Below are 242,022 nucleotides of genomic sequence, written 5' to 3'. Positions count from 1 at the left end.
AGAAATAACCAAGCCGAATAGGTCTATAAGAAGTAAAGAAATTAAATTTCTAATCCAAAACTACCCAAAAAGAAAAGCCCAGGCCTAGATTGCTTCATCACTGAATTCTACCAGAGATTTAAAGAAGGATTAATACCAATACCTCACAAACTTTTCCAAAAAAAAAAAAAATAGAAGAGGAGGGAATTCTTCTGAAGTCATTCTGTGAGACCTGTATCATCCTGATACCAAAATAGAAGACATCACATGAAAACTGCAGAACAATATCCCTTATGTGTATAGATAACAGATGTCTTCAACAAAATACTAGTAAACAATCCAGCAACTTTTTAAAAGTATTGTAGAGCATAGCCAAGTGGGAGTTATCCCAGGAATACAAGATTAATAAAACATCCAAAAATCAATGTAATACACTATTGTAATAGAATAAAGGACAAAAACCATATGATCATTTCATTAGATGTAGAAAAAGCATTTGACAAAATCCAACACCCTTTCATGATAAAAATGCTTAATAAACTAGGCATACAAGGAAACTTCCTCAACCTGATAAAGGCCATCTATGAAAAACTCACAGTTAACATCATACTTAATAGTGAAAGACTGAATGCTGTCCTCCTAACATCAGGAATGAGACAAGAATGTTTGGTCTTACCACTTCTATTTGTTATTGTACTGGAGGTTCTAGCCAGGGCAAATAGGCAATAAAAAGAAAGTTGGAGGACTCTCAACTTCCAAACTGTAAAACTTACCCCAAAGCTACAGTAATCAAGATGTGTACAGTACTGATATAAGGATAGAAATATAAATCAGTGGAGTAGAATTGAGAGTCCAGAAATAAACCATTACATTTATGGCCAATTGATTTCCGACAAAGGGTGCCAAGATGATTCAATGGGGAATGAACATTCTCTTCAACAAATGGTGTTTTGACAACTGGATATCCACATGCAAAACAATGAAGGTAAACTCCTTTACACCATATATAAAAATTAAGTCAAAGTAGATCATAAACCTAAATGTAAGAGCTAAAACTATAAAACTCTTAGAAGAAAACATAGTAAGTCTTCATGACCTTTGGTTAGGCAATGGTTTCTTAGATGAGACATCAACAGCACAAGCAACATAAGAGAAAATAGATAAATTGAACATCATCAAATCAACAGTGCAACAACTTTTGTGCTTCAAATGATGCCATCAAGAAAGATAAAAGACACTTAGAATGGGACAAAATATTTACAAATCATATATCTGATAAGAGACTGTATCCAGAATATAGAAAGAATATATAAATATAATTACAACTCGATAATTAAAAAATCTAATAACCCAATTAAAAAATGGGCTGAAGATCTGAATAGAAATTTTCCAAAGAAAATATACAAATGTCCAATAAGCACATGAAAAGGTAGCCATTAGGGAAATTCATATCAAAACCACAGAGATAGATACAACTTCACACTGACTATAATCAAAAACACAGAAAATAATAATGTTGGCAAGGATGTGGAGAAGTTGGAACCCTCATACATTGCTGGTAGGAATGTAAAATGGTGCAGCTACTATGGAAAACAGTCTGACAGTTCCTCAAAAACTTAGAAATACTATATGACCCAGAAGTTCCACTCCTAGATATAATGCCCAAGAAGTGAAAACATACGTCCACACAAAAACTCATACATGAGCATTCATAGTAATGTCATTCCTAATAACCAAAAAATGTAAACAGCTCAAATGTACATCAACTGATGAATGGTAAATAAAATCTTTTCTATCCATGCCATGGAATACTTGACAATAAAAAAGAACAAAGAACGAATCCATGTTACATATGGATGCTTCCATTCTAGAACATGCAAATCTATAGAGATAGACGGTAGATTAGTAGTTGCCTAGAGATAGGAGTGTGTTGTGGGGGGATGGGAAGTTACTGCTAATGGATACAGGATAAGTGTATTGACTATAGCCTGTGTTTTGTGATTCATGATACAAGATGTGTTTTGTACATATGCTGACACTGTAGTATGTTGTTGCTAGTATTTTACTTCTGTATTCCAAGTGATGCCATTGAAGTAAGAAATTGGTATCCTCAAACAGTTTTTCTTCTGGTTTCAATTATAGAAGTCTTCAACTGCTATTTCCAAAGGTTCATTTACCTCACTTCAAACATTTTTAATGATGATATAAAAAGAAAGAACAACAACAAAAACCTCTATAGATGCTGCCTTTAACTGTAGTCATGAAACATGAAGAACAAACCCTTCTTCCACTAGTAATATTAGATGCCAGGCTGTCTATAAAGAAAAGCCACTGCATAAATTAGATGCTGCAAGTTTATAAATAGGATGCAATTATAAGTTAATAATTTCATTATTAACTTAATAATTTCATAGTTGTATAGATTATCAGAATTGGAAGAAATCTCAGATGGTTTAGTCCGGGATTCAGCAAACTTCCTGTAAAGGGAGTATCTAAATACTCCACAGTCCTGAAAGTTTCTGATTTTTCCCATGTTTGGCTCCCTTAATTTAGTTTGTAGGTTTTCTGGCCATTCATGTTCCCTCCTTCTGCTTATTTTTCTTTTAATGCAACACCTATCACTCATTTATACCACAATAAATAACTGGCACTAAAACAATGAACTATTAGCTAACTTCATGGTGGTCAGGAATTCTCAGAAATACATGAAATTCATAAAAAATTGTTAAGTCCCATTTCAATTTCCTATCCACCAACCGGATTCATTAACATATGAAAATCGGTTACTTACCCTTTCTTTTATCTCACTTTAGCCCACTGATAATGGGGGAATGGCAAGATGACCAGAGGTCTAAAATACAAATGAAGAGGAAAGTTTAGGCCTTGATAATCTGAGAATCAAATTTTCAGTTATGGAATAATTAGGAATTAATTAAGTGAACCCTTGGTTGAGCCAGTTGTTCTCCCAGCTGACTTCCCCTCCTGATTAAAACTCTGGTGTTAAGGCTTTCTTAAGCAGAGCACACAAAATAGAATGAAGAAAACAAAAACAGCTTTCTAGACTTGTTGCTGAGTGTCCTCTTCAAAAATAGTAGTTCAGGATTTTGCTTTCCCTGAGGTCCTGCCATTTCTATCTGTGTTTAGGAAAAAGGAAAAATGAAGAGTAATATAATCAAGTGAAGCCTTCATAGTAATTTCAAATGGTTGTACCCTCGGTAAGGTCTCAGAGGTATTAACACTCATCATATTTTAAGATCACGTGAAATCTATTAATGTATCATTTAACCTCTAGCTCAATACAACTTGTTTGTGTGGTCTCTGCATCCATTTGTGTAGCCATTCTAATTTAATATTTGAAATTATAGTTAATGTTCTAAGATGGATGATTAACACGACCAGCTCTAACACAAGTATGGTAGAGAATTTCAATGAACTCTTCCTGGTTAACAATAAAAAGTTTTCAGGCCCTGGTAAATAGGGTTCGTGTGAAAAATTTCATAGTAATATCACTCACTGAATAAATACCATGGCAGAAAAATGTGAAAATGCAAGGACAGACACAAGGAGAACATAGCCATGTGATGACAGAGTCAAAGATTGGGGTGATGGCATCCTCAAGCCAAGGAATGCCTGGGCCTACCAGAAACTGGAAGAGGCAAGAAGGTTTTGGAAGGACCTTGACCCTGATAACACCTTGGTTTTGGATGTCAAGCCTCCAGAACTATGATGAATTGGAGGTCTCAAGTCATTGAGCAACAAGCCTAGTGTCAGCCAACTGACAACAAGCAGAGCTAGGGTCTGCTCCACATCTCAGCTAACCAATGGATCTTCAGTTATGTTGGAGTCAGGAGTGGTTCTCTACTCCTTCAACCCTGTATACAGGTTGAAGAACCTAGGCCTAATGGGTGATAATTTCCAAGGATGGGGTCAAGGTATGAGCAGAAACCACTGGGGGATTCTATTTTCAGTCCATTCAGAGAGCATCATACTACAAAGCTAATTAGGGTGCATAATGACTACAGTAAGAGACCATCAATTAAAATGGGCAATTTAATGTCTTGTGTTTTATTACATTTAATTCTTTAATCCAGTCACTAGTCTATACAGTTTTGCTGTCCTAAGACAGTAAAGCTAAAAACAAAACAAAACAAATACCCAGGCTTTCCAGATGTTAGTTTAAATCTAAGATTTACTCTTAGTTAGTTAAATCTAAGAATTACAAGGATTCATCATACTACATATTTGTGGAAGATTCAAAATTTATAATAAGATTTATATTTGTCAATTAGCCTAATTAATCCTAATTGGCCACTTCTATGTTCAGGTTTGAATATCGGTTTGCTAACCAAGCCCATGGGTTTTGTTTCTAAGAGTCAGGGTGAGACTTCTGAGCAGTCATTTGCTAATCAGGAGCTAAAGGAGCAAAATTAAATTATGAAAAAATTTAATAGAAAAGTACACTATATTTGCTTTCATTAACTTCCTGAGTCAGGAATAACTGATATACATATATAATCAATTATTTCATTCAATAAATATTTTTGAACACTACACAAATTACATCCTGAAGTACAAAAACTGATGTGGAATAGATCCTCAAAGATTACATTCCCATTCTTTTCCTTTCTATCTATGCCTTACTTATAGATTGGCAGCAATGTATTTACTTTCAAGAGAATTTTATCCTTTGGAAAAACTGGAGGCACAGATCACCACTGATTAGAAACAATTAACTTATTTCTATTTAAAAGCCATTAGGGGGGCTTCCCTGGTGGCGCAGTGGTTAAGAATCCGCCTGCCAATGCAGGGGACACGGGTTCGAGCCCTGGTCCCGGAAGATCCCACATGCCATGGAGCAGCTGGGCCCGTGAGCCACAATTACTGAGCCTGCGCGTCTGGAGCCTGTGCTCCGCAACAAGAGAGGCCACGATAATGAGGCCCGCGCACCGCGATGAAGAGAGGCCCCCACTTGCCGCAATTAGAGAAAGCCCTCGCAGAGAAACGAAGACGCAACACAGCCATAAATAAATAAATAAATAAAATTTATTTTAAAAAAAAAAAGCCATTAGGGACTTCCCTCGTGGCACAATTGTTAAGAATCTGCCTGCCAGTGTAGGGGACACGGGTTCGATCCCTTGTCCAGGAAGATCCCACATGCCACGGAGCAACTAAGCCTGTGCACCACAAATACTGAGCCTGCACTCTAGAGCACGCGAGCCACGACTACTGAGCCCATGCACCGCAACTACTGAAGCTTGTGCACATAGAGCCCGTGCTCCGCAACAAGAAAAGCCACCACAATGAGAAGCCCACACACTGCAATGAAGAGTAGCCCCCGCTCACCACAACTAGAGAAAGCCCACGTGCAGCAACGAAGACCCAATGCAGCCAAAAAAGACAAATAAAAAGCCATTAGATAGAAGCAACCTAAATGTCCATCAACAGACGAATGGATAAAGAAGATGTGGTACATATATACAATGGAATATTACTCAGCCATAAAAAGGAACGAAATTGGGTCATTTGTAGAGACGTGGATGGACCTGGAGACTGTCATACAGAGTGAAGTAAGTCAGAAAGAGAAAAAAATATATCATATATTAACACATATTTGTGGAAGCTAGAAAAATGGTACAGATGAACTGGTTTGCAAGGCAGAAATAGAGACACAGATTTAGAGAACAAATGTATGGACACCAAGTGGGGAAAGGGTGGGTGGGATGAATTGGGAGATTGGGATTGACATATATACACTAATATGTATAAAATAGATAACTAATAAGAACCTGCTGTATAGCACAGGGAACTCCACGTTGCTGTACAGTAGAAAATAACACAACATTGTAAAACAACTATACCCCAATTAAAAAAAGAGAGAGAAAAGCCATTACACTAACACAAGAAACCTGAAGAAGAGCAATGCAGATCCCAATATATCAACAAAGTATAGTAAGACCTATTAATCAAAGGAAGTGACAATAATGCTTACCCATAAAGCAGTAATGTACTTGTAAAAAAAAGAAAAGAAAAGAAAAAAAAAAAGCTTACTGACCATATACTTCCTTATTCAAAGAAAAGGAACCAGGCTCATAAAGGTCAACGTGTGGCAGTGTGATTGTGTCCAAATATCAGTGAATGGTAAATGTGAAAGCATAAGGATGAGTGCCATTAAAAATAAGAAAAGAGCAGGAAATAAAATCAGTACTCAAAATTACAGTTTCTTGGAACAGTGTCATTCAATTAATCACACTTTGAGACTTTATTTTTTGTATGTAATGGGAGTTTTTACTCATATAAACTAGTAATAAGATTAAACTCTAGAATGATGTTTCGAAGGAGGTAGTAGAATCTCTGTCCCTAGAGATTTTAAAGAATTGGACTGACATCTGTCTTATCTAATTAAGTACTTTAGGAAATTTAACTCTACAGCAGAGAATTTTATGGTTGACTTCTTGAATTTACTTTCAATATTAAAAATTTAATTTTGAAAATATATGATAAAGTCCATTAAAGCTTAACAAATAAGTTTTGTTGTTGTTGTTTTTGTTTTTGAGTGAAGGAAGATCCATTCCTGGGAGAGGAAATATCATTGCTTCTTCTGAAAGCAAACCTCTCCTTAGGATATTAGAAGTATACTATCATTCATCAGAAAGAACTTTGTTCATTTTTTATAAATGGCACAAAAAACCAGCTTGTAACAAAAGACATCCTGCTGACTCACTTATATGAATGTCTGTGTGTAGGAATGCTTGAACTCCAAGTTTTCTTTTTTCTTCCGGCCAGAAGAAAGGTTCTTTGACTTTAAAGAAAGACTGCTTTTGCTAGTGTTTACACACTAGATATTGTCTTTGTTAGTTATAATGCACTGCTATTAGTAATAGAAAATTTTATAATGATGTTAATAAAAATTTTATACATTTAAGGTGTACAACATGATGTTTTGATATATATATACATCGTGAAACGATGACTGTAGTCAAGCTAATTAACATATCCATCTCCTCACATAGTCACTTTTGTGTGTGTATGTGTGGTGAGAGCACCTGAAATCTACTCCCAAGGCAAATTTCCAGTATACAATATGGTACTATTAACTATGGTACTATAGTCACCATCCTGTACATTAGATATCTACAGTATATTTATCCTACATAACTGCAACTTTGTACCCTGTAAGCAACATCTCCACATTTCCCCTACCTCCCCACCCCTGGTAACTACTGTTCTACTTTCTTCTTTTATGAATTTGACTTTTTTACGTTCTACATATAAGTGAGATCATACAGTATTTTTCTTTCTGTGTCTGGCTTATTTCAGTTATAATGTCTTCCAGATCCATCCATCATGTTGCAAATGGCAGGATCTTTTTTTTTTTAAGACTGCATAATACTCTGTGTTTGTGTGTGTGTGTGTGTACACATATATATATATATACTTCACAATTTCTTTATCCATTCATCAATTGACATACACTTATGTTTCCATAACTTGGCTATTAGGAATAATGCTGCAGTGAACACCGGGAGTACAGATATCTCTTTGAGGTACTGATTTCATTTCCTTTGGATGTATGTTCAGAAGAGGAATTGCTGGATCCTGTGGTAGTTCTATTTTTAATTTTATGAGGAACCTCCACACTGTTTTCCATAGTGTCTGCACCAATTTACATTCCCACCAACAGTGTACAAGGGTTCCCTTTTCTCCACATCCTCTATAACAATTATTATCATTTGTCTTTTTCATAATAGCCATCCTAAAAGGTATGAGGTGATATCTCATTGTGGTTTTGATTCACATTTTCCTGATCATTAGTGATGTTGAGCACCTTTTCATATATCTGTTGGCCATTTGTATGTCTTTGGAAAAGTGACTTTTTAGGTCTTTTTCCCTTTTTAAAATCAGGTTCTTTGGATTTGTTTGTTTTGTGTGTGTGTGTGTGTTTTAACTATTGAGTTATATGAGTTCCTTGTATATTTTGGATATTAACCTCTTATCAAATATATGGGCTTGCAAACACTTTCTCCCAATCTGTAGGTTGCTTTTTCATTTTGTTGATTGTTTCCTTTGCTGTGCAGAAGCTTATTAGTTTGATGTAATCCCACTTGCTTATTTTTGCTTTTGTTGCCTAAGCTTTTGGTGTCATATCCAAAAATGATTGCCAAGACCAATGTGAAAAAGATTTTTCCTTATGTTATCTTTTAAGAGTTTTATGATTTCAGGTCTTACATTTAAGTATTTAATCCATTTTGGATTTATTATTGTGTATAGTGTAAGATATGGGTTCAATTTCATTCTTTTGCATGTGGCTATCCAGTTTTCCCAGCACCATTTATAAAAGGGACTGTTTTTCCCCATGGTGTACTCTTAGCATCCTTGTTGAAAATTAGTTGATCATATATGCTTGTGTTTATTTCTGGGCTCTCTATTCTGTTCCATTGGTCTATGTGTCTGTTTTTATTCCGGTAACATACTATTTTGATTATTATAGATTTGTAATATAATTTGAAATCAGGAAAAGCCTCCAGCTTTATTCTTCTTTCTCAATTGCTTTAGCTATTTGAGGTCTTCTGCAGACCCATACAAATTTTAGGATTGTTCTATTTCTGTGAAAAATGCTATTAGAATATTGTTAGGGATTACATTGAATCTGTAGATTTCTTTGGGTGGTGTGGACATTTTAACAATATTAATTCTTCCAGTGCCTGAAAATGGGATACCTTTACATTTATTTGTGCCTTCTTCAGTTTTGTCACAAGTGTTTTGGTTTTCAGTGTACAGATCTTTCACCTCCTTGGTTAAATTTATTCCTAAGTATTTTATTCTTTTTGATGCTATTGTAGATGGGATTTTCTTCATTTCCTTTTCAGAAAGATCACTGTTGGGGTAAAGAAACCCAACTGATTTTTATATGTTGACTTTGTATCCTGCAACTTTACTGAATTGGTTTCTTAGTTTTAAGAGTTTTTAATGGAGTCTTTAGGGTTTTTCTACATATAGGATTATGTCATCTGCAAACAGGTAATTTTCCTTCTTCTTTTCCAATTTTGATGCCTTTTATTTCTTTTTCTTGTCTGCTTGCTCTTGCTAGTACTTCCAGTACTATGTTGAATAGAAATGGAGAGAGTGGGGATCTTCGCTTTCTGTTTTTCCCCATTGATTATGATGTTAGCTGTGGAGTTTTCATAAATGGCCTTTATTGTATTGAGGTTAGTTCCTTCCGTACATATTTTGTTGTGAGCTTTTATCATGAATGAATGTTGAACTTTGTCAAATGCTTTTCCTGTATCTATTGAGATGATCATGTAGTTTTTAGCTTTGATTCTGTTAATGTGATGTATCACATCGATTGATTTGCATATGTTAAACCAACCTTACATCTCAGGGTTAAATCCCACTTGGTCATGATGTATAATCTTTTTCTTAAAAAATATTCATGTATGTATGTATGTATGTATGTATGTATGTATGTATTTGGCTGAGCCAGTTCTTAGTTGACCAGGGATCGAACCTGGGCCCTCTGCATTGGGAGCACGAATCTTAGCAACTGGACCACCAGGGAAGTCCCCATGATGTACGATCTTTTTGGTGCATTCTTGAATTTAGTTTGTTGGTATTTTATTGAGAATTTTGCATCTATGTTCATCAGAAATATTGGCTTGTAGTTTTCTCGTGGTGTATTTTTCTGGCTTTGGTATCAGGGTGATGCTGGCCTCATATAATGAGCTTGGAAGTATTCCCTTTACTATTTTTTGGAATAGTTTAAGAAGAATTGGTATTAATTCTTCTTTGAATGTTTGTTAGAATTCAGCTGTGAAGCCATCTGGTCCTGGACTTCTCTTTGTTCAGAGGTTTTTGATTACTGCTTCAATCTCCTTATTTATTATTGCTCAGTTTATGCTTTCTATTTCTTCTTGATTCAGTCTTGGTAATTTGTATATTTCTAGAATTTTGTCCATTTCTTCTAGGTTATCCAATTTGTTGTTCATAATAGTACCTTATGATCCTTTTTATTCTTGAGATATCTATGGTAATGCCTCCTCTTTCATCTCTTTCATGTCTGATTTTGTTTATTTGAGCCTTCTCTGTTTTTTCTTAGTCTAGCTAAGGGTTTGTTGATTTTGTTTATTCTTTCAAAAAACTCAACTCTTGGGACTTTCCTGGTGGTCCAGTGGTAAAGAATCTGCCTTACAATGCAGGGGACGTGGGTTCGATCCCTGGTCAGGGAACTAAGATCCCACATGCTGTGGGGCAACTAAGCCCAAGTGCCACAACTACTGAGCCCGTGTGCCTCAACTACAGAGCCTGTGTGCCACAAACTACAGAGCCCATGCAATCTGGAGCCTGCATGCCACAACTAGGGAAGAGAAAACCCGCACACCACAACTAGAGAGAAGACTGCGCACCACAACGAAGAGCCTGTGCGCCACAACAAAAAGATCCCACATGCCTCAATGAAGATCCTGCATGCCACAACTAAGACCCAATGCAGCCAAAAATAATAAATAAAATAAATAAATCTTTTAAAAAATCAACTCAACTTATTGATTTTTTTCTATTGTTTTCCATTCTCTATTTGACTTATTCTGCTCTGATCTTTATTTCCTTCCATCTCAACTTTGATTTATTTCTGCTTTTTCTGGTTCCTTGAGGTGTAAAGTTAGGTTGCTTATTTGATATCTTTCTTCTTTTTTAATGTAGGCATTTATCACCACAAAGTTCCCTCTTTGTACTGCTTTTGCTGCATCCCATACATTTTGGTATGCTGTATTTTCGTTTTTGTTTGTCTCAAGATCTTTTTTAACCTTTTGATTTCCTACTTGACCCAGTGGTTGTTCAAGAGTATGTTATTTAGTTTCCAAATATTCATGAATTTTTCCATTTCTTGCTATTATTAATTTCTAGTTTCATTCCATTGTGGTTGGAAAAGATACTAGGTATGACTACAATATTCTTAAATTTATTAAGACTTGTTTTGTGACATAACATGTGATCTATCCTGGAGATGTTCCATATGCACTTGAAAAGAATGTGTATTCTTCTGCTGTTGGGTGGAAAGTTCTGTATATGTCTGTTAGGTCCATTTGGTCTCTAGTGTTGTTCAGGTCAACTGTTTATTTTCTGTCTGGCTATTTTATTCATTATTGAAAGTGGGTTATTGAAATCTCCAATTATAATTGCATTGCTGTCAATTTCTCCTTTCAGATCTGTCAATGTTTGCCTTATATACTTAGGTGCTCTGATGTTGGGTGCATATATATGTACCTTTGTAATTTTTTCCTTTTGAATTGACCCTTTTATCATTATGTATTGATCCTTGTTTCTAGAGACAGTTTTTGACTTAAAATCTACTTTGTCTGATGCAATTATAGATGCTCCTGCTCTTTTTTGGTTACCATTTGCTAAGAATATTGTTTTCCTTCTCTTTACTTTCAGCCTATGTGTGTTCTTAAATCTAAAGTGAGTTCCTTGTAGATAACATACAGTGGGATCTTGGTTTTCTATCCATTCAGCCACTTTGTATCTTTTTCTTGGGGATTTTAGTCAATTTACATTTAAAGTCATTATTGATAGGAAAGGATTTACTATTGTCATTTTGTTAACAGTTTTCTGTTTGTCTTGTAGGTCTTTTACCCCTCTTTTTCTCTTTGCTGCCTTCCTTTGGGTTTCGTTGGTTTTGTAGTTGTTGTTTTTGTATTGATAGGTTTTGATTCTTTTCTCTTTTTCTTTGTGTATCTTCTATAGTTATTTTATTTGTGATTACCAAGGGGCAGTAGTAGAAATTTTAATTGTTCATGACACTTAAGGACATTTTTCTATAATTATTTTCCTGTTCCAGAAACTGATTTGTCAGGGGAAAAGGAGGGAAGGATTGGAAACTCTGTTTCTTGGGGAGAAGATGTACAGGCTAGCTTTTCTCTGACTGCTCTGTTCTCAATACTTTACTTTTAACTGGGGAAGTCATATCACCAAATTTCAAGTGAATCATAAGCATGATCTAATGGGAAATAAGTGTAAACCTGGGGAGGCTGAAGAATAATTATTCTGTTAATCAGTCATCTTCCTATCTGAGGATTGTAAGCAATTTCAGAAGGTCGCCCAGTCTAATTTTCCTTCGTCTTGCCAGTAAGAAAACATGTAGAAATTGATTAGTTGAGTGGCTCCATGTCATATTGGGAAGTGGAAAATCTAGATCAGAGGTCCTCAGAATGTGGTCTGGGGGTTCCTAAGATTCTTCAGAGTCTCATTATTTGCCTTTTTCATTTTCATTCTCTCGTAAGTATAGTGTTTTCCAGAGGCTACATGATATACAATGACATCGTTGTTCTGACAGTTAATGTGTATGTTCTTGTGTTTTCTAGAATTTTCTAAGGTAGTAGTTTTAGGGTACAAACATGGCTATGTTCATTTACATACAAATAACTCAGTTTGTTCTCAATACTTATACTGTTTTCTTACTGGCTATCTATGGCTATACCTTCAGTAATCTCTGTAATCTCCTTATTATCCACCAGATAGTGATTTTAAAATTCTAGAATTTCCCTAATGCCTATGTGGAAAGACAAGAAGTAAGCACACTTTATTTTTCTTGTTTTGCAGTTAAAATTTTTTTAAATTTTCAAAAACTTCTAAATTTTTACATTTTACCTAATCCTTATTATAGAATTTAATAATATTTATACTACTATAAAGTCATATTTATATTTTTCTCATTCTTAGAGTTAGATCATTGGCTTATAAAAGGGAGACTAGGAAAATCACTTTCTCAACACATAACTGCTCCAACCATTTCTAGAGATGCTGAAAATCATTTTTAGCTTGAAACTGACATCACAATAGAGTTACAGAATTTTTTGACTCGAAGAAGGGAGGACTATACTCCAAAGAAACTAGGCAAAACTGTAAATTAAATATGATGAAAACTATTTCTCTCGGCTTTATAGATGTTAATAATTTACCCTATTGTGTCTCGTGTGGCAGAACATTTTCAGGTAGTATTATGGTACCAGTTAAATTGCAACAACATTTTGAGTTCAATTACTCAGTGATTATGGAAAACAGAATTCAATATTTTAAACATAGATGGATAAGCTCTTTAAATCCAAAAATTGTTTGTTACAGCTTTAAAACAAAATAAAGCCACCAAAGCAATTTATGGGTAAATTATCATAAATTGGCTAGAAAAGCACACACAGTAACTAAGAGACTGAGCCTTGTACAGTTGACATTGCTTAATGAATGCCTACCAAATGAAAAGTCAGTAAAAGAAATAGTGGTACAGACACTTTACAATGATACAGTAACTCATCTAATTAAATATTTAGCTGCAAATATGAAGAGTGACTTATTATTTCATCCTCAGAATTATACTTTTGCCTTACAAATGGCTGAATCTAAATGCGGCTGAAATTGATGAGAATGCATGGAACCACATACAAGTATTGATAATATGCAAAGTGCTGAATAACTTTTTTGAATCTCATGGTTTATCCTGAAACAACCATGTTGACATTTGCACTGATGGTGCAACAGCATTAGTAGGTAAAACTGCCAGTCCCTTAGCATGAATCAAGACAGTAGCACCAAACTATACCTAGTCATTGTATTCTTCACCATCATGTACTTAAATAAATGTGCTAGTTTCATTTAAGAATATCCTTAATAAAGTCGTAAAAGTTAGTTTATTAACTCGACCCTTGAGCACAATTTTTAAAAATATTCTATAGGATGAAATGGAAAGTATACACAAAGCACTTTCACTGTATATTGAAGCATGATGGTTGTCTCAAAGAAAAGCACTTGTACATTTGTTTGAGTTGAGAGCCGAATTAGCCACTTTTTTTCATGGAACACCACTTTCACTTGAAAGAGGGACTGATAGAACTATGGCTCTTCAGATTTGAGTATTTGACAGATGTTTTCTCAAAAATTAATGAAGTGAGCAAGGAAAGAAATGAACCATATTTATTACCAATGATAAAATTTGAGTTTTTAGGAAAAAATTAGAATTTAAAAAAACTTGTATCCACCACTGTAAGCCTGACAGCTTCCCAATACTTAGTGACTTTTCTGAAGCGATATGTGGTGATATTAACAAATGTGATATTCTGGATGTTTTTGAATGGAATGCATCAACATTTGGAATACCTGCATAATTCAGTGCACTGGTATTTTCCATATGAGTGATGTTACAAAATCATGCACAGGTAAAAGATACATTCAAAGGGCAAGATAGACCAATGGATATCAGTGTAGCTGAGTCTAAAAAATTCATCGATATGGTTTCAGATTCTACACTGTGCCAACTTTAAGAAACCAACACTTGTCAAGTTTTGTTGTAGAATCAAAAAAGAATATCCACAGTTATCTGAAAAAGCTGTTAAAATACTCCTCGCTTTCCAACTATATATCTGAGTAAGGCCGAATTTTCTTTAAAACAACATATCACAGTAGGTTGAATACAGAGCAGATATGAGAATACAGTTATCTTCTGTTAAGCCAGACAGTAAAGAAATTTGCAAAACTGTAAAATAGTGCCACCTTTCTCACTAATTTGTTGTAAAATATATTATTCACTAAAATGTTATATTATTTCTGTCATATAATAGGTGTATCATTTTAAAATAATAAACAGATATATTACATGTTTTATCAGATTTAATTTCCAATGCAGTAAATATTGATAGATATAGCCCATATGGACAAAAGCTATTTGGGGTCCTCAATACTTTCTAAGAGTTCTAAAGCAGTACCGAGACCAAAGCATTTGAGAAGTAGTCTACATATAGGATTTGGACTTATGACTTGAAGCTCCAAGCATTATTAGAAATGTGGCCTCTTGGGACCTCCCTAGTGGTCCAGTGGTTAAGAATCCGCCTTCCAATGTAGGGGACGCAGGTTCAATCCCTGATCAGGGAACTAAGATCCCACATGCTTACGAGGCAACTAAGCCCATGGGCCACAACTACTGAGCCCGTGAGCCTCAACTACAGAGCCCACGTGCTCTGGAGCCCATGTTCTGCAACTACAGAGCCCTGCACTCTGGATCCTGCGCACCACAACTAGAGAGAAGCCCGTGTGCCACAACAAAGAGCCCACACGCCGCAATGAAAGATCCTGCATGCTGCAACCAAGATCCCACAACTAAGACCCAACACGGCCAAAAATAAAATTAAATTAAAAAAAAAAAAGAAATGTGGCCTCTTGTCAAACAAGGAAATTGGTTTCTAGACAGAGAGACAGTCATGGTCTCAACTGTGACTTGGAGTGAGCTATATGAATTCCATGCAAATTAAGTAAGTTAACCCTTGAAAATAAGTGTGGGAAAAAAACAAATTGTGGTATGTGCTATCTTTGGACAAAGCATATACTCTTAACATTTTTTACAGTGTTTTGCCATTAGCAAAGCATTTTCACACTCATTATCTCTTTTCTTCAAGATTAAAAGTGTTTTTAAAGATCAAGTCCCAGACTTTCATTTTTATAGATGGAAAAATTCAGGCCCAAGAAGAGAGGTGATTTACCTCAAGTCACAGTATTGTTCACCATTGTATCCCCAATAACTAGCACAATGTAGACACTCAATATGTATTTGCTGTATGCGTATCTAAATGAGTGAATAAATGAATGAATGACAGAGCTTGTAGAGGCCAGGACTCCTCATTATGAGACCTGTCTTTTCTTACTTTTGCATGGGCTTCTCATATTATTTTGCAAAACGAGTAAATGTGTTTCTGTTACAGAAGGAAAGACTTAGATTATTCACAGTAAAGAACTTTTTGGCAATTTAAGACTCTTCCTGGCACATAAATACAATGGATTACTAGTCAGCCATAAAAAGCAACGAAATTGAGTTATTTGTATTGAGGTGGATGGACCTAGAGTATGTCATACAGAGTGAAGTAAGTCAGAAAGAGAAAAACAATTACCATATGCTAACACATATATATGGAATCTTAAAAAAAAAAAAAAAGGTTCTGAAGAACCTAGGGGCAGGACAGGGATAAAGACACAGACGTAGAGAATGGACTTGAGGACCCAGGGAGGGGGAAGGGTATGCTAGGACGAAGTGAGAGAGTAGCATTGACATATATACTCTACCAAATGTAAAATAGATAGCTGGTGGGAAACAGCTGCATAGCACAGGGAGATCAGCTCGGTGCTTTGTGATCACCTAGAGGGGTGGGATAGAGAGGGTGGGAGGGAGATGCAAGAGGGAGGGGATATGGGGATATATGTATATGTATAGCTGATTCACTTTGTTATACAGCAGAAACTAACACAACATTGTAAAGCAATTATACTCCAATAAAGATGTTTTAAAAAATGGTTCTGAAGAATCTAGGGGCAGAACAGGAGTAAAGACCTAGGTGTAGAGAATGGACTTGAGGACACGGGGAGGGGGAAGGGTAAGCTAGGACGACATGAGAGAGTGGCATGGACATATATACACTACCAAATGTAAAATAGATAGCTAGTGGGAAGCAGCTGCATAGCACAGGGAGATCAGCTCGGTGCTTTGTGTTTGCCTAGAGGGGTGGGATAGGGAGGGTGGGAAGGAGACACAAGAGGGAGGAGATATGGATATATATATATATACGTATAGCTGATTCACTTTGTTATAAAGCAGAAACTAACACACCATTGTAAAGCAATTTTACTCCAATAAGGATGTTAAAAAAAAAAGACTCTTCCTAGTCTTTTATCTCAATCAAGATATGGCGTATACCGCCACGACTTTTAATAACAGGAGAATTTGTACTTTATCCTCTTCAAAACCCTATTGGCCTTTCTTACTTGGAATTACAGATTTTCAAGTAGAGGTAACTTGTTGAGTTCAGTTTTATTCCCACCTGCGTTACAGATCCCTTTTCATCAGAAATAACATTTCAAGTATACTTATATATGTACGTATGTACCTATATATACATGTATTTGTGTATATACATATACATGTATAGCATGTGTATACATTTATGTATACATGCACACACAAACACAAATTGTAACCATCCACACACCACATTCAAGAACTTACAACCTAAAGAAAGAAGGAATGTTTGGTAATCCAGATCTAGGTTTCCAATTTCTCTTTGCTTTCAGGCATCCTGGCTCAGCTATTACAAGAAGGTGAAATTCTAATTTATGTCATGCGTAGCACATAATAGGAGCTCAATGTGTTGTTTGACTGACTAATCTTATAGGAACATGACTTAAAAAGGCATCTGGGTAGTGGTAATTCCCCATATCAAAATAGGCTCTGGTTTTTAAGGGAAAGTAGCTGCTAAGCTCAGTTTTTGCTCTGCCTTTTGGTGAATTCACAGGGAATATCACACACCTCAGAGTTTTAAAAGTCCCTGTTAATGGTGGGATTTATTAGGAATTCAGTCTACAGACCCTGCCAAGTCTGCCTAGATTTAAGACTCCATCTCCAATAAATTCCAGTGAAATGTCTTTAAAATATTTCCAGGGACTAAGATTTAGAATGAGCAAAAATGTCATAAACAAATTATAGTTGACAGTACCTAATGGAGAGGATTTTACTTAACTATTTTTTAAAGTATCATCTTGAGAAGGAGTGGAGTTTAAATGAGGGGAGATTAGAGTGAGAATTAGGAAACCTACATTCCAGTCCTTGCTCTGCTATTTATTGTTGAGGAGTCTTGGAGAGATGACTCCACTGCATACTCTGGATAATGTCTGTCTCCCTGTACCTCACAGGAATGGTATAGGAGAGTGAGAATGTATGTGAAAACACATGGAACTCCTTAATATAAAAAGTTGAATGCCACAGCTAGACTTAAGAATAAAGTTGTCTTTTATTTTCCAATCCAAAATGCCCATTTCCACTCCACATATTTTGAGAGCTGTTAAAGTGTAATGTTTAAGGCATGTTACAAGCCATGGACCCTGACAAAAAAAAAAATCAGGTGGGCCAATATAAAAACAAATATGGGCTTTTTTCTCACCTCTACTAAGCACTAGCCACCCTTCCAGTTAGTTACTCAGGCATGTGCACACTGTGATTTTTTTTTCTTATCTATGCCACACTAGACTGTACCTCCTGGAGAGCACAGACCATTTTGTCTACCTTTGTAACTCCCACAGCGTCTAGTAAGGCCCTCACTTATTGCTCAGTAAGTGTGTGTTAAACATAATAGATTCTGTTTAACTGGTTATAGAGCTTCTCACCTTTTAATTCTTGTTAAGAGCCTTTTAAGTGGCCTCCTTACCTCCACTGAACAAATTAAGGCCCTGAATTATTTTTCCATTCCTATAATTCTTTCCAGCCTATTCTCCCCATTACTCTGTGAAGTTAAGAGGTCATCAGACTTTTATTATCAAAAATTTAACTAAGAAATTATTCTAAAATTATATTTAGACTTTTAGGAAAATATCTCTGAGCAAATGAAAGATAAAAAGTTCAAGGGAAACCTAAGAAATGCCTAACTTACACTAGTGTGAAGCTTGAGTTATTTTAAGTTCTAGCATCTACTGTTCCTCCATCGATTGCCCGAAGACCTGCTTGGAACATATCCAGAACTCCCCAAGCAACATTTCATATCAGATGCATGAATGATTCACAAAGCAACTTCTTCCTTTATTCTTTATTTTGTCTAAAGTCAGACACCACATCCTAGTCTCCTAGTGATGTCTTCAGAATCCCTCAAAAAACAGTAATTTGCCAAATAACATTGATTTACCATTGCTTATTTATTCAAACAACAGAATTTGCTCCTAGAGTAGCTCCAGTTTGTCTGTCTTTGTTCTCATTGCACTTCCCTAGATTAGGCTTATTACCTCAAACATCCAACACATTTGTCACTTTCAATGGAGGTTGTAGCACCCTAAGTGGTCTGTACCTCTACTTTTATCTCCCCTCCAGTTCATTCCTTCCCATCCCCAAGATATCAGAATTATCTTTCTAAAACACATGTCTATACTTGGGCTCACTTCTTAATAAAATCCTAATTCCTCAGACTGGCATTCAAGACCCTCCACATGTTTTACTTTTACCTTTTGGCCCTTGTTTACTACTTCTTCACTAAGCACTCTTGTAACTTGCCTCTCAAAGGTTTATTCATTCCTCAAAGAAGGCCCAGCTAAAATTATGCATCCTTCAAAAAACTTATGTTTCTATCCATAATTGAAATTCATCTTTCCTGATTCCATACTTCCTTCACACTTTGGACTTGTGGACATAAGTAAGTATTTGTGTCCTTCTTTACTGTAAGCTTCTTTTGAAATTTCCTCATTTACGATTGCTCCACAGCACCACCCAGCACAATACTTTGCACCTAATATAGATAGTATCATTCAGCTTCTGGATTCTTACACTTAGTGTAATGGTTTTGAAGGTCATCTGTGGGCTAGTATGTACCAATTGTTTGCTCCTTTATGTTACTGAATAGTATTCTATTATATGGGTATACCCATATTTTCTTCATCCATGTACAAGTTGATAAAATATTTTGATTATTTGCAGTTTTTTGGCTATTATGACTGCTATTTCTCTGAAGATTTACTGGGATAAATCCTACTTGATTTTTTTTTTCTTGGAAGTTAAAACGTTTTATTTTTATTTATTTTAGATTTTTTTTATTGAGGTAACATTGGTTTATAACATTATATGAGTTTCATGTGTACAATTGATATATAACCCTCTGAATATGCTGCTGGATTCAGTTTTCAGTATTTTGTTGGGGATTTTTGCATTCACAAGGGAATTGGTGCACACAGTTTTCTCTTCCTGTGATGTCTTTATCTGGCTTTGGTACCAGAGTAATTCTGGCCTCATAGGATGAGTTAGGAAGTATTCTGTCCTGCTCTATTTTTCGGAAGAGATTGAGAACACGTGATGTTAATCCTTCTTTAAATGTTTGGTAGAATTCACCAGTGAAACTATCTCTCCCTGGGTTTTCTTTTGTTAGGAAATTTTTGATTATCAATCCAGTCTGTTCACTCATATATAAGTCTGTTCTGATAGTCTATTTCTTCTTGAGTCTATTTTGGTCTAGTTTATGTATTACTAGGAATCTGTCCATTTCATCTAAGTTATTGTAATTTGTTGTCATACAATTGTGCATAGTATTCTCATAATCTTTTCTTTTAATTTCACTAAGATAGACAGCAATGTTCCCCTTTCATTCCTGATTATAGTAATTTGAGTCTTCTCTCTTTTTTCCTTAGTCTATCTAAAGTTTTGTCAGTATTTTGGATCTTTTTTAAATAACCAATTTTTGGTTTTGTTTATTTTCTCTATTGTTTTTCTATTCTCTGTTTCATTTATCTCTAATCTTTATTATTGCCTTCCTTCTGCTAGCTTTGGGTTTAATTTCCTCTTCTTTTTCTAGTTCTTTAAGGTGTAAATTTAACTTATTACTTTGGGATCTTCTCTTTTTTTTTTTTTTAATACATGGGCTGTTTTGTTTTGTTTTGTTTTGGTTGTGCCTCGCAGCTTGCACGATCTCAGTTCCCTGACCAGGGATTCAACCCTGGCCCTCGGCAATGAAAGCCCAGAATCCCAACGACTAGGCCACCAGTACTCCCTAGGATCTTCCTTTTTAAAGTAGGGATTTGCAGCAATAGATTTCCCTCTGAGCACTGCTTTTTCAGCATCCCATAAGTTTGGCTATGTTGTGCTTTTGTTTTCTTTTTCTTTTTTTTTTACAGATTGCAAACGATATAATACTCTTTATGTGCTTTTGTTTTCATTCATTGAAATATATTTTCCAGTTTCCCTTGTAATTTACTCTTTAACCCATTGACTAAGAATGTGTTGTTTAATATCCACATATCTGTGAATTTTCCAGTTTTATTTCTGTTATTGATTTCTAGTTTAATTCCATTGTTGTTGGAGCACATACTTTGTATGATTTCAGTCTTTTGAAATTTATTCAGACTTATTTTGTAAGTCTGGTCTATCCAGGGGAATCTTCATGTGCACTTGAGAATAATGTGTATTCTGCTGTTGCATGGAATATTCTGTATGTTTCTGTGTCTGTTAGGTCTAGTTGGTTTATAGTGTTGCTTAAGTCCTCTATTTACTTATTACCTTATGTCTAGTTGTTCTATCCATTATTGAAAGTGGATTATTGAAGTCTTCAAATACTATTGTATAAATGTCTATTTCTCCCTTCAATTTTGTCAATTTTTGCTTCATATATTTGAGGTCTCTCTTGGTAGATACATGTATGTTTATAATTGTTGTACCTTCTTTATTGACTTATCCTTTCATCAACATATAATGTCCTTCCTTGTCTCTTGTAACAATTTTTCATTTAAAGTCTATTTTTTCTGACATTGGTATGGCCACCCCAACCCTCTTTTGGTTACTGTTTACATAAGATATCTTTTTCCATTTTTCACTTTCAACCTATTTGTGTCTTTGGAGTTAAGTGAGTTTCTTGTAGGTAGCATATAGTTAGTTGGCTCACGTTTCTTCCTTTTAACTGCACAGTTTAATTTATTTACATTTAAAGTAGCTACTGAAAAGGAAGGACTTACTTCAGCCATTTTTCTCTTTGTTTTCTGTGTCTTACGCCTTTTATTATTCCTCAATTTCAACATTGTCTTCTTTTGTATTTAATTGATTTTTTGTATTGTAACATTTAGATTCCCTTCTCTTTTCCTTTTATGTATTTTTAAAGTTATTTTCTTAATTATTACCCTGAAGATTACAATTTATATCTTAAATTTATAGCAATCTAGTTTTAATTAATACCAGCTTTGCTTCAGTCCTATACAAAATTCTCCTCCTATACAGCTTCTTCCCTCCCCATTTATGTTGTTATTGTCACAAATTACATTTTTATATGTTGTGTGTGCCCATTAACATAGATTTATAATTATTGCTTTATACATTTTCCCTTTTAATCATATAAAGGGAAAAATTCAGTTTAATTTTAATGTTCATAACACACAAATCTTGGGTAGCATGTCTGTATTCTAAATAGCACCTTGCACATTCAAGTCGCTGCTAAGTATCATAGTGTCCTTGTCTAGAATAGAGAGCTGTCAGATCTAAGTTCTTAGCACATTTCATATTGGTCTGAATAGCTTGTTTAGATCTTCCAAAAGCACTGCAGTTGTTTCTGACCCCTTTCATGTTAAGCACACATAGAAAAATTCTAATATTTGCACAGCTTCCTGAGATATGTGACCAAGGCAGCTCATAGCTTGAGTCCACTAAGCTTAGGGGCTCATTCACCTCAGGTTCTAACTCATCTTCCCAAAGACTGAAGGAATCAATATTTGGTTTTACATATTACCTGTTCACGGCATATCAATTGAGAAGTTATGCTATACGTCATTCAGCCTTCATTCTGGATGGAGAATTAGCCATTCAAGGGAAATTAAAAAGAAAAAGCAGCGTGTCCTGTTGTAGGTGGGATTATAAAACATCCCTCAAGATTTCCCTCTCCCTGGTGTGCATGTCCTGCATAATCCCCAGGACTGTGAAAATGATGCATTTTATGCCTATGATTAGGTCATGTATGTCCTATGGCGCACTTGATCTTAAATAGGGAGATTATGTAGTGGACCTGTCCTAATCATGAGCACTTTTAAAAGTAGAGAGTTTTCTCCAAAGAAGAAGTCAGAGAGTGAGCTCCAGCTGGCCTGGAATAAAGCAAACATCCATGTTGTGAACTGCCAATGGAGAGGGGCAGCTTCTAGTAGCTAAGAGCATTCCCCAGTCAACAGCTAGCAGTAAAATAGGGACTTCTGTCCTGCAGCTGCAAGGAAATGAATTCTCCAACAACCTGAATGAGCTCGGAAGCAAATTCTTTGCTAGTCTCCAGCCAACAGAATAATTTCAGCCTTGTGAGACTCTGAGCAGAGAACACTGCTACACCATGTGTGGACTTCTATAGAACTGTGAGGTAATAAATGAATTTTTTTAAAGCAGCTAAGTTTGTGGTAATTTGTTACACAGCCATAGAAAACTCATATAGTCCTTTTCCCTGATGGTTTATAGAGAAGACCCTCTTAGAGACAAATGTGTGAGAACATACCCTATAACTCTGAGTGATGCTATGGTTACTTTCTGGGATTCTGTAGCAAGAGATCTTAAGGCTTTATGCTACTACTACAAGCATACCTCGGAGACATTGTAGGTTCCATTCCAGACCATAGCAATAAAGTGATTATCACAATAAAGCGAGTCACACGAATTTTTTTGTTCCCCAGGGCATATAAAAGTTATGTTTACACTATACTGTAGCCTATTAAGTGTGCAAAGCATTATGTCTAAGAAACAATGTACATACCTTAATTGCTAAAAGAATGCTAACCATCTTCTGACCACGCAGGGTTGGCAAAACCTTCAATTTGTAAAAACCGCAATATCTGCAAAGCAGTAAAGCAAAGTGCAATAACATGAGGTATGCTTGTATATTACTGTTTCAGGGTCTCACCTGAAGGATGAGAATATTAGTTGTATTAGTCACCAATCAGTTGTGGATAAAATGTTAGATGGGAAACTATGAGTGGATGGTGATAAAGGCTTAGGGATATGGGTACTTGGTGGAAGAAAGGAGAATAAGGAATAGGTAACAGGAAATACATTGACTCCTGCCATATGGAGATTTGGAGAGTGAGTAAACAGTCAAGGTATCTAGGAAGTTGTAGTAGCCACTGCCTAGGGGCTGAAGCACAAGTAGCTAAGGAGACAGAATAAAGCATGGGATATGGCTTAAGAGCCTTGTAAGCAAGTTAACTAGTATGGAATTAGAAACAAGTTTTTTTGAAACTTGATTTTGTGTGTGTGTGTGTCTTGTACTTCTTTATTTTCCTTGTGTTCTTCCTTCATTTTTTTTTTTTGTCTTTTAAAAATTTCAGCCTTTTACAGCTGTGCTAAGAGAAGCCAAGCAAAGAGGAAATTGTTCACACTTGTGCCAGAGATTTAATGAGAAAATAGTGTTCCTCTGGAGGCCAGGCATGGCAGTTTGATCTGGAAGAGAGGTTTCAGGAGAGTATTTCCTGACAGAGGCTGCTTCAGAGAGGTTAAAATTTAGTTAAAACTGAACACTCCTGCTGTGACTGACTATAAAAGGGTGGCACAAGGGAACTTTTCTCTGGTGATGGAACAGTTTTGTATCCTGATGGTAGTGGTAGTTTACATGTGATAAGATTTCATTTAAAAATACCCAAAGAAATGAATGCATGTAAAACTTGATGGAATCTGAATAAGGTATGTATGTAATTTATAGTATTGTGCCAATGTCACTTTTCCTGGTTTTGATAATGTACTATGGTTATATAAGATGTTATCACTGGGAAAGCTGGGTGAAGAGTACACGGGAACTCTCTACTATTTTTGCAATTTCTTATGAGTCAACTTATTTCAAAATTAAAAATGTTGAATTGAAAAAAAAAAAAGAACACCCTTAGATTTCTGGCACCAGCCAGAAACTGCTTCCTGAAATTGCTAGCCTGATCCAGACAATGAATCAAGTGAACAGTGTTTTTACAAAGTTGTAACAACCATGAGACACCCACTAAAACCCAGCCCTATGACAGAATCACAAAGCACCTGGACATAAGAGGCTCTGCCTCAGGCTGCTCTGTCAATATCAGGGCTGCAAACACATTCTAAAGAAATACTAACCATGTCTTTCAATCCTCTAACTCTCTCTTCACCTTCCATCCCTAAACCAGCCAACTCTCCTATGGGAATTAATACCGAGAAGTGAGGAGCAGAGTGTGTTAAGCAAAGACCAACAACACCGTTACTGAGCTGATTGCAAGAAAGCCCTCAGGCCTCTGACTTACTGTCCTGCTGGTACATGTTATACACCACATGGCTTTACTTATTGTCATCTCTCTTGTATCTCTATGTGACTTGATAATATGATGCACTATCTCAAAAGCTAGTGCTTGGCATAGAAACATTGAGAGACCCAAGTAGCAGAAGGCTTTGTATGCACTAAGCAGCTGTTCATTAGGGCTACCTCCCTCCACTGAGAGAATGCAGGCACCTGACACGTTAGCTTCCTGTTTTACCATCCAAGCACACCAGTTTTTGCAGACGTCTATATTTTCTTCCTCCTTATCTCCCTTTGTGTCTTTAAAAAAATATATGCTTTCTCTTCTTTAAAATCCAGGCTTGAAGAGCCCCCCAAACTACGCCATGCACCCCTGGTTTAAAGCAAAGGGAAAAGAAAATGCATTTTAAAGGAAGACAAGGGTGATATAATATATAAGAACCCTTTGCCTAGGCTAGTATTGGTTTAAGGTAGTTTTAAAAAAAAAAAAAAAAAAAGCTTGAGTTCTAAACTTAACCAGATGGAAATGTGTGCCTGCTGAGAGTTGGACCTAATTCAAAAAAGATTGTTAGCCAATAGACAATCCAATTTAGACCAGCATGTGCCAAAAATGGTCAATCAAGTTGTCGAAGTGTGACTCCCCCATAGCAGATGTCACTGTCTCTCTGAAGGCTTTTGAGTGTCATCCTTTAGCATAGAGGTGGGTTTTATACGTGCACACATAGACATAAATAAAACCTTGGTCTGTAGCCACGCTTTATTTTATTGCACTGTGGCCCCATCACTCTATCAGCAAATAGCATAAGCCCTCTCCCTCTCTTAGGGCTTTTAAATGAATACAGATTTTGCAAATCAAACAAAAGCTATGAACATGCACAATTAATTCCAAGCAACTATCTTTACTTTTCTCATTTTTATGTTCTTCTGTTGTATAAGCAACAGAAATCTGAGACCATAATTGTCCACATTCTCATCACCTAATAAAAGTCAATATTTTTATTTGTCCATGTTACTTTCTATTCCTTGTCCTTCTGCTTATTCAATTTTGACATTTTCAATTTTCTTTAATATGGATCAGAAATGAAAATTTGTCCTCCTAAAAACAGGTACACACTAGAAGGGCTCTGCTTTCCCAAACCTGGACAATAAATGGATATCCAAAATACAATTATGACCTTTACTGTACTTAATGGTTCAAAAGCCCCATTCATATCCATTGCTTCATTACATCCTTATGACAAGCTTGAAAGGCAGACAGGACTCTAGGAAACTGAAAAAAAGTAGAGGTTCTCTTGTCATCCCTTCTCCCTGGTTAAACCAGAATACAAGCCCTTCCTAGGCAGAAGGCCAGTGTGAAGAGCTTCAGAAGCATAGAGGAGGCTGAGGTCATTTCTAAGTGACCTGAATGACATTTGAATGGGGTATTGAAGGATGGGTAACATTTAGACCTGTAGAGATGCCAAGGGAGGGAATAGAAGTTAACAGCCATAGCAACAAGTTAGGAAAGCATGTGACATATTCAGCAAACTGTTTGCTGGAGTGCAAGATACATGAAGATGAATCATAGGAAACAAGGCTGGATAGATAGGCTGCAGCCAAATCATAGAAGGTCTTGAATGCCATATTTAAAAGTTTAAATTGTTTTCAGTAGGTAGTATGGTTTTTTGAAGGAAAAATATGCCAAAGAGTTCTTGCATTATTGGGGTTCTGTTATTTTCTAATCAGATGATCTTGGGCATATTAACCTATTTGTGCTTCAGTTTCCCCATCTGTAAAATGGGTATAATAACAATTCCTGCTTCAGAGGATTATTGTAAAGATTAAGTGAGATAATGCATGTAAAGCACATGTAAAGCATGTAAAGCACTTAGGACAGTGCCTGGCACATAGTAAGCAGTCTGTAAATGCTAGTTATTATTATTATCATGTAACAGTTCCATCATCAGGCTCTGTTTCCTCAACTGTAAAATGAGGAAGTAGGACTATTTAATTTCTAAAGCCCCTTCACATCTTCAACACTACTTATAATCCTCATCTTCTTGCTCCCTCTTGTACTATGCTATCCAAAAGCCCCACCTCTGAGATGGTGGGAATTTTGGCTTTTTATAAAGAGAAAGATTAGAAAAAGTGATCACCAAGCCCTAAAATATTTCATCCAGATGAGTAAACTGCAAGTGTTTAACTGAGAACCTGCAAGCTTTCTTTAGGATAATCACACCCAACTGTGATAAAAAAAAAAATCAGTTTGGATGAGCAGTCCCAATAATTGTTAGATGCTCTGGACTGGAGAAGACCAGCTTGCTCTCAAAAACAAAACGACTCCCCAACCCACATGCACACAATTGTGTGGATTATGAAGCACTTTCACATTTCAGCCTCACACCAACTCTGTGAGATTATTATTACTATCATTTTTACAGATGAGGAAATTAAGGCACAGAGAGGGAAATGACTCTTTCAAGTCATACAGCTGGTTAGTGATAGAACCAGTACTCAAACCCAGGTTTCTAATATTGTTACCACCACAGATCACCAGGTCCGCTCCATCAAGGAGAGATCTAGAAACCTGGTAACTTGCTCAACTTAATTCAAAAAGGCAGACTGAGCCTACCAGAGAAATGGCACCCCATTTGGCTCTCTGTAGAAATACCAATAACAATATTAACAACATAACTTTGTGACAAAGCAGTTGGAACCATTACAAAAAAGTGCGATCTCTTGCTTATGTGAGAACTTTCTCCCCTTCCCCATTTGCTTGGAAAACTGAAGTTGGACCTAAGCTCTGTTTTTGTTGAGAACAAGTAGATGGAAGCAGATTCTGGATCTTCAGTTAAGAAACATGGATTAATGTTTTAAATGAATAAAGAATACTGCTATGGAGAACAGTATGGAGGTTCCTTAAAAAACTAAAAATAGAACTACCATACGACCCAGCAATCCCACTACTGGGCATATACCCTGAGAAAACCATAATTCAAAAAGAGTCATGTACCACAATGTTCATTGCAGCTCTATTTACAATAGCCAGGACATGGAAGCAACCTAAGTGTCCAGCAACAGATGAATGGATAAAGAAGATGTGGCGCATATATACAATGGCATATTACTCAGCCATAAAAAGAAATGAAATTGAGTTATTTGTAGTGAGGTGGATGGACCTAGAGTCTGTCATACAGAGTGAAGTAAGTCAGAAAGAGAAAAACAAATACCGTATGCTAACACATATATATGGAATCTAAAAAACAGCAAAAAAATGGTCATGAAGAACCTAGGGGCAAGACGGGAATAAAGACAGAGACCTACTAGAGAATGGACTTGAGGATACGGGGAGGGGGAAGGGTAAGATGGGGCAAAGTGAGAGAGTGGCATGGACATATATACACTACCAAATGTAAAATAGATAGCTAGTGGGAAGCGGCTGCATAGCACAGGGAGATCAGCTTGGTGCTTTGTGACCACCTAGAGGGGTGGGATAGGGAGGGTGGGAGGGAGGGAGATTCAAGAGGGAAGAGATATGGGGATATATGTATATGTATAACTGATTCACTTTGTTATAAACAGAAACTAACACACCATTGTAAAGCAGTTATACTCCAATAAAGATGTGGGGAAAAAAATACTGCTATGTCAAGAGATAATGTTTCAACGTATTAGTAGAAATTGACCACACTTTGTGCTAATCTATTTGCACTCAGCACATTGGTCCTTGCTTTAAAATTATGTTTTCTAATTACAGGCCAATATCTTTGATGAATATAGATGCAAAAATTCTCAAGAAAATATTAGCAAACCAAATCAAACAACACATAAAAAAGATCATACTCCATGACCAAGTGGGATTCATCCCAAGTTCACAAGAATGGTTCAACATACACAAATCAATCAATGTGATACACCACATCAACAAAAGAAAACACAAAAACCACATGATTATCTCAATAGATGCAGAAAAAGCATTTGACAAAATTCGACATCCATTCATGATAAAAACTCTTACTAAAGTGGGTATAAAGGGAACATATCTCAACATAGTAAAAGCTGTTTATGACAAACCCACAGTCAAAATAATGCTCAACGGTGAAAAGCTGAAAGACTTCCACTAAAATCTGGGACAAGACAAGGATGCCCATTCTCACCATTTCTCTTCAACTTAGTCTTGGAAGTCCTAGCCACAGCAATCAGACAGGAAAAAGAAATCAAAGGTATACAACTTGGAAGGGAAGAGGTAAAATTGTCATTATATTCATATGACATGATACTATATATAGAAAACCCTAAAGATTCCACACAAAAACTATTAGAACTGATAAATGAATTCAGCAAGGTAGCAAGATACAAGATTAACATACAGAAATCGGTTGCATTTCTTTACACTAATAATGACATATCAGAAAGGGAATGTAAAAAAAGCAATACCTTTTAAAATCGCACCAACACCTAAAATAGTTAGGAATAAACCTGACCAAGGAGGTGAAAGACTTATATGCTGAGAACTATAAAACATTAATAAAGGAAATTAAAGATGATTCAAAGAAATAGAAAGATATCCCATGCTCTTGGATTGGAAGAATTAATATTATTAAAATGGCCATATTACCCAAAGCAATATACAGATTTAAACTGATCCCTATCAAATTACCCATAACATTTTTCAGAGAACTAGAAAAAATAATCCTAAAATTCATATGGAGCTATAAAAGACTGAAAATTGCAACAGCAATCCTGAGGGGGCAAAAAACAAAGCAGGAGGCATAACCCTCCCAGACTTCAGACAATACTACAAAGTTACAGTAGTCAAAACAGTGCGGTATTGGCACAAAAACAGACATATGGATCAATGGAACAGAATAGAGAGCCCAGAAATAAACCCACGCACCTATGGTCAATTAATCTTTGACAAAGGAAGCAAGAATATAAAATGGGAAAAAGTCTCTTCAGCAAGTGATGCTGGGAAAGTTGGACAGCTACATGTAAATCAATGAAGTTAGAACACACCCTCACACGATGCACAAAAATAAACTCAAAATGGCTTAAAGACTTAAATATCAGACAAGTCACCATAAAACTCCTAGGAGAGAACATAGCAAAACATTCTCTGACATAAATCGTACCAATGTTTTCTTAGGTCAGTCTCCCAAGGGAATAGAAATAAAAACAAAAATAAACAAATGGGGCCTAATCAAACTTACAAGCTTTTGCAAAGCAAAGGAAACCATAAACATAATGAAAGGGCAACCTATGGAATGGGAAAAAATATTTGCAAATAATGTGACCAACAAGGGCTTAATTTCCAAAATATACAAACAGCTCATACAACTCAACAACGAAAAAAAAACCTAATCGAAAAATGGGCAGAAGACCTAAATAAACATTTTTACAAAGAAGACATACAGATGGCCAATGAAAAGATGTTCAGCATCACTAATTATTAGAGAAATGTAAATCAAAAGTACAATGAGGTGTCACCTCACACCAGTCAGAATGGCCATCATTAAAAAGTCTACAAATAATAAATTCTGGAGAAGGTGTGGAGAAAAGGGAACCCTCCTACACTGTTGGTGGGCATGTAAGTTGGTGCAGCCACTCTGGAAAACAATATGGAGGTTCCTCAGAAAACTAAAAATAGAATTACCATATGATCGAGCAATCCCACTCCTGGGCATATATCTGAACAAAACTATAATTCAAAAGATACATGCACCCCTATGTTCATAGCAGTACTATTCACAGTAGCCAAGACATGGAAACCTAAATGTCCATCATCAGATGAATGGATAAAGAACACATAGTACCTATATAAACAATGGAATACTACTCAGCCATAAGAAAGAAAGAAATAATGCCATTTGCAGCAACATGGATGCAACCAGAGATTATCATATTAAGTGAAGTAAGTCAGAAAGAGAAAAACAAATACCATATGATATCATTTATATGTGGAATCTGAAATATGACACAAATGAACCTATCTACGAAGCAGAAACAGACTCACAGACATAGAGAACAGACTTGTGGTTGCCAAGGGGGGTGGGTGGGGAGGGATGGATTGGGAGTTTGGAGTTAGTAGATGCAAACTATTACATACAGAATGGATGGACAACAAGGTCCTACTGTATAGCACAGGGAACTATATTCAACATCCTGGGATAAACCATAATGGAAAAGAATATAAAAAAGAATATATATATTCTTATATATATATATATATATATATATATATTCATATATATATATATATATATTCTTATATATGTATATAACTGAGTCACTTTGCTGTACAGGAGAAATTAACACAACATTGTAAATCAACTATACTTCAATTTAAAACAAAGTTATTTTTTCTTACCGTACCCACTGAACTGTAAGCTCCTCAAGAGCAAAGAGGGCATCTTCCTCAGCATCTTCCTCATCTGGGTCCCCTATAGTAGGAATTTTCCTTGAACTTTGCACATTAGAGACACTAGATAATAACTACTTGTTCAGCGAATCTATCAGCTCTTTTATTGGCTACAACTTAAGCCAATGATTCTCATCCTGTTTCCTATTTTGTGAAGTGAAATGAAAGGCCATCTTGTCCCCTCCCATAGTGAAAAATCATTAAGTGAAATTAAGTTTGTAAATCGAAGTGAAGAGCTAAAATCTCTAGCAACCCTCACTGGCTCACATTTGTGATCTTTAAAAGTTCCTGCCCTTTTTGTTTCTCTCTTTATGTAAGAACAATAAACAAAGTTTTATGGAACGGCAAAAAATAAAACAAACAATGAAGATGTTTTTAATTAAGAAAGCCCTACATAGTGGGCAGCTCTAGCAGCTTTAGATGCCAATGATCATTTGTGGGCTGCACCCTAATAATAACAGCCATTATTGATCAGTTATTATTGGAAGAAAGTTATCTCACCTAATCCTTATTACAACCCATTTTATATCTGGTGAAACTTTACTTCAGTTAGTTTAAGGAGATAACCTAAGATCACAAGGGATCTGCATTCCCAAGACTGATACTAGAGCCAGTGATCTTGACTATGTTATATTCCTCTCAAAGCCTTGCTCTAGGTTTTCTACATCTGGAGGAAAGCCATCATGTGGGAAAATTGACCCTAAAAGAAATCATGAGATAAACAATGATCTTTAAAGATAAATGTATCCTGATTGTATCAAAAAAGATTGTAACTTTAAATTATAAGCAGTTCAAAATATTAATTAAATAAAAATAGACCAGTAGTTTGTTATTTTAAAAGGATATTTACTAGAGGTAGTTAGTTTCTGATCTTATGTTCATTTTTCTAATGTAAAGTACTATTTATACTTTTTGATTTGTACTCAGAATTGTTACTAACACTTTATCAGAAAATGACCTTCCCCCCCACTTAACTGTCATTTTAAAAGACTTCTTGCATTCTTGAGTGTGTGCTTTTAAAATTATCATTTGGTCCCAATTTTTCCTATTATAGAAGCCCATCTCTGGTTTTGTAATGAAAGACATTGAAAATGTGATTTGATTAACAAATGTGCTTTGTAGTAAGGCAGATTTTATTTAAAGTAAATATATTTAAATCACAGGTTAGGAAGACTTGATTTCATAGAACCATAAAATACTGGCATTGGAAGGGAAATTAGAGGTCACTCAAACCAACCCTCTGTCTGACTCATGAATCAGATTATTAACTACAACATCCCTGACATTTTTCTTGGAAAAGTGCTTTCTTGTTGTTTGCTATAGCCTTAATGCAGGTTCTTCAACTCAGCAGTAGATGTAGGGTTCATTTTAAAAGGTACACACTAATACACTTTAAAGCAATGACTCATTTTTTTTACTCTTTTCAGATTGATTTTGCATCTACATAAGGAAACTAAATAATGAATTTTTTTATTTGCCAAGGCTAATTGAAGTAGATACTTGTGAGGTCACTAGGAGACAAGTCATTTACTATTCAACAGGTTAATCACGAATATTGGTGAGTTACTTTTTGCCAGGCTGTATTAAAAACGAGAATTAAGGTGTTTTATTTTAACAACAACAACCAACTTATTTTGGTTTTTTTCCTTTGCTAAAACACATATAATTATTTTAACAAGACGTGAATATAAACTCTCAAATTGTTTACTTAGTGACTTGTGTGTGTGTGTGTGCGTGTAATTAACCATAATTTTAAACAAAAATCAAGGCCTTTTCCATCCAAAAAACTGAAAGTATTTTATGTAGAGAATGCAGTTTTCATCTTCAACATCCTATTTTTTTGTACACATGAAGTACTAGGATTCTTTTAAAATATTTTTCAAAATTCTTCTTAAAAATGAATTTGTCTAATGGGAGAAAATAATCCCTTTTTATCTGTATAAGAAGCTTTCTGGTATTAAAAACCTAGATCTATCACTGTGAGCATCTGAATCCAGGTATTTATAAGGTTTCTATCCATTTGCCAGTGTAACTTTGCTGAAAGTCTCAATAATGACTATATTGTTGAAGGATTGATCGTTGACAAATATTTTCTGAGAGCCTGCTTTGTACCAAGTGCTGTGCTAGAGGCTGGGGATGTAAACTTGATTCCAACCTAGACCCAGTTCCTACCACTGAATTTAGTGGGGGAGTCAGAGATGTTAAAAAAGCAATTATAATGCAATGTGCTTATAACAGAGGATTGTACACAACATAGAGAACAAACTAGCTACCTCTGCCTTGGTAAGTCAGGGAAGTCTTCACAAAAGGACTGACTTGTGAATTGGACTGATAGATAAATAGGAGTTCACCACGCAGAGAGCATGGGAAGGAGATGGAATAAGATGTGCAAAAGCATGGGGTATGAATAAGCATGACATGTTAGGAAAATTTTAAGAAGGTTGGTATGACTGGAGGGTACACATGTGGGAATTAAGTGGTAGGAGATGAGGCTGAAAGGATAGATAAGATAGAGTTGTGAAAAGCCTTGTATGCTAAAGATGTAAGGATGATTTTCCTGTCAGCATTGAAATGCCATTAATGGTTTTTAAACAAGGGAATGATAGGATGAGTTTTATATTTTTTAAAAAGATCATGCCAGTTGTGATATGGAAAATTAAGTAAGGTCAACAAGAGCAAAGTAGCAAAACTGATGAGGTTTCTATAATAGCCCAGAATGAAGGGTTGACCTAGAGCAGTGGCAGTAGGAGCAAAAGGAAGGGGGGCATATTCAACAGAGATTTCTGAGGTAGAATAGATTTGGATGAGGGAGAAAAGGAAGACAAGGATGACTCTGAGATTTCTAGGGGACAGGGTGGAATAGTAGGGGAGGTAATAAGTTCATTTTGAAGTACCTGTAAGATAGCTAGGTAGAGAGGGCATGTTGGCATATTTATGTAGTTCAGAAATATATCCCAGATACTGTTATCACAGGATGCTTGCTAGACATTTGTGTCAGATTCTGTCTTTCAGGTCTAGCCAGGACCAACTATTGAAAATTCTCTCAGAGAGAGACAGAGCCACATGCTCTAGTATGAAGGTATTTGTAAACTTTTGAGACCTATTGATTAGCTGAGAAAACTTTTCTAAAATGTTTTACTCTATGTAATTAGAAAATATAATTTCTATTCCACATGAGTCTCAGAATACAAATACATTGGTTCCCCAATGCCTATTGGTTAAGTGCCTACTTTCCAGGCCAGGCCCTGAGCTAGATGCTGGGGATAACAGGATGAGTAAGATGTAAGCCCAGCCCTCCAAGTGCTCAGGGCCTAGTAAGAAATATGTAGAGGCTTTTCTGGGATTCCCTCAAACTTTGAAGTCATCTCCCTGTTCTCTTAAGTTTAACTGAGATTTAGGGAGAAAGTGGGTAAGCTTTGAAAAGAAGAGACGATTGTCTTTCTAACTTAAGGTCATGCCGAGATAAAATTCTCACAGAGAGAGACTTCAGCTTCATCAGCTCTTGCTTTACAATCTTACCACAAGAAGTGGGCTGTTGGTTTGGACCTAGAAATGTTTGTGTCATATAGATTTTGCCTCCATTTTGGGAGAACAGAGTTCTGCTTACAATGGCTAAAACACGAAGGTCATTAAGGCAGTTAATTTTTACCACACTGATTATATTTTTCCTCACATATGTACTTTATTTTTTCTTTCTGTGTGAGTAATGGAAGCCCTCAAACCAAAGGCCTTTAAGAGTGTGCCTTCTGAAACAGGGACTTAGGTTGTTGTGCTTGCTCTCATACCAGGTAGTGTCTATTTTTTTTTAATTTATTTATTTATGGCTGTGTTGGGTCTTCGTTTCTGTGTGAGGGCTTTCTCCAGTTGCGGCAAGCGGGGGCCACTCTTCATCGCGGTGCGCGGGCCTCTCACTATCACGGCCTCTCTTGTTGTGGAGCACAGGCTCCAGACGCGCAGGCTCAGTACTTGTGGCTCACGGGCTCAGTTGCTCCGCGGCATGTGGGATCCTCCCAGACCAGGGCTCGAACCCGTGTCCCCTGCATTGGCAGGCAGATTTTCAACCACTGCGCCACCAGGGAAGCCCCAGGTAGTGTCTAATTTATTCCTTTATTTTTTTTAAAAATAATGTTTATTATCTCATATTTCTTTTTTCTTTTCTTGCATTTTTAAATTTCATCTCATTTGATGCAGAAAAAGCATTTGACAAAATCTAATACCCTTTCATTAAAAAAAAAACTCAATAAACTAAAAATAGGAGGGAACTTCTTCAACATGATAAAAGCCATATATGAAAAACCCACAGCTAACATCATACTCAATGGTGAAAGACTGAAAGCTTTTCCCCTAAGATCAGGAACAAGAAAAGGTTGCCCCTTCTCACCACTTCTATTCAATATTGTAATGGAAGTTCTAGCCAGAGCAATTAGACAAGAAAAAGAAATAAAAAGCATCCAAATTGCAAAAGAAGAAGTAACACTATTCCTTTTCATAAATGACATGATCTTGTACCTCAGAAAACTTCAAAAGTCCACAAAGAACTATTAGAGCTAATAAATTAAGCAAAGTTATAGGATATAGCAGGGGCCATGGACCCCCATGGACCAGTCCTTGGCCTGTTAGGAACCGGGTGGCACAGCAGGAGGTGAGCAGTGGGCGAGCAAGTGAAGCTTCATCTGCCGCTCCCCATCACTCCCCATCACTTGCATTACCACCTGAACCATCCCCTTCCCCCACCCCCATCTGTGGAAAAATTGTCCTCCGCGAAACCGGTCCCTGGTGCCAAAAATGTTGGGGACCACTGGGATATAGAATCAATGCACAGAAATCATTAGTACTTCCATACAGTAGCAATGAACAATCCAAAAATGAAATTAGGAAAACAATTCCATTTATAAAAGCATCAAAAACAATAAAATACTTAGGAATAAACTTAACAAAAAAGTACGAAACTTATATTCTAAAACTACAAAATATTGTTTTAATAAATTAAACATACATAATTGAAAAGACATTCCATGTTCATGGATTGAGAAATTTAATATTGCTAAGATGGCAATACTCCCCAAATTGCTCTACAGGTCCCTATAGAATAGGTAAATCTATAGAGACAGAAAATAGATGAGTGATTGCCTAGGCTCAGGGGGAGACTGGGGGAAATGGAAAATTACTGCTAATGGGCACAGAATTTCTTGTTTCTTTTGGGGGCAACAATCGTGTTCTAAAACTAATTGTACAACTCTATGAATATACTAAAACCACTGAACTGTACAATTTAAAATGGTGAATTGTTTGGTATGTGAATTATATCTCAATAAAGCTGTTATTTTTAATAAAAAAACATAACAAGTTGAAAGCATGGGGAGAGAGAGATGTGAATGTTGCTGAAAATTGCTGGCATGACTGGGGCAGCTGAGGCTAGGTGGTCCCTGCTGATTACCAAAGGAGAGAGAATATCCCAGAGTTGGCAAAATAAATTCTGCAAAGTAAATTACTGGACAGGGGTTAGGATATTGTAACCTAATTATGTTTAAGTGTTGCCAGGAAATGTGCTCCCAATCACAGTCCTCTCAGCTGAAACTTGTCTTCCACCATTTTCTTCTTCCCTGTGGCACTTAACTGCAGGTCTCTTGTATTCCAGAGCTGCTGCAGCCACTGCTGCCATCACTGCCATCACTGCCATCACTGTCAATGTCTGCCAAAGATGGTGCTACCACCGGGAGCTGATGTTAAGGACCTTATTTTCTGCACCATGGGTCTTCTTTTAGCCAGGATATGCCTCCATTTTTAAGCTTCATTTAATAAGAAAGCTCCCAAAGCAGGGCTGCCTCGTGTTTTTTAAATCTGCCTTATTTTTGGCAAAAGAGCTGTCAGTGTTCTTCCTCCTGTCACACACTTTTTAAAACTCAGGCTTGAGTGTCCCAAGACCTGGGCCAAAGAACAAACTAAGTGGTAGACACTGCAGCTGGTGCTCTATTCAGTCTTACCTTTCTTTCTCATGCTATCCATCCAACCCTGTCAGCCTCCATTCTTTTTTTCCATAGGATGAATTCTTTCCCAGAAGAAGTCTCAATCCCTCATCTAAATAGATCACTAAAGAGACTACCCCACCACTCCTCTAGACATGTCTGAATCCTATGCTAAACAGTATGTGCTTAAGCTGAGACCCCCTGCTCTATCCCATAACTGACGTAATTTTCATTCAATCATTCATACCTTATTTACTAAGCACCTGTTCTAGACACTGAGGATACAGAGGTGAACACAGTGCAATCCTTGCCCTCATGGAGCTTCTGTCTTGAGGGGGACAGACGACAAATAAGATATTATATAATTTGTTATTTAATTGCAATTGTGCTCCATAGGAAAAGTATAGGTTGTGGTAAAAAGATTTGATAGGAGGATCCAACCAACATTAAGGCAGCAGGAAATCTTTCTTGAGGAAGTGATACTTCTGCTGCATTCTAGAGGCTGTGGGAGAGTTAATCAGGTGAAGGGGGTTGAGGCAGAGACAGATTTTCAGACAGAGGGAGCAATAGTCATCATTCGTTCATTCATTCATCCCTTCCTTTGTTCAACAAATAGTTATCGCAGACTCACAGACATAGAGAACAGACTTGTGGTTGCCAAGGGGGAGGGGTTGGGAGAGGGATAGATTGGGAGTTTGGGGTTAGAAGATGCAAACTATTATATAGAGAGTGGATAAACAACAAGGTCCTACTGTATAGTACAGGGAACTATATTCAATATTACGTGATAAACCATAATGGAAGAGAATATAAAACAGAATGTATACATATGTATAACTGAATCACTTTGTTGTACAGCAGAAACTAACACAACATTGTAAATCAACTATATGTCAATAAAAAATAAATAAGTAAAGGTAACCATCACGCGCACACAAAATAGTTATTGAACACCTACCATGTATCAGGCAAGATGTTCCATGTGCTGGGATACAATAGTGAAAAAACAAAGAAAATCCATGTTATGTTGCTTACATTCTAAAGAGAGAGGGGCCAAAAATAAATGACATAAAAATGTAAAACAATTGGTATGTTAGATGGTAAGTGCTATGGAGTTCAAAAAACAGCAAAGCATGATAGGGAGTGCTCATGATAGGTATTGGGAAGGGGGGTAGAGTGCAGCTTGCAAAGATCTAAGGTAGGGATGCCCCTACTACTTTCCAGAAGCTGAAAGTAGGTAAGAATGGCTGTGAGGCCAAGAGTGGATGCTTGTACTGCTCTCACTACTAGTACTATCTTCTATTTATATAGCACTTTGTTTTCATGTACATCATTTCATACACTGCCCAGTCTTTCCCAGTCCTTGTCAACACAGCATAGTTGACCCTTCTTCACCAAAAGCTTTGATTCAGTGTTTTGTGGGGACCGTTTCCATGGGAACACACCTTCAACTTTATAATGGAAGTCAAGAGAGAATTAGAATTTTCTTTACAGAAATGTGTTTTTAGCCAACTTTGCTGGGTTACAAGCATGTTTGTGGAAATTAATATTTTAGAGCTTTAAATTCTAGCTGATTAGGTCAGACAAAAGTGAAAGCATGTTGGCAGGATGACCAAATGTGCAAAGGAAGAGAATTCTGATTTCCGGGGGAAGGCAATATTCAATGACTTCTGCAAAGCAGGGAAGCTGTGGATCTAGCTTTCATAGAAGGTGATATGTAGCTGAATGTTCAGAAGTCATGTCTTCTCTAACAAGTAGTCAAGTCAAATCCCATCAGCATGTCTGTAGAGAATGAGTCCATATCGCATTTCCAGAATGAGTTCCTGGCACACCTGACACACTGCATGGCATTCAAAGAAAAGCACTGAGAAATAGTGTAGGTATTAGGGTTTAAAGTGGAGGAGAAGAGGGAGACATTAAAGCTACTGAGCAAACACCTTTTAGTCTGGGCTTTGTCATTTACTACCTATATGAGTCTGAACAAGCCTGAGCCTCAGTTTCCTTACCTGTAAAATGAGAATGGAATACACCTTTCACAGGATATTGTGAGAAATAAATGAGATGGTGAGTGTGGAAAGTATTTTAGGATAACAATAGGTACTTTTTTTGAGATTTTAGTAACTACCAGAAACAATTTTAAGCATTTGACATAAATTAACTCATTTAATCCTCACAACAACCCTAGGAAATTGGTACTATTATTATTCCTCCCACTTTACAAATGGGGAAACTAGGGCTCTGAATTGTTAGGTAATTTACTCAAGGTCACACAATAAACCAGGATTAAAACTCCAGAGACCATGCTCCTACCTCTTATACTACACTGCCTAGGTAGCAATTCAAAGGGTGACAGAGTTAATTTCTCAGAAGGAGGATATGAAATGTAGCTAGTAAATGGCAGAAATAGGATTCAAACCTTGGTCTGTCTCCAAAGTCTGCGTTTTTTCACTATGCAGCTTCCTGAAAGCACATAATAACAGTAGCTATCATTTGCTGACTGTCTATTTACCAAGCACTTTTTGTATAGTCCCACTAATCTTCGTAAGGTAGATAACCCTACAAGGTAGATATTGTCCTTATCTGAAAGATGAGGAAAATGGGCCTCAGAGAGTTGTTCTTTGCCCAAAGTCACACAGTTCAGGGTTTGAATACATATCTGCTTCACACCAGATCCTATGTCAACTGTACCTTGCTACTATCCTTGCAAAGTGTAAAGGGCACAGGTGTTCATTGTTAAAGTCAGAGTGCACGACTAGAACTCAATTGATATTGTTTTACATGAGGATGGTACCAATTAGCTAATGCCTACAACATCCACCATCTGATTTAAGGTGGCACATCTGCTTATTTCTGGTATCCCCCTCTTTCCTAGTTCTTTCTCTCCCCTCCAGCATCTTTCCCTCTTTGTCTCCCTTCTCTTTCCTTCCCTACTGTCCTTTTTTCTCTTCCTGTTTCCTATTCTAACCTCCTCTCCCTCTCTATGGCCACCTAAGTTCAGGCAGGGAAACATGGGGGCATCTTCTGTGGGATGGGTTATCTTCAGGGTCGCACCAATCCTGGAACTGAACCTCTTGTAGAGACAGTGGTCCCAGTCAGGGTGGCCTCATATTAAATGAGGAGCCTGGCGATTAGCCCAACCTCATCCGGTTTTTGATAAACATGTTGACTCACTGAGCTAGGCTCAAGAGGGAACCAACTTCTTTGGAGATATCCATTAGGAGCACTCACCTGTGGGGCCATGGCTGGTATAAAAGTATACATAAAATCTTCAGCTCATTCACTTATTTAGATGTTTTATTCTTCAAATGTAAGTGCCTAGCACTGTCTGAAGAATGGAGAGACAAAGAGAAGGAAGCAAGGTTCCTGCATTCAAGGAGATAGGAATTCTCAGTTCAGTGTGAGAGTGGACACATGCCCAAATATTTGTAATACACCAAGATAAGTACTTTAATAGAGATTTATACTATATTAGGTACTGTAAGAGCTCAGAGGAGATAGCCACTCATTCTTTTAGGGAAGGTAGGAAGAGTCGGGGAGGCCTTTGGTAAGGAGGTGGCATTCAACTAGGCCTTGACAGGTGAGCAGCAGATCACCAAAGAAGGAGGGAAGGCCGTACCAGGCAGAACAAAGTACTCTTGCAAAGGCATAGAGGCATGAAAGAACACACAGCTTCTGGGAATAGCAAGTAGTTCAGTATTTCTGGTAAATGTTCAACTGCATCACTTACCAACTATGTGACTGGGCCAAGTCATTTGCCCCTCTTGGCTTGGTTCCTCTTCTGTTAAATGGTAAGTATAATGCTAATGGTCATTTTCTCCACTAAGATTGTATGAGAAGCAAATGAAATGGTTAACATGGAATTCTGGCATCATGAGGAGGTGTGAATTTAGCCATTCTTTTCAACTTTTAAAGGCTATGTGATAGTAGATGTGAAATAAATTTATCAATTGTAAAGCACCATACAAGTGTGCATTGGTATTATTATAAATCTCATGGACCAAAACTGCAGCACCACAGGAAAGCTCAAGAGTTTAGTTTTCTCTTTCTGACTTACTTCACTCTGTATGACAGACTCTAGGTCTATCCACCTCACTACAAATAATTTTGTTTCTTTTTATGGCTGAGTAATATTCCATTGTATATATGTGCCACATCTTCTTTATCCATTCATCTGGCGATGGACACTTAGGTTGGTTCCATGTCCTGGCTATTGTAAATAGTGCTGCAATGGGATAGGGAGGGTGGGAGGGAGATGCAAGAGGGAGGGGATATAGGGATATATGTATACGTATAGCTGATTCACTTTGTTATACAGCAGAAACTAACACAACATTGTAAAGCAATTATACTCCAATAAAGATGTTTAAAAAAATGGTTCTGATGAACCTAGGGGCAGGACAGGGATAAAGATGCAGATGTAGAGAATGGACTTGAGGACACGGGGAGGGGGAAGGGTAAGCTGAGATGAAGGGAGAGAGTGGCATTGACACATATCCACTACCAAATGTAAAATAGCTAGTGGGAAGCAGCTGCATAGCACAGGGAGATCAGTTCGGTGCTTTGTGACCATAGAGGGGTGGGATAGGGAGGGTGGGAGGGAGATGCAAGAGGGAGGAGATATGGGGATATATGTATATGTATAGCTGATTCACTTTGTTATACAGTAGAAACTAACACACCATTGTAAAGCAACTATACTCCAATAAAGATGTTAAAAAAAAAGAGTTTAGTTTTCAGTCACAGTGTTCAGCCACCTGACTCCAAGCCCTCCTCCAGTTAGTTTGTTGGGACTCCCCACTCCATCCCCTCACCCCCATGGCTACTTTTTATTAGTTTATGTGAGGGGATATGTGAGCAGTACTATTTCCCTGTACCCAACCTCCATCCTATTCTTACCTTCTTAGCTTTTTGCCCCTGGGCCCCAAAGGGGAACATATATCCTTCCACTTTCCCCTCCTTACTCCACTCTCTGCTACTTCATTCCAGGAGATTCAGGCAGCCTTTAACTCTACTGCTTTATTCAAGCATCTTAATTGCAGCATCTGGGACCCAGGATTGTAAGTTCCAAAGTCCTATTCACAGTGTCTCCCAGGGTGGGGGTGGCGGTGTGTGTCCAGGGGACACCATGCAAACAAACTTCCTGGTGGTCTGCCTTAATCTCCAGGGATTTGTTGTAGAATAAACAGTTGGGTTACTCTTGTTTTTTAAAGAGTTGGTAGTTAGATAGAATTTGGTAATCAGGCATGTTTTATTCGGATCCATGAAATGGGCAGGATATATGTGCCCTGGGTAATTAATATTGTTTCACAGGAAGCCCAAAGAGAATGAATGTTTCTGGAAAAAATGGTAAGCTTTCTTGGATGAGTCCATGCTTCTAAGTTCTACTGAGGTAATGGACTCTTTAACTTATCTTTGGCAGTAGTCCTTCAGTCACACCTACCTGCAGATGGTTATATCCGACCCCGTAAATGTCATATGTATATGTTTCCTTTCTGGATAGACGCAAAGCTCATAAAGGGCAATATCTATATCTTGTGGATTTATGTATCTCCATACCAGGCCTAGCCTAGCATTTGGCACATAGGGGGTCAGTTAATTGAATGAATGAATGATAGATAGATAGGTAGATAGATAGATACTTGAATAAATCAGTAAATGCCAAAAGACATGCTAAGGGAGAAAGTATAGCTAGAATTGGTAATTCTCAAGAAATCCTTGCTGTTTGGATTATAATACTACGAGGAGTAACAACTGCCTCCTGGTGAAAGGGGAGCTAATACTTTCCCAGAGGCAGGCACTTATTCTAAATCATAACTCTGATAGTTAGGTAGCACGTTGTTGCCCCAAGCCTGCCTTCCACAGCTGCTTCCCTCTATGCCAGAAGTAGAAAGTAAATCAACCATTTTAAAATGTCAACAATAACCAACTGAATACCTACTATATGTCAGTCACTGGGATAAGTAATGAATTACACAAAGATGAATAAGACATAGTCTCTGGCATTGAAGAATTTTCCCTCTGGTAAGAGAGACAGAACTGTATTCATAAACCTCTAATATAGATGGGAGAATATGCTGTGTAACGTCAAAAGAAGGGGATATTAATTTGGTCTTAGAGAATGTAAGGGGTTGAATGGTGACCCCCACAAAAAAGATACACCCAAGTCCTAACCCCCTGATACCTGTGGATGTGAATTTATGTTTATGTGGATAACGGGTGTTTGTAGATTTAATTAAGTGACATATCTCAAGATGGGACCATCCTGGATTGACTGGATCGGACCTAAATCCAATGACAGGTGTCCATATAAGAAGATGAGCAATACAGAGATACAGGCAAGAAGGTCATATGAAGATGGAGGCAGAGATTGTGGTTATGCTGCCACAAGTGAAGGAACACCAGGAGCACCAGAAATTGGAAGAAGCAAGGGAAGATCCCCCCCTAGAGATTTGGAGGGAGTATGGCCCTGCCGACACCTTGATTTTGGATTTCTGGCCTCCGCTGTGAAATAATGAGTTTCTATTAAACCACCAACTTTGTGGTAAAGTGTTGCAGGAGTCCTAGAAAAGTAATACAGGGGGATTAAAGAAAGGCATTAGAAAGGACATGACACTTCAAGGACCTTAAAGGAAGAGAAGGATTTTTTTTTTCTTTAGCTGCTGCAAAAAGCTTTATTGTTTCCATTTGGTCCAAGGCTTGGGAGAGGGCTCCAGGGTGGTTAAAAACTGCCTAGTGGCTGCAGAGAGGGGCTTCAGGCAGAAGCCCTGACACCAAAGGGGCTCCTCAAAGGCCACTGGGCTCCGGAGGCTCCTAGTCGTACTTGACGGTGAGCCTTTCGAAGAGATACTCGCCCAGCCCAGCCTGGGGACCAGCCAGCATGCAGAGGTTGGTCAGGTGGTCACCCATCTTCTTGATGAGTTTCACCTCTTCATCTAGGAAGTGGCTCTCCAGGAAGTTGCAGAAATGGGGGTCTGCACAGGCAGAACCCAGGGCATGCAGATCCAAAAGGACCTGGTTCAGGTTCTTCTTCATGTTAATGGCGGCTTCCATAGCATCCTGGGTTTTACCCCACTCATCCTGAGATGGCTTCTGCACGTTCTGGAAGAGGGCGCTGCCGCTGTGCTGGTTTTGCCTTTTCAAGAGGTGCTCGGCGCCCTCACGCTTCTCTTTGGCCAATTCGCGGAAAAAGTGGCCCACGCCCTCCAGAGCCACATCGTCGCGGTCGAAATAGAAGCCCAGAGAGAGGTAGGTGCAGGAGGCCCGCAGATGCATGTTGACCAGGTGGTTGTCGGCGGCCTACACCTCGGTGGAATAATTCTGATGAATCTGGGAGCTCACGGTTGATCGGTAATAAGGAGTTAAGCTCAAAAAATGGTGTTGGCTGGTCCCGGTGACCAAGGATAGATGAGTGGCTGACTCCGAAGGTTGCGACTGGAAAAAGGGTTGGAGGATGGTCAGAGGCTGGAGCAAAGGGCATCCCTGGGTCTGTTCCGTCCAAACACTGTTGAAGCAAGAGACAGATCCGGGGGACCACCGAGCGCACTGCCAAAGAGAATTTTGATGTGCAGAAGAGCACAAAGGGAATTCCAAGCTGAGGGAACAGCATAAGGAAAGACATGGACATATTAAATAGAGGATGTCCTGTGGTTGGAGTGCCAGCTATGTAGAGCTGGAAAGATACTGGAACTATTTCATGATTATTAGCCTAGGGATTTTGACATTTTGTTATTCAGACTTTAGGAAGCCACTGAAGATTCTGACGGTTTGAAGTAACGAGAGAGAATACCCTGTTATTTAACAAAGTTGAGGACACTCGTTGACTGCTCTGTGTGTGTGTGTTGACGCCACATTTCCTAGATGCCAATGGATTGGTTTGTATGTTTGTATACCCAGCCAAAGAGGGTGCTCAGGGAGCATTTGTGTTACATGGATGGGAACATCTCTTTTCTTGCCTTGTTCTGCGCTTGCTCTTTTGAAACACATCCTCCATTCTTGGCAGGATCTAATTAGGACCACATATTTTGCTGCATAATCCCCAGTGCACTGTCCTTGGGGATTTGACATGATTGCCTATATGGATGGAGCTGGAGAGGTTAGTTCAGGGAAGGCCAGGCCTCAAACTCAACCAGAGCTTCTGTTTCCTTCCTAAAGTAATCTTTTCTCACTCTCCTTTTACCTGTATTATTTGTTCCATGATCTGAGACAGTCATGATTCACCACATTACACTATCACCATCACCATCATCACCACCATTATCAACATCAGCAGTAGGAGCAGCAGTTATGAACAGAGTAAAAGGAAGATACAACAGGAACTACTAGTGTGGATAGAAGGAAACTCACGACTTCATCAATGACTTAGGAAAGCTTTCCTGCAGAAAGGGAGATTTCAGGAACTTCTGGAATACATGCACAAGCAGACATATTTATTTTATGCTTGTATATGCCAAGCCTTTTGCCAGGTGTTTTCATACACCTTAACTCATGAACTTCTCTCTGTGAGGTAGAGATTATAATTGTTAGCCCCTTTTTACAAATGAAGAGATTGTGGCTTTGAGAAGACTCTGTAAACCATCTAGGATTACACTAGTAAGGGGCAGAACCCGAGGTCATTTGATTCAAGTCCAGTGCTTTTCTACTACAACACAGCTCAGCTTGCTTTCCTCTGCCTGGGTTGGTGGCAGTCAGGGAATGAGGTACACTCTGGGGTACTGGATTTTATATTAAGAGGACTCCTTTAAGGTCCTTTCCTTAAAGGAGAAGAGGGAACCATGTCCAAGAAGCCTTGAACCAGATGTTTCCAAGGCTAGTTGAGCTCAGTCTGACTGGGTCTCTTTACTCTGAGGCTACTGTTCAAACCACAAGACTACATTGCAGTTTCCAACAGTGTACATTTGGCACTACTAGTACCTCCCACATTAAATAAGGCCTGTGAGTCCGTGCCTGAGAGGGAGATCACACTGTGCAGGGCAGTCTGATGGTGCCCAACCCAAGGAAGCTCAAAACCCACATCATACGTTCCATACATTATCCACAGAACACAGAATGCACAGCCGCATGATGAAGAGCTGCATTTCACTGTGGGATCTGGTTAAAGATGCCTGCTGATCTCTGTCCATGGTCCTGCTCTAAGTCTGGACACACTCACCACCCACCAACACCCCTACTACCACCTTGCTTAGGCCCTCCTCAGTGCTGCTAGGCCACAAACATTTGGCCTGTGCCTTCATCTGGGGCTTCTTCAATGGCCCTTGGCAACTGAAGATGAAAATGGTTTTCTCCAGACCTCAGTTCCCTAACTTTGAGTCATGCAGCCTGTTCCAGCATGTTTCAAAGGCTCATCCTGAGAAAGCGCTCAGTGGGAGAAGCTGTCCTTGCCTAGGCTGGCTTTGAACACAGCAGCCAAGGCATCTGAGCATGCTGAGAAAATGGGGGCAGGACACCCCAGACACGCTTAATTGGAACCAGCACTTCACTCATTTGGCTTTGATTTGTGGGCCCAGATGTTACAACTCAGCTCTACCTTCAAAGAACAATGAACTCAAGCAAAGGGTTTTGTTTGTTTATTTGTTTTCAGGCTTCAAGGAAGGGAATGTCCACAGTGGGGCATTGTTTTTTAATAGATTGTCATGAACAAATGACATGATGTATGTGAATGTCCATCATAAATCACAAATGTTCATCATTGCTATCATCTAAACACTAAGGTTCAGTGCCTCGTCTAGCTACCTAATGTGTGACCATGACCTTTATTTTCCACGTTTATAAAGTAGAGAGTGAGAATTCAAGGGTAAAATGTCCTAAAGTTCCAAAGCCTTCCCAGTCTGGCCCCATTCAACCCATCCAAATTTGGCTTCCTCCTTGGAGCAAGCCCTGGCTCCAGCCATGATGTTCATGTCACTGATTCCCAAATACATTGCTCACAATTCCTCTTCAGCACTTCCTCAGCTCATGCTCTTCTCACTGCCTAGCAAGTCCTACTTCTCCCCCAGGGCCACCCCTACCTGGCACATGCCCTGGGGAACCCCAAACTCCTTTGGTCTCCTGACCAAAAAGGCCCTGACTTATTCTCACCTCTCACTCAGCCCTCATTCTGCACTGCCTGAGAGTATTGCTCTCCTGTGTTTCCATCCCTAGGCTAATAGACTTTAGGTTTCTTTGAGGTAAAGACTATGTCTTTAGTTGTCTTTGTTTTCTCCTCCTGAGACCTAATACAGGTTCCCAACCAAACACTAACTGAATAGCTCATAAATGAAGATCCCCTTGCTCCTCCTAGGGCTGCTGAAAGAAAAAAAGTGACATGCCTGTCTATTGTCAGGAGGGAGAGAGCTATAGTTTTCTAATGCTATTTACGACAAAGGAGGGAAGTATTGAGGCAATTTGTCAGTTCCATTATATTTAATGGGAGCCCTCAATGTGCTGGGTGCTGCCCCTCAAATATTTAATGGGAGCCCTCAGTGTTCTGGGTACTGCCCCTCAAACACGAGGAACAGCTAATGCTGGTTTCAATTCACTGCCCTCTCAAATCTGGCCACCCCCCCCCCGAGTTCCTTTGGTCCATTCTTTGGAATTCGCAAGGGAAAGGTGCCATAAAGTCCCAGCCAGAGGCCATTATTATGATGGTTATATAGTCTCTGGGCACAATGGTGGTACATTATATGAAAAATAATATGGTAGTTTCCTCCCTTGTATATGCATGTGATACTGCGATAATGTTATTCTGTTATTCACCTTATTTTATCCCTGTGGGCTAAGGTAGAAAACAAATTTGAGCTGAAAAACATCCTGTGTCTGTCCTCAGCATGATGGAGAGAAACTTTCTGGGTCCAGCTCCAGGATAGAAGCACCTCTTATGTCCCCAAAGTTTCCAGACACTATAGTTCCCTTCACTGGGAACAGGCTGAATTGTGGGACTGTTAGGGAGTATGGCAGGCTAAAAAATCACAATACCCATGGCACTTGCTTGGCATCTGAAAGGCTGTGACCATTCTGGAACACCAGTTCCAGAGGCTAAGAATCATCCAGGCATGCAACATGGAAATAATGGAGGAGTTAAATATTTTCCCCAAAGAGAAACTCCAGTAAACTCTTTTTAATCTTGCTATCAAGCTCTATTAGCCAGTGAATAAAGAGATTATGCTCTCCATTTCTGCCATAGAGAAACTGAAAGTCAGAGAGGTTCAGTGATTTGTTGAACATCACACAGTTTGTCAACAGCAAAATTAAAGTCAAAACCCAAGATTCTAGGTCCTAGTCTCATACTCCTTCATTATTCCACTTTGCCCCAATGGACATGCTACAATTGACTGCTAAATAGCAGGGGCCAGTTGTTCCCAAATGGCACCTTCTTGCATTGAAGTCTTATGGTGACTCTCTCCTTTAGATCTACGTTATAGGGAGAACACTATGTAAGAGATCCTTTGTTACATTTTTAGTCGGTAAACCCCCAGGGAAAGGGGCAATGTGAGCTAAGACAAGGCAGCTAAGACAGCTGCCTTGACCTGAGTTCCACTTCAGACAAGGCAAAGAATGTAGTGAAAATCTGATCAATGCCTTATATTCAGTGCTTCTGTTGTGCTAGGCACTGTGCTCAGACATGGGCACCAAAGTTACAAGTACCTGCTTTCAAGTGAAATCAGTATCTTGAAGATATCCATGTTCATTTCAGCATTATTAACAACAGCCAAGATATGGAAACAACCTAAATGTCTGTCGATGGATGATTGGATAAAGAAAATATTACACACACACACACTCACACACACACCTACACATTCACAATGGAATATTATTCAACCTTACAAAAGAAGGAAATCCTGCCACTTGTGACAACATGGATAAACCTGGAAGACATTATCCTAAGTGAAATTAGCCAGAAACTGAAAGACAAATACTGCATTATCTCACTTACATGTGGAATCTAAAAAAGTTGAACTCAAAAATGGAATAGAGTGGTGTTTGGTAGGGGCTGGGTGTGGGGGAAATGGGGAGCTATCAAAGGGTATATAGATTCAGTTATACAGGATGAGTAAGTTCTTAAAATCTAAGGTACAGCATGGTAACTATAGTTAACAATACTGTATTTTATAGTTGAACTTTGCCAAGAGACTTGATCTTAAGTGTTCTCACCACACCAAAAAGAAAACAAAATCATAACTATGTGAGGTGATGGATGTGTTAATTAGCTTGATTGTAGTAATCATTTCAAAATGTATACATATATCAAAATATCACATTGTCCACCTAAATATATACGATTTTTATTTGTAAAGTTTAAAAGTACCTGCTCTCCTCTCTATAGGTGAACAGTCTAGAAAGGGAAGAAGACACATAAGCAGACAGCATCAGTATCATATGCTGAGTATAGTGATTAAGGTAAACATGGGTGCTGTGGGAGCATAGAGGAGGACACTCAGGCTAGTCTACAGGTAGGAATGGAGCCTCAGAAGTTTTCTTGGAGTAACTACAACTAACAATAGTGCCTGGCCCATTGAAAGCACTCAATAAAAGTTATTTATTATTACTATGGCAATAGACATTATTCCTGCCCTCAGGGAGCTTGTAGTCTAGTAAGAGAGAATGTATCAATACATAACTATAACTTCATGCTAAATGGTCTGCTTGAGAAGAGAGAAATGGATAATAGCCCATATTCAATGAACGCCACCTATGTGCCAAGCCCTGTTCTAAGGACATTATGTATAATCCTCCATTTATTTCCCACAACTACCCTATGTTTAATTCCATTTCCCTCAAGTATAGGTGAGGCAACTGAGGCACAGAGAAGTAAAGTAACTTGCCTAAAGCCAAGTTAGTTACAACTAATGAATGGCATTAAGTAGTCACATACGAGAAAGGAAAAAAAAAAGCAGCCCCTTACATCTGAAAGCTGGCCTGGCACTCACAGGTAGGACATAAACCTGTTGTTCTCCTGCAGGACATAAACAATCTCACAAAATACCCACAGCAGACAATATTACTCTGAGAACATCATAAAGTGAGACAAAGCAAAGCTGCTTCATAATTTAGTCTAAGCACAGACAAAAACAAGGTCACTGTGCCACCCACAAAAGCTTAATTCTCACTTTAGTCTTCCTTCCTTATAGATAAGATTTATTAAGGTGCTCAGTCATAGAATTGCCCTTCCTTTCTGATAGCATTCAATATAGAATGAACCCCTACTTTCTTAGACTCTCCCCCAAATTACCCAACCAAAGCTCACAATAAGTCCTTTCTACCACCTGTAATAAGTCCTTTCTACCACCCTTTTACTAAGACACCTCATAGTTTCCTATTGTATTAGTCTCCTAGTTCTGTCATAACAAAATACCACAGACTGAGTGGCTTCAAAATTTTTCTCACAGTTCTATGGAGGCTAGAAGTCCAAGATCAAGGTGTTGGCACATTTGGTTTCTCCTGAGACTTCTCTCTTTGTCTTGCAGATGGCTGCCTTCTTGCTGTGTCCTCACGTGGTCTTTTCTCTGTATTCATGTGCCCCTAGTGTCTCTTTGTGTGTCAAAATTTTCTCCCTTTATAAGGGCACCACTCATATTGGATTTGGGCTCACCCTAGCCACCTCATTTTAACTTAGTCACCTCCTTAAAGACCCAACTCCAAATACATTCTGAGGTATTGGGTGGTTAGGGCTTCAATATATGAATTTGGGAGGGGTCACAGTTCAGCAGTTACCCTTATTTTTCTTCACATTTATCCCAGTGACTGAAAGATGCAAATGTATTTGCACAGGGCCTGACAGATGCAAGATAAAGAAGATATTGCTTTTATTCTCAAGATATGTATATCTAACTTCTTTGTGGCTCAATTTTCTCACCTGTAAAACAGGAAAAATAAAATTGTGTTTGTTGTGAGGCTTAAATAAAATAATTCATGTAAATTGCTTAGCATAGTATCTGGCACATAGTAGGGACTCAAAAAATATCAATTACTTGAAGATGAGCTATTATTTATAGATGAGTTTCACAGATATAAAATGAGAAGGAGAAATACAAACATATGCAGGCTAAACAATACACTGCTTAATAACCAAGAGATCACTGAAGAAATCAAAGAGAAAATTAAAAAACACCTAGAAACAAATGACAGTGAAAACATGATGACCCAAAACCTATGGGATGCAGCAAAAGCAGTTCTAAGAGGGAAGTTTATAGCAATACAATCCTACCTTAAGACACAAGAAAAGTCTCAAATAAACAACCTAACCTTACACCTAAAGCAATTAGAGAAAGAAGAACAAGAAAACCCCAAAGTTAGCAGAAGGAAAGAAATCATAAAGATCAAATCAGAAATAAAAAGAAATGAAGGAAACAGTACCAAAGATCAATAAAACTAAAAGCTGGTTCTTTGAGAAGATAAAATTGATAAACCATTAGCCAGACTCATCAAGAAAAAAAGGGAGAAGACTCAAATTAACAGAATGAGAAATGAAAGCAGAGAAGTAACAACTGACACTGCAGAAATACAAAGGATCATGAGACATTACTACAAGCAACTATGTGCCAATAAAATGGACGATCTGCAAGAAATAGACAAATTCTTAGAAAAGCACAACCTTCCGAGACTGAACCAGGAAGAAATAGAAAATATAAACAGACCAATCACAAGCACTGAAATTGAGACTGTGATTAAAAATCTTCCAACAAACAAAAGCCCAGGACCAGATGGCTTCACAGGCTAATTCTATCAAACATTTAGAGAAGAGCTGACACCTATCCTTCTCAAACTCTTCCAAAATATAGCAGAGGGAGGAACACTTCTAAACTCATTCTATAAGGCCACCATCACCCTGATACCAAAATCAGACAAAGATGTCACAAAAAAGGAAACTACAAGCCAATAACTCTGATGAACATAGATGCAAAAATCCTCAACAAACTACTAGCAAACAGAATCTAACAGCACATTAAAAGGGTCATACACCATGATCAAGTGGGGTTTATCCCAGGAATGCAAGGATTATTCAATATACGCAAATCAATCAATGTGATACACCATATTAACAAACTGAAGAATAAAAACCATATGATCATCTCAGTAGATGCAGAAAAAGCTTTCAACAAAATTCAACACGCATTTATGATAAAAACCCTCCAGAAAGTAGGCATAGAGGGAACTTATATCAACATAATAAAGGCCATATATGACAAACCCACAGCAAACATCATTCTCATTGGTGAAAAACTGAAACCATTTCCACTAAGATCAGGAACAAGACAAGGTTGCCCACTCTCACCACTGTTATTCAACATAGTTTTGGAAGTTTTAGCCACAGCAATCACAGAAGAAAAAGAAATAAAAGGAATCCAAATCGGAAAAGAGGAAGTAAAGCTGTCACTGTTTGCAGATGACATGATATTATATATAGAGAATCCTAAATACACTACCAGAAAACTACTAGAGCTAATCAATGAATTTGGTAAAGTAGCAGGATACAAAATTAATGCACAGAAACCTCTTGCATTCCTATACAGCAATGATGAAAAATCTGAAAGAGAAATTAAGAAAACACTCCCATTTACCACTGCAACAAAAAGAATAACATACCTAGGAATAGACTTACCTAAGGAGACAAAAGACCTATATGCAGAAAACTATAAGACACTGATGAAAGAAATTAAAGATGATACAAACAGATGGACAGATATACCATGTTCTTCGATTGGAAGAATCAACATTGTGAAAATGACTATACTACTCAAAGCAATCTACAGATTCAATGCAATCCCTATCAAACTACCAATGGCATTTTTCACAGAACTAGAACAAAAAATTTCACAATTTGTATGGAAACACAAAAGATCCCGAATAGCCAAAGCAATCTTGGGGAAGAAAAATGGACCTGGAGGAATCAGGCTCCTGGACTTCAGACTATACTACAAAGCTACAGTAATCAAGACAGTATGGTACTGGCACAAAAACAGAACTATAGATCAATGGAACAGGATAGAAAGTCCAGAGATAAAGCCATGCACATATGGTCACCTTATTTTTGATAAAGGAGGCAAGAATATACAATGGAGAAAAGACAGCCTCTTCAATAAGTGGTGCTGGGAAAACTGGACAGCTACATGTAAAAGAATGAAAGTAGAACAGTCCCTAACACCATACACAAAAATAAACTCAAAATGGATTAAAGACCTAAATGTAAGGCCAGACACTTGGAGGAAAACATACGCAGAACACCCTATGACATAAATCACAACAAGATCCTTTTTGATCAACCTCCTAGAGAAATGGAAATAAAAACAAAAATAAACAAATGGGACCTAATTAAAATTAAAAGCTTTTGCACAGCAAAGGAAACCATAAACAAGACGAAAAGACAACCCTCAGAATAGGAGAAAATATTTGCAAATGAAGCAACTGACAAAGAATTAATCTCCAAAATTTACAAGCAGCTCATGCAGCTCAATATCAAAAAAAGAAACAACCCAATCCCAAAATAGGCAGAAGACCTAAATAGATATTTCTCCAAAGAAGATATACAGATTGCCAACAAACACATGAAAGAATGCTCAACAGCATTAATCATTAGAGAAATGCAAATCAAAACTACAATGAGGTATCACCTCACACCAGTCAGAATGGCCATCATCAAAAAATCTACAAACAGTAAATGCTGGAGAGGCTGTGGAGAAAAGGGAACCCTCTTGCACTGTTGGTGGGAATGTAAATTGATACAGCCACTATGGAGAACAGTATGGAGGTTCCTCAAAAAACTAAAAATAGAACTACCATACGACCCAGCAATCCCACTACTGGGCATATACCCTGAGAAAACCATAATTCAAAAAGAGTCATGTACCACAATGTTCATTGCAGCTCTATTTACAATAGCCAGGACATGGAAGCAACGTAAGTGTCCATCGACAGATGAATGGATAAAGAAGATGTGGCGCATATATACAATGGAATATTACTCAGCCATAAAAAGAAACGAAATGGAGTTATTTGTAGTGAGGTGGATGGACCTAGAGTCTGTCATACAGAGTAAAGTAAGTCAGAAAGAGAAAAACAAATGCCGTATGCTAACACATACATATCAAATCCAAAAAAAAAAGGTTATGAAGAACCTAGGGGCAGGACAGGAATAAAGATGTAGACCTACTAGAGAATGGACTTGAGGACATGGGGAGGGGGAAGGGTAAGCTGGGACGAAGTGAGAGACTGGCATGGACTTATATACACTAGCAAATGTAAAATAGATAGCTAGTGGGTAGCAGCTGCATAGCAGAGGGAGATCAGCTCGGTGCTTTTTGACCACCTAGAGGGGTGGGATTGGGAGGGTGGGAGGGGGACGCAAGAGGGAGGAGATATGGGGATATATGTATATGTATAGCTGATTCACTTTGTTATAAACAGAAACTAACACACCATTGTAAAGCAATTATACTCCAATAAAGATGTTAAAAAAAAACGAGAAGGAGAAAGGACAAGAGTGTTCCAAGCAGGTGGAATGGCAAAACGCAAGGCATGGAGATGAGGAATTGTAAAAGGGCCCCGTTTACTGCTCAGTGATGAAAGACCCAAGGAGAGTGCCTCAAACTTGAAAAGGCAACCCAGACCTTGTTGGCAATGAGATATCTAGAAGTATGATATCTCATACTTTGCCAGGGAAAGGGAAACAGACCCCTCCCAACCTGTGCTATTTCTGGGGAAGGGTTGTGTGACAGGCCATAGAGGTTCTGTTGAGGGTGACTGTGAGAGTTGCACATAACAGGTCTCAAAGCCTGAGCTTTGGCAGCAAAATGAGGCTGCAGCTGTGGCAGCAGATAAATTTGAAATTGGGCCCTGCCAGACTGGAGGAGCTGTGCTTTGGTAATGGCTTGCTGGAACAAGTGCACACAAAGTAGCTTAGTTTTACCCCTTCTGTTCTAGCACTAGCCTTTCCATCTTTTGCCCTGGCTCCTAGTGGTGGTGACTCAGGGGATTAGGCCCCAACATTACACCCAGAGCTCCAGGAGTGCTGAATGGTCCCTTTTAAGTTGCTCTCAAATCCCTTGCTGTTTCCTATTGGGTTCCCAGGAATTCTGAAGGAAAATGACCACCTAAGGGATTTCTCTATGACAGCAGTCAGGCACATCCCATATCCTTCCAGGCACATTCACGTTTCCTTCTTCTCTCCTTCTTTATTCCAAAAAACCCCTCACCCTTCTCCAGTTCTCTGGGGATTGTCCCTTCATCCAACCCTTCCAACACAACCCACCCTACTGGGGGCCTAGACTCTGAAGTTAAGGGTAGATAGAGGCTGACGCTTGGTGGAAGAAGCCATTGCAATATTCTTCCCCAAACTTCAGAGCGCCCTCTCGGTACACATAACTACCCTAAAAGGCGTGGGAGAGTGATGTCCAGCTGCGTGTCTGCTGGGGGTAGAACGCGTCACTGGCGCGGTGGACTGGGCTGGCTGCAAGAATGCGGGGTGGGGGGTGGGGGTGGGGAAGGGGGTGCGCGCCCTTTATGACAGGTGGCCGCGCAGTGCGCGCTCCCGGGCGCCTGAGGGGAGGGAGGGACAGACGGACAAAGTGGGAGGGGGCACATGGGAAGGGACCGTAGAGAGGGTAAAGAGAGCGCGGGAGGGAAAAAGAGGGCTGTGGTGAGGAAGGGAGGTAGAGGGGGGATCGCGTCCAGCAAGAACAGCCCTGTTGGAGGAAACAATGGCAGGGGCAATAGCGATGGTGGCAGCCGAGGCAGTCCCACTCTGGGCACCTTTCTGAATGGGCAGAGGCAGCTCGGGGAGAAGAGGAGACCAGGCAGCGCCCGCAGAGGCTCTGAGAAAAGCGGCGCGGGAGGAGAAGGGGGAGGAGGAGGAGGTGGAGAAAGGCCGGGGCGGGGGGGAGGAGGAGTGGGCAAGAGGCAGGGGGAGAACCCGGGAAGGAAAACCAGTAGCATCAGCAGCAGCAGCAGCAGCAGCAGCCACCGCCACAGCAGTAGCAGTAGCGGCAGTAGCAGCATTTAGCAATAGCTTTAACAGCGATAGCGACAGTAGCAGCCGCCCTCCTTCTCTCTCCTTCCCGCGGACGGCCACAGCGACCGCACTGAGCAGGGCTCCAGCGCCGCGCGCGCAGCCCGCTGGTGAGATAGCTCCGGCCCGAGCAAGCGGAGGTGCACGCTAAGAGCCGACTCCAGGAGCAGCCGGCGGCCGCTGAGGCGCTGAGTTTCAGGGCCAGAACCTGATAGCTCTGAAGCCACCTAGCACCGCCGCAGCGGCGGCGCCTGAAGGAGATAGTCGCGTCCACCTGGCGGGCCCGGCGCATGGAGCTGAGGCAGAGGCGGCGGCGGCGGCGGCAGCAGTAGCAGCAGCGGCGGCGGGGGCAGCTCGAGCAGCTGCGGCGACGGCGGCAGCCCAGCCTTGACTGCGGCCGCTCTAGCCCCAGCGCCCGCTGCCTGAGCCCGCCGGCGACTTGCACCTCGGGAGTCGGCCCGGGAGGTGAGTATGAGCGCTGCCATCCAGCCCCCTGGCCTTCTCGCCAGCTTCCCGGTCGGTGCAGGGTGGCGGCGGCAGGGGGTGGAACGGATTGGGGGAAGCCGAGCGAGAAGAGGAAGGGAAAACAGAAGGGAGGACGTCTGTGTGAGAATGGCGTGCGTGTGTCTGTATACGAGGGAGTGAGGCCGCGAGGGCGAGAGATCCCGGCTAGCCCTGACAGGCACTGCAATCTAGGAAAGGCCTCTGTGCTTGCGCCGGCGTGTGTGTGTGTGGGGTGGGGGGGAGGGGAAACGAGCGGGCCGGAGCCGCCGGGCTCAGAGCCGGGCGGCGGGGGCCAGCTGAGTGCCGCTTCCTTTCGGGCCGGCTTTCGGGAGATCCTGTCTGGGGAACGGGCACTAACACCGCACGCTCCGGCGCGAGCGGGCAAACGCACGCGGCGGCGGCGACCGGGCGTCAGGGCCAAAGCGGCAAAGGTGCGAAGCGCGGTCGCCGGCGGCTCCCGTGCGCGCTGGGCTGCCCTGGCGACCACAGAGCGCCCCTGAGCACGCGCCACCCGACCAAGGCCGCGGGCGGGTCTAAGTTGGGGGCCTACCGAGCCTCACCCGGCTTGTCACCTTTGCGTAATTGGCCCGCGGCCCCTTCCCGCTCTCGGTGGCAGTCGAATGGACGCTTTCCTGCGTGGCTTCTGGCGCTTCACTCTGCCGCGCCCCGCAGCACACGTCCGCTCCGCTCTCGCACACCCGGTGGGGCGGGGAGGCCGCGAGCCCGCTCGGGGAGCGGGGCCAGGCTCCGGGAAAGTGTGGAAAACGCGCCGCTGAGTTGGCGCCGTTCTGCTGAGGAATCCAGTGGTTTCAGCATGACTGCTTCTGTCTGTCTGATCCGTGAGGGACCGAATAACCCGCGCAAGGTTTTCTGTCTTTTTGAGAAGTTAAAAAAAAAAATTGGCATACCCATTTCGACACCAGCACATTTGATTTTCTTTGAGCTTCTGCATTTTGGAATAAGTGGGTTTCGTATTTTGCTTCTGGGTTTTGGCTCCCAGCATATTGTTGAATTCTGTGCACAGCAATATACTTAGCTCTGTGGCCTTTTCCTAACATTCCATTTTCTACACTGTTATCTGAAAAGACATGTTTTGTGTGTAGGGCTGCCAGGGCTGTTTTAAAAAAGCATCTAAAGCACTTTAACCTGGGATTTGAATATCTCCTTGGTTGTTTTTGGTGGAGGAGCAGGGTGTGCTGATAGTTGCTGAGATATTTTGCTTGGTGAGAAAAGGTGCTCCATGGTTTTCTGTGAACTATAGGGATCATTTGGGTTTCGGGGAATGAATCTCCCTTACATCTTTTACACATAGGGTAACATGACCAAACGTTTTATTTACAGCCATGACGTTCTCATGGCTGAGGAGAATTTACACTTATTTAAAACATATTTTTAGAAGGGAACAAAAAAGGCCTAAGTAACTCATTTTACATATTAACTGGGAAACCGGCTAATCAAATAAAACTGGCTGAGTGTCTGAAACTCTATCCCAGTGAAATATGTGGCTGTGAATATAATTAACCATCTGTCTAGTGAGCAATTTAAATTTGGGCTGGTACATTTTTATTACAGTGTCTAATTTCTGGAAGACTTGGACATTTTACCCAGCAGTAACAACAAAAACGTAGTCACTTACTAGGTCAAAGATTCACTTGTGTGATGGTGGGATTTCCCTTCCTCTCTCCCACACCTCATCTCTACTAGTCCCCATACTCCCTGACCTGGGAGGTCCAAACAAACCTCTTGCTTTTGCAAATGGCATATTTACAATAGAGGAACTCAAACTAGGCATGGCAGCTAGTAATTAGACATTTTTGTTTCTTGGAAATACCTTCCAATATTTTACCTCCCACAGAACCTAGATAAATTGCATGCATTTGAGTTAAAAAATATAATTCTTTGTGCACATGTGTTCAGACGGAGTAGGATGATTCAACAAAATTTGTCTTGAAATTTGATTCTGTTTACTTTCTCTTATTCTAATTATCTACCTAGCTCTCCCCTAGCTGTCCCAACTGCCCTTCCACACCCCACAGACACACACTCACATACAAAAAAAATCATATCCTTTTGTCCTTATAGCCAGTTTTTTAGGTTAACAATATTCAGATCTGTGATTTTAACAGTATGTTGAGAAACTGCTTTTTTTTGGAAATCAACAGTGTAAGATAGCATAACATGAAAGGACATCGTACATATTTTTAAAATGTTCCCTATGATGTGATTTTAACCAAAAATTTATTATGAGGGAAAAAAGAAATAGATTTTGGGTAAAAAGAAATAGATTTTGGGTGGAGATGAAATGGCCCTGGGAAGATTAGATTTCAGAGACCTCCACCAAATAGCTGTTGTTAACACAACACAACGTAACGTAACATAATATAATTAAAATGAACCACGGATTGATTGTGCAGTGAGCTAGAGAAAGTCATTTAAAGGAAAATGCTTTTAAAACAAATATTTGGCTAAATAAAAGCTCTGATAAATGGGTAACAATTATGTAAGCACATGGTAGAATTTGACATATGTCAAGTCTGTTAAATAAATCAACCTGTTCAGTGAATAAATATTCGATGCATCAATGCATTTTAAAACACGCACACACACACAAGCAAACCTATTACACCCTGTTGCCAAAGTCAAACAAGCGCAGAACACTGCCGCTTTCTCTCTGTTTTACTCAATCTGTCTCTCTTCCCTTTTCCTTTTTTTCCACAATTGTCTGATTACCTGTAAACTACCCAGTGAGCAGAGAGAGCTAAAGATGTGGTGGTGTTGACTGTGTTTAGGAGGTGGGAAAAGAGAGGTGAGAAAAGTGATAAGGACTGGATTTTAAACACATATGCTCATGGCTTTCTGACACAATCAACGGTGGAGATCCCAGTCTCACAGAAGTATTTGCTTAGGAGACGGACTAGCCTAACCAAATCATTTAGAATCATTGATTGCAGTTTCTGTGTTCCTAAGTCCAGTTCTAGTGAATACTTTCTTTTTCTCCAAACCCTTTGCTGGGAATGTGTTCCTTTTGGTCTCATTTTCTGTAGATAAGCACTATGGCTTGATGTCTTTCCCTCTCTTGTTCTCTGGTGGAAAAAGGACTGATGTCTTCAGGACCAACTACTATGCACATAATCTTAATTTTTCTAAAAGGAACTTCAATAGGTCATCTTCTCCATCTTCAGTAAGATGATTTTGATATAAGCAATTATCTACTATTTTCTCAAACACCCCAAAGTCCCATTTAAAAGTTATACCTCTCTCCCTCAGTAGCTCATTTTAAGTATTACACAACTAGCCTAAGCAAGAAGTTGCTCCTAATATTTAACCTGAGGAGGTTTAGAGGTTAGAGACCAAGATTATACTGTGGGCCTGACTACTAGAGTAGTGCCAAGCTATCTTCCATTGACAACAGGCATAGAGATTCATTTTGTTTGGGGGAAGTTAAAGCATTTCCTCTATGGAGGACTGTAAGTAGGATGGCCATATGTTGTGGTTTATACCTGTTGTCCCAGCATACTTATTTCACTCTCAACTGTCCCATTTTGGACAAAAAAATTCTATGGTCACACTAACTATAAGTCACCTTTAAATCAAACTGTGCTTCTTGATTTGGCGAGATGGTTATATTTGTAAAACTTTCATGAGCTTTGAAGATGTCATAGTCCCTAATCAGCTCAGTCTGTCTTTTTCCTAGCTAAGAAGTCTTTCTGGAGGTAGAATCCCAGAAATGATTCAGGCTTTGGGCTTGACGGAATTGGATTATTGGGCCTAAAGACATCCCTCCAAAATGCATTTGTGCGTACACACACACACACATACACACACAGAGGTGTTGTCTGCATGCTGGAGAGTGGCTGATCTTACTTTCATGAAAGACTGGTAATAGGTTATAAGCTTAAAGCATATCAGGAGGCATTTAGGTTTAGAAAGATCATCCTGACCATAGTAGTTCTAAGACAAAAGAGGGTGGTACCAATTGAGGTGTGAATTCTTCTCTTTTTATTTTTATTTTATTTATTTATTTATTTATTTATTTGCCATTCTGTGCGGCATGCAGCATCCTAGTTCCCCGACTAGGGATCGAACCCAGGCCCCCGACAGTGGAAGCACAGAGTCCTAACCACTGGACCTCCAGGGAATTCCCTGAATTCTTCCTTTCTTAAATTTTTTTATTGGAGTATAGTTGATTTACAGTGTTGTGTTAGTTTCTTTTTAGAACACGTTTTGAGAAGTACACAGGTAAATCTCTGTCCAGAATAGTTTGCATGTGGTCTTGTCAAATATACAAATATATGAATAAAATTTTAATATACATATTTATATTACATATACAGTAAGTCCCCTACATACGAAACTTCAAGTTGCAAACTTTCAAAGATGTGAACGTGCATTCGCATGTCCAATCACATAAGTTAGTTCACGTGTCTGGTGTACATTGTCACGTGCATGCATCCTGTACAAGTGGTTGTGCTTTTGTGTACTTTACTGTACAGTACTGTATAGAGTACAGTAGTACAGTATCTTTATTTCAAGCCCAGGATGTCCAGAATCAAGCCTAAAAGCAGCGGTGATGTAGCTGGTACTGCTAAGAAGTGGCAGGCGATAACGATGGAAACAAAAGTGAAAATAATTGAGAGAGTAGAGAGACAAAAGGAAGAAGTAACTGAAGAACCGAAGAGATTCACAGAGCAGGAAATGGCAAGGGGATTTTCTTTATTTGAGGAGGCACTGTTAGTTCTGAGGCACAGGACCCGAGCCTAGAATGGTACACGAAGGTTGCAGCAGCCGTTCAGAATGCAGTCCAGTGCTACTGTGTCATCTATGACGAGAAAAAAAGAGCTACTACCCAGACATCACTGGATCGTTTTTTCAAGAGGGTAGATAGAATTGAATCCAACAAGGAACCAGAACCTGTGCCATCAACGTCAGGCCTGAGTGAAATTGCAGCTTGCCCTCCATCTGCTATTGCTGACGATCATTCAGCTCTATCATCTCCCACCTCCTCTCCCTCCTCCAGTCAGTAACTCTTCTTGCCTGTTCACTCCATGCCAGCCCCTGTATGCCAGCTGTTGCACTGTACTACTGTACTTTTCAAGGTAGTGTACTGTAAGATTAAAAATGTTTTCTTTCTCTTCTGTGTTCATTTGTTTTTTATGTATTATTTGTGTGAAAAGTATTATAAACCTATTACAGTACAGTACTATATAGCCGATTGTGTACCTAGGCTAACTTTGTTGGACTTACGAACATATTGGACTTAAGAACCTGCTCTCGGAATGGAACTCGTTTGTATGTACGGGACTTACTGTATTATGTATATTTCCATTTGCCTTTTGTGGAATGGACAACATGACTTTTTAAACTGCCTTCCAGTCTTAAGTGTCTGTGATTGGCTTTCATTGATCTAGGGTTAGAGTCAAAAGAAACTATGGCCCACAGGCCAAATCTGGCCTGCTATGGAAAAAGAAATAATGTAGACAAGAAGAAAATGTGAAGCCATTTAGAGTTGCTTTTACAAATGTTTTCAAGCTTCCTCTTCATAACTGAGCTTTACTTAGGCCAGTGTTAAAATGAGTCCACATTTCCTGAACACATGTCTATCAGCTGATATCTAGGGTTTGGGAGATTGTCCAGACCTGGTGGGGTGGCAGGGGGATGACCCCAAAAGTGAAATCCACATGTGGATTTTGTTTGTTTGAGTCAAAATGTCAATAGTGATCTTTTCTTTCCTGCCTATTGCAGTAACTTAAATTTTGTAGTGCTAATAAATTCTTCCTGTCTTCCTTTCCAATATTTGCTATGTCATTCCAGGCATCCGTGTGACTTATTAACCCAGAGACCAGGTCTCAGCAACTTGCTTGAACAGAGACCTGCTGTCTCTTTAGTTACTAAATAACTGGAACACATTCTGAAGAAGAGCTTTACTGAGTTAGGGGAGTAGAAAAAGTAGGCCATCACTGTCTAGCTCGGTGGTTCCTAACCTTTTTTTTTTTGGCATGAACCCCTTTGAAAATGTGATGAATGCCAAGGATTCTCTCTTCAGAAACGTGCTCATTTAAATATATGACACTTTCATACACTTTCAGAAAGTCCAGCCATGTATTGTGAGTTAAAAACCTCTGCACTAGCCTTTGCCCAGTTGTTAAAATAATTCCTGTTGCATGGCTGTCATGGTCAAGGTAACTTGAAATGGAAGACATGAAAACGACTCTTTCAAAAAAGGCTGTTATTAGTATACTTGTGGTTCACAGCTACTGTTATAAGCATTTTTCTGATTAGCCTTCACAGGCATTTTTTATTATGAAAAAGAGTCACTTAGCACTCATTTTGACATTACTATTCTCACCAAAAACAAGTCGTCTAGTTTCTCCAAATCCTTGACTTGTCAACTTTCAGATTCTTAAAAATGTCTGTTCAGCATTCACCCTCCACAGGTTCATTATTAATATATAAAATATATTACATAAAAGCTCACTCATGCTTACCTGCCCCTATCTCTCTCTCTTCTTCATCTCTCGCTCTATCTCTATATATTCCTCTTAGCCAGTGACCTTGACAAAAATAGGAAACTCTTGTTAGCACTGATTGTTAAGTACAGTGATGGAGCCAGAGAGGGAGGTGGTGTCCAGATATCTTCATAAGGACCCTTGGGACTCATGGGCCTTTTGCAGTATTAGCCATCCTGGAGATCTAACATCATATATTAAAGGCAAAGCTCCTTAACCTCTGCAAACATGAATATATGTCACATCTGTGCCGTGCAGTTGTGATGGTAGGAATATGTGGTATTCCTATCCATGAATAAATGTTTCTTGCCTGTCTCTTTGCTTCTTTTCTTAGCAGTTTGGGGTATGGCAGAGTATGAGGGCTAATGGAATTCTAAATCTGGATGGATCTATTAATGATCATTTCTAATTCAATTCAGCAAACATTTATTGAGCATCTACTATGTGCTAAGCACTGGGATACTGGGGAAGAGAAAAGAATAAAACAGATTCTCCTGTCTTATAGAAAATTAATTTTGTTTCTGGCTGGGTCTTTTTACCATCTTTATTAATTTACCTTACCCTTTTTCTAATTTAATGCATTTTTCTATTATTTCTACATTCTCCCTGTTAGAAAATAAGTATAAATGTCCTCTTTTCTAACACAGCAGGAAATTCCCTACCAAACGGTTATTACCTCTAGCTAAGTTGAGACAAGATTTCCAGCCTCCATGGCACAAATGTTTCTGTTCTTATTTCTGCATTGGCTTAGCAGGCCCCATTTAATAGGGAGTAACATGTTTCTTTTCCCTGCAATTCTGAGGCAAGATTTCTATCATTGATATCATTGGTGATGTGGAATTGCAGATAGCATTAGCCATGATGTGTTGACCATTGACTCAAGATTTTACTCCTTAGTTATTGACTTCTGACTAATGAATTGAATGTACTCTGCAAAAAGGCAGTTGTCCATCTTTGAGTGGGTTAGTTTTTAACTCCTAGTTGGTGATTATATTAGTTTTCTATAGCTGCTGTAACAAATTACCAAAAACTTAGTGGTTTAAAACAACATAAATTTATTATCTTACAATTCTAGAGGTCAAGAATCTGAAATAGGCCTCACTGGCCTAAAATCAAGGTGTGAGCAGGGCTGAATTCCTTTCTGGAGGCTGTAAGGGAGACTCCGTTTTCTTGTCTTCCAGCTTCTAGATTCTGCCCACATTTCTTGGTTCATGGACCCCCCTACATTCTTAAAGTTAGCAATGGTGGATTGATTCCTTACATTGCATCACTTCAATCTTGCTTCCATCGTCACATCTCCTTCTCTGACTCTCACTCTTCTGCCTCCCTCTTCCACTTTTAAAGACCTCGGTAATTACATTGGGTCTACTTGGATGGATAGTACAGGATTATCTCCCTATCTCAAGGTTAGTTGATTTGCAAACTTAACTCCATCTGCAACCTTAATTCCCCTTGTGCCATATAACCTAATATATTCACAGATTATAGTAGTGACCCGACTTTGGAGGGTCATTACTCTGGCTACCACTTGATTTTTTTTTCTTTCCATTTTGAAATAATTATAGATTCACAGGAACTTGCAAAGACAGAGAGGTCCTATGTACTTTTTACCCAGTTCCCCCAATAGTTATATCTTACATAACTGTAGTATAAGACCAAAACCATGAACTTGATATTAGAACAATGGGTTTGTTTAGTTCTATGTCATTTTATCACATGTGTAGATTTGTGCACCACTACCACAATCAAGATAAAGTACTATTCCATCACCAGAAAAGATCTGTCTTGTGCTATCTCTTTATTGTTTTTTATAGTCATACTCACCCCCCTCACCTCCACTATTCCTAACCCCTGGCAATCACTAATCTTTTTAAAATATAAATCTATAGTTTTGTCACTTCAAAAATGTTAATATAAATGGAGTCATAGAGTATGTGACCTTTTCAGGTTCGCTTTTTTCCCTCAGCATAATGCCCTTGAGATCTATCCAAGTTGTCTTCTGTATAAACAGTACATGCCTTTATAATGTTGAACAGTATTCCATGGTATGCATGTATCACAGTTTGTTTAACCATTTACCTGTTAGGGACATTTTGGTTGTCTCCAGTTTTTGACTATTACAAAGAAAGCTGTGCAGGTTAGTGTACAGTTTTTTGTGTGAACATGTTTTCATTTCTCTGGGGAAAATGCCCAAGGGTGTGATAACTGGGTCATATGGTAAGTATATGTTTAGCTGTTTAAGAAACTGCATGACTGTTTTCCAGAGTTCCTGTACATAACTTATCACAGTCTACTAGTATCAACATTTTACCTGTTTAAATAAACCTTACCTCTCTTTAAGTCCTTTTATCCTCCCTCATTTATAATATTATAGTCCTAGATATTTCCTCTACATATATTTAGAACTATATCAGACAGTGTTATAATTTTTGCTTCAACTGTCAAACATAATTGAGAGAACTCAACAGGAGAAGCAAAGTCAATTGTATTTACTCTTACTTTTACTCTCTGTTGTTCTTCCTTCCTTCGTGAGGTTTCAAGATTCCTTCTTCTATATTTTTCTTTCTGTTTAGAGAACTTCCTTTAGTCATTCTTTTATAAATTTATTTATTTATTTGTTTATTTATTTATTTACGGCTGTGTTGGGTCTTCGTTGCTGCGCACGGGCCCTCCCTAGTTGAAGCGAGCGGGGGCCACTCTTCATTGCGGTGCATGGGCCTCTCACTGCGGTGGCCTCTCTGCTGCGGAGCACGGGCTCTAGATGCACAGGCTTCAGCAGCTGTGGCACGTGGGCTCAGCAGCTGTGGCTTGCAGGCTCCAGAGCGCAGGCTCAGCAGTTGTGGCTCACGGGCCTAGCCACTCCGTGGCATGTGGGATCCTCCCAGACGAGGTCTCGAACCCATGTCCCCTGCATTGGCAGGCGGGCTCCCAACTGCTGCATAACCAGGAAAGCCCTAGTCGTTCTTTTAGTGCAGGTTTGTTAGCAGTGCATTCTCTTGGTTTTTCTTCATCTGAGAATTTCTTGATTTTTCCCTGCATTCCTGAAGGATATTTTCACTGCATATAGGATTCTGAGTTGACAGTTCTTTTCTTTCAACTCTTGAAAAAGGTTGTGCCACTCCCTTCTGGTCTCCATGGGTTCTGAAATCTGCTGTCATTTGAATTGTTTTTTCCCCTGTTAGTAAGACATAATTTCTCACTGCTTTCAAGTTCTTTTAAAAAAAGTGTCTGTAGTTTTCAAAAGTTTGACTCTGATGTGCCTTGGCATAGATTTCTTTGGTTCATCCAGTTTGGAATACTCTTAGCTTTCTGAATCTGTAGGTTTATGTCTTTTGCTAAGTTTGGGAAGTTTTCAGCCATTATTTCTTTGAATACTTTTTCTGTCCTGCCTTCTTTATCCTATTGTTCCAGGTCTCTTATAATGACAGGAAAGCTAGATATTTCTTTATAGTCCCACAGAGACCCTGAGACCCTGTTCGTTTTTTTTTTTCAATCTAATTTTCTTTGTTGTTCAGATTGGATAATTTCTATCATTTTATCTTCAAGTTAGCTGATTCTTCCCTCAGTCCTCTTCATTCTATTGTAGAGCACATATATTGAGATTTCTAAAAGAATTTTAGTTATTGTATTTTTCATTTCTAAAATTTCCATTTGGTCCTTCCATGTATCTTGTATTTCTTTGCTGAGACTTTCTATTTTTCATTTGTTTTAAGAGTGTTTGTAATTGATTATTGAAGCATTTTTATCATGGCTGCTTTAAAATCTTTGCCAGATAATTCTAACATCTCTGTCATCTTGGCTTTGACAGCTGTTTGCTTGCCTTTTTCATTTAGCTTCAAATATTTCTGGCTCTTGGTATGATGAGTGATTTTTAACAGAAACCTGGACATTTTTGTAGTACATTATGAGACTCTGGATCTTATTTAAACCTTCTGTTTTAGCTAGCTTTTCTGATACTGCTTCAGCAGGGGAAGGGAGTGTGCTGCCTTTGTTACTGCCAGGTGGAAGTGGAAGTTCAGGTTCCCCACTCAGCCTCTGTTGACACTTGGAGGGCAGGGCTTCTCATTACTTCTGGGTGGGGGTTGGAATTCAGTCACATTTCAAGTGCTTAATACCCATATGTTGTTAGTGGCTACCATATTGGACAACACATACATAGAACACTGTCATAGGAAGACAAGGGGTGGGGAAGGGAGCTTGGTCCTATAAGAATTGAGGTTTGGGGTTAGATACTGTGGCACAGGTAGAATACGACAAAGACCTAGTTATTGGATTTGAGGTCTATGGCTGGGGTTTGTTTCCAAAGCCTGAGGTGCTATGAATACTACAGAGATATGGGTACAGGGAACTTAACTGGACATTATCGACCCAGTAGAGTTGATAGAAACTATAGCATAGTATTAACCAAGTTTCTTCCTCTCAATCTTTGTAAGAGAGGTGGGGTGACATGTTGCAGATTCCTATACCATTCCATTTGGTTAAAGGGAAATTCTCCCCTATTGGGGAGAAGTTTGTTTATTCATAGCAACAAACTCCACCTCCATGACTGAAGTAACCATTGATTGAGGAAATATTAACAGAAAAGAGTAGGTTATGAAAAGGGTATTCATTTGATTTGTAGAATCTAGGGTTTATTTGGCATGTTGGTGGCCCCTGTGTTCTGATACTTGAGGCTTCCAGCATGCTCAGCCAGTTGGGAGCATTTGTGAAAGAGCTCTGTCCTTCACAGAGCTCCGTGTTGACTTGGCACTTTTTTTGTCCAAGGCCTAGAGAGTCAGTAGACCCTGTTACACAGCTTCTTTGTGCACTGGTATAACTGTTGCCTTCTCAAATCTCTCTTTGCTTAGACTTGTAGCAGTGTCCTTAATGTAGAGTCAGTGTTCACAATTTCCCCTAGGGGTAGTTCAGTAACATTTTCCCTTATTGGATCTCTATATTTGGAAATACATCTTTTGAGTGTTTGCTTTTATGGACTGCCTATGTACTTTATCTCTCAGCAAGGGAAGGGGTGTACCCATTGTCTATTGAATATATGTTATATGTATGGTATATAAGTCACATTGCCTTTTCCCATAGCAAATCCTACATGTCAAGGTGCTGTGGCCTTGACATGTTAAGATGTTTCATAAATGACACAGTCAAACCACTTGGCTAAATAAGTGAAAGAAAGGGAATTGTGCAGTGCTACAATGAGTTTTTCAGATTTATGTGGTTTGACTCAAAGCTAAACAAAAATGCATACTCATCTGAGGGAGAAACAGTTTGGAAGTTAGGCTGTAAAGAGAGAGATAGGCATACTTTATAACCCAAGGTCAAGGTATAGGTTGTAAATCCAGGACCATGGCTCACCTAGATCCTTCCATATGTGTATTTGTGGGGAAGAGGTGAGTATTCCTGGTTTGTTACTCAGAGATATGGAGATAATATAGTGGGAGCAACCAAAATCCTGATTTGTTACTTTGTCTCTCAAGAAAGCTGCAAATACACCATTTAATTTTGAAGACAATGATCACTAGTTAAGCAGAGGGGCCAAAGGACCAGGATACTGTTATACAGATCTGGAAAGAGAACCTGGAATCAGCCTTCCTTGTCATTGATCTCACCCTTTTCCTATAAGCCACTGTTTTTGCCCTATTTCAACAATGCTTTGGTAGCTACATGTACATATATTTAGCACCTGAATAAATGGAAAGACCCATTTGTTTAGATAAACTGGTAATGTCATGATATTTCTGACCCCAATGACTCATGATTCATCAAGGACAATTCACTTCTAGCCAACCACTGAGAGATGCTGGAAAGCAGGTAGGTGGACTAATCTCTCCTTTTTGATTCTCACCTCTACCATTCTACCCTCAGGTATGACTTTGATATCTTCCAGCACTGAGCACCATTGGTTAATGGAGGCCTAAAATGGATGCAGCTAATGCCCAGAATGGGGTTCCTTTATTTTCTGAAAATTCAGTTTATTAGCAGAGGCCTTTTGTTTGTTGGAAGATGTTTAATCACAGTTTTGATTTCATTACTTGTGATCAGTCTGGCCATATTTTCTATTTCTTCCTGGTTCAGTCTTAGAAGGTTGTACCTTTCTAAGAATTTGTCCATTTCTTTCAGGTTGTCCATTTTATTGGCATATCGTTGCTTGTAATAGTCTCTTAGGATGCTTTGTATTTCTGTGGTGTCAGTTGTACTTTTTCTTTTTCATTTCTAATTTTATTGATTTGAGTCCTCTCCCTTTTTTTCTTGATGAGTCTGGCTAAAGGTTTATCAATTTTATCTTCTCAAAGAATCAGCTTTCAGTTTTATAGATCTTTACTATTTTTTTTTCATTTCTATTTCATTGATTTCTGCTCTGATCTTTATGATTTCTTTCCTTCTACTAATTTTGGGTTTTGTTTGTTCTTTCTCTAGTTGCTTCAGGTGTAAGTTTAGGTTGTTTATTTGAGATGTTTCTTGTTTCTTGAGGTAGGATTGTATTGCTATAAACTTCCCTCTTAGAACTGCTTTTGCTGCATCCCATAGGTTTTAGGTCATCATGTTTTCATTGTTATTTGTTTCTAGGTATTTTTTAATTTCCTCTTTGATTTCTTCAGTGATCTCTTGGTTATTTAGTAGCATATTGTTTAGCCTCCATGTGTTTGTGTTTTTTACAGTTTTTTTCCTGTAATTGATTTCGAATCTCATAGCACTGTGGTCAGAAAAGATGCTTGATATGATTTCAATTTTCTTAAATTTACCGCAGCTTGATTTGTGACCCAAGATGTGATCTATCCTGGAGAATGTTCCATGTGCACTTGAGAAGAAAGTGTATTCTGCTGCTTTCAGATCGAATGTCCTATAAATATCAATTAAGTCTATCTGGTCTAATATGTCATTTAAGGCTTGTGTCTACAAATTCAATGCAATCCCTATCAAATTACCAATGGCATTTTTCACAGAACTAGAACAAAAAATTTTACAATTTGCATGGAAACAAAAAAGACCTTGAATAGCAAAAGCAATCTTGAGAAAAAGAAAACAGAGCTGGAGGAAACAGGCTCACTGACTTCAGACTATACTACAGGGCTACAGTAATCAAGACAGTATGGTACTGGCACAAAAACAGAAATATAGGTCAATGGAACACGATAGAAAGCCCAGAGATAAACCCATGCACATATGGTCACCTAATCTATGACAGAGGAGACCAGAATATACAGTGGAGCAAAGACAGCCTCTTCAACAAGTGGTGCTGGGCAAACTGGACAGCTACATGTAAAAAAATGAAATTAGAACACTCCCTAACACCATACACAAAAATAAACTCAAAATGGATTATTTAAATCCATTATCTAAAATCCAAAATATAAATATAAGGCCAGACACTATAAAACTCTTAGAGGAAAACATAGGTAGAATACTCTTTGACATAAATCGCAACAAGATCTTTTTTAACCCACCTCCTAGAGTAATGAGAATAAAAACAAAAATAAACAAATGGGACCTAATGAAACTTAAAATCTTTTGCACAGCAAAGGAAACCATAAACAAGACGAAAAGACAACCCTCAGAATGGGAGAAAATATTTGCAAACGAAGCAGCTGACAAAGGACTAATCTCCAAAATATACAAGCAGCTCATGCAGCTCAATGTCAAAAAAACAAAAAAACCAATCCAAAAATGGTCAGAAGACCTAAATAGACATTTCTCCAAGCCAACAAACACATGAAAAAATGCTCAACATCACTAATTATTAGAGAAATGAAAATCACCACTACAGTGAGATTATCACCTGACACTGGTCAGAATGGCCATCAACACAAAATCTGCAAACAGTAAATGCTGGGGAGGGTGTGGAGAAAAGGGAACCCTCTTGCACTGTTGGTGGGAATGTAAAATGGTATGGTCACTATGGAGAACAGTATGGAGTTTCCTTAAAAAAACTGAAAATAGAACTACCATGTGACCCAGCAATCCCACTACTGGGCATATACACTGAGAAAACCATAATTCAAAAAGACACATGCACCCCAGAGTTCATAGCAGCACTATTTACAATAGCCAGGACATGGAAACAACGTAAATGTCCATCAACAGAGGAATGGATAAAGAAGATGTGGTACATATATACAATGGAATACTACTCAGCCATAAAAAGGAATGAAATTGGGTCATTTGTGGAGACATGGATGGACCTAGAGACTGTCATACAGAGTGAAGTAAGTCAGAAAGAGAAAAACAAATATCGTATATTAATGCATATATGTGGAATCTGAAAAAATTGGTTTAGATGATCTTATTTACAAAGCAGAAATAGAGACACAGACTTAGAGAAGAAATGTATGGATACCAAGGGGGAAAGCGGAGGGTGTGATGAATTGGGAGATTGGGATTTACATATATACACTACTATGTATAAAATAGATAACTAATGAGAACGTACTGTTTAGCACAGGGAATTCTACTTAGTACTCTGTGGTGACCTAAATGGGAAGGAAATCCAAAAAAGAGGGGATATATGTATATATATAGCTGATTCACTTTGCTGCACAGTAGAAATTAACACAACATTGTAAAGCAACTATACTCCTATAATAATCTAAAAAAAAAGAAGAATCCAGAGGCCTGCCTCAGACAGCTGGGGCACATATTAGGCAAGAACACCCTCAAATTACTCTTTTAAATGAAAAGCCATTTGGGCATAATATGCACTGAAAGGAAACGTGTGATCCTAGGTATGCTCTTTATTTTGCCCTCTGTCCTTTTGGTCTTCCTCAGCCTTTCTCTGGTCTGCATTGCTCTGACTCCACTCCCAAGATTCCTCTAGAAGGCCCTTAGTAATGAGCTTCTCCCTTCTCCATGTGTTTTACTTATGGCACTGAAATCCTGGGTGTCACACAAAGTAAGGCAGCATTGGCTACAGTGAGCTCAGAGGAGGATGCTGGGGCTACCAGCTGTTTCTAGACCCTCAGATAGAAGGAGTGCTTAGGCAGCTGGGATAGCCTGAGGTGGGAGAGGCAGCAGTGGATGATAGGGCAGAGAGCTGCTGTCTGAGCTTGTTGCTGAGATGGCCAGCTGAGAGAGACAGCTGTGTGTTCAGTGGTCCTGAGGAAGTAAAAACTAAGATTGGTATGTCTTCTTTAGGAGACAGTTATGTTAAGGGACCATAGGCACTAAAGCTGCCAAAAATAACACCTTATATTAATTCTATACACCCTCTCTTCTAGAGGATTGAAAGGGCTCCTATGTTTTATTTCATCTGACCTCACAAACAACCTCATGGACTTAGGAAAGGTAAATATTGAAGACCACATAGGACAAATTGCTTCTCCTCCCTGGGCCTCAGAGTTTTCAAACTGGAAATGAGGGCTTGGTCTAGAGCTAATCTCTAAGGTCTTTTCCCGCAGCGACAGTTTCCACAATGGTAACTTTTTCCAGATGGGGAAGTTGAGTCTCAGATACTTTAAAGTGAATTTCCCAAAGCCACACTGTAAATCAGGGACAGAGTGATAACTACAGGCCAAGCCCTGATTCCTTCCCTTAGATTGCCCTATCAGTGGTCTCTTTGAATAGTGAGGTAAGGGGGACTTTCACTTCCGAACACATGAAGCCTGTGCTCATCCATTCCATTTAACACTCTCCCTCACCTTCACAGCCCACCCCCTCTCACTTATCAGCAGAGCCTTTAACCTTCCAGTTGATGTTGCCCGGGATCCATATCTCCTTTGACTATAGCTGCTTTCCTGGCATATTGTGTGGCTGGATGCAAGTTCATTGCTACCCTTAGAGAGCTAAGTGTGGAGCCAGCACTTTAGTTACATCAGCCAAGGGAGGCTATGGCTCCTGGGTGTGGCAGAGGGTCAGGGTAGGAAGAGCCATTCAAAAATATATTGTGAGGTGCCCACAAAAAGCAAGGAGGGCTGCCGGAAAAGGGCTGACAGAAGGGGCCATGGGGGAAATCAAGAGACAGTGAGTTGATAAAAGCAAATGGATTCAATTATCAATCAGAATGCAGCAAAGAGCCGAGATGACTGAGATTTCTTCAGAGTTGGAGGATAAAGTGGCATTTCTGACTGTGACGGGGATTTAGCTTGGGGAAGGGCAGTAGGGGAAAAATGAAAAGCTTTTATCTTCAGCAGGTTCAGCTTTTGTAGTAAGACATTTAGTTTAAGAAATGTTGTGTGCTGAGTACTGTGAGGGAATAAATTCAGAGAGCCATATTCCCCATATGATTCCTGGAAACCAGTAGGAGTTTGGCTCAAGAAGGGATGGCAGAAGGTGATTTGTGGTGTTGTAACAGCCGCCTTGGAAGCCAAGATGGAAAATTTGTCCCTGAAAGGCTAGGTAGTTGGAGGAGACTCACTGGAAGTTTCTGTCCGGAGAAAATCAATGAAACAGAGTAGGGTTTTAAATACATATGGTGGGGGATGGGGGATAGAACACCCAAAAGCACCCATCTTGCAGTGGGTCCATTCATTAAATCTTTGGCTTATAGAGTTTGTTAGTTTTGGGCCAAAAGTTCCTGAGGCTCCCAGGGCCTCTCTGTATCTCATCCCGGTGACCCCCTCTTTCATTTTTCTTTGTCCTGTTACTTTTTTCTCTTTTCCATTTTCCTAGTTTTGAGATTAAATTCACTTACCATTTATCAAAATAATCCATGAACATTTCACAGATTGTGAAAAATATGGAAAAGAAATAATCAACCTTTTGCTTTTAAAAATGACTTACATTTTATTTTGAGTGATTAGAAAAATACTGAAGAACATTTAGAATCAGTAATATAACAAACACACCTGGATCTTTACTCAGAATTGACAAACTTAACATTTTTTTTATTGTGGTAAGAACATTTAACATATCTACCACTTAACAAATTTTTAAGTTTACAGTACAGTATTGTTAACTATAGGCACTATGTTGTACAGCAGATCTCTAGAGGTTATTCATGTTGCATAACAACTGTTACCATTTTTAACATAAAGTTTGCTTTAGATTTTTTCCCAGTGGGAGAAATAATACACTAGAGACAAGTTAAATTCTGTCCCCTATTCCTCTCCAGTCATTCACAGAGGCAAAGATGAATTTGGTATGTATTCTTCCATATAATTTATATATCCATAAGCAATATATAGAATTGTCCTGTGTGTTTTTCTTAATTTACATAAATAATATCCTAATGTATGTGTCATTCTGTAGCTAGTTTTCTTTTCCTTCATTCAACATCTTGTTTAGGGATGTATTCCATTTTCCTTTTTACATTTCCTTTTCCCACTCTAACTGTACTGTAGAGCAGTGGTCCCCAACCTTTTTGGCACCAGGGACCAGTTTCGAGGAAGACAGTTTTTCCACAGATGGGAGGAGGGGGGATGGTTCAGGTGGTAACGCAAGGAGCGATAGGGAGTGGCAGATGAAGCTTCGCTCCCTCACCGGCTGCTCACGTTCTGCTGTGCAGTCGGTTTCCTAACAGACCACGGCCTGGTACCGGTACGGGTCTGCGGCCCAAGGGTTGGGGACCCCTGCTGTAGAGCCAATTACATGTACCTTACTTTTTCATGATAATTTTCATGATAAAATAATATCTAATCACATTATAAGAAAATTGGAGAATCCAACCAATTGATAGCTCTTAGGACCAGAGAGCAATTTGCAAAGGCTTTAGGCAGCTCAGCCAGCCCAGTGATTTTGGCTATAAAACATTGAAGAGCAAAATTGGAAGGGTCTCTAGGGACACCACCTTGTCAGTCTCCTACCCCATTTTATGAAGGAGTAACAGAGGCCCAGAGAAGGAAAATTAGTTACAAGGGCACGCGTCCATTTAATATTGTACTTGAGACCCCTGGCTCCCTATCCTGTACATGAAAACTTTCCATGGCAAAAAAAGAGAGAAAAAAGAAACCTAAAACTGAAATTGTTTGTTATAAAGACAATCCATTTTAATAAAGTGTGGTAAATACAGAAGAGTATTAAAATGAAATCAAGGACTGCCCAATTTAATATTTTTATTTTCTAAACTTTTTTTCCTGTATGTTTTTAATGTTTCTATGGTTGCACCTTCCCTTGCTTTTTTCCCCACTTAACATTGTAATGTCATAATGTACAGTTTTCAAAAGACAGATTTGTACATTGAAATCTTGCCAATGAACAATTTTTAAGGCACACTTTTGCTATGTAGCCATTAAAATAGCATAGGCAGGGACTTATGTAGAGAAAGAAACAAGGACCACGCTATATCCCCCAGCAAGTTTGTTCCTGTCCTTTGACCAGATCTTGTTCTTCTAAACAACAACAACAACAAAACCTCGACTGACATTTTCAGGGTTCCTGCTCCTGAATTATTCATACATAACAGTTAGATTATGGTCTGAAATGGCTTGGGGTATGACCAAGTGATACCCTGACACACCCCTCCACCTCCAAACCAAGGATAAGAGGTGCCTCTGAGGCCCATGGGGAGCCAATTCTGGGGCTTCCAAGCTCAGAGAAGCCACCCCAAGGAAGACACAATGGTTTGTTTTCTTGTTCTGTGGGGTGAGATCAGGTTCTCAATTTTTCAAAGCTGGAGCACAAACAGGATAACAGTGTTTAAAACTTCCTCAGTATTTATGTGAGAGGGGCATCCATCCCAGACAAAGCCACACCACTTCTACACACACACATACATAGTTAGAACTGTTGAGTACAATTTTGGTTACGCTCATTGTCATATATGCAAAACTACATTCAACTATCTAAACCTGCTGGGAGAGAGGTGATGGGTTATCATTCTAGACAGTTCAATGTGTTTGAAACAATGAAGCACCAAGAGATTAAGCTCGTCACTCAAGGTTACATAGCAAGAAAAGCAGGATGCTGAGATTAAAAAATAAAATAAAGTGAAATGAAAGCATCGTTATTCCTGGTCTTGGGTCTTGGAAAGCCAGACCTTAGCCCACTGAAGCTCACCACGCTTCTGCTTTAATCAGTTTAATTCATTGCTAACTTGCCCTTGATGCCTTTGATTCTCTTTAGATGGGCCAAATGTCAAATCACAGTAGTTGTTCAGAAGCACCTGACAGTTTCAATTTTTCAGTTCCAGGCTCTGTTCTTTCACGCAGGGCTGGAAAGCCAGGACTCACTATAGTGGCTAACTGCATTTCTGCCTCAAGCTCTCTCAGGGCTGGTATATGTGTGTGTGCGTGTGTGTGTGTGTGTGTGTGTGTTGACGAGTGAGTGTATGCCTGCAAATTAGTGAGGACTGCAAGATTGGAAATGTTCAAGATTTTAAATTGAAATAATTAAACAAATTCCTCTAAAAAGAACACTCTCCCCAGCCAAAAGATTTTATTTTTAAAGATACTTATTTCTGCAGTTGATTGAGGTTTAGAAATAGGCAGGATGAGACTCAGCAAACGTGTGTTTTGCTGGGACATAGGGTGCTCTTGTTTCCAGGTCATAGAAGACAGCGTTGGAACAAGTCCCAGCTGTGTTTACCCCCAGATTCAAGTTTCAATTCAAGGGAGCTTCTTTCCACACCCCTTTCCCCTCCCCCAGTAAAAGCTGCAGAGCTAAAGCTGCCTTTATAACAGGGAGTGGCTTTAGGCACTGAGGAGCATTTCCCCTTCAAACTGGGTAGACAACTTCTCTGTGGGAGTCTGAACCTGCCACACCTATCAAAGGCTTTGGGAAATGTGAAGTGGCACTTGCTGCATCTACAGTGCAATGAACTTGCCTGTATGCTGACCAGGTTGGCTGTGGGAAATCTTGCTTTTTTTTGTCTATCCAAAGGCCTCCACTTAACCAATCAGGTCTCAATGCATGGGTGTAGCAGGTATGGGGGGGAGCTGCAGAAATTTCACAGCTGTCCTCAGACCCTAGGAGGGTGGCAGACCAAGAAGTCCATTATTCATCTGTTTCCAGTGTCTCAGGTAAGTGAAGATTGCAGTCCTTACTGGGAAAGACAAGAGAGACAAGTAGATGTGGGAGCCTGGAAGAGTTGTAAGGGACCTCAGCCACAGATAAGCGAGATTAGTGCTTCCCAATATTTTCATGCCCTCCCAAACCCTTCCTTTACCTTTTTTCATAAGGCCTAATGCTTCAAAGAGGTTTTTTTTCTCCTGAAAAAGCTACATTTATTAAATAATAGCTTCTCTGTGTTCATACACAACACACACGTGTGTGTCAGAATTTCTAATCAGCATGGACAACCAATATTATTGTGCTTGGTTGCTGTAATTCCAGGCAAAAGCATAGAAACTTGGCATTTAGATAACTAGGGCAGCTGTATGGATAGTTAAGTGCTCTGTTTTCTTTAAAGTTCTGAAATATTGAAAATGACTTGAGGATCCCAGTGATTACCTTTGTGATGTTAAGATGACCAGGAACCTCAGGTTGGGAACCACTGATTTAATTACCCCACCCCCACCTGCCATTTTTGAGTTAGCAAGTAAGTCTTTGGCCAAATAGAAAGTTAATCGTTGAGCTGGAATTAAAACTGACCCAATTGGGGGCCAGTTTGTATCCTTATACTTGGCTTCCCTTATGACTCTTCTGGCCTGTAACTTTGACTCATCTGTGATCATAAAATCTGTATTAGGATTCTCCAGAGAGACAGAATCAATAGTCTGTCTGGCCTAAGGACCAGGAGAGCCAATTGTGTAAGTTGCAGTCCTAGGGCTGGAGAAGACTAATGTCCCAACTCAACAGTCAGGCAGAGAGAGACCTTAATATACATTAAAGGCAATAGGGTGGTTTGGAACTGCCTTGGTATTTGAGACAGGCCCTCAACTTCTGGGAGGGGTATTAAAGGAGCTCTCTCAGTGCATTTATCTGAAGCTCAAAGTCATTCATAGATATGATATACTTAAAGAATACCTACTAAGTATAGGATACTATAGCTGGGACAAGGGAGGTGGTTGGAGTAATAATGGAGTCATAGGTGAGTAAAATACCCCCTGTTTCAGGGAAACTGTTTTATTAGGGAAGAGAGATGTGCACAGGACTATTTCTAAGGCTAGGCGTAAGATAGTCATGCCTCTGGGGGTTGTAAATTGCATTTGTAATACTTTCTTCAGCAGGATTCCCTGGGCCTGAAAGGTGTATAGTGGAACCAGGTAAACCAACAACTGCACTATTCCTAACTGTCTGCTAACAGAAGACAAATGTTGTTAAGTTGTGCCTCACTGGTGCTTTGTGAAGCAAATCACAACAAAATTTAGAAGCACTACCACCCTGGCCATCTGTATGCTTACTCATTAAGCCTCACATTGACATCTTGGCCCCAAGTGTTTTTTGCCTCTTAGAAATAACTAGGAAGTCATCTAAATATTGAATAATTTTTATCTGGTACATTAATCATTTTTTCTAGATTACCTTGCCTAGATATATCCATGGACAAGCGACTACCTCCAAAGGCAGTCCATGCCAGATGCTCATTCTTTTTATTTTATTTTATTATTTTTAATTGTGGCAAAATACACATAAAAATTTTGCCATCTTTAACCATTCTTAAGTATACAGTTCTATGGAGTTAAGTACATTCACGTTGTTATGCAACCATCACCACCATCCATCTCTAGACCTCTTTTCATCTTGCAAAACTGAAACTCTGTACTCATTAAACAGTAACTCCCCATTTCCACCTTCTCCCCAGACCATGGCAACCACTATTCTACTTTTGTCTCTATGAATTAGACTATTTAACGTTCCTCATATAAGTGGAATCATACAGTATTCACTTGTCCTTTTGTAACTGGCTTATTTCATTTAGCATGAAGTCCTCACGGTTCATCCATGTTGTAGCATGTGTCAGAATTTACTTCCTTTTAAAGGTTGAATAATATTCCATTGTATGTTTATATCACATTTTGTTTATCCATTCATCTGTCAGTGGACATTTGACTTGCTTTCACCTTTTGGCTATTTTGAATAATGCTGCTATGAACAAATATTGCTTTGAGACCCTGCTTTCAATTCTCTTGGGTATATACCCAGAAATGGAATTGCTAGATCATATGGTAATTCTATTTTTAATTTTTTGAGGAACTGCAATACTATTTTCCATAGCAGCTGCATCATTTTACATTCCCACAAACAGTACGTAAGAGTTCCAAATTATCTACATCCTTGACAACATTTGTTATTTTCTATTTTTTAACAATAGCCATCCTAATGTTTGTGAGGTGGTTTTAATTGCATTTTTCTAATGATTAGTAATGTTGAGCATCTTTTCATGTGCTTATTGGCTAAATTGTAGGAGTTTTTTATATATTCTATATATTAATCCTTTTTTAGATACATGATTTGCAAATATTTTCTCCCAGTCCATGAATTTTCTTTTCATTTTGTTGGTAGTTTCTTTTGATCCACAAAAGTTTTTAATTTTGATATAGTTCAATTTATCTATTTTTTCTTTTCTTGCCTGCTTTTGGTATCATATCCAAGAAATCATTGCGAAATCCAACATTATGAAGCTTTCCCCCTATGTTTTCTTCTAAGTGTTTTATAGTTTTAGCTCTTACATGTAGGTCTATGATCCATTTTGAATTAATTTTTGTATATGGTGTAAGGTGAGGGTGCAACTTCATTCTTTTGCATGTGGATATCCAGTTTTCCCAACACTGTTTGTTGAAAAGACTGCCCTTTCCCCATTGAATGGTCTTGGCACCCTTCTTGAAAATCTTTTGGCCATATAGTGAAAGTTTATTTCTGGGCTCTCTATTCTATTCCTTTGGTCTATATGTCTGTCCTTATCCCAGTACCAATTTTTAAAAAAATTACTGTAGCTTTGTAGTAAGTTTTGAAATCAGTAAGTGTGATGCCACCAACTTTGTTATTCTTTTCAAGATTGTTTTGGCTATTTGAGATTCCATATGAATTCTAGGATGGATTTTTCTGTTTCTGCAAAAAATGTCATTGGGTTTTTTTAATATAGATTGAATTGAATCTATAGATTGTTTTGGGTGGTTTTGACATCTTAACAATATTAAGTCTTATAATCCATGAACATGAATATCTTTCTGTTTATTAGTGTCTTCTTTAGTTTCCTTCAGCAACATTTTGTACTTTTCAGTGTACAAGTCTTTCACCTCCTTGTTAAGTTTATTTCTAAATATTTTATTCTTTTTGATGCTAGTGTAAATGGGATAATTTTCTTAATTTCCTTTTTGGCTTGTTCATTGTTAGTGTATAGAAACACAACTGAGTTTTGCATGTTGGTTTTGTATCTTGAAACTTTGCTGAATTCATTTATTAGTTCTAGCAGTTTTTTGTGGAACCTTTAGGGTTTTCTATATATATGATCATGTCATCTGCGTACAAAGATAAATTTATTTCTTCCTTTCCAATTTGGATGCCTTTTATTTCTTTTCAGAAAGCCTTTTCTTAAGTTGAGATGAAATATGTTTTCTGGTAGCTTTCCCTGTTTTTTTTTTTTTTAATAAACTTCATTTCAGAACAGGTTTAGATCTACAAAATTATTGTGATGATAGTAGAGAGAATTCCTATATACCCCACACCCAGTTTCCCCTATTATTAATATCTTCCATTACAATGGCACATTGGTCACAATTAACAAACCAATGTTAATACATTATTATTAACTAAAGTCTATATTCGTATTTCCTTAGTATCCCCATAATGTCCTTTTTCTGTTCCAGTATCCCATCCAGGATACCACATTACATTTAGTCATCATGTCTCCTTTGCTCCTCTTGACTGTGACAATTTCTCAGACTTTCCCTTGACAGTTTTGAGGATTAGTGGTCAGGTATTCTGTAGAATGTCCCTCAGTTGGGATTTGTCTGATGTTTTTGTAATGATTAGATTGGGATAACGTGTTTTAAGGAGGAAGACCACAGAGATAAAGTATTCTCATCACATCATATCATGGGTACATACTATCAACATACTATCAACATGATTTATCACTACTGATGCTGACCATGATCACCTGGCTGAGGAAGTACTTGTCAGGCTTCTCCAGAGTAAAGTTACTTTTTCCTCATTTCCATAATGTACTCTTTAGAAGGAATTACTTTGGGCAGTCTGCACTTTAAGACTGGGGCATTATGCATCACTTCCTTGAGGATGGACTACCTACATAAGTTATTTGGAATTTTTGTGCACTGGAGATGTGTCTATTCTCTCTCATTTATTTATTTATTCAGTCATTTATATCAGTATTGGCTCATGGATATTTATTTTAAACTTAGGGTTATAGTCCAATATTACTTTATTTATTTTGTTTCTAAAATTGTTCCAGCTTTGGCCATTGGGTGCTTTTTCAGTTGACTCCTGTGTCCCTTTGACAATACCTCCATCACTGTAGGTTAATTTTTTTCCTTTTGAGCCTGGTTGATTTTTGTTCTGCCTTCTGCCATGAAAAAAACTTAATCTCTCTTGTGATAGGCCTTCAGATTTCTGAAAACAGCCATCATTACCTCCTCTAGTCTGCTCCAGACTAAACATTTCCCACCTGTTCCTTCAGACATTCCTCATGTGGCAGATTTATTGACTCCTTTCTCTCCTAGTTTCTTTCTTCTGGAAACATTCCATTTTGTCAGTTACTTGAACTACCTTCTCCCACTCTTCTTACCCTGCACAACTTTGCATTATAAAATTAGAGAGAGGGCAGTCCCTGGAGGTCCACTGGTTAGGGCTTGGCGCTTTCACTGCCATGGCCCTGGGTTTAATCCCTGGTCAGGGAACTAAAATCCCACAAGCCGCGCAGAGTGGCCAAAAAAAAAAAAAAAACAACAGATTTGTATAATAAAAAAAATTTGAGAGAAATCAAAAGTAGTTCCACTTCTGGAATCTATTTGTGATAGTACCTAGTACACAGACTTTATCACTGAATGAATACATGACCCTGTATCAGAATGAAGACCCTAGGGGGAAATATAATGCTTCTGCTTTGTGCAGAGCTTAATGTTTTTCAAAGCCATTTAGAAACTTGTTTCTTTGACCCTTCTAATCCCTTTGTGAAGCAGGTAGGGCATGTAGCGATATGCCCAGAAAAAGTCTCAGAGAGGGTGCCTTGTCCAAAGTTGCCGTATGAGTTAGACCCCGTTCTCTTGACTCTTACTCCAGTAACCTTTACATTTTGTTTAAACTTTGACTGTGTGGGCTAACATTTGTTTGTCAGACCTTCATCCTTAATCAGAATTGTCTACACATTTGCATATGGGCTGAACTTAACCTCCTGATATAAAATGAAATATGAAAGCTAAGTCTGAAATGCAAACGTTTATGAAAAGTTTTAAAAATAAAAATTGTTTTTGTATGCTAGTAGATATCAATTGGGTGGTCAAGCCAGAACCTAGAAAGCATATGGTTAGCTTTGGGAATAGAAGTGTGAACAGAACAAAAATGAGTGTTTTCTAATTGTCCTTGCTTGCTGAGGATATTAGGCAGCTAGCTTTGTCTCTTTTTCAGCACCTATCAAATTCTAATGGAAAGGTGCTGAGGTGCAGCTAATCCTGAACAGTGTATAATCCCCAAATAATTTATACAGCAATATTTTGTCACACATGCACACCCTAGTGCCCAGTCCCTGTTCTTCTATTTCTGAGGTTTCAGAGACTGCACTGGGAGACTTGGCTAGAGGCACCAATTTTTATTCCTGGGATGTCTCTGTTCATTCACAATCAAGGCAAGAAGATAGTAAGTCTTGTCATGTGGGCTAGAACTGAGATGTGGTGAAAAAGGAAAGCTAGAAAACTTTTCTCTCTTTCTACCTGACCACTCCCTCAATCTTAAAACCAGTTTGTACAAACCAGAAGTTGTGTTGTATACAGAATATTTCAGATCACAACTCTCCAGAATGAATGGTTGCTATACCCAAAAAGCCTGCTGCCTTCAAGGAGTCATCAGTTGAAAAGAGCGCGCTAGCTGTCTGCGGTGCCACCTACTGGCCAGAGTGGGCTGAAGGAAGTAATGTAATATTTGGAAGGAAGTGGTCTGAGGTTTGGCTGGCAAATGGGAAAGGCTGAGTTTCAGGGCTGAGGGAGGGGGAGTACCCAGAGAAGGAGGAGGGCAGCAAAGGGATTGAGAGCTAGATTTTTCAACTCTGGTGATAAAGGACGGAGGCAGGGAGTACGTGGGTATAGACACAAATCCCTACTCCAAGAGTAGAGCTTGGTGAGGATGATCTCTTAGCTTTAATATTTTATGGATCTCTGAGATGGAGGGATGATAGAGGAACCTGGGAAGCATGACTAAGTAGTTGTTCTGCTATAGGAAAACGGGAGATGGGGCTGGCTCTTAATTATTTGAAGCTATGAACTTTACTTCTTTGCTACCTGAAAGAGATTCTGAGGTAAATTGAGTGAGGATTATGAATTCTGCTGATATGATTCTTTTTACTTAAGGAAAAACTAAGTCCTTTGGAAACTTGAACTTTTAAATTCTCCTTTACCCCCCAAAGTATTAGTCAATGTAAATGCAATCAATATGCTCCTTCCCTGCATAGGGGTATCTAAGTTAATGGCAGAGCCAGGTAATGACTCCAGGTCCAAATGGCCCTGACTAACCCTGGTGGTTGGGAAGCTTTGAATAAATGTAGGAGATAAGAATTTCTGCAAAGGGTCTGATGAGCCTCAGTTAAGACTGAGGAAAAGCTTCCACACCATCCATAGATGTTATCTGATTGTGTGTACATGGGTGCTGGATATTTTTTAAATCTTCCAACTTACCTGAACCCAGTCTTGCCATCTCTGTCTTGGGTGCCATATCTCCTCATTCTCTCATCTCTTCTCTCTCCCATGTTTGTTGAATGCACAAGATTGAGTATAATAATGTTGCACATAGAATGAAATGCCTTGTTTAGCTGTGACTTTAAGGCCAGGTGTAAGATAATCTATGTAAGTCTTAGCTCCCTCATTAGATGAACTCTTTAAAAAAACGTGCAGGCGAGAAACAAGAAAACTTTTAGATTATTATTCTTCCATTTGTTCTGCAGCCTGAGGACTTAGAGCTAGGTGGCAAAGATAGATAATAAACTTAAAAAAAAGCCAAGTCCCTTTTCTTCCTTGTGCCTTAGCTTCTTGAATGATAAAATGAGACATATTCAGTTTTCTATTGTCTAAAGTCATCTGCTTTGTGGATTATTCAGACTCTTGTTTCTTCATCCTTCAGCTGTTCAGTGTCACTTCTACCAAAACATATATATATATGGGATTTTTTTTTCTGATTTTACCAGAAGAGCAGTGCCAGGCTTAGGCATGTAGGGGAAAACAGAAAAATGTGGGGGCAAAAATCAGTCCACTTTCTAATACTTCCTTCATACTTAAATCAGCATCTTTACTTTAAAAAATAACTGTCTAGTTCTTCCTCCTTGCTCACCCCTACTCCCGTGCATATATATCCTCTCCCTTTCCCTCTCCACCTCTCCCTCCTCAGCAAATCTGGTGGAGAGACTAGTCTGACGCCTCAAAAATCCTCTAATTCTAAAAAAGAAACTAAACTCTGCCTCTGACATTCCATTCCCCCTATGATTTTAATTAGGTATAAATTCTCCTATGCTTGCTTTGAAACATGCCTCAGGATCTTAGGGAGATGGCAGGCAGATGGGGTATTAATGCAGGGTGATGTTTCTCACTTCACGGTGCCCATGCAACATTTATTGTCATTAAAATAGTGTCATTCAAATGAGGTGGCTGATGTTGGAAAATGAATGCAAAGTTGATCATTGTTCTGTGGATTCGAGCTTTGATGAAGAAGCTGAATTAGAGGCAGCACTTCAACTCTGCTTATGCAATATGTATCAATATCTGTATCACTCAATAGTGAAACCCTGGAGACTCTGACAGGAGGACAAAGCTTCTAAGGTATATTAGGGTGGTGGGAATAAAAATACCTGCCTCTCCTATTTTATCAGGCTGTGGGGAGAATGAGGAATATACTATGTGTACTGTAGCCTGAGTGCCTAGAAAGAAAAATGTGGATGTTTTATTAGCCCTGTGTAAGATCTTTGGTTAATTCCCCAGAGCCCTGTAGAATCCTGGAAGCCTTATAACTAATTTCTCTTTCCCCTTCTCAGGTTTTTGTTTTCCCCTGGTGCCCAAGTTAAAAAAAAAATTGATTCCTTTCTATTTTGTGTTTAGCTTTTGTCCCTCTGCATTGAGGCTTTGAATTCAGAAAACCTCTTTGGTATGGCTGTCCACTGATGGTTAGGCTTAAACATTAAACAACCTTACAGAGCTAATTAGGTTTTATGGCCTATGGCCCAGTCAACTAATTTTGCTTCATAGAATTTCTGAGCGAAAAAAATACATATTTAGGACTTGGTAAAACTTCCCTCAAAATAGCTTCTTGTACATGCAAGTATTGCTGACCCTGGGGAAATGTTTTGTGTTAGCCCAGCTTGCAAACATGCAGCTTTCTGTGCCATATTCTTTACGACTTCACTCCAGGTTGAGCTGTGAAAAGGTGAGGGGAACAGGAGCCATTTTGGAGAAGTAGAATAAACTGAATTCAAATGTCTAAAGAACACAACTTGATTAATTCAAAACGGAAGCCATGGACTCCCCAGTCTTATGCTCCACAGCAATAATTTCTCCTTGGCCAGAGGCCTAAAAATCTTTGTCCAAATCTCATACTCTTTCCTGGACAGATTCATCGAGTCAAACCTCCAGTTGCTTGGGGGCTTTTTTCTGCATCATCCCATATTTAAGTTAAGCTTTAAAATGAGAGCTATTAAATAGTAAAACAAACAAACACACAACAATAACAGAACATTATGTCCTGGCCCTCAGAGGTCAATTTAATGCGATTAGCGGCATAAAACTTCACAAAGGCTTTTGCTGGAGGATTACCAGAAACAGCATCATTCAATATGTTACCACGCTTTGCCATTCTTCCACTTTGGCATTATTTATTGATGTAGCAGAAGCACAATACTTGTACCTATTAAACCTTTTAGTTTCCTTTCAGCTTTTCCTTAGTAAAAGTGGAACAGCACCATTATTGTTAAACCCTTCTCAAGGCCAAAAATTCTCCTGAATATTGTTTACATCCCTGGTTACAAAGGCGAGTACTGAGGCGGAGCTGCTCTGCCTGCTTTGATTCATATCAAGGGTAACACTGTGTGTGTGTGTGTGTGTGTGTGTGTGTGTGTGTGTGTGTGTGTGTGTTCACGAAGGAGTGGGTAGTGAATGGAACAAGAGTTTTAAGGAAGGAGGAGGAGGGTGCTGGAAAGAAAAAAAAAACTTTCAATGAATTGAAACTGCATAATGAAAAGATTCTGAAATTTAATTACAAAAATGGCTGTGTTTTTTCTCTCACCTCCTCCTCTCTCTCCTTTCTTCCTCCCCACCCTGCCCAAAAGCACTGAAGTAAAGTGAGACTGTCAGATTGAAGCCACACACCCACTCTAGGTCTGTTTTGAGAAAGGGAGGTTTTTTTTCTCCCCTTATTTACTTTGTGGCTCTGGCAGAATGGATACTGCAAGATGCAGTTACGGTGTGGAGACTTGCCACTGTTTGGCTTGTTCCCCTCCCCTGTGCTGCTCTCCGGTCTGGCAAGCAGGGTCAAAGCTTAAAAGGCTTGCTGTGGCCAAGTTTCTCACCATCTCTTGTGGTTTCACACTTGGTCACTGAGTATTCATTCAGTCACTGTCCCTCTGCCATATGGCGTGAAAGAGTTGGAGATTTAGTTTCCAAGTTTGGAAATCCTCAGGTGTTGCAATGGAGGGTGGGTTTGTCCTTGTGGCTGCAGGTCCTGTTGAGAATTTTTGGAAAAGGAATAAAATGCCTTTCTAACCAAGTAATCAAGAATATGTTTGTGAACATGTATGTAATTCAAATGATGCATTTTGGGGCACAACTACATTGTTTAATATTGGGGTTTCCCTTTTTAATTTTTGTCTAGGACTCTATTTAGAGTGCCTGTACCTGACTCCCTTAATGTTTTTTTCAGGCTAGTTGTCAATTTCCAACTGCTCTAAAATGTAGCTTCTGTATTTTCTTGGTCTCTCCTGGCTTCTGTTCTTCTACAGTTTGTGTTCTCTCCTCAAAATAAAATTGCACCTAATTAATAAGGGTAGGTGGGTATTCAGTTTTAATACTGTCCATGAAACCCTGTCTCCTACACCCACTCTGTTAGGAATATCTTCCTCACATGGAACACATACCTCTCCTGTAGGTAGTTGAGAGAGACATGTAAGTCTAGGATTAAAGACCTAGGATAGGATCAGAGTCATCAGGCATGCAACCAAGATGGGGACAAGGATCTATGGGACAAGAGCTGGAATGTGTACTGTAGTGAGCTGTAGAGCGGAGGAAGAAACTGAGTACAAGTTTGGTGGAAGGAGAGAGAAATTAAGTCAGGAAGCACCTGCAGCAGGCAGACAGTGAGAAGGAAACTAAAGCAGACTCAGGAGAAGTGTGTCTTTGGTTATGGCTGTTCATTGAACACCCCTTGTTGCTCCCTCTGTTCTTATTAAGTTACCCTTCAGCTATCTCTGAGATGTATACAACGTAGATCTTTCAACTCATTCCTTTAATGAATTTTATCACTTTCATGGTCTTTTTTAGCTCTCTCTTTTTCATGGCCTTTGGGAGCCCAGAACTAGATGTGCTACCTTAGGAAGAATTTGATCAGTGCTCTGGGAAGATGGATTTACCATCCTGGCTTGTATTTTTATACATGCAATCACAGGTACACTCAGCAACCACCTTACTGACTTATTTTCTTTATAGTCCATTCTGATCCTGAAATCCTTTGAGTGTTACATTTCTCAATCTGATCTTAACAGGGAGATAGATAGATAGATAGGGTTCTCAGGTCAAGTATGTTTAGGAAATAATGGATTAAACAAAATAAAACAATTTCTTTACTACATGTCTTCCCAGAGTCTTTCTGTTCGTGTATATTGTGACTCTAAGATGCAACTTCTCCCAAACTCATTTGCTGAAAATACCTATTAGCATTTTGAGAAATACTTGTGTTCCAAGGCACACAGTTTGAGAAAGACTATTTTTGAAATTTAGAGGACATGAAGCTTTTAAGTCAAATGATGTTTCCTTTATAATTTTGGTTCCCATGCCCATTTGGTCTTTGCCACTTCTGTACCCTAACAAAAGGAAACATTTTACCATCTGATGTTAGTACTTGGCATCCTTCCATCTCACTGTTGTTTTCATTTTCAAAGCCTAACAAGTTGTTTTCCCATCCCATTCCATTCTTTTCTGCCTTTCCACTTTGGCCCTGGGAATTAAAATATCCCATCCTTCCCCTCAGCTTATTTCTTCCTCTCAGTTTTGCAGACCTGGACATTAACAGAAATAATAAAACACCTTATAATTGTATAGTGCTTTCTATTTTCAAGGTACTTTCACATTCATGATCTCATTTGATCCTCTCCACACCTCAGTAGGTAAGCAGAGCATGGATTATTACCCCATCATGACCATACAGCTAACTAAGGATAGAGACAGTAAGGTTTTTTAGATGAATAAATTCCACTACAGTTAACCTACCATCAGTTCTCTAGTCTAATTCCTTTCTTGCTATTTTTGGGAATGGAAAATATATATATTCACATATATATGAATTTGCTTGGCAAATATGAAAATTTGCTGAGACAGCAAATGTGAAAAATTGTTTGGCAGGAAATGACATGTGGAGGGGCCCAACTGGGTCACTTGGTACTTGAATACTATGTGGGAAACTATGTCAGAAGGAAGCCAAGACAATCCTAGATTAGGCCGTCATAGGGAAGACTCATTACTAGGTGGCAGGGATACTTTCCTTTTGTTGAGAGGGACTTCTGGTTATGAAAATCTCTGACCTCCTCCCTGACTCTGTACTAAAAGGATTGACTAGTTAATCTTGCATCTATTTTTTGTAATGTGGCAATTTGTGCACTGGTTGGAGTCATTCTGGGCAAACCCTTTTGGTCTAAGTCAGTGTCTTCAAGGGGAAAGAGGAAAAATTTTCCCTTTGGGACATTTAGCAATGTCTGAAGACATTTTTGACCACAACTAGGTGGAGGGGTTGCTGCTGGCATCTAATGGGTACAGGGCAGGGATGCTTCTAAACTTTCTACAGTTGATGGGAGAGGCTTGCCATTGCTACCACCCCCCAGCCCACGACAAAGAATTATCTGACCCACGATGGCCAGCTCGAGAAACTCTGATCTAGGTGAAGAGCCTGAGTCCCATAGAAGTTGTTTTGATTTGGTCTCTGCTTTTCCTCCCTTACTTGCTCTGTGTATGTGTGTGTGTGTGCATGTGCACTCATCTGTGTACGTGTGTGTATGTTGGGGGTTATCCATGTAAGTAAATATAGGAAAGCCTTTCAGAGCACCTGAATACTATCACTGTACTGTGAAGAAATGAGTGCGAATCATGGTGAACTTAAGGGGACATTCACTCGAGATTTTGGGTTCCTCTGGGATTGTAGGTACAGTGCGCACACCTGAGGACACAGAATCATCTGCCAACACTTGCCTGGACATGTCTCTTTGTCTGTCTGTCTCACTTTTGACTCTAGCGGTTCCCAGACTTCATATGCCTCAATTCCTACTTGTAGAGCAGGCATCAGGGGCTGCTATCAGTTTTAGGATACGAATCTGGCCGGAAAAGCCTAGAAGCTGTCTGAAGAGGTGCTGCTGGGATTTGAGGATGGATTGGGTTCTTTCTCTTAGGTTGAGATGAGAGGAAAAGTGAGAGATGGCACCTGTGATGGTTGCCTAGGCTTTTCTCCAACAGTCTTATGCATAAAAAGATACTGTGATGAACCCAAGCACTGCAGTTGTGAACATGCAGGATCCAAGGAGAGAGCAGCGCACATGGGAGGAAGGGGTGCAGCCGTTTGGTGTGCAGAAGGGATGCCTGAGCATCTGGGTATGTGTTTGTTGTTTTGTATGTGGGCTTCAATTCAAAGCCCTTTCATTTGCGTGATAAATAATTTCCTATCTGCTCCTAATTTCCATTGACTAATGGTGATTAACCTTTTCAATTTTGACATTACTGATAATAAATGAAGCTCATTCTTTTAGGCTTTACTATAGTGCTGGTTTTTGAGTAGAAACAAAGACTGAGATAAGAATTCCTTCTGTGCAGCCCTGAAAGGATTACAAACTCTTGTAAAGCCTCTACCTACAGTGCACAAAAGCCTCTACCTAGCCTCTACCTACAGGGGTGGGGCTCTGGGAATGACCAAATATTGTAACCAAGGCCAAGTGTTGGTGAAGTCCTGGAAACCTGGCCCTTTTCAGTTTCCCTCCTTCCCTCTTCTCTTAGACCATCCTCATTATGTCAGATGAAATTCATAGGTGGCACAATGCTGAGTTCTGAGTTCTGCTGGTGAAAGAGGGAGTTTAGTCTGTGGCCTTCCTTGGGAAGTTATGTTTGATTTCCATTCCTTCTCCTTTTCTGTCCCCTCTGAATTTGTGTCGGGTTTCTGCATTGGGAGGGTGTAAGGTAAGGTGATGCGGAAATGAGGTAGTCCTCTAATTGTAGTCTGCCTTGCATAAAAACTCCGTCATTTGAAATAGATGCACTTAAGTTCCTAAAGGTCAGGAGTTGTAGTTGAGCCTTCAGCCATTAGCATATACGATACAGTTCAATGGTGAGTACTTATGAATTTATACACGCATGCATAATATTGGAGATATTTTGTTAGTATGATAATTAGAGAATGCATTTGATTATCAATATAAGATCATTTCTTCATTATCCACGACAAAGGAGAAAAGCAGTGGTACAAGTAATCCCAAGTATCAGGTAATTTTAAAAGTCTTTTCTGTTGAGTTTTAAAGTATATTATTATGATTTTTTTTAAATGAGCTTCACCTACATGTGTCAGGAGAATATGGGAAGTCAGAGTGGATTAAAAAGAAAATAAAATATCAAATAATCCACAGGGAAATAACTATGAGTAACAAATAGTTCAATTATGTAGTCTACAGATATTATGACCAGTGTTCAGCAATGGCTCAGTATCAGACCACAGTTCTAAATGTCAGTGCGTTCTTGAAACGGGAGTGCTCTTTACTATGTATTCCTTGCATGGCTTTCCTGAAATTTACTTCCCTGGTGTTTTCACATACTAAATATTGCAACCCTGATTTTTAAGTGATAAACAATTGTCTACAATTCTAACATCTTTCCCCTTGATTTTCTCTTTACTTTCTTCTCCCTAGCCTCTTTCCTCCTACTTTTACACCATCATCTAAAAATAATTCCTGATGCACTTATCATAGATATATAATATGTCTAGGTGTAGAGCTCTTTGAGTCTTCCCTACTTGGAATTTGTGAGCTTTTTGGATGTGTCGATTAACGTTTTTCATCAAATTTGGAAAGATTTTGGCCATTATTTCTTCAAATATTCTTTCTGCCCCCTTTGTACTCTCCTCTCTTCTGGGGCTCCCATCATGTGTATGCTGGTGTCCCTCAGGTCTGTAAGGCTCTGTTCATTTTTCTTCATTCTTTTTTCTTTCTTTTTCCTTAGACTTGTTAATCAAAATTAACCTATCTTCAAGTCCATTGATTCTTCTGCCTGCTCAAATGTGCAATTTTGCTCTTCTAGTGAATTTTGCACTTCAGTTTTAGTTTTCAATTCCAGAATTTCTATTTGGTTCATTTCATAATTTCTATGTCTTTATTGATATTCTCCATTTAGTGAGATATTACTTCCTTTAGTTCATGAAAATATTTGTAATAGCCAACTTAAAGTCTAGTAAATTCAACATTTGGGCTGCCTCAGGAACAGTTTCTATTGATTGCTTTCCTTTTTATCCTGTGTGTGGGCAATACTTTCTTGGCTTTTGCATATCTGGTAATGTTTTGGGTTGTTGTTGCTGAAACTGGATGTTTTAAATGATACAGTGTGGCATATCTGGAAATCAGATCCTCTCCTACCTCCTCAGGGTTTGTTGTTGTTGCTTGTTTTCTGAACTAATCTGCAGAGTCTCTATTCTTTGTCCTTTCCCCCATTTTTCCCTTTGGTAATCACAAGTTTGTTTTCTATGTCTGTGGGTCTGTTTCTGTTTTGTAAATAGGTTCATTTTTATCCTTTTTTTAGATTCCACATATAAGCGATATCATATGATATTTGTCTTTCTTTGTCTGTCTTACTTCACTTAGTATGATAATCTCTAGGTCCAACCATGTTGCTGAAAATGGCATTATTTCATTCTTTTTTATGGCTGAGTAATATTCCATTGTGTGTGTGTGTGTGTGTGTGTGTGTGTGTGTGTGTGTGTGTGAGTGCGTGTGTATCCCCCACATCTTCTTTATCCATTCATCTGTAGATGGACATTTTGGTTGCTTCCAGGTCATGGCTATTGTAAATAGTGCTGCAATGAAAATTGGGGTGCATGTCTCTTTCTGAATTATAGTTCTCTCTGGATATATGCCCAGGTATGGGATTTTGGAATCATATGGTAACTCTATTTTTAGTTTTTTAAACAATGCCTCCTGTCTTTGAGAAGATAAACAAAATTGATAAACCATTAACCAGACTCATCAAAAAAAGAGAGAAGACTCAAATTAATAGAATTAGAAATGAAAAAGGAGAATTAACAACTGACACTGCAGAAATACAAAGGATCATGAGAGATTCCTGCAAGCAACTCTATGCCAATAAAATGGACAACCTGGAAGAAATGGACAAATGCTTAGAAAAGCACAACATTCCGAGACTGAACCAGGAAGAAATAGAAAATATGAACAGACCAATCACAAGCACTTGAAATTGAAGCTGTGATTAAAAATTTTCCAACAAACAAAAGCCCAGGACCAGATGGCTTCACAGGTAAATTCTATCAAACATTTAGAGAAGAGCTAACACCTATCCCTCTTAAACTCTTCCAAAATATAGCAGAGGGAGGAACACTCCCAAACTCATTCTACGAGGCCGCCATCACCCTGATACCAAAACCAGACAAAGATGTCACAAAGAAAGACCAATATCACTGATGAACATAGATGCAAAAGTCCTCAACAAAATACTAGCAAACAGAATCCAACAGCACATTAAAAGGATCATATACCATGACCAAGTGTGGTTTATCCCAGGAATGACAGGATTCTTCAATATACGCAAATCAATCAATGTGATACACCATATTAAAAAATTGAAGGGGAAAAACCATATGATCATCTCAATAGATGCAGAGAAAGCTTTTGACAAAATTCAACACCCATTTATGATAAAAGCTCTCCAGAAAGTAGGCATAGAGGGAACTTTCCTCAACATAATAAAGGCCATATATGACAAACCCACAGCCAGCATCGTCCTCAATGGTGAAAAACTGAAACCATTTCCACTAAGATCAGGAACAAGACAAGATTGCCCACTCTTACCACTATTATTCAACATAGTTTTGGAAGTGTTAGCCACAGCAATCAGAGAAGAAAAAGAAATAAAAGGAATCCAAATCAGAAAAGAAGAAGTAAAGCTGTCACTGTTTGCAGATGACATGATACTATACATAGAGAATCCTAAAGATGCTACCAGAAAACTACTAGAGCTAATCAATGAATTTGGTAAAGTAGCAGGATACAAAATTAATGCATAGAAATCTCTGGCATTCCTATACACTAATGATGAAAAATCTGAAAGTGAAATTAAGAAAACACTCCCGTTTACCATTGCAACAAAAAGAATAAAATATCTAGGAATAAACCTACCTAAGGAGACAAAAGACCTGTATGCAGAAAATTATAAGACACTGATGAAAGAAATTAAAGATGATACAAATAGATGGAGAGATATACCATGTTCTTGGATTGGAAGAATCAACATTGTGAAAATGACTATACTACCCAAAACAATATACAGATTCAATGCAATCCCTATCAAACTACCACTGGCATTTTGCACAGACCTAGAACAAAAAATTTCACAATTTGTATGGCAACACAAAAGACCCCGAATAGCCAAAGCAATGTTGAGAAAGAAAAACAGAGCTGGAGGAATCAGGCTCCCTGACTTCAGACTATACTACAAAGCTACAGTAATCAAGACAGTATGGCACTGGCACAAAAACAGAAATATAGATCAATGGAACAGGATAGAAAGCCCAGAGATAAACCCACACACATATGGTCACCTTATCTTTGATAAAGGAGGCAAGAATATACAGTGGAGAAAAGACAGCCTCTCCAATAAGTGGTGCTGGGAAAACTGGACAGCTACATGTAAAAGAATGAAATTAGAACACTCCCTAACACCATACACAAAAATAAACTCAAAATGGATTAAAGACCTAAATTGAAGGCCAGACACTATCAAACTCTTAGAGGAAAACATAGGCAGGACACTCTATGACATAAATCACAACAAGATCCTTTTTGACCCAGCTCCTAGAGAAATGGAAATAAAAACAAAAATAAACAAATGGGACCTAATGAAACTTAAAAGCTTTGGCACTGCAAAGGCAACCATAAACAAGATGAAAAGACAACCCTCATAACGGGAGAAAATATTTTCAAATGAATCAACGGACAAAGGATTAATCTCCAAAATTTACAAGCAGCTTATGCAGCTCAGTATCAAAAAAACAAACAACCCAATCCAAAAATGGGCAGAAGACCTAAATAGACATTTCTCCAAAGAAGATATACAGATTGCCAACAAACACATGAAAGAATGCTCAACAGCATTAATCATTAGAGAAATGCAAATCAAAACTACAATGAGGTATCATCTCATACCAGTCAGGATGGCCATCATCAAAAAATCTACAAGCAATAAATGCTGGAGAGGGTGTGGAAAAAAGGGAACCCTCTTGCACTGTTGGTGGGAATGTAAATTGATACGGCCACTATGGAGAACAGTATGGAGATTCCTTAAAAAACTAAAAATTGAACTACCATACGGCCCAGCAATCCCACTACTGGGCATATACCCTGAGAAAACCATAATTTAAAAAGAGTCATGTACCAAAATGTTCATTGCAGCTCTATTTACAATAGCCAGGACATGGAAGCAACCTAAGTGTCCATCAATAGGTGAATGGTTAAAGCAGCTGTGGCACATATGTACAATGGAATATTACTCAACCATAAAAAGAAACGAAACTGAGTTATTTGTAGTGCGGTGGATGGACCTAGAGTCTGTCAAACAGAGTGAAGTAAGTCAGAAAGAGGAAAACAAATACCGTATGCTAACACATATATATGGAATCTAAAAAAAAAAAAAGTTCATGAAGAACCTAGGGGCAAGACGGGAATAAAGACACAGACCTACTAGAGAATGGACTTGAGGATACAGGGAGGGGGAAGCGTAAGCTGGGACAAAGTGAGAGAGTGGCATGGACATATACACTACCAAATGTAAAATAGATAGCTAGTGGGAAGCAGCCGCATAGCACAGGGAGATCAGCTCGGTGCTTTGTGCCCACCTAGAGGGGTGGGATAGGGAGGGTGGGAGGGAGGGAGATGCAAGAGGGAAGAGATATGGGGACATATGTATATGTATAACTGATTCACTTTGTTATAAAGCAGAAACTAACACACCATTGTAAAGTAATTACACTCCAATAAAGATGTTAAAAAAATAAAAATAAAAAAAGAATGCCTCCTGAATTGCTGCAAGCCTTGGTTAATTTACAGAATTCCAAAAATCTTAATTTCTGACAGTGCTTGCCAGTGGTCTCATAGGTTGGATGAAAGAGGGGATTTTCTGAGATCTTTATTCTGTCATTCCTGCTGATTGTCACTCTGAATTCCTAGATATATAATTTGACGTTTCTGTTTTTGGTGGAGAATTGGGATAGTCCTTTTAGTGGGACCATTTTTAAATTTTTTATTTAGAAATAATTTCAGGTTTATAGAAATTTTCCATAAAGTAATACAAAGAATATCTGTATACCCTTTACCCAGATTCACCTATTGTTAATATTTTGCCTCACTTGACTTATCACTTTTTCTTGTGTGTGTGTGTATGTGTGTAAGTGTGTGTGTGTGTGTGTGTGTGTGTGTATAATCTTTCCATTTCAGAATACCTTGCATATATCATGGCTCCTTACCCTAACTACGTTAGTGTATGTTTCCAAAGAATAAGAAAATTATCTTAAATAATCACAGTACAGTTATCATATCCAGTAAATTTAACATTGAGATGACACTTTATCTTCTGTATTCCTATTTTGTCAATTGACCCAATAGTATCCGTTACTTTTTTTTCCAATTCAGGATCCATTCTAGGTTCATGTACTATATTCAGTTGTGATGTCTCTTTAGTCTCCTAAATGGATCCCCCTATTTGCTTGCAAGTTCACAAGGGAGAAGAGCCATAGTAATTTTTCTAGGAATAATATTTCAAACGATTGACTTAAATAATGGCCTAGGAAACTCTCCATTTCTCCTTCTTTCTGAAACCTCTCACCCCAGGTCCAAAAGAGTCGTCAGGTTAGCAAAAAGGGAGAGTTATGTAGCCCTCTGGATTCAGGTATTTTCTGAGACTCTTCCTAGGCAATGGCATTCTCCTGCTTCTCTCTTTTAGTTTACTGTCTCAAACCTATCTCCTTTCTCTTGTGACTGCTATCCCTTTGGTACGAAACACATGACAGATATGATTTGCTTGGGTTTAATTTGTCACAGCATATCTGACTGCGGAGCTTCACAAAATAGCTGGGGACCACAGTGAGCTTTCCTTCCAGGAGACCTTGTTAATTAAATTTTGTTTAAAGGAGCCCAGGTGGACTAGCAAAGATCTTTCTTTTTTCCAAGCCAAAATGTAGCAGGCATTTCCCAAAGAGACCTCATCTATGCACTTCTTTGTGAAAATCAGTTAGTGTTATGAATGTCTGATAGCTTTCCTAAAACAACTAAAATTTGTCATGATGGGAAAGTCTACGAGAGAAATCTCTCTGCCTTCATTTTTTGCCCCTCAATTATCTTCTGGAATATTCTACTCCCCAAATATTAATTTGAAGTGGTTATTTTCTAGTGGACAACACATCAGACCCTTTGCCAGTGCTCCGTAACCGAGCCCTCCCAATGTTTTTTCCACCCTTCATTGTCTTACCTGCCTCCCTCCAGTATACACACACGTTTATGGCCTGAAGCTTATGACTGCCTTGGGTCTGAAGACTTCCATAATCTGCTTACTCATGTTACCATAGCCTGCCTGTCCCTTCCTAAATTATCTTAACCAGTAAAAATCTTGTTTAAATTGGTCCATTTTTTATTTGTGTAAAAATGCCTTTTAAAATTAATTTTTAATCATTATCTAATTTTAGTTGATTCAATACAAATTTGCTATCTAACAGAATTCTGTAGCTTTAACTTAGTATTTCTCAGCACTGTATCCATTGTGCTTTAGAGATCTCAGGGGTTAGGTGCTTCAGTTTGAAACCTTCCATTTTTATAACACTTCTAAATGGTTAAATGTCAGGTATCCTGCTTTTGGATGACTTGTTCTTCATTGATTATGTTCTTGCCCTTTTCTGCCTCTTCCCCTCCCCACCCCCCATCCATACTATTCTATCCATCTGTGGACTACTCATCTTTCACCTCTTAATATTGAAATCTTTACCATTCTTATCCTAGTTAACCAAATTATACACTCTGAGAAGATGGAGACCTTGTTTTGTTCATTTTTAAACCTTACATGGCGCTAAGTGATGGTGCCTTGATACAGTAGGTGCTAAATGTTGAATGCCTAAATATTGAATAACCGAATTGTATTGAAAAACTGAACTATGCTTCAGTGAAGCTTTCCTTGGTAATGCAGACGATGCTCTTCTTGTTTATCTAAATGTCTATAGCCCTTTTACCTCTCAAGGTGTACTATATCACAAGCTGTTTTGAACTATATGTATACATGTATATACTTAATTTTTTTTTTCCTGAGACCCTAAATCCATAAGGGTTAAAAGTCTTCTGGAATGAGCCTTCATTAAAATTATGAAACTTTTATGGCAAAATATCAGTGAAATGGATAGGACATTTTTATTAGTTGATATATCTATGGATCAGTATTAATTTATTGGCAGAGTATGACAGGTTTAGCATCAGTTTTCTTCATTTTTTTAAGATATAAGTGATCATAATTTTGCTCATGTAATGGAATGGGAATAGAACTTTTGTTTATCAATATTACCCAATTCTTTGAATTCCTTTCAAGTTATTTGCCACGAATTACAATGATCTATTATCAAAATTATTTTAATGATTTATAAGCTGAACATCCTTCTTTAATTTTGTTTAAAGAATTAGATGCTATCTGCCTTGCAAAAGTTTGTGTTACCCAGTTGATAGAATAATTGACTTTTTCAACACCCACACTGATATTTGGAATTATTCCTTTATTTAGTGCCCTGGAGGTTTTCATACCCTGGGACTTTGCATGTATTATGATTCAGAAGAGGTGAGAAGTATACGTTTCTTTAATAAAGATGGGGAAGGGCCCGTAGTTAAAGGAGACTTCTTTTTCACATTCTTTCTAAGGCAGTTCAGTTTTAGGAAAGAATACAGATGCAAGTTAAATATCTTCCAGTGGATTCCCTTGAAACTATCATTGCTTCCTTATTCACTGAAAAATCTTCATGATACAGGCCACAGTTTTAAGACCACTGCTCTATAGCATTTAGCACATTCCTGTGATTTCTGAATACTCCAAAAGGAGTAAATCAGTGCCTATATTAATTAGAACTGTGGAATGGAAGTGTTACTACTAGAATCCTTGGGTTGGTGTGTCATCATCATCAAGGTGGGTCGAAGACACCCCACCTTAATCCCAAACGGATGAGAATATCACCTGTTTTTAAAGATATCTCTGGAGCAAAGATGCCCTGCCTTCTTCCTGTTTTCCATACTTACACCTAGCATCTTTCATTCTCAAAATAATATCTCATTAAAAGTCTGTAGTTTTATAGGCTTATATTTTTTGTTTTAAAATAGTTACATTGTAAGTTATACTATCTTTATAGGTAGATGTGGTTGAAAAAATGAAATTTGTGCCCATTTGCCTATTCAACTAATATCCCTATTGTCTTTGTAAGCATATTAACAATTACTACCATTTTTAAATGTTCAGGTTTTTTTTAACGAAGACTTCCTTATTAGTTTTTTTTTTTTTTGCTATTTCGAACTTTTTATGAGATGTTGATGTGTCTTTATTTTTTAAGGATTGATTATTGTAGTGGGTTAAATGGTAGCCCTCAAGAAGATCATTTACATCCTAATCCCCAGAACCTGTGAAAGTTACCTTATTTGAAAAAAAAGAGTCTTACTGGATTTGTCCATTTTTTTTTCTCTGCCTCTACTGAGGTGGTCTTATGGTTTTGCTTCTTTAGTCTGTTAACATTGTGATTTATATTGATTGATTTTAAGTACTGAACCAGCTTCACATATGTCAGGATTTATTATCCTTTTTGTATGTTACTAGATTTACTTTTCTAATTTCTAATATTAAGTTGAGGATTTTTCCATCTATATTCATTAGGGATATTAGTTGGTGATTTTTTTTTCTTGTAATATCCTTGGCTAGTTTGCTACCAAGGTAATACTGGTCTCATAAAATGAGTTGGGAAATAGTCTCTCCTCTTCTATTTTCTGGAAGAATCATTTACAATTGGCATTATTTCTTAATTATTTGGTAGAGTTCAACTGGGTCTCTAGTTTTCTTTGTGGGAATGTTTTAGACTACAATTTATTTAATAAATACAAGTCTAAAAAGAGAAAAAAAAGAGTCTTTGCAGGCGTAATTAAGTTAAGAATCTCAAAATGAGGTGATCACCCTGGATTATCTCGGTGGGCCCAGATGCTATCAACATGTGTCCTTATAAGAAAGAAGCAAGGGAAGATAACACAGGCACACAGAGGAAAAGAGACATGTGGAGGAGAAGGTAATGTGAAGACGAGCAGAGAAAGATGCAGCCACAAGCCAAGGAGTGGCATCAGCCACCAGAAGCTGCAAGGAATGGAGCCTCCAGAGGAGAGTGTGCCCTGCTGACACCTTGATTTTAGACTTCTGGCCTCTTGAACTGTGAGGGAATAAATTGCTGTTGTTGGACTTCCCTGGTGGCGCAGTGGTTAAGAATCCGCCTGCCAAGGCAGGGGACAGGGGTTCAAGCCCTGGTCCGGGTAGATCCCACATGCCACAGAGCAACTAAGCCCATGCACCACAACTACTGAGCCTGTGCTCTAGAGCCTGTGAGCCACAACTACTGAGCCTGCAAGCCACAACTACTGAGCCTGCATGCCACAACTACTGAAGCCCATGCACCTAGAGCCCGTGCTCCGCAATGAGAGAAGCCACTGCAATGAGAAGCCTGTGCACCGCAACAGAGAGTAGCCCCCGCTCGCCACAACCAGAGGAAGCCTGCACGCAGCAACAAAGACCCAATGCAGCCAAAAATTAATTAATTAATTAATTAAAAATAAATAAATAAATTGCTGTTGTTTTATGCCACCACGTTTGTGGTATTTGTTATAGTAGCTATAGGAAACTAATACAATTACTAATGTGCTTCAAGTCCATGGTATTTTGAGGACACGGGCCCAATATGAAGCATCTGGCTTCTTTGTCAGCTGGCTTGAATTTGGTTTGTTTATCATGGAGGAGTAGGTCATTTGTTTTAATTACTTTCCCAGCCAGTAGTTTTGCTAAAGGTAATTATCATTTTTTTAAAATAAATAAGGACACATTTTTTTGACCACAGGAGAAAAATAAGACACAGGGAATAATCATAACCTTTGAATGTTATTCAGAAGGAAGGGCTTTTGTCTATAGGAATGCAGAATAAAATTGGTAAATAAGCAGTCCAGACCAGACATGAGCTGTTATCAGTGATTAAAGGAAAAGAAATGATTCAGCCTTAGAACTGAGCAATTCAGTTGGAGGAATGGGGAGGAGTCAGTTAAGCCTCTGAGTTGCCTGACCATTCAGTTCACTAAAGAGCCATTTAATGCATGAGATGAATATATATGCTCAGCAAGTGTCTTACACATAATATGTACTGAAATTTTAATTTTGTATCATGTTATTCTTATTACTATTTTTACTATTACTAATTAACTCATAACCTTGAGTTGACATGGATACCTTTTAAGATCTATGAAGAGGGTGTTAACAGACTGCGCACATTGCCACCTTGAAAGTGTCCTTGCCAACAGGCACTTATAATTGAGGTGGAGAGACAAGGTATATGGGCTGTGATTATAAAGTAATTGATATTTTCTTTAAAAAAACCAACAGTTACGTATGCAAATGCATATTTCCCCCTTCCAAATTGGTCACTTTAGGAAACATATTATTCCACAAAACTGCCATTGCTTAAGAGTGATTTGGGCACTCCTCCCTGGTGATTGTCTCCAGAGCCTGCAGCATGTTGCTTAGAATCTACTCTAAGGTGACAGGTCTTTATCCTTTGAGAGTGGAGCGGCTTCATCATTTGGAGCCAAGTTCAAGTTTTCTAGGGTGACTTCTTTGAAGTAGAAATACATATGTGCTCATGCACTTGGATTTGCTTTCTAAAGACAAATTTGTTTCATTACTTCATGGGCATACCCCATATAATATCAGCATTGAAATGGGATATTTTGAATCTTCTAGTCCCATACCCTCACCCCTCAGCCCCTCTCACGGGATCCTTACCTCCAACAGTTCTGATGAAAAGAGCTGATTACTCTGTAAAGCATACTGTTCCATTGTTACCCAGTTATATTGTTAGAAAATCCTTCTATAGTTAAATGAGACAAGATGTGGGCAGGTGCCCAATTTAGTATACAGAGCATAGTGAGTACATGATAAATGTTTATAACTTGCTTGTGTAGCCCTTCAAACTCTACCTTCTGGAGCAGCAAAGATTAATATTTTTAACTGTATGCCATAGTTTATTTGTGTACAGTTGTGTGGGTTTATAGATTACAACAAAGATTAATTTTTAATTCTTCTTCTATATGACAAAGCTTAAATTATTTAAAAATATGTCTACTCAGTGTGCCCCTGAAATATCTCCCTTCCAGGCCAAGCACCCTCAGGTCCTTCTGTCATCCTAACATAGAATTTCTAGACAGGATACTCTCAAAACAGGTAATAATACTACATAGTATATGATAAGGGAGAAATGAGTGGTACAGAGAGCTAGTAAAATAGTCCATAAGTGGAATATCCGTAGGCTAGAATGGTCTTGAGAAGGTTTTGTGATGGAGGTGGAACTCACACTGGGCCTTAAAATTCAAGTAGAATTTGGACGGACTGAAAACAGAATGGAGTACGTCCCTTAAGTGAGGTGAGGGGTCTTTTGACTAAGTCCTGTACAGTGATGGGTATGCTTATTATTTGTTGTATCTGCCCAGGTAACGGGGTTTGTTTTAAGGTGTGAAGGGAGGATAGTGGTAGATAAAATTGAAGATGGTTTCCAACAGACGAATGGTTAAAGAAGATGTATATATATAATGGAATGTTACTTGGCCATAAAAAAGAATGAAATTCTGCCATTTGTAGTAACGTTGATGGACCTAGAGAATATTATGCTTAGTGAAATAAGACAGAGAAAGACAAATACTGTATGTTGTCACTTATATGTAGAATCTAAAAAATAATACAAATGAATGTATATGCAAAACAGAAACAGACTCACAGATATAGAAAACAAACTTGTGGTTACCAAAGGGGGGAGGGGCAAATTAAGGGTATGGGATTAACAGATACAAACTACTATGTATAAAATAAATAAGCAACAAGGATATATTGTATAGCACAGGGAATTATAGCCATTATCTTGTAATAACTTTTAATGGAGTATGATCTGTAAAAATACTGAATCACTATGTTGTACACCTGAAACTAATATAATATTATAAATCAACTATTCTTCCATAAAAAACAAGAAAAAAATTGAAGATGGTTTCACCCTATAAAGCTGGGCCCTTTAGCTAGCAGCTGAAACAATTGAGAGTGGCTGGGAGGAGAATCAATGGTTTTGGCAAAGTAGAGCCTCTAGCTTTGGGGAAGAAGATGCTAATTACAATGGGTGCTGATTGTTTCTATTTGAAAATTCTCATAGCAGGTTTTCTGAAAACACTTACATTAAGTAAGCATTAGGTGGGTAACTAAATCGCTGCCAGTAAAGAATCTTCTCTACAAATTGTGGGGAAAGATTCAGTTGCATGATGAAATGAGCTTGGTGTCTCTTCTTTTGTTATACTGTTCTTGGGAGCTGCTAATTGGAAATGTTTTGAGAAAGAAGGTCATAATTAGGGTTTAGGGGATTTGGTGTATAGTTTTTTTCCCATTTAAATTGTTATTCTTTATTTTTAAGGCAAATTATGACTCACTTTTAGGAAGAAACTCAGTTTTTGTCAGTGGTCAAATACATTGTCTACTTGAATTCTTGAATTACATCACAAGTGAGTTTGTATGATGTTGGAATAGCACTATGTATACTGGAAACAGTAGAACATGATTCATTTGTTAGCTGACTGGCCATATAGGCCCATATGCTTAGCATCTTCACTTTTCCTTCCTCTTTTGCTCACTATCTCCTTCATTCCCCCACCCTTCCAATATATCTTGAGCTCTTGATCTATATTTGTTGTATACTAACATGCTTGAATCTCTTGATTGGGGTTTCTAGCCCTTGCCCCAAAGAAGAGCATAGAATGTGAATTATTTGAACAGTGTCTCAGTTGAGAATTTGCCTTTTTTTTTTTTGGAAACAGCACTTTTATTTTTGTTTACTTTTGATCCATGTGTGTCTTCACAGGAGATTGTCCATTTCCTGAAGGGGAGAAACAAGGCATAGCATATTAGTGGTGAGCAAGGGGTGTGGCCTCTATTTTATACCATAGGGAAAATTATGATTTGATCATCCTTATTTATCATGGCTTCTACTTCTCTCTGTAATTCCTCCCCGTCAGCACTAATTACCTAGTCATGCACATAGTAGATACTCAATTAAATAAAATCTAATTCAGGGATCCTGTTTCCTGTAGCCAGTGAGCAATTAATCACTTGATAGTTAACAATAGTTAATAATAGATTACCATTAATTATCTTTACAAATAGCGGCCCTGATAGGGTTTATTTAGTTAGTTTATTTATTTAGCTACCCCAATTGCTATATCTGCCAATCTCTAACCAATCAGGGCAAGCCCTGGCCCATTTAAAACATTCATGTCCAACTGGTTTTGCTGAAAAAATGGTGCAGGATGTATTACTAGATACAGTTAAGGTGATATCCTAGTCTCTTGTGTTTGTATTCCTTCTTACCTCACCATATACATAGGAGGCGTTCTGAAAATGCTTGTTGAATTATTGAGTTGAATCATAGATCTAATAACTATCAAATCATTAGTAGCACCTCTTCCAAAATGTTTTGGAGCTTCGATATAGTTACAGCCAAAGTATAGAGAAGCTATTTTGGTTTAGATGAGTAACCAAGGCTCGTTAGCTGACTTAAAGAGAAATCAGGCAAGTCATCTGTGAATGAGAAATCTCCTCAGTCTCTCCTCTCTAGCCCGCTCCCCCCCGCCGTATTAGGTGTTCATGAGGCGCGCCAGGGGAGTTGAGGAAGTTTACTGCAAGCAACTGTTCTTTGTTCTCTTGAGGTAAGTGTTGTGGGCAAAGTATTGAAAACCCCAAACAGGAGCCCTTAGTTTTGAGAGCCTTCATTAATGATGATGATTTAAAATCCCAGGTAGGGCAATGAAAAACGCTACAGAGTTATAGTTAGAAGGCTTCCTCAGTGATACCTCCCAAAGAAGAGTGTGGAGCTGGGGTAGTTCTCTCAGATCTCTAGGAGAGGACCCGAAGGGTCATTCTTAACTGGCATTGAATACCTACTATATGAAAAGCTCTGTGGGGAATGCAAGATGAACAGGATCCCAGCCCCTTGCCACCACCTGGTTTTTAGTCTAATTAGGTTAAGAGAAATAAAGAACAATGGGAGGCAAATTATGTTAACTGTTCTAAATGGCACAAGGTGCTGAGAAGAGATAAGAGTGATCTATAATAACTCAGTGAGTGAGATTATCACACGGTAGGGAATACATGTTTATTTTTCCTGAATAGTTATTTTTAATGGCAACTGGACTTAGCTCATAGTGACAATAGCTGCACTCCTTCGAGAAAAGGAGGATAATTATTTATATCCTAAGTAAGGATTGAGCAGGTTACTAGAATTTTATCACAAAACTATACAGAAGAATTAAAAATTTAGGTTTATACTTGTACATATTTGCAGGTTTTTATTTAAATTTTTGCCATCCATGTTCTCTTTATATCATAATGATATATGAGGATGATACTAAATGATGTATGAAAACCCTGTTTGCTTTATACCCAGGTATGGTAGGATGCAGTTTGGTGGGGAGAGCTCTTCAGTTTCAGCATAACTGAGAGCTTAAGGCAGAGCCTTAAAAACCCAACAGTTAAAAGAAAAGTAAGGATACTGGAGCAGAGCAAAAGTTGTGTACACTGTCTGGAGCTTTCAGAGTACACCCATGCATTGTTGCCATGTGTTGTTAATAGCACCTATCCAAGGAACAGCCCATTGGCAAACTGGCTGATGGGCGTGACCATTTCAGATATAGAGAAATCTTCATTGGGAGCATAATAAAATGTTAATCAAAAGATACTATTACATGTTTTCAAAACTTGCTTTGAAAAACAAATTTAAGGTAAAATTACTCCACTTTGATTCTATTGTTTTAAATGAATTTTATATTTAACTTAATATCTAGTATCATAAGATTTTCCTTTGTAAAAAAATTTAAAATGCTTTTAAATAAAAAATTCGGGGTTCTGTTAGCTTTTGCTTTCCCCGTGTTCAATCTGGTTAGTTATCACACAGATTGTAGGGACCATGTTCAACCATATACAGGTTTTAGCACATTGTACATACACATGCACCTACATCAAAACGTCAGGGTCTTCTGGGTTCCATTTTTTATTATTTTTTATTAAAATTTATACTTACTCGGATTCCAGTTTATTCTGGACCGAAACTAGTTTTTCTTTCAGGTCCAAGGCTTGTAAGGTATTTGCTATTTGGGACCTGTTTTGATTACTTCTTCTATCTACAGTGGTTACCACTCTCTTCTTTTTCACCAGTCATTCGGAAAACACACACACATATACATACACATACATATTTATAGACTATAACTGTGTGCTATGCCATTTAAATAAGAAATCACTGTGGCTTTCTCATGAGCTCAGGGTTTATTTTTTTCTTTCAATGTCTCATTTATTTCTTCCTCTTATAAAAACCTGCGTGGATGGTTACATGTCATCATTGCCCCCATCATTGCCCCCATGGATGACTACTCTGATAACCTGACCCTTTCATTTTCAGACCTGCACTGATACCCTTGTTTTGCTTTCTTCACAGTAGTCTGCACAGTCCTTCCCTGGTGTTTGCATTTTTACCTTTGTAGATAGAAAAGTACTTTCGAAAAAAATGCAGAAATGGTAGAAAGAAAGAGGGGCAGGACAAGACAGTAAAGAAATTCTTCTTCTGTTCATTACCTTTCTTTTGGATTGGCTGAACTGTGGAATGTGACAAAAGCAAGAAACAGAATAATTATAATTATATAGTCTGTTTGTGTTAGGAGGTAATTAATATGTACTTCCCTCTTAAGTAACCAAAATGAGAACCTGGTCAGTGTAAGGGACATTAAAAAAGACAGTTTTTGTGTTTGCTGGCATATAGGACTATTGGAATGTGTAGAAGATTGGGGGAAATTAATTTCTGTCCTGTCTAGACCTATCATGTGTTGCCTTTCCTAGGTAACTGTGCAAGGTTGATTCTCAGTATGTGCAGGTGTTGTAAATCATAAGCTGTTTTAGTTTTAGATGCGTAGGAGAAAATATGGCCCCTAATGGGTATTGTTGGCTGTTGACTCCTTAGCACAGATGAGGAAAGAGGAGATTAGATGGGGGAAAATTTCAGGGGCTGTGGTAAAGATGAGATTTTCTGCTACTTTGTAAGGCTAGGATGACAAAAACCTTAAAGTAACACTGCTTTCCTACAGTGGTTTGTTGCCCTAAGTGACTTCAGCTTAATTTATCATTTCACAGTTACCTGGTAGGCAAGAGAACCACTAAAAGCAGAAGCAATCATAAGCCATTTTATCTGTGAGATAGAAGGTATTACTATTATTTAAAGTCTGCTATTTTTAAGAAGAAATCAGATTATCAAGAAACAAGAGACTGACTTGAAATTACACAGCAAGTTGGTAGCATTCATTTTATGATAATACTAATCTAGACTTCCATTTCCTTTCCTACTCTTTTTTTATACATTTTTTTTTTGGCTGTGCCATGCTGCTTGCAGGATCTTAGTTCCCCGACCATGGATTGAACCCCTGCAGTAGCCCCCTGCAGTGGAAGCGTGGAGTCCTAACCACTGGACCACCAGGGAATTCCCTTCTTTCTTACTCTTGAAAGCCTATAGTGAGTTGGTTAGTTATATGGTCAATTGTATGGTAATCAGCATGACTCTTTTAACTTCTACTGGATACCTGTAGCACAGCAACAGAATGGGAGTCTTTGAAATGATGTAGTACTTGGAACTTTGCATGGTGCATACTGTATTCCTACAACAACTCTGTCACCTCTTTCAACATAGTACCTCAAATACCTTCCACTGCAGTTTAAGCCCCATTTTCTTTTTCTATCCTCATTGGAGATTATTAGCTAGTCCTATGCCTCCTCCTCCTTTTATCTCATCCAGAACAGGTTAAAAGCCTTTCGTATTAAGAATGATTGTTCTTTCTACAAACCCACCCACCTTCTTTCTCTACTCTACAACCTTCTCTTTTACAAGCTGAAAGATCCAAGTAACTTAAACCTGTCTCCAACCCTTGTTTTCATCATTGTCTTTGTGGTTTTCTTTCTCTAATCTTATCTCCTCACTAAAGATGTGGTATGGGACATACGGTTTTCTCCACTACATAATTAAGAAACTATATGCACCAATTGTATGGGATATCTCTTTGTTTTTTTTTTAACATCTTTATTGGAGTATAATTGCTTTACAATGTTGTGTTAGTTTCTGCTGTATAACAAAGTGAATCAGCTATACATAGACATATATCCCCATATCTCCCCCCTCTTGCGTCTCCCTCCCACCCTCCCTATCCCGCCCCTCTAGGTGGTCACAAAGCACCCAGCTGATCTCCCTGTGCTATGCAGCTGCTTCCCACTAGCTATCTATTTTACATTTGGTAGTGTATATATGTCCATGCCACTCTCTCACTTCTTCCCAGCTTACCCTTCCCTCTCCCCATGTCCTCAAGTCCATTCTCTACGTCTGCATCTTTATTCCTGTCCTGCCCCTAGGTTCTTCAGAACCTTTTTTTTTTTAGATTCCATATATATGTGTTAGCATATGGTATTTATTTTTCTCTTTCTGACTTACTTCACTCTGTATGAACAGTCTCTAGGTCCATCCACCTCACTACAAATAACTCAATTTCATTTCTTTTTTATGGCTGAGTAATATTCCATTGTATATATGTGCCACATCTTCTTTATGGGATATCTCTTTGTTTCAATCTGCCTTTTGTGTTATCTACCTGTGAAGGCAACAAGACAAAATGTCTTGGGAATGACTTTCTTTCCCCTGGGAGTGGAGTTGGGTGGAGAGGGACCTGTTCTAATTTATTTCCAGCCTGTATCCAGTGGTGTATTGGAGTTGGCTTGCATCAGCTCATGACAACCAGTTGTGCACATCGCTTCCCAACTCCAAGCTTATGTTCAGTGACAAGTTCATGTACAGTGATTGGTAGCTTGAAATTAGCCATGGTTGGAGTATTTATCCCATAGAAATTAGCAAAGGCAACAAATCAGGCCTCCTCACCCCTCAAGCTGGTAGTTAAACATTTACCAGCATATGACTACCTGTTTCATAATAATTCTTGATCAAAAAATTTATCTAAGTACTTGTCTGCCTCTAGTACTTTGTGAACATGGTCAAAAAGTAGTTACCAGAAGCCACATATCGATATCTGTATATCTGTCTATCTATTTGCAGATTTGAGTCTGGAAGATATAAAACCAGACCTAAGAAATCAGGCAAGTAAGAATTATAATGTAAGTGGGAAGGATCATCTACAACTCTGACACTTCATCTTTAAAACTACGTTAGTAGTTTTAGTGGACCTAGGATAGCTGCTGTTTAATTGAGCAGGTAGGTATTAGATACTGAGAATGAGTTAGATGTTTATAAGAGCCTTTTTTAAGGTAAATGAGCCATTAGAGGTGCTCCATATTTGGATACAAAAGCTAACACTGGAAAGAATGAACCTGATTCTATTTTGACAGCATTTGTCTTCAAACCTCAGATTATGTATGACAGGCAACATGTCCAGAACACTTTCTTATTCTGATGTTTGTATTATTGTGTCTCTGACATTCCTATAAACGAGAGCTCCTCTGCAAACAATATCAGGTTGCTACAGTATTCTCCAGAGCAAATCACATATTATTTCTTCCAGTTTTATTGAGATATAATTGACATTTAATGTTGTATAAGTTTGAGGTGTACAATGTGATGATTTGATACACATATATATTGCAAAATGATTCACAATAAGGTTAATTAACACATCCATCACCTCATGTAATTACCATTTCTTTTATGTGATAACATTTAAGATCTACTCCCTTACCAACTTTCAAGTGTATAATACAGTTTCATTACCTATAGTCACCATGCTGTACATTTGATTCTAGAACTTATTCATCTTATAACATTAAGTTTGTACCTTTGACCAACATCTCCCTATTTTCCTCACCCCAAAGCCCCTGACAAGCATCATTCTACTCTCTATTCTATGAGTTCGACTTTTTCAGGTTCCAAATATAAGTGCCTCATAAAACCTACCCAAGGACAAACTCACCTGATTTTTAAAATTTAGAACAAATAATTTAAATGTTCTTCACTTTTATATGATGGCCAGTTAAAGAATAAAGAAGAAAGGGGAAGGAAAGAAAGAAGACAATGTTGGATAAGGAATGAGGGAGGTGTATGAAGAGAAGGCAGAAAAAGGTTCTTCTTAAAAGCAGTTGTTTTCTACTAAAGCACAGAGATTAAAGTTACCATTTCTACTCTGTAACATCACCTAGAACTAAAGAAATTAGAGCTATTATTATTAGGAAAGTGGAGTTGCAGAAAAGATTAAAGGAATCGGGTTGTTTACCCTAAAAAAGAAAAGACTGGGAAGAGGTGGCATGATTTCTGTCTTTATCTCAAAGGCTTAAAAGACAGGAATTAGATGTCTATTATATGGCAGAAGCTATAGGGAAAGAAAGTTTGTCTCAACATAGGGGAGCACGGAATGTGATGACTACTTTCAGGAGGTAGTGAGCATACTCTTCAATGGAGGTACTTCAGCATCAGATGGGGCTTTGATTTAGGTGACTTTTAAGGTCTACCTGACTCAGTGGTATGTGGACTGTTAAAGGAATCTGGTGTATTTTCTTTCACTATTCATAAAAGATGGTGTGGGAAGCTTTTGTTGTCTTGCCTTAATCTTCTGGAATGTGGACCATGATGTTGTATGAACTGTGTGATGACTAGTGTAATGTGGGGCTTCTTCAGTAGGAACTGGTAGTTTAAGACCGGCCACAGCATTGATGTTACGGTCATCTTCCATTCTTGTGAGTCCATTTGTAATGGCTAAAGACTAAGAATAAAAATAGCAAATTCATGTATTGAATTTCTGTTTAGCTTTCTATTCCCAACACTAATTATTTGTTTCACTGAAGGCTTTTGCCTAGATTAGAAACCTAACTAAATAAAATATCTCTGAATATCTCAAGTTCTTTTATTTCACAACAGTGAATAAAATATACTTTCATATTCTAATGGTACAAATGAAGACAGAATAGGGTGAATAAGAGTAATTTAGGTGGAGAAATCAGATTTCAAATTGGGCTCTAAAGTGTATTAAAATGCGTTTTGTAAGAAGTCTATACAAAAATACATTTTAATCTGTTAATGCTCACAGATTTCATTATATTATCGTTTAAGTTGTTGGGAGAGCTTAATAGGTCACAGCTGATGCTATGCTACCTCATACTCATTTTCTTACCAAGTCCTCAACTGCTGAAGAAAAGGAGTTACTTGTGATATGGATATTTTACTGTCATCCCTTCATATAAAAGTAAGAAATTTCAGGGTTAGGGATAACTCATTCAGGAATCTATGTTTACTGATGAGGTTTTAAAGAAAGTCATACCAAGTGGAGGGGGATGCACTTAAGCAGGAGGGTTATTAAAAACCATTAAAATGTTAATTTAGCTTTTAAAAGCAATGCTTTTATCTCTAAGTATAAAGAGGGTGTTTGCTTATTCATTATCTATTCATTCTAAATAGAATAAATCATTTGGGAGTTAAAAAAGTAGGAACTCATCTTTTCCAATCTGTAAAGGAAATGGCTGAATAAATTAGCTACAAAAGCCAATATTTTAGTTTCTTTTCACATTAACGGGGCTTGAATTTAAAACAAAAAACCTTACCTTAGATTTGTAAGATTCAAAGATATGTTCACTTAATTTAGCATGTAGATAATTTTGCTCTAAATAAAAATAGCATAAATGCTCATTGTTTGGTGAGAAACAATCAACAAAATGAAAAGGCAACCTACGGAATGGGAAAAAATATTTGCAAATCATATATCTGTTAAGGGGTTAATCCCCAAAATATATAATGAACTGATGCAACTCAATAGCAAATATATATATATATATCCAATTTAAAAATGGGCAAAAGAACTGAATAGACATTTTCCCAGGAATGTGCAAATGACAATATGCCCGACATAACTAGTCATCAGGGAAATGCAAATCAAAACCACAGTGAGATGCCACCTCACACCTGTTAGAATGGCTGTCATCAAGAAGACAAGAAGTAATAATTGTTGGTGAGGCTGCAGAGATAAAGGAACTGGTGTGCATTGTTGGTGGGAAAGTAAATTGGTTCAACCACTATGAAAAGCAGTATGGAGGTTCCTCAAAAAATTAAAAATAGAACTATCCTTTGATCCAGCAATCCCACTTCTGGATATATATCCAAAGGAAATAAAATCAGAGTCTTGAAGAGATATCTATCTGCATTCCCATGGTCATTGCTGCATTATTCACAATAGCCAAGATATGGAAACAACCTAAGTGTCTGCTAACACTGATGGATAAAGAAGATGTGATATATATATATAATATATATATTATAACATATATATATACACATAATTCAGCAATGAGAAAGAAGGAAATCCTTCCATTTGGAACAATGTGGGTGGACTTGAGGGCATTATGCTAAGTGAAATAAATCAGACAAAGACAAATACTGTATGATCTCACTTATATGTGGAATCTAAAAAAGATAAACTCATAAAACAGAGTAGAATGGTGGTTTCCAGGGGCTGGGCCAGGTGGGGGCAGGAATGGGAAGATGTTGGTCAAAGGGTAAACAATTCCAGTTATAAGACGATTAAGTTCTGGAGATCTAATGTACAGCATGGTGACTGTCGTCAGTGATACTGTATCATACACTTGAATTTTGCTAAGAGAGTAGATCTTAAATGTTCTCACCACAAAAAGAAATGGTAGTCATGTGAGGTTATGGAGGTGTTAACTGATGCTACTTTGGTAATCATTTCACAATATATAAGTGCATCAAATCAACATGTTGAGCACCTTAAACTTACACAATGTTATATGTCAATTATGTCTCAATAAATCTGGGGGGAAAATTTTAAATAAATAAATTTTAAAAAGTAAGAAAAAGGTCATTGCGAGCTAAGGTAGTTGAAGAAAACTTTTTGAAAAAGGTAGGACTTGAACATGATGGTGAAGGAAAACTGGAACTCAAGGAAAAGAATGGAATTCTCTACGTTGTTAATAAATAGTGTTAAGGTGCAGAGACAGAAGTGGAAATACTGTCATATGAGGGAGGCAGTAAGTGCAGCAGTTTGTTTAGGGGGCAAGAATTTCATATTAGGGAGTAGTGGTTGAGGATGTTAAAATGCACTAGGTTCAGATCGTAAAGCTCCTTAATACCAAGATAAAGCCACTGTGAGCAGTAGGGAACCACTGATGGTTTCTGAGTGGGGAGACGAGGACATGTGCAAAGGGATATTTTTCAAGAGAGTGTTTTGCTAGCAGTGTAGAAGATGTTTTAGAGGCAGAGAGAGGAGCTAGAAAGCTCTTGCCTTAACCCAACTGTGAGGCAAAAAAGGCCTAGCATGGGGCACTATTAGCACTGCGAAAACATACAATAGAGATTAGATTTGGTGACCCTGATAGATTTTAGGGCATAGGAATGGCTCCCAGTCACCCAGATTTGAAACCCTGAAATGATCATGCCTTTGACACCAATAAGATAGTGGCCTTAATTCCATATATTTCCAAGTGATCATGAAAGGATTTATTTCAGTTAGCTTTGATAAATAAAATAAAAAATTCATCATTCAGTGTCATGATGAAGCTGAAAACTAATCTTAAAATGTAAAATATAAATCACTGCTTTAATTGTACATGTACATATCTTCTAAAAATAAATCCTGCATCTGTCTAAGTTGTAAAGAATATGTATTAAGGTTAAATAAAACAAGTACGCATTCTTTTTTCTTTTTCCCTCCAAGTGCTTTATTTATTTATTTAATTTATTTTTTTATGCAACAGGTTCTTATTAGTTATCAATTTTATACATATTAGTGTATATATGTCAATCCCAATCTCCCAGTTCATCACACCACTCCCGCCCCCCCCGCCACCGCTGTCCCACCTTGGTGTCCATACGTTTGTTCTCTACATCTGTGTCTCCATTTCTGCCCTGCAAACTGGTTCATCTGTACCATTTTTCTATGTTCCACATATATGCATTAATATGTGATATTTGCTTTTTTCTTTCTGACTTCACTCTGCGTGACAGTCTCTAGATTCATCCGCATCTCTACAAATGATCCAATTTCGTTCCTTTTTATGGCAGAGTAATATTCCATTGTATATATGTACCACATCTTCTTTATCCATTTGTCTGTTGATGGGCATTTAGGTTGCTTCCATGACCTGGCTATTGTAAATAGTGCTGCAATGAACATTGGGGTGCATGTGTCTTTTTGAATTATGGTTTTCTCTGGGTATATGCCCAGTAGTGGGATTGCTGGGTCATATGGTAATTCTATTTTTAGTTTTTTAAGGAACCTCCATACTGTTCTCCATAGTGGCTGTATCAATTTACATTCCCACCAACAGTGCAAGAGGGTTCCCTTTCTCCACACCCTCTCCAGCACTTGTTGTTTGTAGATTTTCTGATGATGCCCATTCTAACTGGTGTGAGGTGATACCTCATTGAAGTTTTGATTTGCATTTCTCTAATAATTAGTGATGTTGAGCAGCTTTTCATGTGCTTCTTGGCCATCTGTAGGTCTTCTTTGGAGAAATGTCTATTTAGGTCCTCTACCCATTTTTGGATTGGGTTGTTTGATTTTTTGATATTGAGGTGCATGAGGGGCTTGTATATTTTGGAGATTAATCCTTTGTCTGTTGTTTCATTTGGAAATATTTTCTCCCATTCTGAGGGTTGGCTTTTCATCTTGTTTGTAGTTTCCTTTGCTTTGCAAAAGCTTTTAAGTTTCATTAGGTCCCATTTGTTTATTTTTGTTTTTACTTCCATTACTCTAGGAGGTGGGTCAAAAAAGATCTTGCTGTGATTTATGTCAAAGAGTGTTCTTCCTATGTTTTCCTCTAAGAGTTTTATAGTGTCTGGTCCTACATTTAGGTCTCTAATCCATTTTGAGCTTATGTTTGTGTATGGTGTTAGGGAGTGTTCTAATTTCATTCTTTTACATGTAGCTGTCCAGTTTTCCCAGCACCACTTATTGAAGAGACTGCCTTTTCTCCATTGTATATCCTTGCCTCCTTTGTCATGGATTAGTTGACCATAGGTGCGTGGGTTTATCTCTGGGCTTTCTATCCTGTTCCATTGATCTATATTTCTGTTTTTGTGCCAGTACCATATTGTCTTGATTACTGTAGCTTTGTAGTATAGGCTGAAGTCAGGGAGTCTGATTCCTCCTGCTCCGTTTTTTTCCCTCAAGACTGCTTTGGCTATTCTGGGTCTTTTGTGTCTCCATACATATTTTAAGATTTTTTGTTCTAGTTCTGAAAAAATGCCATTGGTAATCTGATAGGGATTGCATTGAATCTGTAGTTTGCTTTGGGTAGTATAGTCATTTTCACACTGTTGGTTCTTCCAATCCAAGAACATGGTATATCTCTCCATCTGTTTGTATTATCTTTAATTTTTTTCATCAGTGTTTCATGGTTTTCTGCATACAGGTCTTTTGTCTCCCTAGGTAGGTTTATTCCTAGGCATTTTAATCTTTTTCTTGCAGTGGTAAATGGGAGTGTTTCCTTAATTTCTCTTTCAGATTTTTCATCATTAGTGTATAGGAATACAAGAGATTTCTGTGCATTAATTTTGTATCCTGCAACTTTACTGAATTCATTGATTAGCTCTAGTAGTTTTCTGGTGACATCTTTAGGGTTCTCTATGTATAGTGTCATGTCATCTGCAAACAGTGACAGCTATACTTCTTCTTTTCTGATTTGGATTCCTTTTATTTCTTTTTCTTCTCTGATTGCTGTGGCTAAAACTTCCAAAACTACATTAAATAACAGTGGTGAGAGTGGGCAACCTTGTCTTGTTCCTGATCTTAGTGGAAATGCTTTCAGTTTTTCACCATTAAGAATGATGTTTGCTGTGGGTTTGTCACATATGGCCTTTATTATGTTGAGGTAGGTTCCCTCTATGCCTACTTTCTGGAGGGTTTTTATCATAAATGGGTGTTGAATTTTGTCAAAAGCTTTTTCTGCATCTATTGAGATGAGCATATGGATTTTATTCTTCAATTTGTTAATATGGTGTATCACATTGATTGATTTGCGTATATTGAAGAATCCTTGCATCCCTGCGATAAATCCCACTTGATCATGGTGTATGATCCTTTTACTGTATTGTTGGATTCTGTTTGCTAGTATTTTGTTGAGGATTTTTGCATCTATATTCATCAGTGATATTGGTCTGTAATTTTCTTTTTTTGTAGTATCTTTGTCTGGTTTTGCGATCACGGTGATTTTGGCCTCATAGAACGAGTTTGGGAGTATTCCTTCCTCTGCAATTTTTTGGAAGAGTTTGAGAAGGGTGGGTGTTAGCTCTTCTCTAAATGCTTGATAGAATTCACCTGTGAAGCCATCTGGTCCTGGACTTCTGTTTGTAGGAAGATTTTTAATCACAGTTTCAATTTCATTACTTGTGATTGATCTGTTCATATTTTCTGTTTCTCCTGGTTCAGTCTTGGAAGGTTATACCTTTCTAAGAATTTGTCCATTTATTCCAAGTTGTCCATTTTATTGGCATAGAGTTGCTTGTAGTAGTCTCTTAGGATGCTTTGTATTTCTGTGGTGTGTGTTGTAACTTCTTCTTTTTCATTTCTAATTTTATTGATTTGAGTCCTCTTCCTCTTTTTCTTGATGAGTCTGGGTAAAGGTTTATCAATTCTGTTTATCTTCTCAAAGAACCAGCTTTTAGTTTTATTGATCTTTGCTATTGTTTTCTTTGTTTCTGTTTCATTTATTTCTGCTCTGATCTTTATGATTTCTTTCCTTCTAACTTTGGGTTTTGTTTGTTCTTCTTTCTCTAGTTCCTTTAGGTGTAATATTAGATTGTTTATTTGAGATTTTTCTTGTTTCTTGAGGTAGGATTGTATTGCTATAAACTTCCCTCTTACAACTGCTTTTGCTGCATCCCATAAGTTTTGGATCGTCGTCTTTTCATTGTCATTTGTCTCTACGTATTTTTTTATTTCCTCTTTGATTTCTTCAGTGACCTCTTGGTTATTTAGTAACGTATTGTTTAGCCTCCATGTGTTTGTGTTTTTTTACATTTTTTTCCCTGTAATTGATTTCTAATCTCATAGCGTTGTGGTCAGAAAAGGTGCTTGATGTGATTTCAGTTTTCTTAAATTTACTGAGGCTTGATTTGTGACCCAAGATGTGATCTATCCTGGAGAATGTTCCATGTGCCCTTGAGAAGAAAGTGTAATCTGCTGTTTTTGAATGGAATGTCCTGTAAATATCAATTAAATCTATCTGGTCTATTGTGTCATTTAAATCTTGTGTTTCCTTATTAGTTTTCTGTTTGTATGATCTGTCCGTTGGTGTAAGTGAGGTGTTAAAGCCCCCCACTATTATTGTGCTACTGTCGATTTCCTCTTTTATAGCTGTTAGCAGTTGCCTTACGTATTGATGCTCCTATGTTGGGTGCATATATATTTATAATTGTTATATCTTCTTCCTGGATTGATCCCTTGATCATTATGTAGTGTCCTTCCTTGTCTCTTGTAAAGTTCTTTATTTTAAAGTCTATTTTATCTGATATGAGTATTGCTACTCCAGCTTTCTTTTGATTTCCATTTGCATGGAATATCTTTTTCCATCCCCTCACTTTCAGTCTGTATGTTTCCCTAAGTCTGAAGTGGGTCTCTTGTCTTGAAGTGGGTCTCCATATATGTGGGTCTTGTTTTTGTATCCATTCAGCGAGCCTGTGTCTTTTGGTTGGAGCATTTAATCCATTCACGTTTAAGGTAGTTATCGATATGCATGTTCCTATTACCATTTTTTAAATTGTTTTAGGTTTGTTTTTGTAGGTCCTTTTCTTCTCTTGTGTTTCCCACTTAGAGAAGTTCCTTTAGCATTTTTTTTAGAGCTGGTTTGGTGGTGCTGAATTCTCTTAGCTTTTGCTTGTCTGTAAAGCTTTTGATTTCTCCATCGAATCTGAATGAGATCCTTGCTGGGTAGAGTAATCTTGGTTGTAGGTTCTTCCCTTTCATCACTTTAATTGTATCATGCCACTCCCTTCTGGCTTGCAGAGTTTCTGCTGAGAAATCAGCTGTTAACCTTATAGGAGTTCCCTTGTATGTTATTTGTCGTTTTTCCCTTGCTGCTTTCAATAATTTTTCATTGTCTTTAATTTTTGCCAATTGATTACTATGTGTCTCAGCATGTTTCTCCTTGGGTTTATCCTGCCTGGGACTCTCTGCGCTTCCTGGACTTGGGTGGCTATTTCCTTTCCCATGTTAGGGAAGTTTTTGACTATAATCTCTTCAAATATTTTCTTCGGCCCTTTCTCTCTCTCTTCTCCTTCTGGGACCCCTATGATGCGAATGTTGTTGCATTTAATGTTGTCCTAGAGGTCTCTTAGGCTGTCTTCATTTCTTTTCATTCTTTTTTCTTTAGTCTGTTCTGCAGCAGTGAATTCCACCATTCTGTCTTCCAGGTCACTTATCCGTTCTTCTGCCTCAGTTAATCTTCTGTTGATTCCTCGTACTGTAGTTTTCATTTCAGTTATTGTATCGTTCATCTCTGTTTGTTTGTTCTTTAAATCTTCTAGGTCTTTGTTAAACATTTCTTTCATCTTCTCGATCTTTGCCTCCTTTCTTTTTCCGACGTCCTGGATCATCTTCACTATCATTATTCTGAATTCTTTTTCTGGAAGGTTGCCTATCTCCACTTCATTTAGTTGTTTTTCTGGGGTTTTATCTTGTTCCTTCATCTGGTACATAGCCCTCTGCCTTTTCATTTTGTCTGTCTTTCTGTGAATGTGGTTTTTGTTCCACAGGCTGCAAGACTGTAGTTCGTTTTGCTTTTGCTGTCTGCCCTCTGGTGGATGAGGCTATCTAAGAGGCTTGTGCAAGTTTCCTGATGGGAGGGTTTGGTGGTGGGTAGAGCTGGCTGTTGCTCTGGTCGGCAGAGCTCAGTAAAACTTTAATCCGCTTGTCTGCTGTTGTGTGGGGCTGGGTTCCCTCCCTGTTGGTTGTTTGGCCTGAGGTGACCCAACACTGGAGCCTACCCGAGCTCTTATGTGGCGCTAATGGCAGACTCTGGGAGGGCTCACACCAAGGAGTACTTCCCAGAACTTCCGCTGCCAGTGTCCTTGTCCTCTCGGTGAGACACAGCACACCCCCCCCGCCTCTGCAGGAGACCCTCCAACACTAGCAGGTAGGTCTGGTTCAGTCTCCTATGGGGTCACTGCTTCTTCCTCTGGGTCCAAATGTGCACACTACTTTGTGTGTGCCCTCTAAGAGTGGAGTCTCTGTTTCGCCCAGTCCTGTTGAAGTCCTGTAATCAAATCCCGCTTGCCTTCAATGTTTGATTCTCTAGGAATTCCACCTCCCGTTGCCGGACCCCCAGGTTGGGAAGCCCGACGTGGGGCTCAGAACCTTCACTCCAGTGGGGGGGACTTCTGTGGTATAAGTGTCCTCCAGTTTGTGAGTCACCCACCCTGCAGTTATGGGATTTGATTTTATTGTGATTGCACCCCTCCTACCATCTCATTGTGGCTTCTCCTTTGTCTTTGGATGTGGGGTATCTTTTTTGGTGAATTCCATTGTCTTCCTGTCAATGATTGTTCAGCAATTAGTTGTGATTCTGGTGCTCTTGCAAGAGAGAGTGAGAGCATGTTCTTCTACTCCGCCATCTTGAACCAATCTCAGTATGCATTCTTTATAGAAATATTGATTAAATTGATTCTTCCTGATTAGTGATTTAAATTGACATGGTTTATTCCACTGACGCAAAGATTCTGTGCCCTCCAGGGGTCTCTCTGGAAAGGCAAGGCAGCTCACTGACAGCAGGGACTGGAACATTTCCAATTCAGTCCCAGAGCTCAGCCCACTTTATCTAGAAATTAAAGCAAATAGAAAGTTTCCTGAGGGTCCATGACAACAGAAAAATGTATGGGGTGTCATTTATGAACCAACACAGAGTTAAAAATCAGGAAGTCAATTATATATTTAGTTTCAATTGTTCTGTAATTGTATCATGTTAATTATATATTCAGTCATGTATTGTTGGCTATTGGTTTGTGTCAGTTACATAGTCTACCTTGTATTATTGTCAAGTTGTTTGTTTCACATGCATCAGATACAGAACTCCTAGATAAAATGGAGGCTCCCCAGGGATAGGGACTACACTTCTGTTTTGTTCCCCACCCCCCACCAGTGAATAGCATGAGACCTGGCACATGGCTAAGTACTGAAGTAGAATAAGGTATTTCATAGTATTTAAGTCTGGATCCATATACTATTGTGAACCTCTCTAACACTTTGGATTCCACAACAGTACTGGAAATGTTGACTTATACCAGCAAGATGACTTTATATTCCTTTTAGAGTTGTTTCCAGAGATACTGTTCATGTACAATCATGCAGGATACAAAGTACAAAGTAGAAATATATACTTATTTGTAAGAAGAGAGGATCTGACTGATTAATGGTCAGTTCTTGGCTTTTCCACTTGGGTCTGCCAGTTAAACTTGCTGAGCTCAGAGTTTCCCTACCTGCAAAATAGGACAGTAATTCCTGCCTTGGCAAGTGGTTGTGATAATTAAATACAATAACATGTCAGTGTCCTGGCAGCACCAGTTCCTTGGAGTAAGAACAGGTAACCCATTGTCCATCTTGTTAAGGTGTGCTACAGGGATGACAATAAATCTCTCTTTATGACAAATCAATTCAGAAATTCTGGTTCTCAGTAGCAGTGTCCATGGCCAATACTAAGGTACTGTTAAGCTCTGAAATGCTGTGATTTTATTCTCATGACCCCTTTTCATATGTATTGTCATTTATAAACAAAATGTTTTCACAACTGTTATCTCATTTGACCTTCACAACTGAAAGAAATGCATTAGAAGCATTAACTTCTTTATTGAGTCCTTAATACATGCTAAATGAATACATGTTCTCAATAAAACCACTGAGTACTGGTGATGCTGGCAATACATCAGTGAAAATACAGATGTACAGATGAAAATTCCTGCTGTCATAGAACTCACATTCTGGTGAATTGAACTCTGAGTGAAGAAACCTGGCTTCTAGTTCTGATGTAGCTACTAGCTCACTAGTTGTGAGAGAAAAATGTATGTGTTTATTTTCATGTATGCACATGTTCTTACCTAGATGCTTTCACAAGACCCTTATTGTCTCAAATAGAATACTTGTTTAATCCCACCCATTGTCAAAGTTTACAGAACTTGCCTTTAGGATGCATAGAATTTCTCTGGGCTCTGTTTGGTGGCACCTGTGGGCAGCACTTGGTAAAAAGTGCCTTGTCTCAAGGAGGGACCTGGGAACAGTTATTTACAGTGTGGAATTTTTTCAGCATGTTATTTTAGACATCTGCCTTTCATTTTGATTTTCATTTTGTTTAAATTTTGAATTTAATGCAGAGTAGTGTGGAGGCTCTGAATTGTTTGCTTTCTTTCTGTGTAATAAGGCTGTGCCATCCAATTATTGCAGCTCCTTAAAGGATCTCAATTGCATAAAATAATTCTTTTCTAAGTGCTTTCTCACCTCTCTTCTTTAGCCTCACATCCTCCCTGGGAATTTTGGGCCTGTTATTATGATTGCTGTTTGACAGTAGGAGGAACTAAAGTATAAAGAAAATAAATAGGTAGGCCAATATTCTCTGGGATTAAAAAGCAGTGTTACTCTTAGACTTGTGATTTTTTCATTACAGTAGGTTTTCCCAACTCAGCCGCCAGAGAACAACCACACCAGAAGAGAAAGCTACAGTTGTGCTGCACTTGGAATCAAAATACTTGGCCTCTGGTCCTAGTTCTACCTCTTTTATGACCTTGGACAAGCAGTTAAGCTCTCTGGGTTTCTGAAAATATAGGATAAATGATAGACTTTTCTTGAAACTCTCTCTTTAGATATCTTTCCCTAATCTTATTTTCTTTCCTCTGATTTTCTTTTACTCTCAACTTTTCTTACTCCTATTTCTTGTCCTCCTGAGGCTTGTTGTCTCTTGTAGCCCTGACTCTGATCTTCTTTAGCCTTCCCCCCCTCCTCCTGGTGTCATATTGCCCTATGTAATATTTGCTGATCCGTTTCTTACATCATCCTTGAATGAAGAGAAAAGAAGCCTGATTTGGCATCTTTACAAAGAATACGAGATCTTAATTGTCAAAAGAGTATGAAACATTAAACACAATGAAGATTAAAGGTCCTAACTAACTTGGTAAAGGTCTGTTTTACTTTAAGGAGCTAACAAAGAACTTTATTTAAATACATTTTTTAAAAGAAGCTATTGAGCTAGGGAAACTATATATTAATTTGGTGTGAGGGGATGCATGTATATGTGTGTATAATTTTAATTAAGTTCGGATGTTGTTTGGATCCCATGTGTAAATTGTATGTACCAAATGAGTTATTGTTAGTCATTAATAGTGAATAGAATAGCTTCTGAGATGTGTTAGTCACTATTTACTGCGGCAGAATGCTAGAAATACTGATAGCACGAAACTCTACCTCCTAATTATTCCCAGGGTCCAATTCTGCTCTCTATCTAATCTTCACTAAGTCATAGCAACATATTTTTCAGCAAATTTATGGTTTAGATACCTGGTTGGAAGGGGAGGGATTAATTAAACCACGTAAGTGTTTTCTTTGAAGCTAGAGTTTTCCTTCTCTTATGTTCAGATGGGAATTTATCATACCAACCCAACCCCCTTACTAAGAGATACTTTTTAATGCTTGGAAGGCAAGGGCAAGGAGCACAGAGGCTTTCTTCCTACATAACTCAGGAGTTTACCATCTTGGAACCCTATGAAGAAAATGAGAATCCTGTTACTGTGCTGTGGGTAGCCAAGAAAGTGGGAAGCTGGCTGTATGATACTGCTAGTTTCCTCTCCAAGTTGCGTGTGTGTGTGTGTATGTGTGTGTGTGTGTGTGTGTTAGGGGTGGGTTCGAAGAATCTAAGCAGCCTACAGGCTCAGAGAGATGGCTAGGCAACACTAACTACCTTACTTAGAGGTGTGGATGACTTTTGCTGACAGCATGTGAACTCAAACAGTCTTACCCCTCACTGCTAGTCTCCTCAATCTAGGCTATGTTAAAATTGCTACTAGCTCGGTGCTTTGTGACCACCTAGAGGGGTGGGAAAGGGAGGGTGGGAGGGAGACGCAAGAGGGAGGGGACATGGGGATATATGTATACATATAGCTGATTCACTTTGTTATAAAGCAGAAACTAACACAACGTTGTAAAGCAATTATACTCCAATAAAGATGTTAAAAAAAAATTGCTACTAGCTAAGGAATAGAGCTGTAAGTGAATACCTGAAACCGGTGGAGTGTTTGGATTTGTCTATAAGATTACTATGCTAAATATGTGAATTGCAGTTTTTAACACCAGACATAAGGGAATATTATCAATAATGAGACCCTGAAATGCAGACAGCTTCTATTTCAAGTAGGATACTTTCTTATGCACTTACGGGAAGGAACCAATCCCATGGCACATGGCCTACAGGTGATATATGGAAGGAAAGGGAAAATGAAAGGGGAAGTCATATTGGGAGATGACACTGGAAAGGTAAACTATGTAAGCCTTATCTTTGAAGACTGCGAATGCCAGGCTGAGTGATCTAAAATGTATTGTTTACATATACAGTTAGAGCAAGTCTCGTTGTGATCTGGACTATATGGGGGTAGAGGAGTGTATCCTTAGGGTTTAAACAAAACTGGCTTTGAATTCCTCTTTCTCACACTTACTATACGACCATTGCTATGTTGCTGCTTCTTTAATGTGCCTCACTATTCTCCTTTGTAGAATATAGATAATAGTAATTTCTCTTGCATAGTTGTTAATATTAAATGTTGTTAATATTAAATGTTGTAAATATTATGTGAGATAATGTATATAAAGTTCGGTGCCTGGCATGTTGTAAGTACTCAATAAATAGTAGCTGTTATGAGTAATCCTTGGACTTTGTATTACAGCCCTTTGATTCTGGTTTCTTCATAGAGTTTTGGAAGAAGTAAATGAGGTTGCTCTGTTGAGCCATTATGTCATTCCTAATTTGTAGAGCAGTTGATAAACTTCATTTGTGTTATTTCATTTGATCTTCACAATGAACCTTAGAAGTTGTTAGGACTATTTTACACATGAGAAAACTAAGGCCTAGAGGAGAAATGAACTTCTTAAGGTGACATAATAATGTCAGAGATAGGACTAGAACCCAGAGATCCTAATGCTGCATTCAGTGCTCTTTTCATTGCACCATACTCCTCAAAACGAGCTTAGGTTACTTTTACTTTGATTTGTTTCTGCCAAGGCTATGGTAGACCATATTGCGTAGGTTTTAAAGTTAGAGCTATATGATTGGCACAAGATTAAGCAAGAACAGTAATTTACATACTAATGTATGTTATTTAATGTAAACCCACTAGAAAACCTCCACCTCCACATCTCTCCCCATTTTATCCTTGAAGGCTAGCATTTATTAAAAATTAAAATAAATAAAAAGGCCTCTTATCCTTGAGATGAGCTTTTTGTAATTGTAATTTTCTAAAAAATCCTAATTACAAAGCAATACAGCTTTCAAGTAGTACAAGGATGATTCAATTTATAACTTGCAATCATTATCTTTCTCTGTCTAGAGAAGAAAACACACTGAAATTTTCTTCTTTTCAAAAATACCAAAACGATGTTGATATATTTTCTTTCTTCCTTTTGATAGAGCCTCCTCTCATAGAATTATTTTGTAATCCTGTTTAAAAGCCGGTTCCACCAATAACTGACTTTGAGTTTCCTGGGTTCCAATGTTTATTACTCCACTCTCTTATTTCTGCTCCTTCACGTGCAGTAAACCAAACACCCTCATCATTCAGCCAAACAATGCGTACCTACCGTGTGCTAAACACTGCATAAGATGCAAGTGTGATTGATACTGGAAAGTCTTGAAACTTAGGCACTGTGGGTATGGGTATTGGGGGAGGGGGGCTGCAAATGCAGTGTGTGCAGTAGAAAGAGCAATGGATTTGGCATGAGGAAACCTGAGTTCAAGCTCCAGCATGTCATATGAATCAGTTTCTTTATCTGTTAAATGAGGCCACTGAACTAATGTCTCTGCTTAGTGCCCTTTGGTCCAGTGTTGGCCCAAAATTTCTAGTTCGATATTTTAGGCTATTAAGCTATTAAGCTGGGGGTTGACCAACTCCTCTGAAGATTCCACAAATAAAGAAAAAACAGTGTAAGTACAGCTCTCTGACTTTTCTGGTGATTTTCTGTTCAGGTTTCTTGTGAAACAGAGTTCCATGTTTCATAGATTCCAAGTCATACACCCTGAAGTGAACAGTTACCTTTACCCCATCTGGGCTCAGGAATGGTCCTACGATTTTAATTATATTATGACTTTTATTTTTGCTTTTTATTCCTAGTAGAAATAATGTTCCGGATGTGATAGGAAAGTGTTAGAACTTTTTGGTTTTTTAAGCAGAAATGTACTCCCTCCTCCAGCAACAAAAAAGCTCCTTTCCATTTCCATTGTAATTTGAAAGGGTCATCTTTGTTTAGAGATTAGAGAGCCTTAGAATGCCATATGTAAAAGCTAATAGAGCCTATATAGCTATTGAAGAAATTGAATCAATAATTAACCTTCCCAAACAGAAAGCACCAAGACCAGATTGGTTCACTGGTGAGTTCGACCAAACATTTAAGGAAGAAATTGTACAATCTCTTCCAGAAAATTGAAGTAGAGGGAATACTTCCTAAACCATTTTATAAGGCCAGCATTATCCTAATAACAAAACCAGACAAAGACCAAGAAAGGAAAGCTACATATCTCTCATGAACATAGATGCAGAAATCCTCAAAAATATTAGCAAATCAATCCAATAATGTATCAAAAGAATTATACAACACCAAGTGGGATTTATTCCAAGTATGCAAGACTTTTTCAACATTTGAAATACAATTAATGTAATCCATCACATGAACAGGCTAGAGAAGAAAAATCATATGATCATATCAATAGGTGAAGAAAAAGCATTTGACAAAATCTAACACCATTTTTTGATTAAAAAAAAAACTCTTAGCAAACTAGGAATAGAGGGGAAATTCCTCAATTTGATAAACAACAACTACCAAAAATCTACAGCTAACATCATAGCTAATGGTGACAAATTAAATGCTTTCCTAAGATGGGGAGCAAGACAAGCATGTCCACTCTCACCATGTCTATTAAACATTTTGCTGGAAAATCCTAGATAATGTAGTAAGACAGGAAAAGGAAATAAAAGGTATTAGGAAGGAAGAAATAAAGCTATCTTTGTTTGCAGAAGACCTGATTGTTTACATAGAAGATCCCAAAGAATCAACGACAAAAAACTCTCTTGGAAATAATGAGTGATTATAGCATGGTTATAGGATACAAGGTTAATATACAAAAGTTAATTGCTTTCTTATATACTAGCAATTAATTGTGAAATTTAAAACACAATACAATTTACATTAGCACCAGAAAATGAAATACTTAGGTATAAACCTAACAAAATATGTACAATGTGCAAAAATATGATCTATATGAGGAAAAAAACAAAAGTCTGATGAAAGAGATCAAAGAAGATCTAAATAAATGGAGAGATATTCCATGTACATGGACAGAAAGACTCAATATTATCAAGATGTCTGTTCTTCCCAACTTGATGTATAGAGTTAACCCAATCTCAATCAAATCCCAGTAAGTTATTAGAAAGATGCCAACAAACACTCTAAAGTTTATATGAGAAGGTAAAAGACACAGAATAGCCAACACAATATTGAAGGAGAAGAACAAAGCTAGAGGACTGACACTATCCAACTTCAAGACCTACTATAAAGTTACAGTAGTCAGGACAGTGTGGTAAGAGCAAAAGAATACACAAATAGATTAGTGGAACAGAGTACACACACACACACAAATAAAGCCAGCTGATCTTTTACAAAGGAGCAAATGGAGAAAGGATAGTCTTTTCAACAACTATCCAATGGAGATCCAATTTTCAACAACTTTCTCAATGGAGAAAGGATAGTCTTTTCAACAACTACTGGTGGAACAATGGGACATCCACGTGTAAAAAAGTGAATCTAGACACAGACATTACATCTTTTTCAAAAATTAACTGAAAATGCATCATAGACCAAAATATAAAACGGAAACTATTAAACTTCTAGATGATGACAAAGGAGAAAATCTAGGTGACATTGTGTTTGGTGATGACTTTTTAGATACAACACCAAAAGCATGAACCATTAAAGAAACATTAGTAAGTTGGGCTTATTTATTTATTTATTTATTTATTGGCTGCATTGGGTCTTCATTGCTGCACACGAGCTTTCTCTAGTTGCGGCGAGCCGGGGCTACTCTTCCTTGCAGTGCGCGGGCTTCTCACTATGGTGGCTTCTCTTGTTGCATAGCATGGGTTCTAGGCATGCGGGCTTCAGTAGTTGTGGCCTGCAGGCTCAGTAGTCGTGGCTTATGGGCTCTAGAGCGCAGGCTCAGTAGTTGTGGTGCACGGGCTTAGTTGCTCCGCGGTATGTGGGATCTTCCCGGACCAGGTATCAAACCCGTGTCCCCCACATTGGCAGGCAGATTCTTAACCACTGTGCCACCAGGGAAGTCCCTGGGCTCAGTTAAAACTTAGAACTTCTGCTCTGTGGAAGACACTATTAAAAGAATAAAAAGACAAACCACAGACCAGGAGGAAATATTTTCTGTTAAAGGACTGGTGTCCAAAATATATAAAGAACTTTAAAAATTAAACAATAAGAAAACAACTTAATTTAAAAATGGGTAAAATATCTGAACAGAATATATACCAATGGCAAATAAGCATATGAAAAGATGCCGAACATCTTATATCATGAGGAAATTGCAAAATAAAACATTAATGAACATACCCATGTTCAGAGCAGTGGTATTCACAATAGCCAAGAGGTGGAAGCAACCCAAATGTCCATCAATGGATGAGTGAATAAACAAAATGTGCTATATACATGCAATGGAATACTATGCAGCATCTGAAAAGGAAGGAAATCCCATCACATGCTACAACATTGCTGAACCTTGAGGACATTATATTAAGTGAAATAAGCCAATCACAAAAAGACAAATACAAGTCCAATTATATGAAATATCTAAAGTAGTCAAATTCATAGATATAGAAAGTAGAATGATAGTTACCAGGGGCTGGGGGAAGGGAGCAAAGAGGAGTTGTTGTTTAATGAGTATAGAGTTTTAGTTCTGCAAGAAGGTTCTGGAGATCAGTTTCACAACAGTGTAAACATACTTAATACTATTGAACTGCACTTAAAATGGTTTAGATGGTAAATTTTCTGATATGTGTTTCTTACCACAAAAAAGATCAGCTATTAAAAAACAACAACAATGAGATACCAGTATACAATATAATAGATACACGTATTAGAATGGCAAAAGTCCAAAACACTGACAATACCAAATGCTGGCGAGGATGTGGAGCAACAGGAATTCATTGCTGGTGGGACTGAAAAATAGCACAACCACTTTGGAAGATAGTTTGACAGCTTCTTACAAAACTAAACATATTCTTACCATATGATCCAGTAATTGTGCCCCTTTGTATTTATCAAAGTGAGCTGAAAACTTATGTCCACACAAAAACCTGCACACAAGTGTTTATAGCAGATTTATTTATAATTGCCAAAACTTAGAAGCAATCAAGATGTCCCTCAATAGGTGAAGAATAAACACACCGTGGTACATCCACACAATAGAATATTATTCAGCAATAAAAAGAAATGAGCTATCAAGCCATGAAAATTACTGAATATCAGATTAAAGAATAAAAGGATCTCCTACGGAAAATACTAGAGGGAGGAAAGTTAGACTCATTATCTGAGGATTTGGTGCTCTCAAAAGTAGAAACCTTTCTGATGACACTTATGCAAGTTGGTTGCTTGAGATTTGCTCATCAGGTCTATAAGGAAGACTCATAAATGCCTCAGCAAACCTCTTAAATGAATATTGCTAAGTGAAAGAAGCCAATCTGAAAAGGCTACATGCTCTAGGATTCTAACTATATGACATTCTGGAAAAGTCAAAACTATGGAAATAGTAAAAAGATCAATGATTGCCGGAAATTCAAGGGGAGGGAGGGAAGAATGAACAGGTGGAGCACAGGGGATTTTTAGGGCAGTGAAACTATTCTGTGTGATACTGTAATGGTGGATCCATATCGTTATACATTTGCCAAAGCGCATAGAATGTACAGCACAAAGAGTGAACACTAATGTAAACTATGCACTTTAGTTAATAATGTATCAACATTGACTCATAAGAAAGAAGAAAAACTACGTTAAATATTATTTATCTTCGAAAAATGATAGTACTGGCCCTACTTACTTGTCAGAGTGTGGGGAGGTACTAATGAGATTGAGGAGAGTCTTAGATTTGCATTTGAACCCTTTCTCTGCTGTTTATTAGCTGTGTGATTTGGGCAGGTTATTTAACTTCTCTGAGATGTGGTTTGTGGGTTTGTTTTTTTTTTAAACGGAGTTAATTGTGGCTACCTTGCGGCATTATTGGGAGGATTATAAACAGGAATGTATGAAAAGAGATTTAGCATGAGGCCTGGTACAGAGTAAGTGCTCAGTATCCAATAGACTTTGAAGCAAAAGATTGGAAACAACTGAAATGTCCATCAGTAGGGGACCAGCTAAATAAATTTTACTGTATGATCTATCCATGCAATAAATATTTTGCAGCTATAAAAAAAGATGAGACATTCTGAAAAAGACAAATCTGTAGGGACAGAAAACAGATCAGTTGTTACCGGGGATTTGGGGAAGGATTGCCTCCAAAGGGAGAGCAAAAGTCATTGTGTCAGTGTTCCAATTTCTCTATTCTCACCAACACTTATTTTCCTTTTTTTAAATTATAGCCATCCTAGTGGATGTGGAGTAGTATCTCACTGTAGGTTTGATTTGTATTTCTCTAATGACTAATGACATTGAGCATCTTTTCATTTTCTTGTTGACCATTTGTATCTCTGGAAGAATGTCTATTCAGGTCCTTTGCCCAAGATTGTTTGTCTTTTTGTTGTTTAGTTGTAAGAGTTCTTTATATATTCTGGATACCAGACTTGATACATGATTTGCGTATATTTCCTCCCATTTTGTGGATTGTGTTTTCACTTTCTTGATAGTGTCCATTGAGATACAAAAGTTTTTAATTTTGATGAAATCCAACTTATCTATTTTTTTCTTTCATTGCTTATACTTTTGGTGTTATCTAAGAAACCAATGTCAAACCCAAGGTCTTGAAGATTTATGCCTATGGTTTTCATCTAAGAGTTTTATAATTTTAGCTCTTACATTTAAGTTTTTGATCCATTTTCATTAAAAATTTTATATGGTGTGAGGTAAGTGTACATCTTCATTCTTTGGCATGTTGCTATCCAGTTTTCCCAGCAGCATTTGTTGAAGAGACTATTCTTTCCTCATTGAATGGCCTCAGCACCCCTGTTGAACTCTAACCATAGATCTATGGGTTTACTTCTGAAATCTAAATTATGTTCCATTAATCTCTGTTTCATTTCCCATGCCTGTACCACACTGTTTTGTTTACCATAGTTTTGCAGTAAGTTTAGAAACTGGGAAGTGTGAGTCCTCCAAATTTGTTACTCTTTTTCAAGATTATTTTGGCTATTCTGAGTCCTTTACAATGAATTTTAGGATTACCTTCTCTATTTCTGCAAAAAGGTCACTGGGGTTTTGATAAGGATTGCACTGATTCTGTAGATCTTTTCAGGAGTTCTGCTATCTTAACAATAGTAAGTCTTCCCATACATAAACACAGGATATCTTTCTATTTACTTAGGTCTTATTTAATTTCTTTCAACAGTGTTTTGTAGTTTTCAGTGCACGTCTTGCACTTCCTTGGTTAAATCTATCCATAAGTATTTTATTCTTTTTGATACTATTGTAAATGAAATTGTTTCTTTTTTATTCATCACAATGTCCTTATTGTAAAAATTGGCAACAAGTTAACTGTTCTCTTATAAAGAAATAAACATACTGTAGTCTATTCAAAGGGTAGAATATTTTTCTATATAACTTAATAACAGGAGGGAAATCTCTTGAGATATTGATAAGTGCAAAATCTTAGATACACTAAAATAACAATTTTAAGATGCATGTATGCATTCAACAAATACAATTAATTAACATGAAATTGTTTCCTAATTTCCTTGTAGAATTACTCATTGCCATTATATAAGAATACAGCTGATTTTTTTGTGTTGATTTTGTATGCTGCAACTTTGCTGAATTTGTTTATTAGCTCTAATGGTGTTTTGCAGGATTTTTTAGGATTTTCTACATAAAAGGTCATGTCATCTGTCAATGGAGATAGTTTTACTTCTTCCTTTGCAATTTGGCTGCCTTTTATTTCTTTTTCTTACCTAATACCTCAGGCTAAAACTTTTGGTACAGTGTTAAATAGAAGTTGTTCCTGATCTTAGGCAGAAAGCTCTCAGTCTCTCACCATTGAGTTTGATGCTCACTGTGGGTTTTTCACAAATGCCCTTTACCATGTTGAAGAAATTCTCTTCTGTTCCTAGTTTGTTGAGTGTTTTTATTGCAAAAGTTGTTGAATTTTTCCAAATGATTTTTTTGGCATCCATTGAGATGATCATGTGATGTTTTTTCCTTCATTCAATTAATGTGGTATATTATATTGATGGATTTTGTATGTTGAACCATACTTTCATTCCTGGGATAAATCCCACTTGGTCATTCCTGGGATAAATCACACTTTCATTCCTGGGAAAAATCCCAGCTGCTTTTAATATGCAGCTAGATTCTGCTTGCTTGAAGATTTTTGCACCTATATTTATAAGCAATATTGGTCTGTAGTTTTCTTGTGATACCTTTGGCTTTGGTATCAGGGTAATGCTGGCCTCATAGACTGAGTTAGGAAACGTTCCCGCCTCTTCCATTTTTGGAAGAGTTTGAGGATAATTGGTGTTAACTCTTCTCTAAATGTTTGATAGAATTCATCAGTGAAACTATCTGGTCCTAGACTTTTCTTTTAGGAGGGTTTTGATTACTGATTCAATCTCTTTACTTGTTAAAGTTCTGTTCAGATTTTCTATTTCCATTTGACTCAATTTTGGTAGTTTGTGTGTTTCTAGGAATTTGTCCATTTTGTCTAGCTTATCTACTCTGTTGGCATACAATTGTTCATAATATTTCTTATAATCCTTTTCATTTCTGTAAGGTTGGTAGTAATGTTTCCACCCTCATTTCTGATTTTAGTAATTTGAGTCTTAGCTTCTTTTTCCCTAACCGGTCTAGCCAATGGTTTGTAAATTTTGTTGATCTTTTCAAAGAACCAACTTACAATTTCATTGATTCTCTTTATTGTTTTTCTATTCTCTATTTCATTTATTGGCACTCAATCTTTATTATTTCCTTCATTCTGCTCTCTTTGGGCTTAGTTTGCTATTCTTTTTCTAGCTCCTTAAGTTATAAATTTAAGTTATTGATTTGAGATTTTTCTTCTTTTTACATATAGGCATATACAGCTATAAATTTCCCTCTGAGCACTGTTTTCACTGCATCCCATAATTTTTGATATGTTATGGTTTTTTTCATCTCAAAGTATTTTCCAATTTCTCTTGTGATTTCTTCTTTGACCTACTGGTTGTTTAAGCATGTGTTGTTTAATATCTACTTTTGTGAGTTTCTAGTTTTCTAATTTTGATTTCCAGTTTGGAAGAGATACTTTGTATGATTTCTGTCTTTTTGAGTTTATTGAGACTTGTTTTATGGCCTAATATATAGCCTAGCCTGGAGAGTGTTCCATGTGCACTTGAGAAAAATGTGTGTTCTGCTGTTGTTGGGTCTAGTGTTCTCTATATTTCTGTTAGGTCTTAATAGTTTATGGCTTTGTCCAAGTTCTCTATTTCTTCATTGATCTTCTGTTTAGTTGCTATACCCATTATTGAAAGTGGGATATTGAAGTCTCCAACTATTATTATAGAACTGTGTATTTCTCCCTTCAGTTGTCAGTTTTTGCTTCGTATATTTTGGGGTTCTGTGTTATATGTGTATATATTTATAATTATTATATTTTCTTGATGAACAGATTCTTTTATCAATATATAATGTTCTTTTACTGGGTTTGAGGAGTTTATTATTATTTTGGGCCAGCTAAATCCCCAGATTTGAGGAAGTATGTGCATGTGTGTGTGTGCTACTGGTCTGTGAGGTAAATAGCAAGGGGAGAGGGGACCACATGATCTTTAATTCCATGAGAGATCAGAAGCATTTTCTGTAGCAGCTCTGAAACCAGCATGAATTTGGATCATTAACTCCCTAGTCTAATAAAATCCTATAGCTGGGTTTAGAATGTGTCAGTAGACTTACTGTGAAGGAGAGCCAGGCCTTCATTGAGGCCTTTGTGAAAATCTCCCTCTATGCACAAATAGCAATTGGAATCCAATCTATTTCACACTCAGCAACAAATATTCTTAGATCTACAGTATCACTATTCAATAAAATTAAAAAGCAGTGGCAACTTGAGGCTTTTCTTCATTGCTTTATTATTTCGCTATCATCTTTTCCTTTTTTTTTTCAGGTACTATTTTTTTTTTTAATCAGTTGCTAACATTATATGGGAATGTGCTTAACAAATTAAAGCTATGTTTTAAATTGTCTTTTCAGGCCTTACAAAGTCATAATGAACAACTAAAATGGAAGAAATCATCAACAAATATTAATGTGAAGTTGGAAGAATTTCCTTTACTTCTTTTTCTTCCTCTGTTTTTCTCCAACTATTTTATTTTCCCTTTTTTCTTTCTATCTTTCCTTTTTTTTCCTCTTCACTTCCCCTTTTCTTTGCCCTTCTCTCCCATCCAACTTTCTCTCTGGTTTCTCCTTTTCTGTATTATTCCATTTACCCTATGACTGTTGCATTATTGAATACTGGCCATGAGACTAAGTATTTTAAGTTAACATCAATAGGGATGTGTTAATAGAAGGAATAACCATAATTTTGTTTCTTTGTGGGGAAAATTGCAGAAATTAAAATTTAAAAACGTATACTCTATTGCCATCTAGCTAGAGCTTCTGTGTTGGCAGCAAATGTACTGGGGGAAAATAAAGGTTAAAAAAATTTTAACCTGGTAAGAGAATTATAGTAACCAAATGTTCACCTTGCTCTTTATGAAAATTATCTAAATACAAAGAAGAAAGCAAGACTCTGTCCTAAGAAACACCTTCTGCAAAAGCCCCTTTGGCTTCAAAGCCATGAATTTCAGGCAAAAACCAGAGTTTCTCAGGTTGTCTGTCACACTGACAGTTGGGCTTCTTGAAAGTCCTGATTGAAGGAAGAATGAAATATAAAAGCAGCTATTAGGTTTAAGTACAGTTAAATGTGGTCGTGGCAGAATAGACTTGTGTTCCTTTCTGAGTGAGGTACTCCTTATTTCTCTGCAGGTTGATAAGATTTGGAAATCTCCATTGAATTTTAGGTTTATTTTCCACCTTTATTATTTTAATCTTCCCTTAGGCTGTAGTCAGGCTGGAATCGGCTAGGAAGACTTTTGGCAGTTGAAATCTTTTACAGGATGGTGATCTGGCCCTTTAGTTTTGAGGTTGGTGTACTGTGTGTGAGAATATATATATATTTATCACACACAGTCACTATCTTCGAAAGTGAGGGTGCACGTCTTTCTCAGCCATCTCTTTCCTACAAAGCCATTGAAGTAATGTCAAGGTCTGAAGCTAGCACATTCTGGTCATAGGGAGTCAAGTGTTATTTCCTTGAAGAGTTCGTCCTGACAAAGGACCTTCAAGGGTAGGGAGTAATAATGTTGTGATTGCTCTGAGTGGCCCCAACTCTCCTCTGGGAGGTAGGCATTACTGGCTCTAAAATATTACCTCTCTATGTCTAGTGAACAGGAAGAGTGATATTTTGAAGGCACTTTGGTTTACTGGCAATGTGTCCTTCTTAGCCAGTGTGGTTGAGTGGCCATGGCTCACCAAGAAGCAACATGTATCTTAACCATAGAAATACAAGTTTTGGTTCATTCTCCCTTCTTTTAAAAATGTCTACCTAGAGATGGCTTTCACGTTGCCCTCATTTCTTGTAGAACACAGAACTCTGCCTAGGAAGAGTTATATCATGCACAGTTTCATCCTGCTTCTTACTGAACCCATCTCTCTGGGATTGCTGGTGATTGGAACTCACATGGAACATTCTACTTCGAGCTTATGTTTGGTAAAACAGCTGGTATTGTGAAGCAAACCCACGGGAAGTTCCTAGGGTATGTTTCTGCCTCCCATGCAGCTAAAAAGGAGCTCAGAATGTGTAGATCTGAAAGGGCCTTTGGAGACCATCTGGTTCAACCTCTCATGGTATGGATGGAAAATTCAGGCCCCGAGTTGAAAAGGAACTTCCTTAAGGTCACACAGTCAGATAATGATGGACCTCTGCCTTCAGAAGGCTGTTATTCCTCCCTAGTTGTATGTTAAGGAGGAATCTAACTGGTGTATCTGTTTAAACTAACGATGTGTGTGTGAACGTTTTCACATATTCCATATGGTTTAACTTTAAAAACTTTATTTTGAATTAATTTTATATTTACAGAAAAGTTGCAAAAATATTACAGAGAGTTCCCATACACTCCTCACCCAGTTTCTGCTAATGTTATTGTCTTACGCTACTATGGTACATTTACCAAAACCAACATTGGTATATTACTATTAACTAAACTCCAAACTTCATTCAGATATCACCAATTTTCCCATTAATGTCTTTTTTTTAAATGCCAGGATCCAGTCCAAGGTACGACATTGCGTTTAATCATCATGTGTCCTTAGTCTTCTCTGGTCTGTGGCAGTTTCTCAGTTTTTCCTTGTTTTTCATAAATTTAACATTTTTTGTAGAGTACTGGTCAGATGTTTTGCAGAATGTCCCTCAATCTGTGTTAGGCTGATGTTTTTCTCATGATCACACTGGGGTTATCGGTTTGGGAGAAGAATACCACAGAAATAAAGTGCCATTTTCATCACGTTATATCAAGGGGTACATAATATCAGCAAGCGTTATCACTAGTAAGTAACACTACTTAACTTTGATCACTCCGTTAACATAGTGTTCGCCATGTTTGTCCAAAGTAAAGTCACTGTTTTTTGCCTTTTCTTTCTCTGTTCTTTGGAAGTAACTCACTAAGTTCAAGCCACACTCAAGCGTGCCCTCCAGGAAGGGGGAGTATCTACACATATTATTTGGAATCATCTGTAAGGAATATCTGTGCCTTTTCCACCTTTATTTATTTATTCAATCATTCATTTATATGTGTATGGACTCACATATACTTATTTTATACTTTGAGTTTTAATCCAATACTACCTCATTTATTTTGTTGCTCAAAATTGTCACAGCTTTGACCATCGGGAATTCTTTCAGGTTGGCTCCTGTATCACTTTGAAATGCCCCCTTCCTTTTATATTTTTAGTACTTCCTTATTTTCTGGTAGTACAAGATACTTGAGACTCATCTAGTATTTTCCCTTTCTTAGCCCTAGAATTATCCATTTCTCCAAAGAACCCCAGTTCCTTTTATTGGAAAATTGTATTTTAGAAATGAAGGTATGGGAGCCCAAGAAACCTTGAGAAAGAACAAAGCTGGAAGTATCATGCCCTCTGATTTCAAACTATACTACAAAGCTACAGTAATCAAAACAGTATGGTACTGGCACAAAAACAGACACACAAATCAACAGAACAGAATAGAGAGCCCAGCAATAAACCCAAGCTTATATGGTCAATTAATATATGATGAAAGAGGCAAGATATATATATATGTATATATATATATATATATACACACACACATATATATGTGTATATATACATATATATGTATATATGATATAATTATCTTCAATAAATGGTGTTGGGAAAACTTGACAGCTATATTATAAAGAGCCAAACTGGACTACTTTCTCACACCATACACAAAAGTAAACTCAAAATGGATTGAAGACTTCAATGTAAGACCTGAAACCATGAAACTCCTACAAGAAAACATAGGCAGTACATTCTTTGACATCAATCTTAGCAATATGTTTTTTGCTCTGTCTCCTCAGGCAAGGGCAACAAAAGCAAAAATAAGTAAGTGGGACTACATCAAACTAAAAATCTTTTGCACAGTGAAGGAAACAATCAACAAAATGAAAAGACAGCCTAGTAAATGGGTGAAGATAGTTGCAAACCATATATCTCAGAAGGGGTTAATATCTGAAATATATAAGAAACTCATACAACTCAACATCAAAAAAACAAACAACCCAATTTAAAAAACAGGCAGAGGACCTGAACAGACATTTTTCCAAAGAAGACATACAGATGGCCAAGAGACACATGAAAAGATGCTCAACATCACTTATCATCAGGGAAATGCAAATCAAAACCACAATGAGATATCACCCTACACTTGTCAGATTGGCTATTATCAAAAACACAATAAATAACAAATGTTGGTGAGGATGTGGAGAAAAGAGAACCCTTGTGCACTGTTGGTAGGATTGTAAATTGTTGCAGCCACGATTGAAAACAGTATGGAAGTTCCTCAAAAAGTACAAAATAGAACTGCCATATGATCCAGCAATTTCACTTCTGGGTATTTACCTCAAGAAAACAAAAACATTAATTCGGAAAGATACATACACACCAGTGTTCATAGCAGCATTACTTACAATAGCCAAGGTATAGAAGCAACCTAAATGTTAATTGATAGATGAATGAATAAAGAATGTGTAATATATGTGTATATATCATATATATACATATATACATACACAATGGAATATTACTCAGCCCTAACAAAAAATGAAATCTTGTCGTTTGTGACAGCATGGATAGATCTAGAGGGTATCATGCTAAGTGAAATAAATCAGACAGAGGAAGGCAAATACTGTATGCTCTCACTTATATGTGGAATCTAAAAAAGAAAATGAAACAAAAACAAGCTCATAGATAGAACAAATGGGTGGTTGCCAGAGATGAGGGGAGTGTGGAGGGTGTGAAATAGGTGAAGGGGATTAAGAGCTACAAACTTCGTTGTACAATAAATAAGCCTCGGGGATGTAATATATAGCATAAGGAGTCGATAATAATGTAATAACTTTGTATGGGGACAGATGGTTACTAGACTTATCATGGTGATCATTTCATAATGTATGCAAATGTCAAATCACTATGTAGTAACACCAGAAACTATCAATATTGTATGTCAACTATATTTCAGTTAAAAAAGAGAAAGAAATCAAGATCTGGAGTGATCACTGTTACTGAGTTGTTATTGATTCTAGGCTTTCTTAGTTGACAGGGCTAGGTAATATATGTTTGTATATTAACCCGTGTATACATGCATATCTATAGTTGTTTCTATATCTTCTGTCTATCTATGCATTTGTATATATATTACGCTAAGCATAAGTTCATACTGATGTCTTCAAATCTAATCTAGTACAGGGTTCATTCTAGCCTTCCTTTCTTGTTATCTGTAACTTCTCTCTCTAACAGTGAGCAACCTGGCTTTCACTGTCCACCATCCATTTATTTATTTGTTCAACCCCAGTATACGTGTAAAGTAGGTTCAGAATTGTTCACTCATACCCAAAAAGAAACAAATGTACCAACTAGAGTACAGTGCTTATGTATGGTTCTTTTGTCTTTACCCTTATAGTTTCCAGTCAAAACACAATTTTCCAAAGTCAACTTCATACCCCTACCCAGTGCAGTTATGTCACACATTTGTAACACAGTTAGATTCATTTGTCACAGTCTGCATTTCATCATTTATCTCTTGACATCTGGTTGATTTTTTAATGTGCATACACTAAGGCTCATTCTCTGTGAATTACAGTTCTATAGGTTTTGATAAATGCATAGTATCATGTGCTCATCACCCCAGAGCCATAAAGAGGAGTTCTATCACCCTCAAAATTCTTCTGTGTATCCCCTTGGTTATCAACCAGCCCCCCTTTTTTCAACACCCGGAAACTACTGATGGGAATTCCATCCCTATGGTTTTACCTTTTCCAGAGTGTCATGTGAATATAATCATACATCATGTAGCCTTTGTGTATGCCTTCTGTCTCTTAGCAAAATGCATTTAAGGCTTACCCATGTTGTTGTGTGAATCAGTAGTTCTTTCAAATAGTTCCTCTTTATCACCAAATAATATTCCATTGTAAAGATGTTTATCCATTCTCCTATTGAAAGAAATATTGATTGTTTATAGCTTTTAGAAATTATGAATAAAGTTTCTATAAACATCACATGCAGGTTTTTGTGTGGACGTAAGTTTTCAATTCACTTGGGTATATACCTTGGAGTGTATTTGCTGCTATGATTAAACTACTTTTAATTCAATCCCTTTCCAAGAAGTCCGACTGGAGGTTGTGAGTATGGTGCAGTGGGGTATCTGCTGCTGAGCTCATTGATTGCAGTAGTGGTCACTTTCATAGCCTATTCTATATGGATGGAAAATGGAATATCCAAAGGATGTTTCCTCCCATGGGTACCAGAAAGATGAAATTTCTAAAAATGACCAGTAGATGGCAGGGTACTGGCCCCCTGGGAGTTGGAAATCTTTGGAAGATTCTGGGAGACTGTTAAAATTGTATCGTCCTCTCCTCTTTTCTTGATAAAGGGATATTTGAGCCAAAATCAGGAAATATAATCAAGATTTCTGGCTCCCAGCATGTACCTCCCTAATAATTCAGGAAGTTAGGCTTGGGTTTCATGTTGGCAAGCATTCCAACAGATAAACTTGTGTAATGATAAACTTTGGGTTAGATAACAAGTTTTGACCTGGAATGGGGTATGTAGCATTACATCATGTTTGTGTCCCTTGCTGACCTCTCTGCAAAGCAGAGGAAGCTTGGAACATTGATGCCTGGTTTCTAATGCCAACTATCTAGTGCTCAACCTCTCCTAGCCTCCTATTCATGACATCAATAAAATGAGGATAACACCTACCCATTCACATTTACAGGGTTGTTGATAGGGATCAACATAAGGTAAACAATATGAAATATATTAAAGTACTTTATAAATTTAACATCATACAACTGTGAATTATTAAGTATTAATGATCAGATTAGACAGAATATAAAATGCTACATGTGTTAGGTGGTATCACATGTTTAAAAATCAGTCTTGAAGATACACTCTGTTTTTCCTCCATCAGGAGAGGTAGATATTTAATTCTTAAAGTGACCTAGCATTTTCCTCAGAACTTAGTAGGTAGGTAACTTTTTCTTTTTGTTCTAGCAGTTGTAGAAAATACATCAGCTTGATTCCAGATTGAGCTAATTTTATAGAGTACTACCTCACCCTCACAAAATCCACATTATTTCAGTTTACCAAGTAAACACTGGCATATTCAGTAGATATTACTATTTGGGGTTTCCTTTGGAATTCTTGATTGACTTTGGTCCTCTGGGCCGAGGTTATCCCCTTATGTTTGATGTGTACCAGGGTCTAGCAAACCCCACCTTTAGATGTGCCTTCGTCCTTAGCCTAGAAATCATCTATAGTTTCTCTGGCTCAAAGCTCAAAGAAAGATTTGGCCTCTAAGGAGGAGGAGGAGTGTACTCTTTCTCTTCACAGCAGCACAGAAACCAGTAGCCATCAAAGCACTGTCACCACAACTGTGCTCAGATTCTTTGAGACCTTGCCATTGTAGCTCAGCATTCCTCTCTCCCTAAAAAGAAGCAAACTGGGGTAAAGAGCATCTAGTCATTATAATCTTCTCAGCTTATTTATCTGCATTTGAGAAAGTCTTGACCCTTGAACTCCCCTGCCTTTCTGAGCCAAAAAGAAAATCCTCATGTGTCTGTGTGGGCCTATACATAAGAAGAAAGGCTTGAAAGCATCTTTGGCATCTATCTTGTGGCCTGTGGCATGTGCAGTTGTTTGTAATAGAGTCAAACAGCTGTAAGATATTAGCTGACTTAGGAGGTCCAGTTCTGTCCCTTCATTTTACAATTGTGGAAATTGAGACCCAGACCAAAAAGCAATAGCTCTGATTTGGTAGGTAGGTCTCACTTTATTACTGGTTACATTGAGTGAATCTTAACAGGAGCCAGAGTAGATACCGGGCAAGTAGAAAAGGGACTATGAAATGCCCATGGCTCCAGTCTTTATCTTCCTAGTGAAAGGGGCATAGCTTAACTGGAAATAGCTGATGCGATATAGGGCACTAGAAGGATGGCTGTGTGTGTGTGTGTGTGTGTGTGTGTCTGTGTGTAAACAACCCTGTTTTCAATTACCTACTTTCATTTTGCCTCTAAGTTCTGCATTTTACCACTTCCTCCTGTCGGAACTATTTAGTAAATATGTGCTTTTTTTGTTTGTAAAGGAAGGCAGAGTTAAAGAGTGTCATTAGTTTAACAATATTGTGTGCTCATCTGGCTAGGTGTGTATAGTTATATGGGGGCAGGTGGTGGATTCAGGATAATAGTATTTTCTCGAAACCGGAGCTTTTTAATAAGAGCAAATAATCTACCTTTTGTCTTGCAGAGCCCAGTTTTATTAACAGATATGAGATACTGTGTGCCAGTGTGTACTTGAAAATATCTTTATAAGTAATTGAGCTGCCTCTTCCTCCTTTCTCACCAAACATTCCCTTCTGTATATGATAAAAACTAATCTTGATGTGTTTAGCTGTCGTTTAGTGCTTTCTCAGAGGTATTTTCTATCTCTGGACAAGCCAAATTCTATCCCCCCACACTGTACAACTAACTCAACATTCTCCGCATAGACAAACAAGCTTCTTTTCTGAGTGATATAAATCTGTGAAAACCCCCAAACATTGTAATGAAAATGGACTTGCTGATGCCAAAATCAGAGCAGAAAGACCCTTTAGGAAGCTATTGCCAAGGATAAGATTGATTGTTACACAGGTGGGTGTCTGCCCACTTTCCCTGCTCAGTGGAAAACTTTGCCCAGCATAGCAAAGCAAAGCTCAGCCCAGGGCCTTGAAATTCACCCAATGATATTTTAATATTGGGGATAAAAGCAAGGTTGCAGCATAATTCATTCATTTACTTTAGTGTTCTCTTTAAAACATATAACATGTTTTATAAATATTAAATTTCATGAAAGGGCAGGGGAATTCCCTGGCAGTCCAGTGGTTAGGATTCTAGGCTTTCACTGCCAGGGGCCCAGGTTCAATCCCTGGTCGGGGAACTAAGATCCTGCAAGCCGCGTGGCACAGCCAGAAAAAAAAATTTATGAAAGGGGATTTATTTCTTAAGTTTTATCTATTATCCTACCTAGGCACAATCTCTTCCCCCACCATTCGCAGAACACACAGGTTAGTTAGTGACACAGACTACACAGATGTATGGGTCCTTTGGGAGTTTAGAGCAAGGCAAGGTTATGTTGGCAATATCAGGTCATAGAAGGCTATAAACTTTCCCTTCCATTCTTACCCAAATAATGATACTAAACAAATCCAGCCAGGGTCTTTCTCAAATCCACATGTACAGTTTTATTTGTCAAGTATTAGACAGAATGGGGAAAACCATGCATAGTAGAACTAGTCATTCTTTAAAGTATAATATTTTTCCTTGCCCATGCATTCTTGTAGAGTGTCAGTAGAGCCCTGGACACTCTATGACAGAAATGAGGTGTGCAAAATGGGGATAGGGAGAGATGACCTGAATAAACTTTGAATTTTTAAAGTTGTACTTCCTCTTTTTTTTACGTGGGCTTCTGGACATACACTTATGGGCTGTCAGAGCTGAAAGAGACCTAATACCATTTTATCTACCCCTCCAAACTCAACAAAATTTATTGAGGGAGCAGTTTAGTGTAGTAGAAAAAGCTTGAGATTTGGAGAGAAGAATTGTGTTCCAGTTCCAGCTCAAGCACTAACTCCACTCTTGAGGAAGTCTTTTGATTTCTCTGAAACTCAGTTTCCTTATATGTAAAATGGAAGTGATAATCCTCTTAACATTGTGAGACTGTATTGGTGATCCCCAATTTCACCCCCAGGTTCACTGATGTGCTAGAAGGATTTGCAGGACTCACAAGTCATTATAGTCAGACTACAGTTTATTACAGCAAAGAGATAAAAAGCAGGATCAATAAAGGAAAAAGGTACATCAGGCAGAAGCTGGAGGATACCAGGTATAAGCTTCCAAGAGTCCTCTCCCAGTGGAGTCACACAGGACATACTAAATCCCCCAGAATGAACTGCAGAAACACATGCAAAATGTTTTCTGCCAGGGAAGTTTGCTTGAGCCTAAAAGTCCAGGGTATTTATTGGGGTAACTGCAGTGCTGATTGCAGTTACTGAAACTTCAGACCCCCCAGAAGGAAAGCAGGTGTTCACCATAAATCACATTTTTTACACAAACTATCCACACAAGCTGGTATAATGTAGTTCAACACCTCAAGCATGCACAGTGCCCTAATCAGTTAGTAGCATAGGGGACATTCTAAGACCTCAGTTCCTAGGAGCCAGCCAAAGGCTAGTCATACAAGTAGGCCCTTTTGAGAACGTACAAGATTTGAGTAACTCAAGGCTGCTGGGTTAATTCTTTACTTCACACATAGGTATCAAGTTATTGTGAATTTAATGTACTATATATACATATATGATAAAGCAGTACATTATAAAATACATACATCAAATTATTAAATTATAATTAAATGTAAATAAATATATCATAAATGTTATATGACATATCATATATATGATAAGCAGTACATTAAATGCAAGGTATTATTATTATTACAAATGAGTAATGAGGGCTAGAGCTGTCCTAGGGTGTGACTGAGCAGAGTAATAATGGACATTTGCAAGGCAGCTCCTCAGAGCAGTGAATGGGAGGCTGTGAAAATAATCCCACTGAAGAGTTTTTCTCTCTGATAGAGATAATTTTGTCACTAGAACCATTTTGTCCCTCCAGTTTGACACTGTACATTCTTACCATTAGCTACATATTTCTTGGGGGGGGGGCGTGCACAAGCCAAATTGTTCCACCACCCACGATGGAGTTTTGGCAAGGAAGTGACCCTTCCAAGGAAGGTGTAGAATTGAGCCTCTGGGAAAAGGCATAGACAGGTGCTTCCTAAAAAACCCTGAGCAAGGCCCAGTAAAAGGCTGTGATTAATAATATGATGACTAATACCAACAGTGAATTTGAGTCTGAATTGAATTGAGATGAATTTATGTGAACCTGAATACTGTTGGAATATCATTTTGAGCTAAATACTGGACTAGATGCCCAGCCAAACCCTGATCTTTTTTTTTTTTCCAAAAAAAATGTGCCCTCTAAGGATGAAGAAGAAGACTATGGAAATGAAACTTGGGCGCTGTGCATTAGAATGATTTCCTTGTGTAGAGGGGGAGGAGGAGGGTCATCCTGAGGAGGCACACTTACTCATGCCTAAAACTGCTGAAAGCATTTACCAAGGGATAGTCTGTATTATCTGAACCCAGTTGGTGGTGGCAGCCAGTAGACTGGAGAACAACTTGGGGGAGGGTGGATCTTACAGATGGACAACAAGCCTCCTGATGGAGCTTTGGTGAGGGAGTGCATGTTAGAGTATTTTAGCTGCCGTCAGGCTCCTCCCCTGCTTTATACCTGCGTAGCTGCTGTAGCTCCCCCGACCAACTGCCCAAGATCGGGACCTGAGGCAGTTGCCCTTATTCTGCATATAAGATAAAACCAGCTCGTTTGTATTGCTGGTATATTCTTTCACCCTTTGTCTTGGAGGTACCAGTGGTTCTCCTCGAATTGGCCGTCTGCTTCCAGAGTTACTGAGCAATATCTGAGGCTCTTTCTGAGCACCCTCCTCCAGGTGGCCCCGGAAAGTTTTCATGCACAATGTAATGTAGGCTTTTTTGTGTGCTGGCAGAAAAGGACAGAGAATATAGATGGAGGCCCTGCCATCAAGGGACCCCACTGCTTCTTCTGAAGTAAAGTATTTGGCAGGTTGTGCCTAAAGAATTAAGGGATTGAAGCACTCCTTGCTCCACTTCATCATTCCTTAGAACAGCTTCTCCTACCACTCACCCCAGTTAAAATACTCGCCCTTGCATTTGTATGGCATTTTCCATGTATTATTTCCTAACACTTTCCTATATATATATATATTTTTTAAATATTTATTTATTTATTTATTTATTTATTTATTTATGGCTGTGTTGGGTCTTCGTTTCTGTGCGAGGGCTTTCTCTAGTTGTGGCAACCGGGGGCCACTCTTCATCGCGGTGCACGGGCCTCTCACTATCGCGGCCTCTCTTGTTGCGGAACACAGGCTCCAGACGCGCAGGCTCAGTAATTGTGGCTCACGGGCCCAGCTGCTCTGTGGCATGTGGGATCTTCCCAGACCAGGGCTCGAACCCGTGTCCCCTGCATGGGCAGGCAGATTCTCAACCACTGCGCCACCAGGGAAGCCCTCCTATATATTTTTTGATCCTTACAATATTTTTGTTCATGCTCCAAAGGCAAGTTCCAATGCTATTTTCTACACAGGGAAATTCAAACTTCCTCTGACCTCTTGAGGAACTTTCTATGATGCTCTCTTGATATTTAACTACTTTTCCTATTTTTACTTCTAATTATTTATATACATATCTCATTTAATAGACCGTAAAATCTTCAATGGCAAGATCTAGATAGGACTGAACAACAACTAGCATATAGCAGACAAGTAATGAATAATGGAGTAGAAATAGAGTAAAACACAAACAAATACTTAAAGCTTAGATAACTTTGCCAAAGTCATTTAGTCTATTTACTGGCAGACCTGGAACTTGAATTCAAAATTTCTCCTAATCCTCTACTACTATTTTAAATTTCACCACACTGCTTCCATTATCCTGGCTGCTTACTGCAGATCACATTTACTCTTCAGAAATGAGGGAGATCAGCAAAGTCTCTAATAGTTAGGAAAGGCTTTAAGGAGGAGGCAGACTTCGACATATGGGTATAATTTCACTGGGTGAGATGCAGAGGGAAGGGTGTTCCAGATAGACCTAGCAGTGACATCACATAGGAAGATAAGAGGAAGAGCATGATCTGTGGAGTAATGAGGCCAAACCTAATAACCAGGGCAGCAGGAATTGTTTGGCGGCAGGCCTTGAAAGCCATGTAGAAATGTTGGGACGTGATATGGTAGGAAATAAGGCCCATGCAGGTGGCCTCATATGGGGGAATGGTGTGAGTAGAGGGTGCTTAGGGTTTTCTGGTCTGCCGACCCTTTTGGATTTAGAAAATGATGGCAGGGACCTAAATCTCTGAACCTCCTGCCTCCTGGCTTGTTCAACTCTGAATATGAAATATATTTTATGAAAATATTCGAAATTGCTAAGTAGCATAATATGTTAGTTGCCAAATTTCCAAACCTAAGCTCTGAAGCAGCCCTCTTGCAAGTTTGAAAGAGTTTCAGAACTCTTTGTCATGGTAATGAGGATTTTGCCTTGCCCAGGAGATGCTGCCAGCTCCTAGAGACCTCTCTCTGGCACAGTAAATTAGAGGAGTTTAAAGTAAGTGGAGCTCCTGAGGGAGAGGTGCATCCTTAAGCCACCCTCCCCTCAACCTTTTTAATCTCTGGATTAAGCGGAGAACACTGTCATTTAGCCACCATTTTGGTTCAGGGCACTCAAGTTCTTACCTACTGTTCAGACTTTAAAATGTTCATATCAGTCTGGTTGGTTCCCTATATTGTGGAGACTTACCAAATTCTCAATTAGTCCATCCCTGCCCTGTCCTCAAGAATAGCAAGTATCAATAAACCATTGGCCTCCACTAACAGAGCTATACCATATCCTGGTAAGAAGGTAAATATTAGTATAAATTTCATATACACCAAACCTGAGGCTTCTCTGTTGTTCTCTCTCCCTCTTCTCCTCATCTGCCTCTCTCTCCCTGTACTCTCCCTTTGACTCCCTCTTTCAAACATACTTCTTATAGTTTGCTGTTCAGTACCCATTGCATATTTGGCAGTGGACCAAAATACAAAGTTCCTGCTCTCATTTGTTCACACCACTAACCTCCTGATTCAGTTATCTCTGTAGGAGAGCCTAGCAACCTCTCCCAATGTTCCTTTCCAACCAATATGCTCTTATTCTTTCTCTGGGGAGCCATGGGGCTTCAGCAGAGTCTACTTTGCAGATATTCCAAAAGGTGGCCTCTGAACACTAAAAGGAGAAGAGACAGAAGGTGGTAAGAGGGAGCTGGACCCTTGCAGCAGAATTGTAGGAAAAGGAGCATTAGGTGTGATGACTTTTGGGCTTAGTTTTCTTTCAACTACAGGTGTCCAGCTTTTTCATATATTTCTCACACATTTATGTGTCTTTAGGGTAGGAGTATGGTTCATATTTTTGTCATGTGACAGTGCCTAGCACACAGTTGATGTTCAGCTGAGTTACCAGACACCCCCTGTGCTGTACTCTCCCTTCCCTGCCCAACTTCTCTGTACCCTGGGTTTAGGCCTTGTTTCTTCCTCTTCCTAGCTTGAGGCCTTGGGTAGGGTTATTAACTTCTCTGACTCTGAACTTGTTTCACCTTACACAAAAGAGAGATAATACCTGTTTCATAGTTTTATTGCACAGATCAAACAAAATAACAGATATGAAATATTTTATAACCTATAAAATACTGTGAAAAATGTAAGGCAGTTTTATCAGATTAGTCAAGAAATGTTGAAAAGCACACAATTTTATCACATCTGTGAACCATGCTTCCAACTAGATTATGTTGTAGAGTTCCAGGTCTAATTATAGACCTAGGTTTGCTTAGGTTCAGCTCATTTGGACACTTTGGTTAAAGTTAAGGTTAAGAAAGAAAAAAAAATTCAACCTTTATCTGTGTTTGATACAAAGGCCAATAGCAATTACATCACTTGAATATAGTTAGATTTCATTTTCCTTTGGTATCTTGGTGAAATTCCCAAAAGAATACCCAGGAGTAATTAAAGCAGACTGGCTCTGGTGGAGGAAGTACGTTAAAGGCAATTAGTAAAATGTAACAAACTTAGATGAAAACTGAGTCTATCTTCTCCCAGCCATTTCCAAGTATAAACTATATAAATTTGGGTTCTAAATTCCCCAAAGAAAATATTTTTTTTGGAATCAAGCAGCAAGGATCCCTTCTTGCATGCCCAGCTTTGTGCTATGGGCATGGTATGGTAGTAGATATAAAATCCTGAAAGCCTGCTTTCCAGAAGCACGAATTCTGGTTGAATCCACAAAACATAGGTGGGAAAAAAAGTTGTTTTTTTGTTGTTGTTAGTGGTCTGGGCCTTGGAAGGTGAGGTTTAGAGAGGCAGAAAAGAAGGCGGCAAGGAAACCTTGTCTATGTTGGGACAGTAAGCATGTCAAGTGCTGTGCATGGTGCTAGGTAAGGCTGCTGAGGTATGGTGGAGCCAGATTATGAAAGTCCTTGAATTGAAAGCCTTGTAGAGGAGACTGGATTTGATCTGATAAGGAGTGATGACTCATTGTGAGTTCTTGAGCCAGGATATTGATAAGAGAATAGTGTTTTAAGAAGCAATGTGCAGGGTGAATTAGAGTAGAGACAGGCACGTACTATCAAAAACCCATTTGTTAGCTCCCTTTGTAGGATGTGATGATAGGCATGAAGAATGACTGTTGAAAACAAGATATGGCTAAAAAAAGAGAACAAGAACAATGGGTCATAACAGAAGGTCAGGTTGTCTCATTTAACCAGTTAGAACTCTTGGTATCATAGGTGACTTTTGTGAAAAAACATGTCTGTCAGTTATAAACACATTTTTAACATTAACTGGTTATTTAACCTATAGGCTTAAAATATAGTGGGTTCCCAGAGTTGAATCAGTTAATGGTTCTGAAAAGAAATTAAGAACGTGCCACACGGGGAGGGAGAAGGGTAAGCTGGGACGAAGTGAGAGAGTGGCATGGACATATATATACACTACCAAATGTAAAATAGATAGCTAGTGGGAAGCAGCGCATAGCACAGGGAGATCAGCTCGGTGCTTTGTGACCACCTAGAGGGGTGGGATAGGGAGGGTGGGAGGGAGATGCAGGAGGGAGGGGACATGGGGATATATGTATACATATAGCTGATTCACTTTGTTATAGAGCAGAAACTAACACAATACTGTAAAGCAATTATACTCCAATAAAGATGTTAAAAAAAATCTTTTTAAGTTTCTGTCATGTATGACACAATATTTCCTCAATAAAGAAAAAAAAAGTACCACAGAAAAACTGAACAAAACACTAGCACAAAAGGACTGTAAATGAAGGGGAAATTACATGAAGATAAGAAAAAAAACATTGAAGTAGCAATTTGTTCTTAGTTATTCAGGAAAGTACTGTTCACTTTTATACACACACACACGCACACACACGCACACACACACACACACACACACACACACGTCTCCCTCTATTAAAATTTCTGTATGTGACCTGAACGTATTGTCCTAGAATGATGGTAATAGGCTGTGTGCCTTTGAACAAGTTACTTAAACTCTCTGAGGAGCTTCAGTTTTCTCATTTATAAAATAGCAATTTTAATTCCTACCTATTTCACAGGGCTTTTGTAAGGGTTAAATGCAAAAAAATATAAACCTTCTAGTACACAGTAAGTGATAGATAAATGTTAATACCCTTATCACTAGACATCATGAGGTGATAGGTCAGCTTAGTTTTTTGACTTACTTGCATTCATCTAAAGGCCGCCAAAATGTTCTTCAGCTTGCTGTTTAAGCAGTTGCAAATGTGTAGAATTTAACCTGGTCCCATCAGCAGCTGCTTAAGTAGCAGCCTGGGTTTCAGTTCATATAACTTCCTACAGTTGGGTTGGGGTTATGTTGGGGGAGTGATCAGCAGCTAGTAAATCCAGTGTATATCTTGTCCGGGGGAATTACTATATTTTTAACCTTAAAAAGTTGACTTATTCATTGCAATATAAGGTAATGCTACTCTCTACGAATGAAGTGAGGCCACTCCTCAGGGTAACGTGATTCCAGTTTAACTGGTTCAAAAACTACATCCCTGTATTTCCCCATGAACCTTGACTATGGTGTAGCTTCACTTGGCAGAGCTCCAGAGAGAATGAAAGATAGCATATGAGAGGTGTTGACAGCGAGAGCTGTTTATTGCCATTTACCTGCAAGTGCTGTCTGTGCCACCCGTTCAGGCATACTAGAACATGAACACTCTCCATTTATCTGCAGTACGTGAAGAAATTTTGGCATGTCCATATTTTTGGAGAAATTCCCCTTCTGCTTGAATGGGTTTCCTTCTCTGTTCAACAGGGCCAGGATTTCATCTAAGATAGTACAAAGGCCACGAGGCCTTTTCCAGGTAAAGTACTCTGTACATCTTGCCCCCTTGTCCTTGATCACTTTTATGGTTAAATAAATAAATAAGCAAGTAAGTAAGTAAATATATAAAATATGTTTTCAGTATAAATAAATCTACAGAAAAGTGCCAAAGAACTCACTTAGCTGTAATTAAATATTTGGAAATCATTGGCTCCGAAGTACCACATAATCCTCCACAGTAATTTAGCAGATAATACAATGCTGAGCCTACTGTGCCTATTCCATCGAAATGGAATCAAATCACAAATTGCCTTATCACTCCAAAGCTTGTTGGTGACAAATGGTTTACAGCAGAGATTTTAGATAGTGTCAGCAGCTAGACCTGCCACCCTGAGGTAACAGGATTGAGCCCTAGTATATTCAAGCTGGGGGCAGAGGTAAGAAATAGCAACAGACTTTGTCCTGTTAACCCACTGGAAAAATTTTCAACTCTCCATACCCATTGAATGGAAAACTCCAGCTCCTTTGTCTCAATTCTTTATATTTCAAGAACCCAAGAATACCTCTCTGGCAGAGTGAGCTCAGTAATGAGCAATGCATGAGCAAAATGACAGGCTCTAAACTGATTCTGTGACGTATTGCAAATGGCAAGGTGCCTTTTATTAGATAGTATCAGTGGGAGTTCTGAATTGTTAATTACTTGGTCACATTTCAGACACTGTCTTTATAATACTGGCTTTCACCTTTTCAAGGCTGAGCATCCTGGCAAAAAACCACCAATTCAGACAAACTGGGGGGTAGGGTGGGGATGGGATTGCCCTATCTAAAGGTGGTACAATTATTTCAGAACCGTTATAATATTTTGGAATATTTTGTGACCAGAAGAGGTGAATGATAGCACAAAACTAGTTGAAACAAGAAAATTGGGAAAATAGTTGGAGCAAAAGTGAAAAGGGGCCAGTAGGAGGTAGGACAAGAAGAGAGGAATAAAGAAAACATGGGTTAAGATAACAATCTCCTTTCTCTCCCCAAAAACCTTGTCATAGGTATCAAGATGCTGCTGCTTGTCTATAGTCTATAGGCAAGCCTAATAATGGACTTATTTTGTCAAAGTATATAATGAGACTTTTATCTAGGTATATTATGAGAGCTAATTAAGCTGTCTCTGGCACTGGGAAAATATTAAAATGTGAGTGTGCAGATCTTCTTTTTCTTCATCCTGCACCCCATTATAGCAGATGTTAGGAGGCATTACGTCATACCTCTCTCTCCTGTGATTCATAAGCTCGCTATTCCTGCTTTCTTACATATATCTTGGCCTTTAAATGAGGCTGCTTCCTTTGGGGACTAGTGAGTCCCGAGGAAACTCGGGTTAGGTAAAGAGGTAGCCAGATAAGGGAAGAGTCAGAAATTCCATCACATTCATCTTATTCTTAACTAATTCAAGAAAAGTACCTAATTCAAAACAACCTCAGACCTGTTAGAATGTCTATTATCAAAAAGAACACAAATTACAAATGTTGGTGAGAACGTGGAGAAAAAGAAACCCTTATACATTATTGGTGGGAACGTAAATTGGTACAGCCACTATAGAAAACAGTATGGAGGTTCCTCAAGAAACTAAAAATAAAACTACCATATGATCCAGCAATTCCACTCCTGGGTATATATCCAGAAAAAATGAAAACACTAATATGAAAAGATACATGCATGTATGTTCATAGCAGCACTATTCACAATAGCCAAGATATGGAAGCAACCCAAGTGCCCATTAACAGATGAATGGATAAAGATATGGTATACATATACAATGGAATATTACTCAGCCATAAAAAAGAAGGAAATTTTGCCACTTGCAGCAACATGGATAGACTTGGAGGGCATTATGCTAAGTGAAATAAATCAGACAGAGAAAGACAAATACTGTATAATATCACTTATATGTGGAGTCTACAAAAATAATACAGGTCCTGAGAAACTTCAAGATGGCGGAAGACTAAGACATGGAATCACCTTCCTCCCTACAAATACATCAGAAATACACCTACATGTGGAACAACTCCTACAGAACACCTGCTGAACGCTGGCAGAAGACGTCAGACCTCCCAAAAGGCAAGAAACTCCCCATGTACCTGGGTAGGGCAAAAGAAAAAAGAAAAAACAGAGACAAAAGAATAGGGACAGGACCTGCACCTCTGGGAAGGAGCTGTGAAGGAGGAAAGGTTTCCACATACTAGGAAGCCCCTTCGCGGGCGGAGACCGCGGGTGGCGGAGGGGGGGGAAGCTTCAGAGCCATGGAGGAGAGCGCAGCAACAGGGGTGCGGAGAGCAAAGCAGAGAGATTCCCGCACAGAGGATCGGTGCCGACCAGCACTCACCAGCCCGAGAGGCTTGTCTGCTCACCCGCCGAGACGGGCGGGGGCTGGGAGCTGAGGCTGGGGCTTCAGAGGTAGGATCCCAGGGAGAGGACTGAGGTTGGCTGTGTGAACACAGCCTGAAGGGGGCTAGTGCCCCACAGCTAGCCGGGAGGGAGTCCGGGAAAAAGTCTGGAGCTGCCGAAGAGGCAAGAGACTTTTTCTTGCCTCTTTGTTTTCTGGTGCGCGAGGAGAGGGGATTAAGAGCACCCCTTAAAGGAGCTCCAGAGACGGGCATGAGCCATGGCTATCAGCGCGGACCCCAGAGACGGGCATGAGACGCTAAGTCTGCTGCTGCAGCCACCAAGAAGCCTGTGAGCAAGCACAGGTCACTATCCACACCGCCCCTCCCAGGAGCCTGTGCAGCCTGCCACTGCCAGGGTCCTGTGATCCAGGGACAACTTCCCCGGGAGAACACACGGCGCCTCAGGCTGTTGCAATGTCACAAGAGCCTCTGCCGCTGCAGGCTCGCCCCGCATCTATACCCCCCCTCCCCCCGGCCTGAGTGACCCAGAGCCCCCGAATCAGCTGTTCCTTTAACCCCATCCTGTCTGAGCGAAGAACAGACACCCTCAAGCGGCCTACACGCAGTGGCGGGTCCAAATCCAAAGCTGAATCCCGGGAGCGGTGCGAACAAAGAAGAGAAAGGGAAATTTCTCCCAGCAGCCTCAGGAGCAGCGGATTAAATCTCCACAACCAACTTGATGTACCCTGCATCTGTGGAATACCTGAATAGACAACGAATCATCACAAATTGAGGAGGTGGACTTTGGGAGCAAAGATATATATGTTTTTTTCCCTTTTTCTCTTTTTTTTGAGTGTGTATGTGTATGTTTCTGTGTGTGATTTTGTCTTTATAGCTTTGCTTTTACCATTTGTCCTAGGGTTCTGTCTCTCAGTTTCTTTGTTTTATTTTTTTCTTTTATTTTTATTACTTTCTAAGAAATTTTTCTTAATAATTTTTTTTATTTTAATAACTTTATTTTATTTTACTTTATTTTATCTTCTTCTTTCTTTCTTTCTTTCTTTTCTACCTTTTATTATGAGCCGTGTGGATTAAAGGCTCTTGGTGCTCCAGCCAGGCGTCAGGGCTGTGCCTCTGAGGTGGGAGAGCCAATTTCAGGACACTGGTCCCCAAGAGACCGCCAACCTCCACGTAATATCAAACGGCGAAAATCTCCCAGAGACCTCCCTCTCAGTGCCAAGACCCAGCTTCACTCAACAACCAGCAAGCTACAGTGCTGGACACCCTATGCCAAACAACTAGCAAGACAGGAACACAACCCCATCCATTAGCAGAGAGGCTGCCTAAAATCATAATAAGGTCACAGACACCCCTAAACACACCACCAGACATGGACGTGCCCACCAGAAAGACAAGATCCAGCTTCATCCACCAGAACACAGGCGCTAGTGCCCTCCACCAGGAAGCCTATACAACCCACTGAACCAACCTTAGCCACTGGGGACAGACACCAAAAACAACGGGAACTATGAACCTGCAGCCTGTGAGAAGGAGACCCCAAACACAGTAAGATAAGCAAAATGAGAAGACAGAAAAACACACAGCAGATGAAGGAGCAAGGTAAAAACACGCCAGACCTAACAACTGAAGAGGAAATAGGCAGTCTACCTGAAAAAGAATTCAGAATAATGGTAGTAAAGATGATCCAAAATCTTGGAAATAGAATAGAGAAAATACAAGAAACGCTTAACAAGGACCTAGAAGAACTAAAGAACAAACAGAGATGAACAACACAATAAATGAAATTAAAAATTCTCTAGAACGGATCAATAGCAGAATAACTGAGGCAGAAGAACGGATAAGTGACCGGGAAGTTAAAATAGTGGAAATAACTACTGCAGAGCATAATAAAGAAAAAAGAATGAAAAGAATTGAGGACAGTCTCAGAGACCTCTGGGACAACATTGAACACACCAACATTCGAATTATAGGGGACCCAGAAGAAGAAGAGAAAAAGAAAGGGACTGAGAAAATATTTGAAGAGATTATAGTTGAAAACTTCCCTAATATGGGAAAGGAAATAGTTAATCAAGTCCAGGAAGCACAGAGAGTCCCATAAAGGATAAATCCAAGGAGAACTATGCCAAGACACATATTAATCAAACTATCAAAAATTAAATACAAAGAAAAAGTATTAAAAGCAGCATGGGAAAAACAACAAATAACACACAAGGGAATCCCCATAAGGTTAACAGCTGATCTTTCAGCAGAAACTCTGCAAGCCAGAAGGGAGTGGCAGGACATATTTAAAGTGATGAAGGAGAAAAACCTACAACCAAGATTGCTCTACCCAGCAAGGATCGCATTCAGATTTGATGGAGAAATTAAAACCTTTACAGACAAGCAAAAGCTAAGAGAATTCAGCACCACCAAACCAGCTTTACAACAAATGCTAAAGGAACTTCTCTAGGCAGGAGACACAAGAGAAGGAAAAGACCTACAATAACAAACCCAAAACAATTAAGAAAATGGGGGCTTCCCTGGTGACGCAGTGGTTGAGAATCTGCCTGCCAATGCAGGGGACATGGGTTCGAGCCCTGGTCTGGGAAGATCCCACATGCTGTGGAGCAACTGGACCCATGAGCCACACCTACTGAGCCTGCGCGTCTGGAGCCTGTGCTCTGCAACAAGAGAGGCCGCGACAGTGAGAGGCCCGCACACTGCGATGAAGAGTGGCCCCGACTCGCCGCAACTAGAGGGAGCCCTCGCACAGAAACAAAGACCCAACACAGCTAAAAGTAATAAATAAATAAATAGAAATTTAAAGAAAATGGGAATAGGAACATACATATCGATAATTACCTTAAATGTAAATGGATTAAATGTTCCAACCAAAAGACATAGACAGGCTGAATGGATACAAAAACAAGACCCGTATATATGCTGTCTACAAGAGACCCACTTCAGACCTAGGGACACATACAGACTGAAAGTGAGGGGATGGAAAAAGATATTCCATGCAAATGGAAATCAAAAGAAAGCTGGAATAGCAATTCTCATATCAGACAAAATACACTTTAAAATAAAGACTATTACAAGGGACAAAGAAGGACACTACATAATGATCAATGGATCAATCCAAGAAGAAGATATAACAGTTTTAAATATTTATGCACCCAACATAGGAGCACCTCAATAGACAAGACAAATACTAACAGTCATAAAAGGGGAAATCGACAGTAACACAGTCATAGTAGGGGACTTTAACACCCCACTTTCACCAATGGACAGATCATCCAAAATGAAAATAAATAAGGAAACACAAGCTTTAAATGATACATTAAACAAGATGGACTTAATTGATATTTATAGGATATTCCATCCAAAAACAACAGAACACACATTCTTCTCAAGTGCTCATGGAACATTCTCCAGGATAGATCATATCTTGGGTCACAAGTCAAGCCTTGCTAAATTTAAGAAAATTGAAATCGTATCAAGTATCTTTCCCGACCACTAGACTATGAGACTAGATATCAATTACAGGAAAAAATCTGTAAAAAATACAAACACATGGAGGCTAAAAAATACACTACTTAATAACCAAGAGATCACTGAAGAAATCAAAGAGGAAATCAAACAATACCTAGAAACAAATGACAATGGAGACATGATGACCCAAAACCTATGGGATGCAGCAAAAGCAGTTCTAAGAGGGAAGCTTATAACAATACAATCCTACCTTAAGAAACATCTCAAATAAAGAACCTAACCTTACACCTAAAACAATTAGAGAAAGAAGAATAAAAACCCCTCAAAGTTAGCAGAAGGAAAGAAATCATAAAGATCAGATCAGAAATAAATGAAAAAGAAATGAAGGAAATGATAGCAAAGATCAATAAAATTACAGCTGGTTCTTTGAGAAGATAAACAAAATTGATAAACCATTAGCCAGACTCATCAAGAAAAAAAGGGAGAAGACTCAAATCAATAGAATTAGAAATGAAAAAGGAGAAGTAACAAGTGACACTGCAGAAAAACAAAGGATCATGAGAGATGACTACAAGCAACTCTATGCCAATAAAATGGACAACCTGGAAGAAATGGACAAATTCTTAGAAATGCACAACCTTCCGAAACTGAACCAGGAAGAAATAGAAAATATGAACAGACCAATCACAAGCACTGAAGTTGAAGCTGTGATTAAAAATCTTCCAACAAACAAAAGCCCAGGACCAGATGGCTTCACAGGCGAATTCTATCAAATATTTAGAGAAGAGCTAACACCTGTCCTTCTCAAACTCTTCCAAAATATAGCAGAGGGAGGAACACTCCCAAACTCATTCTACGATGCCACCATCACCCTGATACCAAAACCAGACAAAGATGTCACAAAGAAAGAAAACTACAGGCCAATGTCACTGATGAACATAGATGCAAAAATCCTCAACAGAATACTAGCAAACAGAATCCAACAGCACATTAAAAGGATCATACACCATGATCAAGTGGGATTTATCCCAGGGATGCAAGGATTCTTCAGTATACGCAAATCAATCAATGTGATACACCATATTAACAAATTGAAGGAGAAAAACCATTTGATCATCTCAATAGATGTAGAGAAAGCTTTTGACAAAATTCAACACCCATTTATGATAAAAACCCTCCAGAAAGTAGGCATAGAGGGAACTTTCCTCAACATAATAAAGGCCATATATGACAAACGCACAGCCAGTATCGTCCTCAATGGTGAAAAACTGAAACCATTTCCACTAAGATCAGGAACAAGACAAGGTTGCCCACTCTCACCACTATTATTTAACATAGTTTTGGAAGTTTTCGCCACAGCAATCAGAGAAGAAAAAGAAATAAAAGGAATCCAAATCGGAAAAGAAGAAGTAAAGCTGTCACTGTTTTCAGATGACATGATACTATACATAGAGAATCCTAAAGATGCCACCAGAAAACTACTAGAGCTAATCAATGAATATGGTAAAGTAGCAGGATACAAAATTAATGCATTGAAATCTCTGGCATTCCTATACACTAATGATGAAAAATCTGAAAGTGAAATTAAGAAAACACTCCCATTTACCATTGCAGCAAAAAGAATAAAATATCTGGGAATAAACCTACCTAAGGAGACAAAGACCTGTATGCAGAAAATTATAAGACACTGATGAAAGAAATTAAAGATGATACAAATAGATGGAGAGATATACCATGTTCTTGGATTGGAAGAATCAGCATTGTGAAAATGACTGTACTACCCAAAGCAATGTACAGATTCAATGCAATCCCTATCAAACTACCACTGGCATTTGTCACAGAACTAGAATAAAAAATTTCACAATTTGTATGGCAACACAAAAGACCCCGAATAGCCAAAGCAATCTTGAGAAAGAAAAACGGAGCTGGAAGAATCAGGCTCCCTGACTTCAGACTATACTACAAAGCTACAGTAATCAAGACAGTATGGTACTGGCACAAAAACAGAAATATAGATCAATGGAACAGGATAGAAAGTCCAGAGATAAACCCATATATGGTCACCTTATCTTTGATAAAGGAGGCAAGAATATACAGTGGAGAAAAGACAGCCTCTCCAATAAGTGGTGCTGGGAAAACTGGACAGCTACATGTACAAGAATGAAATTAGAACACTCCCTAACACCATACACAAAAATAAACTCAAAATGGATTAAAGACCTAAATTTAAGGCCCGACACTATTAAACTCTTAGAGGAAAACATGCGGAACACTCTATGACATAAGTCACAGCAAGATCCTTTTTGACCCACCTCCTAGAGAAATGGAAATAAAAACAAAAATAAACAAATGGGACCTAATTAAAATTAAAAGCTTTTGCACAGCAAAGGAAACCATAAACAAGACGAAAAGACAACCCTCAGAATGGGCGAAAATATTTGCAAATGAATCAACTGACAAAGGATTAATCTTCAAAATATACAGGCAGCTCAGGCAGCTCAATATCAAAAAAACAAACAACCCAATCCAAAAATGGGCAGAAGACCTAAATAGATGTTTCTCCAAAGAAGATATACAGATTGCCAACAAACACATGAAAGAATGCTCAACATCATTAATCATTAGAGAAATGCAAATCAAAACTACAATGAGATGTCATCTCACACTGGTCAGAATGGCCATCATCAAAAAATCTACAAACAATAAATGCTGGAGAGGGTGTGGAGAAAAGGGAACCCTCTTGCACTGTTGGTGGGAATGTAAATTGATACAGCCTCTATGGAGAACCGTATGGAGGTTCCTTTAAAAACTAAAAATAGAACTACCATACAACCCAGCAATCCCACTACTGGGCATATACCCCGAGAAAACCATAATTCAAAAAGAGTCATGTACCAAAATGTTCATTGCAGCTCTATTTACAATAGCCAGGACATGGAAGCAACCTAAGTGTCCATCAACCGATGAATGGATAAAGAATATTTGGCACATATATACAATGGAATATTACTCAGCCATAAAAAGAAACGAAATGGAGTTATTTATAGTGAGGTGGATGGACCTAGAGTCTGTCATACAGAGTGAAGTAAGTCAGAAAGAGAAAAACAAATACGGGATTCCAATGAATATATATGGAATCTAAAAAAAAAGAAAAAAATGGTCATGAAGACCTAGGGGCAAGACGGGAATAAAGACGCAGACCTACTGGAGAATGGACTTGAGGATATGGGGAGGGGGAAGGATAAGCTGCAACAAAGTTAGAGACTGTCATGGACATGTATACACTACCAAACGTAAAATAGATAGCTAGTGGGAAGCAGCCGCATAGCACAGGGAGATCAGCTTGGTGCTTTGTGACCACTCAGAGGAGTGGGATAGGGAGAGTGGGAGGGAGGGAGATGCAAGAGGGAAGAGATATGGGGACATATGTATATGTATAACTGATTCACTTTGTTATAAAGCAGAAACTAACACACCATTGTAAAGCAGTTATACTCCAATAAAGATGTTAAAAAAATACAAACGAATGTGTACATCAAAACAGAAACAGACTCACATATATAGGAAGCAAACTGATGGTTAGCGAAAGGGAGAGGGAAGTGGGGAGGGACAAATTAGGGGCATGGGATTAAGAGATACAGACTACAATGTATAAAATAGATAAGCAACGAGGATATATTGTATAGCACAGGGAATTATAACCATTATCTTGTAATAAGCTATAATGGAGTATAATCTGTAAAAATACTGAATCACTGTGCTGTACACCTGAAAGTAGTATAATATTTTAGATCAACTATACTTCAATAAAAAGTACCTAAAGTATCCAAGAGCTTTGGAGCATATTTTCAGGTGAGCTATTGTCTTATTTCTTCACTAAGAATGTTTTAGATTGTCATGACAGTATACTTAGGTACCATAAGTGGCAACAGAATGAATGATCCTCAGAATATTTATTAAAAACTGACTGTAATTCATCTAGTCACCAAGGGTCTGATTTCTTTCAAGGTGTCTATTGACCTATTAAGCATACTTACATCCATTATTTCTCTCATTTGAGTCCCCAGCAGCCCTGTTAAGTAGAAACGGCAGGGATATTCATCTTCGCTTTAGATGCTCCCACATTAATAAAGGTGATAAAACCATGACTAGAACCCAGAGCCCTTGACTCCTAGTCCAGCATTCCTCTCAGCTACAGCCCTAACTCTTACAATTCATCCTGAGTCGACTAGTATTAAAATACGACTTTGAGCATGTCACTCCCCTACTTAAAAATGTACTGAAGAAAGGATAACAGTCACGACTTCGGGGCCCACCCAGCCGCATCTCAACAACTTTATGTTATTACTTCCCTGATCCTTAGTTTTCTCATGTGTAAACAGAAATGATGATACTTATTTTCCTGACTCACTGGGTGGTAATTTTCAAGTGTCAGGATGAATGTGATAGTTCTACTAAACTGTCAAGCCCTCTATAGCCCTGTTATCATATTCACTTTATTCCTTAAGTTTAATTAGGACTGGTCATGGAAAAATAGTATATATGACTTTCTTAGCTGTGCAAGAGTCTGTTCTCGGATAAGACACTATTGTGTTGGGGGTCTTTTGTTAAGTTTGACCTGAAAAAAATATCTCAAGTAAATGCTATCTCTTGATTTCAGATATTCTTCAGATTGGGAACCTACTGCAACCTCTTCTCTCCTTTCTTTCTTTATTTCCTTTCAAGGGATGTTTTATATGTAAAGAGTTCAACTGGATTGTTTAGAGCAGCATGTTACTGAATTGAAGTTGTCTAGGGGTGAGTCAGTCCACTTTTATGGTCCCACCAAAGACTGAACCCTGTCCCTCAGCCCAGGCATCTCGGAAGCTTGTGGTGAGTGGCAGGACTGTGAGCTTTGGAGTAACTCAGTGCTAGGTTTCAATCCTCATTCCCCTCCTGCTAGCTAGGTGGGCCTGAAAGAGTTACTTAACTTTCTTCTGAGTCTCAACTTTCTTATCTATTAAGGAGATTATAATATATATCTCATAAGACTGTTGTTTGAATTAAAATAATAAATATATTTAAAGTACTTAGTAGAACACCACTCAGTAAATGTTAGTTTCTTTCTCTTCCCATACTGTGAACATAGGGTAACCAGGTGAGGTTGTGGATGGATCAGTGTAGAATCTCCCAGTCCTGGAGAAACTCCTTCTGAGTGCATATCTTAGAGATGGGGAGGGTTCCCAGCATCATATCTGAATACTAATGACAGCATTATTATAGATATACATGCACAGCAAAGACATCATCTTTAACAGCTGTGTTTAGTTAAGTAACAGATTTAGAAAGCACAGACTTTAATCTATGTTTTCTCCTGGGATTTCATCACCATCTGATTTGTTTTTTTCTGGCTAAAAAGTGTAATTGTAGCTTGATTCCCCCACTCCCCTCCCCCACCAGACACATCCCAGCCATCCTCTTAAGAACTAGCTGCCTTTTAAAAATCTGAATAAGAAGCTGTATCAGCATTTGGAAAACATGAGGTAGTGGATACCTGAGGAGCTAAAGAGTTGAGGACTTTGGAATAAAAGCTTTAATGGCGTGTTGTTTTTTTTTCTTTTTCCAGAAGGTCCTGTTTCCTTCATATCTGCAGGGAACAGATGACTCTAGGGATACTGCATCAACGCTTGATTCCTCCTTGTTGCATAGCTGGTGAGGCAATAAGCAAGATAGAAACTGTCACTGAGTGAAAGAAGCTCAACAGAGCAGATAGTGGAAATAGAGGGTTTTCTCTTTCCCCAAGGAGAGGTTGGAAGGGAAAGGTAGCAGAGGCTTTTGTCATCAACTTTCTGGAGGTGGAAACCACTGGAGGCAAAAACCCTCTCTCATCCCTCTCCACCTAAAAACCCAAATGGATTCTGGATTTGACCTCGGGCTGTTTTGAGATTGACAGCATCAGCTTGTCAGGATGTGGGGGAAAGGCAAGATTCAGTCACCAGGATAGCGCTAGTGGGGAGGGGCGAGAAGGTGGGGGGATAAAAGTAGAATTATACTAAGGCCATGTAAAACCATCCAGTCTGCAGCCATGGGGGAGCTCAGCTGCATGACAGAGGGCAAGGTTTTTTCATTTATCTTAAACCATGTCCCACCACTTTCTACAGCCCCTCCTTCACTCAGCAATACTTTTCAGGCACCAAATAGATTGTAGGAACTTTATCATTCCCATTGCTATTAGTACCACAAAATATCTTAGAGATCAACAGGAAAGATGGAGGAAGGACCAGACTGCCCCATTCAGGTAGTTCTCCTCTTCCAACCTGTTGAGTTGCTTCAAAGCTGGTTTCTGTGCCCCCTGCCTTGAACTATCCCCAAGATCCTGGGGATTCTACCTCCCAACTTAAGAGTATACTGCCAGGAATTTTTTAAACGGTACTCTGAGGTGGGGAGGGAGAAGAAGATGAGAACTACTACTTTTGAGGACCCACTGTGAGCCAGGTGCTGTACTACTTTATGTATATTCATAAACCAGTTAACTCTCACAGTAACACTATGAGGTAACTATTCCAGGTATCCCCCGCTGTTTAAAAGTTTGCTTTCCATCACTTCACTTTTATGAAAGACCTACATTAGTACCTGTTTTCACTAACCAAAGTAAATCCGAAGAGGATTTTCGCTTTTACTAAAAAAAGTGAAAATCGAAAATAGTGCTCAGTGTTTGTTTGCAGAGAGCTGTTATAAGAGGCAGTGTGCACCCCAGTCAGTGAGAGTAGCACCACCAAGCTCCTTTCCAGGAACTATACTCAGCATCTCAGTGTCAAGCCACCATAGTGTTGAACTATGTCTGTGAGCACCTGTGCTTTATCTCGATTTATTTTGTGTATCCATTAGCAAGATGTGTCCTAAGGTAATTGCTTCTTCATTACACCATTTTGGCTTACAAAAGGTTCCCTGGGGATGCTCTTCTTTCAGATAGTGGGGGAAACCTGTACTTTTGTTTGACAGATGGGGAAACTGGAACTTGGGGGGTTTAAAGGATGTCCTCAGAATCACATAGCTACTAAGTGGAAGAGCTGGGGTACTAGAAGCCAGCCTACTGACTTCATTCATTACTGATTAATTTATTTTCCCCATCCCTACTTCTGTCCATCTCCAAAGGAAGATAGCACTATTTAAGTATTAGCTATTATTATTATTTTCACTATTATTATTATATTATGTACCACTTGCCTCTGGAACTGAAGTAGGTATAGAGAGAAAAAGGGAGAAAAAGAAATTAAACTAATATTTACTAAGCCCTGTACGAGGCACTGAGGGGACGTATAACAGTAACTGGTAGCTACTTTTGGACTATAGCCCTAAGGTTGATTTGGGATCTTTGATTCCATAGACCAGATTTATTGAAATAACTCTGATCTGTGTAATCAGGGATTTCAAACTAACCAATTCTGATGCTAGCCACCACCACCATGCTGGAGCCATTCCCTAGGCCATAAAGTGTCTCTTGTCCTGTCAACACACAGGTGAGACCTGAAGATTGTGAACTGTCATGATTTACTGGTGGCTGGGGCAAAGTACATTTGTTGTCTTGGAAACCCAGAGCAACCATGTGACACTAAATAATATTTATGAAATCAACATTAAGACATCTGTATTATAAATGTGCTAAAACATAAACAATTTGATAAAGATATAGAGTATGCAGATGTGGGAGATGATGGAATATTATATAACAGGACTGGGGCTGCATTGCCAGGCTAAGAGCAGGTTTGCTGGTTTTTTTCTTCTCTCTGCCTTTATTCATCATTTCTGAAGAAGCTGTTAGTTTCTTTTCATAGTGTTGACATTTGATTTTCATTTTAATTTTCAGGGTATGTTTGTGCTTAATTGGCACTGTGACAGGTTCACTGCATGTTGTTTGCCTTCTGCAAACCTTGATTGTAATTGAGTCTGGGCTAGAAGGGAAACTGAAGAGTACAGCAGGCAATAAAATCCAGCCAAGTGGAGTGTCATGTCATTGAGCTTTCAAACTCTGGGCAGAGCCCTGGAAAAATGTGGCAAAGCCTTCCTGGAGAAAACACTTTTTTTTTAGGTTGGGAGGGGAGGTAGTGCCAATGTACTGAAGGCAGGAACTCTTATCTACCTAGGCCAATTTGCATATATCTTAATTGCTTTGGAAAAACTGTCATGACTTTGGCTGAGAAAAAATTATAGATTGGTTCTTTAAGATTTTATTTTTTAATAGCATTCCTCCAGTGCCCAAAGAGCCTTGTTCCTGTGAGAGTCTCTCTGTCCTTTATAAAATCTTGACTCAACATGACTTGAGTCCCTGGACAGGCCATGCTCCTTGCTGCTATGGGCCCATATCCAAGGTGGTGCTTCGTGTCAGAGTGTGGGAATATCTTCTGTTATTCCCTTTCTCACACACATTACTGGGTAGCTCGAATAGGATCCAGTTTTATTGGCTTTGTTGTATTTCTTTTATATATTTTTAACAGCTCCTTGAATTTGTTTCAGATTTTTACAAATGATTTCTTGCTGTCACATTGAATTATAAAGTATTAGAGTCATCTAGTCCAGCTTCTCCATCCAATGCTCAAATCTGTTCTTTAATGTTGCTGAATTTTTGCCCAGCCTCTGCTTGAATAGAGCTAGTGAGCTCACTTTTTTCCCTATGCCCCTCCCTCAGCATCCATTTCATCTTTGGACACCTCTGTTGATTCATATATTGAACTATATAGTCTTCCTCCTTCAAATTACTTCCCATTGTGGTCTGACTAAACAAATTTAGCAGATGCAAACTATTATATATAGGATGGATAAACAACAAGGTCCTACTGTATAGCACAGGGAACTGTATTCAATATCCTGTGATAAACCATAATGAAAAAGAATATATATATATATATATCTATAACTGAGTCACTTTGCTGTACAGCAGAATTTAAATGCAACATTGTAAATCAAGTATACTTCAATAAAATTTTTTTAAAAAGACACCTGAGAGACTTCCCTGGTGGTCCAGTGGTTAAGAAGCTGCCTTCCAATGCAGGGGACACAGGTTCAGTCCCTGGTTAGGGAACTAAGATCCCACATGCCACAGGGCAACTGAGCCCGCACACTTTAGAGCCCGCACACCGCAACTACTGAGCTTGCATGCTCTGGATCCCACGCACCACAACTACAGATCCCATGTGCCACAACTACTGAGCCTGTGCGCTCTGGAGCCTGCGTGCCACAACTAAAGAGAAGCCTGTGCACCGCAACGAAGAGCCCGCGCGCTGCAATGAAAGATCTCGCATGCTGCAATGAAGATCCGCATGCAGCAACTAAGACCTGATGCAGCCAAATAAATAAATACTAAATTTTAAAAAAGACACCTGAATGCCAGTGGGTAGGAAATAGAAAAAAAAAATTTAGTTTCACTTTTTTGTGATAGCTCTTCAGGTATTTGAAGACAGAAAACACATTGCTTGAATTTTCTTCCCTGAGTTTAACATCAGTTTTGAGTCCCCCTGTTCTGGACTTTTTCCTCTAAATGAGTTCCTATTTGTCTCATCCCTTATCAAAGATGATTAGAACATACTTTTGTTCCCTTTCTGACACCATAAAGACATCAAGTATCCCCTGTTCAATTCCTTGTTTGTATCTCTGTAGAATAATCATTTTTTAAATGTTAGGTCATTAGCACTGACAGATGATTTTAATTAAAACACATACCCTGAACCTCTCCTTCCCACCAACCCTCCTCCCCCCGCAGGAGACAAACATTCTAATTTGGCATGACATCTGGCCTAATAGTGCCTGACATATGAAGTGCCTAAAAGGTCATCTTTTGTTGTTTTAGCCTTCTGGAGTAGTTGAATTAAGTTCAAACTCAGGATGTTTTTGAAATCGTAAATCTCTCTGGGGATGTTTTTCATAACATCTTCGAACTGGATAACACTACAATAAATTATGTTGCACTGGATTAAAAGGTTATTTCCCTGGTGTGTCAAGCTAACAGAGAATGTGAAACCTCCCACTAGGCACTGAATGTCTTTGGTATTCAGTGCAGCAATCCTGTCTCCATTAGGTCCCTAACCCCCACTGCTCAGTGAAAACTTTAGCCAGGAAACTACCCATTGAACTGAATCTTGAGTGGCAGCAGGAGTTACAGGAAGAGTCAGAAATAAAAAGAAGAGATAAGGGACTTCACAAACTGATAACCTGAGTCCAGGTAATAAAAGCCAAAGACTAATGGAAAACCATTATTTGGAGTCAAGAATAGGGAAGAAATCTCATATAAGACCAGAGCCAATCAAAAAATGGACAGTGACCAATAACAGGCAAAAAGGAATACCAGTAAGTTAGAATACTGAAGGATAGGACAAGAGTGTATGTTCCAGGGAGTGAAGATACCCACAATTAAAAGTGAGGTCACATACTCAAATTACAAGTACTTTTGGTTATAATTTTCTTTGAAGATTTTCTAGGAAGCCAGGAATTTCTGCCAAGAGTTCTATAAAGTGCTAAGCCAGGCATCCTAGGTTATTATAATTATAATATAATGAGAGCAAATAGGTTAAATGTGGTGGGTGCATACCATAGAGCATTATACAGCAGATAAAAGCAACAGATTAGATATATAGAAGTATGAATGGATCTTAACATGATTCATAGTAGAAATTAAGAATGAGATCTATAGTATGTATCATTTTTATAACATTTAAAAATATACACATGAAACAATATGTTCTTTTAAAAGAACACATACAAAGATAGACATTTACCACATTAGAATGGTTACCTATGAAAGAGTGTAGGAATAAATGAATAATGGCAAGAAAGAACCTTTACTTTGATTACTGATGAATTGAGGAATATGATGACATCAATCCTCTTTGCCTGAGACCAATAAGATAAATAAAATGCTAGAAATACAAACAGAGAAGGTGACTAGATGATTGGGGAGTAAGCATAACAGTTCTATCTAGTAGAACTTTCTTTGATAATGAAAATGTTCTGTATCTGTGCTGTCCAATATGGTAACCAGTAGCTGCATGTGATTACTTAGCACTTGAAATATGACTAGAGACTGACATTTAAATTTCATTTAATTTTAATTAATTTATATTTAGATTTAAATAACTACATGTGACTAGTGGCTGCTGTATTGGATGGCGCAGGTTAGAAGTTGCAAATGAACCCAGATATTGGCACAAAAAAGATAAATAGATGCTGTAGTTGCAGGCAACATTCCTTTTAAGAAACACTTGGCCCTACCAGTAGATGAGAAGATAGCAAAGGAACCTAAGAAAACCAGTATCACTAGGAAAGAACAGCACTTACCCTTGCCTTTTCCAGGACTTGTTTTTCTCATCAGTAGGTGAACCTCCAGAAGCCTGGCCCTGAGAGTTCTTACCTGCTGTGGACTTGGCTACTGGAATTGGCACAAGTCCTGCAGAGCCGACTGCTGCTGTTCAGCAAATGTAGGTTTTAGAACTGCACATGCAATGGGTGTTACCTATATAGACTTTAATGAGCACAGTGTCCCAGAATGCCATCTTTATGGCTTTAGCCAGGATTGGCTTGAGCTGAGTGCTGTAGAAGATATCCCAGGAAGCCATTTCAGAGATTCTGTTGCTATGAGGGCTTTTTTGCTGCCTTGGCTATGAGTGACAGTAATGAATTGCCAGGGGCCAGAATAGAGAGATAATAGCAACAGATGACTGCTAGGCTGTTGCAGAACTCCAACTAGAATGGCAACATACCTATTCTTATATCCAGCTCCTCTTCTTTTCTAATGTATCCCCACCTTGTACCCCTATCCTTTCCCTTGTTCCCTTGGATAACCATTCTTGGCCCCATGTAGAAAATTAAAGGAATATGACAAAAATTCTCTTGATGGGATAGGGGTGCGTGGTCTTGTGAATATATGGCATTGGGTAGCTGGGTGCCTTTGTGGGTTATTGGAATTTTTCCTTCCTGTGTTAAATAAAACTTCTATAGCCATTGTAACAGTACTTTTGTAAAGGGTCAAACTCATCTTAAAGTATTTTTCTCTACATATAAGTAGCTATACAAAGAGATACCCTAGTGGAGTCCACTTACTGGTGAAGGATGTCTGGGACCTGTGACCTTTGGCAGTGATAGATCATCTCGTTGTGAAAAGATCCAGGCATTTACCAACCTGTCATTTTGAGAGTGACTGTCAAGCTCTGTCTACTACAAGCATATCTGCAAAAGGAGTGTGAGGAGGGTGGGGTGGGATCTGAAAAAGTAGTCTCACCACTTGCTAGGGGTTGCCTAGCAGCTTTGTATTTAGCAAGAGCAAGTCCAGAGTCGAGTGGGAAGTTGCACTTATCTTCATGGAATGATCAAAAGTGGATTCATTTTTCTAAGCCTTGGGCATACAGATCAGGGGGAATTTTTCCCCTTGGTGAAGGAAATACTAGTTGGACCAGTATCTGGAAGACCTATCCTAGAGATTGACAAGGCTAGGAGAATAGTTTGAAAGTAAAATCAAAATATAGAAGTAAATATTTGAGCCAATCTAAGAGTTGTCACACTGAGAGATACCTGCTATGCCAAATATACTTCTACCTCTCCTAGACTGTAAATGTCTTGGCAGTAGAGCTTGTGTTTCTCACTTCTGTTTTTGTCATGGCATAGTCTAACATATAAAACAGGTATTTAATAGTTGTGTAAGTAGTTAACATATGTCCACACTATGTGACAGTCCCAGCCTTCCAACCAGCTGTTCATACTGGTTTCCACATAGCCAAAAAGGGTAAGGAAGTAGGGTGTTCATCTGAGCCCCAGATCTATAGGTCTTCATCAATGTTGAACTATGCTGTTCTTCACTGCTTAGAATAGAGGACAGGTACCCCTCTTGCAAGTACACATACTGGGAAAGACTTGGAACTATCTCTGAAATTAGAAAGGAAGGCCAGAGATTTTATCAGTGGTGAAACTGAGGACCCCAGCTAGCTGTAACAGCTAGCTCATCATCCCATGGGAAGACTCCAGTACAGGACCAAGATTGATTCCAAATTCCTGGGCCAGGTTAGCAGTATCACTTTTGTTTATGGGATGTTTTGTATTTGGTTATGTGTTGTCCTCAATTTACTTGGAACCATTTATAGATGACTTTTGTCTACTTACTGAAAATAGCTATCAGGAAGTGAGTAGATACAGCTGTAATTCCTTAGGGGTTCTAAATAAATATAGTAGTTAATTTGATGTTTATTTCTTTATATTCTTGTTTCCTGCTTTGGGGATTAAGATGAAGTAAAAGATAAGTAAAAGACTATAAAAGAAATCTACTGTGATCACTTGGGACTTTTTCAAAAACCTTTTAACTTGGTATCTCTGGTCATGGTATCTCTGGTCATGGTATCTCTGGTCCCTCAAACCCACATCCAAAATTTCAAGTGGTGTTTTGACTAGGCATTATTAAGTAGTTGCATTTATCTTAGAACTCCCAGCTCCGCTTGTCTCCCAACTCTAGTTCAACACGCAGCATTCTGCTTCCACAATGGGAAAAGAAATACACCATGAATTTTTTTTGAGTATACATGAACATGATGTGTGTGTATGTGTAACAGAGAAAGATGTTCCCAGAACTGTTATATTGATGGTGACAACACAGAGCTCAAGAAGCCAGAGGCTGGAAGAGCAGTGCCTCCTTCCCAGATAGGTTTAGAGTTTGGCTTTTTCTCCACTCCCTGTCTTGGGATAAGCAAGGACATTTTTCTTATTTGTGACAGTATTTCCTCCAGTAAAGACAAACAAAAAGTTAGCCCTCTGAATAGTGGTTATTTTTATTTATAAGTTATATTTCACCTTATAAATAAAAATAACCACTTGGTGCCATGGGGATATTTCCAAGGATGTTTTGTGTTAGCAACTCACTGTGTGACATTGAGCAGGTAGTTTCCCCTTTATGGGACTTGGTTACCCCATTTGTAAAATAGGGATTAGGGGATTTGACTATCTTCCTAGATCCTTCTAGCCCTGTGGTTCAGTGGTTATATTTCTTAAAGTAATTTAATAATATTTTAAAAATTTAATTAACAGGCTAGATTAGTAATAAGAAAAGAGATCCATATGGAGAAAGTTAAAAGATAATTCAGCCTACAGTCATTGAACTCAAGCATCAAATGTAACTCAGTGCTGCCTGGCAACAAAGGCATTCTGTGATTAGGACACAAACCTTGCATAAACCCATTCTCACAGAGTGCCAGGATACAGTGGCACAGTCTTTCCAAGGACTCACCATCTTGTACACATCAATGGTGTTCCAGGTTGGTCTCCCTGTAACTCATGTGCCATTATACTGCCCATATGGGTCTGGCAACAAGAAGAAAGGGACTCTTTTGGGAAAGAAATGCTTCATTTTCTTGACCTGACAGTGATTGGGCTTCTCTGCCACTTGTTCCTTGAACTTGAGAGAGAAAGCAGGCAGAAGTCCTGAAAATATAATTATTTTGCAAAAGCAAAGGGACTCTGAGATGTGCCAGTAAATTTGAGCTACCTATGGTCTAAAAGGTTATAAATTAGGAGGAGTCAAGATGGTGGGGGAGTAGGAGGACGTGGAGTTTACCTCTCCCCACAAATGCATCAAGAATAAATCTACAAATGGAACAGTTCTCACAGAACACCTGCTGAACACTAGCAGAGGACCTCGGACACTTAAAAGGACAAGAAAGATCCCCGTGTAACCAGGTAGGATGAAACACAGAAGAAGGGAAAAGGAAGAGGAGAGTAAGTGGGATGGGACCTGCACCCCTGGCAGGGAGCTGAAGGTGAGGAGATGTTCTTGCACCTGGGGAAGCCCCCTCACCAGTGGGGAGATCAGCTGGGACAGAAGGGAAGCTTCAAGGGCTCAGAGGCGAACGCAGCAACTGGTCTGTGCGCCCCAGCCTAAGATGTGTGCCCGCTGGTGCAGACGGGGAATGGGTGCTGGAACATGGGGTTTGGAGAGCAGACCCAGGGAGAGGACTGCTGTTGGCTGTGAGGAGACAACCTGAGGGGATGGTAGTGAGGAGCTCCACAACCAGGAGTGCTCGTGGAGGAAGCCCAGACTGCTATGTAAGAGAAACAGCATTGTTGAGTGACACACAAAGGGTGAGGCCACCATTGCAGCTTCTCTCCCTGCACACCAGCCCCTGCCTCCCTGGGCACTAAGAAGCGCTCCCACCAGGGCAGGGTCTCACACCTCCAGCTGCCACCTCCTCCTCTTTGACCCATCCCCAACGGGACAGGATCTTGCACCTCCGGCCACTGCCTCCTCCTCCTCCACACCCAGTCCCCGGGTGGGGTGACCCACATGCAGGGGTGTAGCTGAGACCACAGCTGAGCCCCAGGGGCCATGCACCTAAGGAAGAAGAGCTGAAATCTCGCCTCACAGCTGCACAAACTGCAGATTTACACCCCTGCGACCAGCTTTGTAAACTCAGCGTCTGCAGAACATCTGAATGGACAGTGAGTGCTCTCACAGCCAAGATAGGTCTATCTTTAGCAGCTGTGGACTTTGTGGACACGTACATGTGGGGGTTGGACCCAGCCAGAGTCTGAGCTGCCCCCATAGTGCCCACAGCAAGTTCAGTTCCATGATTACTGCAATCCTGGGACCTGACTTCAGTGGGTCTATGCTGGTGTCCTGGTGAAAACAACACCTGAGAGAGACCAGGGCCAACTGCCAGCATACCCACGGTTAAGGTGGGTCCGAGAGCAGTGCCAACAACAGTATAATTTGAGAGCTCGCACAACCAGTGAAAGGTGACACAACAAAGCACACCCACAGGTGAACAGCTCCAGAGGAGGAATACTCAGTGGCTTCTCTCCCAGTGGGAGTGCTTCAGTCCTGCCTACATCACACTGCAGATCAGAAACACAGCTAACAAACAGATCTGGGGGCCTCTACTCCAAAAACTAGGGAGCAGATCCCACCCCTGACAGAGCAGTGACAACTACAGAGCAAAGGGGAGGCCTGCTCAATATCCATTGCAGGCCCTGGTCACCAAAACAATAGTCACACCTCTTATCAAGGGGATAACAGCCAGCATACACTGAGGAAAGAGGTGGCAGACATCTAAACTAAAAACAGCCCTTGCACCAAAAAATATTAAACCCACGCAGGCTACACAGGGGCATTCCCACATAAAAGTAGTCCTCCAAGACAATCTGAGGGTCTGGAGTTGGGAGGAAGAACTGCGAGAGCATTTAACCTTGAAAGACAGCAGGGCTTGAGTGCAAGAGCTCACAGGGCTGGGGGAAACAGAGACTCCACTCTTGGAGGGTGCATACAAGGTCTCATATGCACTGGGGCCCAGCACAAAGCAGTACCTCCATAGGAGCCTGGGCTACACCTACCTAGGGGTCTTGGAGGGTCTCCTGGGGAGGCGAGGGTTGGCTGTAGCTCACAGCGGGGTCAAGGACACCAGTAGCAGAGGTCCCAGGGAATAGTGATTGGAGTGAGGCCTCCTGGAGGTCCCCATTTTGGCACCAAGAACCGGCCCCACCCAACAACCTGCAGGCTCCAGTGCTGGAAAGCCTCAGGCCAAACAACCAACAGGATAAGAACATAGCCCATCCCATCAGAAGACAGGCTGCTTAAAGTTGTACTGAGCTCACAGCCACCTCAAAACACATCCCTCGACATGGCTCTGCCCACCAGAGGGACAAGGCCCAGCTTCACCCACCAGGAAGCCTACACAAATCCCTGGTCCAACCTCACCCACCAGGGGGCAGACACCAGAAGCAAGAGGAAATATGATCCTCAGGTGCAGAAAGGAGACCACAAACACAGAAAGTTAGACAAAATGAGATGACAGAGAAATATGTTGCAGATGAAGGAACAAGATAAAAACCCACAAGAAAAACTAAATAAATAGGAGATAAGCAATCTACCTGAAAAAGAATTCAGAGTAATGATACTAAAGTTGACTCAAAATCTCAGAAAAAGAATGGAGGCACAGACTAAGAAGATACAAGAAATGTTTAGCAAAGACAGAAGATTTAAAGAACAAACAGAGATGAACAACACAATAATTGAAATGAAAAATATACTAGAAGGAATTAATAGCAGAATAACTGAGGCAGAACGAATAACTGAACTGGAAGACAGAGTGGTGGAAATCACTGCCATTGAACAGAATAAAGAGAAAAGAATGAAAAGAAGTGAGGGCAGTCTCAGAGACATATGGGACAACATTAAACACACCAACATTTGCATTATAGGGGTCCTAGAAGAAGAAAAGGGAAAGGGCCTGAGAAAATATTTGAAAGATTATAGCCAAAAACTTCCCTAACATAGGAAAGGAAACAGTCACCCAAGTCCAGGAAGTGCAGAGAGTCCCAGGCAGGATAAGCCCAAGGAGGAACACACTGAGACACATATTAATCAAACTGATGAAAATTAGATGTAAAGAAAAAATATTAACAGCAACAAGGGAAAAGCAACAAATAACATACAAAGGAATCCCCATAAGGTTATCAGGTGATTTTTCAGCAGAAACTGCAGGTCAGAAGAGAGTGGCACCATATATTTAAAGCGATGAAAGGAAAAAACCTACAACCAAGAATATTCTACCGGGAAAAAAAAAAAAAAGAGTACTCTACCCAGCAAGGCTCTCATTCAGATTCGACAGAGAAATCAAAAGCTTTACAGACAGGCGAAAGCTAAGAAAATTCAGCACCGCCAAACCAGCCTTACAACAAATGCTAAAGCAACTTCTCTAGGTGGGGAGAAAAAAAAAGAAGCCACAACTAGAAACAAGAAAATCACAAATGGGAAAGCTCACTATAAAGACAAACATAAAGTAATAGTAGGAAATCACCAACGCACAAATATGATATCAAACCCAGCAACCATGAGGAAAGTACAAATGCAAGAAATGGGAATTGCATTTGAAATTAAGAGACCAGCAACTTAAAACAACATTGTGCCTATATAGACTGCTATATCAAAACCCCTTAGGAACTGCAAACCAAAAAGCTACAGTAGGTACACACATAAAAAAGAAAAAGCAACCCAAACAAACCACTAAAGTTAGTCATCAAACCACAAGAGGAGAGAACAAAAGAAGAAGGGAAGAAAGAAGACCAACAAAAACAAATCCAAAACAATTAAGAAAATGGCAATAGGAACATACATATCAATAATTACCTTAAATATAAATGGACTAAATCTCCAACCAAAAGACATAGACTGGTTGAATGGATAAAAAAACGAGACCTGGATATATGCTGTCTACAAGAGACCCACCTCAGACCTACGGACACATACAGACTGAAAGTGAGGGGATGGAAAAAGATATTCCATTCAAATAAAAATCAAAAGAAAGGTGGAGTAGCAATACTTATATCAGACAAAATAGATGTTAAAGACTGTTACAAGAGACAAGGAAGGACACTACATAATGATCAAGGGATCAATCCAACAAGAAGATATAACAATTGTAAATATATATGCACCCAACATAGGAGCACCTCAATACATAAGGCAAATGCTAACAGCCATAAAAGGGGAAATCAACAGTAACACAATAATAGTGGGGGACTTTAACACCCCACTTTCACCAATGGACAGATCATCCAAAATGAAAATAAATAAGGAAACACAAGGTTTAAAGGACACATTAGACCAGATAGACTTAATTGATATTTATAGGACATTCCATCCGAACACAACAGGATACACTTTCTTCTCAAGTGCTCATGGAACATTCTCCAGGATAGATCATATTTTGGGTCACAAATCAAGCCTTGGTAAATTTAAGAAAATTGAAATCGTATCAAGTATCTTTTCCAAAAGAAGTACTTCCCAGAGCTTCTGCTGCCAGTGTCCTTGTCCCCACGGTGAGCCACAGCCACCCCCCGCCTCTGCAGGAGACCCTCCAACACTAGCAGCCCATGAAACAAACCTGCAAGTGCTGCACCGAGCAGAACATCCCCTTCCCCAAATATGAGGTGCAGGAGGAGGATGATAACCTCAAGGAGTGCTACCTGCTGGAGAACTCCCAGGAATCCGATGCCCCCATTGTGATTTTCTTCCCACTCATCAACGACACCTTCCAAAAGTACAAGGCCCCAGGTGTGAAGCAAAGCCCCGAGGAGCTGGAGCAGGGCCAGATTGACATCTGTGGTCCCAAAACTCCCTGCGCCACCAAGGAACTGACGTACACGGAGGCCGCCTTCGACAAGCTGGTGAAGCTCTCCGAATATAACATCCTGAATAACAAGGACAAGCTCCTTCAGGCCTTGCGACTGGCAGTAGAGAAGAAGAAACGCCTGAAGAGCCAGTGTCCCCCTAAAGTCCCAGGACACCCCTAAAGAGTCCCCCTAAAGCCCCAGGACAACCCTGTGTCTGCTTCTAGCATCAGAGGCACAGAACCCAGGGCTGACCGGCCCTCACAGCCAGCTCCGCTCTCTAGCAAGGGCTGCAGGCAGGCTGGCCTGGGCTTTCTATCAAAAAATTAAAATTAAAAAAAAAAGTTGAGGGAGAAAGAGAAACAGACAAAGGAAAATAACAAGGGGATGTATTTGGGGCTTTATACCCACTGGAATTTTTTTTTAAACATCTTTATTGGAGTATAATTGCTTTACACTGTTGTGTTAGTTGCTGCTGTATAACAGTGAATCAGCTATACGTATACATATATCCCCATATCCCCTCCCTCTTGCACCTCCCTCCCACCCTCCCTACCCCCCTCTAGGTGGTCACAAAGCACCGAGCTGATCTCCCTGTGCTATGCAGCTACTTCCCACTAGCTATCTATTTTACGTTTGGTAGTGTATATACGTCCATGCCACTCTCTCACTTCATCCCAGCTTCCCATTCCCCCTCCCCGCCTCAAGTCCATTCTCTACGTCTGTGTCTTTATTCCTGTCCTGCCCCTAGGTACATCAGAACCTTTTTTTTTTTTTAGATTCCACATATATGTGTTAGCATAAACGTATATTTTGTTTTTCTCTTTCTGACTTACTTCACTCTGTATGACAGACTCTAGGTCCATCCACCTCACTACAAATACCTCCATTTCATTTCTTTTTATGGCTGAGTAATATTCCATTGTGTATATGTGCCACATCTTTATCCATTTGTCTGTTGATGGACACTTAGGTTGCTTCCGTGTCCTAGCTATTGTACATAGTGCTGCAATGAACATTGTGGTACATATCTCTTTGAATTATGGTTTTCTCAGGGTATATGCCCAGTAGTATACCCACTGGAATTTTTTTTAAACCTTCCCTGCAGGGAAGGGGATCCAATAGCCACAGGCTCCCACACATGCCTGAAGTGTAGAGAATAATAGCATGGCCCAATTTTATTTACATAAGAGGCTGGTTCCCCAGAAACCTCGGACTCAGAGCTGGAACTTAAAGCCCTCCCCTCACTACTCCTCTCTGCTCGGGAAATGCACAAGAGGACCTGAGAAGCATTCTGGGTTCTCTGGAAAAATGTTTTTTAATTTTTTTTATTTCTGAAGGTGGTCTTTATTTTTTTTAATTTTTTTAACATCTTTATTGGAGTATAATTGCTTTACAATGGTGTGTTAGTTTCTGCTTTATAACAAGGTGAATCAGCTGTACATATACATATATCCCCATATCCCCTCCCTCTTGCACCTCCCTCCCACCCTCCCTATCCCACCCCTCTAGGTGGTCACAGAGCACAGAGCTGATCTCCCTGTGCTATGTGGCTGCTTCCCACTAGCTATCTATTTTACATTTGGTAATGTATATATGTCCATGCCACTCTCTCACTTCGTCCCAGCTTCCCCTTCCCCCTCCCCGTGTCCTCAAGTCCATTCTCTATGTCTGCATCTTTATTCCTGTCCTGCCCCTAGGTTCTTTGTAACCTTTTCTTTTTTTTTTTTTTAAGATTCCATGTATATGTGTTAGCATACGGTGTTTTTCTCTTTCTGACTTACTTCAAATGCTTTTTTAAATTTAAGGCAATTGTATTCTTGTGGTTTTTATAGGCAATTGTATTTTGTGATTTTTATTTTTATGAATCAGCTTATTAATAGGAAGCATAATGCTTGAAGATCTAGATGGAGCACTAGAGACATCCTGGTCTCTTCAACAACAAACACAAACAGGTGATGGGGTTTCAGCAGCCCCTCTGCAGCCACTCAAAGGCCCAGGACAAGTGATTCCTTTGATCCCCACTGGGCAGCCTCGACTGAGCATCCAGCTCCGGCAAAATGCCAGGCAAAGCCCAAGTCTGCAGCTCCGGTTCACCGAACAAGGATCTGGGATGCAGCTCTGGGACGTCTGGGCAGGTACATCGGGCATCAGGTGAGTGATGCTGCCTGGTGCTGCCACTCCACGGGGCCACCGCTCACTGACCACCCTGCTCCAGGAGCACTTCTCCAACCTCTTACCACCTCCTCTCTGGTTTCCAGATGGTATTACTTATTTCTAAGCGGCATTTCTCTTATTTATTATGTAAACACCATGGCCAGAACATCCCAACTCTTGAAGAGTCACCCTGAGATAACACAACTGGAAAGGATTAACCCAGAAACGACTAGGTTAACCCTGAGGAAAATGCTCATCTTTGGAGATGGTTTCCTGATGAATCTCTGGGAAAGCCCTGGGACACAGGAGTTCAAAGTATCCACATCTCCCATCAGGCTGGGAACTTAACTAAAGAAATGTGTAGGACTTCCCTGGTGGCGCAGTGGTTAAGAATCCGCCTGCCATTGCAGGGGACACGGGTTTGAGCCCTGGTCTGGGAAGATCCCACATGCCGCAGAGCAACTAAGCCCGTGTGCCACAACTACTGAGCCTGCGCTCTGGAGCCCGCAAGCCACAACTACTGAGCCCGCATGCCACAACTACTGAAGCCCATGTGCCTAGAGCCCGTGCTCCACAACAAGAGAAGCCACCGCAATGAGAAGCCCATGCACCGCAACAAAGAGTAACCCCCAGCTCTCCACAACTAGACAAAGCCCTTGCACAGCAACGAAGACCCAATGCAGCCAAAAATAAATAAATAAATTTATTAAAAAAAAAAAAAAAAAGAAAGAAATGTGTAACCTGAGCCATTGAGATGTCTGTGCTGATGGAAGGTGTGACCAGAAAGGCATGTGGTCTACATGAAGCCCAGCAAACCTGAAAGACATGGCCCTCTCTCTGGGCCACCATGCTCCCTAAGCAGGCCTTTGGATGTTAGGAGATGTGTGGTGACAGGTGTCAAAAGTTTACGAAAATTGTCCTCTGATTTACATCCTTGCTACCCAAAGTGTAGTGGGGAACTAGTTAGAAATGCAGAATCTCAGGCCCCACCCCAGCCATACTGAATTCAGAATCTGCATTTTAAGGAGATTTTCACCTCTCCACTGCCTTCAGGTGATGCTTATGCATATTAAAGTCTGAGAGGAGAGGGTTTATGCCATACTCACTCATAAGCTGGAAAGATGAATCCATCACTTCCCCTGAGCCACTGATAAACTGGGCTCCTGGACCTGCAAAGCTGGTCCCCACCCAGAGAATGCTGACTTGGGACCCCACCCTGCTCCAACACCAGAGTAGCCAGCTGCCTCCACTTTGCCATCTTTTCTTTCCATCTGCGAGAAACAGGTTCTCCTTAAAATGATCAGAGTGAGCCACTGGGCAAGACCTGCATGTTTATTGTAAGGTGAAGGCAGCACTGCCTTGGATTCATCAAAGTATGTAAAACGAGGTTTATAAAATCATTGTATTATTTGAGCACAGACTAAACTGGCCATGTGGGTAAAAAAAAAAAAAAAAGTATCTTTTCTGACCACTACACTATGAGACTAGATATCAATTATAGGGGAAAATCTGTAAAAAATACAAACACATGGAGGCTAAACAATATGCTACTAAATAACCAAGAGATCACTGAAGAAATCAAAGAGGAACTCGAAAAATACCTAGAAACAAATGACAATGAAAACACGATGACGCAAAAGCTATGGGATGCAGCAAAAGCAGTTCTAAGAGGGAAGTTTATAGCAATACAATCCTACCTCAAGAAACAAGAAAAATCTCAAATAAACAATCTAACCTTATACCTAAAGGAAATAGAGAAAGAAGAACAAACAAAACCCAAAGTTAGTAGAAGGAAAGAAGTCATAAAGATCAGAACAGAAATAAATGAAATAGAAACAAAGAAAGCGATAGCAAAGAGCAATAAAAGTAAAAGCTGGTTCTTTAGAAGATAAACAAAATTGATAAACCTTTAGCCAGAGTCATCAAGAAAAAAAGGGAGAGGACTCAAATCAATAAAATTAGAAATGAAAAAGAAGTTTCAACTGACACCACAGAAATACAAAGGATCATAAGAGGCTCTTACAGGCAACTATATGCCAATAAAATGGACAACCTAGAAGAAATGGACAGCTTCTTAGAAAGCTACAACCTTCCAGGACTGAACCAGGAAGAAATAGAAAATATGAACAGACCAGTCACAAGTACTGAAATTGAAACCGTGATTAAAAATCTTCCAACAAACAAAAGTCCAGGACCAGATGCCTTCACAGGCGAATTCTATCAAACATTTAGAGGAAAGTTAACACCTACCCTTCTGAAACTCTTGCAAAAATTTGCAGAGGAGGGAATACTCCCAAGCTCATTCTACGAGGGCACATTAACCTGGTACCAAAACCAGATATCACCAAAAAAAAAAAAATTACAGGCCAGTATCACTGAAGAACATAGAAGCAAAAATCGTCAACCAAATACTAGCAAACAGAATCCAACAGCACATTAAAAGGATCATACACGATGATCAAGTGGGATTTATCCCAGGGATGCAAGGATTTTTCAATATTCGCAAATCAATCAGTGTGATACACCACATCAACAAATTGAAGAATAAAAACCATATGATCATCTCAATAGATGCAGAAAAACACCCATTTATGATAAAATCTCTCCAGAAAGTGGGCATAGAGGGAACCTACCTCAACATAATAAAGGCCATATATGACAAACCCACCGAAATATTATTCTCAATGGTGAAAAACTGAAAGCATTTCCTCTAAGATCAGGAACAAGAGAGAGATGTCCACGTTCACCACTATTATTCAACATAGTTTTGGAAGTCCTAGCCATGGCAGAGAAGAAAAAGAAATAAAAGGAATCCAAATTGGAAAAGAAGTAAAACTGTCACTGTTTGCAGATGACATGATACTATACATAGAAAATCCTAAAGATGCTACCAGAAAACTACTAGCGCTCATCAAAGAATTAGGTAAAGACTGGTGGGGAGGCTGGCTATTCCCAACTTGAGCCCATGAATGCCTCTGCTTGTTTCTGTCCACCCCTAATTCAGGTCTTATTGTATACTAGGTTTTCTGGCATTTGTATAGTGCTTTAACATAGACAGTGCATTTTCACATACCTTCTCATTGATTTTTGATCCTATGCACTTGCTCTTTTTGGAAATTCCTTTAGGGTGATATCACAAAGGATCGTACAGATAAGAATAGTGAGGGAGGGAAAAGTAAGAGGAAGGGAGAGCCAAATGTTGAAGCACTGAGCTATGCCAAAATGCAGGCACTATAGCTGCTGCCCAGGAACCTAATAGCAAAGAGGACCCCTCCCTTAAACTGATGGCTGCCAAAAATTAAGGCAGATGGAACATACAGAGCCCTGTCACCAGCAGCAGCACCCTATTTGCTGCCTCTGCCAGGATTGGGGTAGGAATGTACAAAAATCAGACAAATACAGGAAGGGACATGAGAAGGAAGAGAGTAAAGAGTTCCCTCAGGTGTACATTATAGGATCACCTCAGTATCACACAAAACTTAAATCAGAACTCTTAATATATGTGATTTTTTCCTTGTATATGGAATTTCATTTTTTAAATTAAAAAAACAAAAATTAAATGAATTATAGATTGCTCAAAGTTAGAAAAACCCTTAGATATAATTTACTTCAATTCCCTTATTGTATAGCTGATAAAACTGAGGACCAGAGAGGGGAAGGAGCTTATCTGAGGACACCCAGCTCGTTAGTGGTTGTACTCCATCCATTATATGATATCACTTCTTATATGAGTTTTTCGTGCATATCTTTTTTTTTAACATCTTTATTGGAGTATAATTGCTTTACAATGGTGTGTTAGTTTCTGCTTTATAACAAAGTGAATCAGCTATACATATACATATATCCCCATGTCCCCTCCCTCTTGCATCTCCCTGCCACCCTCCCTATCCCACCCCTCTAAGTGGACACAAAGCACCAAGCTGATCTCCCTGTGCTGTGCAGCTGCTTCCCACTAGCTATCTATTTTACATTTGGTAGTGTATATATCTCCATGCCACTCTCTCACTTCGTCCCAGCTTACCCTTTCCCCTCTCCATGTCCTCAAGACCATTCTCTATGTCTGCGTCTTTATTCCTGTCCTGCCCCTAGGTTCTTCAGAACCACTTTTTTTCTTAGATTCCATATATATGTGTTAGCATACAGTATTTGTTTTTCTCTTTCTAATTTACTTCACTCTGTATGACAATCTCTAGGTCCATCCACCTCACTACAAATAACTCAATTTCGTTTCTTTTCTTTTCTTTTTTTAAATTTATTTATTTAGTTTTGGCTGTGTTGGGTCTTCGTTTCTGTGCAAGGGCTTTCTCTAGTTGCGGCAAGTGGGGGCCACTCTTCCTCATGGTGCGCGGGCCTCTCACTGTCGCGGCCTCTCTTGTTGCAGAGCACAGGCTCCAGACGCGCAGGCTCAGTAGTTGTGGCTCACGGGCCCAGTTGCTCCGTGGCATGTGGGATCTTCCCAGACCAGGGCTCGAACCCGTGTCCCCTGCATTGGCAGGCAGATTCTCAGCCACTGTGCCACCAGGGAAGCCCAATTTCGTTTCTTTTTATGGCTGAGTAATATTCCATTCCATATGTGCCACACCTTCTTTATCCATTCATCTGTTGATGGACACTTAGGTTCCTTCCATGTCCTGGCTATTGTAAATAGAGCCGTGCATATCTTTTGAATTTTGGAATCTTTATCATGAGAGATGACATAGATTCATACCATACTTTTGAGATATATAGAATTTTTTTTAGTGTTTTACTGTGATCATCTTTTTTTGATGTCTCTCTCATCCTTAATATTTTTAAACTTATACGGCTCCTCTTTTAAGCATGTTTTCTGTACTTAAAGGCATCATACCTCCATATTTCTAACCTAGTATCGTGAAATCCTGGTAGATATTAGAAAATTGAATTAGCCAGGCAGCATTATGGGTAAGTATGTGCTCTCTGTACTAATGCTGATTCTGTCATCCATCAACTGACTGGAGCTGAACTGGGAAGAATTAGACTAGATAGATCTTGTCTAGGCTAAACTGGAAACCTTCTGTGGACCTGTTTTCTACAACAGTCCTATCTCATTGATCCATTTCAGTCCCTAACCAAACCTGTAGACCTATAACAGCTTGCTGGTCAGTTACCTCCTTTCCAGTATGACAGCTAAGACCTTTGTCAGCTTCATTATCCATGTTGGACCTCACAACTGGCTTATTACTCACCTTGCTTTATTCTCGTGAACATCCTGGCACTGTATTTCTAAGGCTACTCTAACCTGGAATCCAACCACCCCTAATGCTCCTTTTACAACCATCTATTAACTCCTTGACCTCTCTCTTCTCTCTATATGCCAACTCCTGCTCCCTTGCCTGCCACATCTAAATCATTTTCCAAATCTATACAGCACACCTCTGCAGTTCTACTCAAATTTAACATCTTCTTTCCATTTTTATTTCCTCCTCCCTAATTCTAATCTTCTTGACTACTCACACCTGAACATCGCATCTCCTAACCTATTTTCTTAACTCTGATTCTCCCACCCTCACTGGTCCTAATGTTCTAATCACAGCATTCCTCTGCTCAAAACCCTCAGTGTCTTCCTGAGTTAGGATTTGGGTGGCCTCCAGAGTATAGTTCTTACCTTTTCAATCATATCTTCTTATATGTACCTGATACAGTAAGTCCCCTACATACAAACCTTCAAGTTGCGAACTTTCAAAGATGCGAACATGCGTTTGCATGTCCAATCATGTAAGTTAGTTCACGTGTCTGGCGTACATTGTTACGTGCGTGCATCCTCTACAAGTGGTCGTGCTTTTGTGTACTTTACAGTACTGTATAGAGTACAGCAGTGCAGTATCTATATTTCAGCCCAGGTTGTCCGGAAGCAAACATAAAAGCAGAGGTGATGTAGCTGGTACTGCTAAGAAGCTCCAAGTGATAATAATGGAAACAAAAGTGAAAGTAACTGAGAGAGTGGAGCGAGGTGAAAAGATGGTAGACGTCGCTCATTCTTATAACATGAATCATTCAACCATCGGCACGATTCTAAAGAACAAGGACAAGATCATGGAACATGTGAAGTCTGCTGTGCCGATCATGTTGACAATAATGTTGAAACATGGAAAAATGATGGAGGAGATGGAGAAACTTCTCAGTGTGTGGATGCAGGATCAGCATCAGCATCGAGTCCCGCTCAGCTTAATGCTGATTCGAGAGAAAGCTAAAAGCCTTTATGAAGACTTTAAGAAGAAACACGGAGAAAAATCAGAGGGTGCATATTTTAATGCCAGCCGTGGCTGGTTTCATTGGTTCAAAGCTAGAGCCAACATTCACAATGTAAAAGTGGTGAGGCAGTGAGTGCAGATACGGTAGCTGCCTGGCAATTTCCTGAAATGCTACTAGAAATTATTGATGAAGGCACGTATTTACCCAAGCATGTTTTTAATATGGATGAGACAGGACTGTCCTGGAAGAGGATGCCAGACCAAAGTTACATCAGTAAGGAGGAAAAGTTGGTGCCAGGCTATAAAGCAGCAAAGGATAGGCTAACTCTGTTATTTGGTGGCAATGCTTCCAGCGATATGAAGCTGAAGCCTCTCTTAGTTTATCATTCAGAGAACCCAAGAGCCCTTTAAAACATAGCCAAGGGCTCTCTTCCTGTTGTGTGGAAGAGTAACCCCAAAGCCTGGGTTACACAGGCCATTTTCCAGGACTGGTTTTTCCACCACTTTATCCTGGAGGTAGAGAAATATTGCTTGGAGAAGGACGTCCCATTCAACATTCTTTTGCTGCTTGACAGTGCTCCGGGCCAACCCCCATTCATGGACAACTTTCATCCCAATGTCAAAGTAGTGCATCTGCCACCGAATACTATGTCGTTCATCCAACCTATGGACCAAGGAGTTATAGCGACTTTCAAGAAATATTATTTATGTCACACTTTTTGTTAGGCAGTAAAGGCAAGTGATGAATCAGGATCAACCTTGTGACAATTTTGGAAGGACTATAACATCTACAAGGCCATAAAAAACATTGACTTTGTTTGGCGTGAGGTTACGCCAGTCACCATGAATGGGGTTTGGAAGAACTTTTGCCCGCAATTTGTTCACGATTTTCTTGGATTTGAGAAGGTGGATGAGGAGTCCAAAGAGGTCTTCAGCAACTTAGTGACCCTCAGTGAGAAGCTGGAGCTAGATCTGCAAGAGGACGACTTCATCGAACTCCTTGCTGTGCAACACGAGGAGCTTACTAATGAAAACCTGATGGAAACGGAGGCCCAGAGAAAGGACTAAGAGAGACGAGAGGAAGAAGTGACTGAAGAACTGAAGAGATTCACGATGCAGGAAATGGCAAGGGGATTTTCTTTATTTGAGGAGGCACTGTTAATTTTTGAGGCACAGGATCTGAACATAGAATGGTACACTAAGGTTGCAGCAGCCGTTCACAGTGCAATCCAGTGCTACCGTGTCATCTATGACGAGAAAAAAGAGCTACTACCTAGACATCACTGGATCGTTTTTTCAAGAGGGTAGGTAGAATTGAATCCAGCAAGGATTCCAGAACCTGTGCCATCAATGTCAGGCGTGAGTGAAATTGCAGCTTGCCCTCCATCTCCTATTGCTGACAGTCCTTCAGCTCTACCATCTCCCACCTCCTCTCCCTCCTCCAGTCAGTAACTCTTCTTGCCTGTTTACTCGATGCCAGCCCCTGTATGCCAGCTGTTGTACAGTACTACTGTACTTTTCAAAGTACTGCACTGTAAGATTAAAAATGTTTTCTTTACTTTTGTGTTTGTTTTTTATGTATTATTTGTGTGAAAAGTATTATAACCTATTACAGTACAGTACTATATAGCCGATTGTGTTAGTTGGGTACCTAGGCTAACTTTGTTGGACTTACGAACAAATTGGACTTAACAGACGTGCTCTCAGAACAGAACTCGTTTGAACATAGGGGACTTACTGTATTTTAGCCAACCACTACTGTTCCCCAAATTCTCCGCCATCTTTTCCTACCATTCAACATCATCTTCTAGTCAACTTTTACAGAGCATATACCATGTTCTAAGCACTGTTTGGGCTAAGCCCTGTGGAGGTGAGGGGTGCTTAGTCTTTTGAGGGTATCAGATATAAAGAAGTAATGTTTATATAAGGTGATAAACACAGAGGAGAGCAAAGTTCTTTGGGAACCAGAGAAGGGAAGAGACAAATTTTGTTTGGGGTGGGAAGAATCAAGGAAAGTGTCAGGGAGATTTTGAGTAGGGAATAGGAGAGGGAGATGAAAGAGAAGCTGGAAGGGGGAAGAAGGGAAGGAATAGGGGAAGGGGAAAGAGTGAGGAGAGGCATTCCAGGCAGAGAGAATATCAAGAGCAAGACTCCTGGAAGCAAAAAATGGTCTAGCATATTAATGAAACAGAGAGAGTTAGAATATTAGGGAGTATAGAGGGGAGGTGAAGAGAATGAAAGGAGAATACAACTTGAGAAGTTGAGTATTGATTGAAAAGGGTGTTATATGCAAGGAAAGTTGTCAGGCCTATGATTCTGTAGCAGTTGTTTAGATAGACTGGAGTAGGGAGAGACTCATGGCATCTCATGAAGTTCCTTCAGCCTGGAATGCCTTTCTCTCCTCTATACTTTTCCATCCTCACCTCCTGAAAGACCATCCTTCAAGGTCCATCTCAAATGCTGCTGCTATTAGTGAAGCCTTCACTGATTTCCCTCCTCTCTAGAAGTGGAATAATTTCTCTCCATTTTGAACTCCTGTAGAAACTTTTTGCCTCTCTTTCAGTGTATTATATATTTATTAGAATTTGTCTATGGCTTGTTTTCCCCCATAGACTCTGAGCACCTTGAGAACATGGATCTAGTCTCAGTCACCTGTCTTTTCCACTACAGTTTCTGGTACACCACCATGACCACAGGTAGTACATAGTCAATTTGTTGAATTGATTTAAACTGGTATTCCAGAGATCAGCACTACTCCAGTCCCAAAGGCTATGTTGTCCCAGGTCCATAGGCAGAAATATGATATACTTTCTTTCCTTGTTTTTCTTTTTCAGCTGGGAAAGGCCAAGGACAGCCTCCAACACAAATGCTCGTGTGGGTCATCTAGACTGGGAGTATAGAGGGGAGGTGAAGAGAAGACCTGAGCCTTAAAGGCCTTTGGGCAAGAGCATGGCAGCCTACTGGGACAGGATCTATGCGCCCTCTTCAGGCCCAACTGAGGGGAAGGCCAAGTAGGAGTGGTTGCTTTTCCACTTTAAATGAGCATTTTCTTGCTTCAAAATACCTGTCTCCATGCTAATGTTAGATCAGTGCCGTTACACACTGTGTGATTTACCATGATCAGCAAAGCAACTTATTGTACATTATTCCAAAAGTGTTAATCAATTTTAGCTCAAAATAGATTTTAATAACCCCACAAAATTTGCTATCTTAAAATGCTGATCAGTTGGGAAGAGCTAAAGCAAGCCCAGAGCTGTTTGTATTGTAGCTATAAAAAATTATAATCCCTCTCACGAATCATCTTTTATAAGCAGCCAAGGTATAAATAAATAAAAATGTAGGAAAATACATACCTTTAAGTTGTGTCATTTAGAGCTGAGATTTGAAAAGTCATAGGAAAGGACTGAAGGATTGTCTGCTCAGGATTTAGCCTTCTAATTCCGTAGAAAAAAAAGCCCAAATAATTGATAATCATTAAGTTATTATCTAATATAGTACCTCTGTTAGTATCTAAGTTAGTATCTATGATATTCAGTTTGCCCTTTTGAAAAAAATAAGGGAGTTCCCTGGTGGTCTAGTGATCCCTGGTCAGAGATCCAGCCACACTGTGCGGCCCAGAAAAAGGAAAAGAAAAAAAAGAACCTAGTAGAACCAACCTTACAAGGTGATTGTTAGTACAAAATGAGATAACTTCTGTAACTGTATCCAGCCCAGCACCTAGTGCTCCCTTCCTCTCCCCTTCCCAACTTATCAAGCTCCCATACCCCTCTCCACCTCTTCTTTATCTTTTGCCAAAGCATATTTCTTCTATTCTCAACCCTTTAAGATTCCATTTACTGCAGAGCCATAAATCCTGGGTGCTTGGACAGATTTTTCTGAGAGGAAATATATGTTCTTAGGGAAATAACATCCCACAGTAGAGTTACAGTGGCACTAATATGTCCCATGACACAGTATTCTTGTCATGTCTCACAAGACTGGATAATTCTTAATACTTAAGTGCATTGCTCCTGCATATATTTTATGGTACATTAATTTTTGCTGATAATCAATACTTGCCTGAGGCAGCTGTTCTTTATTTCATTACCTGAAAGGGGGTATAAGTATAGATCAGTAACTTGTGGAAACATATCTCTACAGCCTTGTTTTGGCCAGGGTTTGGAAGTGGTAAGAATAGAGGAAGCATTTGTGTTCTAAGAAAAAAACACCTGGTTTCTTGGTCTGGAGACTTGGGTTCCTTTGTTAGATCTGCCATTATGTTATTTTGTGACTTTATTTTATTTTTTGTTTCTCTGTGCCTTGGTCTTCCTGGTGATTAAAAACGGACTTCCTTGTAGTTAGCCTTAGGCATAAGGGACAAGAAGCCACTAAATTATTGAAATCTACAAATAATTTGCCCCTTATCAAGTCCCTGCCAAGATACAATTAGTGGAGGGGTTAAAGAAGAGTAAAATGATACCTGAAGTTCTACTGAGTTCCTTTTTTAAAAAAGATACACAGAGTAATCCATGATGACAGTGTGATTCCATCTGCCCATAGGGTCCTCTCTGAAGCAGAGGCTCAACCATCTGATCTGTTCATTCGATTCCACCACAAATGAGCCCTCCTTGCCAAAGGATGGTGACTTTGACATTGTTAGCCAAGCATCTCTACCTTTTAGACATCTCCAGCCCTTCTTTCTGTGTAAATACAACAAGTAAGCATCTCTTTCTCTTTTTCCTGACACCTGTGGTTTTATTGGCTACTCTCAAGTCAGGTCTTGTATAAAATGAGAAGAAAGTTGGGCAATTATGATATATAAATATTAGGGGAACCCAGGATCATCTAACTTTTAAAAAACTGAGTGATTGCCTAATACAGACTTCTTATTTTACAGATAAGGAAATAGGCCCAGATAGGCTTTAGGGTATAAAGATTGAATCATTTAAAACTGTCTTATTCCCGCAATGCTGGACCTACCTTTTATAGTATTTGCATGTTTTAGAGTAAGTGAATATACAGTTGAGATTCTTATAATAGCTGCTTGGCCATCAGTAAAGTAGTCTATGCTTTTTAATAAAGGGATGGATTCTTGGCTGAGGAAAAGGTCTAGAGAAAGGGGGTTTGGAATAAATAGAGATTTATAGATGCTGTAGTGGCACATGGTAGAGACCTCCACCTTGAGTGGCTGTGCCTCATATCATTTTGCATATACCTACCCTCCAGGTAGGTGGGCAAGACATGAGGGGCTATAGATATGTGTTCTATACACTAAAAATACCAGATAATGCTGGGACGTTTTCAGAAATTCCAGATCTTCTTTGTAGTCACATTTAAAAATCCTGCTCTGGGCTTGGAGAAATATTTGTCAAAACCAGAGCTCAGGTCATGAAAGCCAAGAAACCATGGAAGGAATTCTCTACCTCTTTCATACTTAGCAGTCAAATTTTAAGCACAGAGAAAATATGAATGTGATGTGTATGTGTGTATATATGAATTGGCTTGATTTTTAAGAGCTTATGATCATCTGAATTAGAGATGAGACAAACAGAAATAAAGCCAATCTCCACATGTACACACCCCTTGTCTCAGGTTAGTCTGGGCTCTACTTTGCGTCCTTCCTAATTGAATGGCCATGATTAGGTTAAATGTATTACTATCTGGAAGAAGATGTAAGTTTGCCTGCTTCCTCAGATTTCAGTTTTGAATGGTATGGTAGCCTAGAGGGGACAGAAGGATCTAGAATGTATGAATGAAGTGTGAGTTTCCAAATTGACTTATATGGTAGGTATAAACTATGAAACAAAAACAATAGTGGCTATGAAGCCAGTCTGGAAATAGGTAAATTCCAGTGAACCTTTTAAAACCTCTCTAGCTGAAATGAGCTTAAAACAGAGAAGAAAATTTGATGACTGATATTATGTATTTGAAATGTGCAGGTTGGACAGCATTTGGACTTGGAATGAAACAATAAGAGGTTCCATTCATGGATAACCAACAAGATAAGGCTGTTGTTGCCTCAGCCAACGGAGAAAACACTATGATTAATGGGGTCAAGGAAAATGGTAAGGGAATTTAATTATGGTATGTAATATCTCTCCCAGTAGTCCTTTGTTAGTACTATAGATTTTCGGTATCCACAGAGCTGGGGCGAGTTAAGTCTAGGATGCCTCTGAGATAAGAGTTAATCCTAAACTTTATTCCACCAGATCTCTAACTGGACTAGAAGGGTCTTTAAGAGGTATCGAATCCAACCCCTTTGCTCTCCCAAATCATCTCTATCAAATGGATACTTAAGTTCCTCTAAATTCCTGGTGAATTAGAAATATGCTCTGATGTGAAGCTTGGAATGTTTAGACTCAGTAGGAGCTTCCAAAACATAGGTGAGGTCTGAAGGATAGGACTATGCCTCATAGTTCAAAACCATGAATATATCCCATCTGAGCATTTTCCCACCCTGAAAGCTTTGACTTTCCAGTTGATCAAGCAATCCAATTTTTTCCTCATTTCTGAGGAGAGTGCTGTGTATGTCTGAAGAAAAAGCTGAACCTACAAAAATATTATTTTTCACTCGCATGAATGTTCAATATAAAATCAAGGTTGTTCTTTAACTCTGTAGTTTCTACTTCTAAAGTTAGAGAAGCTGAAGCTTAGATTTTATATCATAAGATCAAGTACCAGAAACTGATCAAGGGAAAGAGAGTTAATGAGTCTGGTCTAATACCTTTAACTTTATTTCTGTCATTTTTTCCCCTTTTCTCTAGATTCAGAGGACCAGGATGTGGCAATGAAGTCATTTGCAGCTCTAGAAGCTGCTACACCAATCCAGCCTATACTGGTGGCTCAAAAAGAGAACCTGATGTATCCCAGAGGTCTCCTGCCTCTGCCCTCTAAGAAGCCCTGTATGCAGAGCCCTCCCTCTCCTTTGGGCCTGATTGAAGCACCTGAGCATGCTGCTAATAGTGCTTCTGTGAATGCCATCTCTCTTACATCTGGTGTTGCAAAAGGCCTGAACACATGGTCACTGCCCAATGAGTGTGAGAAAGCTCCATTTGCCATAATGGAGCCCGCAGGCATGTCAGCTCTGAATGGGGAGTGCCTCATGCAGCCAAGCCGGACTTGCTTGGGCTGCTTCATGGAATCCAAGGATGCAGTAGATCCTGAGCCAGGGATCAGTCTAAAAGTCAGTGATCTAAATAGGGATTATGAAACTTGTGCAGTCTCTGATATAGGGATTCAGTGTATCAATGCTGGAGAAAACATGAAATACGGAGAGCAGCTGCTCTCAGACCAGCTCCTAGGCTTCCCACTGCACAAATCAAGGGCAGGAGATAGACGAGAAGCCGAGAAACCTGACATTGACTTGGAGGACCCAGCTCAGAAAAGTTATTATGAGGCATTACTATTAGATAAGTGCAATACGGAAGAGGCTTTACTGGCAAATTCCAATCAGGATTGGGGTTACTTTGAGACTTTTATTAGTGAGAGTAAGATTGAACTGCTTGACCTCTGTTCCAAGAATGAGCTGTCTGTCAACCTGTTCTCTGAAGAAGATGTGGATAACTACATGTTCGATGATGATGAGTCAACACTGGGCAGTGATGTCTGCTCCCTGAAAATTCGATATGAATCCTTCCAGGATAACGTTCGAGACAAAACCACCCTTTTGATGCAGGAGGATGCCCAATTCAACTTTTTTCCCAGTGTCTTCACTACCTGCCCCAAGCGGGAGTCTAAGAGTGGGGCCCTGAAGCAGAGCAGTGATCTTTCCCAATTCAAGGTCCCTGATGTGAGCATTATCTGGGGGGAGGAAGATAAAACCTTGGACAAGAAGAAAGGCAAAGAAGAAGGCCAGGAAGACAAAGGTGTAGAGAAAAAAGATGCAAAGGATAATGGAGAAAAATCTGCCTTAAATAAACCATGCAGTGGACCTGAAGTAGGGCAATTTAAGAATCCAAAGCAAGGCCATCTTGCCAATTCCTTGGAGGCATCAGGGAATTTTAGTGATGACAGTTCCTTCATTGAGGTCTCTTATGATGCCATGGGGGAGATCAAGGACTGTAGCCGCTATATGGCTCGGGACACTAATTCTGGCAGCTCCTCCTCCCAGCAGAATTATGGGCTGCGAGCCAAGAGAAAAGTCAGGTATAGTGAAGATTATCTGTATGATGTTGACTCACTAGAGGGTGAAAAAGTAAATGAGAGGAAGGAATGGCTGCCAGGTGGTTGTAAAGAGGAAGATGATGATGAATGGTGTCCCAAAAAGAGAAGAAAAGTAACTCGTAAGGAGCCCCCTGTTATTATCAAATATATCATCATCAATCGTTTTAAAGGTGAGAAGAACATGCTGGTGAAGTTGGGTAGGGTGGATGCCAGTGAGACAACAGTGAATTTGAGTGAGTCGCAGCTCAACAAATATGCCAAGCTGGCCCCCTTGAAGGGCTTCTGGCAAAAGAAGAAAAAGCAGAGAAACAGCAATTCAGACTCCAACAAAACACCCTTATGCCAAAAGCAAAGCTTTGAACCAGGTAGCTTTGAGGTGTCATTCCTGCCACCTGCTCGCAAACGAAAATCTAAACTTGGCAACAGGCACAGGATTCAAAGAATCCCATCCATGGAAACTTCAGCAAGTGGTAAGCAGGTTTCATTCTGCAACGATGAGAGGCAAGCTAGTAGTCGTAAAGAAGATGGAGGCCTGAAAGGTACACTGAAGTCAGCACCTCTGGCTGCCCCCGGCCGTGCAAATGGATCACATTTAAATGACATCACAGGCCCTGACTCAGTGAAAGTCAAAGCCCAAGATGCACAATTTAAGGGGCCAGAGAGGAAAGTGCTCAACAAAATCAAATTTAAAAGTGAAGCCAGGTTAAAATCCAAGAAAATCAAAGCTGGGCAAGAAAGCAAGCCAGTTGTTCAAATGACCCCTCTTTTGGGAGACCAATCTTCCAAAGCTAATTCAAAGAATGAAGCTATTCCTGGGACCTCAAATGGTTCACATCTATCTGAATTTCATGAGACAAAGGTTGCTAAGAATTCTACTTTCCTACCAACCACCTGCTCTTCTGAAATGCCTCTATCATCTGATCCTGTTGCCAACAATATACCTGTTATCCCTGGAGGGTATTTGCAGACATTGTTAGATGCTTCTGACTTGTCAAATAATACTGGCATTTCATACTTCACTCAGCATTCTCCAGAGCAGAATGAAGTCAGCCTCACTCAAACAGAAAAATCATTTGTACCTCTCCAGCCTGCCCAGGACTGTGTGCTTTCCTCGCCTTCTGAGTCTGAGCTGCTTCAATCATCCCAAAACTTCAAAATGGAATCAAGCAACTATGGAAATGTGTGGCCCAACAAACCTACTTCTGGCTCCCAGGAATTCATGGCTGCAGTCTCAAGGGAGATAGCTCCAAACCAATCATGTGAATTTGGAGTCTCCCAAGTAGTTTCCATGGAAAATAACCTCACAGCTACAACATACAATCCGATCTGCCTCAACAGTGGTGGCAGTGGTTGCAACAAGGTCCTGTATGCCTCTGTGCAAGACACCCAGCTCTCATCTGATGACTCTTATCAATTATGTCACTTTAATAATGGAGAGATCTGCTTTCCTTTCCAGCAGGGTCCAGTGAATATGGATGATGGGCGGCTCTTTAGCTTTGATTCCATGGCCCCACTCTCTGTCAACTCAAGCAATTATTGCTCCTTAAGCTTGAAGTCTTGTGAAAAGGATGGTGATGATGATATCACTGATGACTTCCTGGCCCATTGCAGCCCCAAGCTGGTGATCCAGCAGAGCATTGATGAAATAGCACCACTAAAGGAGTCCACTGACCTCCTGGATATCTCCAACTTCACTCCTGACAAATTCCGCCACTCTTCCCTCTCAGAGATGTCCCCACCTGACACCCCCAGTCTTTCCCCTCAGATTACCAGATGTGAGAATATCAAGACACTAGGAACACTAAAGGGGTTCCAAGAGGGTGCCCCAGGAATACTGGGCAATATGGAAAAAATCAAATGGGACTGCAGTACCCTTTCACAGCAGGTCCAAGTGGATGATGGATTTACTTTAAATAACCATCAGTTTCAGTTCCATATGTTCAATGATGAGGATTCTGTCAGCCTGCTCCAAAAAGCCCCTTGCTTATCAGCGTTTAATGATCCATCTGGTCAAATGAGTACCGACAACAAGGTGTCAAAATCAAGAAAGAAAAGCTCACCCAACAAGAGTGGGGCTATGAACCAAAGCTCTTCTCAGAAAAACAACAGGAAAAAAACCCCCAAAGCCAACAACAAAGGGATTGAAAAACCACCTGGCAAAACCTCCCGCCAGGTCCCTAAGTCAACAAAGAAAGGGAAATTCATGGCTGCAGTCAATGGAGAGAAAATGCAAATTGGCATCGGTCGTGGAGGAGGCCAAATCAACAGCATATCCTCCACAGGGAAGACTTTGGCTGAATGTATCCAACATAGTGGCCCTGTGGCCTCTATGAAGATGCCAAGTCAGAAGGGACTTTCTGGAGATTGGTCTTTGGGAAAGGAGAGCAGCCCAGGCTGGAGTGACATGAGCATGGGCACCAACACCAGCAACCTTCTGGATGATGATCAACGGGAATTTCAGGAGCCTTCTTATATCTTGTCCAACATTGCCTCTGGTATGGCAGATGTGCAGAGATTCATGATGGCCTCCATGGAGCCCCTTTGCGAACCCATGGAGCACCATGGAGACCCCAATATATTCTACTCCCCTGAATCCAATAGTCTAAAATTAAAAACCCTCAAAATATTGGCTGGGACACCACAGGAATCTAAGAAAAAGGCCAACAGTGGCTCTCCAGGAGCCACTAAGAATCACAGGTCCATCAAGGGTGTGAGTAAAAGCAATGGGAAAGCAGCGATAGGTGATCCTGGTCGTGCAAGCATGCCTGGTTATAACGAGGACTCTCGCTCTGCCTTCTTTGATAAAAAGTATAATAACCTGAGCACTTTAGGCAATAATGGACCGACACACAAAAAGTTATATCGTCACAAAACCAGCTCCAAGGCCCTGAGAGATGAGAAGTGTAAGGGAAAGCGTATGGAGCGAGAACAGGTCCACAAGGATGAGGCTGGGACAGCTTCTTTTGAAAAACTGAGGTAATACTGCACCAAAATGGCTGAGATGATGCACCCTTAGCTTTCCTACTCTGCTAAGCCCGCAGTCCCTCATTTCTTTCCCTCTTGAAAGCAGTTTGCATGAAAGAAACTGTCCCATTCCCTTCTTTTTCAAATTAAAACAAAAAGAAAAAAAGTGCATGAAAATCCCTATACCTCTAAGCCACACAAAAGATTGGGCAATTTTGTAGTGGCTTGACTAGGGATAAATTCTGACAAGGCTACTTTTTCTGCTAGTCAGCATTAGTTTTTACTTACTGAGAAAATACAACTAAAATATGCTCTTGAATGACTTGGGGAAGGGAAGGGCTTTGCAGTGAGAAAATTTTTGAATAACAGAATTTAAAAGTTATATAGACAAAAATGCCAAGATCATTTAAGCAAAAAGAGCATAATTTGGAAAACAAAATCTCATCATATGGCAATTAGGAGTGCTTTCTAGTGGCCCCTGCTATTTGTATCTTTTTCTGCATCGTACGGCATCTAGTATGATGTAAACACATTTAGGTTGTATGATCCCTTTGTGGGACATACACTAAAGCTAACTAAGATGGCATAAATTGTTTGGTTTTTCTGCAGGGATTCCGACTACAATCTCCTAAAAGCAGAAACAGCATTTTGGGTTTTACCTGTGTTTGAAGAAGAGACTCCCATTTTCCAGAAAGACATTTGATGTTTGTGTTTTATTTCTTTCAAAATATGCCTTGTGGTATGTATGTTGACATGTAAGTGCTTAAAGAAAAGAATTTTAAAGTGTGGGAATAAGTCTTTGGAAGCAAACTTTAATCTGATGTTCTATGTAAAAGACTTTAGAAGTCATACAGTTGCACAAAGTAGTTTATGCACTGTTTACCCAAGGGGAAAGGAAGTAAAACATTGTGCCAAACTACAAAAAAGTGACTGTATTGTATATATTTTTACTTCTATATCAACATTTGGTTGTGAGTATTTGGGGAGCTTGTCCCTGTTAATTTACTAGAAACATTCCAGTGATTCTTGCTATTAACCACCCCCACTTATGTGGATAGCACCTGTAGATCACAGTGGAAAAATATGTTGTGTTACACAATTTACCAAAACTTAAAGGATACTGTTTGAAATGTGCCAAATTTCCTTACCTCATCTCACAGATTCACCCCACAGTTTAAAGCTCATTAATTAAGTTTTAAAAAATATATATATAAGCATACATACATTATTTTAAAAATTTAATTTCTACTGTCCTGTGTGGAAACATGAACCATTAAACAAGGCACAATAAAGGTTTGTTTGTTCCATTGTATAAGGGTTAAAGTGTTGGAAAAGTCTGGAAGTCACAACAGCTAAGTCCATCAGGGACCCAAGTATATGCATTTACAGAAACTTTTACGAGGAAACAAAACAGCTGCTTTAAAGTTTGTTTTCTAAAAGCAAAATCTGTAGCTGAAAATTATTTAAAGTGCAAAGTTATATTGCTGATACTTTATATCTCAGTTTTATATATTTTATAATAGTCTGGGATAAATTATAAAATAGCTATAAAATTAACACTAAGATAAATGAAGTACATAGATTGCTTTTATTTAAGTAGTTTCCTAAATGTTTTATTCCAGTTTTGTCAAAAGTGCACTCATATCATGGCTTTAGTGTTAAGTGTTTAATCTTGCAATGCCAATGTCATTTAAAGAAAATGTTAAGGCATCTCAGTTTGACACCTATGAATCACATTCGATAAGCTGAACAATTTGTGATAACAACTAATTGGGGCCATATATACTTAGTCTGAGGATAACTAGTATTTGATGCCACACACTAAACTTAATTCCCAATCTTTAATATAAATTTTTGAAATCACATTTTTTTATTCAAGCCTTTTCCCTTTTTAAAAAATTTCACAGCTTCAGCATCCCTCGCGACTAGCTTTTTCTTCCCCTTTGTTCACCACTTGACTTCTAACATTTGATCTATTTTCCTTGCACAGTTGAAGGCCTGTGTGTCTGATGACTGATGCATTATGGCACAGATGAGATAATGGATGTGAAAGCGCTTTGTAGATCGTAAAGTGCTATACAGATATAGGGGATTCATATTATTAATATTGTTGGTTGTTGTTGTTGTTACTCTTACTATTCTTACTAATATTGTTACTAACCTATTAACTTGTGAATATATAGGCTGCGGGTGGGAGGGTGGAGAATAAGTGGGTGGGGGAAAAGGGAATTTTAAAAAAAGGGAAGATGTTTCAAAAGGAAAAATTTAAGCAAAATATGAACCTACCTAGTCATTGCCACCTAAATATATTCACAAACAGAGAAGCAACATTTGAAAGTAGTCAGAGAGAAATGGAAGGAAGCCTGTCATATATATAAGTATACACACTTCCCAGTCCATGATTCCTTTTACCAGCCAGCTCTACTACTTACTGCTAGGTAGTAAAATGAACAAGCCTGTGTTCTTGATGGTGTGATTGTGTATGTCTGTGGGAACAAGTGAGTGAAGAGCATTTCATGAGGCTGCTTCAGGCCTATTCCTAGGCTTTGTGTGTGTTGAGTCCTGGAAAATTACTTAATGGAAAGGCACCGGGTGCAATATGTCTCCTGCTCTACAGCAGCCATCCAAAAGGGAAAATAATCAAACTGGAACATTTTCTTCTATTTCTCCACTCTGATAGCTAGCTGTTTTTACTAAATGCTATGGCTGGTTCCTAGGAACTGGTCTTTGTTTTGTTTTCGTTTTTATTTTTCTGTTTTGCAGCTGAATTTAGTTTGGAATAACCAACTCTGCCTGTACTGTGATCCCCAAGACTCCAGATCTCAAAGTCACCTGTTAGCTTACAGGAATGGAGTGCTCTCTATGTAATCAAAAGGTGGCAGTCAAATAAGGAATAAAGAAAATGTTCCATGAGTACAATGTGTTTTATAAAAATAAATATGGGAGCAGTTGTCCCAGTTTTTCTCAGTATCAGTTCACCTTTGGAGAACGGGGTGAGGTGGGGTAGAAGGACAGCCTGAAACCGTTGGAAATAAACAATTTCCTTGTCAGAACTTGCTATCATGAGTCCTTTGGAATGGATACTCTTTCATTTGCTCCTATGGAGCCCATTAGGAGCCAATTCTAGGACATGGTTCATCCCTTTCTCCAAAGAGAATTGCCATTTTAAAGTACCTTTTTTCTTGGCCTACAGTGCATTATATGTTTTTAAGATTAAATTAGTGATTTGTAACCGATCATTTTGTACCAAAATGTAACAGGAAGCTGAGTTTGAGAAATGAGCAACAGGATAAGGCAGAAGATGATTATTCTCTTAATTGCACTTAATATCCCTCTCAGTACATTATGTTCTGAGTTCTTCAGTTTTTAGGGCTTTGTTGGTCCTGTCTCTGCTCTCACAATTCATTTTCTTCCTGTAACAACATAGTAGGCCTGACTTTTTGTAGATCCCTTATTCAACCAGCTGCCTTAGTGGAGTGAGGACCAGTGATAGAAAAGTAGTGTTTTGCCCTATCGTTGATATCTCAAGTCAGCTATATGGAATTTTCCTTGGTCTGAAATCCCTGATTGCCACTCCCTTCTAACCTGTTCTCTCTGAGAAGCTGCTTCCTATGAATTCCTCCCCAACAGAATCCCATTTAATCTTACTTTCCTGGGAATGGTATTCTCCCGTATTCTCCTTACTTAATTTCAATTCTTGATCTTAGAATTTTTCTTCTTTTATAATCTTATATTCCACCTCCCCAAAGTGTCAGACTATAAGAACCTTAGCCAGGGTACTTTCTTCCAGAAGTTCAGGTGGAAACCTTCTCACTCTTAATTACTTTTAATTGCCTTGGCTTCTTTCAAATCTAATTTTAAACATGCACACACACATACACACACATGCACACACACATGCAGAATTATATTGCATGACTAAGGAAAATTGGAAACTCCTTTTCCTTGAAGATCTACAAGAATAGATCTGATCCCTTTCTGCCCTGGTTAGTTGCTGGACTATGTGGAGCAGGGTGCTGAAACAGTGGCCTTGACCAAGGTTCTTCGAGACTTTGGGCGTTATGTTTGGTCTGTGATAACTGGCTTGAACCAGTGGCCTCTCCAGTATCTCATATACCAGCTTCTTCACATGCTGCTTCCTCCCTGCTTTCTCTTCTGACTTGTTACTTTGTGCAATTATGTGTTAAGGCCTTACCTTTTCCTAAATGTTTTCAAACCTCCAGCACTACCTTGACCATCACTTCTTTAGCCATCTCCCTGAAGTCCTTGGTGCTAGGTGGGCTTTGTGACAACTTTCACCTTCTCTGACCTTTTTTCTTGCTGGGAAGCATCTGTATGTGTGCAGGCGGGATGGGGGGGGTAAGTGTGTATAAAAGAGAGAGAAGCATAAAGGATGCTCACAAGCTGTAAACAACTCTGGCTAGCATCCTTTGTCCTGTTATGTGAGGTTCTGCAGTTGTAGTGAATTTCCATTTTAGTGAGTTCTAATTAGCATCTACTGCCTAAAGGAGAAAAACCATATCCAAGGACCTCTTAACCAAGCTTGCTCTTACCAAGCTGAACCAGTCTAATGCAGATCTGCCACATCTTCAATTTACAGATGCTCTCAGAACAGTTCCAAGAATTACAGAGAGCTAAGTTTCTGCGCTGAAGAGAATGGAGCACTAGCTAGTACTAACTATTGCTAGAGCTAGAAGTATTTGTTTTCCCCTGTATTATTGAGAAATTATCTAATTTAAGGAGTTTTTGTTTTCATTTAGAGATTTTTTAAGTGACTAACCATCACTACAGGAGTATGTCCTTTTTACATTTTCTAATCATAAAATTCACTAAGCCCATCATTATGTTTGGAAGATTTAGTACCAAAATCAAATATTTTTAGTAACAAATAGGGATCTTGTCAACACAGTGTAGGCCTGGGATTTTGTAAAGGTTTCTCAAGGACCCAAATAAGAGAGAAAAGATTTTAGGTGGACTGTTTAACTTGGGAAACACTGTCATCAGCTTGAGGGTCCTCAGCCAGCATGGTATTATTTTGATGGCAGTACTCAGGCTACCCTTTAAGGCACATTTTTCACTCAGAGCATTAAACAGTAGCTACAGTCATGAAGCAGAGCTCCTATTGCAGCTACATGATACTTGAGATGTACTCTTGGTTTCAGAATAATAACTAAGAGGTAAAACATTGGAGAAGGACAATGTAAAACAGAGAGTTAGTACAAAGTTTAAGGTGTGAATGAGGCTTTAAAATTGGTATCTGAGTAAATAGATGCTAAAGAAACACTCATCAACATGAGATGGAAAGGATGCATCTAGTAGAAAGACATCCCCTTCAAAGAGAAGAAAAGAGATATTTAAATCATTTTGCCTCTTTGAGAGATGTCTAGTTTTATAACACAAAAGAAAAGGCTTAGAATGAAAACTAGAAGAGGCCTTTTGTTTTTGACTCCCAGTGAAGGAGGGTAGAAAGCTTGAGATGCTCTACTGGGATACCTGTAGCACTGACTAGAGTTTGCTGCCTACAGAGTTTTGAATGTACTAGTCCTTAATTTAATTTTCATAAAACTGAATGCACCTCTTTAGTAAGTTACTGATTTATGGTGCTAAATAAAATGATTATCCCCATTTTTTTCTCCTTTCCCAAGCCCCTTAAGCATTTAAGAAAATTTAAAATAAAAGTGTTAGAGGTCCTTTTTATGAATGTAACCTAAGTTTCTGTTTGACATATGACACTGCAACTTTAAAATGTTAGGAAATTATTTGCCTTTTTCTTTTAGAGTTAAGCTTTATAAATAATCTGTAGAGTCAATTGAATAAAGCTTAAGGATCACTCTTAAGACGCCTACAAAATCTTGTATATTTTTAAGTGTGCCAATTTGTAACATATTTTGTAAGTGTATATTTTTCTTAGAAAAGTGCTGTGAAGTGTCTGTATGTGAGAATTTTCCTTTTTCTGCACCACTAGGTGCTAATAAAAGGATATTTACTTCAAAGTTTCTGGTTTTAGAAACCACAATACAAAGAAAAAATACACTTTTGTTGGGAATTTTGTAACACAAAACATGTTGTGGAAGAGTGTAGTGATCTTGTGCAAAAGAAAATGAACATTTGTGAGCTTCTTGCTGTTTTATAGATTTTCTTGTAAATTATTCTTGTAACACCTCTGGTTTTGTTGTTCTTGTTGCAAAGGTTTTAAATATTTGTGATTGAGTGTATGGTGAAACTGTCATAATGTTACCTAGCTGAGTTTTGTTATTGTTTATGGAATAAATAAAAAAGAAAAGTTTAAAATACTGCTTTAGAATCATATGTAACAGAAACCAGCCATTTCTAATTAAATTCTATGTCCCAAATAAAAAGTTCTTCATTGTCTAGAGCAGTGTTTCTCAAACTATCTGTGGTGAGGGATCAATTTTTTCCTCCAATCCATCACAAACTAATACTATTATAAAACACAATAAGAATGAATGTTTTTTAAAGTGAAATTTTAAAAGATATGCAAAATAAAAGCTCTCATGTACTCAATTCAACATGTACAATTACATTTGAAAAGAAACATAACATAGGGAAAAAGAAAAGAATTGCAAAAACTTAGTACCCTGTTTAAGACAAGTCCACTGATCAATGTCAAATTGCCGTAGAAGGTTCTAACCACGCTTTGAGTAACACTTTGAGTAGGAACATCAGCATTACCATCATCTGGGAACTCGTTAGGAATGTTGAATCCCAGGCCCTACAACAATTCTACTGAATCAGAATGTGAATTTTAACAAGATTCCTAGGTGATTTGCGTGCATGTTAACATTTGAGAACCACTGGGCTAGAGTTTTGTGCAGAGGATTTTTGCTGCCCCTCAAATTTGGGGATCATTTTCTAGTGTGTCCAGTCTTCAAAGGACTTAGAACAAATGATGTCCTTGTTTTGTGATCCAGACGGATTCTGCAGACATGCAGTCCTCTCAAAGTGTCAAAGCTGTTTATTGAAAAGTAATAAATTTTAATTTGCCTGTTATCCAAAAGATGTCAGATTTTCCATAATATCCTTTAATGGGACTTTCTCAAGTTCTAGCCTCACTGTGCTCAGTATTTTAATGTTGGCTATGTCTAGGCAAACTGGACTTTGCTTCCAAGTACCCAGTCCATGTGAGCCACCCATGAGAACCTAGAGTCCTGGCTAACCACAAGAGGGTCATTGTGGCACACAAAAGCCAACAGCCACTTCTTTGGTTTTAAATATCATTACTCAAAGAAATTGAAAAGGGACTTCCCTGGCGGCACAGTGGTTGAGAATCCACTTGCTAATGCAGGGGACACGGGTTTGATCCCTGGTCTGGGAAGATCCCACATGCCACGGAGCAACTAAGCCAATGTGCCACAACTACTAAGCCTGCACTCTAGAGACCGAGGGCCACAACTACTGAGCCCGTGTGTCACAACTACTGAAGCTCACACACTCTAGAGCCCGTGTGCCACAACTACTGAGCCTGCATGCTGCAACTACTGAAGCTCGCGTGCTTAGAGCCTGTGCTCCGCAACAAGAGAAGCCACTGCAATGAGAAGCCTGCACCCCGCAACAAAGAGTAGCCCCCACTCGCCACAACTAGAGAAAGCCCTCACGCAGCAACAGACCCAACGCAACCAAAAATAAATAAAAATATATATTTAAAAAAAAGAAATTAAAAAATGTGTATGAGAAAGTGACCCTCTATTCTCACTTGATGATCTCATTCACTTCCACCACTTCAACTACCACCTAGATTTCCACAAACCTCTCCTGAGTTCCTGTGCTATATTTCCAGTTATAGGCTGGTTATCTCCACTTGGACATTCTGCAAGTTCTTCAGACCTATCTATTCAAGATCATTTCAAAGTCCCTTTATCCTCTGAGTGTGTTCTAGCTCAGTGAATGATGCTGCCATTCATCCAATTAGTGACCCAAGCCAGAGAGCAAGGTTCACCAGCAATTCCTTTCTCTTCTATCCTCACATCCAATTGGCCACTCTCAATTCTCCTGCCTTTCTATGCCCCCCTCCCATTGACACTGCCTTAATTCAAGCTTTCATGGTGTTTCACCTGGACTATTGCAACATTGTCCTAATTCAGTGATTTCCAGACTTAGATTTCACACCTGGGAAATTTTTAAATATGGAAAAAGAAATGGAGAAGGGAGTCTCTATAGTCACCAACTTTTTATTTTGCTAAGTAAAGACATTTTAAAAAATAAAACTTTTCATTATCAATTCACAGAAGATCATTTTAACACCAAAAGGCAATCAGACAATCCTTTATTTAAAATGCACTATATTGTCTTTTACTCTTCGCCAGGGACTATGAAAGACTGAAAGCAACCTCTGAAGCCATTACTTTCAAGAGTAAAAAGAGATTTGGAGTTGCTGGATTAAAGAAGTGGGGGATGATAGAGAATGAGGGGCAGAGCAGTTAAAGCCCCCAGAATTGGACCCCTCTAATGTTATGAGGTTTTGTTTTTCCCAATTTCTATGAGTTCCCTGTGTGATGGATATCACAAATGTATATTCTTCACTCTGTTCAGGATTCAGAGGTGTATTCTAGAGAACGTGGCCCTAGAGAAAGGTTCCTCTTGAACTAAATTAATGGCATGGTTGGAGTGGATAAGTGGTTCCATTCTTTTCCCAGTGGTTTCACATTCCTTCTTTTCCCTCTTGGCCAAAGTTGAGATAGTACCAGAGCTTAAGGGGAAGATGGTAAGTCCTTTGTCTAAAGACATTTGATCTGCCTTGGAGTTGAGCTTTAAATGGACTTAATTTGGGAAAGAAGTGATTATCACACTGCTTTAATACAGTATTCTATTTAAAATAATTGGAGTTGTAGTTATTAAATTTTTAAGGCCACATACCACTTTAAGAATCTAATGAAATCAATGGGTCTTTGCCCCCTGAAAATGAGCATGCTCAAAAGTTTTCATAGAATTTCAGAAGATTCACAGGTTAGGAACTTCTGTATTAGGGACATAAATTCTCCAAAACATCTTCCTCACATCATAATGGAGTTTTAGTCTATCTCCTCCTCTCCACTGACCCAAGATAATAACTATCATTTATTTATTGTCTACTATGTGCAAGGCACTTTACATGAATTATCATTTCTCACAACAATTCTGCAAGGGAGGCATTTGCTCTATTTTACATTTAAGAAAATTGGGACCCAGAGAGGTGAAGTAAACTTCTTCAAGGTCACACAATGAATAGCCTTCAAAGACTTTTCACCAGAGCTGACAAAGCCCTCTGTGCTTGTCCCATCCAAGCCCATGTCTCTAACTCAAGACACTTATTTCCAGCATAAACTATATTGCCTATACCACTTCAGAAGTATGATTATAAATATTAATACTGACATTAACAATTATTCAATAAATATTTGACTCTGTGTCAGATATTGTACTAGATGATAAGAAAACAAAAAATTTAAATACAGTTGACTCTTGAACAACATGGGTTTGAACTGTGCAGGTCCATTTATATGTGGATTTTTTTTCAGTAGGAGATACTACAGTACTATAGGATCGGAGGTTGGTTGAGTCCGCAGATGCAGAACCGCGGATACGGAGGGCCCACTGTAAAGTTACATATGGAGTTTCAGCTGGGAGGGGGGTCGGTGCCTCAACCCCTGTGTCAACTGTATAAAGCACATACCTTGCCTTCTAGGGGCTCGCAGATGAAGCAGAAAGGTACAATTTAATAATTTAAAAAGAAAAACACCCACTGGTCAGTTTAAGTTTAATAATCACACATAAAGTAACTACAGGTATACCTCAGAGATATTGCAGACTCAGTTCCAGACCACTGCAATAAAGCAAATATCGCACTAAAACAAGTCACAAGAATTTTCTGCCTTCCCAGTGCATATAAAAGTTATGTTTAACTATACTGCCATCTATTAAGTGTGTAATAGCATTATGTCTACAAAAACACAATGTACATACCTTAATTTAAAAATGCTAACCATCATAGGAGTAACATCAATAATCAATGATCACAGATCACCATAACAAATATGATAATGAAAAAGTTTGAAATATTGCAAGAATTACCAAAATGTGACACAGAGACACAAAGTGAACAAATGCTGTTGGAAAAATGGTGCCGATAGACTTGCTCAACGCAGGGTTGCCACAAACCTTCAATTTGTAAAAAATGCAGTATCTTCAAAGTGCGATAAAGCGAAGCTCAATAAAACGAGGTATGCCTATAATGATTTGCTGTCCTTAAGCACCCGAGAAGAAAAAAATCTTCCATGCATTGTTATGGAGGGACTAATGTCACAAAATGCCACTCCCAGTAATCAATATCTCACCTTCCACCCTACCCCCTATTTTGGAATCGGAGTTGAGAATAAGCCGAGATCCACCACTTACTAGCTGCTAAATTCGTGACAAATTATTTTGATATCTCTGTATCCCAGAGTCTCTGCCAAAAAAGGAAAAAACTAGTATAACAATACTATCACTGGGACTTCCCTGGTGGTGCAGTGGTGAAGAATCCACCTGCCAATGCAGGGGACACGGGTTCGAGCCCTGGTCCAGGAAGATCCCACATGCCGCGGAGCAACTAAGCCCGTGAGCCACAACTACTGAAGCCCGAGCACCTAGAGCTTGTGCTCCGCAACAAGAGAAGCCACCGCAATGAGAAGCCCGAGCACTGCAACGAAGAGTAGCCCCCGCTTGCCGCAACTAGAGAAAGCCGACGTGCAGAAACGAAGACCCAACGTAACCAAAAATTAATTAATTAATTATTTTAAAAAAGACTATCACTCCCATAGACTTATCATGGATTAAAGATCACACTTGTGAAGTCTTGGGACCAAGCGGGCAGTCAGATAATACTGAACATCTGCTATTTTTTAACAGATGTGTACAGGTATTTTCTTAAAGGTTCTTAATTTTGATTCCTTAGAAATCACTCCAGCATCTTACCCCCAAGTATTTGTCTTTTTATTAGGCTAAAAACTAAGTAAATTAGTAAAATCCTGTCTCAAAAAGCCTTTGATCTTTTTTGGAGAAAGATGCCATTTTTAAAAATGAAATTAAAAGAATCATTATATTAAACATAATAATATGTTTTATAATTGCATGTGTGTAATAGTTCTATTAGAGTTAATTTATTATCAGTAGCAGAATGAAGTAGTTAAAAGTTATAAATTATTAATCAAGATACCTGGGTTATATTCCTGGTTTTGCCACTAAATTGGTTGTAAGAAAAACAAGTCACTTCCCGTCTGGGCCTCAGTTTCCCCATCTGGAAAATGAGGAGGTTGGGCTAGATGGCTTAGCATTTAAGAGCATGGAGTGTGAAGTAGACTGCCTGGGATTGAATTCAATCGTCTCATCTTGTTAACAATAAGACTTACCTCAATTTCTCCATCAGTAAAATGGGAATAATTATGGTGCCTATCTCACAGGATTTGGGGAATAATTAAATGAGATAATGCATATAAAGCATTTAAAATAGTGGCTGGTATATATATAAGATACTCAATAAACATTAGCTATTATTATATTGCAGGGCCCTTCCTTTTAATTTAAAACCCATTATCTGGGCTGCTGTGGCAAAATTAGAAATTACTGAAGCAACTATGGACACTTGTTCATTAATCAATTAATTAATTTAACAAATTATTTTTGAGCACCTACTGTGTGCCAGGAACTATGCTAGGTACTGAGGATGCCAATGGTGAGCAAAATGGGACTTTGACTTTCTCCTCATAAAACTTAACATTAGTTTAAAAATCGCTTTGATTATGAACATATGATTTAAAACTGATAAGAGCTCTGAAGGAAAGGAACATAGTTTCATGAGAACCACTGACAAAGAAACCTGACCTGATACTGAGGCTTGCACCCTAAGAATGAGTAGGATTGACCTAGGTGAAGAGCAATATGGAGGTGAGAGTGGGGTATTTCCCAGAAACACCACATACAAAGGTCCTTTGGCAGAGAGAAGCCTGCAGTACTTAAGGAACTAGAAGATGGCCAGTGTGGTTGGAAAGGAGTAGAGATGAGGTCAGAGAGCAATGCTTCATGTGTTCCAATTTGGTCACATTTTAAAGGAATTTTAATTATGCAAATTTGAGAGTACAATACAAAATATTGAGAGTTGGACTGTGCAATTTTTGAAATAGTTCAAATTTAAAAATCATCAGCAAGACCATAATTAGTTTCAAAATGGGCAGGTATGTGAGATAATCTGTTATACTACTGCCACATTTTGATATTATTTTAGACATTAAATAAAAATACCTTCCATCATTTGTCAGAATTATACCAACTTTGAATTAACAAGCCTTTCATGAACACACACACATAAAATGCAGATAGACCTCACTTTGTCTTTGGTTTTTTTTTTTTAGTTCCACATATTTCATAACACAGAATATTTGTCTTTCTCTGTCTGACTTATTTCACTTAGCATAATACCCTCTAGGTCCACCTACATTGTTGTAAATGGCAGATTTTCATTCTTCTTTATGGCTGAGCAATATTCCATTGTGTGAGATATATATATATATATATATATATATATATATATATATAGTCTTTATCCATTCATCTGTTGATGAATGCTTTGGTTGCTTCCATATCCTGGCTACTGTAAATAACACTGCTATGAACATTGGGGTGCATGTATATTTTCAAATTAGCATTTTCATTTTCTTTGAATATATACCCAGAAGTGGAATTGGTAAATCAAATGGTCATTCTATTTTTAGATTTTGAGGAACCACATTTGTTATTTGTGGACTTTTTGGTGATAGCCATTCTGACAGGTTGTGTTTAGGTTTCGGTCAGTTAGTAGTATAGTGATTCCGGCTGCTAGTACAGGTAATGATAACAGAAGTAATACTGCTGTGATTAATACTGATCATACAAATAATGGTGTTTGATATTGGGATACAGCAGGTGGTTTTATATTGATAATAGTGGTAATAAAATTACCACTATAGCTCATTGTGGTTTGGATTTGCATTTCTCTGATGATTAGAGATGTCGAGCATCTTTTCATATGGCTGTTGGCCATCTGTATATCTTCTTTGGAAAAATGTCTGTTCAGCTCTTCTGCCCGTTTTTTAAATGGGTTGTTTGGTTTTTTTGATATTGAGTTGTATGAGTTGTTTATATATGTTGATATAAACCCCTTTGAGGTCATATAATTTGCAAATATTTTCTCCCATTCAGTAGATTGTCTTTTTGTTTTGTCAATAGTTTCCTTTGTTGTGGAAAAGCTTTTTAAGTTTAATTAAGTCCCATTTGTTTATTTTTGCTTCCATTTCCTTTGCTTTAGGAGACAGATCAAAAAAATATTGCTATGATTTATGTCAGAGAGTGTTCCACCTGTTTTCTTCTAGGATTTTTATGGTTTCAGGTCTTACATTTAGATCTTTAATCCGTTTTTAGTTTATTATTGTATATGGTGTGAGAAAATGTTCTAATTTCATTCTTTCACATGTAGCTATCCAGTTTTCCCACTACCATGTACTGAAGAGACTGTCTTTTCTCCATTGTATATTCTTGCATCCTTTGTCATAGATTAATTGACCATAAGCACGTGGGTTGATTTCTGGGCTCTCAAATCTGTTCCATTGATCTATGTGTCTATTTTTGTGCCAGTACCATGTTGTTTTGATCACTGTAGCTTTGTAGTATAATCTGAAATCTGGGAGCATAATATTTCCAGCTTAGTTCTTTTTTTTCCTCAAGATTGCTTTGGCAATTTGGTGGTTTTTTTGTGGTTCCATATGAAGTTTATGATTATTTGTTCTAGTTCTGTGAAAAATGTCATGGGTATTTTGATGGGGATTGCGTTACATCTGTAGATTACCTTGGGTAGTATGGACATTTTAACAATATTAATTATTCCAATCCAAAAACAAAGGATATCTTTCTATTCCTTTGTATCAGCTTTAATTTCCTTCATCAATATTTTATAGTTTTGAGAGTATAAGTCTTTCACTTCCTTGGTTAAGTTTATTCTAGTTATTTTACTCTTTTTGATGCGATTATAAATGGGATTGTTTTCTTCCTTTCTCCTTCTGATAGTTCATTATTAGTGTATAGAAAAGCAACAGATTTCTGTATATTAATTGTATTCTGCAACTTTACTGAATTCATTTATTCATTCTAATAGTTTTTTGGTAGAGTCTTTGGGGTTTGCTATATATAGTAATTGTGTCATCTGCAAATGGTGACAGTTTTTCTTCTTTTCCAATTTGGATACCTTTTATTTCTGTTATTTGCCTGGTTTCTTTCTGCTTAAGAGCTCATTCCACAACTTATCTCTTTCTGCATGCATTTAACAATAAACAGAAAGGAGAAACCAGGCTTCACTTTCCACATTTTGCTTGGAAATCTCCTCAGCTAAATATCCAAGTTCACTACTTACAAGTTTACTTTCCATCCAATATCAGAACAAGTTTTCTGCCACTTTATAACAACGATCACCTTTCCTTCAGTGTCCAATAACTTGTTCATTATTTCCTTCTAAGTCCTCACCAGAAGCACCTTTAATGTTCGTATTTCTACCAACTGTCTCTTCGATGCAATCTAGGTTGTGTTTTAAAACCAAGCACCTCAAGATTCTTCCAGCCTCTATTACCCAATTTCAAAGCCATTTCTACATATTTATTTTTTTTTACAGCAGCACCTCACTTCCCAGTACCAAAATCAGTATCAATTTCCTAAGGCTATTATAACAAAGTACTACAAACTGTGTGGCTTGGAAAAAACAGAAATTATTATCTCACAGTTCTGGAGGCTAGAAGTCCAAAATCAAGGTGTTGGCAGGGACTTGCTCCTTCTGAAACCTGTAGGGGAGAATCCTTCCTTTCCTCTACCTAGCTATTGGTGGTTTGTTGACAATCTTTGGCAGTATTTGGCTTGTAGCCATGGTGCTTCAGTCCCTGCTGCCATCATCATGTGGAGTTCTCCCTGTGTGTGTCTCTGTCTCTGTGTCTCTTCTCTTCTTATAAGGACACCAGTCAGATTGGAATAAGTGTCCAGCCTACTCTGGTTTTACCCCATCTCAATGACCCTATTTCTGAATAGAGTCACATACTGAGGAGCTAAGGGTTAGTATTTTAACATATCTTTTGAAGAAACACAATTCAGCACATACCATACATGATGATTGAAACAAAAAATTACAAATCCATCTGACACTCAATAATATTTTAAAGTGAGGAGGGTACAAGGACCTAAGTGGAAGTAGGATTTCCACACCACAAATGAGGTGGTAAAACCCTGATATCAGCAAACTATAATAAGTCATAAATGTATATTGTAATACCCAGAGCAATCACTAAGAAGGCTATAGAAAGTAATACACCCCAAAGAACTATAAATAAATAAAGATAGAATTGTAAAAATTGGTCAAGTAACTCACAGGAAGGCAATAAGAGAGAGACAGAAGAACAAGAAACAGTGGAAATGAACAGAAAATAAACAATAAAATGATAGACTTAAGCATTAACAAATCAATAATCATCTTAAATTTAAATGTTCTAAACACACCACTCAAAAGGCAAAGATTGGACAAGTAAATTTTTTAAAAAAGCAAAAACACAACCCAACTATGTACTGGCTACAAGAAGCTCACTTCAAATTTAATGATATAGATTAAGTTGGAAGAAAAAGATGGAGAGAGATATACCATGTAAACATTAATCTTTAAAAAGAGCAGAAGTGCCTACATAATGTCAGATAAAGTAAACTTCAGAGAAAAGACTATTACTAGATACAAATAAAACCTTTACATATAATAAAAAGATCAATCCACCAAGAAGATTTAATAATCCTAAACGTGTACACATCAAAAAAACTAAGCCCCAGGATTCACAAAGCAAAAATTTATACAGGTAAAATGGGAAATAGACAAATCTACAATTGTAGTTAGGAACTTCCATATCTCACTCTCAGCAATTGATAGAACTATTTACTACACAGAAAATCAGTAGGGATATAGAAGTACTGATCAACACTATCAACCAACTTAATTAGCACATATAAAATACTCTACCCCAAAACAGCAGAATACACATTTTTTAAGTGCTTATGGAACGTTCATCAGGATAGACTATACCATGAAATAAACTTCAACAAATTTAAAAGAATTGAGGACTTCCCTGGTGGTCCAGTGGTTAAGACTCCGCCTTCCAATGCAGGGGACATGGGTTCAATCCCTGGTCGAGGAACTAAGATCCCACATGCCACAGGGCAACTAAGCCTGTGTGCCACAACTACTGAGCCTGCACGCTCTAGAGCCCATGTGCCACAACTAGGGAGCCCGCCTACCGCAACTACTGAGCCCACGTACTCTGGACCCTGTGCAATACAACTAGAGAGCCCCCACACCGCAACTACTGAGCCCGTGTGCTCCAGAGCCTGCGCACTACAACTAGAGAGCCCACATGCTGCAACTATTGAGCCTGTGAGCTCTAGAGACCATGCACCACAACTAGAGAGAAGCCCACACACTGCAACAAAGAGCCTGTGTGCCACAATGAAAGATCCTGCAGGCCACAACGAAGATCCCATGTGATGCAACTAAGACCCAACGCAGCCAAATAAATAAATAAATATTTTAAAAAATAAAAGAATTGAAATTCTACAGAGTGTGTTCTCTGATCACAATGGAATCAAACTAAGAGTCAGTAACAGAAAGACAAGAGGAAAATCATGAAATGTGGAAATTAAAGACACTTCTAAATAATTCATGGGTCAAAAAGGAAGTCTTGAAAGGAAAAAAAGAGCTAAATGCAAATGAAAATACAAAATACCAAAATATCTGGGATGTCAGTTAAAGTGCTAAGGGGGAAACTTATAGCACTAAATGCTTAAATTAGAAAACAGGAAAGGTCTTAGAACAATAATCTAATTCCTAACTCAAGAAACTAGAAAAAGAAGAGCAAAACAAACCCAAACAAAGTAAGAAGGAAGGAAATAATAAAGAGCAGAAATCAACAAAATTGAAAACCAGAAGCAAAATCTAGGTCTTTGAAAAGATCAAAAAAACTGTGAATCTACGCTATCAAAAAATGAAAGTTTAACAAATAAATTAAAATAATAAAGAAATTATTTTTAAACAGTAAAAAAAAAGCATGAACTATTATTGGAAACATAAATGATACTCAAATGTCACCTTTCCTAATCATCTTATTTAAAATTACCCTTCCACAATTACATCCGTCAGGGTTCTCCAGAGAAACAGAATATATATATATATATATATATACATATACACACACACACACACACACCACACACATATACAGATACATACATACATACATATACATATATACATACATATATATATATGATTTATTTTAAGGAACTGGCATATGTGATTGTGGGGCCTGGCATGTCTGAAATCTGTAGCAGGCCGGTAGGCTGTAAACTCAAGAAGAGTTGATGTTGAAGTCTTGAGTTGGAAATCTAGGGCAAACCAGCAGGGTGGAAATTTGTCAGAATGTGACACCTCAGCCTTGAGGCAGAATTTCTTCCTCCAGGAAATCTCAGTTTTCACTCTTACATCCTGCAACTAATTGATGAAGCTCACCCATGTTATCAAAGGTAATCTTTACTTCAAGTCAACTGATTGCATATTTTAACTACATCTACAATACAACATCACACCAACACCTCGATAAGTGTTTGATTAAATAACTGGATACCATAAACTAGCCAAGTTGATACATAAAATGAACCATCACTGTCCCCCTCTTGTCCAATTGGTATCCATACACATATCTCCAAATAAAAACAATAACAAAGTCATTTTACAACTGAAAAATGTGCTAACTTTTTCACCATAAGAGAATGCGAAGTCTTTGAGTCACTCTTCTCCTTGATATCCTGTAACATGAATGCTACCATGTAAAGTTAATTGTTATTAATGCATCTTATGTTCCATGAGGGGATAACAGAGGGGGGAAAGGGTATTTGGCATAAATATACACACAAACATATTCATAACAAAATAAGGAATATATACTCATAACACTTATAGCCCTCATTTCTGCAACTGTTCACATGGTCATAGCTGGTATTCATAACTACCTCCTTCCGCTACCTATTCCTTATTCCCTTTGTCCTTAGCAAGCACCTCAGCTGATTGTGGTTATTTGCCTGATAGAATGACTCAAACCTTCAGTCCTGAAAGGTCTGAGACATTAGTAGTCCCGCCGAATTGAGTTATTATAGTTTTACACTGATTTTTAATCACAAGGATGGTAGTACCAAGAGATGCCCTAAGGGATCTACTGTATTCCATACATGCTCTTCCTTACCTCCATTTTGTAGTAGAGCTCAATTTCTCCTTAGTAATCAGGATCAATCACTTTAGCCAGTAAAGTATCTCCCTTCATTGACTGGTGATTCAGAGGCATGAGGAGCCCAAAGTGGCAAAGTGACAGTCTTAACTACAAGTTCTGTGGAGTCATTGTTGTATCTCCTGGTGGAAGCATTCCAGCCTTTGGAACTAAGACCTGTAGATCAGCAGAACATAAGGTTGCACAGACAGAAAGCACAAATTTTGCTAGTGGATAACTACTGTAATAGTAGTGGTGCCACTCCCGTTTCCACCCCTTGATTCCTGGACCCATGAATTTTGGCTATGGGAGGAATAGTACCATGTATTGGATGCTGATTTGGGGTATATACAAATTCCTGGAGAACATGCCCCAGGCTTGCAAAGTATTGCCTCCCAGATGGTGCTGTAATTGAGTCTTCATAAGGCCATTCCATGGTTCTATCAACTCAGCTGCTTCAGGATGATGAGGAACATGGTAAGACTAGTTAATTCCATGAGTATGGCCCCACTGCCACATTTCGAGTACTATGAAATGAGTTCCATGATCAGAAGCAATGCTCTTTGGAACACATTGTAGTGAATAAGGCATTCTGTAAGTCGACAGATGGTAGTTTTGGCAGAAACACTGTGTGGTGGGAAGACAAATCCATATCCAATGTGTTTGTTCCAGTAAGAATAAAGGGCTGTCCCCTCTATGATGGAGGTGGTCGAATGTAATCAACCTGCCACCAAATAACTGGCTTGATCACCTCTGGAAATGGTGTCATATCAGAGACTCAGTGATGGTTTCTGCTGCTGACAGATTGAGCACTCAGCAGTGGGTGTAGCAGTGGGTCCTCCTTGGTGAGTGGAAGTCGATGTTTCTGAGCCCATGCATAAATTCCATCCCTATCACCATGGCCGCTTTGTTCATGAGCCCCTTGAGCAATGACAGGAGTGGCTGAGGAAAGTGGCTGACTGCTATCCACAGAACAGGTCAACTTATCCACTTGATTATAAAAATCCTCCTCTGCTGAGGTCACTCTTTGGTGAGCATTCACATCGGACACAAATATCTTCAGTTTTTTGTGGGAGGTTTTGCCCATTCAAAGAGGCCTACCCGCATATGTCTTCCCCGGACCTCTTTGTCACGAATTTTCCAATCATGTTCCTTCCAAGTCTCTGCTCACCCATCTAAACCATTGGCTACAGTCTATGAATTGGTATACGCACACTCACACCTCTAGCCATTTCTCTTTCAAAGTAAAAATAACAAACATGTTCACTGCTCAAATTTCTGTCCAGTGGAAAGATTCCCCTTCATCACTGTCCTTCAGGGATGCCCCACAAAGAGGTTGTAGTAAAACTGTCCACTTTTAAGTGGTGCCTGCATATCAAGCAGAACCATCTGTAAACCAGGCCCAAGTTTTCTCTTCTTCAGTCAACTGACTGTAGAGAACTCCCCATGAGGCAATAGATATAAGCTGGGAGAAAGGAAGTAATATAGAAGTAGTGGGGGCCATAAACATTTGAGCCACTTCTTTATGTAATTTACCTTTGCCCTCAGGGCCTGCTAAAGAGTAATTTTATATACCACTTCCGTTTGCTAGTGGAGTGCTGCTGTGCATAGCCAAACTTATGGGTTGGTGGGGAGGCAATATCCACTTCATGATGAGCATCTCAGGTCTCATAGTAACTTTGTGGCCCATGGTTAGGTGTTCAGTCTTTACTAAAGCCCAATAGCAAGCAGCTAAAAACTATTTCTCCAAAGTGGAGTAGTTATCTGCAGAGGCTCTCGGGGTTTTGCTTCAAAATCATAAGGGTAGGCACTATGATTGACTATAAGGGCCAACCAAAGGCCCCAAATGAAATCCCTATCTGCCACTGACAAATGTCACTTCAAGTGCCATTGGATCTGCTGGAACATGTGGCCCAATGGCAGAGCAGCTTGTACAGAAACCTGAACCTGTTGTAAAGTTTTCCCTTGTTCTGGGCTCCATGCATGGTTTTTTAGGTCACTTGGTAAATAGATCAGGGTAGCACATCTGAATGAGAAACATGTTAACTCCAAAATCCAAAGAGGCCCACTAGGCATTGTACCTCTTTTTTGGTTGTAGGAGGGTTCAGATGAAGCAATTTAACCTTCATAGGGATATCTTCATATCACACCACTGGACCCCTAGAAATTTCACTGAGATAGAAGCCTCCTGAATTTTGTAGGATTTATTTCCCACCCTCTGACATGAAAATGTCTTTCCAATAAGTTTAGAGTAGTTTCCACTTCTGGTTCACTAGTTCCAATCAGCACAATGTCATCAATGTAATGAACTAGTGTGGTGTCTTACAGAAGAGAAAGGCAATCAAGATCTTTATAATCTAAAATATGACAATAGGACTGGAAAATTGATATACCCCTGCAGTAGGACGGTATTGATGGCTTTGCAAGCTGAAAGCAAACTGCTTCTGGTGGTGTTTACTAACAGGTATTGAGAAAAAATGTATTTGCCAGATCAATAGCTGCAATATCCCCAGATACCAGGGGATATATTAATTTGCTCAAGCAAAGAAACCATATCTGGAATAGCAACTGCAATTGGACTCAACAACTGGTTAAGTTTATGATAATCCATTGTCATTCTCTAAGGTCCACCTGTCTTCTACATAAGCCAAATAGGTGAATTGAATTGGGGATGTGGTGGGAGTCAACATCCCTGCATCCTTCAAGTCATTAATGGTGGCACTGATCTATGCAGCTCCTCTATGTATGTGGTGTTGCTTTTGGTTTCCTACTGTCCTGGGTAGAGTCAGTTCTAGTGGCTTCCACTTGGCCTTTCCTACCATAATAGCCTTCACTCCACAGGTTAGGGAACCAATGTAGGGATTCTGCTAGTTGCTGACTTTATCTATTCCAACTATGCACTCCAGACTGGAGAAATAACCACGGATAGATTTCAGGACCCACTGGATCCACTACTGTGAGATGGACATTAGCTAAAACTCCATTGATCACTTGACATGCATGAGCCCCTACTCTGACTAGTGGAGCACAGTGATGTTTTGGGTTTCCTAGAATTAATGTCATTTCAGAGCTCATGTTCAATAATTCCTGAAATTCTGATTTTTCCCCAGTGCCCTCTTTACCACTGGAAATAGAGTCATTTGTGTATTTAAACTAATCAGATTAGAGAAGCAATTCCAGAACCAATTCAGACAACTTATTCTTAAGGTTCTGTTCCTCTTGAACCAAAATCTACACTAGTCGAGGTTCTCCAGAGACACAGGACCAATAGGACATAATTATATATATATATATATATATATACCCCATGTATATTTATAATAGATTTATCTTAAGGAATTGGCTCACACGGTTGCAGAGACTGTCAAGTCATAAATCCATAGGGCAGGCCATCAGGCAGGAAACTGCAAGAGGTGATGCTGCAATCTTGAGGCAGAATTCTTTCTCCTCCAGGAAACTACAGGTTTGCTCTTAAGACTTCCCCAACTGATTGGTGAGGTCCACCCACATTATTGAGGGTAATCTCCTTTACTTCAAGTCAACTAATTGTAGATGTTAACCACATCTATAAAATACCTTCACAGCAACATCTAGATTAGTGTTTGATTAAATAACTGGGTAGTATAGCCTAGCCAAGTTGACAGTTAAGATTAACGATCACTATATTCTATATTCCCTTTCCCTGTCTTATTTTTCTCTAACTTATTTGCATATAACATACTCTATATTTTCTTTAGACATTTTGGGTTTTGTCTATCTCCCCCAACTTCAATGTAATCTTCAGAAGGCAGGAAATTTTGTCTGCTTTGTTCACTGTTGTTATACACAGCTCCTAGAATAGTGTCTGGCACATATTGTGAAGTAAATAAATATTTGTTCACTGAACTAACTGCTATTCAGAAAGTAATTCAATATTCAGTAAAATTGAAGATAAGTACAGACACGATTATTGCAACATAGTTTAGAATACCAAAAAGTTAGAAACTTGTCAAATGTCCATTAATAGTGGATGGATTTTTTAAATTGTATTATATTCATACAATGGAATTCTCTTATTCAGTTAAAACAAAATAAATAAAACTACACATAGAAACATAGATAAATTTCAAAAACCAAATAATCAACTGAATAAACAAGTTACAAAATGACATGCACACTATGATACTGTAATTTAACAATGCACAAAACAATACTATATAATGTTTATGGATGCATATGGATGTAGAGAGGGATACTCACCAATATCAGGTTACCTGTAAGGAGGAAAGGAGATTAATGAGATGGATGGGGAACTTTAACTTTATCCATATCTTTTTATTCTTTAAAAAGCAATGATCTCTATAGAAACCATAAAACTCCTAGAGGAAAGCATAGGTAGAACACTCTTTGACATAAATCATAGCAATATTTTTTGGATCTCTCTCCTAAGGCAAAAGAAATAAAAGCAAAAATAAACAAATGGGACCTAATTAAACTTAAAAGCTTTTGCACAGCAAAAGAAACTATTGAAAAAACAAAAAGACAATCTATTGAATGGGGGAAAATATTTGCAAATGATATGACCAATAAGGGGTTAATATCCAACATATATAAATAGCTCATACAACTCAACATCAAAAAACAAACAACCTGAGAAAACCATAATTCAAAAAGAGTCATGTACCACAATGTTCATTGCAGCTCTATTTACAATAGCCAGGACATGGAAGCAACCTAAGTGTCCATCGACAGATGAATGGATAAAGAAGATGTGGCACATATATACAATGGAATATTACTCAGCCATAAAAAGAAACGAAATTGAGTTATTTGTAGTGAGGTGGATGGACCTAGAGTCTGTCATGCAGAGTGAAGTAAGTCAGAAAGAGAAAAACAAATACCGTATGCTAACACATATATATGGAATCTAAAAAAAAAAAAAAAATTGGTCATGAAGAACCTAAGGGCAAGACAGGAATAAAGACGCAGACCTACTAGAAAATGGACTTGAGGACACGGGGAGGGGGAAGGGTAAGCTGGTACAAAGAGAGTGGTAGTGTATATATGGACATATATACACTACCAAATGTAAAATAGATAGCTACTGGGAAGCAGTCGCATAGCACAGGGAGATCAGCTCGGTGCTTTGTGACCAGCTAGAAGGGTGGGATTGGGAGGGTGGGAGGGAGGGAGACACAAGAGGGAAGAGATATGGGGATATATGTATATGTATAACTGATTCACTTCGTTATAAAGCAGAAACTAACACACCACTGTAAAGCAATTATACTCCAATAAAAACGTTTTAAAAAAAACAAAACCTGATTTAAAAATGGGCAGAAGACTTGAATAGACATTTTTCCAAAGATGAAATGAAGATGGCCAACAAGCACATGAAAAGATGCTCACCATTGCTAATTATCAGGGAAATGCAAATCAAACCCACAATGAGCTATCACCTCACACCTGTCAGAATGGCTATCATCAAAAAGAACAAAAATGTGGAGAAAAGGGAACCTTTGTACACTGTTGGTGGAAATGTAAATTGGTACAGCCATTGTGAAAAACAGTATGGAGATTTCTCAAAAAAACTAAAAATAGAACTACCATATGACCCTCAATTCCACCCCTGGGTATATATCTGAAAAAACAAAAGCACTAGTTTGAAAAGATACATGCACCCCAATGTTCACATCAGCATTATTTACAAATGCCAAGATATGGAAGCAACCTAAATGTCTATCAACAGATGAATGGATAAAGAAGATGTAGTATATATACAATGGAATACTGCTCAGCCATAAAAAAGAATGAAATTTTGCCATTTGCAACAACATAGATGGACTTGGAGGATATTATGGTAAGTGAAATAAGTCACACAGAGAAAGACAAATACTTTATGATAGCACTTATATGTGGAATCTAAACAAATAAAACTAGTGAATATAACAAAAAAAGCGGACTCAAAGACATAGAGAACAAACTAGTGGTTACCAGTGGGGGGAGGGAAAGGGAAGGGGCATGTTAAGGGTAGGGGATTAAGAGGGACAAACTATTAGGTATAACATAAGCTACAAGGATATATTGTACAACACAGGGAATATAGCCAATATTTTATAATAACTATAAATGGAATATAACCTTTAAAAATTGTGGATCACTATATTGTACACCTGTAACATACAATATTGTAATCAATTATACTTCAATTAAAAACAGGAGTAAAAATGATCTGAAGTAAATATGAAAAATTTTAACATTCATTAAGTCTAGGTGGTAGTAACATGGGTGTCTGATTTTTTTGTACTTTTGTATATTTGAGATACTTAATAATTGGCAATAAAAAATATAATGGTAGAGAAGGTCCAATTTCAAATAGCAACTACAAAAAAACCTCAGGACTAAAAAATGTGAAACATAAAAGATCTGTATGAAGAAATCTTTTATACACTTTTGAGGGACACAGAGTCTTCCATCAATGTTCTGTTACCAGATGGGACTACTCATAGTATAAAGATGTTCTTTCTTGTTTGTATTAATTTATGTTTAATTTGCTCCGTTAAAGATAACAGTAGGGGGACTTCCCGGGTGGCACAGTGGTTAAGAATCCACCTGCCAATGCAGGGGACACGGGTTCGAGCCCTGGTCCGGGAAGATCCCACATGCCGCGGAACAACTAAGACCGTACGCCACAACTACTGAGCCTGCACTCTGGAGCCCGCGAGCCACAACCACTGAAGCCCATGCGCCTAGAACCCGTGCTCCACAACAAGAGAAGCCACCGCAATGAGAAGCCCGTGCACCGCAACAAAGAGTAGCCCCTGTTTGCCACAACTAGAGAAAGCCCGCGCGCAGCAAAGAAGACCCAACACAGGCAAAAATAAATAAATAAATTAAAAAAAAAAGATAGCAGTAGGATTTTTTGAAACTGAACAAACTGATTCTTAACCTCATAAGAAAAAAAAATATTCGTGTCAAGAAAAGCCAGAAAAATCCAAAAAAAGAGTAATGAGGAGGAATTGGTTTTATGAGACGTTAAAGTACATTATAAAGATACAGAAATTAAAAGAGTTTTGTGGTACTGGTATATGAATTAAATGCCCAAACCTTCCCTCATATCTGACCACTTTTCTCTATTCTGCTGTACCTTCCTAGTCTAAACCTCTATTGTCTCTCAGCTATATTACTAAAATATCCTTGTAAATGGTCTCCCTACTTGCACTCTGCACACTACCCCACCATACAGTCCATTCTCCACACAGCAGCCAAAGTGATCTTTTAAAAACTTAGACCATGTCACTCCCCTGCTGGAAACCATGAAGAATTAAACACATCAATGGAAAAAAACAGAGTTCAGAAATAGGTCCATATACCAAATTGGTATATGACACACGTAAAATTTCCTATCGGTGGAGAAAAGATTTATTATTTAATAAATGGTGTTGAGACAACTAACTAGTCATTTGAAAAAATAAAATTGGATCCTGGACTCACTCTTTACCCTAAAATGGATTTTTTTAAATGTTATATTAAAAAATGAAGACTTTCAAAACTAATTTACTCCCTTGTGTGGGAAGGAACAGGTAGTGACTGCATGGGAGCACCAAGCAGGCCTCCAGGATACTGTTCATGTTCGATTTACTGACCTGAATGCTGGTTACATGGAAGTATTCAGTTTACAAAAATTCATTGAACTACATTTATGATATATGTGATAATGTGCACTTTTCTGTACATTATATTTTATTTTACTTTTAAAATCAATTTATTTTATTTATTTATTTTTGGCTGCGGTGGGTCTTCATTGCTGTGCGCAGGCTTTGTCTAGTTGCAGTGAGTGGGAGCTACTCTTCGTTGCAGTGTGCGTGCATCTCATTGCGGTGGCTTCTCTTGTTGTGGAGTATGGGCTCTAGGTGCGCAGGCTTCAGTAGTTGTGGCACATGCGCTCAGTAGTTGTGGCTTGCACGCTCTAGAGCACAGGCCCGGTAGTTAGGCGCACGGGCTTAGTTGCTCTGCGGCATGTGGGATCTTCCCGGACCAGGGCTCGAACCTGTGTCCCCTGCATTGGCAGGCGGATTCTTAACCACTGCGCCACCAGGGAAGCCCTCTGTACATTATATTTTAATAAAAACTTTTAAAATAAGCAAAATAATGAAGCTACTAGAAAAAAGATTGATGAATTTGGCTACATAAAAATCATGGGTTTTTCCCCTGCATTGGAAAAATACTATAAATAAAATCAAAAGGCAAATGAGAAACTGGAGAACAGTTTGTAACACATATAATAAAGAACTAATTTCCTTAATATGTAGTTAGTAAGGGAAATGATCAAAATAACTTAATAGAAAAATGGGCAAGGGAATTCCCTGGCAGTCCAGTGGTGAGGACTCCGTGCTTTCGCTGCCCAGGGCCTGGGTTCAATCTCTGGTCGGGGAACTAGGATCCCACAAGTAGCACGGCCAACAACAAAAAAAAAGGGCAAAATATATGAGTTAACTCTCAGAGTAAAACATACTCTGAGAAACATTAAATGGTTGTGTGTTTTTTTTTTTTAAGAAAGTGATCTTTTTTTTTTTAAATTTTATTTATTTATTTTTTGGCTGTGTTGGGTCTTCATTTCTGTGCGAGGGCTTTCTCTAGTTGCGGCAAGTGGGGGCCACTCTTCATTGCGGTGCACGGGCCTCTCACTATCGTGGCCTCTGCCGTTACGGAGCACAGGCTCCAGACGCACAGGCTCAGTAGTTGTGGCTCACAGGCTTCGTTGCTCCGCGGCATGTGGGATCTTCCCAGACCAGAGCTCGAACCCGTGTCTCCTGCATTAGCAGGCAGATTCTCAACCACTGCGCCACCAGGGAAGCCCTAAATGGTTTTAATACAGATGAAAAGGTACACAATCTCATAATAAAGTTAATGCTATTAAAACTGCCAGGAGATAGATTTTTTTGGCCTTTCAGATTTGCAAAGATTTTTTAAAATAACAACACACTGTATTATAAAAGCACAGGGAAACTGGCACTCTTGTGCATTGCAGTCAAGAGTATAATCTTTATTGTATTCAGTTTGGTAATATCTAACAAAATTTTAATGACATATCCTGAGACCTGGTAATACCTAAAGACCAATTCCAATGTATTCACAAAAGATATGTTTAAAGATATTTGTAGCATCATTGTTAACAATGGCAAAAGATTGGAAAAAATCTAAATGTTCATTCACTAATAATCTAGTCAAACTAATTTTTGTATGCTTATACTATAGAATACTATACATTCATTAAAAATAACCAGACTACTACTGACAGTACTTATATAGAAAGATCTCCATAAAAACAACCTATTTTTAAATGGCTTAAAATAGTGTGAATAGTATGGTGCTACCATTATACATTCCTAAGTTCCCAAGAGTGATAGTGTTAAAATACTCCATGCAGAAAAGAAAAAATTTAAGGAAAAGTTTTTCCTTATAGAAGAATGGCAGCTAATAAATGTAAAAGGATGATACAATTAGAAAATCATCATTTTGTAACCCCAATGTAATAATTGATTTAGGTAAGTATCATCAAATGATGCTAAAATCATGGGATGGGAAGTTGTTAGAGAAGAGTATATGCATAAGGTATGAAAGAATTATCCCACTGATAACTTACTAATTACAAAGGGGAAAGTTTTTGTCAGTGGAGACATCTTAACCAAGTGTTCAAACTTCGCACTACTATTATTAGGACAAGCTGACATTATAATGTGTCTCCTGATGTGATGCAACATAAGATACACAACAGCACCTATGAAGCATTCTTGCCAGAAATGTTTAACCTAATTTTTTTTTTGCTGAATAGTATTCCGTGTAATAAAATACTGCAATTTGTCTATCCATTCCTCTGTTAATGGACATTTGGATTGTTTCTAATGTTTGATTGTTATGGATAAAGCTTCTATGTCTTTTTTTGGGCATAGCCTTTCTCTTTAATACAGTGGCATGATTTTGGGTACCATAGTTTGTTTCCCCCTTTTTTCATTCTGTTCCTCTGTCATGACTGTAGACTGAGATTTGGTGGGTGAAGATTAGGGCATTTTGTTAATAGGTGGTGCCAGCTGCTCATATTATGTTGCTCTTTACCTTATTCTGAATTACATTCATTGTAAGAGGGTAATGTATTGTGACTCACCTAGAGATGTGTGTGACTTGTGTGCCATGCTTCTAAGGCCCCCTTTCTCCTACCATAAGTTCTTGAATTGGTTCTGATTATCCCTTAGGTAGACCCTGATCCTTATTGTTGACTTCAAAAACCCAAAGGGTGGTAGACTTTATTGGAAACCAGATCAAGAAGTGTGAGAGCCCTAAATACATGGAAGAATATGGCTGCTTTTAGGACTGAGGTGGCAGGGAAAAAAAACCAATGAAATAAATTACCATGAATTCAAAGAAAAGTCAGAACAAAAAACCAATGCACTAAAAAAAGACTGTGGCAGTAATGCCATGGCCTTGAGAATCTGGTTGGCACAGCAACAGCTTAGGACCTTGGCAGAAGGCAGAGCAACTACAGTGTGCTTTTTTTTTTAAGATTTTTTTTTTGATGTGGACCATTTTTTTAAAGTCTTTATTGAATTTGTTACAATATTGCTTCTGTTTTTATGTTTTGGGTTTTTGGCCACAAGGGATGTGGGATTTTAGTTCCCCGACCAGGAATCGAACCCGCACCCCCTGCATTGGAAGACGAAGTCTTAACCACTGGACCGCCAGGGAAGTCCCAATGGTGTGTTTTATATGAACAGAGAATCACAGCCCAGGAGACCATTTTAGCTTTAGAAATGTCAGAAAGCAAACCAGAGGATTATCAGGAAATGAAGGTTGAGAAGGCTTAAGATCTTAGAGGTAAAATTTGGCTTACATGTAAAGGAAAAGAAGGATGTACCCGCAAAGATGTCCCATTACCCCACCCTCTCCCACAAATTAGCCTAGGTCCACAAAACTATTGAGGTGCCCTTTGAATACTGCAGACAAAGTGTCATTAATAAGAGCAGATTACAATCCTTCTCTTGATGACAGATTACAAAATATTCAGGAAAAACATCAAGAGAGAAAGACCACGATGAGCAGTATAGGATACTTCAGGCTTTATTTAGTGAGTTTCAGGAGACACAGTGCTTGTGGTTGGGGAAGCAGGTATAGCCTGGGGCAAGGGGGAAGATGCCCATGGCACTTAGGGAATTAGAGCTCTAAGGGAAGAGGAGAAAAGATAAAATCACTAAAGTAGGATTTCAATATGTATGGATCTGGTCTGGGTTAGATAATGGAATGATGCAAAGATACCACCTGGAAGAAATTCTCCTATTCAGGGATGTGAAGATGGGTAAAGCAGTTTTATTTGAACAGTGAATGCTTTCTGTAGACCTGGAACTTCTTTTCTTTATAGTTCTCCCTATGGGAGGGATCCCAAAAGGCAAAACCTGAAGGAGTATGATAAGAAAACAAACGTCAAGACCATAAAACAAAGAGAAAGGAAAGACAAAAGACACTATGATCCAGCAAATAGTGTTAGCATTACACATAGTAGAGGAGACACAGGACCTTAAGAAATAAATAGGGGAAAACAGAAGGAAATAGAACTAGAGGCATATGCCACTGCTGCTGCGTGTGTGGGGGAAGCCAAAAAAGAATATTATACTACAGGTTACACAAGACCTAGAGAATTTAAAACCCAAGGGAAGGCAAGGTTTCAAGAAAGAAGACATGACAGCAGATACACTGGTGCTCACTGAGTGGCACAGCCTTTGGGAGTATCAACAGTAGCAGCTTTGGTTTAGGGATTTGGCAAGGGTGCTTTCCTTGTTGGGTCATTTGGGAGAACAAGGGGTGGACCTTCCCTAAAAGGCAGGTTTTGTAGTCTGAGGGAATCTGGAGCAGACAGTGACAACAGCAGTCACCGTGACATAGAGCAAAACCCTTGGGATTTTGCTGAGGACACGGATATACATAGATGAGCAGGAGACTGAGACTGAGGACTGCTAGGCCATGAATTTCACTCAGAGAGCCATCTGTTATAAATGTTGAATACCTTCTCATAAGAGGAAGTAGATTAGATTGTTAGGAACACAGGAGCCAAAGGGAAATGAAAATGGAAATACAGTTCACCCCAAAACAACTCGAGGTTTAGGGGTACCAACACTCCCCTCAGTCGAAAATACACATATAACTTTACAGCTGGCCCTTATCCATGGTTCTGCATCTGCGGATTCAACCACCCTCGGATTGTATCATGTAGTACTATAGCACATATTTATTGAAAAAAATCCATATATAAGTGGACCCAAGCAGTTCAAACCTGTGTTATTCAAAAGTCAACTGTATTTTAAATATATAGGATGGATAATGAAGAAAAAGGGAGGCGGCCTTAGGAAAGACTAAGGAGAGACTGGAGGGACCACTATAACAAATGTCTAAATACTACAAGAAGACAGAATGCGAGCCTGTCCATCCCAGCTATCTGAGTACAAAACTTGTGTCCTTAAGATCCATTTAGAGAAATTTCCCATCTCTAAAAGAATTAGGGCCATCTGATTCCCATGCTCTTACGGGGGTATCCACATATTGTACAGTTTCCTCTCTCAGAGTGGCTGTTAAGCACAAAGTGAGAATAAAAAGAGGAGGATCACAGCTTCCTCACCTCCACTACCTCCCTCAGGGAGAATCTAGTAATTTGATTGGCTTAGATCACTTGAGCCATGTTTGCTAGTGTGTTTGGGCTGGTCACTATGGGTTAAAAGGTCATGTACTCTAGATGGCTTTCTCTTTAGTGCTTTTTTGCCATTCAGAGAAATTAAAATACTAAGCCAGTCTCCTGGGTGCCCAACAATCTTGCTTTCTTGCCTCCTTCACTTGATGTTTCAAGTAGTTAATAGTTCTTATCAATTCAATGGTCAACTGCTAATAAGATTGGGACTTGGCAGGAAAAGGTGAAGCCCTTTTTGGACCTTGAGCTAAGGTTATGTACTGAAACCTAGCTTTACCAGAGAGCCTTGTACCAGAGTACTGGGCACTAACTCCACTAATCACAAAGTAATATTTTAATTCCTATCTGTCTTTGTCACTTGTGTGTATGGCTCCTTTATGACCTCTACATGGGTTAAGTCAAAACATGATTATTCTTGAGTCCCTGCCTATAACACCAAATTACTATCATCAAAAATCTTATGTTAGTACCTAGCAGGCAGGACATGTGGGATCAGGGCTTACAGGGCTGGCCACATCCATTAGGATATGAACAAGTAACAGACTAGAAATGAGGTGAAATGAGGTTGGTCCCTGGAACCACCATCACGGATACATTATTTTATGCTCTCTAGTTAAAACTTGTCATAGAATCCTTTTCATCCCTAGTTCACTCCTTTTATGACCATCTAGTATCTCCCTCTAAAAGCCCCTATATCAATGAAATCCTGGTGGAAATGAAGTTAGCTTATTATTATAAAGCTGATCAATCAATTGGGGGTAGAGGGACAAAGAGTTCATTTCTCAGTAACTGGAAACAGCATTGCCTTTCTTTACTATGTCTACTATTTCTTGTGGCCTCTTGCTGGAGAGATTAAGAGTGATTTGTTTCTTATATATACTTTTCCGTATTTCCCAAATTTTCCAAAATGTGTACTTACCACTTTGATAATCAGGGAAAAGAAAAAAAAAAAAGGAAAGAAAATTCCATAAATTTAAGGAATTGAATCAGAAGAGAAAGAGGTTCCTTTACCTATAATTCCAGTCTGGTCTTAGAAATCAAAGTCATATCCCTCAAGGGAGAATGTCAATATTGAAATTATATGATGAGGAATGATGTCCATCATAACAAATGATAAATAATACACAATTTGCTCATTTAATTCTCATTTTTAGCTCAACATGTCCTTAACTCACTTATTTTATTCCTTCTAAAACAACCATTTGCTATCTCAAAGGGTAAACACTCTCTGAAAAACAAAATCAGTTATTAAATTCTATCTTAGTATAACTCAGTCTTGATTGTCCTTTCTACAGGTGATTGGGTTAGGGAAAAAAAGTATTTTCACACATCTTGTATTCTCTTAAGGCAAAACATGGTCATTAAAAGGTTAGTGAAAGACTCCAGATACTGATAGGGTACAGGGCCCTGATAATGTCAGAGTGTAAAATAGGAATAATAACATCTTCCCATAATAGAGGAAGACTGACTCATATTTAAAAAAGAGATTAAATGTTCAGGTGTAAAAAATTGAGTTTTTTATTATCTGTTCTTATGAACATGGGGCAGTCTACATATTTAGCTGACATCAGCATGAGTAATACACAATGTAAATTTGGAGGGCTTTGTTAGTCTGGGTAAGAACTGGTTAGCCTACATCGCACCCCTAGAAAACAGAATCTCTGGGGTGGCCTCAGTATTCTTCAACTGAGTTTTTTCTTTCACCAAGTAGAGATGAAGCAGCCCTGGTTCTCATCATTGAAGGCAAGATGGGCTCTCTGATTTTCATGAGGGTCTGTGATGTGGGCTGCCCTGTTTTTTCAATCAATTAAATTTTATTTTATGTCTACACTTCAATCAGCGCTGAGATATATACCCATATAACTGCCACCCCAATCAAGATATAGAACATTTCTGTCACTCCCAAAAAATTGCTGCATGCCTCATGAGGGTCAATTTCCTTCCCTAACACCCAGCCCTAGGAAGCCACTGATCTGTTTTCTGTCACTATTGGTTAGTTTAATCTTTTCTAGAATTTCAGTATGTGAAATCATACAGTACATACTGTTTTGTCTGGCTTCTTTAAATCAGCAGAAAGCTTTTGAGATTCAGACATACTGTTACATGTATTCGTGTTTGTGCCTTTTAAAAACAGCTTTATTGGAGTATTATTTACATACCATGAAATAAATAAACAGTGGTATATCCATTCAATGTGCTACTGTAAAGCAATAAGAAGGTGTGAACTGAGAGGAGATGATTTGCCAAGTTCCTCATGCCACCATTCTGAAAGTCTAGCTCCTTCCAATTCAGTACTTTATATTGCTGCATGTTTCATTTTTGTATGTGTACAGTGTGAGGTAGAGGTCATGGTTTACTTTTTTCCATACAGATATCCAGTTGTTTCAGCACTATTTATTGAAAACACTATCAGTTCTCCATTGAATTGCCTTTGTACTTTTGTCAAAAATCAATTTAGAGAAAATATTGGCAAATCACATATCCAACAAAGAATATATAAAGAACTTTCTAAATTTGATAGTAAGAAAACAAAGAACTCAATTGTTTTTAAGGTTTTTTAAAATTTTTATTTATTTTATTTTTGGCTCTGTTGGGTCTTCGTTGCTGCGCGCGGGCTTTTCTCTGATTGCGGCGAGCGGGGGCTACTCTTCGTTGCAGTCCGAGGGCTTCTCATTGCGGTGGCTTCTCTTGTTGTGGAGCACGGGCTCTAGGCACGCAGGCTTCAGTAGTTGTGGTGCACAGGCTCAGTAGTTGTGGCTCACGGGCTTAGTTGCTCCACGGCATGTGGGATCTTCCTGGACCAGGGCTCGAACCCGTGTCCCCTGCATTGGCTGGTGGATTCTTAACCACTGCACCACCAGGGAAGCCCAGAACTGAATTTTTTTTAATGGGCAAAAGATTTGAACAGATGCTTCACCAGACAATATACAGTTGGCAACACATAAAAGAATATCTACTAAATATTGGTTTAAAAAAAGAGTGAGAATCTCAAGTTCAATGACAGAAGCTCCACTCCAGGCAGGTGCATCCAAGAAGATGGGGTTTCTCCCAAGGAGGGGTGGGCAACCAGCATTTCTCATTGTCCCCAGATCCATGTTGCAGCTCTATATCATCCAAGCATGGTTGAGAGGACTGGGGCTCCCTTCCCTTAGTCAGCTTTACATCATAGTATGGAAGCTCTAACCTAGGCATGGCAGGTCAGAAACACTTGTCCCAGGGCTTCCCTGGTGGTGCAGTGGTTAAGAATCTGCCTGCCAATGCAGGGGACACGGGTTCGAACTCTGGTCCAGGAAGATCCCACATGCCGCGGAGCAGCTAAGCCCGTGCACCACAACTACTGAGCCTGCGCTCTAGAGCCCGTGAGCCACAACCACTGAGCCTGTGTGCCACAACTACTGAAGCCCACATGCCTAGACCCCGTGTTCCACAACAAGAGAAGCCACTGCAATGAGAAGCCCGTGCACCACACTGAAGAACCAAAGCAGCCAAAAATAAATAAATAAATTTTTAAAAAAGAAACACTTGTCCCTAGTCACCCTCACTCCAGCTGACTTATAGGATATTTTCCACATCAAGAGAGGCAAGACACACTCTGCTTGTAAAGTAGGTGTGTCACTCTGAAACAGGCCACCGATCCCAACTCCACCTCTGGAGCAGTGACACAGAGGTTTTGCCCAGGGAGAAAGGTGATCCATAAGAACAGAGAACTCTGATGCTCTCTCCGAGGGAACTGAGTTTATTTGGAACACAGTGTGGGGAAGTTCAAGCCAAAGGGTGCTCTCTCGAAATGCTGGAGATTTCGGTAGTAAGCAATTAAGAAGAGGCTAGCAGCTTCATGAGAACAACAAACAAAACTAATTATAGACCAATTTACTAGAGAGAATGAGGGAAAGATATAAGAAAAGTCCTCCTGTAGTCAGAACAAAACTCAAAGGCTGGCCTCAAAAACTACCTCTGCAAAGGGGCCCAAGTTTAATTGGATCAGACTGAGGAGCAATTTATGCCACAGGGCAATCTCAAAAACATGAGGGCAATTAGTTGGCAATTAGTGGTGCCTAACAGCTCTGTGTGTTACCAACAGTGGTAGACAGCTTAACAGATCAGGGAAAGAGATAAAAAGATCCCTGCTAAAACCACTGTCATCTCAGGGTGACTGCATGCATACCAAACCTGTGCCTTTTGAGGAATGACATTAAGGTCTGCACACTATAGTGGAAATAGACTTCACTAAGATAGTCCATCCATATCACTAAACAAATAAGCAAACAACAACCCTGAGTAAGGGAGAGTCAGTATGCAGAGTTGCTACAATTAGACATGCAAAAAAAAAAAACCCAGAAAAACAAAAACAGGAAAACATAACCCATACACAGGAAGAAAAGAAGGAACTGAAACTGCCAGTGAGAGGGCCTAGATGTCAGTTTAGAAGACAAACATTTCAGAGTTGCTATTATAGTAAATATGTTCAAAGAACTAGAGGAAACCTTGATTAAAAATTAAAGAAAGGGGGACTTCCCTGGTGGCGCAGTGGTTAAGAATCTGCCTGCCAATGCAGGGGACATGGGTTCGAGTCCTGGTCCAGGAAGATCCCACATGCCGCAGAGCAAGTAAGCCCGTGCGCCACAACTACTGAGCCTGTGCTCTAGAGCCTGCGAGCCACAAATACTGAGCCTGCATGCCACAACTACTGAAGCCCGTGCACCTAGAGCCCATGCTCTGCAGCAAGGGAAGCCACCAAAATGAGAAGCCCTCACACTGCAATGAAGAGTAGCCCCCACTTGCTGCAACTAGAGAAAGCCCGTGAGCAGCAACGAAGACCCAATGCAGTCAAAAAATAAATTAATTTTTTAAAAAATTAAAGAAAGGTATGATGACAATGTCTCAATAAAAAGAAAATATCAATAAAAAATATGAATTAGTTTTAAAAATCAAAATTCTTGGGCTTCCCTGGTGGCGCAGTGGTTGAGAATCCGCCTGCCAATGCAGGGGACACGGGTTCAAGCCCTGGTCCGGGAAGATCCCACATGCTGCAGAGCAACTAGGCCCATGAGCCACAACTGCTGAGCCTGTGCGTCTGGAGCTTGTGCTCCACAACAAGAGAGGCCGCGATGGTGAGAGGCCCATACACCACGATGAAGAGTGGCCCCTGCTCGCCACAACTAGAGAAAGCCCTCGCACAGAAACGAAGACCCAACACAGCCATAAATAAATAAATTTTTTAAAAAAATCAAAATTCTGGAGTTTAAAAGTATAATAATGAAAATAAAAAATTTACTAGGGGACTCTAATAGACTTCAAAGAGTAGATTTGAATTGGCAGAAGAAAGAATTGGTGAACTTGAAAATAGATCAATAGAGGTTATGCAATCTTAATAATAAAGAGACGAAATTGAGTTATTTGTAGTGAGGTGGATGGACCTAGAATCTGTCACACAGAGTGAAGTTAAGTCAGAGAGAGAAAAACAAATACCGTATGCTAACACATATATATGGAATCTAAAAAAAAAAGTTTCTGATGAACCTAGAGGCAGGACAGGAATAAAGACACAGACACAGAGAATGGACTTGAGGATACAGCGGTGGGGGGAAAGCTGGGACGAGGTGAGAGAGTAGCATTGACATATATACACTACCAAATGTAAAATAGATAGCTAGTGGGAGGCAGCTGCATAACACAGGGAGATCAGCTTGGTGCTTTGTGACCACATAGAGAGGTGGGATAGGGAGGGTGGCAGGGAGGCTCAAGAGGGAGGGGATATGGGGATATATGTATACATATAGCTGATTCACTTTGTTATACAACAGAAACTAACACAACATTGTAAAGCAATTATACTCCAATAAAGATGTAAAAAAAATAAAGAGAAAAAAGGATGAAGAAATATGAACAGGGCCTCAGAGATGTGTACAACCACATTAAGTGCACCAACATATACACAAAGGGAGTACCAGAAGAAGAAGAGAGAAAAAAGGAGCAGAAAAAATATTCAAATAAATAATGGCTGAAATTTTCTGAGATTTGATGAAAAACATTAACCTACACACCTAAGATGCTCAAAGAACTGCAAGTAGGGTAAATGCAGAGATCCACACCAAGAAATACCACAGTAAAAATATTAAAAGACAAAGATAAAATCTTAAAAGTGGCAAGAGAAAAATGACTCATCACATCCAGGGAACTCCAGTAAGATTAACAGCTGCCTACTAATCAAAACCATGGAGAGTAGAAGGATGATATATTCAAAGTGCTGAAAGAAGAACTCTGTCAGTCAGTAATCATATATCCAGTAAAGTTGTCTTATAAGAATGAAGGCTGGGCTTCCCTGGTGGCGCAGTGGTTAAGAATCCACCTGCCAATGTAGGGGACATGGGTTCGAGCCCTGGTCCGGGAAGATCCTACATGCCGCGGAGCAACTAAGCCCGTGCGCCACAACTACTGAGCCTGTGCTCTAGAGCCCGTGAGCCACAAATACTGAGCCTGCGTGCCACAACTACTGAAGCCTGCATGCCTAGAGCCCGTGCTCCGCAACAAGAGAAGCCACTGCAATGAGAAGCCCATGCACCGCAACGAAGAGTAGCCCCTGCTCACTGCAACTAGAGAAAGCCCGCGTGCAGCAACAAAGACCCAACGCAGCCAAAAATAAAATAAATAAATAAGTTAAAAATTAAAAAAAAAAGAATGAAGGCTAAATAAAGACATTCCCATATAAGCAAAAGCTGAGAGAATTTGTTGCTAGCAGACCTACCTTACAAGAAATATTCAGGGAAATTCTTCAGGCTGGAAGCAAGGGACCCCAGACAAAATTAACTTATCTGAATATCTCTTGTGAATATAGATACAAAAATCCTTAAAAAAAACAAAACCAAAAACCTAGCAACTGGAAATTGGAATCCAGTGATGTGTGGAAAGGATTATATACTACTATCAAGTAGGACTTACCCCAAGAAATGCAAGTTTGTTTTAAATATGAAAATCAATGTAATATACCATATTAATAGAATAAAGGACAAGAACTACATGATCCTTTCAAGAGATGTGGAAAAGCATTTGACAAAATCCAATACTCTTTAATGATAAAAACACTCAACTCATTAGAAATGGGAGATTCCTCAATCTGATAGGGAATATCTACAAAAGAACCCATAGGTACCATCGTACGTAATAGTGGAAGACTGAAAGATATCCTCCTAAGGTAAGGATCGAGACAAGGATGTCTCTTTTTGTCACTTCAGTGGAACATTGTATTGGAATTTCTAGCTAGGACAATTAGGCAAGAAAATGCAGACTGAAAAGGAAGAAGTAAAAATAATTGCATTTGCAGATGACACAATCTTGTATATAGAAAATACTAAAGAATCTCCCCCCACACAAAAAAATAAAAAGTAAACCTACTAGAACTTATAAATGAGTTAAGCAATGTTTCAGGATACAAGATCAATATACAAAACAATTGTATTTCTCTACATTAGCACTGGACAATCTGAAAATGAAGTCAAGAAAAAAATTCTTGTTAAAATAGCATCGGGCTTCCCTGGTGGCGCGGTGGTTGAGAGTCTGCCTGCCAATGCAGGGGACACGGGTTCGAGCCCTGGTCTGGGAAGATCCCACATGCCGCAGAGCAACTAGGCCTGTGAGCCACAACTACTGAGCCTGCGCATCTGGAGCCTGTGCTCCGCAACAAGAGAGGCCACGATAGTGAGAGGCCCGCACACCGCAATGAAGAGTGGCCCCCACTTGCCACAACTAGAGAAAGCCCTCGCACGGAAACGAAGACCCAACACAGCCAAATAAATAAATTAATTAATTAATTAATTTTTAAAAATAGCATCAAAATAAATAAAATAGGAATAAATTTAACAAAAAATGCAAGACTTGTACAATGAAAACTACAAAATGTTGTTGAAAGAAATTAAAGAAGACCTAAATATAGTAAGACATCCAACATTCCTGAATTAAGACTTAAATATTAAGTGGCAATGCTACTCAAATTGACCAACTTGCAGAAAATGACAAGTTAATCCTAAAATTTGTATAGCCATTCTAGGGATTCAGAATAGTCAAAATAATCTTGAAAAAAAGAACAAAGTTGGAACACGCACTCTTCCTAATTTCAAAACTTATTACAAATCTACAATAATCAAGACAGTGTGGTACTAGCATAAGGGTAAACAGACAGATCAGTTGAATAGAATTGAATGCCCAGAAATAAAGACTCAAATTTATTCACAAGTGATTTTTGGCAAGCAATCCAAGACAATTCAATGGGGGGAAATGTCTTTTCAACAAATAAACTTGGACCACTAGAAATACACAAGCAAAAGTATGAAGTAAGAGCCTTTCCTCACATCACACACAAAAAAGAACTCAAAATGGATGAAAGAGCTAGATGTAAGAGCTAAAACAATAAAGCTCTTAGAAGAAAATATAAGGGTAAATCTTTGTGACCTTGAGTTCAACAATGGTTTCTTAGACATGACACCAAAAGCACAAGCAACAAAAGAAAAAATAAATTAGACTTAACAAAATCAAAAACTTCTGTGCTTCAAAGGACATCATTTAGAAAATGAAAAAAACAACCTAGATAATGGGATAAAATATTTGCAAATCATATATCTGATAAGGAACTGTACCCTGATATATTAAGAAACAAGAAAATAATCTGAATAGATATTTCTCCAAAGGAGATACACACATAGCCAATACACATATGAAAAGATGCTCAACATCTTTAGTTTTCAGGGAAATGTTAATCAAAACCACAGTGAGATACTACTTCCCAAACACTAGGATGGCTATAATAATAATAATAAAAAAGGTGGACAAGTGTTGGTGAGGATGTATAGAAATCTGAACCTTCATATATTTCTGGTGGGAATGTAAAATGATGTGGACACTTGAGGAAATGATTTGGCAGTTCCTCAAAAAGTAAAACATAGAAATACCATATGATCCAGCAATTCCAAAGAAATGAAATCCCAAGAAAAAACATATGCCCACACAAAAATTTCTACACAATGTTCACAGCAGCATTAATCATGATACTGAAAAAAAGTGAAAACAACTAAATTGTCCAACTGACAAATGGATACAATATGTGGTATATCTATACAATAGAATATTGTTCAGCCATAAAAATGATAAAGTGCTGACACATGCTACAAAATGGATGGACCTGGAAAACATGCTAAGTGAAAGAATCAAGTCACGAAAGACTATGTATCGTTTGATTCCATGTATATTAAACAAGTAAGCAAATCCGTGAAAACAGAAAGCAGATTAATGGTTGCCTAAGGCTGGAGAAAGGGACCTAGGGGCAAGTAGGAGGGAACACGTGAATTAGTATCAGGTTTCTTACTGGGGTGATGAAAATGTTCTGGAATTAATGGTGATGGTTGCACAACTTTGTTAATATACTAAAACCTACCGAACACTTAAAAAGGGTGAATTTTATGGTAGGTGAATTATATCTCAAGCTGTTAAAAACACACACACAAAATGAAGTATCAATTGTGGTAGGCTAAATAATGCTTCCCCTCCCCCAATGTGTCTAAGTCCTAATCCCTGAAACCTGTGACTGTTACCTAACATTGTAAAAGGTGCTTTCCAAATATGAGCAAGTCAAGGATCTTGAGCTGGGGAGATCATCCCAGATTATCTGTATGGACCCAATATAATCAACAGGTTCATTTTAAGAGTGAGGCTGGAGTATCTGTTGAATGAAAGGGATATGACAACAGAAGCAAAGGTTGGAGTGATATGCTTTGTAGATGGAGGAAGGGGCCAGGCATGACCCAAGGAATGTAGGTGGCCTCTAGAAGATGGAAAAAGCAAGGGAAAGCAGTTTCCCCTGCAGTTTCCAGAAGGAATACAGTCTGGTTTATGCCTTGATTTTAGTATTTATAAGACTCATTCCGAACTCCTGGCTTCCAGAATTGTAAGATAAATAAATAAATTTCTGTTTTTTAAAGTCATTAAATTCATGGTAGTTTGTACAGCAGCAATAGGAAATTAATACATTTCATAGCCCATAGATAAATAAATGGCTAAAATGAAAAATGTTAACCACACTAAATGTTTATTTTTTATTGGTATAGTTGATGTACAATGTTATATAAGTTTCAGGTGTACAACATAGTGATTTACAATTTTTAAAGGTTATAATCCATTTACAGTTATTACTAAATATTGCCTATATTACCCATGTTGTACAATATATCCTTATTTATTTTATACATAGAAGTTTGTACCTCTTAATCCCCTACCCCTAACTTGCCCTTCCCTCCTTCCCTCTCCCCACTGGTAAACACTAGCTTGATCTCTATATCTGTGAGTCTGCTTCTTTTTTGTTATATTCACTACTTTGTTTTATTTTTTAAATTCCATATATAAGAGAAATCATAAAATATGTGTCTTTCTCTGTCTGACTTATTTCACTTCGCATAATACCCTCCAAGTCCATCCATGTTGTTGCAAATGGCAAATGTTCATTTTTTTTTAATGGCTGAGTAGCATTCCATATGTATATATACAAAGTTCTTTTATGGACTGAGATTTTTTTTAAAAATATAGTTGAATTAAAATGTTGTGTTAGTTATAGGTGTACAGCAAAATGATTCATTTACACATACATATATATATATATTTTAAAATCTTTATTGGAGTATACTTGCTTTACAATGGTGTGTTAGTTTCTGCTTTATAACAAAGTGAATCAGCTATACATATACATATATCCCCATATCTCCTCCCTCTTGCATCTCCCTCCCACCCTCTCTATCCCGCCCCTCTATGTGGTCACAAAGCACGGAGCTGATCTCCCTGTGCTATGTGGCTGCTTCCAACTAGCTATCTATTTTACATTTGGGAACGTATATATCTCCATGCCACTCTCTCACTTCGTCCCAGTTTACACATCCCCCTCCCCGTGTCCTCAAGTCCATTCTCTACGTCTGCCTCTTTATTCCTGTCCTGCCCTAGATTCTTCAGAACCTTTTTTTTTTTTAGATCCCATATATATATGTGTTGGCATACGGTATTTGTTTTTTCTCCTTCTGACTTAACTTCACTCTGTATGACAGACTCTACGTCCATCCACCTCACTACAAATAACTCAATTTTGTTTCTTTTTATGGCTGAGTAATATTCCATTGTATATATGTGCCACATCTTCTTTATCCATTCATCTGTCGATGCACACTTAGGTTGCTTCCATGACCTGGCTATTGTAAATAGAGCTGCAATGAATATTGTGGTACATAACTCTTTTTGAAGTATGGTTTTCTCAGGGTATATGCCAAGTAGTGGGATTGCTGGGTCGTATGGTAGTTCTATTTTTAGTTTTCTAAGGAACCTCCATACTGTTCTCCATAGTGCATGTAACAATTTACATTCCCACCAATAGTGCAAGAGGGTTCCTTTTTCTCCACACCCTCCCCAGCATTTATTGTTTGTAGATGTTTTGATGATGGCCATTCTGACTGGTGTGAGATGATACCTCATTGTACTTTTGAATTGCATTTCCCTAATGATTAGGGATGTTGAGCATCCTTTCATGTGTTTGTTGTCAATCTGTATATCTTCTTTGGAGAAATGTCTATTTAGGTCTTCTGCGCATCTTTGGATTGGGTTGTTTGCTTTTTTGATATTGAGCTGCATGAGCTGCTTGTAAATTTTGGAGATTAATCCTTTGTCAGTTGCTTCCTTTGCAAATATTTTCTCCCATTTTGAAGGTTGTCTTTTTGTCTTGTTTATGGTTTCCTTTGCTGTGCAAAAGCTTTTAAGTTTCATTAGGTCCCATTTGTTCATTTTGTTTTTATTTCCATTTCTCTAGGAGGTGAGTCAAAAAGGATCTTACTGTGATTTATGTCATAGAGTGTTCTGCCTATGTTTTCCTCTAAGAGTTTGATAGTGTCTGGCCTTACATTTAGGTCTTTAATCCATTTTGAGTTTATTTTTGTGTATGGTGTTAGGGAGTGTTCTAATTACTTTCTTTTACATGTAGCTGCCCAGTTTTCCCAGAACCACTTATTGAAGAGGATGTCTTTTCTCCATTGTATATTCTTACATCCTTTATCAAAAATAAGGTCACAAAAAAAAAAGAAAAAAAAAGGTCACCATATGTGTGTGAGTTTATCTCTGAGCTTTCTATCCTGTTCCATTGATCTATATTTCTGTTTTTGTGCCAGTACCATATTGTCTTGATTACTGTAGCTTTGTAGTATAGTCTGAAGTCACGGAGCCTGATTCCTCCAGCTTCGTTTTTCTTTCTCAAGATTGCTTTGGCTATTCGGTGTCTTTTGTGTTTCCATACAAATTGTGAAACTTTTTGTTCTAGTTCTGTGGAAAAATGCCAGTGGTAGTTTGATAAGGATTTCATTGAATCAGTAGATTGCTTTGGGTAGTATATTCATTTTCACAATGTTGCTTCTTCCAATCCAAGAACATGGTATATCTCTCCATCTGTTTGTATCATCTTTAATATCTTTCATCGGTGTCTTATAGTTTTCTGCCTACAGGTTTTTTTGTCTCCTTAGGTAGGTTTATTCCTAGGTATTTTATTCTTTTTGTTGTAATGGTAAATGGGAGTATTTCCTTACTTTCTCTATTAGATTTGTCATCATTAGTGTATAGGAATGCAAGAGATTTCTGTGCATTAATTTTGTATCCTGCTACTTTACCAAATTCATTGATTAGCTCTAGTAGTTTTCTGGTGCGTCTTTAGGATTCTCTGTGTATCGTATCATGTCATCTGCAAACAGTGAAAGGTTTACTTCTACTTTTCCAATTTGGATTCCTTTTATTTCTTTTTCTTCTATGATTGCTGTGGCTAAAACTTCCAAAATTATGTTGAATAATAGTGGTAAGAGTGGGCAACCTTGTCTTGTTCCTGATCTTAGAGGAAATGGTTTCAGTTTTTCACCACTGAGAACGATGTTGGCTGTGGGTTTGTCATATATGGTCTTTTTTATGTTGAGGTAAGTTCCCTCTATACCTAGTTTCTGGAGGATTTTTAACATAAATGGATGTTGGATTTTGTCCAAAGCTTTTTCTGCATCTATTGAGAGGATCATATGGTTTTTCTCCTTCAATTTGTTAATATGATGTATCACATTGATTGATTTGCGTATATTGAAGAATCCTTGCATTCCTGGGATAAACCACACTTGATCATGGTGTATGATCCTTTTAATGTGCTGTTGGATTCTGTTTGCTAGTATTTTATTGAGGATTTTTGCATCTATGTTCATCAGTGATATTGGCCTGTAGTTTCCTTTCTTTGTGACATCTTTTTCTGGTTTGGGTATCAGGGTGATGGTGGCCTCATAGAATGAGTTTGGGAGTGTTCCTCCCTCTGCTATATTTTGGAAGAGTTTGAGAAGGATAAGTGTTAGCTCTTCACTAAATATTTGTTAGAATTTGCCTGTGAAGCCATCTGGTCCTGGGCTTTTGTTTGTTGGAAGATTTTAAAGCACAGTCTCAATTTCATTGCTTGTGATTGGTGTGTTTATATTTTCTATTTGTTCCTGGTTCAGTCTCAGAAGGTTGTGCTTTTCTAAGAATTTGTCCATTTCTTCCAGGTTGTCCATTTTATTGGCATAGAGTTGCTTGTAATAATTCTCATAATCCTTTGTATTTCTGCAGTGTGAGTTGTTACTTCTCCTTTTTCATTTCTGATTCTATTGATTTGAGTCTTCTCCCTTTTTTTCATGATGAATCTGGCTAATGGTTTATCAATTTTGCTTACCTTCGCAAAGAACCAGCTTTTAGTTTTATTGATTTTGCTATTGTTTCTTTCATTTGTTTTTCATTTATTTCCGATCTGATCCTTTTGATTTCTTTCCTTCTTTGAACTTTGGGGTTTTTTGTTCTTCCTTCTCTAATTGCTTTAGGTGTAAGTTTAGGTTGTTTATTTGAGATGTTTCTTGTTTCTTGAGGAAGGATTGTATTGCTATAAACTTCCCTCTTAGAACTGTTTTGGCTGCATCCCATAGGTTTTGGGTCATCATGTTTTCATTGTCATTTGTTTCTAAGTATTTTTTGATTTCCTCTTTGATTTCTTCAGTGATCTCTTGGTTATTTAGTAGTGTATTGTTTAGCCTCCAAGTGTTTGTATTTTGTACAGATTTTTTCTTGTAATTGATATCTAGTCTCATAGCGTTGTGGTTGAAAAAGATACTTGATACGATTTCAATTTTCTTAAATTTACCAAGGCTTGATTTGTGACCCAAGATATGATCTATCCTGGAGAATGTTCCATGAGCACTTGAGAAGAAAGTGTATTCTGTTGTTTCTGGATGGAATGTCCTATAAATATCAGTTAAGTCCATCTTGTTTAAAGTATCATTTAAAGCTTGTGTTTCCATATTTATTTTCATTTTGGCTGATCTGTCCATTGGTTAAAGTGGGGTGTTAAAGTCCCCTACTATGAATGTGTTACTGTCGATTTCCCCTTTTATGGCTGTTAGCATTTGCCTTATATATTGAGGTGCTCCTATGTTGGGTGCATAAATATTTACAATTGTTATATCTTCTTCTTGGATTGATCCCTTGATCATTATGTAGTGTCCTTCTCTGTCTCTTGTAACATTCTTTATTTTAAAGTCTATTTTATCTGATATGAGTATTGCTACTCCAGCTTTCTTTTAATTCCCATTTGCATGGAATATCTTTTTCCATCCCCTCACTTTCAGTCTGTATGTATCCCTAGGTCTGAAGTGAGTTTCTTGTAGACAGCATGTATATGGGTCTTGTTGTTGTATCCATTCAGCCAGTCTATGTCTTTTGGTTGGAGCATTTAATCCATTTACATTTAAGGTAGTTATCCATATGTACATTCTTATTACCATTTTCTAAATTGTTTTCAGTTCGTTATTGTTGGTCTTTGCCTTCTCTTGTGATTCCTGCCTAGATATGTTCCTTTAGCATTTGTTGTAAAGCTGGTTTTGTGGTGCTGAATTCTCTTAGCTTTTGCTTGTCTGTAAAGGTTTTGATTTCTCCGTCGAATCTGAATGAGATCCTTGCTGGGTAGAGTAATCTTGGTTGTAGGTTTTTCCCTTTTCATCACTTAAATATGTCCTGCCACTCCCTTCTGGCTTGCAGAGTTTCTGCTGAAAGGTCAGCTATTAACCTTATGGGGATTACCTTGTATGTTATTTGTTGTTTTTCCCTTGCTGCTTTTAATATTTTTTCTTTATATTTAATTTTTGATAGTTTGATTAATTTGTGTTTTGACATGTTTCTCCTTGGATTTATCCTGAATGGGACTCTCTGCCCTTCCTGGATTTGATTGACTATTTCCTTTCCCATATTAGGGAAGTTTTCAACTATAATCTCTTCAAATATTTTCTCAGTCCCTTTCTTTTTCTATTCTTCTTCTGGGACCCCTATAATTCGAATGTTGGTGCGTTTAATGTTGTCCCAGAAGTCTCTGAGACTGTCCTCAATTCTTTTCATTCTTTTATCTTTATTCTGCTCTGCAGTTGTTATTTCCACTATTTTATCTTCCACGTCAGCTATCCGTACTTCTTCCTCAGTTATTCTGCTATTGATTCCTTCTAGAGAATTTTAAATTTCATTTATTGTATTGTTCATCATTGTTTGTTTACTCTTTAATTCTTCTAAGTCCTTGTGAAACGTTTCTTGTATTTTCTCCATTCTACTTCCAAGATTTTGGATCATATTTACTATCATTACTCTGAATTCTTTTTCAGGTAGATTGCCTATTTCCTCCTCATTTGTTTCGTCTGGTGGGTTTTTACCTGGCTCCTTCATCTGCTGTGTGTTTCTCTGTCTTCTCGTTATGCTTAACTTACTGTGTTTAGGGTCTCCATTTTGCAGGCTGCAGGTTCGTAGTTCCCGTTGTTTTTGGTGTCTGCCCCCAGTGGCTAAGGTTGGTTCAGTGGGTTGTGCAGGCTTCCTGGTGGAGGGGACTGGTGCCTGTGTTCTGGTGGATGACTCTGGATCTTTTCTTTCTGGTGGGCAGGACCGCATCTGGTGGTATGTTTTGGGGTGTCTGTGACCTTATTATGATTTTAAGCAGCCTCTCTGCTAATGGGTCGGTTTGTGTTCCTGTCCTGCTAGTTGTTTGGCATAGGGTGTCCAGCACTGTAGCTTGCTGGTCGTTGAGTGGAGCTGGGTCTTAGCGTTGAGATGGAGATCTCTGGGAGAGCTTTTCCTGTTTGATATTACATGGAGCTGGGAGGTCTCTGGTGGACCAATGTCCTGCACTCTGCTCTCCCACCTCAGAGGCACAGGTCTGACACCCAGCTGGAGCACCAAGACCCTGTCAGCCACATGGCTCAAAAGAAAGAAATATCGTATATTATCGC

The 242,022-nt window shown here is 38.8% G+C and overlaps 2 protein-coding genes across 4 annotated transcripts; one reads left to right on the top strand and one right to left on the bottom strand.

Moving 5' to 3' along the window:
• Positions 1-43,762: 43,762 nt before the first annotated feature.
• LOC118889235 (ferritin light chain-like) lies at positions 43,763-57,269 on the bottom strand. Its single transcript, XM_036841035.1, has 2 exons — positions 57,150-57,269; positions 43,763-44,537 (listed from the first exon to the last, which is right to left on the bottom strand). The coding sequence occupies exon 2, from the start codon at positions 44,376-44,378 to the stop codon at positions 43,917-43,919; it is 462 nt and encodes a 153-aa protein (XP_036696930.1). The 5' UTR covers positions 44,379-44,537; positions 57,150-57,269; the 3' UTR covers positions 43,763-43,916.
• Positions 56,099-196,770, top strand: NEXMIF (neurite extension and migration factor). Of its 3 annotated transcripts, none has more exons than XM_036841031.1 (4): positions 56,099-56,550; positions 189,460-189,585; positions 190,285-194,659; positions 195,257-196,770. In XM_036841031.1, exons 2-4 carry the CDS (start codon positions 189,507-189,509, stop codon positions 195,348-195,350), a joined length of 4,548 nt encoding a protein of 1,515 aa, XP_036696926.1. In that variant the 5' UTR covers positions 56,099-56,550; positions 189,460-189,506; the 3' UTR covers positions 195,351-196,770. The 3 variants fall into 3 exon arrangements, with proteins under 3 accessions (XP_036696926.1, XP_036696929.1, XP_036696928.1); XM_036841033.1 differs by lacking the exon at positions 56,099-56,550 and adding an exon at positions 188,116-188,237; XM_036841034.1 differs by having other exon boundaries at positions 190,285-195,339.
• Positions 196,771-242,022: the final 45,252 nt, after the last annotated feature.

The sequence above is a fragment of the Balaenoptera musculus genome, chromosome X, assembly GCF_009873245.2.
Source record: "Balaenoptera musculus isolate JJ_BM4_2016_0621 chromosome X, mBalMus1.pri.v3, whole genome shotgun sequence".
Taxonomy (NCBI): Eukaryota; Metazoa; Chordata; class Mammalia; order Artiodactyla; family Balaenopteridae; genus Balaenoptera; species Balaenoptera musculus.
The sequence above is the reverse complement of the archived record's forward strand: the minus strand, read 5'-3'. Positions and strand labels throughout refer to the sequence as shown.

Excerpts from the sequence above, each read along its gene's own strand:
- LOC118889235 (XM_036841035.1), bottom strand. The coding sequence starts at position 44,378 with ATGCATCTGCGGGCCTCCTGCACCTACCTCTCTCTGGGCTTCTATTTC.
- NEXMIF (XM_036841031.1), top strand. The coding sequence starts at position 189,507 with ATGGATAACCAACAAGATAAGGCTGTTGTTGCCTCAGCCAACGGAGAA. Across the intron at positions 189,586-190,284 it reads TAATGGGGTCAAGGAAAATG|ATTCAGAGGACCAGGATGTG; the intron begins GTAAGGGAATTT and ends CCTTTTCTCTAG. Across the intron at positions 194,660-195,256 it reads GCTTCTTTTGAAAAACTGAG|GGATTCCGACTACAATCTCC; the intron begins GTAATACTGCAC and ends GTTTTTCTGCAG.